At 45.7% G+C, this 271,869-nt stretch overlaps 1 protein-coding gene across 1 annotated transcript; it reads left to right on the top strand.

The window, feature by feature from the left end:
• Nucleotides 1-57,036: 57,036 nt before the first annotated feature.
• On the top strand, nt 57,037-219,880 carry ATXN10 (ataxin 10). The gene is made up of 12 exons (XM_041754541.1): nt 57,037-57,371; nt 78,559-78,750; nt 84,635-84,717; nt 97,867-97,963; nt 99,562-99,720; nt 114,255-114,335; nt 121,654-121,819; nt 130,474-130,582; nt 132,676-132,845; nt 193,908-193,971; nt 218,920-219,107; nt 219,556-219,880. The coding sequence occupies exons 1-12, from the start codon at nt 57,256-57,258 to the stop codon at nt 219,556-219,558; spliced, it is 1,428 nt and encodes a 475-aa protein (XP_041610475.1). The 5' UTR covers nt 57,037-57,255; the 3' UTR covers nt 219,559-219,880.
• Nucleotides 219,881-271,869: the final 51,989 nt, after the last annotated feature.

The raw sequence follows: 271,869 nt of genomic DNA, 5'->3' as shown, positions 1-271,869 counted from the left end.
GACAGGCTGGGTTTGTAGGGTGTCCCGACACCCTCAGCATTGGTGGTGGAGCCAGGAGCTCCCTGTGCTCGGAAGCACACTGGCACCCACGAGGATTCGGCCCCAGGGCTCCTCACTTCCTTCCACACATGCCTCTCCTCCGGATCCTCTCAGGGTTTATCCCATCTTCTTAGGCATGAGCCCCACTTGTGGCTCAGAGCCCATCTCCTCCCATGCTCCAGCTCATCTCCACTGCCTGGACCCTGGCAACAGCTGAGATCTCAGCCCCACACGGGATTTCACCCTTGTTGGGATGTCAATGTGGCTGGTGTTCGGGTCATTCAAATGAGCACTACTCCAACTCTGCAGGATGTGGACTCTGGCCACCTATGGGAGCTCCCTGCGTGTCTGAGGTCACTCATTTGGGACACTGGTCTGTCAAAGCCACCCCTGGGCCAGCCAGGCACAAGACCTACTGGGGCCTGGGCACCTTGAAGTGGTGGGAAGGGGGAGAACAGGTATGGATGGGACTGGACAACCCAGGGAGCCATCTGAGCAGCTCTGGATGCCAGTGAATGAGGTTCTCGGTGGGGAAGGGGAGACCTGGGGTCTCATCACAGGGATGGAAGCCTCAGGATGATGGGCAGGAAGTGAGAAGGCTACTTGGGGTTCTGGTTTCCTGCCTGCATTTTGGGGACAAGTGTGTGGGAGCCAGGCCGTTGCGGGGGCCTGGCAGAGGGAGGTGTCTGGGCTCCCCAAGGCCTGCCTGGGGTAGGGCGGGAGGACAAAGCAAGGACCCCTGGAAGAGGCCTTCTCACTCTCTTTATGGGTGGAGGGCAAGTGCAGAGGGCAGGGAGCTGCTGGGTGGGAATGGAGGGGGAGAGAGCGAGCTGGGCCCTGCCCTGCCTGACTTGGGAAGCCAGAGAGGCCGGGGGGGGGGGCGGGGGGACATCACCTAGGCCGCAGCGCGGGTCCCTGCTGTCACCCAGCCTCGTTTTCTGCACCTGCCGGAGGCCACGATCTCAGCCCACCTGCCGGGCCCTTGAGGGCAGTGCTGGAGGCCGGAGCACGTGAGGGCGCTGTACCTGTCAGGTGCCAGGTACCTGCGCATGACTATAATTCACTCACTGTTCAAAGTCATGATGATGATGATGATGATGATGATGGCGATGATGGTGGTGGTGGTGGTGGTGGTGGCGATGCCGCTGTCAACCAGGCCATACAGGTGCTCTCGACCATGCGTGAGAGATTCGGGAGACAGTTGTGTAGATTACACACCAGCCCAGCTTTCCAAATTCGATGTCACGCTCCGGCTTGGGCACCTGATGGACCCATAAGTATCCAACCCATTATTCTTGCAAAGTAATTACTGCCAGGGCCCAGCTTCCCCCACATTAGGGGACCAGCTAATGGGGACCGGCAGTGCCTCTGGGCCCCAGGCCACAACAATCCCTTTTTAATTGCGGCCTCAGAACAAAATAATTGAGGGGAATCACTAAAAGAAAAGCAAATTTATAAGCAGGGTGAGAAGGCAAACGCTCACAGACACCAGACCAAATCATTTTTGCTGATTTGGTAGTAGAAGAAAGTTGGAGGGAAGGTTCCAGAAGGTCTGTGCTGTAACTCTTCTACCGAGAAGCTGTGTCTGTTTTGAATGAAGGGAACCTACACCCATGTTCAGAAGAGCACTGCAGCCTTGTGGCAGGACTGCCTGGGTCACTGGGCGTCCTGGAGGGACCAGGGTTAGGAATGGCCGGGCCCAAGGAAGTAAGCCAGCTTTCCTAGGTCCTAGCAAGGTTCTCCAGTTTGTTCAGGTCTGAAAAACGCCTGCATGCACACACATTTCATCCTCAGCCCCTCTGCCAGGCCAGCTCAGGGCCATCTTCTCCCAAGAAGACACCGGTCTCATCCCCTGGGATGAGCCTCCGCTTACATCACTCCAGAATTCACAGTGTGACGACTGCCTGTCCTGAGCTCGATATACCAGCCTGTAGCCACAATGCCAGTAGCCCCAACATACTGGATCTGTGACTTGACTTTCTAAAAACTTGCTATTGTAGAATTTTTAAAAATGCATTAAAGTACAGCGAAGAGGGAATCCCTGGGTGGCTCAGCGGTTTAGCACCTGCCTTCGGCCCAGGGTGTGATCCTAGAGTCCCGGGATTGAGTCCTGCATTGGGCCCCCTGCATGGAGCCTGCTTCTCCCTCTGCCTGTGTCTCTGCCTCTCTCTCTCTCTCTCTCTCTCTCTCTCTCTCTCTCTCTCCCTCATTAATAAATAAATAAAATCTTTAAAAGAAAAGAAGTATAGTGAAGAGTCTACGAAACCTCTCGTACCCATCACCCCGCTTCAGCAATTACCAACTTTGCACTTCTTTCATTTCTCCCCTCTTTCGCCTCCTTTTGTTTAACAGGAGTAATTTTTTTTCAACAAAATTTATTGTTTAAAAGTTTTAGATTCATAGAAAAGTTGTGAAGATAGTACAGAGTTCACATACAGCTCAGCCCCCAGTTTCTCCAATGTGTAGTCTACATTAGTCTGGTGCACTTGTTATAATTAATGAATCTATACTGACACATCATTGTTGACTAAAACACATACTTTGTCCTGGTTCCCTTGGTTTGTGCCCAACGTCCTCTTGTTGTTCCAGGACCCCATCTGGGATCCCACATTATATTCAGTAATCATGTCTCCTTAGCTCCTCTGGGCTGTGGCAATTGCTCAGACTTTCCCTGTTTTTTGATGACCTTGGCGGTTTTGAGGAGTACTGGGCAGATATTTTGTAGGTTGTTCCTGACCTGGGATTTGTCTGATGGTTTTCTCACGGTTAGACTGGGTTATGGGTTTGGGATGACCACAGAGGGGAGGTGCCCTTCCCAGCCCATCCTATCCAGGCCTGTGCCATCAACATGCCCAATCATTGTCAATGTTGACCTTCATCATCAGGGGAGGTGTGTTTGTCAGACTTCTCCACTGTAAAGTCACTTTGTCCCCCTGTCCATGCTGTCCTCTCTGGGACAAAGTTGCTATGCACAGCCCACCCTTGAGGGATGAGGGATTATTCTCCACCACCTTGAGGGCAGAGTGCAGCAGTATTTTAAAGCAAGTCCCAGACATCACGTCACTTCACATTTAAATACTTTCTTACTATACACTTCAAATGATAAGGGCTTTTAAAAATATGACTACCATACCTGTTACACCAAACCATCGTAACGATGATTCCTTAATTATTTTTAATAAGTGGCTTATGGTATTTTTAATTCAACTCAACAAGCACTTAGCAAGATGTACAGAACAACCCTGCTGGGGCTGGGGAGCGAGGCAGAGGTGGAGAGGATACAAAGATAAAAAAGACCTGATCCCTGTGATGGGAAGATGGGGAGCAAAATAACAGGCAACTGTTTTCCTTAACAAAAGGAACTTTTCATTTACCAAAGATTCACCTTGGGCCTGTTCTACAAAACCAGCCTCCCCTTGCATTTCACAAAAAAATGGGCTTGCCCCAATTTATTCTCCAAACCTCAGCCCAGACATGTCTCCAGGACCTGAGGCTCCTCCTGGGTCCCCACCACCCGGAGCACAGACTTCCCTTCACACAACACGTGTTTCAAGTGGGTATCCCCAACAGACCCAGGACTGCCTCACCTGGAGTCCTAGACGTCGTCGTCACCAGCTTCCAGGCAGGGCTCTGGCCACTGAGAGTTCAGTGACAGAAACAAGCATCCAGAGTGACAGCAAGTGGCGCAGAAGATGAAGCGGGGCTGCATTCAATTTGGGACACTCAGCTGTGGTTCACGGTGCCCACTACAAGTTCCATTTAATTATTAAACATCATGGGGCACTTGCAGGTTTTGGCAAATGACGACAAGTGGTCCATTTTAAACACAGCCGAGGGAACCCTGGGTGGCACAGCGGTTTAGCGCCTGCCTTTGGCCCAGGGCGCAATCCTGGAGTCCCGGGATCGAGTCCCGCGTCGGGCTCCCGGTGCATGGAGCCTGCTTTTCCCTCTGCCTGTGTCTCTGCCTCTCTCTCTCTCTCTCTGTGTGACTATAATAAATAAATAAAAATTTTTAAAAAAATTTTTTAAAAATAAACACAGCCGATTTATGAACATTTGTGGCAGCTCCTGCATGAATTGGTGTCATTGAAGTAATGGTACTTTCATTACGTATGAAATTATGTGTGGGAGGGATGCCTGGGTGGCTCAGCAGTTGAGTCTGCCTTTGGCTCAGGTCATGACCCCAGGGTCCTGGAATTGAGTCTTACTTTGAGCTCCCCACAGGGAGCCTGTTTCTCCCTCTGCCTGTGTCTCTGCCTCTCTCTGTGTGTCTCTCACAAATAAATAAATACAATCTTTAAAGAAAGTAAAATAAAATGAAGTGTGGGAAAGTTTCAACAGTAGAAGTCAAAGTGAAGTCATTATTTTGGATCATTAAAACCTCCTGCTATTGGTCTCCCTGCAGATAAATGTCACCCTGGCTTGTTCCCATTGATTTTCTGCAGGGACTTGGGGTCCAGTGCTACTGCTCTCTGAGCAGTCTTCCGGATGGTGTATTTGTCACCCCATGCAATAAGTGCAGGTCTCTTGCTCGCTGGAACCAGTCGGTAAGCCATCCCCGACACTCGTACTCCGAATGCCTGACCTCCAGGTCCTTCTGCTCCCTGCTAACTTGCTCCTTTAGAGCAGAGCACACTGGATCCCAGGGCCTCTGCTTTGTTTGCAAGAGCCTGAGCTGCCTGGCCCCTTTCCTTCATCTATTCTGTTTAGTTCATTCATTCATTCATTCATTCATTCATTCAGTGAATCACCTCACTCCCCCCCCCCCCCCACTGGTGAGTCATTTCACTTGAGTCTCCCAGGGCCTCCCCACAGCTGTCGGGCTATTCTTCCAAAACCCAGATCCGATGGAGCTCCTTCAGGGGCTCCCACACCAACCCCATGGTGGGGCTATGGGTCCCTCCACTCTGGCCTCCTCTTACTCCCCACGGTTCCCCTCACCTACTCTATGCCGGGCCCAGACACAGAGCTTGTTCACACACAGATCCCTCCACTGAAATAATATCCTTTCCACCTTCCCTGCCTGGTGAACTTCTCCTGACCCTTACAAGACTCAGCATAAAGTGCCAACCATTTTAGGTCTATATCCAGAGGACTGAATGCAGAGACTGGAGCAGATATTTGTACATACATGTTCGAAGCAGCATTGTTCACAACAACCAAAGATGGAGACAGCCCAAGAGTCTATCAACAGATGAGCGCATAAACAAAACGTGGTCTATCCATACAATGGAATATGATTCATCCATAAAAAAGAAGGAAATAAGCCAGACACAGAAGGACAACTACTGCATGGTTCTGTGTCTAAGAGGTAGGTATCTAGAGAAGGCAAATTACATAAACACAAAAAGTCAAACAGAGGTTTCCAGGGGCTGAGGGGATGTTTTAAGGAGTCAGTCTTCAATGAGGAGGTGAAAAAACTTTGAGGTGTAGAAGGTATAGGGATGCCATTGTGAATGTGTTGGGTATGTATTGAATGACGAAGATGATAACTGCTGCGCTATGTGTATGTTACCATACATTTTTTAAAGATTTTATATTTATTTGAGAAAGAGAGAGAGAAAGCAAGAGAGAGAGCACAGAGGGAGAAGGAGAAGCAGACTCCCCATTGATCATTGAGCCAAATGCGGGGCTTGATCCCAGGACCCTGAGATCATGACCTGAGTGAAGGCATATGCTTAACCAACTGAGCCACTCAGGCGCCCCTTACCATAATTTTCAAAAGATTTTTTTAAAGCAATCTCTATATTCAAAGTGGGGCTCGAATTCAACCCCAAGAGCAAGAGTTGGACGCTCTTCCAACTGAGCCAGCCTGGTGCCCCTAATTTTTTTAAAACTCTAAAAAAGAAATGCCAGTTACTCTGAGACCCCTCCCTTCATTTCCCAGATGTGATCGGTTCTTTCCTTCTCTGTGCTTTTGGAATCTTCCCGTGGGATTTGCTCCCTGACCTGTTCTTTAAATGTCCATTCCTAAGCCAGGCCCTGGCTGGAGAACGAGCACTCGGAGTGAGGAGCTCATCTTTGTGCTGGGTTTCCCCTGGCACAGTGTCGGGCACAGAATGGGCTCTCAGTACAGGTTTGTTGGATGGGAAATTTAAAACCATGCGCTGTGGACTGAACTGGTCCTACCCACCCCCCCAAATTCATATGTTAAACCTTAACCTCCATGGTGACTCTTTGAAGATGGGGCCTTGATGGGAGTGATTCGGGGTAATCAGGGTGAGGCCCTGCCCTGATAGGGTCACTGTCCTCATAGGAAGAAGAAGAGACACCAGAGATCTCATATGGACATCACGTGGTTGTTTGCAAGCCAGAAGCGAGCCTCCCCAGGAACCAAGTTTCTCAGCACCTTGCGAGGTCTTGAACTTCCAGCCTCCAGAACTGCGAGGAATGAACGAACATTAAAGCCTCTGCCTGCAGTATTTGTTATGGCAGCCACACCATGACACACCCCAAACACGCAAGAACGGCGGTGATGCTCACACACACAGGCCCCTCAAGGTGGCTGATGACCCGTGACAGTGCCATGGCGTGGGAATTATAGAAGGGGCCATCTCTGGGGGGCTTCCTGGTGTCTCAAGAATCGAGATGTTCTAGAGTCTCACGGCTAGAGTTCTTTCTGATATCCAACCTAAATCAGCCCCTTCTCACTCTCCTCTTTGCCCCCATACCGTAACCTCAGCCTTGCCAGAAAAGAGTCCATTTGTTGGAACGGCCAACACCCACGAGTGCAAGAACCAACCTCCTCCCATCTGCCCCACACCAGGCCTGAGGCACTGGTCTTACCACCAGCATCCTTTGAGCACTCTATCGATGGTCCTCCTTGTAGTGAAGCCTGTGTCGGCAGGTGGGGGTCAGCAAAGGCCAGGGCTCAAGGCAGCTTCCTCCACCTGCCCCACCCCCCCCCAGCCTCTGACCTCCAGCCTCAACGAGGACCGCCTTGTCCCCGTCCAATTCCACATTTGCCAGATAGTGTCAACACTGCCAACTTTGGGGGGAGAAGTAGCGATAATGATTTTTTTTAAAGCACTAGGTACCTCTGTAACTACAGTTTAGGTTTTTAAAATGATAAATACATGGCTAGGCGGGGCTGACCCCAAAGTAGTCGATGTTACTTTAACTGCGGCCGGCCATATGGGATTTAGAAATTAGAAAGGAATGTTTCCCACTCTGCAGAGTGGAAACACTCTCATCCCACGGCCTATCTTGACAACTTGATGGTAGCTCTTCTCGACCCAGCCTAGATAATTGCATAATTAATTGTGTGCAGGTAACTCACCCAGAGAAGGTGGTTATTAGGAGCAAGGAGCCCGACACCCACTCCCCTGGAAAGTCGCCAGGCTCGCCTCTGCGCCAGATCCTCGGTGTGAAGGAGCCACCCGTCGGCGTGCAGGGTCTTCTGCCGCACGTTGATCACAGGACAGCTGGACCTGGAGCCCAGTGGCCCTCGCCGCTGCCTGTTGGTTCTGTTGGGTCAAGTCTGAGGCCGTGCTCTGGAATCAAGGCTCTGCTAGGGTAGTTGCAGTGAAGCTAAAAGGAGTCAAAAGCTTCCCTTGGGGCTTTGGCCATTCTCCCGTTAGGTTTCTGAGATACTTCTGGAAAGCCAGCCTCTACTCCCCCACCACCACCCCCATCGCCCACATAGATCAGGGTCTGATGCACCTGCACCTGGGCTGGTTCCCTGAGTCCTGGCCATAGTCGTGATGCTGGGGAAGGGCTGCAGCCCTATCCCCAGGGGCCCCTGGCCTTCAGGGAGCCAGGCCACGGTTCAGGGGGCTGTCACAGGAGCAGGTGTGCCCCGACGGGGGCCCTGGCACCGCTGGATCAAATGTTTTGGCTCCTGGAGGCAAAGAACTGGCCCCTAAACCAGCCTCGGTTCTTTAAGTGAACCCCATCGCCACCACCGCCGCCACTGTTCCTGGCCTCTGGTGCTTCATCTGCCAGGCACACACTTCCAAGGGCCTCTCCCCACTTTCCTGTTCCACCGACGGGGCAGATGCAGCCGCTGGTGCTGGAACCCCGGGAGTGGTGGGGGAAGGGGGCCGCCCAGGGCTGGCGTCCAGGCGGTGGTGGAATAATTCTGTTGTGCCGTCACCCTGCAGACCTCCACCTGCCTCCCTTCTCAGGGAACTCGGGACAAAGTACGTGGTGTCCGTATACGGTCAGCTGGACCACTTGCCTGTGAGCCTGGGATAAGCTTAGCATAGATGACAGGAGCCCACGCTGTGGGGAAGCCCGAAGCCCCCCTCCATGCCTCTCTCTCCCCCACACCCCTTCAGGAACCTAGAACCTGCCCAGGAGCCCTGGGTTTGGACAAGGCTGTTAGGAAGGACAGGGGTGGGAGGGGAGGGGAGACAGGAGACAAGCACGCAGAGCTCTGGGCGTTGAATTAGGGCCAAGGAAGAAGGGGTCACCTGGAGGGTGGGACCCAGAAACTATGGAAATGTCACAGGGCAAACGTGGCCGTCTAACGGCCTGCGAACAGACCTCTCGGGAGGTCCAAGGGCCAAGGTCCTAAATGGGACATTGAAGCAGTTACCAGAGCTTAACTCTAATGGTGACATCGGCCAACAACTTTGACCCTGACATTGTTTTATTGCATGAAATCCTCTGTCTCGGCGCTGAGTCCCACCCCCGGCCACCCTGCCCCAGGTCGCCAGTATCAGGGATCATTCCCAAGAGGTGGAAGCCTACTGTGCCTTACCTGTGGGCAAAGGCAGATCGATTCCAGAAGACACTCTCCTGAACATGCTTTCCTCTCTGACTAGTACACTGCTGTGCACACAGCAGGTGCTTCATTCTTGCCCTAGAGAGCAGAGCCTGCTTGCCCCCCGCGAGAAGAGTTTGCATTTATACAAAAAAAAAAAAAATGATTTCCAGGTACCTGGTGGCTCAGTGGCTGAGCGTCTGCCTTCAGCTCAGGGCGTGATCCCAGGGTCAGGGATCGAGTCCTGCATCGGGCTCCCCACAGGGAGCCTGCTTCTCCCTCTGCCTGTATCTCTGCCTCTCTCTGTGTCTCTCAGGAATAAATAAATAAAATCTGTTTTTTTAATTTTTATTTATTTATGATAGTCACAGAGAGAGAGAGAGAGAGAGAGAGAGAGAGAGAGAGGCAGAGACATAGGCAGAGGGAGAAGCAGGCTCCATGCACCGGGAGCCCGACATGGGACTCGATCCCGGGTCTCCAGGATCATGCCCTGGGCCAAAGGCAGGCACCAAACCGCTGCACCACCCAGGGATCCCCTAAATAAATAAAATCTTTAAAAAAAAGGGAAGACAGATGCAGCTGGAGGTGAGGCCTGGCGAGGTAGTTCACGTGCCCTGGGGCCCGGCTCCCTGGGGTGGTCAGGGGGAGGCAGGGTGCTGGTGGCAGGAGACCCCCATGCAGAGCTCTGGGATGGAAGCCACCTGGTGTTCACAGAGTCTGTTTCCAACAGATCCTGGAAAATAAAAGGCACTTCCGAGTGGACCAGGATGGCTTTCTTTAGAGAAATACCACCAGCTTGGCACCTGCCACCTCCAGGCAGCACCAGTATTACCACCTGGTGGTGGAGGGCCTAGCTGAGCCTGAGAAGTTCAGTCCCCCCCACCCCCCAGAGCATAGCACTTCCTTCCCAGGGGCCCTCCTCTGCTCCTGCCACTGCAGACAGACACCCAGGGACACCACCTTCCATCTCAGCTCTGATGAACTTTGTGGCGACGATCTTCCCTCCTTACCAACTACATTCAGTTCCGTTGGATAAAAATCCATTGAGTGTTTACTGTGTTCCAATTCCCTAAGATAAAAACAACAGCACAATAACGACCGAGCCAAAGGCATGGACACAGGCCCCAGGACAGGCTCCTTCCCACAGGGGCGGGTCCTGTGCTAAATGGGCTGGAAGAGGGTCCTTTCCTCTCCTGTCCCTGGAGGGCCGCGCCCAGCGTCTAGCACTCTTCTCCAGCTCAGGTCAAGAGCCTCCTCCTTTCTTCATGTGCGCCAACGTTTTCATCTGAATGGCGGGTCCCATCATTGCTGCTTTGCAAGGCTTTGGGGAGAAGGAAGCAACACGGTCAGTGCAAACCATGGCGCCCGGCGCCCAGCCAGGCAGAGGAGCTCAGAGAAGACCTGTTGGTTCTTCTCCGTCCCTGAACACTCACTTTTATGGGCTTTCGGTAAATGTCACTTCTGCACCATAAATTTTTTTTTTTTTAATGTTAAGCAGATCTTGACTGCATGTCTTCACTAATACAAATGTGGAGCCAAGCCCAGCGGCAGGGGGAATTAGTGACAGTGGCCCACAGGAGATGGTGTGGGGGTCTTTTGGACTCAGAAGAAGCCAGTTTCTGTAATTGTCCATTGCAACTTACTGGACTAAGTTTCGTTTTCATCACTTTTATTGTGTCAGTTTCCTTCTATGTGCCAGGGTGTTTCAGAAGAAACTCATTTCAATTTCACAAATATTTAGAGAAATAAATTCTCAAAGAAACCGCCAATGAATTGGACATAATTTAACTCCACTGACTTTACTAATAAAAGCACTGTTTGCTTTCAGAATTCTGAGAATCAATACATTCCTTTCTGCTTTGGCCAAAGCAGCTCAAAGGGAAGCTCAAGTCTAAATTCAATATCCAATTGAATAATACCTTCCCTGCATTTATTTTATTTTTATTTTTTTAAAGATTTTATTTATTTATTCTTGAGAGACAGAGAGAGAGAGGAGCAAAGACACAGGCAGAGAGAGAAGCAGGCTCCATGCAGGGAGCCCGATGCAGGACTCGATCCCAGGACTCCAGGACCACGCCCTGGGCCGAAGGCAGGCACTAAACCGCCAAGCCATCCAGGGACCCCCTCTGACATTTAAAATTTAATTTAGGGGATTCCTGGGTAGCTCTGCAGTTTGGTGCCTGCCTTCGGCCCAGGGAGCAATCCTGGGGTCCTGGGATCAAGTCCCGCATCGGGCTCCCGGCATGGAGCCTGCTTCTCCTTCTGCCTGTGTCTCTGCCTTTCTCTTTCTCTCTCTATATCTATCATGAATAAATAAATAAATAAATAAATAAATAAATAAATAAATAAATCTTGAAAAAAATAAAATTTAATTTAACCTCTTGCCTTGTTTCTGATTTCCATTATCTTACTCTATACTGTTCTAAAGCATGTTTTTTTAAAGGAAATAATCTCATATCCTTTTTCATTTATTTTAGAGGTGGGGGGTGAGCAGGGGGCAGGGCAGAGGCAGAGGGAGACGGAGAACCTCAAGCAGACTCCCCACTGAGCATGGAGCCCGACTCAGGGCTCAACTCCAGGACCCTGAGACCATACCCGGAGCCATAACCAAGAGCCAAACACTTAACCAACTGAGCCACCCAGGCACTCCTCGTATCCTTTTTAAAGAAGAGGCACAAATTATTATTTTGTAAAAGGTGAAGAGAGTATTAGGATAGAAATAACCTGATACCAGAGCCAAACGATAGAAGCAACCTGCATGTCCATCAGTGGCTGAACAGATAAAAACCATAGGGTCCATCCACACAATGGAATATCATTTGGCCTAAAAAAGAAGGCGATCCCGACTCCTGCTGCAGCATGGCTGCACCTTGAAGACATTTTGCTCCGTGCAGCCAGCCAGCCACAAGAGGACACAGACTGTGTGATTCCCCTTACCCGGAGGACCTGGAGAAGCCACGTTCGTAGAAACAGGCAGTACAGTGGGGGGTGCCAGGGGACGAGGAAGGGCTTAATGGGAGCAGTTTCCGTTTGGAAGGAGGAAGAAGTTCTGGAGGTGGATGGCGGTGGTGGTTGTGCACAGTGTGAATGTCCTTAGCGCCCCCGAACCACGTGCACATAACAATGGCTCAAGTGGTAAATTTTATTTTATTTTTAATTTATTTTTTACTTTTTTTAAAGTTTTTATTTATTTATTCACGAGAGACAGAGAGAGAGAGAGAGAGAGGCAGAGACACAGGCAGAGGGAGAAGCAGGCTCCATGCAGGGAGCCCGACACGGGACTCCATCTCGGGGCTCCAGGATCATGCCCTGGGCTGAAGGCAGGTGCTCAACCACTCAATCGCTGAGCCACCCAGGCTGCCCTCAAGAGGTAAATTTTAAATTATGTAGATGTTCCCATGATTAAAAAAAAGTTAGCAACAACACAAAAGAAATCACCTGAAAATGAACACTGTAAAATTTTTGTCTTCTAGAAAACATCCTCGGCCAATCTCTGTCGTTTTATTCTCAGCAGAGGGATGATGTAGTAGCCTCTTCCCTTTGATGCACGTGCCCTCACACCAGAGTTAATTGTATTCTAGGACTTTCCCACGGGTGTCAAGGTAGAACAGACACTGACCTGTGGCTACCATGGCACGGAAGACACCATCCCGCTGGAGTGAGCTGAGCGAGATGAGATATACCGGGAGACCCCGTCCACCCCAACCTGGGTGACCAGGTACCTGCCCTGAGCAGACCCGCCTTGGCTGAGCAGTGGCACAGATGTGGTGGCCGGGCCCCGACGGCGGCACTGCAGAGGTGGTGTCTCAGCCCCAGCACCCACTGCCAGGACGGTGTATCTTCCCTCCGGCCTCCAGGCATGCACCCTGCTTCCCCATCATCCGTCCTATTGTATCATCAGCCAGGGTCGTGCTTGTCATCCCTCCGATTGGGGGAGGGAGGTGTCATCAGAATACGGGGCACCCAGGAGGAAGGGAGGAAGATGGGGTGGGGGGGACCTCGTGCAGCTTTGCTGCTTTACCTGTGGCTGGGGACACACGGGGCCCAGAGAAACCCCTGGCCCGCCTGGGACCCCCGGCACTGGCTGTTGACGTCGGGGCCCTCAAGCCAGTTACTTAAGATTGGCTGGTGCCCTCGGGCCTGGTGGTGCCTCTGCCCGACTCGGTGGGTCTGATGGGCTGTCCCCTGAGCTGGAGGTGATGGTGGCCAATCTGAGACAGGGACGCAGTTTCCCTGGCAGGTGGCTCTAACCACAGCGATGAGAGCTCAGACCCCAACGGCAGATGGCCTGGGTCCGAGTCCTGGCTCCACGGTCACCGCTGCTGAGCTGTGTGATGTGGGCAGGCACATTGCTAAACCTCTCTGAGGTTCACACAGGGCCCACGACACAGGGCCCACGACATGGGGCCTACAACACCACCGGTGAAAGCTCCTAGCCTGGCACCTGACATGTAGCCTCTGCCCCAGCCCCTTCCCCACCCACAACCACAGTCCTCTGTGGGTCCCAGGTCACACGCCTCCAGACCCCTCCTGCACCCTCCTTGTCTCCGAACTTCCCTCTGTCCATGAAGGGCAGCCTCTAAGGGACATAGATCACCGTCTGCTTCTCTCAACTGCTCTGGGGGCGGCTCGCGGACCAGCAGGGCTGATTCCTCGGGGCTTGACTCAGGGCTTCTGGCCACCGCGTCTCTGCTGGACGGCAGGCCGCAGCCCAGGAAACAGGCAGAAATAATCACGATGCCAACAAAGTATTAGGTAAACAGAGAGCGCGATTGGGTCCGAGACGGCTCAAGGCAAATCTGTAACTGAGCTACACGCGCAGCACCCGGCGCGGCGTTGGGCACACAGCTTGCAGTAAATGCCAGCTCTCCTTCTAGCCCCTTCTTTCTTCCCAGAACACAAACGATCCGCTTTCCTTATGTAAGAATTGGCAACCCCGAGGCAAGGCGAGGCCAAGGCCCGACAGAAGCAGCAGGGAAGAATCACGAGCCTTATTGGATTTGCACAGTTTGTGACTTACGTCGACAGCGAGAGAAGACCAAGGGCCAGGTGACAACCCCGATGATAGGATGCCCTGGTGCGGGAGCTGACTCTGCTCCAAGTGGTTTCCTAACCTGCAGCTGCATCCTGGGGCGGGGGAGTCTCCTTCCTCATCAGAGCTCAGGAGGGGCTGAGAAACTGGGTATCCCATTGCTTTACCAATGGTCTCATGACAGCCTCCTTGGTGGACAGGGAAGAGTGACAAAGGGCCCGGTGGCAGCTCCACCCCATAAGCCTTCCATACTCCTATGGTCCAGGAAGACCACAAGACCAAGACTCAGACCACCCCATTCATGTGCGTGCACTCTCTCTCAAAAAAAAAGAATAGGGGCACCTGGGTGCCTCAGTTAAGTGTCTGCCTTCAGCTCAGGTCATGATCCCAGGGTCCTGGGATTGAGCCCCACATCGGGCTCCCTGCTCAATGGGGAGTCTGCTTCTCCTTTTGCCCCTGCCCCTCCCCACCATGCTCTCTCTTGCTCAAGCTCTCAAATAAATAAATAAAATATATTTTTTAAAAAGAATGTTTATATTTGCATTCATACATCCATGTAATCACATCCCCTCCAAATATAGAACATTTCCAGTATCCAGAAAGCTCCCATGGCCCAGCACCGAGGTGACCACCGCCCTGACTCCTGCCACAATTCGGCTGAGTCTTGGACTTCCATCTATATGGAATGATGTAAGATGTATTCTTCTGCATCCCAATTTTTTTTAATTCAATATATGCCTCAGACATTCATGTCGATCACAGTGTCGTATTCCACTATGTGAATAAACTATGATTTATTTATCACAGGGTTGCCATGTGCTTCCTCGTCCACATCTATTAGTGGACACAGGCACCCATTTCTGATGGGTCTATGTTTAGGAGTGGAATTGCTGGTTCATAGTGTAGGCCAAGTTGGTGTACAAGTCACAGTACCATATGAGAGGTTTGCTCATTCCACAGCCTCACCAACGCTAGAATCATCGGGCACCTTCATTTTAGCCATTCTCAATGGCTGCATGCCTTCGAGTACTTTCTTAACCAATTCATATCTCATTGTGGATTTAACTTGAATTTGTTTTTGTGATGGCTAATGAGGCTGAGCTTCTTTCATCGTGTTTCTGGTCACTTGAATATCCTCCTTAGTGAGAGAACTCCTTAAGTCTTCTCCCCAGTTTTGATCAAGTTGCTGATCTGTTTTTTTTTACGGATACCTAAAGGCTCCTTGTATATTCTAGATATAAGTCTTTTTCTGAACACATCTTCTAGCCTACAGCTTGCATTCTCACTCACTTACTCTCAATGAACAGACGTTCTTCATTTTGATGAGGCCCAATCTATCATCAGCTGTTTTATGATTAAGAGTTTTTATCTCCCATTGAAGAAATCTGTGCTTATCTGAAAGCCAAGACAATATTCCCCTATGTTTTCATCTGGAAGCTTTACTGTTTTATCTTTCTCATTAGGACTATAGTCCATCTTGAATTTATGTTTGTGCATGCGAGGAGGTAGGGGTCGAGATCTGCTTCTCAGCATCATTTATCGATAAGAATAACCTTTCCTCCATTGTGTTGCTTAAGTACCTTATTGGGACATATTTGTGTGAGTCTGTTTCTAAACTCTAAATCTGATCCCATGGGTCTATGTCTATTCTAATCACAATATCTTACTGTTTAATTACCATCACTTAATTCTGATTGCTTTATAATAGATCTTGTTGTCTACGAGGGCACGTCTTCCACCTTTGTTCTTCCTCTTTAACATTGTCCCGCTTATTCAAGGTTTTTTTGCAATTCCATATAAATCAGTTTGTCAATATCCATTACAAAAACACTGATGGTATTTTGATTGAGATTACATTGAATCTATAGGTCAATTTGGGAGACTGGACATCATAACGATACTGAACTTCCTGATCCATGAATGTGGTATATCTCACCATTTACTTAGGTCCTTCCTTAATCTCTCTTTTGAAAAGTTTTGTAGTTTTCAGTGTGAACCTTGCGCATCCTTCAAAAGACTCATTCCTAAGTATTCTATATTTTCATGCTACTGTAAATTGTTTTTAGTTTCATTGTCTAGTCATTTGGTAGTATGCAGAAATAAACTTAATTTCCTATATTGACATTTTATTCAATGATCCTGCTAAATTCATTTATTGATTCTAATACTTTATAGATTCTTTTGGATTTTCTAGAACATAATTATGCCTTCTGGAAATAAAACCAGTTTTACTTTCTTCCTTTCTAATCCTGTATCTTTTTCCTTTTTTTTTTTTATTTTTTTTTTATTTTTTGCCTTATTGGACTTCCATTACCATGTTGACCAGAAATGGTGATAGTGGGCAAGAGAAAAGTGCTTAGTAGTTTCATTTACATTAACCATAGAGATTTTTTTAAATGTTCTTTATCAGGTCAAGGAAATTTCTTTTTATTATTAATTGATGGATGGTTTATATCATGAATACATGTTGAATTTTATCAGACATTTTCCTGCATCAATGGGCATGATCATACTTTTTTGGTCCTTTATTCTATTACTATTACAAATTACACTGGTTGATTTTTCAAGTGTTAAACCAACCTTGCATTTCTAGAATAAACTCTACTTGGTCAAGAAGTATTTTCCTTTTAATGTATCTCTGGATTTGATTTTCTGAAGTATTATGCATGATTTTTCATCTACATTCATGAGATATAAACCTATAAATTTCTTTTATTGTGATGTCCTTGTCAATTTTTTAAAAATTCAAAATTTTAAATTTAAATTCAATTAATTAACATAGAGTGTATTATTGTTTCAGAGGTAGAGTTCAGTGATTCATCAGTTGCATATAATACCCAGTGCTCATTACATCATGTGCCCTCCTTAATGCCCATCACCCAGTTACCCCGCCCCCCACCCCCTGCCCCCCTGCAACCCTCAGTTTGTTTCCTATAGTTAAGAGTCTCTTACAGTTTGTTCCCTCTCTGATTTTGTCTTATTTTTCCCTCTCTTCTCTTATGATCCTCTGTTTTTTTTCTTAAATTTCACATATGAGTGATATCATAGGATAATTGTCTTTCTCTGACTGACTTATTTCACTCAGCCTAATACCCTCTGGTTCCAACCACGTCATTGCAAATGGTAAGATTTCATTTTTTGATGGTCAAATAATATTCCATTGTACTTATATACCACATCTTCTTTATCTCTTGTCAACTTTTAATACTGGGGTTTTGCCGGTCTTAGAAAATGAGTTAGGAAATGTTCTTTTTCCTTGTTCTCTGCAAGAATTTGTGTAAGACTGGTATTATTTTTCCCTTATGTGTTTGGAAAATGACTAGGGGGCCATCTGACAAAGGAGTTTCCTTTACGAGAAGGTTTTTCATTTTATTTGGTTATTTTAAACAATATAGGACTTTTCCATTTATTCTTGTATTACTTTTGCTAGGTTGTGGTTTTTAGAGACTATGTCCGTTTCTTCTAGGTTGTTCTTTGTATTGGCATAAAGTTGTTCATGATCTTCTGTTATCCCTTTTAAAATGTCATTAGGTTCTGTAGTGATGGCCTTCTTTTATTTCCAATATTGAAGTGAAAAAATCTGGGGCTGTGCTTTCTGTTTTTTTTATGATGAGTCTTGACAGGATTATCAATTTCATTCATCTCTTTGAACATCTAGTTTGGTTTTGCTGTTTGTCCGTTGTACTTCTCTTCTTTAGTTTCCTGATGTCAACTCTTCTCATGATTACTTTTGTCCTTCTATTTTCTTTCTTTTTTTCTAAATATTTTATTTATTTATTCATGAGAGACACAGAGAGAGGCAGAGACACAGGCAGAGGGAGAGGCAAGCTCCCTGCAGGGAGCCCGATGTGGGACTCGATCCCCGGACCCCGGGATCACTCCCTGAGCCAAAGGCAGACACTCAACCACTGAGCCACCCAGGTGCCCCTGTCGTTTCACTTTCTTTAGATTTAATTTACTGGATTTTCTTACTGTCATGAGGCAGAAGCTCAGATCATTGATTTTCAGCCTCCTTATTTTTTAGCTCACGCACTTAAAACTAAAAATTCTCACCTAGGCACTTCTTCAGCGGCTTTTCACAAGTTTCAATATGTTTATTTTCATTGTCATTCAATGTAATTCAATGTCGTTCAAAGTATTTGCTAACTTCCATTGTGATGTTTCTTCTGGACTGTGAGTTATTCAGAAATGTGTTGCTTAATTTCCAAACACTTGGGGATTCTCCAATTATCTTTCTGTTATTAATTTCTTGTTTAATTGCTCTGTGGTCAGAGAATGCACAGAGAATGAAATGTGTGCTTTCAGCCCTTTGAAATCTGTTGAGACTTGCTCTAGGGCCCAGCATAGGGTCTATTTTGGTACATATTCTGAGACTCCATTTATCCCTTTCCTGGTGCCACAGATATCATGCATTTTAGCTCTTTATTGCTAAAGCTTATCATTGCTTTACGTAGTTAATACTACACTATATTTACCCTTTTCTTCATTGTTTCTTGCAGTCTGGTGCTTCCATCTGGGATCAGCATGAAGGACTTCCTACGGGATGTCTTGTGTGTTGATTTCTTGGTAACTAATTCTCTCAGTTTTTGAAGACATTTTCGCATTAGCCTTCATTTCTGAAAAAATAACTTCTACAAAGGTTGGCAGCGTTTTTTATTCTTTCAACAATTTAAAGATGTTATTCTATTGTCTCCTGGATTACGAAAATGTGAAATGCTTCACAGATGTGTATGTCACCCTTGGGGGCTGTGCCACCTTCCATGTGTCATCCAATGTTAGCATAGGCACTGCCAAAACAAGCACATAATATGGTTTTTAATACATTTATACTTGTCCTTAAAAAACAACAACAAAAAAAACCAACAACAAAAAAAACCTTTCTTACCAGCTTCTCTGTTATTTCCCTCCAAAATGAGGAGCAGATAGTGTCCCCTACATCCTCTGGGTGTCTTTGATTTTGTTTTGGTTTTGGTGTGCATTCCTAAAAGGGCCCTCATAATGAACGCCCTCTTCCCTTACCTGGGTTCCGAGAAAGCTAAGAAGCAGTGTAGCAGTTGCAGCACGAAAGCCCTTTTACTTTGGACACAGAGGTCCCCTGTTGAGGATGAAGGCAGATTTTTGAAACAGGAACACTAGCTCCCAGTTGATGAGGGTCCCCCCTCCCGTGTGCCGGACACCACACTAGGCACATCCCACACCTTTTTCCAACCAACTCAGAGCCCCATTCTCTGAAGCAAGTGGCATTAGCTCCACCTGACAGGTAGGGGAGCCAAGTTCTAAGAATTAAGCAAAAATTCCTACCCAGCTGAGAAGTAGGCAAGGCAGGATTCAAATCCAGGCCCGTCACAACTGCACAGGGTTTTAAAAGTGATACAATTCTAGGGGTACCTGGGGGGCTCAGTGGTTGAGCATCTGCCTCCGGCTCAGGTCATGATCCCGGGATCCTGGGATCAAGTCCCAGCTCCCTGTAGGGAGCCTGCTTCTCCCTCTACCTATGTCTCTGCCCCTCTCTCTGTGTCTCTCCTGAATAAATAAAAACTTTTTTTTTTAAGTGATACAGTTCCCAACTGCGCTCACCACACGGCAGGTTCACTAACCAGAGGAGAATATATTATATGTTCACGTCTAAGGACTCACAGCAGCAAGCCCTCATCTACACTGTTCACAGCACCCCAGTTCCATCAGTCTCTATTCTGTTCCTCAGAAGGTCCAAACCCCTTCCCACCTCGGAGTCCTTCATGCTGTTCCATCGGTTAGCATGCTTGTCCCGGCCTTCTCCATCCGGCGCCCCCTGCTCTCAGGTCTCCCTTCCAACGTTCCTCTTCAAACTGTCCATTTTGACCCCTTTCCCAATTCAAAAAAAATCACTTCCCCTTTATAACCTTTCCTCATCTCCTCTCATTTTCTTCTTTCTTTTCTTTCTAGAACGTGCCATACTTTGCAATCACATAATGAGCCTTCTTGTTATTTATGTCACCCTGTGATGTATATATGTTGCCTCTTTTAGACCACAAGCTCCTCACAGGCATGGGCACATCTATTTTGCTCCTGGCCACCTCCCGGTCCCCAGCCCCAGGACTTGGCACCGTGAGTGGCGGGCTCTCCTCCTCTCCCTCTGTCCTCCCTTCACACGCTCCTCGATCTCCTCCCGGGTGGGGGGGGTGGTGGTGGTGTGTGAGCCAGCTGCTGATCCTCTTCTCTTCCACCTCCCGAGTCTAGTGCAGACAAGCCAGGGAATTTTCTGGGAGCTGCGCAGAGGTGGCTGCCCGGCGTGACTGTACTGGCTGGATCGTCGCGGGGCTGCTGGCAGCTCGGCCTGACAACATGTTTACCTGAGTCATCTTTGGCAAAGCTCGCCGTTCTCCAGGATGGAACATGCGAGTGAGCAACAGCTCTTGTGTGGCACGCCCACCCCTCTTCAAAGTCAGTAGAGGGAGGCGGGTGTGGGTGCCGGGTGGGGAGAAGCCTGGAGAGCACCAGGTTGAGGAGCTCATGTGCCAAGCAGGAAAGGCGCTTCTCTTCTAAACCCTGTTTTGGGGGGGTAGAATGCTTTTGCCACTATTTTGTCCTATTTTCCTTGTATGAAGCCACATCTTCACAACTGGTTCCGACTCCTTCAGAGCACAAGGATTATACCTCTTTCTTCCACATCCCACCAAACAGCCCCCCCCCCAGTGCCAGGCCCAGATCCCGGCCTGAGCACCCCTTGGTAAGGATGGTCGCCTGCAGGGCAGCAGGTGCTCGGGCCTCTGGGACACCCATGGACACCAGCTGCTCCTGGCTCCTCCCGTCCTGGCTGCTCCCGTCCTGGCCTGAGCACAGCCCGGGGCCCCTGCATCTAGCGTGGAGGGGTCAATGGGGGCAGGAGAAAACGAATCCGCTGATGGCCCTGATGGCCGAGAAAGCAATCGCTGCCGCTGTAGAAATGTACCAATTCAAGGCCGTGCCCCCCCCCCGCCCCCCTGGAGAGCCGCGGCCTTGCTGGCAGGACGGGGCGGGCCGGGCTTTGTGTTGCCACCCGAGCCCCCTGGCACAGCCAGCACCTCTGCACAGGCCCGCGCCACACGCATCTCGTGAGGAGGGAGCGAGGGGCCTCATTGCCTCCGTGTATATGGGGAGGTCTCACCCCAGACTCCTTTCCAGGGCCTGTTCTAAGCGGAACAAACCCTCAGACCTCTAACGAAACAGGATACCACGGATCGATGAAAACGCTGCAGTAAGGCACGTTCCCCTCCGTAAGAGGTTTCCAGAAACCCAGGCAGCGCCCGATCCGAGTGACCGCTGCACAGCCCTGCTGGGGATTACGGTCCACTTCCGTCTCCTGGCCACGGCCAACCCGAAAATCACCCCTTGAGAAAGATTGAAAGGTAAACTCACTTCAGCAAGACAGATTTGTGGCAATCACATCACGGCTGCTGCGAGCTCGAGGCTCAGACTTTCTGGCAGGAGTCATATACTTAGCGAGGGGAAAAATACAAATAAAAATAGCATGACTTGCGGCGGCCCTAACTGCCGTAGCAACAGTTTCTGGGCCCCCCTCCAGCAAACCCTGCACCCTTAAAAGATTCCTTTCTTTTCTCTCTCTCTCTCTCTCTTTTTATTTTGGGGATGCAGCATAGCTGCCAGAGCCGCATCCAGCAGAAGGCTCCGCGTCTCCTTAGGGAGATACAGCGTGTGGCATATGAAGTGGCTGCAAGCAAGCAACCTGCCACAGAAGTATAGAGACCCACAGCCACTTACCTGACAGCTGTTGGGCCTGGACGCGTCCCCTCAACTCTCTGAGTGTATTTCCTGGGGGATAACATGGAAGTACTCACGCACACCTTGCGCCATGGCTGCTCTATGAGCAGTACCCAGCCTGGAGCTCAGTCCTACCTGAGAGCTGGCCATCTTCACGAGCAATCAAGCTGCTGTTATTTTTCATGCGCGCTCCCCCTTCCAACGACATATGTGGGTCTCAGCCACCAATTTCTTTTTTTTTTTTTTTTAAGATTTTGTTTATTTATTCATGAGCTACAGAGAAAGAGAGAGGCAGAGACACAGGCAGAGGGAGAAGCAGGCTCCATGCCGGGAGCCCGATGTGGGACTTGATCCCAGGTCTCCAGGATCACGCCCCGGGCTGCAGGCGGTGCTAAACTGCTGCACCACCAGGGCTGCCCTAGCCACCAATTTCTACTAAGAATGTGCTAGATGCTGGGCCAGAGGTGAAAATCATGACCTCAGAGGGTCTGTAAATGGCTCAGGCAAGGTCACAAAGCTGTGGTCAGATGCTGAGCTGGAATTAAAAGGCAGGATTTCTCTTGTTTTCTTTCTTTGTTGCTACACACACACACACACACACACACACACACACACACACCAGCCCCCATAAAAGTATTAATGAGTTCAGCTTTTAGAAATGCGACCCTGGGATGCCTGGGTGGCTCAGGGGTTGAGCGTCTGCCTGCCTTTGGCTCAGGGCGTGATCCCGGGGTCCTGGGATCGAGTCTTGCACTGGTCTCCCTGCATGGAGCCTGCTTCTCCCGCTCCCTGTGTCTCTGCCTCTGTCTCTGGGTCTTTCATGAATAAATAAATAAATAAACCTTTAAAAAAAAAAAAAAAAAGAAATGCGACCCTTTATACTCAGTCTGTCCTGCAGAGAGTTACTGTCGGGCTTTCCTCCCCGGCCCAACCCTCCCCGAGCTCCATCAGAAGTGAGGACAGTCCCGGCCGCCACACGCTGTGGTCAATCAGGCACCGCTAACCAGTCCAGCCGGCCAGGAGCCAGCTAGGGTTTATGCACTTGACCTCAAATTACGCCCTCACAGATGACCCCCACCCCCCACCCCCGCACCGGGTCCTCCTCCCTCCTTGAATCTCCCAGAGCAGCCACACCTCCTCCGGAGGGTCTGTAGGCACCTTAAGCCCCGAGGGCCACTCAATAGCTATTGGGAGAAACGGGGAGCTTGGGGAGCTCCTGGCTCAAAGTGGCTGGAGGTTTATTCATGGGCTGGGTAACCGCCCCTGGTTCTTGCCCCTCATCCGGGATCAACCCGACTAAGCGTTGGAGTAGCCGAAGCATCCACATCCCTTTGTAGAGGTCTATTGTAGGGGCGCCGACGGGGTGGGGGGCCTCACTCCTTCGTGGGCCCGGCCCAGCCGGAGCCCAGCCGCGGAGCCCAGGGCGGTAACTAAGCCGCAGTTCAGTTAGATTCACCAAAGTTCCCACTGAAACGCTGTTTTAAGGGGAGGAAGCGGGTCCCCCCGCACCCCCCCCACCCCCGCACAGATGCCGGTAGCTGGGAGCCCTGGGAGCCGGGGAGAGAGCAGATGGAGGGGCTGGGGGTGGAGGGGGCTCTGTAGGAGAGGGGGGCCGCAGGGCTCTGTGAGATCCCCGAGGGGCAGGGGGCCCCGGGTGGGGGGGGGCCAGAGGACAGGTAGCTGTTGTAAGGGGTCCTGGGGGTTCCATCTGCTCTGTGCTTCATCGGTGTCGTCTCATTGGGCGTCACGAGCCCCCCAGCCTCCCTGCAGGGGAACAGGGCTCCCCACGCGGGCGGAGGGGTGCACGCCCCGAGCTGGGGAGCCAGCCACGGAGTCTAGGCAGACGTACAGGTCACGGGGACCCCGGGGAGAGACGGAACAGGCAGGAGGTTACAGGGACTGCAGCTTCTCAGGGGGCCGGGGGCACAGCTGGAGCAGGACCACGGGGCCAGGGGCCTCCCAGACAGCAGCCAGCAGGCAGGGAAGCAGCAGCTCTCCGTTGCCCTGGCAACATGGCTGCTTTGGTTCAAGGAATTAGCATGAAAAAGCCTCATGCAAATGAGGTAAATTGCAATTAGGAGGAACCACACATGGTCTGTCCTTGAGGAAGTGCTGGGGGATTTGTGCAGCAGACAAAGGATGGAGGAAGGAAGACACAGCATTGTGTACAAGAGGCACCCGGGCCTAGATGCCCCTGTCCCTCGGTCCCTCGATCCTGCAGGCCTGGCGGATGGCCCCCTTCACTCGGAGGCGGTCAGTTGAGCAGTGCACATCGTTGGCTGCGGAGCCTGTGTGAGGCAGTTGCTACACAGACCAGAGGCAGCAGGGTCAGCGGCTCAGTAACTGGAATCATCTTGCAAATCGGAAAATAGAGGTGTCAAAAGCTTTAGTGACTTGCCCAAGCTGGTGGAAGCAGATTTGAGCACGGATCTCCCCAAGATAAATTCAAGGCTGGTTTTTGGAATAGTCAGCCCCCCACTCGCTGAGAATCTCAGGTCCTCCCCTCCGCCGCCAAATTCTTCCCTAAAGACCAGCGTTCCATATTCTGACACCTGGGAGCCCCTGTCCACTGGTGGCTCCCACCTGAAACCCACCATGCAGCACTCTCCACCCCTGTATAGAGCCCCGCAGGTGCATCAGGACCAAAGCAAACAAACACAGGAGAATCCCTGAGTGACAGAGAATTAAGGGGATAAGCAGGAGCTAAAATAGCAGGAGCCCCCCGAAACTGCCAGTGAACACCCTTAGCAAGGTGGGTGGAGATACTGCATTTATAAAACAAGAACAGAATGTGCTGAAAAGAATGTTCCAGGAACAAGAGAGAGATCCTGCTTGTGGAGATCAGCAGAGTGAGAAATAAAGGAATCCGTATGCTGCTAGAGAGTGGGAGGCAGAAGAGAAAGAGAAGGACACAGGTAGAGAGAAGGGAGTTCCAAGCAGGAGCCAGGCCTTGTGGGTGCTGTCTGTAGGGGCCTGTGCACCCCTGGCCTGGCATCCTCCAGCCAGCAGCCCAGACAGGGTCCTGCCGCAGCCGCTCACCATACCACCCCCAACCCTCCACCAGGGAAGTGCCCAACCTGCCCTTTGCCCTATGGGTCAAGGGGCAAGTGGTCTAATTTTCCTCTGGGCTGACCCCATCTTGAAAGTGATTCTTTATCCCCCAGAACAGGCAATGGACACAGAAAGGCATTGTGTTCAGGTTTGCGGCCTGCAATGCCTTCCACGGAGGCAGGGGCAGGCGGGTGGGCAGGGACACCAGTGTCTGTCCTCCCAACCCACAGATAGTCGGGATGGTGACTCGACTCCCAGCATCCAAGTCAGAGTGTGCTACTATTGTTTTGTCTTGAGAAGCAGCTGTCGTGTGTAGTTCAGGGTCAACCTAGAAAATATGAGTCATGGAAATGAAGGCTCAGGGAGGCCCAGGGCCGATAGATGCCTCAGACCCAGCTAATCCCTGCTTCCTGGGAGCGGTGACTCTGACTTGCAGAAATGCTGACGGTGAGACCAGCCCGGCCCAACACGGGGACACCAGATCACCCGCACAAGGATGGGGAGAGCCGGGGAGAACACCGGAACCCTACGACACAGATGGCTGGGGGGATACCGAGGCACGGGGCAGTCAGTTGCGCCGGGGCCAGCGTTTGCCAGCGGGTGGACCGGCAGGGCCAGGCTCTCTGCCCCCCACCCTTGTGCTCTCCAGCCTCTCCCTACTCTCAAAACCGTATGTTCTCAGGTGGGGGTTAATCAAGACACTGTATTCTAAAACCACCTGCTTTGATTACAGTGGAGCTTTCTTTTTTTAAGTGTCCAGTTGAAGTTCACATAACTGGGTCTTCAAAAAAAAAGAGAGAAAGGGGTCCCAGGGAAAACCAGAGGTAAATGATTGGCTCTCCCGCTGGGTGGCGAGGTCTGGGCAGAGATCTAAAAGCCAGATGCCCACTGTGCTCGCCAGGAAACCCTATGGCAGGGCCCCTAGAAGGCACTTGCCTGAGGACAGGGTGAACAAGCTGCAGATGGCCTCCACCTGCCGAGGAGGACCAGGGACCCCCTCATGTGTGCTTCACGATAGGTACAGAAATGTTTAAGATCCTCTCTTTGCATGAATTTAAGCCCACCACACAAACAGCAGTAAGACAAGGTATAGTCCATTCATGGAGTGATTTTAAGCAGCTGTTTTAGACCATGTTTCATAAGCCCTTCAGAACACAATCAAGTGAACCCAGCCAGGCAGCCCCGGTGGCCCAGCGGTTTAGCACCGCCTTCTGCCCAGGGCCTGATCCTGCAGACCCAGGATCGAGTCCCACATTGGGCTCCCTGCATGGAGCCTGCTTCTCTCTCTGCCTGTGTCTCTGCCTCTCTCTGTCTGTCATGAATAAATAAATAAAATCTTAAAAAAAAACGTGAACCCATCCATTTCTTTTTTATTGTTTAATATTTTATTTATTGGGAGACCTGGGGAACTCAGTGGTTGAGCGTCTGCCTTTGGCTCAGGGCATGATCCTGGGGTCCTGGGATCGAGTCCGGCATCGGGCTCCCCACAGGGAGCCTGCTTCTCCCTCTGCCTCTCTCTCTGTATCTCTCATGAATAAATAAATAAAATCTTCAAAACAAAAAAGATTTTATTTATTTATTTATTTATTTGAGGGAGAGTGAGCGAGAGAGAAAGAGAGCCCGACTCAGAGCTCAATCCCCATACTCCAGCATCATGACCTGAGTCACCGAGCCACCCCAACCCAGCCATTTCTTTTCATTTCCAAGATGGTACAGAGATGTGGCTCGGAAGCTTCTATAGCCTTCCAAGGCCTCATTTCTTTACTTAGTGGCCAAAAGTCAGATGGGGAGAGGGAGGTTATTCTTGGTGAGGGTAGGTGGTGCTCTCCCAGCTGCCCCGCCCCCCATCACTAGCCAGCTCTGATTTCCCGCTCATTTGCCAGGCACCTTGCTGCACGTAGGCTGCCCTGTGGCAGAAACAGTTTATAAAAAGTGCAGGTCATGGGATCCCTGGGTGGCTCAGAGGTTTGGTGCCTGCCTTTGGCCCAGGGCACAATCCTGGAATCCCGGGATCGAGTTCCACGTCGGGCTCCCGGCATGGAGCCTGCTTCTCCCTCCTCCTGTGTCCCTGCCTCTCTATCTTTCTAAGTCTATCATAAATAAATAAATAAATCTTAAAAAAATAAATAATAAAAAGTGCAGGTCACATTTTTACTGGAAAACGTGAGCAGGTGGGAGGCAGGACAGGTTGGTCCCAGGTTCCCTTACAAACCTTCATGCAAGCTGGGCTCTCTCCCTCGAACCCTGGGTCAGACCGTAGACAAGGGAGGGACAACTTTGGTAAAATAATAATAATAATAATAAATAAAAACTCAGGGGAAAATTTTAGCGGTTTCTCATGGTTTGGGGCTCTGGGCCAACTCGATTCCACTGAAGGAGTCTTAACATTTCCACCTTCCACTTCAGATCCTCCAACACCTTTCAGACAAACAGGACACCTGGGAGCAGCAAAATGGGCCATTTCAGTTAACCCTCTGCTCTCGCTGCGTCGTCCAAACACACTGGCCCGAGAGCAGAGAGAGCTGGGGCCACTCAACCTGGGTTAACACCCCACACACCCTCAGGACTAGCTGACGGATGTGTGTTTGAGACGCAAAATCCTCACGGGCTTTTATAATTACCAGAAGAAGAGCCGGGAGCGGGGGAGCAGGGGTGACGGAGCTGAGCAGTTAAGCCCACGGAGTTGTTTGCTGCGGGGGGGGGGGGGGGGGGGGGGGGGGTTGCCGACGTGGGAAGGGAGGGTTTTGATCCCTGATGTTTGCCATACAACAGTGTCTTCTCCCCTGCCTCGTACACCTGTCCAGGCCTTCCTCAACCTCTGTGTCCAGGCCACACTTTTCCAAACCCCTGCAGGCCAAGTGAGCCCTCACATTTTTGTGCTCCCTGCCTGTCACAGCACCCGACGTGATTGCTGGCTGAGTATCTAACCATCAGACCGGGGGCCCACCTAGGCCAGGGCTGCGTCTTGTCCCCGAGGATGTCTTCCTTTGGGTGCAGGCAGATGGCTCCTGCCTTGAGCCCTTCACCCTGGAAGGCTGGAAGGCGTTCCCTGATGTGCAGCAACAGCTCTGAGCGCCTGGGTTTCTGCTTGCTAGAAAACACTAACTACCCCCCACACCCCGCTTCTTTTAGTTTTTCATTGGCTAGCAGGTCCCCCTTCCCCTGTCTTCCCTGCCTTTTGTAACCTGTCCCCCAAAAGGAAAATGATCAAATCCTCCTCACCACGAGAAAATCCTCAGTGGCAGTGGCAGATTAGAGAAAATGTTCCCCAGCTGGGCGTGAGCCTCAAGCTCTATTCATTCTATTCTTAGCCACCTCCACTCCTCTGTCCAACCAGATTCTTCGGTAAGCTTCCCTCCTTCGCGTCCAGGAAATTTGACTTGCTGCTGCTTGAGCTATTGTGGACGAATGGGCTTTCACTTGGCACTTCCAGAAACTTCCATCGTCATCGACCCACCTTCTGTGAGCGCTTACTCAGTCTATGGCCTGCCCCGGATGAGGTGTCGGGAATGCTGACTTTTTTTAAGAAATCAACATTTGTGTTTGTCGGCTGGACGTCGATGGCGTATAAATGCGTGTGTGCACGTGTGCGTGCACCTACACATCTATAAATGAGGGACACACATTGGTGAAAGCGATGTTATTTGGTGAAGAGTGAAGGCATTGTTGGAGAGGCAGGTGGTGGAATTAGATGTTGATACAGTAGGTGTTTCAAATGTCAGATCTCGGTGATAATGGGAAGGAAAGGAAAGACGAGAAATGCCTCCTTCAGAAAATACCCATTCATCATTTTCTCTTTAGCAAACACTGAAAAAAGCCAGAGAAGCTGTGTGCCTTTCCTTGAGAGATGCCCTCCAGTTCCCAGAGAGATGGAGTTTGGTCTGATGTCAAGGTTGCTAAGGAGACGCTGTATGCTTCGGAATGGCAAAGCAAATAGACATATAAAACTTGAGTAAATCATTAATTCATTATATTATTATTGATGGGATCTGGAGAGGCTTACATATTCCTTCTTCATTCCAAGTTCTCAAAAGTTTTCTTTCATCACAAAGCAAACACTCGGATGGCCACTTTATGGATAATTATTCCCTCTCTGCCTCACTCTAGAGACGAAAGAGGACTGGCTCTCAGATTTTAATGGATCAAAGAAAACAGTCAACCAGGCAAGAGACGTGTGTTTCGTGGGTTTTGTGTCGTGGGTTTTTGGGTTTTTTTTTTCCCCTAATTGGGGGCTGTGGTTGCTGTAGAGAATGGAAAATGCATTAAGGATAGTTTGACTTACACACAAAGCACCTTTGGGTTTGACAAACAGATTGGAGGAGAGGTAAAGCCACACTATTTGACCCAAGGTTATGCCCAGATTTCGTGGCACATGGACGGGGCTAGGAGGAGGCGTGAGTCACCAATTGCAGGGTGCTGGCGGGTGCGGAGATGGGCAAGGTCTCCGTGTCCATGCAGACCTGGGAGGGACGTGGGCCTGGCCTGGCCGGAGGCTGTGGTCGCGCCGCCTGGGAGTGTCTCAGCTTCCTATTATTCCAGGCGCCTGAGTGAGTCAGCTGTTTTCTCCTCCGGCGCCCACCAGGCCTGGGGGTCACCGCCAGGGTTAGCAAGAGGTGAACTGAGCAGCTGGGTTCTGCCTCTGGCCCTCCTTGTCGGTCCAGACCACCTTCATAGAAAGCCTCTCCGCCCCTGACTCCTGCTTCCCTCAGGACTGCAAGTGCTGGTCAGAGAGGTGTCCACAATCACTGCCACCCAGGGATCGAGAGATGGGAGACAGGCCCTCTGCTGCACCACAAGCCCGGGTACGGAGAGTACCCCACCCCGGGCGTCCCTCCCACGCTGTGTGACCCGAGCACGTTGCCTAACCTCTCTGTGCCTCGGTTTCCTCCCCCACCAGCCAGGAGCAGTCACAGAACCTGCCTGGCAGGGGTGTGGAGAGCATCCCCCTCGGGGGATCTGCACACATCACAGGTGTTCAGGCTGCAGCTTGATGGGCAACACGGCCCCTGGGTGCCCTCTGGTCTAGGTGCTGGGCGCTCTCAGATCCCCCGCAGAACTATCTCTGCGGAGGTGCTACAGGCCTCGTCCAGGCCCCCTCATCTCTAGGCCCCAGAGGAGAAATCACCCGTGTCCCAGCAGATTTGGCGAGAAGTCCCCCAGGGCAGGTCCTCTGCTCCAGAGGCAGCGCTCGCACAAGGTGAGAACCAGGCCATGGTAGACGGGCCAGGAGTAGGATGTCAAGACATCTCTAAGTTAGGGGCGCCTGGGTGGCTCCATGGATGAGTGTCTGCCTTCGGCTCAGGTCGTGACCCCAGAGTCCTGGGATGGAGTCCCCCATTGGGCTCCCCACAGGGAGCCTGCTTCTCCCTCTGCCTGTGTCTCTGCCTCTCTCTCCTCTCTGTGTCTCTCATGAATAAATAAATAAAATCTTTTTTAAAAATGTCTCTAAGTTAAATAAACACAGTCCTCACAGGGACGTGCCATGTGGAAGGAGACAGGGAAGGCACAGCCGGGTTCACGTGTGAGCAGAGAGGTGCTGGAACACCTGCTGGGAGCAGAGAGGCTAGGGTAGTTTGCGCTTGAAGGGTGGGACCAGGACAAGCTTCCTGGAGGAGATGGCTCTTGAGGTGGGTCTTGAAGAATGAGGAGAAGCAGAGGGAAAGCGGGAATGCAGGGTGGTGGCTGTCCCTGGATGGAGGAGGTGGGGCAGCAGGAGGGAGAGAGGAAGAGTCTCTCTCTTCCCCTCCCCTTCCTCCCCAGCAATACTCCCGGTCTTTGGCGACTCTGTAGGGAAGAAAGGAGGAAGCTTCATTGTCGGGTCCTCAGGTGTCTGGGGGTAAAGCCGTCCTAAGCCTCCTAAGCCTGGGGGCTGGGGCAGGGCCCAGCAAGTCCTGTGATGGGACAGGGACAGCAGTGCCCTGCCTTCCAGGACGGTCAATAATGTAGACTCTCAGGGCTCCTGGTCCGCGGTCAGGCTGGGGAGCGGCCTGCCCCAAGCTGCCGGCCAGCATCACTGGGGCGTGGAACTGCCCCTTTGAGGGGACAGGGCTTGCAGCCTGGGGAGTTCCGGGATGGGGGACTGCAGGTGGCCCATGGGGTCAGCTGGGTGCTTTATACTCGTGGCAACTGGTGGCAGCCACACTCAGCTTTGGGGGCCCCCAGGCGGTCAGGTCTGCCAAGACCTTGGGACCAAACCTAGAACATGGAATATTATCTAGGGGTTCCCAGTGCTCAAACTGGGAGGGGAGAAGCCCAGGACCACCCCAACCCTGCCTGCGGCCCCGGGCACAGGGAGAGCACGTTCACCCCCGAGAAGAGGCAGAGACACCTCCCTTCCTTGCACTGCAGGTGCACAGCACTCGAGGTTCAGAGAGGTCAACCAAAACTCCCGGAGCAGCACAGCCAAGAAGAAGCTGGGTGGGCCCCGAACCAAGCCCCACAAAGGCCCTGTGCTCCCCCCACACCTGCCAGCTTGGCCCGAATGGTCCTGCTGCCTTCCCCGGCCAGCAGCGGCCTGGTCCAGGCCCAAGGGGATTCTCACATCCCGGGGACGCGCCGGCTGAGACGGCAGGGTGAGATCCCAGGGCTAGTGGCCCCGAATCCAGACACCTACACCCGGGCTCGAGCCTCCGGCCCCCCACCCCCTGCAGCGGTGCGGCCGGGGCTGAAACAGGACAATGCGGAAGGGCGCTCAGCACTCGGGGGACAGAGGGCGCTACGGGGAGGCCCCACGGGAACACGCCAGCAGAGGGGCCCTTTCAGGTTCCATGTTTCCGTGTCCTGTTCATAGCAGCTGCAGATCCCCCGTGTCCTGGTCGGTGGCGGAGCCCTGTGGCGTGACAATGGCCGCGCCTGATGTCCTGCCGCACAAAGCCCGGAGCCGGCTCTGCAGGTCCCGACCTAAGGGAGCGGCCACATTACCGACACCCGGGGATCCTGACCCAGAAGGCCTGCAGTGTGGCCCGAGAAAGCGCAATTTTCGCCGCCCTGCGGGTGCCAGGTCCCACAACAGGCAGTCATAAGGGGGTAACTGCACTGCCCTGCGGGGCTGGTGCTGTCCCTGGTGGTGGCCGGCCTGGAGGCGCTGCCAGCCCCAGGGAGACGGGGCTGGGCACCCCCTGGGTTTGAGCTCACATGTCTGGGGCACTGAGTGAACAAAGTCTTTGGAGCTGTGGGCCTGGAGACCACATCCTCTTTGCTCCCCAGAGTGGTGCTGTTATTAAGAATAAAGCCCCTCGCGCCGCTGCCTCCGGGCCCTGGTGGACCCGTCCACAGCACACTCTCCGAACCACCAAACGACAGGCTTCCGAACCCACCCCATCCCAGATGGGGTGTCTAGTCTGGACCCAAGTGTGGACAGAAGTGCGTCCACCTTCACCCTCTCCTTTCAATGAAACGCCTTTTTACTTTGGTCATTGTTTTTAGATGTGATACTGCCATCGCCCTGTTCATGAAAGTCACAGATTCCAAGCTGTGTCCTCACTTTGCAACACAGAAATTCCCCTGGATGTGAGTCCTGTGTTTCTAGAGGCCTGTCCGCCTGCCACTGTGAGACCCGGGGCGGGGCTGGGATGAGTGAGATGAGTGATTGAGGGCCCGGGTGGTAAACTGAGGAAATGCTGCAAAGCTTTCTGCAGAGGTCCAAACACTCCACCCTAAGTTACTAGCACTCTGCATTGTTGGCAGCTCCCAAACAGATTCTTTCCGCGGGGAATCAGCCCTCACACAACATGAATGGGCTCGTTTTATATCAGAAGGCTAAATTTTAACTGACAAATTGGACAGGTTCCCTAAGGCGAGGGTTACTAAGCTTTGTCATTCTCACTAAAAATGTGATTTATAATATATTCCTATTTGCTAGACACTCCTATTCCCAGGAATGAAGGCCTAGCACAGAAACAGGAGGTCTACTTCATATCTTGACCCCGTGTAAAAACACACCCCTCCGGAGTCTCCATGAGCATATAAACAGATGTGCATAAATCAAGATTCAACAGAGCCAAGCGAGTTTAATTTCATTAAGTTTTAATGATAGTTTAAGCAGTCAAACCCTTAAAATTCTGGGCAGGGTAAGAGTAACCCACAATTTACTTTAGAATTTTATATTCTTAAAGGAAAGACCTGAGGGTCCGGCAAAAGCGATTTTCTTTCCTCTGCTTCTAGGGTGTGAAGATGAAAATCCTATTTGTTGTTGCGTAAATACCCCGATATTCATGAACACAGACTAGGTCAGGTATCAGAGTCGATCCACACCTTCAGCCAACCTTCCTCAGAGATTCTTTGTAAAAACCGCACACAAAAGAGCAGAGTAAACCCCCTGCCTTCTTAAAAGTTCAAGTTAAAAGTTGCCAACTCATTTTGCCTAAGATAACCAGCCGGGCTCTCGGCTAAGTGGGCAGGAATGGATTTGATCTCTGAGTCTGATTGCTTAGCAGAAGTCAAGCAGCCAATTTTTCAACAATGTCTCCATATCATGAAACTTCCTAAAAATCTTCAAGGGGGTAACCCAAGCTTATGAAACATGATCCTGAATGTCAATGGGACAAAGCTTCCCTTCCAAGATGTAATTAAGGGAGCTTGGAGCACGCCTTTCACATTTTACTTGACAAGCATCTTTTTTTTTTTCTTTGTTCCGTCTGCTCTGGAGAGCTCCAGCAGAGCTTTGTCATTTCTTTGTCAAGGGGAATGGTTAAAAAAATAAATAAAATAAAATAAAACAAAACACAAAAACACATAGTTATATAATAGTAATTATTTAAAATGGAATCCATCTGATAGGAATGTTCATTTCACCCTGTTTTTCCAGGGAGTATGTGTCTTGAATTTAATTGTGTGCACGGTTGAGTTTATAAGGGCTTTGTTCAAAAATGTGAGGGACCTACCGACCGTCCACGCAAAGGATTGCCAAGGAGGCTGAGGTAGTCTTTCGGCTGCACTGAGATGTCCAGCGTGTAGATCCCAGGAGGCCCAGGCTGGCCAGAGCCGGCCCGGGGTTCTGTACTATGGGCTACATCGCGGTGGAAATATCCAGACACAAATGGAACACGTCCATCTGAGGGAGTGAGGTGTTGAGAAGTCCCAGAGCTCCCAGTTAGGGTTCTGGAAGCTCAGAGCCAATGCATCTGGGGCTGGATCATTCTTTGTGTGCGTGGTGGGGGTGGGGCGGGCCGGGCACCGCGGGAGGTTTAGCAGCGTCTAGGCCTCTGCCCACTAGATGTCAGTAGCAGCCTCCGTCTTCCAGCTGTGGCCACCGAAGGGTCTCCAGACGAATGTCCCCCCGCCTGGGGGGGGGGGGGTGCAACATCGTCCTTGGTGGAGAATCACTGGCCTAAAGAGTGAAGGAAGTTGGGCACACTTAGCCCCAAAGGACAACATTTACAGGGAAGCTGAAAGCTCTTTGCAGGTAGAGAATAAAATAAAGAAGTTATTCTGAATTGCTTCGGACGGCCGAACAAAGACAAATGGGGTAGAATTTAGAGAGGCCAATTTTATCTAAAGAACACAGAGAATGTTCTAGAAAAACTGCTCAGCTCCCATCCCCAAGGCGCGAGAAGTCCTGGGCTAGAGTCCTGACTCAGGGTCCAGGGCTCTTTGCTCCAGTCGATCTTTCTTGGAGCCTTTGATGCCAGCAAAGTTCTGTGCCCACAGCCTGGCACCTGCGATGGGATTTGCTCTTCTGTTGGGGGTAACATAGAAAGCTTAGAGGTGGACCTCATGCCCTGGGGAGCCTGCCTTTCCTCCACACTCCCCCCAGTTCCCCTGCGCTGCGGGGGGGATGTGCAGGGCAGCCAGGGTGGGGGCTGGCAGCAGGTGCGGATCCCAGGGCCCTTCCCTGCTTCCCGAAGGACCCGAGTTTCTGCTCTGGAGTCTCCCAGCTGGTGTCTGAGCCGAGCCTGGGGCCCAGAGTCCTCAAGGTGCTCTTCCAGGTGCCCTGCATGCGCGCAGTGAGGTGAGTGAGGTGACCCAGGTCTCCGTCCGGGTCCCCAGCGCTGAGAAGGCACCTGCCTGAGCCGGCCAGTGCGGCAGGGCACGCTTCCCCGGAGGTCCACTAGGTGTCACCCCGCGGTCAGCAAGCGGTTTTGCTGCGGCCCCAGACAGAGGCGGCCTTTTCAGGCTCCCGCCGCTGTCCTCCCCTCTCCGCCTCTAGCGCAAACATTCCCGAGATCCCCACGACAGATTTTTTTGCTTTTCTGCTAAATAGCCTCCCCTCTCTTCTCCCTGCCCCTGCTTCCAGGATGAATGCCCCCTGCCTTCGGTGGGGCGCTCCCCTGGTCAAAGTGCTTGGGAGCCAGAGTGCAGCCTGGTTGCCCAGCCTCCCCAGGATGCCCGCTGGGGAGTGGCGGTGGCCTGCCCTGCGTCCCCAGGGATGTTGTGTCCCCCCCCCAACATCTCTCTCGCGGTTGCCTAGGGATGCCTGCCTCTGCCTCCTATCTCATCTACTCTCCTGCGAGCCTCGAAATCTCCTAGCGATCCATACCCCGCTGTATCACAAAGCGGAGGGTAGGACAGTAGGATGTGCCGTGTTCGGGGTGATGTCACCGAGGGAAGGAAACAGCATAGGTACAGACACGGAGACAGGAAATGCGTTCAAAGCCAGTATCAATGCTGATCATACAGGTGAGGCCCCCAAGGAGGTGTATCCACTAGGAGGATAATTAGGTCTGGCAAGGAGGTGGCTCAAGGGGCCTCGTGGGGGTGGCAGTGTCCACCTGTGTTATAAAGGGGGCCCTAGTGGGGCGCCCAGCGGCTGGTGAGCACCCCAGGTGCAAGGAGAGCTCTGTGCTACGGCTTGGAGGCAGAAAGGAGAGACTCTGCACCTGCACCCACCAAGCAAAAGAGCCTTTTGGCGACAGAGGGGCAGCTGGGACCTCCCGAGCAGCCTGAGAGCCACTCCAACCCCTCTCCTGCCTGGGCCTCGCTTCCCGTCCCACGTCTCACACAAAGGTCTCCTCTTCCAGAGGCCCAGGTGAAACATGGCCAAACTCGCAATTACTCAGCTTTTTTTTTTTCTGGGCAGTTCGGCCTGTGGCAGTGGGGCTTCTATGTGGTATAAAAATAACAGCAAAGTTGGGACGCCGGGAGGAAGGGGTAGGGTCGGTGTGGACGGGGTCCACCCCCAGGGCATCCAGCCCGGGACATCTAGTTGTGCAGACATCCTAAGAGCAGCTGGAGATCTCCATGCCCTTGGGGGGGGGGGGGCGGTGGACCATCTTTAGGTAGTGGGCTGAACTCGTGGAAGGTCTTTTTATAATGATACTAGCTAACATTTTTTATAAGATTGTATTTATTTATTCATGAGAGACACACAGAGAGAGGCAGACACAGGCACAGGGAGAAGGAGACTCCCCACAGGGAGCCCAACGCAGGATTCAATCCCAGGACCCCTGGGTCATGCCCTGAGCCGAAGGCAGGTGCCCAACCACTGAGCCCCCCACCCAGGGATCCCGACAATAGCTAACAGTCACTGAGCACTTGCTGCGTGTGCCGTGCTCTGTTCTAAGAGCCCCTGCGTCCTCTCACTAAAGGCTCACGGTTACCCCATGAGATGGTCCCATCCCCGCTGTCCATCTCCACCCTTCCCCTGCGGAAACCGAGTCACGTCAAGGTTGCATGTCCTGGGCACTCAGCTGCTGGAGCGAAAGACAGGGGTTTGGGCACAAGCAGCTCCGTCCCAGAACACCTGCCGCCACCACCGTCTACACTGACACTCCTCCACTAAGAAGGGTCTGGATGATACCGGACAACACGGAACAAAATAGCTTTTAAGGCAGAGCGCTCTCCTGGGACGCAGACTGAAGGAGGGCACGTTGGCTGCAGGTACCCGTTAGGAAGACTGGACGATCGTCCGGGCAGTTGCTTGAGTCTCAAGCGTCACCATCTGCAAAGCACCTTCACGTACATAACCATGCAGGCTGCTCCCGACAGCCTCGTGCTGGGGACAAAGCAGATACTAGTGACCCGGTTTTACAGAGGAGAACACAGAGACCCAGAAGCCAGGTGGATGGCTGGTCAGGCCTGCAGCAGGACTTAACCCTGGCCCAGAGCTTATCACACCGAGCACTGTACCTCGGGCAAGGCTAGAGTGTGGCACACGTGTCAGGCATGTTAAGAGCCAACTTCAACTAATATTTACAACATCTACTGAGGCTGAGTGAAGGGATTTGTCTGCAGTGCCCCCCCTGAACCCTGAGGCTGGCCCAGCCAGGCCGAGGACCCACATCTGCCTGACGACACAGCTGTGCTATTTGTACCCCATCCCAGGGCTTCTCTCCCCCCACCCCGCCCCCCATGGCTTCAGCCCATTTCTCAGCCCGCACTTCTTACATCTGTGCTGTCCATTTGTGGGTAGGATTTTAGCTCTGAAAGTCCAAAGAAGGGGCTTCGCTTAGAACAGTTATGGACAAAATAATTCACGAGGCTCCATCACAGGGGACGGCGGGAGCGAAACCAGCAAAGGAGGAGAGGCAATGAGTGACATAAAAATTGGGGGGTTAGGAAGACAATGATAGGGTGGTTTAGGAAGGGAAGGATTGGGGAGAGAGAAAACAAACTGTGTTTGAGAAATGTTCAGTCATCAGGGGCGGCGAAAGCTCGCTCACATGCTAGGTGGAGGGCCAAGCAGAGCAGCCAGGCTGGGGGTGAGAGGTGAGGGCCGGAGACACACATCTGTGAATCATCTGGTGGTTGGACGGAACCCCAGAAACCAGGCAGCGGGGCCCCCGGAGAGGAAGGGAAGTAAGGGAGCAGGAGAGACGGGCGGGGGCTGCCGCCGGTGCATCCCTTCCCACACCTCCTCCTCGCCCTCCCGGTAGCCCGGTGACCTTCACCTACGCTCCCCTCCGGCCACCCACACCCCGGGGCCTTGTCATCACCCCGACGGCTCCAACTGCGCTCCGGGATCCCACTCCCTGACCGCAGCTTCCGAAGCTGCCAGTCCTCACCCGCCTCCGTCCCACCACACCCCCCTCCACTGACCTCACCCCGAGCTCCACTCCCTGGACTTTCCCACATGGACCAGCGCCTCCTGGCTCCCCAGCTCCAGACTGCCGGGCCACACAGGACATCGTCTCCGTCCTCTGGCCGGTACCCTCAGCTGCTTTGTCCCTTTGTCCTTCCGTCCTGTTCATCCGGCCAAACTCAAGCAAGGGATTTGCAAGGCACCTGCCTTCTCCGCCCCAGCCCAGCTTCTGCACTCCAGTGGAGGAAATCCCACGCCGGGGATGTTTGGTGCTCAGAGTCAGCTGCCCCCACCATGGCCCCTCCTCCTCCTCCTCTGGGCATCTGTTGCCGACCTCCAGCATGTTCCCCAGCAGATGGCTCTGCCTCTGGTTCTGCGCTGCCTTGCCTGCCCAGCCAGCTTTCTACATGTGCCCCATGCTCAGTGCTTTTTCCCGTGTCACCCCATTATCCTCATAATGCCCCCACTTTGTTCTCATTTTGCAGACGAGGAGCCAGAGGCTCATCGTCCAATGGCTCTATGATCCCCTAGCCTGCAGGCGTTCAAAGGAGGCCCCGTGACTTCAAATGTGCGCTCTTGATCCACAGGGCCAGGTGCCGTGTGAGACGCTAAGGATGTGACAATAAACAAGAGAGAGGGGATCCCTGGGTGGCTCAGCGGTTTAGCGCCTGCCTTCGGCCCAGGGCGTGATCCTGGAGTCCTGCATCGGGCTCCCTGCATGGAGCCTGCTTCTCCCTCTGCCTGTGTCTCTGCTTCTCTCTCTCTCTGTAGCTCTTATGAATAAATAAATAAAATCTTAAAAAAAAATAGACAAGAGAGATAAGGTCCTACCCTCATGAAGCTTATGTTTTAGAAGGACAGACAGCATGTGAGTAAAGAAACAACTACATTAAAGAATTGTAGACGGCGCTGAGTGCCAGCAAAGGAAGACGCGGACGGTGTGGCTGGAGGTGCTTGGATAGGGTGGTCAGCGGAGACCCCTGGAAGGAAGGTATGTGAATGACCTCGTGTCCTTCCTCACTACCCGCTCGTCTTGCTCAGTGGTGTTGCCTGACCCGTGCTCTGGATACGGTTATTGGCAGCACGGTGTCACCCGTGCTGGGAACAGGTGTCTCCTGCATAGATGATGAGCTTAGCTGGGCCGAGTTACTGAGGCCCCAAGGTGGGAAGGTAGTGGGCGTATTTCTGGGGTCTGTCAGTCACCTGGGAAAGAAATGCATCCTTGGAGACTTGGATCCTTGGCCTTGGGCAGGTGCCAGAGTTGCATTCATCCTGGGAGGATAGAAAGATGACATGGATCACAATGCAGGCAGGTGAGTTCACTTTCACCCAACAAAGAGTTGCTGAGCATCTTGTCCCAGGTGGGGTCTCCTAGGGAGCCGGTGCAGAGGTCTGGGCACGGTTTATTGGGAGGTGATGTCAGGATCAACATCTGTGGGGAGTCAAGGAAGCAGGCCTGGGAACGGGGAAGATTGGATGCTGGCGCTGGCGGAGGCAGTAGGTAGATCAGCCTCAGGGCAGGGTCCCCACCACGCGGCTGTGCCCGCACCTAGCCACCATCCCTGCCACTAGGGCTCATCAGCTCGTGACAATATTATGTCAGTTCCAGGGAGGCTGATGACAAAGGATGGTGGCCAAAGTCATTCTGTCTGCTTGGCTGTTTAGTGCCACTTTTTTTCTTTCTTTTTATTTTTTTAAAGGTTTTATTTATTTATTCATGAGAGACACAGAAAGAGGCAGAGACATAGGCAGAGGAAGAAGCAGGCTCCCTGCGGGGACCCCGATGCGGAACTCGATCCCAGGACCCCCAGGATCACGACCACTGAGCCACCCAGGTGCCCCCAGTGCTGCTTTTCTGTTGGATACCTTCTGGCGGGCATTCAGATGCGACACAAACATCTTTTTTCTCTTAGGTTCCATTGCATCTTCCTTAGATCTTGTTCCCAGTTTTCTTCTTTCAGACCCCTGACCAAGCTGCCATGCCATTTGCTCCGGCTCATCAGTCTATATATAGTCTAACTTTGGGCCATTTCTCTTTCCACATGGAATGGATACCAGGCCCGCCACCCTGAGCTCTGTCCCTCCAGATTGACACTCACTGCCATCTTTCAAGGCACCTCCCCGGATCCGCTGCACTACAGCCGCATCCCACTGTTGGCTTACACCCACATACCAAAGGCAGTAAGCAGAATAATGGCCCTACAAAGATGGCCCTATCCTAACCCCTGGAATCTGCAAATGTGTTAAATTGCATATTTTAATTGGCAAAGAGGCAGCTAAGGTTGCAGATGGCGTTGAGGGTTGCTGGCCAGTAGATCTTGAGATGGGAGGATTGTCCTCAATTACCTGAGTGGGTCTTGCAAGGATTCTTACGAGTCAGAGTCTGTGTGAGCATCGGGAAAGGAGATGGGACGAAGGTAGCAGAGAACCAGAGGGATGGCAGCGCGGGGAGGCCTCAGCCCTCTAGCCCTGTGCTGCTGCTCCGAAGGAGGAAGCAGCCACACTCTTTGGCACACGGGTGGCCTCTCAAACTGGAAAAGGCAAGGAGACAAATTCTCACCCTTAGAGTCTCTAGAAGGAACACAGGCCTGTCCCCGTCGACACCTCCATGTTACCCCAGGGAGACCCATTTCTGTCTTCCCAGCTTCAGACCCGTAAGATACTAACTTTGTGTTGTTTCAAGGCACTAAGCTTGTGATGATTTGTGACAGCGCCCACCAGAAATGAATATGACACCAAGCAATCCCACCTGTGAACCAAGCTGGCTGTGGCCTTTCTCCATCTGATCATCAGGGCCTCCCATCCATGTGGCCAGAGGGGGCGAGGGCTTAGAGACAGGTGCCAGAGCACCAGTGGTAGGGGACATGAGTGTGGGCAACTTGCTGGTGCTCCCTTTGCCCTCTGGCCTGGCTAGTACTCGAGCCCAGAAACACCACTTCCATCCTATGGGGAATTGCGGTCGCTGCCTTGGAGGGTCTGATAGGCTTCAGCTAGCCACGGGCAGCGCTGGCCATATAGACACTTGCCGTCATGGGCAGGTGCTCTGTGTCTGCCAAGCACCCAGTAGTGGGCCAGGAGCTTTTCTCCTTGAACAGTTTGATGAGTTAGACTTGTTGGCTTGTGTAATCATCACAATATTTTTCCAGTTTCAGAATGTGTCCATTATTCCCCCAAATTTCCCTCGTGTCCATTTTGCAGCCTCTCCCTGTCCCTCCCCTCCTCGCTCCCCCCACCCTCCCGCCCAACCCTGGACAAATACAGATCTACTCTCTGTCTCTATGGTTTTTGTCTTTTCTAGAAATCTCATACAAATGTAATCACATGCTTTGAAGTCTTTGCTCGGTCTGACTTCTTTCGCTAATGATAACATTGTTTCCTCGGTGGCACATATCTCTCCCATCTGGCCAGAGCTCAAACATCTCCACCCCGCTGCGTGGGCTCTGGGGAGGATGGTTAAGGGCACAGCTCTTTGATGGCTGTTCTTTGTCTTGCTTCGTGGACTCCTGCCTTGTGCACGCACGACTTCCTATTTAGTCAGAGACTCAGGCGGATTCCTATCTGGTTTCTGGAGTGTGTTCTCTGCAGAGTTCCCACCTCCGCAAATTCCAGCCACTTGGGTTTGCAATCTGCCGTCTCCCTCCTTGGCCGCTGAGGTTGTCTTGCTGCCTGGGCCGCTGCTTCCTGCGCTATGATGGGAAAGTTAGTCCAGGCAGAGAGACCAGGAGATCACGCATTTTTGTTCTCTCCGGGATCTCAGCGCTATTTGTTGTTCAAGGTCTTAAAATGTGGGGTTTTGAGGGGCGCCTAGGTGGCTCAGTCACAGAAGCGTCTGACTCTTGATTTCAGCTCAGGTCATGATCTCAGGGCTGTAAGATCAAGCCCTGAGTTGGGCTCCGTACTCTGCAGGAAATCTCCTTGAGATTCTCTCTCTCCCTCTGCCTCCTCCTCCCCTAGCCCCCCACCAACCGGCTAGCACACTCTCTCTATAACAAGAGTTATAGGGGTTATATATAACATATATATGTTATATATATATATATAGAACATATATATATATAACATATATATATGTTAACAAGAGTTAACATATATTTTGTCCAGTTTCTAGTTATTTATAGCAAGATAGTAAGTCTCCCACTATGGACATCCATGCATTTCTTGTGAAAGTTTTTCACTAGCTATTATTTTTTTTATTTTATTATTTATGATAGTCACACAGAGAGAGAGAGGCAGAGACACAACACAGGCAGGGGTGCAGGCTCCATGCACCGGGAGCCCGATGTGGGATTCGATCCCGGGTCTCCAGGATCGCGCCCTGGGCCAAAGGCAGGCGCCAAACCGCTGCACCACCTAGGGATCCCCTTCACTAGCTATTATTATCCTCAATCAAATTCCCCTTTTCAGTGTGTGGTTTAAACAATTTTGGTAGTTGTATACAGTGGGTGACTATCGCCACAGTCGTGATGAGAAACAACTGCCTTCCCTAAAACTTCTCTTCGTGCCCCCTCACACTCCATTTTTTTGCATTTCAGGTGTTTCATTCAGCATGATGCATTGGAGATTGCCCACATTATTATGTGTGTTAACATTTTGTTCCTTTTTATTGCTGACTAGTACACCACTGGGTGGAGAGACCACAATTTCTCTATCCACTCACCAGTTTTTGGGCATTTGGGTTGCTTCCAGTTTGGGGCTATTTTTTTAAAAAAATATTTTATTTGTTTATTCATGGAAACACAGAGAGAGGCAGAGACACAGGCAGAGGGAGAAGCAGGATCCATTCAGGGAGCCCGATGCGGGACTTGATCCCAGGACCCCAGGATCACACCGTGAGCCAAAGGAAGACACTCAATGGCTGAGCCACCAAGGCATCCCATTTTTTGGGTCTATTATGAATAATGTTACTATGCTATGTCTTTGTATGGAAAGACATACACATAATATTTGTGTACATGTTGTAAGTGTATGTTTAACTTTTAAAGATATCACCCTACTGTTTTCCACAGAGCCATCCCATTTTGTCCTCTCACCAGCAATGGATAAGAGTTCTAGTTGCTCTACATCATCAAAGACAACAAGACACTTACCTGTCTTGTTTTCTTTTCTGAAGATTTTATTTTTAAGTAATCTCTACATCCAATGTGGAGCTTGAACTCAGAACCCTGAGATCAAGGGTTCCATGTTCTTTCGACTCTGTCCACCAGGCACTCCTGTTACCTGTATTTGTAAACTTTAGTCTTTTGAACAGTTGCACAATGGTATCTCATTGATTTCCCCCTTTGAATTACTTTGGTGCTTTTGCCAAAAATTAATAGACCATATGAATGTGGGTTTAATTTCTGGACTTTATTCCATTGATTATGTGCCAATTGCACATTGTCTTGATTGCTATAGCTTTATAGTAAAACTTAAAGTCAGATAGTTTAAGTCCATCAACTTTGTTCTTGTTTTTCAAAATTGTTTTGGATATTCTATGTCCTTTGTCTTTTTATACACGTTTTCAGCTTGTTAATGTCTTTTTGCAAAGTTTGTTAAAATTTTAATGGGAATTGCATTGAATCTATAGATCAATTTGAGGAGGACAGATATGTTAGCAATATTAAAGCTTCCAATCTATGAACATGGTATATCTTTTCCTGTATTTAGGTCTTTTTTCAATCTCCTAATGTAACATTTTGTACTTTTCATTGTATAGGTTTTGTACATCTTTTATTAAATTTATTCCTAAGGATTCTTTTTCCTAAGTATTCTAAGTTATCCTAAGTGAGGTTGTTTATTAAATGAATGTGTAATTATTCATTGCTAGTATATACAAATACAACTGACTTTCATATATTAACTTTCTATCTTGCAACTTTGCTACATTCACTTATTAATTCTAGTAGTAAAGTTTTTATAGCTTAATTAGGGCTTCCTATACACATGATTAAGTACTCTGCAAAAAAAAGACACTTTCATTTCTTTCCTAATTTGTATGTCTTTCATTTCTTTTTCAAGCCTTGGGCTTGAAAGTTAGGACTTTCAGTAAAATGTTTAATAGACACAGTAAGAGCAGACATGCTTGGTATATCCCTTTTTAATATAGAAAGCATTAAGTCTTTGTCTACTGAGTATGATATTAGGTATATGTTTGTTGTTGTTGTTTGTAGATATCCCTAATCAGGTTTTAAAAGTTCCCTTCTATTTTTCTTTTCCTAGAAGTTTTTTGCCAAGAAAGCATATTGAATTTTATCAAATTTTTTTACTTGCATCTTTTGAAACGATCTTTTCTCTTTTATTCTATTATTATAGTGAATCATATTGATTGAGTTTTGGATGTTAAACCTATTTTACATTCTCAGGATATGCTCCACTTGATACTGATGTATTATTATTTTTATATATGGTTTGATTTGCTAATGTTCTGTTAACAATTTTTTGTCTGACTCTGAGATTGCTTTATGGGAAATTTTTTTATTTACAAATTCAATTTATTTAATTGCTATCAGGCTGATCAAGTTTTCTATTTTTTGCTTGGATGAGCTCTGATAATTCCTGTCTTTCAAGGAAATTGTCCATTTCAATTGAGTTGTCATGTTTATTGTGATAAAGTTGTTCAAAACATATCCTTAGTCTTTTCAGTGTCTATTGAATCTGTAGTAATTTCTTCTTTATTGTTGCTGATATTAGAAATTTGTGTCTTCTCTTTTGTTAGTCCAACTGGGAGTTTATCAATTTTTTTATTCTGAAACTTTTATTTATTTTATTTTTTAAAGATTTTATTTATTCATGAGAGACACACAGAGAGAGGCAGAGACATAGGCTCTCTGTGGGGAGCCTGATGTGGGAGTCGATCCCAGGATCGACTGGGATGATCCCGGGATCCCATGATCCCGGGATCATGACCTGAGCTGAAGGCAGATGCTCAACCGCTGAGCCATCCAGGCATTCCAAGCTTATCAATTTTATTACTCTTTTCAAAGAAGTAGCTTTTTCTTTCTTTGGTACTCCATATATTTTTCTATTAGTTTATTGATCTTTTTCTTTTATCTTTATTATTTTCTTCATTATACCTGTCTTGTGTTTAATTTACTTTTCTTTTTCTAGGATCTTAAGGTGAAAGCTTAGATAATGTATTTGAGATATTTCTTCTTTTCCAATCCAGGCATTTAAAACTACATTTCCCTCTAAACACTGCTGTAATTTTTTCCCACAAACCTATCTTAAAAAATTTTTTCTAACTGAAGTATAGTTGACGCACAATGTCACGTTAGTTTCAGGTGTACAACACAGTGATTCAACAAAACTATAGATTATGCTATACTCACCACAAGTGTAGCAACCAAATCCTACAATTTCTTTTTTCTTGCAAGAGAAGCCAGAAGTTTGGATGTTTATTAAAGTTTTTTTCAAAAAAAAATTTTTTCAATGTTGAAGTATCAGCAATTTTTTATTTTTAAAATTATTTTCTTTCAAATTTTTGTTTAAATTCTAGTCAGTTAACATACAGTGTAATATTAGTTTCACCAGTAGCATTTAGTGATTCATTACTTACATATAACCCCAGGTGCTCATCACAAGTGCTCTCTTTAATACCCATCACCCATCTATCCCATCCCCCACCCACCTCCCTCAATTAACCTTCAGTTCGTTCTCTCTTGTTGAGTCTCTTATGGCTTCTTTCCCTCTCTCCTTTTTTTCTCTTCCCCCTTCCCATATGTTCATCTGTTTTCTTTCTTAAATTCCACATGAGTGAAATCATAGGGTATTTATATTTCTCTGATCAACTTATTTTGCTTAGCATAATACACTCTAGCTCTATCTACATTGCAGCAAATGGCAAGATTTCATTCTTTTTGATGGCTGAGTAATATTCCAGTGTGTATATGTGTGTGTGTGTGTGTGTGTGTGTGCGCCATCTCTTTTTTAACCATTCATCAGTCAATGGACACTTGGGCTTTTTCTATAGTTTGGCTATTGTTGACATAAATATCGAGGTACTTGTACCCCTTTGAATCTATATTTTTGTATACTTTGGGTAAATACCTAGTAGTGTAATTACTGGATTATAGGATAGTTCTATTTTTAAGTTTTTGAGGAAACTACATACTGTTTCCCAGAGTGGCTGCACCGGTTTGCATTCCCACCAACAAGGTAAGAGGATTCCCTTTTCTCTGCATTCTTGCCAACACCTGTTGTTTCCTGTGTTGTTAATTTTAGACATTCTGACAGGTGTGAGGTGGTATTTCATTGGGTTTGATTTCCATTTTCCTGATAATGAAGGATATTAAACATCTTTTCCTGTGTCTGTGAGCCATCTGGATGTCTTCTTTGGAAAAATGTCTATTCATGTTTTCTGCCCATTTCTTAACTGAATTATTTTTTGGGTGTTGAGTTTGATAAGTTCTTTACAGATTGTGGATACTAACCTTTTACCAGATATGTCATTTGCAAACATCTTCTCCCATGTCATAGGCTGCCTTTTGGTTTTATTGATTGTTTCCTTCCCTGTGCAGAAGCTTTTTATCTTGGTGAAACCCCAATAATTCATTTTTGCTTTTGTATCTCTTGCCTAGACACAGTGATGTGTCTAGTAGGAAGTTGTTATGGTCAAGGTCAAAGAGGTTGCTGCCTGTGTTCTCCTCTAGGACTTTGATGGTTTCCTCGCTCACATTTAGGTCTTTCATCCATTTTGAATTTATTTTTGTGTATGATGTAAGAAAGTGGTCCAGTTTCATTCCTTTGCATGTGGCTGTCCAATTTTCCTAATACCATTTATTGAAGAGACTGTCTTTTTTCCATTGGGTCTTTTTTCCAGCTTTGTTGAAAATTAGTTGACCGTATAGTTGTGGGTCCCTTTATGGGTTTTCTATTTTGTTCCATTGATCTTTGTGTCTGTTTTTTGTGCCAGTAACATATGGCACAGCTTTGTAATATAGCTTGAAGTCTGGAATCATGATGCCTCCTGCTTTTCTTTTCTTTTTCAAGATTGCTTTGGCTATTTGGGGGTCTTTTTTGGTTCCAGACAAATTTTGGAATTGTTTTTTCTAGCTCTGTGAAAAATACTAGTGGTATTTTGATGGAGATTGCATTGAATGTGTAGATTGCTTTGGGTAGTATCAACATTTTTTAAATGTTTGTTCTTCACATCCATGGGCATGGATTTTTTCTCATTTCTTTGTGATCTTACAAATTTTGATGACATTTTCATTATCACTCAGTCTAAATCATTTTCTAAACTCTTCTGTGATTCTTTTTTTAATCCAATATTTATTTATTTTTAAGATTTTACTTATTTATTCATGAGAGACACACAGAGAGAGAGACAGAGGCAGAGACACAGGCAGAGGGAGAAGCAGGCTCCATGCAGGGAGCCCGATGTGGGACTCGATCCCAGGTCTCCAGGATCACGCCCTGGGCCAAAGCCGGCGCTAAACTGCTGAGCCACCTGGGCTGCCCTTGATCCAATATTTATTTAGAAGTTTATTTTTAAGTTTTGTGAATATTTGGAAGTGTTCTTTTATTACTGATTTTTGAAAAATATTTTACTTATTTGAGACAGAGAGATACTGAGAGAGAACATGAGCAGGGGGAGTGGCAGAGGCAGAGGGAGAGCAGACTCCCTGCTAAGCAAGGAGCCCAATGCAGGGCTCCATCCTAGGACCCCAGGATCATGACCCAAGCTGAAGGCATACACTTAACCAATGTCTGGGTGTCTGCTGAGCCACCCAGGTGCCCCTTTATTACTGATTTCTAATATAAATTTGCTGTAGTCAGAGAACATATCCTGTAGGATTTTAGTCTTTATAAATGTATTAAGACATGGCTCAGAATATGGTCTATCCACGTGCACTTGAAAAGAATATGTGTTCTATCATTTTGAGCATTGTACAAATATTAAAAGAGGTTGAAAATATTGTTCAAAAATTTTATATGATTGCTAATTTTTTTTCTAGTTGTTCTAGCCATGGTAAAGATGAGTGTTAAAATTTCCAGCTATGATTGTGGAATTGTGTGCTTCCCTTTAAATTTGTCAATTTTTGCTTCATGTATTTGAAAACTTTTTGTTAAAAAATTTTATTTATTTATTTATTTATTTATTTATTTATTTATTTATTTATTTGAGACACAGGCAGTGGGAGAAGCAGGCTTCATGCAGGGACCCCGATGTGGGACTCAATTCCGGAACCCCAGGATCATACCCTGAGCTGAAGGCAGACACTCAACTGCTGAGCCACCCAGGTGTCCTAATGTGTCTGCAAACTTATTGGGCAAATATACACTTATGATGATTGTGTCTTCATGATGAATTTGTTCCTTCACCATTATGAAGTGCTCCTCTTCTTTTTTTCTTTTTCTTTCTTTCTTTTCTTTTCTTTTCTTTTCCTTTCTTTTCTTTTCTTTTCTTTTATTTTCTTTTATTTTATTTTTGAGAGAAAGAGCATGTGAGCCTGTGAGCAAGTGGGGAGGGATAGAGGCAGAGAGAGAATCTTAAGCAGGTTCCATGCTCAGCGCAGAGCCTGATGCAGGGCTCGATCTCACCACCTTGAGATCATGAACCTGAGCCAAAGTCAAGGGTCGGACGCTTAAGTGACTGAGCCATCCAAGCACCCCATGAAGTGTTGTTCCTCTTTATTGCTGGTGAAACATTCTGTTTTGAAATCTATTTTATCCAATATTAATATCCCCCTCTGACATTTTTGTGCTTATCATGCACATGGTTTATCTATTTCTCATTCATTTACTTTCCACCTATGTCTTTATATAGTTGGCTTCAAAAAATTCATTCTGATGATCTCTAACCTTTAATTAGAGTGTTTCTTTCACTACTGTTTACCGTAATTATTGATGTGGTTGGGTTGGGTCTATCATTTTATTCTTGTTTTGTTGGTCTTCCATTTTTTCTCTTTTTTTGTTCCTATTATTTTTTTAGAATGATTTTTAGGATTCTGTTTTAATTTTCTTGTTGGTATCTTAGCTATATTTCTTTGCTATATTTTTGGGGGGCCGGGTGCCCCAGCAGATACAATACACAATGAACCTTTGGGTCAATATCTCGTCCGTCTTTTCTGTTGTTGTTGTTCTTATATTTAATACATCTACTTGTTATATAGCTCACAAGAATATGTTGTAATTTTTGCTATAAACCATTATGGAGTTTATAATACAATTAGAAGGGAAAAGGGTAATAGAAAAAAAAAAGGTCATTTGATTTTACCCAGATATTTACCATTTCTAATACTCCTCCATTTTTTCTGAGGATTTGAGTTTCTGACACCATTTTCTTCAGCCCAAGGAAATTGCTTTAGTATTCCTCGTGCTGCAGTTCTGTTGGTGAGGAATCCTCTTAGTTATACTATGTATTAAAATGCCTGTATTGTGTTTTCATTCTTGAATGATGTTTTTTCTGGATATAGAATTCCCAATTGACAGATTTTTCCTTCAGCAATTTAAAAATGTTGTTCTGCTCTCTCCTGGCCTCTATGGTTTCTAATAAGTCAGTCACTATTTAGATAGTTGTTTTTCTGTATGTCATATGTCTTTTCTCTCCTGATGCTGTCAATGTTTGCTCTTTTTCTTTGGCTTTCAATGGTGTGATGTGTCTTGGCATAGGCGTCATTGTGTTTATTTTGTTTGGTGTTAGTTTGACATTTACATCTGCAAATTTCTATCTTTCATCAGATTTGGAAAATTTTGGCCATTATTTTTCAAATGCTTTTCTTTTTTTAAAAAGATTTTATTTATTTATTTGAAAACAAGAGAGAGAAAGCATGGGGGAGGGGTTGCAGAGAGAGAGAGAAAGAGAGAGAGAGACTCCCCATTGAGCAGGGAGCCTGCCATGGGACTTAATCCCAGGACCCTGAGATCATGACCTGAGCAGAAAGCAGACGCTCAACTGATGGAACCAACCACCCAGGTGCCCCTCAAATGCTTTTCTGTGTGTGTTGTGTTCTCTTTCTCTTATCCTTCTGGTATTACAATTAGACTAGTATTTGAACACCTGACATCTCTAACAGGTTCCTGAGATTCTATTCATTGTTTATTTTTTTCTTCAATGTTTTCTCTTTCTGTTCCTATTCTTGGACGTGTTATCTATCTATCTATCTATCATCTCTCTCTCTCTCTCTCTCTCTCTCTCTCTCTTCTATCTATCATCCATTTGTCTCTTTTAAAAAAGATTTTATTTATTCATGAGAGACACAAAGAGGCAGAGACACAGGCAGAGGGAGAAGTAGGCTCCCTGCAGGAAACCTGATGTGAGACTCCATCCCAGGACTCCGGGATCATGACCTAAGCCAAAGGCAGATGCTCAACCACTTAGTCACCTAGGCATCCCTCATCTTTTTGTCTCTTGATTCAATTTTACTTATTCTTTCTCTTTCATGTCTCTTTCATGTCTACAATTTCCATTTGGTCTTTTTTTATTGCTTTTTTTCTGCTGATATTTATTATTTCTCTCTTGAGGCTTTTATTCATTGAAGTCATGTCTTGTTTTAATTCAGTGAGCTTAGTTATGATATTTGCTTTAAAATCTGTTTCTGTCCATTCTAACATCTACTCATCATATGGATGGATTTACTTAATTGGCTTTCCTCCTGAGAATGTGCTCCATATTCTTGTTTCTAAAGTTAGGTTACTAACTTTTCAAACTGTATGAAAATCATTCCTCCCTACTATGCAACTATTATTAGTAACATCAGAATTATTGGCTTGAATACCAGTAACCTATTGTGAATAACTTACTGTCAATCACTTACTGTAGTCTACCTACAATTTCCTGCTTACTTTCTGTGTTTCTAACAAGCCCAACTACCAAACAGCTTTCTACCTCATTGCCCCCTTTATACCTCTTGTTTACTCAATTTTATTCTATATTTAGTTCAGTTATTGAGCTAAACATTTAGCTCATTTGAGTTATTTAGCTCAACATTTATTGAGCTAACCTAGGATTGACCTAGACTATCTCATCAAATCCTCTCAACCACACAATTCAGTAGGTATTATTACTATACCATTATTACTATACCATTTCATTTTGATGAAAAAAATAGACTTAAAGAGATGGTTATTGGGGGATCCCTGGGTGGCTCAGTGGTTCAGCGCCTGCCTTTGGCCCGGGGCATGAGCCTGGGTTCCCGGTATCGAGTCCCACGTTGGGTTCCCGGCATGGAGCCTGCTTCTCCCTCTGCTTGTGTCTCTGCCTCTCTCTCTCTCTCTCTCTCTACGTCTATCATGAATAAATAATAAATAAAATCTTAAAAAAAAAGAGATGGTTATTTGTTCAAAGTCAGGTGCTAACCCATGAAAGCAGGATTGACATCATTCAGGTTTGTCTGATTCTAGATCTCATGATCTTTATCAGAGATCGGCAAACGTTTTTCATAAAGTACCAAATGGTTACCATTTCAGGCTTTGTAGGACGTATAGTCTCTGTCACAACTACTCAACTCTGCCATTGTAGCATCAAAGAAGCCATAGACAATATATAAATGAATGTCACAGTTTCCAATAAAATTTACAAAAACAGTGGGAAAGATTTGGCTCACTGACTGTAGTTTGCTGATCCCTGCTCTCAACAATTACATTATTCTGTTATTTTTTCTTTTAATCCCCAAAGTTCCCAGTTCAACAAATATTTATAGCATTGTTTATAAGCACAAGGCACTGAGCTTGGTCCTGGAAGGGATGAAGAAGACAAAGGCCCTGCCTTGAGGGACCTTAGATGTGAAAAAGGGTACACAAACACAGCTATAGCACAAAGCTAACTACTGAATGCCAAAAGAGGGGTAGAGACTGACTGGAGCTTTTCCTGATGGACACATGGTGTTTTGGTATAGTAGGTGGCAATGGCATAGCTTTCTAGTGAGAGAATCACAGGCGGAGATGGCAAGGAGAGAGTTGCAGACAAGGAGCCAGCACAAGCAAGAATTTTTCTTTCTGTTTGTCACTCATCTTTTCTTCCCTATACCACTGTTCACTCACTTCCTCTCTCTTTTCCTTGCCATAAACATATGCATTTTGGTCCAAATCTTTTTGTCTTGCACCTCGCCTATTTTCTGTCTTGCTTTCCTTTTCTCCCTGTTCCTTCTTTTTAAAAATTATTTTTACTTCTTTTATTTTTAAAGATTTTATTTATTTATTCATGAAGACACACACAGAGAGAGGCGGAGACACAGGCAGAGGGAGAAGCAGGCTCCATGCAGGGAGCCCAATGTGGGACTCGATTCTGGGACTGTGGGATCACACCCCAAGCTGAAGGCAGATGCTCAATCGCTGAGCCACGAGGCGCCCCTTACTTCTTTTTTTTAAAAAAGATTTTATTTATTTATTCATGAGATACATAGAGAGAGGCAGAGACACAGGTAGAGGGAGAAGCAGGCTCCCTGCGGGGAGCCCAATATGGGACTCGATCCCAGGACTACAGGATCATGTCCTGAATCGAAGGCAGATGCTCAACCACTGAGCCACTCAGGCACCCCTTATTTTTACTTCTTGATTACTGATCTTGTTGTGCACTTGGATTAAGAGCACACATTTATACTGCAAACTTTAATTGAAGTTTGATTCATGTACATCAACATACTTGACACATTATCTGAGGCAAACAACATTTATGTAAAATTTAAAAAATGCCATTTAGATTTAATGCAATCCCTATCAAAGTACCAACAGCATTTTCCACAGAACTACAACAAGCACTTCTAAAATTTGTATGGAAACACAAAAGACCCCAAATAGCCAAAGCCACTTTGAAAAAGCAAAACAAAGCTGGAGGCACAATTCCAGATTTTTAAGCTATATTACAAAGCAGTAGTAATCAAAACAGTATGGTACTGGCACAAAAAAATAGACACAAAGATAAATGGAATAGGATAGAAAACTCAGAGACAAATCCATAATTACAGTTCAATTAATGTATGACAAAGAGGTCAAGAACATGCAATGGGAAAAAGACTGTCTCTTCAAGAGACAGTGTCAGATGGCTACATTCAAAAGAATGGAACTGGACCATTTTCTTACACCATACACAAAAATAAACTCAAAATGGATTAAAGACCTAAATGTGAGACCTGAAACCATAAAAAAAAATCCTGGAAGAGGGATGCCTGGGTGGCTCAGTGGTTGAGCATCTGCCTTCCACCCAGGGTGTGATCCTGGAGTCCCGGGATCAAGTCCCACATCAGGCTCCCCGCAGGGAGCCTGCTTCTCCCTCTGCCTATGTCTGCCTCTCTCTCTCCCTCTGTCTCTCATGAATAAATAAATAAAATTAAAAAAAAATCCTGGAAGAGATGACAGGCAGTAATGCCTCTGACAACAGCCATAGCAACATTTTTCTAGATATGTCTCCTGAAGCAAGGGAAATATTTTATTTTATTATTTTTTAAAAATTTTTATTTTATTTTATTTATTTTATTTTTTTATTTATGATAGTCACAGAGAGAGAGAGAGAGAGAGAGGCAGAGACACAGGCGGAGGAAGAAGCAGGCTCCATGCACCGGGAGCCCGATGTGGGATTCGATCCAGGGTCTCCAGGATCGCGCCCTGGGCCAAAGGCAGGCGCCAAACCACTGCGCCACCCAGGGATCCCGAAGCAAGGGAAATAAAAGCGAAAATAAGCTATTGGGACTACTGCAAAATCAAAAGCTTCTGCACTTGGGTAGCCCGGGTGGCTCAGTGGTTTGGCACCGCCTTCGGCCCAGGGCGTGATCCTGGAGACCCTAGATTGAGTCCCTTGTCGGGCTCCCTGTATGGAGCCTGCTTCTCCCTCTACCTGTGTCTCTGCCCCTCTCTCTCTGTGTCTCTCATGAGTAAATAAAATCTTAAAAAAAAAAGCTTCTGCACAGCAAAGGAAACAATCAGCAAAACTAAAAGACAACCTGTTGAGTGGAAGAATGTATTTTCAGAAGACATATCCAATAAAGGATTAGTATCCAAAATATATAAAGAATGTGTATAACTCAACATCCCCAAAATAAATAACCCAATTAAAAAATGTGTAGAAGATATGAATAAACATTTCTCTGAAGAAGACATCCAGATGGCCAAAGAGACATGAAAAGATGCCCCACATCCCTTATCAACAGGGAAATGCAAATCAAAACTATAATGAGATATCACCCCACACCTGCTACAATGGCTAAAATAAAAAACTAAGAAGCAACAGGTGTTGGCAAGGATGTGGAGAAAATGAACACTTGTGCACTGTTGGTGGGAATGCAAGCTGGTGTAGCCACTCTGGAAAGAGTATGGAGGTTCCTCAAAAAATTAAAAATAGAACTACCCTACAATCCAGGAATTGCACTACTGGGTATTTCTCCCCCTTCCCCCCAACACAAAAACACTAATTCAAGGGGGATACATGCACTCTGATGTTTATTGCATGTATTATAATAGCTAAATCATGGAAAGAGCCTAAGTACTCATTGATAGATGAATGGATACAGAAGATGTGATATATAGAATGGAATATTATTTGGTCATAAAAAGAGTGAAATCTTGCCATTTGCAACAATATGGATGGAGCTAGAGAAATAGGTGATAGGGATTAAAGAGTACATTTATCATGATGAGTCCTCAGCAATGTATGGAATTGTCAAATCACTATATTGTATGCCTGAAACTAATGTTACACTGTATGTTATCTATACTGGAATTAAAATAAAAGCACTTAATAAAAGGAAAAAAAAGAGAAAAGGAAAAAAGCATACTTGGATTGAAGCTGAAAAAAAAAAAGACAAAAATGCCATTTCACCCAAATGAAATATTAACTTATACTGTCAATCCAGGCAAGGTTGTCAACCCATAGTTGATCCTAGGCAATCAATAACACCCACTGTTTGGCCAATCTCCTTCTGTTCTCATCCTTGCCCATACTACTAGACTGGCCTGTTGAAGTATCTCTCTCTTTTAATCTTATAATTTTTTTCTTCCTCTCCTCCATCTTTCCTCTTTCCTGTACTTTTTGGATTGGTATACCTTTTTTTTTTTTTTGCTGGAGTCATGCTATATTTTCTCCTTTCTGAAAACAACTCTAAAAATTCATTGTTCATTAATTCAACTGATTTTTATTGAGAAATTACCATGTGGCAGGTCCTTTCCTAGGTGCTGGAATACATTATGGCAGTAAACAAAATAGATTAGTAAACTATGATATAGAAAGTGTTAAGTGCTATGGAGAACAATTCCTTTTTTTTTTTTTTTAAAGATTGTATTTATTTATTTATAAGAGACACAGAAAGAGAGGTAGAGGGAGAAGGTAGATGGGGGACTCAATCCCGGATCCTGGGATCAGGCCCCAAGCCTAAGGCAGGCGCTCAACTGCTGAGCCACCCAGGCGGCCGTAAGATTTTATTTTTAAGTAATCCCTACACCCAACACAGCTGGAACTTAGAACCCTGAGATCCAGAGTCCCAGGACTCCAGGATCATGCCCTGAGCTAACGGTAGACACTCAACTGCTGAGCCACCCAGGCGTCCCAAGAACAATTCATTAGAATCAGGAATTTTGGTGGTGTGTTACAATTTCAAAAATCAACAAGGGGAAGCTCATTAAGAGGTCACTTCAGTAGATAGTTGGAGGAAGCAAACCATGCCGGTAACTGCTGGGAGGGTGTGGAAAGTATTCCACCCAAAAGAAATAGCATGTGTGGAGTCCTGAGGCAGGAGCATCCTTCCCTGGGTGGAGGACGACAAGGAGGCCAGTGTGGGTGGAGCACTGTGCAGGAGGAAGAGACTAGATGTGATCAGGGGCAGGCAGGAGGAGGGACACAGACCCCTCAGGGACTTCTGCATTGGAAGAAATTTGGCTTTTACTTTGAGTGAAATAGAAATCCTTTAGAGGGTTTTGAGCAGAGTGAAATGTTGACTTATATTTTTAAAAGATTTAGAAAATAGGAAGGCAAGAGAAGTAGCCAAGGAACCAACCAGGATATCTCAACATTCCAGGCAATACATTTGAGTGTTATGGGGAACTTTTTCTGTAAGAATTAGTTACTTTTGTTTTACAACTGAGGATAGAAAACTAAGGGGCGAGATGTTGATGCAGGACAACACATCTTACTATCCCCTGCTCCTCAAGGAAATATTGGGTGATTTTGCTCTGCTAGTTATTTACCATTTTGAATTGTCTTTTGCATTGCTAGGTGATCTAAAGCCTGGCACATAATCGGCACACAAAAATATTTCTGAAATGAATGTGCAGTCAGCTGAATGGGTAAGGATGAATTACGTTATCACATAAATTGCCTGCACACGATTCATTTCCCTTGCACACTCCGGTGGTGTTTATTGTGTCTTTAAATTTTACTTGGCAAAGAAAACCAAAAGTGCCACATTATAAACAGACTCCTACTCTTCAAATCAAAATATCCTATGGAAATTTGTACCGTCTTCTGTCGTAGCAGTTACTTTGCCTCTTTTGTCTTGAGTTCCTTTCAGGGTTGGGGTCCCTTCACCTAGCACAGGGCTTGGTGACAATGTTTAAAGTACACGTGGTAGGATAAAGGGTAGTGGAAAGACAATACATGAATCACCAACAACCAGCCACAGAACCTTGTCTGAGTCTTGGAAAATACATTCATTTCCCTTAGAAAAAAACCAATTCTTACCCTCCTGCTATAGAACTCAGCTATTTCTATTTAAGCCCTGGATGAGCTGGAGCAGAGTATTCTCATCCTACCTAAGGTGCCTCGTAAACCATCTGGTGTCACCAGTAAATGACCGGGGAGTACTGGGAACTGAGCTCAGTGCGGCCTGAGACCTGCACTCTGCGGACAGGCTGCTCCACTTTCCAGGGGTGGGGGCACCTATCAACTCATTTCAACAGCACCTTCTCCCTAAAAAGAGCCCCTCTCTCACAGGCCCCTCTGCCCTCACCTGTCCCTGTATCCCTTCCCGGACAGGAGCCCCCCCATCTCCTTCAGGGTGCACCTGTCCCTGTACCCCTTCCTGGACAGGAGCCTCCCCCCCACCAGCATCTCCCTCAGGGTGCACCTGTCTCTGTATCCCATCAGCCCCATACACCCACATCTCAGGGTGCACCTGTCCGCCTCCCACTAGCCACCCCCATACCCGTGTCTCCTCGGGGTGCACCTGTCCCTGTACCCCTTCCCGGAAGGAGCCCCCCCTGCATCTCCCTCGGGGTGCACCTGTCCCTGTACCCCTTCCCGGGCAAGAGGCCCCCCCCACCTCCATCTCCCTCAGGGTGCACCTGTCCTTGTACCCTTTCCTGGACAGGAGCTCCCCCCCACCTGCATCTCCCTCGGGGTGCACCCGTCCCCGTCCCATCAGCCCCCGCACCCCCGCATCTCAGGGTGCACCTGTCCCCGTACCCCTTCCCATCAGCCCCCGCACCTCAGGGCGCACCCGTCCCTGGACCCCCTCCCGACCAGGTCCCCCCTCCCCGACCCGCCTCTCTCCGTCTGGGGGAGCCCGGGCCCCCCGCTCGCCCTCTCGGACCCGCCGCCTCCTGGCGCCCCTCCCCTCTCCGCAGAACTTCCGCCCGCGCCCCCTCCCCTCAGGCGGGACTTCCGCCCGCGCCCCCTCCCTGCGCCGCGTCGTCCGGGTCGGCGCCCGGCGGGAGGCTGGGCGCGAGTCCGCGCGCTCTCCCCCGGGCCTGGGCTGCAGCGGCGCGGCGGCGGCGTAGACCGGCGGCTGCGGGGCGCGCTCCTCCCCCGCCCGCGCTCCCGCCGGCCCTCCGCCTCCTCCTGCTCCTCGGCGTCGCCCGGCCCTGCGAGCTGCGAGCGGCAAGATGGCGGCGCCCAGGCCGCCGCCCGCCCGGCTGTCCGGAGTCATGGTGCCCGCGCCCATCCAGGACCTGGAGGCCCTCCGCGCGCTCACGGCGCTCTTCAAGGAGCAGCGGAACCGGTAACGGCGGGCGGCGCGGGCAGGCGGGGAGCGGGCGCCCCTGCTCGGCGGTGGGCCCCGCGGCTGCCCCCGCCCGGCGCAGGTGTGGGCCGGGCGCAGGACGGGACGTTCCACCTGCCGCCCGCTTTGCTGGCCCCGCGCGCGCGGTGGCCCGGCCGGGAGCGCTGACCAGGCCCGCGGTCGCGTAGCAGCGCCCTGGTGGGGTCGGGCCGGGGGCGGGGCGGGGGCATAGCCCAGTGCAGCGGCGCCCCGACTCTGCGCGACCTGCGTGGTTCCTGGCCTTACAGGCTGTGCGCTCCGGGACGACTGCTCCAAGCCTTACCCTTTTTTGGGGGTCTAAAATGTGAATATAATGCATATTTTCGTTGCTGGGTTGTACAGAGGGATAAATGACGGAAATAAAGCATGTGGAAATACAAAGTATACGATGCTCTGAGCCAGTGCTTGTTTGATTGTGTTCTGGTCTCTGGGCCTCCGTGACGTCCTCTGTTCAGGTGGGAATAATGTCGCACGGCACTTCCCTGCGAGGATTGCTGTAAGGATTAAATGAGATAATGCATATTACATCCTTAGTATGTAGTACTTCATGTTAGTACTGAATGTTAGCTGGCATTCTTATTCTGGCATCACAGTTAGTGATGGTTCCCCATGTGCCAGGTTTTGTGCTACGTGAAGTTGGAAAATGAAGTTCTTTACTGGGAAGTCCTGCTCTGGGGAGCCGGGGAATAGTTTTCTCGTGGGGGGGGGGGGTGTACACAGAGTAGTGAGAGCCCTGCAAGAACGCACAGCTAGATGCAGATTGGTCCAGATGGTCAATCTCTAGAGGCCCTTTGTAAAGATTTATTTATTTATTCAGAGAGACACAGAGAGAGGTAGAGGCAGGCAGAGGGAGAAGCAGGCTCCATGCCGGGAGCCCGACGCAGGACTCGATCCCGGGTCTCCAGGGTCACACCCGGTGCGAAGGCAGGCCCTAAACCGCTGAGCCACCCGGGCTGCCCCCCTTTGATCTTTAAATGGGCCGCCTTGGTCTGAGCACTTCTGCTCCCTTAGATCACAGTAGAAGCAGTGAGCTGTTGAAGGAGCGGTCAAAGCCCAGGGTAGCTTCTGTGGATTTTTTTGGAGATACGTTAATTGATAATGATACTCCTGGTTGGATTGTGAGTTAATACGTCAGCACATCTGTACCACGGTGGACCTTCCTTTTATTTTTATTTTTTTATTTTTTAAATTTTTTTATTTTTATTTTTTTATGATAGTCACACAGAGAGAGAGAGAGGCAGAGACACAGGCGGAGGGAGAAGCAGGCTCCATGCACCGGGAGCCTGATGTGGGATTCGATCCCGGGTCTCCAGGATCGCGCCCTGGGCCAAAGGCAGGCGCCAAACCGCTGCGCCACCCAGAGATCCCTGGACCTTCCTTTTAGTTGATTATCATCTTTCAGCCATTTACTGAGCACCTACTCTGAAATAGGTTCTTTGCTGGGGCTGAGGTGAATGGGACATAATCCTTTTTTTTTTTTTCAAGCACAACAGGGAAATTGCTGTGTAAAATTGTAAAGGGCTCTAGACAAGAAGGTGGTGGCACAGAGGGAATTTGGATCTGTTGATAGTGGGCGAGGAAAGACTTTAGATTCATGGCTTACAGATGAGAGGGCTTATTAGAGCAGTATATATGCAAAGGGATTATATGCAGATTTTATAGGGTTCCAAGAAGATTAAATGAAATAATATAGGTGAGGTGTCTGGTATAGAGGAGGCATTCAAACACCAGGTCAGATGGAGATCAGAGGAGACATTCAAACCATTTTTATAACCAGTGGGATAAAATCCAAGACCTTGAGCCAGTTTACAAGGCCCTTCTTGACTGTTGTGAGGAGAGTCGATGGGGAGCCATTGAAGGTTCTTTCAAGGGAGTGGCAAGTTAAGTTGTGGGTATTAGAAAGAACTCTCTGCCATATGGGGGGATAAATTAGAGTGAGGCTAGAGGCAGGAGACTTTGAAGAAACTGATGCATAAGCCCAAGGGAAAGAGAAAATTGCCTGCATTAGGACATTGTTCATGGGGATGGATAGAATAAATACTGAAAAATATTTACAGGGTTGAAGGGACAGGCATCAGGGTCCAGTTGGATTGTTGGAGGAGAACGAGCAAATGAAGCTTACCTCATTTGGCTTAAGGTTTTCTGGGTCCATGTCTTTGTTCCAGACAGAGTTTGGGGACCAGGGACAGGTGAAGTGCTGTGCAGGTCTTGGGATGGGGAGGCAGAATTATGGTGCAGACAGCCCTCCATGAGGGTTTGTAAGGTTAGGCTGTTGTTTTTGGTTCCAGCAAGTTACTAGTTTCTCTGCCACTGCAGGTGGACCCAGAGGGAGGATGGGACACAAAGTGAAGCAAAATGAGGCCTCAGAGCAGCATGTAGAAAACACCAGACAAAACAAAAAACAGGCTGAGGAAAGAAAGTAATTGATGGAACAAAAGAAGAAAATCTTAGCTGAAGTAATGTATTTTGTGATACTTGCTGTATGTTTGATGTTACAGACACTAGCCTCTGTGGTAGCTGGAGCCAAGAGAAGCATCCTATAGCAGAAGAACAAAAACTTGAAACCCAGGTAGACCTGAACAAGGTTGAGGCTTACATCTCTGGATTTACTTCTCATCTTGAAAATGGTTGGATAAAACTGCCCACTTTGCAGAGTTTATCTTGAGGATCCATAACATTATATGTATAGCGTGGTGTTCCGTGCCATTTATTTAATAGCACCTGTTAAAAAGTGGTTGGATTGTAAGTGACCAAGAACCCAATAGTGTTTCATCTCTTGCTTTTTAGAAAACAGTCAAAGCTATATTAGAAGGGATATAATTTATTGTTGGGTTTCCAGGGAAAGGGACCTGAGGATCTCATTACAATTTCTAGCAACCTGCAAGTGAATGGAAATACTCATGTTTTATTGTAGTCATTTTAGATGTATCCATAAATTATTTGATACTCCATCCTTCAAGAGGAGGAGGTTAATTCCTCTCTCCTTGAGTGTGGGCTGAATTTAGTGACTTGCTTTTGTTATACTAGATTATGGCAGAAGTGACAGTGCGTGAGACTAGGTCCTAAACGACAGTGCAGTTCCCTCTTTGCTCTCCTGAATCACTGACACAGTCAGCTGCCATGTCATGAGGACACTCAAGCATCTGTGCAGAGAACTGACACAGTCAGCTGCCATGTCATGAGGACCCTCAAGCATCTGTGCAGAGAGATCAGTGTGGAGAGGAATGTGATGAGCCATCTTGGAAGTGGATAAGCTTAGTCTAGGGGAAACCCTCAGCCTTCTGTGACCCTTATGAGACCCTAAGCCAGAACCACCCGACTTAGCGACTCCCAGATTCCTGACCCTCAGACCTGCGTGAGATCATAAGTGTTATTGTTTTTAACTGCTAAGTTTTGGGATAACTTATTATGTAGCAATAGATCATTAATATACCAATCTAAATTCTGCATGCTCTGGATTCTATAACCCACTTCTTGGATAGTATTCTAAACACAGAAGTCCATAGAAAATTGCTTAGAGTCGTAAAATACCAGTATTAAGATAGTACTCAGTGGGGCGCCTGGGTGGTGTAGGCGGTTCATCATTGGACTCTTGGTTTTTGCTCTAGTCGTGATCTCATTGTCATGAGATCCAGCCCTGCATTGGGCTCTGTGATCAATGTGGGGTCTGCTTGGGATTCTTTCTCTCTCTTCCTCTGCCCCTTCTGCTGGTTCATGCATGCTCTTTTCTGTCTCTGCAATAAATAAATCTTTTTTTTTTTTTAAAAGGTACTACTCAGCTCTTTCTCCTCTGTGGAAGGTAATTTTGTTTCCTACCCATTAAATTTGTTTTATAATGTTTAATGTACATATCTGCATTTTAAACTATATTTGTCAAGTGATTTTTTCTTGCTGTAATTTCTGAAAAAAGTAAGATATAAATACATTAAAACTTCTATTTTTGGGTTTTTGCTGGAGGTTTTCCAACCCTTTAGTTACTTTCATGGTGTATCTCTACATCATCTCTCTTAATGATGTAGCCAGATCCCCATGTTAACATGTAGAGCCAAATGAAATTTGTTGTCATATTCTATAGTTCTACTGTCCATTAAGTAGCCACTAGCTGCGTGTGGTGATTTAAAATAATTAGAAATAAGTGAAATGAATAATTGTGTTCCTTACTTGCACTAGCCACATTTTAAGTACTCAGTAACCACATGTGGTTAGTGGCTGCCCTATTGGTCACTGCAGATGTGGAATGTTTTCATCATTGTAGAAAGGTCTGTTGGATAGTGCTGCTCTATATTTTTTTCTATAGGGAAGATTATGTTCTGGTTCCTCAGTATTTTTGAAGTAATGAAACATTTGGATACTACTTTCTATAAATTATTCTGTTATGTAAACTAATACTTCCTTGTTCTTCCATATGATAAGCTTCTTGCATGAAGTGAGCATATCACATTCACTGTATCCCTAGCATCTAGCATGGAGTTTGATAATCACAGGTGCTTAACAAATTTTTGTGGAACTGCTGGTATGTGTATAGCTTATTATTCATTGTGCATACTTGGTCCTTTCTTCCAGTCTCATGTAGAGAATATATGTATGTATGTATGCTTATATATGTATGTATACGTATATATTTTTTTAGTTTCTCTCAGGATGGCTTATTTTTCCTTTTTAATCTGTGTTTAGTGAAAATTGTTTTTCTGTTTACTTTCTTCCAGGTTTTGTACATCCTGTTTAAAAGTGCAGCTGTTTCCCTCCATCCTTCTGAACTCCATTGCTATATAAACTCTATTTTTTTTAAGAGAGCACTTATTATATTTTAACATACTGTGTATTATTTGTAGTGTTTTTTTTTTTTTTTAATTTTTTTTTTTATTTGGTTCTCTGCCTCTTTCTAGAATAGAAGGCCCAGGAGGGTAGAGATGTTTGGCTTTTGTTTAGATTATTCTGTTTGGATAATGCTTCTTGAATTTGATGTTTTTTTTATCAATACATCAGCTGGTATGTCTTCAAAAGTTTCTTCCCCATTCTTGCCGTTCCTTCTAGGACTCCACACACATGTTAAACCTTTCACTATATATTATATATATTTTAAAGATTTATTCATTTTAGAGAGTGCGTGCGTGTGCATATGCATACACGGGGAGAGAATCTTCAAGTGGATTCCCCGCTGAGCGCAGAGGTGGTTTTGGGGCTCAGTCTCACGACCTTGAGATTATGACGTGAGCTAAAACCAAGAGTCAGATGCTTAAATGACTGAGCCCCCCCTTGGGCCCCTCACTGTATTTTATATGTATCATAGGCTTCTTTCTCTATTGTCCCTTCTCAGAGCTTCCGTTTGAAAATTTGCTACTAATCTGCTTTCTAGTTTTCTGATCCTCTCTTCTGTTGTGTCTAGTCTCCTGTTGTCTACTGTATTCTTAGTTTCAGATACTGCATTTTTGAATTATCATATTACAGAATGTCTCTGATTCTTTTTTAAAAAAGATTCATTACTACTTGAACATATTAATTATAGTTATTTGAAAGAATGTGCCTGTTGGGGCACCTGGGTGGCACAGCTGGTTAGGCATCTGACTCTTGGTTTCAGCTCAGGTCTTGATCTCAGGGTTTCAAGTTCAAGACCCACGTTGGGCTCTCCACACTCGGTGTGGAGCCTACTTAAAAGCAGCAACAAAAATGTGCTTGATGACATTCTATTGTCCGTTTTTCTTGTGTTCAGTAATATGGTCCTGTCTTTTTTATTGAATGCTGAATGTTGTGTAAGGAGAATTAAGGTCATTTCCAGATGTCTTCCCTTTGAAGAATATTTGCAAACTCAAAACCATAACCTAAAAACTCTTTTAAGAATGATGATAGAACAACTTGATATCTAATTGGAATAAAATGAACTTTGGCCCGCACATTGCACCATCCACAAAAAATACCTCAACATAAAAGCTGAAACTATAACGTTTTGGGAAGAAAACATGGGAGAATATCTTTATGACTTGGAGTGTAGGTAAATATTTCTTACCCAGCACACAGATAACACCAACCATCAAGAAAAAATTGACTTTATCAAATTAGACTTTAACAGAATTAAGAACTTTTACTCATCACAAGACACTATTAAGAAAATGAAAAGGCAAGCCATAAACTGAGAAAATACTTGGAATTCATGTATCTGACAAAAGACTTGTTTTAGAATATACAAAGCACTCTTAAAACACGATCATAAAAAGACAAACTTAATTAAAAAAATCGAGTGATAAAATTCTGTGCTTCACAAAAGAAGATAACAGTCTATAGGTGGCCAACAACACTAATGACAAGTACTCATTGTCATTAGTCATTAAGGAAATGCAAATTAAAATGAGATGCCACTTTACATTCTTTAGGATAGCTGTAACAAGAAAAAAAAAAAGGAAAATAAGTGTTGGTGAGGATGTGGAGAAATTGGAACACTTGGGCATGTTTAGTGGGAATGTCAAATGGTATAACTAGAATGGAAAAGATTTTGGTGGCTCCTCAGAAGGTGAATACGACTTAGCAGTCCCACTCGTAGGTGTGTATCAGAACTGAAAGCAGAGGCTCCAACAGATACTTATGTGCCAACGAGCAGTGTAGCATTACTCACAATGGCCAAAAGATGGAAACAACCCAAGTGCCCATCAGCAGATGAATGGATACACAAAATGTGGACTATCCATATTAGCAGTGAGAAGGAATGAGGTGCTGATCCATGCTATGATATGGATGAACCTTGAAAACATGCTCAGTGGAGGAAGCCAGATATGAAAGGACAAATGTTATATAATTCCACTTAAAAGAAGTACCTAGAATTAGACAAATTGGAGACAGCATATTAGGGGTTACCAGCAATTGGGAGTGGGGAGGAGTTAATTCTTACTGGTTATAGAGCTGTTTGGGGTATTCAAAAAGTTTTGGAATGATCATGGTGATGGTTGCACAACAATATGAACATAATTCAAGCCACTGGGTTTTATACTTAAAAATGGTCAAAATGGCAAAATTTATGTTAAATAGACAGTAGTTCCCCACCTTGGGGACACATTCCAAGACCCTCAGTGGATACCTGAAACTGTAGATAGTATACTATGTTTTATTGCTATCCATACTATCTTTGATGACGTTTAACTTAAAAGTTAGGCATTGTAAGAGATTAACAGCACTAACTAATAGTAAAATGATGCTTGGGTGGCTCAGTGGTTGAGTATCTGTCTTGGGCTCAGGGCATGATGCCAGAGTCTGGGAATCGAGTCTTGCATTGGGCTCCTTAGGGGGAGCCTGCTTCTCCTTCTTCCTGTGTTTCTGTCTTTGTCTCTCTCTGTCTCTCATGAATAAATAAATAAGATCTTTAAAAAAAAAAGTAAATAGAACAGTAATAGCATACTGTAATAAAAGTTATATGAATGTTGTCTTTCAGAATATCTTACTGTGCTGTATTCACCCTTGTGATGATGTGAGATGGTTCAATGTCTACATGATGGGATGAAGTGTGATGAATGACGTAGGCATCTGCTTCTGGACTATGGTTGACTGCGGGTAACTTAAACTGTAGAAAGCGAAATTGTGGATGTAGGGGACTACTGTGTTATATTTTACCATGATAAAAAAATTAATAATATACAGAAATCAATCAAATTATATACTTGAAATGAGTGCATTGTATGCTATGTAAATTATATTTCAATAAAGCTTTTATTTTGAAAATTTTTAAATTAATCTTTGAGAGAGTAGGGAGGAGAGACAGAGAGAATCCTAAGAAGGCTCCATGTCCAGTATGGAACCCAATGCAGGGCTTGATCCAGAACCTTAAGATCATGATGTGAGCTGAAATTAAGAGTGGGATGCTTAACTGACTGGCAGTCAGGTGCCCCTCAGTAGAGCTTTTATAAACAAAACCATAATGAGATAGCTCTGCATACCCATCAGAATAGCTAAAATTAAAATGACTGACAAGCATCAGGTTTTGGCGAGGATGTGGAGCAATTGGAACTCTCCTACTTTGCTGGTGGGAGTGTAAATGGTACACCTGCCTTGGGAAACATTTTGGCAGTTCTTTGTAAAGTTTAACATATACCTGCCTATGACTAGGTATTTACCTAAGAGAAACAACATGTCCACAGAAGACTTACTATTTTTTTAATATATTTTATTTATTTATATGAGAGCACATGGAGGGAGGGGGAGAAGCAGACTCCCGGCTGAGCAGGGAGCCCTACACGGGGCTTGATCATAGGACCCTGGGATTATGACCTGAGTTAAAGGCAGATGCTTCACTGACTGAGCCACCTAGGTGCCCCCACAAAAGACATATAAAAAGATCCTTGTAGTAGCTTTATTGATAATAGCCTTAGAAGCACCTCCAATGACCACCAGTGGGAAATGGGTAAAAGTGCTTGGTAATTTAAATGAATGAACCATCGATACACACAATAGTGTGGGTGGATCTCAGTGGCATACTGAGTGAAAGAAGCCAGACACCCAAGTATGTAGTGTGTGATTTTGTGTTTATGACATTCTGCAATGGTAAAGCTAATCAGTAGTGATACAGATCTGAACAGTGGTTGTTGAAAGAGGTTGGGGATTGATTGGAAAGGAACATGAGGGCATTTTCTGGAGCAAAAGAAACATGCTGTATCTAGGTGGGGGTATTGGTTGCTTGCGGTATGATTTTGTCCCAACTCCCCCCCCCCTTTTTTTTAAGATCTTATTTATTTATTTATTTATTTATTCATTCATTCATTCATTCATGAGAGACAGAGACACAGGCAGAGGGAGAAGCAGGCTCCATCCAGGGAGCCTGATAGGGGACTCGATCCCGGGTCTTCAGGATCACGCCCTGGGCTGAAGGCAGGCCCTAAACCGCTGAGCCACCCAGGGATCCCCCTTGTCCTAACTCTTAAACTGATATTTATGATTTGTGTATTTCGCCATATGTAAAATTGTATCTAATTTTCTGCCCTTAGGGTTCTACCCTTCTCACCACTCCACAAAAGAAAATGGGTATTAGAATGCATGCCTGGTAGGGTTGATGTAGGTATTAGAGTGTGCTTTATGTAGAGTCCAGAACAGTTTCTGGTATGTGGCCAGTGGGACATTGCAGGCTCTAGCCAGAGTCCAGAGTGAAAAGAAGTGTGTGGTAACTCTTGAGAATTTTGTCTATTTTTGTTTTTATTTTTTATTTTTTATTTTTATTTTTTTCATTTTTAAAGATTTTATTTATTTATTTATTTATTTATTTATTTATTTATTTATTTTTTAAAGTTTTTCTTTATTTATGATAGTCACACAGAGAGAGAGGGAGAGAGGCAGAGACACAGGCAGAGGGAGAAGTAGGCTCCATGCACCGGGAACCCGACGTGGGATTCGATCCCGGGTCTCCAGGATCGCGCCCTGGGCCAAAGGCAGGCGCCAAACCGCTGTGCCACCCAGCGATCCCCTTAAAGATTTTATTTATTTATTTATTCATGAGAGACACACAGAGAGAGGAAGAGACACAGGCAGAGGGAGAAGCAGGCTCCATGCAGGGAGCCCGTTGTGGCACCCGATCCTGGGACTCCAGGATCACGCCCTGGGCCGAAGGCAGGTGCCAAATGCCGAGCCATCCAGGGATCCCCAGAATTTTGTGTATTTTAAAGTCGTGCTTGCAAAGTCTTTAATTTCATCTCATTTCCACAGTCAAGTTCTTGTTTTAAAAGGCTTATGGAACTGGGATCCCTGGGTGGCGCAGTGGTTTAGCGCCTGCCTTTGACCCAGGGCGAGATCCTGGAGACCCGGGATCGAATCCCACATCGGGCTCCCAGTGCATGGAGCCTGCTTCTCCCTCTGCCTGTGTCTCTGCCTCTCTCTCTCTCTCTGTGACTATCATAAATAAATAAAAATTAAAAAAAAATAAAAGGCTTATGGAACTGCCTCTGAAACTTTGGAATGAGAAGTAGGTATAAAAACAAACTCAGGGGAAGGAAAAAAAATGGTTTTTCAGATTTAAGATTTGGGCAGTGATTTCATGCCACAATTTTAATTCCTCGGTACAAAGGTGATTAGCAATATTACATAATTTTAAGAAGCTGTAAGAATTTCTGGTAAAAAAAGAAGCAAATGCTTGAAAGCAACAGTGTTGTGACTTAGGCAGAGGATGGTAGATGTGTTTGCATAGAATGACTGCTTTAGGAGCTGACATTGATAACAACCTTAGTGTGCACTCTTTGGAAAAGGAAATTGAAGCTTTTCATTAGTTTTCATCCTAGTGTTTTTGTTGGTTTGTTTGCTTATTTTTAAACTCATGACAAATCAAAACCACAAATACGTAATAACCTCAGGGCCTTTATGGAAGATGATAGAACACATGATCCAACCCAGTACCCATGCATTTCACTTGCAAAATCAACAAACATGAAAGTTTCCTCTTGTACTCTCAAAGTTCAAAACACTACTGATACAGTTAATGCCCTCTGGATGGGAGCACATTAACCCACAAGGTAGCAGCTTGAAACCACAAACATTTATTATTTCACACAGTTTGTGAAGGTCAGGAGTTGCTTGGCTGGGTGGATCTGGCTTAGTGTCTTTTCTGTGGTCACAGTCAGGCTGTCCACTTGGTCAGCCCGCCTCCGAAGGCCTGACTGGCTGGAGGCCCGATCCCAAGGCTTTGGGCGGGAAGCTTCAGTTCCTTGCCGCATGGACCCTCCCCTAGGGCTGCTCACACCCTGGCAGCTGGCTCATTCCATGGCAGTGATGCAAGAGAGTGTCCTCAAGGTGGATGCTGGAGCTTCTCTACAATCTTGGAAGGGACCTGCCCTTTCTCCTGTGTGTTGTCATGGTCATGGTCATGGACATGGGAGGGATCACACACCAGGGCTGAACATGGGAGGTGGGGATGGTGGTGGGAAGGCTCTTTGTTTCACCATTCCAGTCCCATTCTTCCCTCTTGACTTCATAAATGATACACCGAATACTCTACAGTGTGCATGTGGTATTTACGTTATGTTTGTGAGCTGCCAGTTATATCATTACCTCCAGCTGTTGTAAAGCATACCAGCAGGGGAAGTCGTCATAATTTACCTACCCTTTCTCTTGCTGATGGGTATTTGGATTGCCTTGGATTTTTGGTAATTCCTACCATATTCTTTCTTCTCTTAATTCAGGGGAGGCCCGTCCTGGTGCTTACTGGCTCGTGTTGGCCGTAATGGCCATGTGGTGGCGGGCACTTCTGCCCGTCCTGAGTGTGCTTCGCCCTTTGGTCGTAGACCTGATTGTAGCTGAGCATTTATATTCAGTTTTTGAGTATGGACATATGTGTTGTTTAAAAGCAGGGCTGCATATTTATGTATTTTAAAAATAACCACAAGGGACGCCTGGGTGGCTCAGGGGTTAAGCACCTGCCTTCAGTTCAGGTTGTGATCCCGGGATCGAGTCCCGCATTGGGCTCCATGCGGGGAGCCTGCTTCTCCCTCTGCCTGTGTCTGCCTCTCTCTTTCTGTGTCTCTCATAAATGAATAAATCTTAAAATAAAAAAAAAATAACCACTATTACATCATTTGGAATGGAGGGGGGAGATGGGTCAGGTGTGACAGGCGTCTCTGATGCAGCTCCTGGTCTGTTTTGAGTGCTCATTACGTGTTGAACTGCGTAGTGTGATGCGCAGGCAGTGGCTGTACTGAGAACATCCCTTCTAAGCTCTGTCCCGGAGCCAGTCAGTAATGATTGTCCTGGTTACTCCAGAGCTTTTAGTTTGGCTTACTTTGATGCCTTCACACATGCCCATGTTTAGCAACAGTAGTTGATATAGTGTAAAGAGCTATAGTCAGCACTTAACAGGGCAACAGCTCAAATGCCAGAATACTGAATGTCTTATGCCTTCATTCCTTTGTGCATACACACACCTGATTTTCCCTCAAGATTTAATGACTTTCACTTTCTACTGAAAGCCCATTTTGATCTCAAAGGTGCTTCCTGCCCTGTGTTCCCTATGGCCCTCTGTGCTTCCCTCTCTGAAAGAACTTCCTTTGGTGCTGTAATCACAGAGTCACCTGCTGGTCCCACTAGAATCAGGTCAGCCTGAGGGCAGGCTTCTCCTTAGTTCCCTCCGTATTCTCAGTACCTGCTTAAAGACCTAGCACAGAATGAGCACTTGATGGTGTTCTTACTATTTCTTGAATATTTAATTTTCTTGAGTCCTTAGATATAAAGAGGGAGTGTAGCAGAAAGATTCTAGCAAGGAAGGTATAGAAAAAAATACCAAATATGACAGGGGACTGTAATTTCAAGAGGTAAAAAAGTGCCTTGGTATTTCTAATTGCTTGTATAACTATGTTGATGAACTTTCACAAAGGGAATAGGATGAGCACTTTAGAGGTCAACGTACTACCGAACTCAAAAATAAACCTGTCTGTGTACACACATACTCACATACTCCTAGGTTTTCCTCAAACGTTACTGAGCCTCCAGCCAGCAAGAATCTTTGCACCAAAAACAAAAAATGAAACAAAACGAAAAACACAAAAAATCCCGCACGCGTCGTCAGCTTAGCTAAGGTCACCATATGGCATCTTGACTCAACCATGATTCAGATCAGCTTTGTTGAGAGAGAACATCAATTAAGTCACACTATAAAAAGCACTTTTCAGGGTAGGATGACAGTTCCTTTTATTTTTACCTAGGCCATGAGCTGGAAGAGCACATGGAACTAATTGGTAAGGTGTTCTGACTCAGCTTCAAAATACAGATGTGGTCAGGGTGAGCCACCCCTCACATTCAATTATCTCAAATGGACAAAACAGACAGGAAAAAGTCGGAGCCAGCAAGTCAAAATAAATAAGGTCGGGGCTGTGACCACCAGTGCCCTCAGAGCATAATTTCTCAGCTCTCCATGCTTCTAGTCTTTTGTAGTGGTACCCGGACTGTGGGCAAGGGAACTCACTCAGAGGCGCAGGAGCCCTGGGCTTGGCTACGCTGAGTCAAGCTCTCTGCTGGCTGTGGGCCTGGCCCTGTCGTGTCAGAGCTCAGGAGACCATGTGCAAGCCAGGGAGGCTCTCGCTGCAGCCTCGGAGCAGAGTGTGTGTGTGTGTGTTTGTGTGTGTGTGTCTCTCGGGCTCAGTGAAGTGCCTGGCACGGAATACGCAGGATTTAATGGTTAGTAGCTGTTCCCGTCATTGAGAATTTCGCACAGCTTTATCAAAGGACATTAAAGAAGACAGATGGTAAGACAGACCATTATGCCATGATGGAAAACCTCAGTAGCGTAAAGACATGGATTCTCCCCGAAGTGACTTGTGGTTTCAGCGCCTCTGAAAATAAAATCTCGGCAGGGGTTTTGGTAGCAGTTCACAAGCTGATTTTCTCATTTATATGGTGAACTAGGTTCTCTGTTCTCCCCAATTCCCTTTTCTGACTGGGCTCTTAAGACCCTTCTTCGCGTGTGCCCTCCGCAGAATTCTCCACTTCCTCATTTTCTTTTCTGAACATTGATCTTCGTGATCTAAGTGAAACATGGCTTGCCTCTGAGGGCTGCGTTTCTGGGAGGTCTTCCAAGGCTGTTCTCTCTCTCCAGTGTGCCCTGGGCTTGAAGGCATGCTGGACGTTCTCCTCGGCCTTTTCCTCTGGAACCCTCTAGCCTCCATTTCATGCTGTCAGTGTGAAAGTGTGTGGGGGTGTTTAGCTGTTTGAGGGCTGCGTGGGTCACTTCACTGTGTTCCTTGAATGAACTTCAGGTCACTGTTAACCGTACACTGCCCGTCTTCTCTTAAATCTTGGTTGTTTCAGTATTCACATAGATCGTTTCGTCTCTCTGGCCTTCTCTCCGTCCTTGATATTGACCTCCACCCCACGTAACCACACTGCCAGCACCATCTTGGCCTTGTCATTAACTGTAGCTGCCTTCCCACCACAGTCTCAGCTTCAGGAGTCCCACTTTGCCTTCCTGTTTGATCCTTCCTAGGTCACTTCCCCCAGGGGTCTCCAGCCCCACCAGGACCTACAGTCTGTTGATCCTACTATTTCTTTTTTTTGTTTCTATTTAAATTTTAAATAGGCTCCATGGTCAGTGTGGGGCTCAACTCACAACCCTGAGGTTAGGAGTCACATGCTTTACTGACTGAGCCAGCCAGTCGCCTATCTTACAACCTCCGTTTCCTGTCCCTTTTGTTACTCAGGTTTACGGTTTCCTCATCTGCTTTTGATTGATGGGTCCGTAATAAAAGCATTTGCTTTTGTATCCACCTTCAGTTCCCTTTCTCCTTTCTTAGCTTTGCCTCAGGCTTCCCTGGGACAACTCCAGCTCTGATTAAAGCCACCTTGCTGTGTCCTCTGTGCCCAGGTAGCTGAGCAAGGCCGGAGAAAAGTTATGCCATGCTCGCTGGTCTCACAGTAAGTTGACAAACCCTCCATGACAGTGCTAATGGGTCTGTCTTTACCTTGATCACTAGCCTGCCTTAGTTGCCCGGCAGTCATGTCTCTCCCTGGTCTATTTGGCCTCCTGCTTTCCTGGTCAACTATGTCAACTTGATTTCCTTAACTTTCCGTTGTCTCTCCCTCGTTCTCATTCCAGGCTTCCTATTTTACTGAGAAAAGAGGAGCAACCAGAAGGTAATTTCCAGGACTCCCCATCACCCTGTCTCCCAGCTCCCTGTGTCTGTGCCCATCACCTGCCTTCCCTTCTGTGACTGGATGAAGGGTCCTGCTCTGATGCCCCTCCCCGCCAAGACCTGTACTCAGTTTACTCCCTTTTGCATTCAGTGCTCCAATAATCCCCCCCCCCAAAAAAAAATCATCATGAGGTTTTTACCCTTTCTGTTGGATTATTTTCATAAATTTAAACATCTGCTATAATGTTTCCCCTTGTGGGAAAACTCTCTTCTATTTCCCTGAGCTGTGATCTCATTTTTCTGCTCCCTTTTGTAATGGAAGTTTTCTGAAGAGTGATTTATATTCACCTACTTTCTCTAGAACCCATTCCATGGTGCTCACCAGCGGTCCTCCTTTTCATCTCTTCGCTCCCCTGACCTGCCAGCTGCATCTGATGGAGTGGCTCACATCTTTCTCCTTGAAACACTTTATTCGCCCCCCCGCCCCTTTGCACGCCACCACCCTTTTCTGAATAAGCCTCCCTCTTTGGCTGTTCCTTCCTGGCTCCCAGGACTCAGTCCTCAGACCTCTCTCCTCCCTCTGCCTACTTCGCTCCCCAGTGACCTTGTTCAGTCTCATGCTTGACCATGTTTACTCTTCATGTGCTGGTGGCTGTAACATTTTGCCCTGGCTGCACTTCCCTTCTGAACTCCTGGCCTGTGGATACCTCTGCCTTCTGCATAATTCATCATTTCTAGTAAGCACCTCCAGCATCACCGGTCCCAGCCTGCAGAGCCCCTCAGCCCCCGGATACCTCCAGGCAGCCTTCTCCCCTTCAGTGCACAGCATAGACCTTTTTCTCAGTGTTGCTCAGGCTACAGTTCTGGAGTCCTCCTTGAATCCATTTTCTCAGAGATAGCCCTCATGACAGTTTTTGTCATCAGATCCCGTCAGCTCTTCAAGAATATATCCAGAGTCTGACCTCTGCTTACTCGCTCAGCTGCTGCCAGTCTTTTCCTAGAACAGTGTCCTCACTGGTGTCCTGGTGCCTTCTTTTCCCCCCGCTATGGCCGAACCATCACAGAGCAGTCAGAGGGGTCCCTCAGGATGCAGGGCACTAGAGCCCTCCGTGGCTTCCCGGCATGATATAAGCCAAAGTCCTCTGGGCTGTGTGGTCCGGTTCCGTCTTGCCTCTGACTCAGGTTACCTTTCCATTCCCTCATCTGGCTGCCTCCCCATGAGCCCTTCGCCTTCCATCCATGCTCGTCTCCCAGGGAAGTACCAGTGCCTCCTTAACTGTCTCCCGTTCTGTGCTCAAATAACCACTTTTTTGGATAAAGGTTTTATTTTATTTTTTTTTAAGATTTAAGATTTTGTTTATTCATGAAGACACAGAGAGGCAGAGAGAGAAGCAGGCTCCCCATAGGGAGCCCAATGTGGACTGATCCTAGTACTCTGGGATCATCACGCCCTGAGCCAAAGGCAGATGCTCAACCACTGAGCCACTCAGGCGTCCCTTGAGTAGGGTTTTAATAAGGTTCTTAAAGAGGCCTTATATACAAAACGTTTCTCTGCTTGAGAACATAAAGACATTCTCTGCATATTTTCTTCCAAAGCTTTATGGTTTTGGCTAACATATATTCCTAGATGCATCCGGAGTTACTTTCTTTGTCTGGGTATACAGGAGAGGATCCAGTTCCATTTTTCCATATGGGAAGTGGTTGCAGCAGCACCACAGAGTGGCCCAGCCCTGCAGATTCAGTGGCTGTGCTGTCACCTGTCAGGTTTCTTTGAATGCAGTGCTGTTCCTGGACACTCTGTCCAGTGGTTTATTTTTCCACCTGTGTGCCAGTTTCACCCTTTCTTGGCTTCTTTGAGTTGGCATCGTGCATTTATGATTCAGTTCTGATGAGAGGTGAATTTTGACTGTATTGGGCACAGTGGGAACGGGGGAAGCATGTCATTTTGAGGGAGGGTGGGGAGAGGATGGATATGTGTGGATTCTTTAAAGCAGGGTTGCCACTTCTGGCCCTCCACCTTTTATGAATGTCCATATCTTTTTTTTTTATTCCCCCTTAAATGGCCTGTGAGTGGTTTTTACATTTTTAAATAGTTAGGAAAAATAAACTTTGTGGCACCTGAAAATTGCATGAACTTTAAATGTCAGTGTCCATAAGTAGAGCTTTATCAGCGCACCAGCTGTGTTCCTTCACAGAAGTGTTGTATGTGGCTGCTTTTTTTCCCCAATGGCAGAGTTGTGGAGCAACTGTCAGGCCCTCTGGTTCCAGAGTGTTTACTAGCTGACTTTTTCTAGATAAATGGATTGGTCTGGGCTGTCAGGGACAGTGTGAGTTCCACATGGAACAGAAGAGAGAAAGAGTATAAAAAAAGAGTTTGAGGTCTGCAAAGATGAATCTCAAAATTCTGCCCCAGGCTGTTTCTGGCAGGAGAAGTGAATCTTTTTATTTTCTGTTTTATTTTGTTCAGTCTAGCCTGGTCAGAGATCAGTAAGCAGAGTTCCTTGGTTTTAAATAATAACCAGGGATTCTTATTTTAATCTGGGAGCTTGGGCGCATCCTAATAGATTTTCTCAGTGTCAGTGGTTGTGCTGCTCTAACCCACCCATGCTGGTTTTTCACTGAACGGGAGGTATTAGAATCTTTTCTGAAGCACAGAAGTCTCAGCAGGGCAGTTCAGTGATGAGCCTTTGGTTTCCTCTTCAGGAGAAGGTCCCGCCTGATGAATTAACTGTAAAATGTGTGTGCACACAGTACGGCAGACCTGTCTAATCTCTGACATACGGTCATAGGGAGTTTTCTTTAATTTTACTCAGACAGGACTTGCCAAGATTAAACCTACAGATCTGTTCAAACTTGAAGGAAATGAAATTCTATCTTTTGTAGAATTCAAACCCCTCCCTCCCTTTTTTTTGTTCTGTAATGTAACATTTCATTTGTGTATTGTCTTCAGGGTATGCATTCCTATGTAATAGGAATGTCTAACAGTTGAATTTTAATTGTCCTCTAAGTACTTTCTGCCTTCTGTGAATAAAGTAGCTAAGCTTTTTAAAGTCTGTGAATATTTTGTGTTAGTTTGGTTAAAGCAGAAATGACAGCAATTACTGTTATTAATAGTAACATTTGTAACATGGGAACGATTGACTGATCTTTACTGTTTTACTGTCGTTAATCATTTCATGTATTTAGCTGCGTTGTCTTGACAGTGAACTTAGAACTTGAAGACAGGGTACATTAGGGTTGCTTTGGATCTGTTATACCAAATAGCTTTCTTTCGAGGCTGCCAAGGAGCCAAGAAGTATATACAAGACTGTTAGATGCTTTCATAGAGTTCTTACTGGCGGTGAGTGAAAGCTCTTTCTGTCCACATCTGATGAAAGTTGTTCGTGTATTGTATGCAAAGATGGCGAATGAAGTCTATAACCATTTATTATGTGGCTCTAGAGGAAATGGTATTTTCCTTCTGCCCTTTATAGGGGAGCCAGACATCTAACAAATAGTCTCTGTTCTCAGGAAATTTAAAATACAGTCCATTGGGCCACATTCCCCCCTTTAAGCTCATCCATTGTATCCTGTGTGGAGGAGAAATTAGATGTTTGTTAAGTATCGGTCAAGAGGTTTCTACATCTCACTGAAAACATGACCTTTTTTCGAGGATAAAGGAGATATGGAGTCAAGACTATATGAATTTCTTAACAGGAATGGAAGAGTCAGGACTCCTGGGTGGCACAGTGGTTGAGCAGGGCATGATCCTGGAGTCCTGGGATCAAGTCCCACGTCAGGCTCCCTGCATGGAGCCTGCTTCTCCCTCTGTCTGTGTTTCTGCCTCTCTCTCTGTGTCTCTCATGAATAAATAAATAAAATCTTAAAAAAAAAGAATTAAAAAAAAAAGGAATGGAAGAGTCAAACAGATGTCTTGATAGTTCCCTTTCTCTAGTCGCTGCTGCCCCATGTGCTAATTTTACCCTGCTCACCTTGGCCTGGCGACTGGCTCAGGGTGCATGCTCAGTTATGCACCTGTGAGGCAGGCAGATGCTACCGAGTGTGCAAATGGACATCAGTGTTGTAAACTTGAATAAATACAATTAGTGAATGTCCTTCCTGGGCCCTAGAGATACAGAGAAAAATAGGACAGGCTCTGTTTTCCCAAGATTTATGGGCTGGCAGCATAGTTGGGTTGGAGAGGCAAGTATAATCTAATGTGGATAAGTATTAGTCCAGTCTTATGGAGGGAGTTCCAGTGGGATGTAGAGGTGGGAAGTGTTCTGCCTGGAGTAGCAGAGGAGTTTCACCAGGGCTTAGAGTTTTCAAAAGGCCTCCATAAGGAGACACAGGATTTTCCAGGCAGAGAATTGGGTGGGGGTTGTGTGGAACATGTATTCTGGGGAGGGCACATGTTTGAGCAGACAAAGAGGGTTGCAAGTGCTTGGTGTTCTCAGGAATTCATGGGTGTGCAGCCTGGGGAGAGCAGATGACAGTGATCACAGTCCCAAATTATTTTCTCTTCCCATCTCAAACATGAAGTGCCCTATGCTGCCTTGATACTTTTCTAGCAACTATTAATAGTTATTTTGACTTCAGGAATATTATGATTGGCCTTAGCTCAGTTAAACATTTTTGTTTTGATTAAAAGTGTAACAAAGGAGAAAGGCCTGGTACCTATGTGTCAAATTATCGTGTAGCATTGGGAATTATTCATAGGATGGTTCATGAACTTACTGATTGTTCAGTGCTTAGAATATCAGTTCTCCAATTTTCCCAAGAACAGTCCTTTTTTTTCCATCTTGCCTTTGCATCTACCATAGTTTGAGTCCAGAGCTTTTGATGCGCTCGATATCAGTGTTGAGTAAAAGAGATGTTAGGGTTTCAAAGAGCGGCTTCAGGGAAGACCATTCACGGTAGGAACGTGGTACTGCGGGAGGGTAGCTCACAAAAGACCAGGGGGGATAGGTCATGTTGGCTCTTATCACAGGTGAGATGACACCATCTTTGTGCAGTGGGGGCAGATAACGAGATTTATTCTTTGTTGTAGAAATCCTGATCATGCTTGGCATCCTTTGAAATGTTTAAAACTCTTGGGTATTAGCATGTTAACATCTGCACTGTATTTAGTACTCCTTAAAGATGTCTCGAGAATGTTCGTGAATTTTCTTTATGGCAAATTGTCATTGAAAATGGCTTATGTGTGTAATTGTTTCTTACAGTTACTGAGACAGGGTAAGTACTGTACCATTGGGCTCTCACAGTTTTATTTGGTCACTTGGTCACTAATAAATAATGTAATGTACATCCTCTGACCGTGAGGTAAAAATGTGCCAGTTGCAGTACAAGGACTTGGGCCTGAAGTGCAAGGAGGGGCGTGTCTCTGGGCCTTGGGCAGGGAGAGATGTGTGGACGGGCTCTGCTGGCACCCAAGCTGGCAGTGACTCGGGGGGTTTGGCGTCAGCGGTTCCATATGAACTCTCGGTTCCCTGATAACCTGGCGCAGTGTGAGGAAGAGGTGGAGAGTGCTGGGGTTCCATGACCATATGACCAACAGTCATATGGTCAGTGGGAATCTTCAAGAATCTCTTCAGTTGTCCAGCACAGCAATTTTTCTTCTGACCGTAAAACAGATGGCTGTTTCTTTAGGAGATTCATGGAATGAGGAAGTTGGCTTGCATTTTGGTGCCATGTTGCACAAAAAATTCTTTTTTTTTTTTAAAATTCTTATCTTCATAGCTCTGTAATGATAGCCGGTGCAATCCGTGCTTCTGGCATGAGAGGCATGTGGGAACTGAGATGCCCAGAGGGACCGGCCACAGATTCATTTTTCTCCCCTGGGCATGTACTCTAGGCAGAAGGGTGCCCTCACTTGCTTGATCCCTGCCTGCTCCCCCTCTCCCCCTTTGCCTCTGTTTCCTTCTCCCCCCAGCTCTGTCTCCCCCTCACCCCCATTTCTATCCCTGTGTCTCTGTTCCTTTTTATCTCCCTCCTTCCTCCCCTCTCTCCCTCCTCCTCTCTTTCCCTCATCTGTGCAGTTGAATATATACAAGCTTAGTACAAGTGTTGCTAGCTTCTCTGTATCTAGAGATTGGATAGCAGGCTGGCCTCCCAGACAGTTTAATGAATAGTGTTTCTCATAATGGTACTTGAGTACCTGTTGGGTGGCACTGGGAAATGGTTATTTTCTCTTTCTAGAGCGTAGAATATAGATCTTCTGTTTTGATTAAGGGTAGATCCATAAACGCAGACCCTCACCTGAAACTGGTATTTGGGTTGTCACAGGGAGTGACAAGTCAGACTGCTTCTATAGGAAACCTGGCTCTCCTCGGTATATGGGCAAATTACTTAAATTCCCCTCTATTTCCATGGTCTTTAATTAAATAATACATGAAAGGGTTGGTAAGAATGGTGCCTGTCTAAGCACTCTGTGTGTGTAGCTCTTTATTTTGTGTTGTAAGTTTAAGGAGCTAGAGCAGACAGGTCTGGCCCGCTTCCCTGTAGAAATAAGTATAAGCAGTCTTCTGAATAGGACATTTGGAAATTAGATTTTTTTCCCTCTGGTTTGTAACATTTTTATCCCTTTTCAGAGAAACTGCACCCAGGACTATCTTCCAAAGAGTCCTGGACATCTTGAAGAAATCTTCCCATGCTGTCGAGCTGGCCTGCAGAGACCCATCCCAGGTGGAACATCTGGCTTCTAGCCTGCAGCTCATAACGGAGTGCTTCAGGTGTCTGCGAAATGCTTGTATCGAGTGTTCTGTGAACCAGAATTCCATCAGGTAGTGTTCTTTGTAATAACAAATGTACCTTTGATTGTATTTTCTTGTGTATGTATATATATGTACTGGTCTGTTGTATTGGTGAGAAATTGTTTTGGTATCAGTTATTATTACCCAGCGTTAACCATAGGCTAGGATTAGTCTCTAGGGGACAGGCTGTCTGCAGTCTTGCCACAGTTGTAGACGAGCATATACATGGAATGACATATAATAGAGTGTTTCTAACCTTAGGGGTTATTTTGATATTGCTGATGCTTTTTGAGGTATTTGGTTGTAGACATATAGCACAGTGATTTTAATAACTCCCATCTTGATTCTCTGATCCCATATCCTGCCTTTCTAAAGGCATACGTAGTTCTAGACCTCACTTTATTTAGTTATAAATATTTTAATTAGTTTTAGTGTTTTAATTAATTACCCTTGTGTTTACTTTGAACAAGGAGCATGGTTTGTAGATTTCTCAGATGACCTAATTTAAAATTTCCTGAAGACCGTGTGGAGTTGCAAGGTCTCCTTCCACCTGTTTTATAACATGCATATTTTTGAAAGAAGTTAAGATGAACGAGAGAATCTCCAGGTGCCGTTCTTGTTTTGCTTGTTGCTCTCCCCTCCTGGAATGGAGCACCTTTCCTCTTTGATTTAATGGAATCTGCTTTTTATTACACATTTTAGCTTGAGATGAAGTCAGAAGCCACAGAGAGCACACTTGCCTTTCTTTCTTGGACTTGAACGTAGACAGAGCCTCCGGGCCTCTCTGTCACTGCTGTGGTGGGTGAAGCTGGGCTGGTCCAGAAGTCACTCGGACCCGCTTTGCTCCCTAGACAGTCTTATACCTGAGGCTTTGATGTGATGAATGAGATTTTTAAGATCAAAGGAGAGGGGGGAAGAATGCCAGGGTTGTTTAATACTCAATGGACCCTGCTGTCCATTGGCAGGTAAATGCATAGGAACAGTAATAATGTTGCTAATAATAGTTAATGTTTTAAAACATAACTAGTCATGTGCTAGAAGGTGGGCAGAGGCTGCTTTGTTTTGTCCCTTTCCTGTGATGGGGGAGGGAAAGGCAAGCCTCAGAAACGCTGGCTGTGGGCTGGAAGAGTTCTCCTTGGGCCTTGCCAGCCTCGTGGGGAAGAAGGCAGGCATTTGGTGGGCTTGCCCTACACCCTGGGCTTTGTCTCCAAGGCTTAACTGCAGTGTCTTGTTTTATTTGTAGAACAAATCCCAGAAATAGCATACTGCTATTTTTCCACTTTTACAAAAGAAGAGACTGTGACTCGGGTTAAGGAACTTGTCTGATAGTCCCTCATTCGGGGAACATTCTCTCTGACTCAAGAACTCAGGTTAGGAGTGGTGCTGTGACTGCCCCAAGACACCCGCCAACCCTGTTGCGTGTGACTGTCCCTTGAGCAGCCACAGGACCCTGAATGAGGGCCTCAATCCTTCTGAGAACCAGTCTTCTCTGTACGTCAGCACAAGCAGTGTCTCCCACCCAGGGCTGTCGGGCGTTTGAAATGAGATTACTTACATGATTGCTACTGTGCTGTGCACCTGGTCTGCCCCGGAACTGTGTTTCTGCTCCTCAGGAACTATAGTGCAATAAAAGTATGGTGATGATATAACTGTCTTAGAAATTAATTTCTTTTTCTGAGTGTAAAAATAATATGTACACTATACAAATTCAAACTTTGCAAGAATAAATACTGTGGTGAATGAAAAAGCAGCTGTCTTGTAGCAGGGCCATCAAAGCCATGGTATATGTGTCATGTGCAGCCATGGTTGGGGAGAAACAAAAACGAACATATGAAGACGTTAGTTTTTCTGCCTCTTTCCTTCTAGGACTAGATTGTTATTCGCAGTTGATTTTTAGCAGGAAATTCCAACCAGGTAGGACATCACATCCTGGAAAAATAATTTTTCCAGTTAGAAACACAAAACATTCTAGGCTGACTTTAACAGCAGTCACTTATTTCTGAGCCTGTCAGGATTCAGATTGCAGCCATTATGGAGTTTTCTGGTGCTTTATTTTAAGTTAATAAGGAGTTAATTAAAAGGTGTGATGCTAAGGGATCACAGGCCTAGATCCCTTTACATCTTCTGAGTGCTGCCCATGTGTGGACTTGGAGTTATATTTTGTAGATGGACTGGGGTATAACAGCAAAGCAAATATTCTGAGTCCTGTGAAGTTTCAGGAAGTACTCAAAACTGTCCAAAGCTGTTAGCTCCTCACATCAGTATGACCCCTATTGTAGGGGTCACTGTGGTTTTACTGTCAGGAACCAGGTGAATGGTTTAGGCTTTGAGAACTCTGTCCCTAAGAACTTAGAACACTAAGTTCTGTCCTAGTGTGAAGGCAGCCACAGAGAATATGTGAATGCATGCCCATGTCTGTGATCCAGGGCAGCTTTGTTTGTGAACATTGAAGTTTGAATTTCATAAAATCTTCATGTCGTGAAATTATATTTTTCTTTTTTCTTTTCTTTGGTCGGTCTCTCTCTCTCTTTTAAAGTATGTGGCCATATAGAAATAGCCAGTGGGTGCATTGGCCTGGTAGCCATCTGTATGCAGGTGTAGAGGCAAGAGCAGGAGAGGTGGTACAGCTTCTTTTCTGGGAGGCAGGCACTGAGCTACTTTTCCTACCAGCCTGATAAGTAAAGAACAAGGGAGCAGTGGCTCTCTGACCCCCTGGCCTTAGGGAAGGGAGAGAGGATCCTGCTGTGGACACACCAACCCTGACCGTCTTGTTCTTTAAGGAGTGAACATCTTGGCTTAATTCTGATTCGTGTTGAGAAGTGAAGGTAGGGACCTATATTAGTTTCCTTTGCTGCTATAACAAATAGCTTCAAACTTAGTGGCTTCAAGCAACAGAAATTTATTATTTTGTAGTTTTGGAGTCAGAAGTTGAAAATTAGTCTCAACTAATTTTCAATTAGTGACCTCAAGTGAGCCTACCAGTAGGGCCAGTTCCTTCTAGATGCTGCCTATGTTCTTGGTTCACAGCTCCATCCTCCCATGCTCAAAGCAACAACATAACATCTTCCAGTAACTGTGACTGACCATCCTGCATCCCTCTGATAAGGACTCAGAATTACATGATGCCTACTCAGATAAGCTAGGATCATGTCTCCATCTCAAAACCATTAATTTAATCATATCTAAAAGGTCTCTTATGATATTTTCTGACCAATTTTGATATTCAGCAGCAGCTGGATGTCCAGCAATTCAGTTCTATTCTGACAACCACCCACCTGGAGTCAGAGACATCAGATTCCATAACTTAAAAAGCTCAGTCCCATAAGACAGCACCACTTCAAATGCAAACGAGGTGCCCAAGCTACATTCCTGCCTAGCTGGCTATAAATTTGGGGATTCCCATGACACCCCTCAGGTTTGATCACCCAATATAATGGCTCACATAACTCAGGGAAGCAGTTTACATACTGTTACCAGTTTACTATAAAGGGTACAACTTAGGGATAGCCAAGGAGAAGAGGCACACAGGACAAGTGGGTAGCCACAGAGCATCCATGCCCCCCTGGGCATGCCACCATCCTCCTAGCACTGATGTGTTCACCAACTCACACAGAAATTTTCCATACTTGTCATTTACTAGGGGCTTTTATGGAGGTTCCATCACACAGGTTTCATTGGTAAAATCATTGTCTGTGGGTGATTGAACTCAATCTCCAGATCCTTCTCCTCCCCAGAGGTCTGGAGGTTTGGGTTGAATGTCACAGCTCCGTAATCATTTGGTTGGTTCCTCTGGCAGCCACACTCCAATGTGAAGCTGCCTTAGAGGCCCAGTGAGAACCATATATCAGCATAAACATAAATGTTGAAAGGGGCTTGTTGTGAAAAACAAAAGATGCCTTGTCACACCAGAAATTCCAAGGGTTTTAGGAGTTCTGTGACAGGAATGGAGAACAAAGATCAAAATATATTTCTTAGCATACCACATCTCTTTGGCCACGTTAGATAGCGTATTTACAGGTTCCAGGGTGTAGTGTGTGGGTGTGGACATTTTTGGAAGGCTGTTGTTCCTCACCATAGTCCACCTGTGGCCTGTTCAAAGGTCATTCAAAGATGAATTCATTGCTTCTCGAGGCCCCACATTTCCGACCCCGACAGCATCAGCTCAAGTCCAGAATCTTATCTAAGTCTCATCAGCCAAGAAGTCCCAAATCTCATTATCCAATTGTTTAAATTACTTAGGGGTCAGACTCTGGATGTGCTCCCATCTGGGACAGAATTCCTCTTTGTCTGTGTGCCTGTGGAACTGGACAAGTTCTCTGCTCCCCAAATGCAGTTTGGGGGCAGGCCTAGGATAGCCATTTTAGACATTATCCTTTGAAAGAGGAGAAAATTGAAGGGAAGAGGAATCACTGATCCCAAGCAATTTCCGAATCACGTTGGGCAAATCTCCGGTTTTAAGGCCTGGGAAGAATTGTCTGTGGCTTGCAGCTATGCCCTTGGCCCTGGCCTCAGAGCCACCCTTCCTTTTTCCTGAAGGGAGCACATGTGTTCACCTGAGTACTTCGAACCATCAGCCTACTTCCTGCCTGGAAGTCTGGCTTTGGGAGTCTGATACCTTTTTTTTTTTTTTTAATTTTAAAATTTTCATCCTTTCTCTGTGCATTTGTCTAAGCTGGCAGAGTTTCTACCAGTAAAACATTTTCGGCAACCTTGTGGATCTCACATGTATGTCATGGGAATTCCCACCGTTAGACTAGAGGGTCCTCCACAGAGCTTTGCTCCATAACCCCTTCTTACTCCTGGGTTCTGCCGAGGTGACAGAGGGCAGTGAGTCACACCTTAATCTTTTCAAAGAGCCGCTCCTGCCATGGGACTAAACACTATCACCATTTGATTCTTCCAGGGCACCAGGAAAAGGTTATCCAGCCAGCCCCTTGGCTTTCTCTGCGGAGCACACTTTCTTGCCAGTGACTGTCTCAGTTTTTAGCACCTTTTGCCATCTGGCTAGACTGAGAATTCCCCGAAGCAAGACCTGGTTCTCTGTTCATCTCTGTTACCTCTGCCCCTGGCATTTTATTAGATCACACACCGTCAGCATGTGGTTTGGAAATGTGCTCAGCTGAATATCCCAAGTTCATGATTTTGCTAAGCTTCTGCCCCTGTGGGGAAAGGATCCTCTTTCCCCATTTCCTAGTACTAGGTTCCTCGCTTCATCCTGAGCCCTCATGGACTGTGCCTCTGGCAGCCAGAAAAGGCATCAGAGTGTTTCAGGTGCTGCTCACTATTCTTCCAGCCCCTGCCCACCACCAGGCTCCTGCCAGCTTCCCCAGCCACTCCCACACGGTCAGATGTTTATTTACAGCAGCACCGCTGCTTCCTCTGCCCAAATCTGGATTACCTTCTTCCTGATGCTGTGATGAATTACCAAACACTTAGTGGCGTGAAACAACACAGATTTGTTATCTTTCAGTTCGGGAATTCAGAAGGCTAGAATGGGTCAACATGGCTGAGTTCCCTGTGGAGGCTCTAGGGGAAAATCCATTTCCTGGCCTTTTCTAGAAGCTTCCTACATTCCTGGGCTCACAGCCCCTTCCCTGATTCTGACATCCTCCCCTCTCATTTTCTTCTTTTAAGAACGCTTGGCACTGTTGTGGGCCCACCTGGCTAGTCCAGGGTCATTTTCCCATCTCAAGATCCTGAATCTACCGATGACCTAAGGTCCCCTTTGCTGTGGGATGTGACACATTCACAGGCTTTCGGATTATGATGTGGACAGCTCAAGGGGCCACAATTCTGTTTACCACACACACCGTGACCCAGAAGTCACAGCTCCATTCCCTGGATCATCATTTGAAATGCAGGTTTAAGAAAATTAATGGGTTTGACTTTGTCTTTTTTTAAAAATGTTTTACAGGAATTTGGATACAATTGGCGTTGCTGTTGATTTGATTCTTCTTTTTCGTGAACTGCGGGTGGAACAGGAATCCCTGTTGACAGGTAATTTGCAGTATGATTCATGGGTTATTTGTACTTTTGAAAAGGATTTAAAAACCACAACTTTGAGTTAAAGCAAATGATTTGTATTTCATGATACAGAGACACTTATTCAGTGATGTTAGCGAATTATCATAAAAGAAAGTTGCAACAACTTCCTTTCCTTGCTCTCCTGTGGGCTGAATTGCACCCCCTGACTCTCCTCAAGTCCATATGGTAGAGTCCCAACCCCTAGCACTTCAGAATGTGACTGTATTTGGCGACCAAGCCATTAAAGAGATAAATAAGGTGAAGTGAAGTCACATGGGTTTGCCCTACAATTATGCCTGCTGTCCTTGTAAGAAGAGGAGGTCAGGACACAGACACGTACAGAGGGATGATGACGTGAGGACATGGGGACAGGACCACCGTCTGCAAGCCCAGGAGAGGGGCCTTAAGAGGAGTGAGCCTTGCCCACACTGTGATCTTGGACTTCTAGCCTTTACATTTGAGAAAGTAAATTCCCACTGTGTAAGCCACCCAGTCTGTGGTGCCATGTTAGGGCAGCCCGAGCAGAGTCGTTCAGTGTCTCTCGGTACGTGTGGATGTGGTGTGCCTGTTCTCAGTGCTGGGTGTGATCCGAATGGTCACCAGAGCAGACGGAAAAATCTTTGCCTCTGTGTGTTTACGGTGCAGTGACAGTACGTTACGTAAGTTAAATATATGGTGTGACCAAGGGGGAAGGAAGTTCTCATTGTTAATAGCTGTTGATAAGGGATTAACAGAAAAATGAAGCCTCTCAATTAGAAGACCAGGAAGCTTTTCTAGACTTTTTGGGACGTTTTTGGTTCTTAAACTATTAACATCCATACTTGTCCTTCAGACAGGTTATTATTGTAATATGACAGAAAACAGAATTTTAACTTGCAGTTTCTTTTTCCAGTGATTTGAGATACTTATGCGCAAACCTCAGTCATTTAATAATAAACTCTTATTGTAAATGTCCAGTTTATAAGAAGATGTACTAGATTGTGGGTTAGAGGAATTCTTTTTAATAATAATCCAACAAATGCTTCCTCTAAAGGAGAAGCCTACAGCTGTTTGTAAAATATGATCTGATTTACAGATTGATTTCCATATCTGTCAGTGCCGAAACAGGCTGAACAGTGAGGCCTACTGGCCTTCATGTTGCTATATCTGCTGCTGTTGGAAGCAGGTAGAGAACTCGAGGTGGCAGTCTTTTCACAGGTGGAGAAGCAGAGGCTCCGAGTACTGTGGGCTGCCTCAGGTGTCAGAGGTGCTGCCCAGTTTGGTTTAATTTTCCTTCTATTCTGTGGGTCCTTACCATTCTCATGTAAAGCTCCTTTATTCAAATTCCTGTGTCTTTCTACTTGTTTTAGAGTTCTTCCTTTGGGAAATTTTAACTATCTTTTGAATTAATTAAATGGTCTAAGAATTTCCACACTAAGTGCTCTACTTTTCTTTTCTTTTTTTTTTGGACAGCACTAATTTCTCAGGTATTGTTAAGAAACCAACAGGGTGTAGGGCTTAGTTGGAAAGTATTTTTGATATCTGTTTAAGGGTCTTTTTGTAGCTCCATTTTATGATACAATGGAAGCCTCAGTGATCAAATGGGGGAAGAAAAACCAGCAAAAATCCAGATTTTACTCTGTCCCATGGAAAAGCAGCTATTTTTGAAGACTGTGTGTGGTATGGTAATTCAGAAAGAGAGTTCAGAACGTACTGCATTTTATAATTACTGAAAAATACTGATGTGGTGGATAGTGTGTCGCTGGCAGCGCCGATGCACTGTGGTGGGCAGGAGTGGGTTTCCCTGGTAATGATGTATTCCTAAATAAGGCACCCAAGAGGAAGCACTACACGAACGCTGTGATTAAAGAGCCATCAGAGCAAGCCAGCCCTCCCCTGGCGCATTGAGCCCCATCCCCATGCGCCCACTGAGCGCCGCTTCTCCTGAAATTACCCTTTCCCTCTGCTCCCCGTCCTTCCGTCAGCACATAATGTGCCCTCCTGTCTTCCCTGGACTCCATGGGCCGCTCTGCTCCATCCCAGATCAGCCACGAAAGATATGTTGGTCGTGTGGTGTTTATCTGATAAATACTGTTTCACGGGATTGATTTTTCTCTTTACTGAAGCAAGTCCATGACCTCACAGAATGCTGAAAGGAGCTGATTTCTGAAAGTTTTTATGACCCAGTTTGTCATTGACGGATAAATGGATTGTGTGGTTGGTGGTCTGGCCTCTCACTGATCCGCGCCGACCAGCAGGCATGTCTTCATGCACCTGTGTTGTGTTGGTGTGTTCAGAACAGTTTACAGTTTTGGCAGATGCGGTTGTGTTAAGTTTAATTAAGTAATCTATTTTTTACTGACATGAGATTCACACAGCATATAAGTAACCACTTTAAAGTGAACAGCGGATTGGTATTGAGAGCGTTGGCAGTGTTGTGCAGCCACCACGTCTAATTGCAGATATTGTCATGGCTCCAAAATGAAACCCTCTACCCACTGAGCAGCTGCTTTCTGTTCTCCCCTCCCTTGCATTCTCTGCCTGTGGATTTACCAATTCTGGATTTCTCATATAAGTGGAATCAGAATTACGGGACCTTCCTTGTCTGGCTTCTCACACAAAGCAGAGTGTTTCAGAGTATACACATGTTGTCACACGTATCAGTGCTTCATTTTTCTAGATGACTGAATACTACTCCATTGTGTGCACAGACCATATTTTGTTTATTCGTTCCATTTGCATTGCTTCCACCATTTGGCCCTGGCACCACTGTTCAGCTGTTTAGAACAGCACTGCTCTGCACATGCCTGTATACATATTTATTGGAGTATCGGCTTTCTGTTCTTTGGGGTATATACCTAGCAGTAGAATGGCTGTGGGTCAATTTCTATTTAAGTTGATAAGGAACTGCCCAGCTTTCCTCAGCAGCTGAACTCTAACATTTTTACCAACAACGTACAGCATTCTAGTATCTCCACATCCTTGCCAGTGTTTGTTTTCCTTTTTGGGGGGTTATAGTCACCTGATGGTTGTGAAGTGGTATCTTATTGTGGTTTTGATTTGTGTTTTCCTAATGATTAATGATGCTGAACATCTTAGGTACTTGTTTTGGCCATTTGTAAATTGTCTTTGGGGAAATGCCTTTTCAAGTTCTTTGCCCAGTTTTTAGTAGGGCTGTTTATTTTTTTCTGGTTGAGGTTTGTTTTTTAAGATTTATTTATTTATTTGAGAGAGAGAGAGAGAGAGAGTGTGTGTGTGAGCATGGGGAGAGGCAGAGAGAGAGAGAGAGAGGGAGAAGCAGACTCCCCACTGAATGTGGAGCCTGATCCAGGACTTGATTCCAGGACCATGATTTCTCAGGAGATCATGACCTGAGCTGACGGCGGATGCTTCACTGACTGAGCCACCCAGGCGCCCCTGCTATTAAGGTTTAAGATTTATTTCTATATTGTGCATACTAGCAATTTGGTGGAATCTGTAGATCCATTGGGGAGACTGCCATCTTACTGATAATGGAGTCTTCCAGTCCATGAGAATGGGCCACCTCTCCCCTGATTTAGGTCTGTACTTTCCAGTTGTGTCAGCTTTATATAGATGAGGTGTGTTTGTAGGCAGAGTTGGAAGGATATTACCAAGGTGAGGAGGGGAAGGGAAGTTAAATCTTACTTCTCATTTTTGTCTTGAAAAGGGCAGTTCACAGTGTTCCTGAGTTTGTTTGGAATTCCATAGTGAAATTTGTTTTTTTTTTTTTTAAATTTTTTTTTTTTTTAACTTTTATTTATTTATGATAGTCACAGAGAGAGAGAGAGAGAGAGAGAGAGAGAGGCAGAGACATAGGCAGAGGGAGAAGCAGGCCCCATGCAGGGAGCCCGACGTGGGATTCGATCCCGGGTCTCCAGGACCGGGCCCTGGGCCAAAGGCAGGTGCCAAACCGCTGCGCCACCCAGGGATCCCTCCATAGTGAAATTTGGATTCAACAATGAAACTTAGAAAAAATTTATAGTATGTTAGTTCAAGCCTAATACAAGCCTTTTAAAAAGTATTCTGGTTCTTAATAAAGCACCCATATTGTGTTGTGACTGTTTCTCTGTGAGAACCTTATTCTTGGTGGATTTTTAGCAGTGTATCTGTGCCAGCGTTTTGTTACCACTCTTGAGGTAAAAACTGTAATTACATTGTCAAAATAATATTTAGAGTATTATTTTCAGAGAATAATTGCAGTGGTGTGACGAATATATTATGCTCATCAAATTTTATGTAAACACAAGCATGAGTTATTTTAATTGAATTATTGGTGTTGTTTTTGGCCTTTATTCGTTTCTAATCTGTAAAAATAATGTTGGGATTTTTGAGGGGCTTTGTAACATTTGCAGTATTTACACAGATCACTTGATAAGCTGTTTGGTAAAAGTAAACTGTCATTAGTACTTGTCTGGAGTTTTCTTTTCGTGCTGCTGGGACATCTTTAAACCTTTTCCTTCCTGGAATTGTGTTCTGATTCAGAGTGCTAATTTTTAGTTGCCTGAATGATTGTTAGGTCAGTTAGCTTTCAAGCCAACTTATATTGTTGGCTTTTGTGTGTGCGTGTGTTAAATTAAAATCTACAAGGGTTTGAGTGTTAATATTCTAAAATAGTAAAAAAAATAGTCATTTTAAATTGTGACTTCAGATTAAAAATGAAGGTATAAAGATTCGTTATAAGCATTTTCTATAATTTCATTATACTTTTTAAAAACTCAGAAAAGTGGAGAGAAAAATAATTTCCATGTATATGCAGGCTGCTTTAGAAGAACACTTGATTTTTTTGTCTTTTTTCAGGATTTGTCTGTATGGGAATGAACATGTACTTGCAGTTCTGTATTTTGCTTCTTGTAGGTTGTAATGTTAACTTAAGTCTGTGCTGGAGTCCTTGTTCATCATTTTCTTGTCTTTGTATTTCTTTGTGTTCTTTGTAATTTCCGTAGTTGACCACAGTTCCACAGCTCCCTGAGCCAGTGATTGCTGGGTTACTGTGAACACCTGAAGATCACAGGCACATCACTCACCTTATCTTTCCTAATCTTCACAGTTCCTCTGCCTCGGAAGTATTGGGGGAGCAGCCCATTCTCTGGTTAGGCTGGTGTGAAGGGAAGGCCACATCCCAGGAGAGTCTTGAGGCTGGGGTGCCTAGAGCTCTGGGGCTGGACCAGCAGGCCCACCAGACCCGCCCCTCTTCCAGAAAAGCAGAGGTCTAGAAAATGGAAAGATGTCGGGAGTGCCCTGCTCTTAAAATTGCCTCGTGGTTGCTGCCTGGTGGGAATCCTTTCGTGGAGCAGAATTTTTCATTTCAGCTCCTCCTGTGACCTTTTACCTTCCCTGATCAGCTTGGATTCCTGGTGGGGAGAAGAGCCACCTCTTGTTTTTGCCAGTCCTGCTGCTTTGGCCCTGGGGCAAGCTTTGTGATCTTAGAGCTTTGGTTTGGTCTTGTGTCAAAGGGCTGGAATATTAAAGCCAACGCATAAGGTTGTTGTGGGGATTAGAGGAGATCGCACAGTTAGAACACAGTGTCTAGCCCCTGGTAAATACCCAACAAATGTTAGCCACCCCTTTTATTACTACTGCCTGTTGACCTCATCCCTCGGTTCTTAATGCTGTTCTCATGTGGGTATTTGGTTCCCCAGAAGTGTCTCAGTCCCTTTCCACTCACGATCTCATCACATGCCATTCCGCCTGCATGGGCTGCCCTGGCCCCGATGTGAACCACTTCAAAACCAGTGAGCAAACAGTAGGGTGCGGGTGTTGACACCTCAGCATGCATGCCAGGCATAGTTGGGGCATGGCCCTGGGAGGCTGAAGCTCGGTCAGGCAGTGGCCTTTTAGGTATGGGGTGTGTCCTGAGGAAGGGGCTGGGACAGGGGTGGGCCTACAGGGATTCATGGTCGTGTCTGGTTACTGCAAAGCACAGAAGTATTTTAAATATTTCACTGATGAGCATCACTCTGCCCATGTGAATTGTGTGAATGTGAGCTCACTTGAGGGCATACAGCCTGCTCCAAGCTTTGGCTGGGCCACCCTAGCTGTCGACCTTGGGTGATTTATTTAATTACTCTGTACCTCCATTTCTTCATCTGTGAAACGTAGATAATGCTGTCTGCCTTACTGTGAAGCTAGAATAAGAATCCACGTAAATCACATGTGCATATCATGTTAGTGGTTGCCTAATCCTAGATACTGTTTTGGTTCTTAGGCTGTCTCAATTCAGTTCAAGCTCACCCCTCTGTCTCTGTTTTTCTATTGTGTTGCCAGGGCCAGGAGTCCACAAACCCACCTGTCCTTTGCTTTCTGTTAGATTCAGCTAATAAAGGATCCTGGTGGGAGGCTGGCGGGCAGGAGAAGGGAATTAGGGACTTGCACCGCCATTCCTGTCTCTTTTGGAAAACAGCAGCTACTCCCCGCTTCCAGCCTCCCTGTGTGATCCCGGGAGTACTGTTACCAGTTGGCCAGGGCCCTTCCCGAATCCCACTTGGAAGTATCCTCCGTGCTTCCGAGGCCCCTGCAGGAGCTGGGCAGCCCCCTCCTGCCGAGGCATGGGTTTTTGCCCCACACAGCCCTTGCTGGGTCCCACTTCTCAGAACCTGACCTTCCCATTTGTGCCTTCACTTCCAAGGTTGGTGGCTGTTTCCTGCAGCCGTAATCTCCTTGTCACCTCAGTGTTGCCTGTGTAGTTTAATTCTTTTTTTTTTTTTTTTTTTTTAGTTTAATTCTTTATATTGTGTTTTCTTTGGTGAAATACGTAGTCTTGTCCACCTGACTTGATCCTGACTTGTTTAGCTAATCATTGTGTTCTAAGGTCTATGCCTTATGCCCTCTTCTCTTGCTTCTACTCTGCCCTCTCTTACTCCCTCCCCCCTTCCTTCTCTCCATCCTCTCTGCCAGCGAGGGCACGTCCAGGAGATGACAACCACAAAATAACTTGAACAGAGAAAATGTAAAGAATTGCTGACTATAACAAGGGTTTTGAGAAACCTAGGGATTGACTACTAAGTGCAGAGAATGCCAGAAAACACAGGATTGCTGATATGTCAAGCAGCCAGGACTCCTAGGGCTGAGATGAGTGTCCAAGGGAGAGACTCCCCTCCCCGCAGGTCTGAGATCCAGCCCTCCTTGGAGAGGGCATTGTCTCAGCTCACTGGCTGATAGAGAGGTCTCTGACAGGTGGTGTTGGAGGAACTTGCTGGAAATCTACCCTCTGGTGTGCAGGGGAAGTCCTTCACAGGGAGTTTCTTTGAAGTGTCCTGGGGAAGTTTTTAGCTGCTGGATACTTCTGGTTGTGTCACACTCTGCAAGGGCTGATCAGTCGCATGCTAATCGGCATGCTGCTGAAGCCTGGCCAGATGAGCCACCCAGAACCAGGTGCCTCCCTTCCTCCAGCACCCCTCCCTCAGAGGCCTCTGCGGACAGAGGAGGCTGAACTTAGGGGGCACAAAGGAGAACCAGTGGAAGGGCCCACCTTCACTTTGGCAGAGCAGGCAATGGAGGTTTTACAAGGAGCTCTGAGGCTCTGTCCAGTACCTGGTGTTCACTCAGAAACCTTGTAAACCCAGCTGGCCCTCAGAACTCCCGGAATCTCTGGGATGCACAGAACTGGAGAGACCCCCTTGTTGTTTGTTCTCTTCATTCTCACAAATGCTTGGTTACTTTCTGACTGATTTTTGCCAGTCCAGTGGTGTGTAGTAGAATCTTGTGGTTTTCCCATGGCGTTGAGCACTTTCTATACTTTGCCTTTTGGATATCTTTATTAAGTGTTGTTTCAAACTTTCCCCCCATTTTTCTGTTGGATTTGTCTGTCTTTTTGACTGATTTATAAAAAGGCTCTCTTAATCTGTATATAAATCCTGTGGCAGTTATGTATTTCTCTTACGTGTTTATCTCTTCTGTTCTGAGGCTAGTGTTTTTTAAACTCTCTTTATGATGTCTTTTGAGAAAAAAAAATGTTCTTAGTTTTAATGTTTTTCTCTGGTATAATTTTCTGTATCTTGTTTAAAATATCTTTCTTATTCTGCGGGGTTGTTTTCTATTTTTACATTTTTACATTTAAGTTAGTACTTGGAATTGAATTTTCTGTGCTGTGTGAGGAAGGAATCCCAATTTCCATTTTTCCATACTGGTACCCAGTGGTCCTAGTGTTATTTTTTGAAAAGACCATCTTTTGTACTCAATAATCTGTTGTTGTATCTCTGTTGTTAATCATGCCAATTTAGATTTTCATCTGTTTCTTGTTCTTTTCTCTTTTGTTGGTCTATTTATCTCTTCCTGCCCCAGTACCGCACTGTTACCTACAATTGCTTACTGTTCTGTGAAAACACATCCTCTTACTAGTGATTTTCAACAGCGTCTCTGCTATTTGCCCTTTGTACAGTGACAAATTTTAGAATCATCTTGTCAAATTACACAGACACCCACAGAAACATATAGACATCCTCTGATGTGTAAAATTATACACATGCACACACACATACACACCCTGTTGGGATTGAGACACAGATTGCATTTAATCTCTAGAGAAAAATGAATTCCTTTAATCTGTGAACATGGTGTAATTCTTCACTCAATCAAATTTTAGAATTTCTTTTTTCTTAGTGGCATTGTACATCACTTTTAGCTACATTTTCATGCTTTTATACATGGTCTCTCTTCTTGATTTTTTTGGGGGAGGGGCTTGTTCCCTATATCTATGGAAATATTATTGACGTTTTAATTTTTTTTTTTAAGATTTTATTTATTTGAGAGAGAGCAAGCATGTACACGTGGGGGAGGGGCAGGGGGAAGAGGGAAAAGCAGGCTGCCTGCTGAGCAGGGAGCCCAACATGGGGCTCTGAGATCCCAGGACCCTGAGATCATGATCTGAGCCAAAGTGAGATGCTTAACTGAATGAACCATCCAGGTGCCCCATTTTTTAATACTGACTTTGCATCCAGCAACTTTTGTGACTCTTATTAATTCAAACAAAAAACTTACCCACTTAAAAATATTTTCTACGTACATTAGAAATGACATCAACTATGGAAGAAAAATAGATAGTGCCTTCTTTCCCAGTGTTTGGCCTTCCTTTGTCTTGCTTGCCTGGATTTTCAGTAGAATGTTGACTAGAAATGGTGACAGCAGGTACCTCTGTCTTCTTCCCTTTCAGAAGGAACTCTCTCCAGTTGACTATTAATTATAATGTGTGCCTGTGGATTTTTTGTTGGATACCCATTTTTAGGTTAAAGAAGCCCCCTTGTAGTCTTTGGTGGCTGGGAGTTGTTTTGTTTGTTGTTTGAAATAATGAATAGGGTGTTGAATTTTATCACATATGTTCCCTGCTGTATTTGAGATGATCATATGGTTCTGTCCTTTGTAGGTTCATGTGGTAAGTTATAAATTTTGACTTTGTGACATTAAACAAACTTGCAGTCTAAGGTCTAAGTTCAGCTTTATCATGCTGTGTATGACTGGATTCATTTTGAAATATATTCTTAGTATTTTTTACATTCTGTTATCTTCTGTTTTCCTGCTGTGCTTATTCTGACTCGGATATCACTGTTACGCGAGCCTCCCCACCTTGGTTTGAGGGTCTTCTCTCCTGTTCTTTGCAAGAGTTGTGTAAAATTGGAATTATTTCTTCCTGGAATGTGAGTGGGCAGTAAAGCCACTTGGGTCTAGGATTATTTTTTTGGTGGGAAATTTTCTGACTGCCAGTTTGATGATCTTAATCGTATAAGACTCTGCAGGCATTCCCTGAATATTTTACAGAGGTGGTTTTTGTTAGCTGTATTCTAGAGTTTTGTTCATTTAATTTAAATTTTCAAACAGTGCAGCATAATGTTATTTGTAATATTTTCTGACTATCTTTTTTGGTGTCTGTAAGATCCATGGCAGTGTTTCTTTGTCATTTCTGAGAATTTAATATCTTTGTTCTTTGTGCTTTCCCTCCTTTTTGATCAGTTTTCCCAAAGATTAATCAGTTTTGAGCTTTTTGAAGAGTCACATAGTGGATTTCTTGATATTTTCTTTGATTGACTGCATTCACTTTTAATAATTTCTTGCTCTTAATTTTTATTTTCCTCCTTCACTATTTTGGGGTTATTATTCTTTTTGTAGTTTCTTGAAGTAAATGCTTAGCTCATTTATTTTCTTCATTCTTCTTTTCCAAAGTATGCAAGCTAAAAATATTCCTTTGTGTACCATAGTAGCTCCATCTAGAAGCTTTGGTTTCGGGAATTTGCATTAATATTTGGTGTGAAATACCATATTTCCATCAAGATTTCTTTTCTGTCCCCATAGGTTATTTAGGGTCTGTCTTCTAATTTTAAATGGGATTTTTTTTTCTAATCATTTTTGGGGCTTATTTTCCCCAAGTAATTGTATGTAAACATAATTGTGATGTAGTAAATGAGCATTGTATGTATATCAGTTTTTAAAAATGTCTTGAGAGTTGTCTTTTGCTCCATTATATGGTGAAATATTGTTTTACTCTATGCCTTATGTCCTCGAAAAGACTACATATTTTGCAGTTGAAAAAATTTTTTTCGTTTTTACCAGTCAACTTCATGTATAACTCAGGGGATGGGATATTCTGCTAAGCATGAGATTACCATGTTGGATTAATACAATCACAGGAATAAATCCAAAATTGTGATACTTTATAATTGTGTGACTTTGGTCAGGTTCCCTATAACCTCTGTGGGTCTTGGTCTCCTGTGCTCTCTAATGAGGATGAGAATACCTATCTCAATAGTAGGATTCTCAATGAGGATTTACACAGTAAGCACTCAGGTTGTCTATTTAGAATCTCTGACCACAGGAACAAATGTGTTTTCATGTAACATTTGGAAATTGGACTTTTTAAACCAGCATTTATCAGTCCCTGTTGTGTATGGTGGCCAGGTGTTGTGTTCCCTCTTGGATGCTCAACACTGTTGGTGGGTTCCCATGTCATCCTTACCATAGTACTAACAAAACAGGCACTGTCCACGTATTATGGTGAAGAGCTTGGATTTCACAAAGGTCAGATACTCGCACGGGCTCACACTAAGGTGGGGATTGCATGTAGGTCTGTTTTCTGGTCACTAAACAGTTCTGTTGTACTGTTACTCTTCTTTTCTTTAAATAGACTATTATTCAGAGCAGTTTTAGGTTCCCAGCAACAATGAGAAGGTATGGAGATTTCTCATGTATCTCCTGCCCCCACACCTGCACAGCTTTCCCCTGCTGTCAATGTCTGGCTCCAGAGGGAGAGCTGACCCTGTGCAGTAGGTTTGAACTGCTCAGCTCCGCGTATATACTGATGTGTTAGAGAGCAGCACTGTAAATGTATTTTCTCTTTCTTACGATTTTCTCTAGCTTTATTAGAATACAGTATACACTACATATAATGGACAAACTGTGTGTTAATCAACTGTTTAGGTTATCAGCAAATCTCCTGGTAGGTTATCCGTAGTTAAAATTTTGGGGAGTCAGAAATCATATGTGGATTTTTGACTGTGTGACCATGTCCATACCCCAATCCCCATGTGTTCAGGGACTGCCTTTTATTACATTTGTTACATTGTTATTACTCAGAGTCCATAGCTTACATTATATAGTTCATTCATGGGGTTTTTGCATTTTATGAGTTTGGACAAAACTACATGCAGTGACCTGTATTCATCATCATGATACCGCACAGAGTAGTTTTCCTGGCTTACACGTTCTGTGTTCTCTGCCTTTCGCCGTCCCTGCCCTTACCCCGGCAACTGTGGATCTTTGTAGTGTCACCATAGTTGTGCCTTCTCCAGAAAATCATAGTTGGAATAGTACAGTATGTGGCTTTTTCATTGACCTCTTTCATTTGGTAATGTGTGTGGTAATGCGTAAGTTTCCTCCATATCTGTTCATGGTTTGATGACTCGTTTCTTTTTTAGTGCTGAATAATATTTCATTGTCTGCAGGGACCATAGTTTATTCACCTACAGAAGGACATCTTGGTTGCTTTCATTTGGCAACTATGAATAAAGCTGCTGTAAACAATGTGCAGAGTTTTGTGTGGATATACATTTTCAGTTCCTTTGGGTGAATACCAAGGATTGTGATTGTTGGATTGTACATTAAGAGTATGTTTAGTTTGGTAAGAAACCATTGAACTAAACTGTCCTCCGGAGTGGGCTGCACCCTTCTGTGTTCCCACTGGCCATGAATGAGCATTCTTATTGCTCTACATCCATGCCAGCACTGGGTGTTGTCAGCTTTCTGGATTTTGTACAATATTCTGCAGTTTTATTTGGTGAAATATTCTAAATATGTCAACTAGGTTATTATTAAATGCTATTAAGATCCTTTAAATATACTGATTTTTTGTCTTAATGTTTTATAAGTTGCCCAGAAAGATGTATAACTACTGCCAAATTTAATTGTGGATTTTTCTCCTTCTCTACCTTTGTCAGTTTTTCTTTTATGTGTGTATATATATATTTGAGGTCATATTATTAGGTGATTGCAATTTAAAATTGTTACATCTTTCAGGTGAATTCATTCTGAAATGACTTTTTTTTTTTAAGTTTATTTTCTTTTGTAATCTCTACACTCAACTTGGGGCTCAAACTCACAACCTTGAGATCAAGAGTTGCATGTTCCACTGACTGAGCGGGGGAAGGGGAGGGTGCTGAAATGATTATGAATAACAATCTCCAGTAATGCTTTTTGCCTGAATGTCTATTATGTCTAATTTTAAGTGGTATATGACTTCCTTTATAGGCTGGTATTTGCTTAATGTATCTTTTTACTATTCTTTAACTTTGAGTATTTCTATATTCTTACATTTTAGATGTTTATTTAAAATAGCATTAAGTTAGATTTTAAAAAATCCAGTCTAAGAGTACCTGTCTTAATTGGAACATGTAATCCAGTGATATTTATTATAAATTAAAGGTATATTTGTGTTTATATTTACAATCTTTCTAAGAAGTTAATTAATTTTATCTAGAGTACATTGCATTGTGCCCAGAATTTCATTGAGGTGAGAGACTTGTTAGAAGTTAACAGAAACTTCTTGTTTAATAATGTGGATTTTTTTTTAATAAGATATGTTTATTCAGTGTGTCAAAAAATTTTTAAATTATATCTTTTTTACTTTTTATAAATCCTTAGCTTTCCGCTGTGGCCTGCAGTTTCTAGGCAACATTGCCTCGCGGAATGAAGATTCTCAGTCTATTGTTTGGGTGCATGCTTTCCCAGAACTCTTTTTGTGAGTATATTGATAAGAGGTTTTCTGACTTCTAAAAAGACCATGGTTCTATCATTTCATATACATGAAATTCAAAAACTAACCTTTGACAAGAGAACTCAGAGTGGTTTTGTTGGTGGGTCTAGTTGTAGAGGTGCCCTGGGCTCTGTGTAAGGGCTGATGTCAGGATCAGATAAACTTGATATAAGCAGATACAGCTCACTGAGTCTATAACCGGCTCGCAAATTCCTACAAATAATTAGAGTTGAGGGCACCAAATCTTTACGATTAATGATAATTAAGCTTGGGTGGAAGGAAAGCATTATGGAATTCAAGCTCCAGAAATAGAAATTACTCATTTTTTGAGAATTCATGCTTCTAAAACATTTTAGACACCTAATATCTGTGAGGTTCTGAGCTGGTAAGTGGAATATGGGTAATTTGGATATGTTTATTACTCCCCAGAAACCCATGCTTTGTTGGGGGAAATAAAGGTATAGGTGAGCACACCATAGGGTAAGAACAGACACAGTGAGGGTCAATCTAGACGTCACAGAAACATAGAGGAGGGGCTGTTCAACAGGGCAGTCAGAGAAGTTACGATAATTTACACGGCAGTTTTTTGTTTTTTTTTTTAAAGATTGTATTTATTCATGAGAGATACACAGAGAGAGGCATAGGGAGAAGCAGGCTCCCTGCAGGGAGCCGGATGCAGGACTCAATCCCAGGACCCCGGGATCACGACCTGAGCTGAAGGCAAATGCTCAGCCAGTAAGCCACCCAGGTGCCCGTGAGTGGTGGATTTACTGATGGCATCAAATCCAATCCTCACTGAAGCCCCTGAGATAGGCCACGGAGGTCGTTGTCTTCCATTTTTATATCAGAAAACACATGGAAGGAGGTTATTTGACTTCACATGTATCTGTGAGACAAATATAACCAAATTTGAATTCCTGCTTTGGGAGGCACTGGCTTTGTGCCCTTAGGCAAGTAAAGTCAACACAGTCTTTGTAATATAAGGATAATGTTTCCTCCAGAAGAGTATTATGAAGTTTAACTGAAAAAGCAAATCCTGCCATGACCCATAACATTATTGATAGTCGATAAATCATTGACCTTCCTGAGATCACACAGCTGATGGGGTATGGGGTGAAGCAGGACTCCCACTGGGTCTCTTGGCTCCACATTCTCTTTTGCCAGTATACCGTCTTTCCCCCTACACGTTCTGTCCCTTGTAACTATTGAAGAAATGCCTGTAGTTAAGGGCATAGTGTGTTTTGCCTTTGATCTTTTTTTTCTAACAAGAGTGAAAGTCTTAGTGCTTTATAAATGTAATCCTTTTATCTTTTTCTTTAATCAGATGGTATTTGCTTTTTACTTTTGAGTCTTAAGTTAGCTGCATTTTTAATATTGGATGCTTTGTGCTGTGACTCATTTTATATTGCTATTTTTACAGTAAATGGTGTACTTGTTTCAAAGTGTTGTAATTCTTCATCAGATCCTTAAAAACATAAGTAGGCACTCAAATTTGTTAATGGGAGGATTATTATGTATGTATCATAATCATATTTTATCATATTGCTGAGTAGGGCTCACACCGTCATTTCTTTATTTGGAAGGTCTTGCTTAAATCATCCCGACAAAAAAATTGTTGCCTACTCATCAATGATTTTGTTCACATCCCTGAATTCTGAAAGAATGAAAGAACTGGAAGAAAATTTGAACATTGCCATTGATGTCATTGAAGCTCACCAAAAGCAGCCTGAATCTGAATGGCCGTAAGTATCTTGTTAGAAATTTGATTGCTTAAGAACATCCCAACAGATCAGTTTCCTTGCAGGGTAAGAGTTTGAATTATAATAATTGAATAATAAGTTAAAACTTAACACATGCTGACAAAGTAAGAAAAGTTTCTCAGCAGCACCTGGAGGCTGGGCAGAGGTGAAGTGAGGTTGTGAGGAGTGGGACACAGCCTGAGAACACAGCCCTTCTGGGGCGTCCAGGTCATGCTGCTGTGGCTGTACCAGGTGGGTCATTAAGGATCGGATGTTGATATGAGTCTTGTGTGCTTCTGTTCAGATGAGATAATCACTGTCATCCAGATTATTGTGTCTGTCCATCCCCCATCTCTGTACATAATCCTTCATTTCTCTCTCCTTTGCTTTTAAGATTTTTCTTTGTCTTTTCTGAAGTTTAATTATGATGTCTTGGTATGGATTTCTTTGGGTATACCTTTTCTGGATTCTCTTGACTTTTTGAATCTTTAAGTTTCTATTGCCAAATTTGGGGGAGTTTGCAGCCATTATTTGTTCAAATACATTTGCAGCCTTGTGTTCTTTCCCCTGTTCTGGGGGCCTTGTGTCAGGCCACAGAAGGCCAAGGCTGAGGCTGACTGTGACTGGTAAAGATACCACAGGCTATTGTTAGATTTAGACGGTTTGTTACTTCTGTGGACAGTGAGAAGGAGAAGCCTTGATCCTCGTCCCACGTGCTGACAAGGGGCCAGAAGACCAGGGTGACCATTTGGAGATGCCCCGTTGCTTGGAGCACTTTCACATTCTGAGGGGGTGGGCAGATAGCTCTGTATCTCATCAGAAGGACACCTTATCTGACTGTCCCTGTCAGCCTCCCATGGGGCAGGAAGGACACCGCCTCAGACTTCCCATCCTTGAGTTCTGGGAGGATCTCAGGGTATTGGGCTTTTGTCCGTGTGGCCTGTGTGCACATGTGGGAGGCCACCATGGCCCTCGGAGCAGTCCCTGTACTCCAGTGACACAAACTTTAGTCTTTTCTTGTTGCCCTACAGCTCCTGAGGATCTGTTCAGGGTCTTTGATTTTTTTGTGTCTCTTGACTTAGGGTTTTTTTCTGCATTCTGTTTTCTCTTTTATATCAGTACCTCACTGTCATTACTGTAGCTTTGTGTAAGTCTTAAATCAGAAACTCTTTTTAAGTCTTCCAACTTTGTTCTGTGTTTTCAAGATTTTCTTTGGCTGTTCTGGGTCCCTTGTGTTCTATATTAATTTTAGATCAGCTTTTTAGTTCAGAGAAGCAGCTAGAGTTTTGATAGAGATTACGTGGATCTGTAGATCAGTTTGAGGAATATTACCATTTAACTAGATAGAGTTTTCCAATCCATGTGTTAGGGGTATCTTTCCATTTATTTGGGCCTTATTCATTTCAGTTCCGTCGTGTGTTAGTGTATAAGCCTTTACATATCTTTAGTTCAGTTAATTCAAAGTATTTTATTTTTCGTACTATTTAAGGGGAATTGTTTTCTTAATTTTCGTCCATGGATTGTTAATGGCAAGTGTATAGAAATACGATTGATTTTGTTTGTTGATTTTATATCCTGCAACCTGAGCTGAACTCATTTATCAGTTCTGATAATTTTTTGTGATTTTTATTTTTATTTTTTTAGGACTTTATGTAGGATCATGTCATCTGCAAAGAGATAGTTTTCCTTTTTTCTTTCCAGTCAGGTTCCCTTTCTTTGTTTTCCTTACCTAGTTGCTCTGACTAGTCCCATGCTGAATAGATGTCAAGAACAGACCTCTGTGTCACACTCCTGATGTCAGGGGGAAGGCTTTTACCACCAAGTGTAAAGAATGGCTCTCTGTAGTTACCCTTCCTCAGGATGAGGGATTTTCCTGTACTTACTCTTAGTTCTTTGAATGTTTTTATCCTGAAGGGCTGTTAGATTTTTCTCAAGTGCTCTGCATCTGTTGAGGTTGTTGTTCCTTTTTCTATTACTATAGTGTATTACAGTGATTAGTTCTGTTTTATTTTTATTTTTTTCTGAGAAAGATGGGGAGAGCGAGAGTGAGTGAGCAGGCAGAGGGAGAAGGAGAATGTATAAGGAGACTCCATGCTGAGAGCATGGAACCCGACATGGGGCCTGGTCTCATGACCATGAGATCATGACCTGAGCCGAAATCAAAAGCCAGACACAACAGACTGAGCCACCCAGGCAAATGACTACTTGTCATTTCTGGGATAAATCCTACCTGCTCATGGTATATAATCTTCATATGTTGCTGGCTTTGGCTTGCTCATGTTTTGTTAGGGACGTTTGTCTCTGTGTTAATAAGGCATATTGGGCTGTAGTTTTTTTGGGGGGTGCCTTTGGTTTGGTATCAGGCTAGCTAACACTTGCCTCACAGAATGAGGTAAGAGGTGTTCCTTTCTCTTATGCTTTTGTTTTTGTTATTGGGGAAAAGTTTGCAAAGGATTGGTGTTAATTTTTCTTTAACTGTTTGGTAGGATTAATCATTGAGGCCCTCTGGTCCTAGGCCTTTTTTTTTTTTTTTTTTTTAATTGTGGGAAGTTTTTTGATAACTCATCCAATCTCAGCTTCTTATAAGACTGTGTAGATATTTTACTTCTTCCTGGGTCAGTTTGACTAGTTTGTCTCTTTCCCAAAATTTGTCCACATGGCTGAGGCAGTCTGATATGTTGGCACACAGTTATTGATATTACTCCCTTAGAATCCCTTTTGTTTATGTGAGGTTGGTAGGCTTGTTCCCTGATTTTAGTAATTTCAGTCTATGTTCTGGTTATTGTAGCTTAATTTTTTTTTTTTTTTTTAATGATAGTCACACAGAGAGAGAGAGAGGCAGAGGGAGAAACAGGCTCTATGCACCGGGAGCCTGACATGGGATTCGATCCCGGGTCTCCAGGATCACACCCTGGGCCAAAGGGCAGGCGCTAAACCGCTGCACCACCCAGGGATCCCTTGTAGCTTAATTTTTGTTAACGTTTTGCTTTTCTCAGAGAACCAACTTTTGGTTTCATTGATTTTCTTTTTCTTTTTTTTCTTTTTCTTTTTTCTTTTTTTCTTTTCTTTTCTTTTCTTTTTTTCCTTTTTTTCCTTTCCTTTCCTTTCCTTTCCTTTCCTTTCCTTTCCTTTCCTTTCCTTTCCTTTCCTTTCCTTTCCTTTCCTTTCCTTTCCTTTCCCTTTTTTTTTTTGCTGTTGATTTCCTATTCTCTATTTCATTTATTTCTGCTGTGATCCTTATTTATCCTTCCTCCTTGCTTTGGGTTTAGTTTGCTCTTTTTTCAGTTTCTGAAGAAATTAGAAGGTTTGGTTATTGATGAGATTTTTTTTATGTAGGTATTTACATTTATAAATTCCTTCCAAAGAACTGCTTTAGCTGTATCTCACATATTTTCGTCTTAATCCATCTCAAATTATGTCTAATTTCCCTGTGACTTTTTTCTTTGACCTATTGGTTATATAGGACTTGTTCAATTTCCCATGTTTGTGTATTTCCTGAATTTCCATTTGCTATTGAGTTTTAGTTTCATTCCATTGTGGTTAGACAACACACTTTTTAAAATTCTGTTTTTAATTTTTAAATATAGTGTGTTTTATGGCCGAGCACCTGGTGTGTCTTGGAGACTGTCCCACACGTGTTTGAGAGTATTGCAGATTTGGGTTTTGGTGAGGTGCTGTGTAGACGCCTGTTGGGCCTTCTGTTTCTTGGTCTTCTGTACAGTACACCTGTTCTGCTCATTCCTGGAAGCAGACTGTCTTCTGTTGCTCCAGTCAGATCTGTTGGCTTTTGTATGTATACTCTTATTTCCAGGCTTCGTTGTTAGGTACACATATATATTTGTAACTGTTAGGTCTTAAGGAGTTGACCCCTTCATCGTTGTAAAAATCACCAAAAATGATTTTTTGTCATGTTCCTTTCTTTCCCTTAGGATCTATTTTTATGCATGTTTTCAAGTAGTGGTCACCATGTTCAGGGAATAAGTTGTGTATCCTGGTGGGGAGCCTTGAGCTGCCAGCAGTGTATTTGCATTCCAAAAGCGAGGTATCAGCTTTCTTAGTTTGGGTCTCTTTAAGTGCAAACTTTGTTATTCTGTTGAAATTATACCTAATTTTTAAATTATTTATATTTCTGAACGTTTATTTGTATTTGAATTACCATTTGCACGCAAACACAAGTTGGTGCATGAAAACATCCTGATACTGCGCTTGACTTAGATTACCTGCCTCTGGATGCTGATGTTTTGTAAGCAAGGTGGATGAATCATTAGCGTCTGCTTACTTAGAAAAAGTTTTTATAGCCGAATTCTGTTGCTTTTGTTAAGTATCTTAGATCTGTGTGTTAGCCACCAGTAATCTAGCAGCATGGAGTAAAGGGCAAAAGATGAAATCCACTTCAGAATAGCTCAAGTTAGAGTTCTCAGAGGTCAGGAGGTGAAGTAGCCAGGAAAAGGAATGGGAAGTCCTGGGAGTAGCTGATGTCTTCCACCACACATCACTGACACCAGTTTGTGTGAGAGGAACTCTGCATTTGCTAAGCAAAATCGCATCATGAAATACAGGTGTACAGAGATATTTATTGCAAGTTTGGTTCCAGATGCTGGAGCAAAGTGAGTCAAATGAAATTTTTGGTTTCCTAGTGCGTGTAAAAGCTACATTTACACTATAGTGTGATTTAGTAAGTGTGCAATAGCATTATCTCTTATAAAAACAGTGTACATACCTTAACTTATAAACACTTTATTGCTAAAAAAATGCTAACCATCATCTGAGCTTTCATTGAATGATAATCACTGATCACAGATCATAAAAAATTATAATAATAAAGTTTGAAATATTGTGAGAATTACCAGAGTGTGACCAGAGACATGAAGTGAGCAAATGTTAGACAACTGGTGCTGAGAGACTTGCAGATACAGGCTTGCCGCAATCCTTCATTTTGTAAAGGACACATTACCTGCTTAGCACAGTAAAGCATGATAAAATGAGTTGTGCCAGCATCCAGAGGCTTCTGACAAAATTGTTGCTTTTTACTGTTAAATATGAACCCATCTCTGAAAATTAGAGAGCACCCACTCTTTGCCCTCCCACCTGCTAACATTATGGGATAGATGAAAAAAAGTACAAAACTGCATGGTGTTAGAATTCATGGGTTTGGTGTCTTTTCTTGGAAAAGGACAAATGTAAGGTTTCAATAACCGGGTCTTTTTATTTAGGTACACCAGAAACACAGGAAAAGTGTGGGCGCATTTGAATTATTGGGATAATGTCCTTCTAAAAATGTTTGCTCCTTTTGTTTGTAGGTGTGAAAGATGTTTTCATGCTCTTAGATAACCTGAGATGAATCCAAGGGTTGGGTTTGGCGTTTGAATTCATCTAAATCCCACAGCCCAGAGAAGGTGCCTTGGAGATCCTGGCTGGCTGTAATGTCTTTTTCAGAGATTATAACTCATTTGTTTTCTAGTAGAATTTTCTGCCTTACGTTACCCACATTCAAGCTCCAGAAGCTGTTATTTACCTGTCAGATAGGAGATAGTTACTTTTTAGTTGCTCTGTGAGCTTTGTCTAGATTGCCGTAGGAAGCAGCTGCGGGTTATATTTCCCAGAAATCGGAACAAATAGGAGAGCATTCATTATCTGGAGCATGTCTAAATCAGATTCTTCATTTCATTAGTGAGGTATAAAAAACATTTTTTAGGTTTTCACAGTTACCGAAATCTATTTCATTCGTAAGTGTAGCATTGATATTGTATGCTTATATGGAAATGGAAATAATAAATAGCTCTCATGAAAAAGTTTTCCCTGAAACCTTGACTTTAGGAATACCTCTGTTTACCAACGGCATACTGATCTTTTATTTTTTTTTAACATATGTTCCTTGAAACTTAGAGATCGCTTTTGGCACTTTCTACATGGCATAGAAACCCTGCACTGCAGATGATAATTAATCTGTCTGTAACTGTTCACATGTTTTAATACCAGTGATAAATGAGGAAGTTCGAGAGAAAGGAGGAGATGGAAAGAAAGACCTTCATGCATTTTGGGTTTTAGCCAGTATGGAAAATGATGTAAAAATGTGGTCAGTGCTTTGGCATCAACAGCTTGATTTGTGAATGTTAGCTTTTCTGTAATCACATTTAAATGATGAATTTTAAGATTAGACTCAGGAGTTTTGCCTCTGACGGCCTGCATGAGTCAGTTTTGGCACCAGAAACAGAAAGTAGTAGCTGAAGCAAGCCTGTGACCCTTGTGCACACAGAGGGACAGAATTCAACATGTGTGTGTGCATGAGTGTGCGTGTGAGAGAAATTCAGGACTTAGCAAAAGTATCACATTTCTAGTTTTTTCTTTTTGTAAAATAAATCTGTTTCTCTGTTGCCCCTTCTACTCCACTTTCTGCCTTTGCTAGAATATATTTGTGACACTCCCCCAAGACCATTTGTTCTATTTTCCATAAAGTTTGGAGTGTTATTTGAATCTTAAGGTCTCTAGATGTCCTTATGGCATTTTAGGTTTCAGATTAGTGGGACCCCACCTCCCTCACACAGTACTGCCACAGAATTTCTGAATTTACAGACATAGTTATTCTGCAAAAGAATTTAATCACAAATTTAAAGTCTGTAACTTAGAAAACATTGAATGTGATTGGGTCTCTCATCTTCGTCTTTGGTTTCCCTTGAGCACATGTTTGGTGAGAAAGTAAATGCAGTAAATTCTGAGTGAAAGTTGAGAATTTTACTTGTAACTTTATGCAGTATGCTGGGATAGAGAATATATTATTTTTAAAAAGGCAATTTCAGCAACTAACACAAACTTACCCATAATTGACAGTCATGCACTTACCGCTTTCCAGTTGCAAAAAAAATCTCTCCCTCCGCTGGCATCTCATCCTCATTGCTTTGTGTGTGTATTTGCCATATTCTACACTAATTGTTACGCCATAAGGTGATGTAGCAAAAAATTCCAGTTGTTTGTATGGATGTTCATACAGAATGCTTTCTTCTGCCTTTTGCTTAAATTGAACGTGACAGTTACTCTTGTCTTCCAAACAGTTACAGTAAAAGTGCCCCTGTCTTCACTCACTAGTGGAATTTCCTCTTATTGAGTGAAGAAAAGAATGGAGAGGGCACCTGGCTGGCTCAGTTGGTGGAGTGTGCAACTTGATCTCGGGGTTGTAGGTTTGAGCCCCACGTTGGGTGTGGAGGTTACCTAAAGATAAAATCTTTAACAAGAAAAAAAAAAATGGAGGAATTTTATCCTTGACCATTTTGAACTGAAGTCACAAGAAGAACCAGACCCTGAGTTCTCCTGAAATTTTTTTTCCAGAAGGACTACTTGAGCAAAGGGCAGCATTTTCAGGAAACAGTCTATAAAGGGGAACATTTTTCAGGGAAACCATTGAAGTCAGAGATGGAGGATTCATCTTGACTTTTGGATAGCTGACCGGCCTTCCCAGGACACTCAACCTTTGTGGGCCTCTTGCCATCTGTTCTTTTTTCTCCAATGAAGGGAGTGGTTTTAGATTAGATGTTTTCAGGCTTTTGACCTTCACGTTCATGTGTTTAAAGGCGTATTGGAAACTCACTGGAGTTGTTGGTTTGGCATGAGGAGTGTTGGCTAACAACACTGTCTATCTTGCTGTCGCTCTGAGCCATGAATGGTGGTACTTCTTCCACCCTCTTGTATTTAGCATCATGGGAAGATGTCATTCTTGCCCTTGACTCTGATGGCTTTCTGTTTTAATAGTTTTTGGTTAAAGCCAGTGAGCCAGTATTCAGCTTTGGTGACTTTTAAAGCATATAGTTTTATATTTGACTGGTAGCCCAGTGAGTATGTGCTTGATGTCATTGCCACCCAGTACTTACCTGAGTAACACAAGAACTCAAAGAAAATCTGAGAAATGAACAGTCTATCTGTGCCTCTGTAGGAACCCATCAAAGTTTTTCTTAGGTTGACCTGCCAAACTGAGTTCCCATGTGTGTCTCGCTGGTTTGGGCGGGGCCTGGCTTATGGGAGCAGTACTGAAGCAGCTTTGCTCTGACTTATTTCAAGTCTGCCACAAGGATGCTGTGGCAAGGGGCCCTGTGGCACAAGATGAGGGACTTTGGGCTCCATGCAAGGAATAATTGCCCTTTTCCTGAGGATCTGATATGCTTTTATCTTGGAGAACTTGGGAGTTTAACACCCCTCCTACTCTTTGCAGGCTTGTCGGAGGCTCAAAAAACTTACCAATGCTCACTTTAAACATTATCTATTTAATTAAGTCACTGGTCATTGATTGAGTGGCACATTTGAAGTGTGCCAAATACTGTTCAAAGCACTGGAGATTCAAAATTAAGACATTATGTTTTAGGGAGAGACAGATAATGAACAGCCCTTGCAAATAAACATGTAACATGCCAGATGAATGCTTTGAAGAAAAATACACACTGTGTTTTGTATACTGAGTTATTCCTTAGAGCAATGCTTGGCTCACAGTAAATGGGATATAGTATTTGCTATTTTATTAGTAGTAATTTAAATATGATTGGAGTGGGGATAGACCCTGTGAAGAAAACCAAGAAGATCATTTGGTCTTGATGGAGTACTCCAGTGGGGTAAGGGGGCCTAGAGGGGCTAGGTGCTACTTTGGAATTGGAAGATCAAGGAGGCCTTTGCTGAGGTTGTGGCCTTTGAGCTGAGAAGATACTCGCCAGCCTGTAGGTAAAGGCAGAGACAGGTTGGGAAGAACATGGAGCAGCGAACACCCAGAGTGCAAAGAACCCCCAGCAGAGGCCTCTGTTGCAGGACAGGGGGACCAGGGTGGTTTCAGCATAATGGATGGGACATGCAGTCTGGTCGGGGGGTGGGGGTGGTACTAGAGGCCAGTTACATTGGGCTTTGTAAACCAGGAAGAGGTGGTTGGTCTTCTTCTCTGTGCCATGGGGTGCCATGGAGGTAATTGGAGAGTTCTGAGCAGTGTGTGTACAGACATGGTTTGCTTGCATTTATCTATTTAGATTTATTCTTTTTTTGAGAGAGAGAGAGAGAGAGAATGCATGCCTGTGTGTGCATGAGTGTGGGAGTGGCGGAGGGAGAGGGAGAGAGAAACTCAAGCAGACTCCCTGCCGAGTGCAGAGCCTGACATGGGACTCCATTCCATGACCCCGAGATCATGACCTGAGCCAAAACCAAGAGGCCTAACTGACTGAGCCCCCCAGGCGCCCTCTGGTTTTCATTTTAAAAGATCCCTCTGGCCACTAGGTGGAGACCGAGCCGTAAGGGAGGGAGAGGGCCAAATGGAGGCAGCTGTAGTCCAGATAAGAGGCATGGGCAGCTTGGATGCTGGGGCAGCAGTGGAGGTGGAGAGACACAGGCAGAATGATTGTTCTCTGCTGGGAGAGCCAGTGAGGCTTCATGCAGGATGGGGTGTGTGGGGTGAGATTGGGAGAGGAAAGGCAGGGGCACAGGCTGGGTTCTGGGCTTGTTGGCTGGTGGGTGGTTGAGTGGCAGTGGGGAGATCAGGAGTTCTATTCCAGCCGTGTTGAATTAAGATGCCCACTCTGCATCTAATCGGAGACATCGTGGAGTGCAGCCAGCATGGAAGTTCCAGAAGATGGGGCATAGGGTGCTGTGAAATCCTGTAGCTGGGAGTTTGCCTGGTGTGGGGCTGTGGGGTTGGGGTGGGGGGGACCCTTCAGAGAATGGAAGGCTGAAACTCTGGGTTAAGGGCGGCTTGTATCAGGAGCAGGCATGGCATTGACCCGGCGGTGGGGGAGTGGTGTCCTGGCAGCGTGTGTAGTCTGTGACCTGATCTGTGTGCGCAGTCTCTGCAGGAAGTGGTAAGGACTGCATTTTAGGGATCAGACTTTAGGTGACTTGAATTACTGTGTTACTGCATTGCAGTGACAGGGACATGAAGTGACTTCATTTTCTCTTTGTGTTTTTCTTTATCTGAGAAGAGACTCAGATTTATTATTAAGCTGCTGTAGAGAAACAGAAATAACTTCTGGTAAGATAGAGCATACCTGAGTTCTCCACTGTCTCTGCCTTTCTTCCTGGGAAGTAGAGCTGCCAAGGACACAAGATGATGTCCCACTAAGAGATGGCCATGCTTTCACTCCTTAGCATGGTGTCTGTGAGGCAGAAATAAATTTGAGATGAATTTTCTAGCACATACTTAAATACATGTTTAATTCCTTGATAGTACTTTCATATAGTTCAAGTATCAGAAAGTGTAGTTTCCCTTCCAGCCACCCCCCTAGTTCCTCCAGCCCTAGCCCCTAGACAGGTGACCTTCTTGCTCTTCTCAACACTCTGTTGAGCCTTCTGGCTTTTAAAAATTTATTTATTTATATATATAGTAAAAAGATATTAGGGATCCCTGGGTGGCGCAGCGGTTTGGCGCCTGCCTTTGGCCCAGGGCGCGATCCTGGAGACCCGGAATCGAATCCCACGTTGGGCTCCCGGTGCATGGAGCCTGATTCTCCCTCTGCCTCTGTCTCTGCCTCTCTCTCTCTCTCTCTCTCTCTGTGACTATCATAAATAAATTAAAAATTAAAAAAAAAAGATATTATTTATTGAGATTGTGTGAGCAGGGAGAGGGGTAGGAGAGAGAGAGAGAGAGAGAGAGAGAGAGAGAATGAATCTCAAGCAGACTCAATGCTGAGTGTAGAGTCCAATATGGGGCTCAATCCCAGGACCCCAAGATTATGACCTGAGCCTAAATACAAGAGTCAGGTGCTTAACTAACTGAGCCACCCAGGCATTCCTGAGCCTCTTGCTTTTTTAACCAAATATTTTCAGGATCTTTTCCATATAAATATATAAAGAACTTTATCTTTCTTTTATGTTCCACTATATGAATATATTGCGATTTATTTAAACAATCCCTTCTTGGTCAAATTTAGGTTCCCAGTGTTCCGTAACTATGGAATGGGGCAGGGAACAGCCTTGTTCATACATATGTCATACTGCACATGAGCAGGTATTACTGTCCAATAACTCGTAAGGGCAATCGCTAGGTCAAAGGGAACATGCTTTTTTATATTTTAACAAACACTGCCAAGTAGTCCTTCATAGCTGTTGGACTATTATATACTCCTCTTGGTGATTTACAAGGACCTGGTTTCCTCCATCATTGCTAACGGAGTACCATCCGAGTGTTGGATTTGCCAGTCCTGCCACCATTTAAAATGGTATCATTATAGACTTTTATTTTCTATTTTTCTTGTTAAGGGGTTGAGGATCATTTTATATGTTGAAGAGCCTGTTTTTCTTATATGTATCTTTCATTTTCTTTACCCATTTTTCCATTTGGATGTCAGTCTTATCCTTCTTTATAGGTAGGCTTAAAGTTTTCTAAATTGGGGCCAGTGGTTCTTTGTGTAAAATAAAATGCAAATATTTTCTCTTACTTCTTTGTTTTTTGCCTTTTCATGTAGCTTTTTTTATAGATATAAATTTTTGATGTTTTAGTAACTGAAGTTGTCAGTCTTCCTTATGTGCTGTAGATTTCTGGTAATAGCTATAAAGGTCTTTGGTCTACTAAGGCTTTCATCCAGTATTGTATCATTTCCGTTTTGAGATCTCAGAACATCTTCATGGAGTGATGTCGTAGAGTGTTATCTCAACACTTGTAAAGTCCACTTTCCAGCTGCATGTGTAATGTTCACCAAGAGCGACTGTAGTCTGTGCTATAAAAAAGTCTCAGTAAATATATGAAAAGGATCAAAAATATAGAGTATGTGGTCTCTGACCGCAGTGCACATTAGAAAACCATAATCAGATGATACCAAGAAAACATTCCAAGTTTTCAGAAATTAGCTCATTTAAATAATTAGTTTGTCAAAGAAGAAATCACAGGGCAAATTAGCCTTTTGAACTGAAGGATAATGAAGATATAGAATTTGTAGGGTAAAGCAATGCTTGGAGGGAAATTTATAGCTTTAAAAGTTTCTAGCAGAAAAGAAGAAAGGTCTGAAAGCATTAACTTTTCTGAAAGTTCTACTTAGTAAAGACTAACAAGAGCACAGAACCACCTGAGTCAGCAGGAAGAAGGAAATGATACGGAATCAGGGCTGCAAACAGTGACACAGGAAACAAATCGATAGAAAAAATTAACCAAGGCAAGATGGGCTCTTTAACATCAGCAAAATTGATCAGAAAGAGAGGACACTGGCTGGTGTCATGGAGGAGGGTGTGGTCATCATGGAGCCTTGGCTCAGGGACACGAGAGCCCACCGTTGGGGCCCAGTAGCATTGCAAGATGGAAGCTTTCCATCCTGAATCTCTCTAAACCTCATCATATTTTCCTGGTATAGCTCCCTGAGTTCATGGCTGTCCTGTTTTCCAAATCCTTATCACCTGTAATTTGAAGGTTTTTTTTTTTTTTAGTATTTTATTTTTGAGAGACACAGAGTTGAGTAGGGGGAGGGGCAGAGGGAGAGAGAGAAGCAGATGCCTCGTGAAACAAGGAGCCTGATGCAGGACTCAGTCCTAAGACCCTGGGATTGTACCCGGAGCCCAAGGCGGATGCTTCACCGACCTAGCCACCCAGGTGCCCCTGTCACCTGTAATTTGAATGCTGTCCTCTCCTCCTTCAGTGAGGGACTCACAAAACCCTTCTCCAGCTTCCTGAGCCTCCTGCCCTGGCCCTCTGGTTAGATCAGCTTTGTTATTTCTCTGATTCACAAAGTATGTGTATTGCCCCTAAGACATTTTTGTCTAATTCTTTATTTGTGTGCAGGCCTTTCTCCACTGTTAGCATTTTGGAATATAGATAGTGACCTAGGTCCCAGCACAGTTTTGGAATATTGTACTTTTTAAAATCCTTTTTATTTATTATTATTTATTTGTGTTATGGGAGAAAGTGAGTGAGCGCTGGGGGCAGGCAGGAGAGGGAGAGAGAGAGAGAATCTTAAGCAGGCTCCATGCCCATGTGGAGTCTGTTACAGGGCTCGATCCTACAACCCTGAGATCATGACCTGTGTTGAAATCAAGAGTTTGATGTTCAACCGACTGAGGCACCAAGGTGTCCTGGAACATTGCATTTTTGAATGGATGTATGTCTGGGAAAATGTTTTGAGCTCCAGAAAGCTGAATCATGAATGAGCTTTAGGATCACTTTTGTGTACTTGGCTTAAAATGCATGAATTTCTGTTGTTGCAGTTTGGTGACCTTCCTAAACTGGTATGAAAATGGAGAATTTTGATTATATCCATTATTACTAGAAATATTTTATTTTTATTTTAAAAATTTTATCTATTTGAGAGAGAGAGAGCTCTAGCGCCTCGGGGAGGGGTAGAGGCAGAGGGAGAAGCAGACTCCCTAGTGAGCAGGGAACCCTATGTGGGACTCGATCCCAGGACCCCAAGATCATGACCTGACCCAAAAGGCAGACAGACGCTTCACTGACTGAGCCACCCAAGGGCCCCACTAGAAATATTTTATTAAATTTTTAAAAAAGATTTTTATTTATTCATGTGAGACCCAGAGAGAGGCAGAGACACAGGCAGAGGGAGAAGCAGGCCTCATGCAGGGAGCCCGATGCGGGACCGGATCCCAGAACCCCAGGATTATACCCCAGGCCGAAGGCAGGTGCTAAATCACTGAGCCACCCAGGGATCCCCCCTAGAAATATTTTATATCAAAGTGCTAATCAGTTATTTTGAGGGCTGTGAAAGAAATAGGACACATTTAGATTTTGTTTTTATGTGAGTGACAATGTGTTGTGGTAGTTAATATGCTTCATTTGGTTATCATACTGAAATACATACTTTCATTATATTTTTTGTTAAGTGGTTAAATAAACTGTGTCCGTAAATAACATTTAATGCTTTACAGTCACTCTTACTGCTATAACCTTGGTTATAAACAGTATATTCTTTAGTTCTTAAGATTGCAGATGCCCTCTGGCCAATATGATTCAGAATTAATTAATAATACTATTCAATCTTTTTAGTTGTCACAGTGGTACTTTGAAGAAGTAGCCTTATAATCTTTGCCTCAGGGTTTCCATAAGTTGATCTCTGAGTTGAGATGAGTGCATTGCTTGACAATGAGGATGTTTTCTTGGTAACTCGAGAGCTCTTACAGACAAGGCAATCAAGCCAGTGTGCATTACCAGTTTGTTGGCATGTGTTTAAATAAAACGTGGGACATGTCCATTTTTCCAGGTAATTTTAGCACTTAACCTTCTGAGTAAACTGTGTAATATGGTTTCTGTTTATACCTGAACTTGTAGCTAAATTTCATGTTATAGTTAAAATGGAACTTAGATAGACCTATAGTAAGCCCTTCCCTCCAGTTGACAAGTTTGAATCATTTCAATAAATTTTTCCAAAGTAAAATTGGAGAAACCTATTTTGAGGGTTTCTGTTTTCTTTTAGCCGCTAATGGAAAAGTGGTATGTGAACCTCTTAAAACATTTTAAGATTACAACATATCAAAAGTTCGATAAAAAGAAGTACTTTTATGTGTAAAATGCCCATAAAGTAGATAAGGCCATGTCCATTTTACTATGTTTCTAGTAACCACACTTTCTCCTCCTTTTTTCTTAGGTTCTTGATTATTACAGACCATTTTCTGAAAAGCCCGGAATTGGTGAAAGCCATGTATGCCAAAATGAGCAATCAAGAAAGGTAACCCCAAAAACCAGTGTGGTTTTGAGTATTTAGCATTCCATACAGAGTATCCTGTACACATGACTGAAAAACTATGTGGTTTCTTAGTTGGCACAGAATCTCTAAATACATGTTTCTGTGTCAGTAATGGTTTTAAATTGGTTGGTTAACATTACAGCTTAGCCACAACAGGCGATGATTTACGTGGGGCTGCACGATCCAGGTTGGCGCCATTATTCAGTAAAGGCAAACTCAGAAACGTTAAGAACAAAATGTTATACTTGTTCTTTGATTACTGTGTGTTATATTTGCGTATTTGAAATGTGCTCCTGTGTTCACATCACTGGTGTAATGATTTGGGACATAATCCACTCACATTTCTAGATTTCCCATAGGTATTTCAGACAAAGAATGGACTGGTCCATGATCTCCCTGCTACTATAGTGGGAAAAGCAGTGCCCTTGGAGCACGGAGACCATGACTCCCTGCCTCCTCATGGTGGTAATTCTTTATGTGACCATAGCCAGGCTTTTTACCTTGTTCGGATTCAGTTTCTCGGCCTGTAAAATTAGAGGATGGAAGGAGATGATTCACCGTACTCTGGATGACTCCAATAGCACATGTGTTCTAGCCCTATTGGAAATGTTGCCTCAGGAAAAATAAAACTTACTTAGAAATCACAGATCTAATGATCAAAAACTTTAAAAAATGTTAATCTTTTGATTGTAGTCACAATTTTTATAATTGCTGTGGTTTTGAAATTCCTATGTATTTGGCTTCCAACAATTAAGCTTTTACACTCCTTTGTAGTCTCGTTAAGTGGTCTTTCTTCTTTAATATCTTTAACGAAAAGGAAGGTTCCTGCTTTTAAAGTCAGTTTAAAGGCCATGTTTATGAATCCAGTGCCCCTCCCACCCCATGCATACTTCAGTTGCAGAAAAAGAAGTATTTGTAGTTTTTTTTTTTTACCTAAAATGAGTGACACGAAGGAGAGTGTTGTCAATTAGGAAATTACTTTGCAGTAAGGAATACCTGAATGCAAGGAGAATGATACATGGTTGAATTGTATTTTTAATATTCAGTTTTATAATTTCCATATTCCTGTTGAAGGATCAGTTTTTAAACTCCATTATGTAACCAAATGAGGCTGCCAGACTAAATGGTTTCCATTTTTATTTATTAAAAAGTTGTAGCCACTGCCCCCCTTCATGGAGCAGCTGCTCATGTGCCACTGCTGGTCTTCTTTTCCTTCCACAGGAGAAGTGCTTTCGTTTCCTTGCATCATTTGCTGTACCCTGTATTGTGTCACACATCAGCACGCAGATGTGTGTGCCATGGAGCTGGCGACCTCATGAGGGCACGGACTTCTCTTTTTCTTCTGGGGTGGCCACGTTTCCCAGACAGTGTTTGGCACGTCACAGGGGCCAGAAAAAGTTGTTTAGATGAAAACACACAGGAAATGAATAAATTTTCTTACCAGTTAGTATGCTGACTCCTGTAATGGCATCTGCTGAGGGGGGAAGCTCAGAGTCCTCAAGTCCCTTTCTGCTTGTCACTCCCCAGGTCCACGACCTTGCTGTGGGCACCAGCTTGAGTCCCCTGAGCTCACCTTCTTCACAGCTCTGCTTTTACCCTCACATCATCCTTGACTAGACTTTGGCTGTGCCCATCTTTCAGCGTCGTGGATAATGTATCCGTAACACACAAAATGCACCATTTTCATCATGTTGAAGTGTGCAGTTTAGTGATGTACACTGACACTGTTGTGTGGCCAGCCTACAGAACTTCATCAAAACTGAAACTGTCCTCGCTTAAGCAGCTCCCTGATCCCCCACCCCCTGCCTCGGCAGCCACTGCCCCCTCTATGATTTCAGTGGCTCTGAGCACCTCATGGAAGTGGGATTGTGCAGTCTTTGTCCTTTTGTGACTGGCTTACTTCCCTGAACATAGTGTCCTCAAGGCTCATCCACGTCGTAGCACGTGTTGGAACATCCTTACTTTTTAAGGCTGAATCCTATTCGATTGTGTGCATGGGCCACATTTAGTTTATCCGCTCACCTGTTGAGAGACACTTGAGTTGCTTCCCCCTTTCAGCTTTTGTGTGTCAGGCAGTAGCCAAAGTCTCATTCAGATGTCTGTGTTTCCCTTTTCTGTTAGCTGCTCTATTGCCAGCACGGATCGCACCCTGCCGTTTTAGTGGCGTAGATTGCCTATTATAGGACGTGGTGAAATCCTGGGGTGTGGTGGGTAAGGCCCTTTATAATGTAGCTTCATCTCCAACCCCTTCCCTCTTCTCCCTGTCACCACATTATGGCGACATGGAACTTCTTATATTTCTTCCTTTCCCTGTAATCTCATGGTTTTGCATGTGTCCTTTTCTCTGCCTGGAGCGCCCCGGCCACCACCTTGCCCTCTGGTGAATGTGCACCTGACCCTTGAGCAACGCAGGTGTGAACTGTGCAGGTACACTTATATGCTGATTTTTAAAATAAGTATAGTCCTGTAAATGTATTTCCTCTTCCTTATAATTTTCTTCTTTTTTTTTTTCCTTCAAAGATTTTATTTATTTTAGAGAGAGGCTATGCATGCATGCATATACTAACGCATGCACGTGGGAGCAGGGGTGGGGGCAGAGGGAAAGAGGGAACCTCAAGCAGACTTTGTGCTGAGCACAGAGCCTGATATGGGACTAGATCTCATATTCCCAGGATCATGACCTGAGCTGAAACCAAGAGTTAGAAGTTTAACTGATTAAGCCATCTGGGACCCCTGTTCTTATGATATTCTTAACATTCTCTTCTCTTTAGCTTACTTTATTGTAAGAGCACACTATATAATACATACGACATACAAAATACATGTTAGACTTCTGGTCAACAGGTAGGCTATTAGTAGTTAAGTTTTCGGGGACTCAGAAATGTTAACATGGAGTTTTGACTGCGTGGTGGGGATGAGTGCCCCAGCCTCTGTGGTGTTCAAGGGCCAGCGAACACTCATGCTTTTAGGCCCTGATCAGAGCTTGTTTGAACTTTGTGTGGTGGCTGGAGGGCCTGCAGGCTCACTGCTGATGGTGTCTGTGCTGGTGTGTGTGTGGGGGGGGGAGTGGGGGGGCTCAACAAGAGCACTCAGTCTCCAGTCCAGCAGCACTCTTGGGTTCCCTGTTGACTCCTTTTCAGGAAATGATGGGTAATTCTGTGTTCAAAGTTGTATGTTCTTCACAGATTAATGGGATTAGAAAGATTAGAGTTTTTCTCAGCAGGGACATGTAATGAATTAACTTCTTTCCTATGCATCTGGAATGGTGCTGTGTGCCTTGTTTGTGAGAACTGAAAACATATTCTGTGTTTTGTGGTTCAGATGAGGAACTTCAGTAGAGAACCCTGTGGAGACACTGCAGTGCTTCCATTTGGAATGCCCGGGCTGTGGCCCCAACTGCTGACTTAGAATGTCCACTTGGATTAGAGGCTGCCAGATTTAAAAACGCTTGAGAAAAAAAAAAATAAAATAAAAACGCTTGAGGGTCAGTCAGTGAAGCAGGGCGTGTGTTCATTAAGGTCTGTTGGCAGCTCCTGGAGCATCATGGTATCAGTATAGGTGGCTCTGGAGGGAAAGTGCTGGGAAGTATCACTGTTCATTGACTCCATACTACGTGGTGAGAAGTTTTGGAAATGAATCAAAATCAGTCCACATGGTTGGTGCAGCAGAAATGAGAGTCTGCATCTCTACAATTTTCTGGTCTTCCTTTCCAGTGAATTGCGGTATTAGTAGATGAAACTAGCTGCTCTTGGGAAACACCTGGATAGTTTTCAGGCGTATAATCTGTATAGCAGAGTAATGAACAGCAGAGGTAGTTGTGTCGCTCACTGCTTTTGGTATGTTACCTGTACCTATGGAACTCTGCTTCATGTGTAGAGTAAGGATAACTACAGTAGCCACCCCAGGAAACTGCCGTAACTGATTGAAAGATGATGAAGTGCACCGTGCCCAGCGTGTGATTCTCACTTGGTAAATGAGTTGCTGGTTCTGCTTCTGCTACTGGTTACTGCCACCCACCACCCCACTCCTGCCCCCATTACCACCACTGCTCTTACTCCTGCTGCTCTGCTTGGCTCACCTTGGCTTTTCCCCCAGGTATCATCTTCCAGCCACTTCCATTTCATCTTCCCATGGTGCTCCTGCTGTCTGCCACGCTGGGGTCAGAGGTTAGGAAAGGTTACAGCTCCTGCTGTAGGTTAGGTGTCTGCCTGGGTTACACAGGTAGCTGGGGTTGTATTTGAACTCTGTCTGTCTGATGCCAAAGTCAGTGATCCTCCCCACAACACAAGAATTCATCTCTAATTTATTAAAGGACTAGTGAGATGAATTCAGCCATGGCTTTGAGCCTGTGTCTTGGTTAAGCTTGTCCAGGTTAATGATAATTTTGGCCTTTGTGGGCACACCATTCAACAAATTGTGTATGTGGAGGAGTTCAAATGTAAACTCTTGGTTTGTTGGAGCCGTCAGTCCTTAATTTGAATTACATTTTATCTCTAGAGTTAGAGAATAATAATTCATGCCTTGCTTACAAAACTTGCCCACTCATGTGCGTCCCCTGTCTTCTTTGCCGCTCCAGTCCTCCTGTAACAAACAACCCATTTCAGGATGGTGCAGGCGTGGCTAAATTATAATTGAAATTGTAGCCTACATTTATTTAAGCATAACTTTCAAATATAAATTTTGCTATAGAATTTTTTCTTTCATGTGTGTGTGTGTATATATACATAAATATATATTGCTATTTTTATGAAATATATATATATACACACAGCAATATATATATATGTAGCTTTTTTTTTAATGAAACAAGAATCCTCATTTTGAGGACAGACTGTGTAACTGACTAATCAGAAATGAATCAGAAAGATTGCTAATGACAACTGGTGGTTGAGAGAGAGTCACAGAAGCTTGAGTCTGAGTTCAGGGGTGTGTCTGGTGAGCCTGAGGCCACCCCGAGTAAGGATTCTGGGATTTAAGGATGCAAGACTTTTCACACTGATGTGACTGTAGACAGCTAGCCCTTGACCTCTATAACTAGGTTTTTGCTTTTCCATCATTCACTTCTGAGTAAATAAATCAGTGAGTGAGTAGCACTTGTATTCTGTTAACATTTTCAAGGAAGGATTTAGTGTGTTTCCCCCACAATTGGAAGACGTAAAATATTCCACATCATGTCCCATTTTCCTGGATTATGCAGTACATTTCAACAGACATATGGTTTCTGGCTTAGAATTGGAGGTGGCAAATGTAATGTACCATTAAAATTATTTTGAAAAAAATTTCCTATTTCAATTGTGTGTCCCACATGTGATTCCTGTATTTGATGAGAAGGATGGTTTTTGAAGGTAGTTAGAAGGAGATGGAGTCGGAGAGTTTGATGGGGATTCTGGTTGGGACAGCCCCAGATTTTTGGACCCACTCCCTAACGGGAGCCACTAAAAGTTTTTATTGATAGATAACACAATAGAAGTAGGATCATTTAAGGAAGTGTAATTTATTGTCAGATAATACTTAAACTTGATTTTGTATTTTTATGTTTTGAACATTCATTCTTTATTTTTCCTTAAAATCACTACTCATCTGCTTAGCTGTCCTGTGGTTAGAATTACATAGTAGAGCGGAGAGGTGCGTCTCCTGAGCGGAGAGAAGTCTGAGGGGTGGATGGCCTCTGATGAGCTTGTAAAGAAGGCCGGGTCTGTGCATACCATTTCTATCAGCTCCAGCTTCCAGGTGTCCCTCAGAGTGTTCTCTGGGACTCCAGGGCCTTCTGGACAAGCTTGGGTATCACGCTGGGCCTACCCTTTCTGTCTCAGACTTCATGCAAGTCCATCACAATCTCTTCCTCCTTTCTCTTTGCTCTGTTTTGAGTAATAGTCCACAAGGTACTAAATGCCCTAGAACCAGAGCTCATGACTTCTCCTACCTAGCAATCATTGCCACACTATCCCAATTTAAAAGGAGTATTTTTAGAGCAGACATTCGGGTTCCTTTTGAATCACACTGAATAGGTGGCCTCCTCCCTGGCGTTCCCGGAACGTTGTCTTGCCTGGGGAAAGCGGAAAGGCTGCTTTATGGCCCGAGAAGACCCCGTTCATTTTTAAAATTTCTATGTGCATAAGGAAAAATAAAAATATCCCCCAAATTTTTCCTTTATGAGGGGGTGGAGGCATTGATACATCCTCTGCACCTGAGAACAACTGTTTGTTCTTTTGTGCTCAATTGAGGGGATTGTTTGTTTTATTTTGGATTAATAATTGCTGTAAGAAATCTGAGAATTTTAGGAGTCTTGAAAACCATTAAGGTCTGTGTATGATATTGCCAGACTGACAATCATTCCCATCTTTTGGCAAAAATACAGGAGGAGTTTGGTATAGTTTTCTTTCTTTCTTGATGCTTACAGCACTGAACAAATTCTTTGTTTCGTAAGAAATGCTCTGTGCCTACTCCAAGTGTATTTTCCCCATTTGCTGAGCATCTGTGTCCTTTCTGGTTTAGAAGTGAGAGTTGAGACATAAAATCCCAAGTCACAATGTTATTTTGGGAGACATCTTGCTTGGTTCATGCTGGATAGATTGTCCTGTATATGATTCATTTTTTTTCTCAGAGAAGGAAAGAGTTTGTTGAATAGAAATACTTAGGGGATCATTTAAGTGTTGATGCAAAATGGCATGGGTTTGGTCGTCAGATTTATGTTTTTATAAACTAAAATAATGGAAACAGTGAGCCTTTACAAGGACAGTGAAGTGAGTGGCCGAGGCCCATGGCCCAGGAGTGAGAGATGGCAGCCTGTGCTTGGATCCCAACATGGCAGCTGGGCGAGCTGGGCGTGTGATCCTGGGCGAGCAAATCAGCCTTACGGAGTCATTTTCACCATGCTTTAGCACAGGCCAGTGACAGTAGCTGCTTTTCAGAGATAATGTGTGCAAAACACTTGTTAGCCCAGTAGTGAACTATGAATAAATGTTAGCTCACCGAACTTCACTATTGTTATTTTAAGTGGATGTGTTATAAAACCTAATGTGACAGCATTTGTGAATTTTTGAATCAAGGGCTCCCAGTAATGGATATGTGAAAGGTACTTGTTTCTGTAGTCAAGTCACATCAAAGAAATCAAGATTTTAAAGATAATTGATGAAGATTAATTTTATTCACAAAAAATGTCTTCCCTAGCTAGACATTATAAACAAAACAAGAAATTTAAAAATAAAAATATTCTCTTAAAATGTTCTCTATAAATACTTTTAGCATTGTACAGTTTCAGTATTACATATTCATGTAAAACTCTTTTACATTTTACCAGAGTTACACTGTTGGACCTCATAATAGCGAGGTTAGTCGGGGATGAGCCCCTGACCAAGGATGACATCCCTGTGTTTTTGAGCCATGCTGAGTTGATCGCAGGCACTTTTGTGGATCAGTGCAAGATGGTGCTAAAATTGACCTCTGAGCAGCATACTGATGATGAGGTAAGAGGACAGCTCTTGGGTGGGAGAGAGCAGGGAGGTTTTCTAACGCAGCTAGGTCCTCTATGAGAATTCTTTTGTAAAAGCTTTAAAAAATATTGCATAAGTCACCTATGGACTGCTGTGTACTGAATGTTTGTGCCCCTCACCTCCAAATCCATATGTTGAAAATCTGATGGCGCTAGGAGGCTGGGTCTGTGGGAGGTAAGTAGGTCCTGGAGGTGGAGCCCCCTGAATGGGATTACTGCCCTTACAAAGGAAACCCTGCAAGGATCCCTGGGTCTGTCCACTGCATGAGGACACAAGGAGCAGTCAGCCATCTGCAGCCTGGAGGAGGGCCTTCATCAAACCCAACCATGCCAGCATTCTGATGGGACTTCCAGCCTCCACAACTGTGAGAAATCCATGTCTGTTGTTTCTAAGCCACCCAGTCTGTGGTATTCTGTTACAGCGGCAAGGACGGTATCCTTGTTGTAGAACAGATAAGAAAATACCGATAAGGGAAAACGGTTCCCTTGTTTCTACCCCCCAGAGTTAAGGACTTGAAAACAAACTCTAGTTAACATATTTTTCTAGGCAGATAACATTGAGGGGCACCTGGATGGCTCAGTGGTTGAGCATCTGCCTTCAACTCAGGTCGTGATGCCAGGTCCCAGGATCAAGTTCCGCATTGGGCTCCCTGCAGGGAGCCTGCGTCTCCCTCTGCCTGTGTTTTTGCCTCTCTCTCTGTCTCTCTAATAAAAAAATAAATAAAATCTTAAAAAAAAAATCGGATATATGCGTGCATACATGGATACACATGCAAACATATATGTATTAAAAATGAAATCAGGCCATGCTTTTGGCAAGTTTCTCTTTGCTTCTGAATGTAAGTTTTATGAGGGTAGAAGTTTTGACTGTTATGTTCATAGTACTGTGCACACAGTAGGTACTTGGTATTTGCCAAATGAATAAGTAATATGTTGTCAACATCTTTTGAAAAGTCTGTGTAGGGCAGCCCAGGTTGCTCAGAGGTTTAGTGCCGCCATCGGCCCAGGGTGTGATCCTGGAGACCTGGGATCGAGTCCCATGTCGGGCTCCCTGCATGGAGCCTGCTTCTCCCTCTGCCTATGTCTCTGCCTCTCTCTCTCTCTCTCTCTCTCTCTCTCTCTCTCTCTCTCTGTCTCTGTCTCTCATGAATAAATAAATAAAAACAATCTTTAAAAAAGAAAAAGTCTGTGTAGCATTGGAAGTGCAGAATTTGCCATAATTTATTTGTACAGCTGTTTAGTTGGATACTCAGGTTATTTCTCTTTTCTGTAGCTAGAACTATAGATTATGTCTTTGCAGCTAACGTCTTTATACCTTTCCCTAGTGTTAACCCAGGAGTGGAATTGCTGGGTGTTAAGGGTCTATCTAGGTTTGTTTTTGTTTTTGTTTTTGTTTTTAATTTATTTTAGATAGAGAGCATGCACATGCCTGAGAGGGGAAGGGGCAAACAGGGAGAGAGAAACTCAAGCAGAGTCCTCCCTGAACATGGAGCCCAACATGGGGCTAGATCTCAGGACCATGAGGTCATGACCTGAGCCGAAATCTAGAGTCAGACCTTAACTGACTGAGCCAGTCAGCCAGTCAGGGCACCCAGGTGCCCTGGGGTATAGCCAGTTGTTTTGGTATGCATTTCTAAATTGCCTTCTCGGAACATTTGTTTCTTACGTTATAGGAGATTCCCGGTTATACGCCATCCTGGCTAGCTTTTTTAAGTATTGTTTTGTTTTATTTTCCTCGAGGCCACCCTGGGTCGTTCAGGTCGTTACTAAGAGGGTAGAAGCATTGATACACCCTTAGCACCTGAGAAATTCTGTTTATTTTTACCCATCGCATCTTCCTTACCCGTGTCTTAGTGTTAAGAAGGGTTCTTCCTCTGGAGTACTACTCAGCGGTAGAAAGGGATGGGTTTGTGATACAATAGCAGAGATGCATCCCGAACATACCGCAGGAAAGCAGCGAGAGTAGAAAACGTATCTCACGATTCCATCTCTGAAATTCTGCAGAAGGTAAAATTTGCTGATGGTAACAAAGCAGATCAGATGTCCCCTGGGGCTGGAGGTGAAGGGGTAGAATTGATTGTGGAGGATATGAGGGTGCGTTCTGGGTCAGAGAACCATGTACAGAATCTCTACTGCATTTCTTTGCTGATGGGAGTGATGGATGGAGAGCGACCCCCTGGGCAGAGGCATGGGAGGGGCTGGGCAGGGCTGGTCTTCCATAATCCATGAACGTGTCCTGGGTCCTATGTGTGATGCCACAAAGCTGTTAACTCCCTTTGTAAATGCAGGCTGTAATTATGACTCTCCTGCCATGAAAATCGATTTCCCTTTTTGTAAATATACCTTTTTTCAAGGTTACTTTGCTATGGATTTTCCATGCCATGTCCTGCATACCATGTTAGGTCTCATTGACAAAGTTAGTTTTTTAGTTCTCATTTCTGTGGTAGGAGAGGGCAAGTCTTGACTTCCTGGTGCCTTTCCTTGCTGGAGATGGATTTACCTCTGTTTCCAGCAGGAGGAGCAGTGAGCTGTGCTTCAAAAAAAGTTTTAAAAATTAATTCTCTAGGAGACAGAAAAGGAAGTAAAACTTAGTACTTGTTAAACCACAGTTTTAAACTTTTTCAGGGCACTTGCATTTACAGTATAGACGATTTTGATGTACATGTGTTCTTCTTTAAGTTAGATGTTTTTTAAAAAGCCACGGTAGTTTTGAAGAAGACCTCTAACCTCAGTATTTAAGTACATACCACAGACCCAGTGGTGTACTGGAGCTGGCTGTACTGACTTGGGAGAGTCAGCTGTTAAACATTCAGAAATCTGTGAGCTGACTGTTCAACTCTTGGTAGCTTGAAAGCCGCCGTGGTGGGAGTTTTTCTACTATGGAAATCAGCAAAGGCTGTGGATCAGGGCTCTGGGCTCCTGACTCCTCCTCCTCCCCATGGCCAGCAGACCAGCGAACCTCTGCATATACCCAGTTGTGATGTTCTTAGGACAAGATATTCAGTAAGGTCTTCATAGGGCTGTGACCAAGAAATCGGGGTGAAAATAGTCATTTTTGGGTCATCTGTTTATGTAACTGTTTGGCTTTTAAATCCTGAGGTTTATTTCATGTCTTCCTTGATGGAAAGTCTTAGATTCTCATGCTCACATACACGTTTCCGACTTTGGTATTTTTTGTGTACTTGTTTCCTGTTTCTGAGACCATTTTTGTTGGTGCTAGCATGCTGTCATCCTGTAGGACTTTGGGTGCCATTCAGCTCTGTTTTGAGCCTTGGCCTTGTTGCTTTTAGTGAGCCTGGCTTTCTTCTGGAAGTTAGATATTAGATACATTTTTCTTAGTTTTCTATTTTCTTGTATTCATTTATTAAGAGAGTTATTTTCAGGTGGTGAATTTTTCATTCTGTTTTTATTCCTTGCATTCTCCACATTACATTGCAATATCTGTTCATATAGTAGGTATTTAATAAACATCTGTGGAATAAGAAAGGGTAATCTTTCATTCCACAGATTGATAAGGGATTAAATATTTGTGTTGTACAAATAATACTTGCTTATTAAATTAAAAAAAAATTACACTGAAGTCCATGAAACAAAACGCTCTAAAAAAAAGTCCTCATTCCCACCTACCCGTCTTGTTTTCTACAGACATATCAGCATATACTCTTTTTTTCTTCTCTGAGTTTTTGTATGTATACACCCACCTGTTTTTTGTTCCCTCCCTCTCTCCCTCTCTCCCTCCCTCTCTTCCTTCCTTTCTCTTTCTCTTTCTCTCTCTCTTTCTTTTTCTTTCCTTTTCTTTTCTTTTCTTTTCTTTTCTTTTCTTTTCTTTTCTTTTCTTTCTTTTCTTTCTTTCTTTTCCTTCCTTCCTTCCTTCCTTCCTTCCTTCCTTCCTCTTTCCAATATTATCTTTTTTAATTCTTCAACTCCTTTTCTCACCTAGACTGAAGTGTTTCATTCATCTTTCCATTTTAACACATATGTGCATTGCTCACAGTTGAGTAGAATTCCACTAGACAGAGGAGACAAGAGTTTTCTCGTTTGTTCTCCGTCGATGTACACTTGAGTTGTTTCCAGGATTTTCCTAAAACTTTTATAGATAATGCTGTAGCGTGGATATCTTTGCTGTTTTGGACAGGTAAATCTGGAATCATACATACCTGGAAGTTGAATTGCTGTGTCAGTCTGTTTAAAAAGTTTAGAAATACTTCTAAATGCCACACTGAAAGAGCATGAGAGTATGTGGGTTTACAGCTTCTCACTAATCTGATTTAATTACCATTTCTCTTTAGCTGTTTTCAGTGTCCAGCATGTTAATTTGCTCTTCATTATTAGGTGACCTTTTAAAACACATTTATTAATGAGCATTTTCAGATAATTAACGTTTTTGTCTTATATGCAAAAACTGTTTTCCCCGCATAAGTAATTTTTTGTTTGAATTTATTTATCGTATGCTTAGCCTATTTTTGTTCTTAAGCTAGTCAGGCTTATCAGTTTTATCCTTAGCTTTCTGAAGGTTTGGTTCTTGTTTTTGTTTTTTTTTACATATTTAGTACATCCATCTCCACTTAGATTGTGGAAATATGCTCTTGTATATTGTGGCTCTTTTGGTACTTGGTCTACATTTTAACTGAATTTATTTTTTAGCAAGGAGTGAAGTATAAATTCAGATGAATTATTTATGTCTTTCAATGATCCAGGATTCTATAATTTTTGGTAAAGGACAACTTGGGCATGAACCCTAATTTTCATGTATTGCTGGCATGTAAGCTTGGAAAAAGTTACTTACCCTCTCTGCTCCTGTTTCTCTGCTTGTCAGATGAATGGTATTTTGATGTAAGCATTTACTATGCTGATTGTTACATAGTTAGCACTTACTACATTTTAGCTATTAATTGTTGTGTCCATACCATTTAGTGAATGATCTCATCCTTTCCACTAATTGCAGGGCTGCTTTTGTCATATACTGCATTCCTATATATTTCCTTTTCTGTGTTTCTGAGACTTTACTGAGTGAACCAGTGAGATACTAACAGCTATCAAAGAATTCAGAGGGCAGCTCTGAATTGGCTCAGCGGTTTAGCACCGCCTTCAGGCCAGGGTGTGACCCTGGAGACCCAGGATGGAGTCCCACATCGGGCTCCCTGCATGGAGCCTGCTTCTTCCTCTGTCTGTGTCTCTGCCTCTCTCTCTCTCTGTCTCTCATGAATAAATAAATAAAATATTAAAAAAAAACAGAATTCAGACAGCTGTGTGTTTATACGCAATGAAGGAATGCTGGAGTGATCATACCCACAGATGCAAACACTGGTCTGTGCACAAGGCAGTAATTAATTGCATTCCAACCAGGCACAAGTAATCTACATTTCTGTGAACAAGAGTCACTTGCACTATTATCAGTTTTCTACAACTTACAATATTGTGACATAGTTCAAAGACACAAAAGGATAAAGTTAACCCAGACAGATGATCTAGACATGAGATTAATCTTTTTTTATTTCCCCTCTTCTGCCCACTGCAGAGGCTCATTCCTTTGATGTGCCTGTGTCTGTTTTCCCCAGTGCCTGATTTAATGACTATAGTTGTGTAAGACTTACAAATATTAGAAGAACGTCTCAAGTATTCCTCTTATTTTTTAAGAGAATCATTTTTCTGGCTATTTTTTTATTATTAATTGTCAGATGCTCATTAGAAACATTAAGAAAATGATCCTAATGTTTAAAATTGGGAATGTGTTATTAGATAGATTATATTTCTTTGGGTTTATTTCAGTTAATATAGAATTTAGGACCTGAAAGAAAAGGTATAGATGATCTCTTCCAAGCTTCCAATTTTATTCTTACTTTCTTATCATGGAATATTTCAAACAGACTAAGAAAAAAAAGTGTACTGAAACCCCATCACCCATATCACTAGCTCTCAGTTGTCCATGATCCCAACCCCATCTTGCGGCAGCTGCCCTGGATGGAAGCAAAATTCCAACGTCTCTCATCAGGGTATTATTTTATACATATCTTTAAAAGCTGAGGAGTCATACACAAGTCAACTACAGTCAGCATGCCTAAAAAATTACCAATAAAATTATAACATCAAGTGCATAATACTCAGATTTTTCCTATTATCTAATAATTTTGTTCAAGTTTCTTTGAATCAGGATACAAATAAAGGCTATATACGTTGCCATTGGTTGTTGTATCTCACATACCCTGTAATGTATTTGTTCCCTTTTCTTGCCCGTCTTCTTTTCTTTTTCTTTTGCAAGTTCTTTATTGAAGAAACTGGGTTGTTTTACCTGTTGAGTTTTCTAGAATTTGGATTTTGATTTTATTTCCATGGTGGTGTTTAACACATTCCTCTTTTCCTTTTGCATTCCTGTGACATAATTAATTCAAGAGACCTATTCAGATTTGGGTTAGGTTTTTGACTTTTTTTCCAGTAATGTTTTTTTGTTGGTGATCCATGCTTTCATCAAGAGGCATATAATCTCTGGTTGTCTCTTTTGTGATGTTAGCAGTTGTAAATGATTGTTACTTAGATCCCTTCATTCTTTGGGGGTTGCAAAGTGGTGATATTTTCACTTTTATCATTTAGAAACTTCTCCTGATCAATTGTTAGGTTATACAAGGTACATTTTGATTACAAATTTTCAAAATAATGAGTTGGTTTTGTGGCATCATCCAGAGAGGATGAGTGAATGTTTTGATTTCATCACCATTGTGATGTCATGGTTTTAAAATCACCTGGTTTCTGTTCTGTTCTTTTTTTAAAGATTTATTTATTTATTTTAGAGAAAGAGCAAGAGAGGATGTAGACTCCCTGCTGAGTGTAGAGCTTGATGCAGGGCTGGATCCCAGGACCCTGAGGTCATGACCTGAACTGAAACCAAGGGTAGGATGCTTAACCAACTGAGCCACCCATGCACCCCTAAAACCACTTGATTTATTTTAAGTCCATTTTAGCTATAATTCTTCCTAATGTTCTAATGTGCCATTGCTGGCCAGTGGAATCCTCTTCAGGTTGCTTCTGATTCCTTCTGACATGATCTTGATAATCTCTGGTAGCGTCTTTGCTATCTGGTATGACAAGGTGTCCAGGATCATCTGACACATATTCTGCTCCAGATCTACAACCAATCAGCCACTTCTTGAAGGGGGAATGGCATTCTGGGCAACTGCCTATTAACGAGAGAGTGCTGATGCTGCACAATGTCCATGGGTTTGCTCTAGTTTTTTGAATGTGGCTCAGATATTTCCCCTAATTTGTTAAGGAGCAAGTGAAAGCTAGAGTAAATTTAAAGGTACAAGGCATTAAAAATGTGTGTTGTGAGGCGCCTGGGTGGCACAGTTGGTTGAGCATCTGACTCTTGATTTTTGGTTCAGGTCATGACCTCGGGGTCGTGAGATCGAGCCCTATGCCGGGTTCCATGCTCAGTGCAGAGTCGGCTTGGGATTCTCTCCCTCTCCCTCTGCCCCCACCCCAATAAATAAATAATCAGTTCTTTTAAAAAAAACATTTATGTTGTTTCTTGTTTCTTTTTTCTTTTATTATTTATTTATTTATGGTGCAAAATGGTGGTTTTATTAAAGCTCAGGGACAGGACCCGTGGGCAGGAAGAGCTGCTGCCCTGGGCTTATGAGGGGTGGCTGGTGATATACCTGCAGACTTGGGGGAGGTAAGGAAAAGGAAGATCACAAAAGGATTTTCATACACTAAAGAGGACCTACAAGATACTGGAGGCCTATTTCTTGTGGTTTCTTTCGAGATTTCAGAATGATGGATTAGAATATTACCTTTAAATCTTCTAATGAGAGAACTATATATACACATTTAGAATTAACAAAAGGAAGTAGTTTATTTTTCTCTTGAAGAATGTTATCTTTTATGACCTGAATTTATAGCATCTACCACATTTTGCCAAATAATGTGCACTTTAAAAATTAGGGTCAAAATCCATACAAAATTGGATTTTACCATTTTATTCAGATTACCTAATACCATATAGTTGGTAGTTGGTAGTTTCTTGCTCATGTGGTCCATTTGATAACCAATTATTGAATAGTTATGTGAACTAACACGTTCAAATAATGTTATCTTTTCCAACCTTGGTACATACTGCATATAGGTTTATATTTACTCAGAAATAATAATGCACATTCTTGAAGCCAGAGTCTTTCAACCACAGCATTTTACAGGATTCCTGTGGACAAGAAATTAATGTATTTCATGGGATAGTTGTATCTTTAAAGTAGAACTTGCTTGCTGGGAATGCTTTAAAAAGAAAGTATTTGCATAAATGTTATGTACGTAGCTAGTAATTTTGAACATTTATTCCACTGTTGGAAGGTATTTTTGCTTGAATAAGAACTTTTCTGACTCTTTGCTCCAAGAAGACATATAATGACACGTAATCTGGCGTTCTTGATGGCAGATGCTGCTGTTGGTGAAAATAATTGTTCACGTACATATTTAATACTTCTGTTTCATTCTTGGTCATTTGTTTTCTCTCTTCAGATGCTGTCTTTACCAGCATCAACTCTTTAATATTTATCATAATATGTCATTCTCTTACCATTATTTATAACAGTTGCAAATCATTTAGCTTGAGTTAAAAGTCATGTTTTCTTTTTTTAGGAGGCATTGGCCACAATTCGGCTTCTCGATGTCTTATGTGAAATGACTGCCAATACTGATCTGCTCAGCTATCTGCAGGTTTTTCCTGGCTTGCTGGAAAGAGTGATTGGTGAGTGAAGTATCACACATGCTGTTATTCGTAATTAAGGAATCTTTGGCTTGTCACACTGAAATGTAAGTCCAAACACCTAGCCTTAGTTTTCATTGTATTGGTATATTTTTGAGATTTATTTCGAATATTTTTTTTTTCATTAGAAGAATCACTATGTTTTGGTAACAGCTCTGGCTTCTGACCTGCTGTTTCCTCAGGATGTTTGACCAGTAGATGAAAGTACGAATACCTCCTATGTAGGGCACACACTGGATGTTTGATCACTAGTGTTGTGATGGAGTGGTTGCGGGGTTTGTGATGATGGGGGGGCTCGGTTATGGGGGTAGTTTCAGTGATGATGATGGTGATTTTATATTCGTTTTCCAGATCTGTAAGTATGTTTTTCCCAGTTATTTTTATGGGGCACAAAGAATAATGCCTTACACATAATAATTATGTATCCGATTCTTATCCATTGTTTGGAATACTGTCTTTGCTAAAAAGCTGTTTGCAAAATAATTCAAGTAGAACCTGTTCCTTGTGGTTAGCCAAGCTTGTGGTGTTGTTATTCACTGTTTGCTATTTTTTCCTTTAAAAGAGGATTATACTTATTGTGGAGATGCATATGCTAAGAAAGATGAATTTGTATGAGGTGAGTAGATGAGTCAGCAGTGAGCTGTAGAAGAGGTTTAGAGTCTCATGTGAGTGTTTTATTTTGAATGCGGTGTTTTTAGTGGTAATTAAAATAAAACACCACAAATGTGGGAAACAGAATCATTGTAGAAAAACATGTGTTTGAAGGCAGGGCAGACATGGGTTGTCATCCCAACTCCACCAAAATACTGACTTCTCAGAGCTTGATTTCTTCATTATAAAATAGAGAAAGTGATATTTGCCCTTAATAGTTTTTTTTTTTAATTTTTATTTATCTATGATAGTCACAGAGAGAGAGAGAGAGAGAAAGAGAGGGAGGCAGAGACACAGGCAGTGGGAGAAGCAGGCTCCATGCACTGGGAGCCCGACATGGGATTCAATCCCGGGTCTCCAGGATCGCGCCCTGGGCCAAAGGTAGGCGCCAAACCGCTGCGCCACCCAGGGATCCCAGCCTTTAATAGGTTTGTTGAGAGTGTTCAATGAGATACTGTGGAAACACTTAAATTCAGCTTCTGGAAGATGATCTGTTTTCATATACAGTCTAGAGGCATTTCATAGAGCATAACAATGTTCCTTCTTTGAACTTGGCCAGAATAGATTGATGGAGAGTGCATGCTGCCTTCTGATTATCTGGACAATGTGAAAAAAAATCAACCTACTTCTTGTTTCTGTCCTACTGCTCATTACAGAATAGGTATTGTATTTTAGACTTAGATGAATGTAGTTGTCACGTGAGTTCCTTCATAATTTAGGATTGGAAATCTCTTTATAAGAAAGGTTACAGAAGGTGCCTGGGTGGCTCATTTGGTTAGGTGTCCAGCACTTGGTTTCCACTCGGTTCTTTTTTTTTTTTTTTTTAAGATTTTATGTATTTATTCATGAGAGACGAGAGAGAGAGAGAGAGAGAGAGAGGCGGAGACACAGGCAGAGGGAGAAGCAGGCTCCATGAAGGGAGCCCGATGTGGGACTTGATCCCAGGACTCCAGGATCACACCCTGGGCCAAAGGGTGTGATGCTAAACTGCTGAGCCACCCAGGGATCCCCTCCACTCAGTTCTTAATCTCCCTGTTGGGGGGATCTGGTTCCCTGGCTCATCAGGGAGTCTGCTTCCCCTCTGTCCCTTCCCTTGCTCACGTATGTGCACGCACACATACACATACGCTCTCTCTCTCTCTCTCAAATAAATCTTTAAAAAAAAGAAAGATTGCAGAAAATTTTTAGCTAACTTTTCTTTGTGGATAAAATAGAAAGTCCAAGTTGTGATATTCATTATGGCTTATCTCCCCCAAACCAGTCATGAAAAAATTTCGAGCAGAAGAAGAGTTTTCTAATCATTAAAGGCACTCTACGTTTATTTTATTTTAGTCCATTAACGTAAGATAGATTTGTATATGGAAAATTAATACAAGACACTAAAAATTTTCTTAAGGAAAATAAAATTTATTGTTTTGTTACAGATCTTTTGCGACTGATTCATGTAGCTGGCAATGACACCGCAAACATCTTCAGTAGCAGTGGCTGCATAAAAGCAGAGGGTGACATCTCAAATATGGCTGAGGGGTTTAAGTCTCATCTCATTCGTCTCATTGGAAATCTGTGTTACAAGAATAAAGACAACCAAGACAAGGTAAGGTTATTTCTTGGTATATTTCCGATATATATGTCTTCATTTAGAATATGATATTTAGAATTTAGAATATATACACTTTTTTGGGATGAAAGTTTGAGTGCTCAGAAGGTAGCTTGAAATAATATGTAAGTGCGCATATTCCCACAGATACACATGCTAGGTCATGTTTGTTTATGTCAGGGTTTGTATTTTTGTAATTTTGTATTATATTTGTCCTTGGTTGTGTTTGAGCCAGTCTCCCTTCTTAAAAATTGTCAGTGCTTGTCTGAAGGCAGTGCATTTAAACGTAGTATTATATCTTGTAGAGAACAGTCAATAAAAACAGGTAAAGTGCTTTGAAATTGTCAAACCCCTGGTAGACATTTAGTAAATAGTAGTTATTATGGACCATTACCCTAATAAAAAACAAGCAAAACTTAAATCTGATGCACATTGATGGAGGATAGCATCATAAACATTTCTTCTATTTTGAAGTTGATATAATATTTAAGTATTAAATCTTTGGGAACTCAGTAGACTGCCATTGGAAACTTCTCTTGTGCTGAATAGCTTAGAGGTAACTATATTGATAACATGAGAAGGTGATTAAAAAAAAGAGGGCAGGAGAATTGAACCACATGCCTAACATTGAACTAGCCTGCCTGTATTTTCCTAGATTTTTTCTTTGGATGGCATTTGTTTTGCTTCATCAAATATCGAATATATGTGTGGCAGATTATATTTCTCCAAGATGGCTGGAAAAACATTCCTGCAATATGATTTTGCCATTCTCACATCAGAGATTTAGCATTTGTTTTTCCATTTTCTTCAGTCTGGATGACTAAAGCTTTGACTGCTTTGAATAATTAAGTGTGGGAGAGTGATCTTGTATCATTTTTTATACACCCCTTGACTGGTCTGCCAGATTCCATCTCTAGCCTCTTCAAACCATGTCAGATGTGCAGATTCCCTGAGATCACTATGGCATGATCTGCCACGTGTGCATGGAGAAGCCCTGGAGGGTGAGATGTAATGAGAGAGAAAGAGACGAGTCCCGGCACACCAGGGCAGCAGACCTGTGAGCGAGAGGTCATATTTTGGAAGATTTTCAGGTAGTTGCTTAGTTCCCCAGTTCCAAGCTCAGTTCCCTACTTGCACAGCTGATGCCACATGAATCAGGGACAGCCTGCCTGACAGAGCCCTTTCTGAATTTGTGACCCACAAGATTGTGAGGAATAATACAAAAATGGGAAAAAAAATAAGTTATGTGGGTCTGCTTCTGTTAATAGTCCTGTGAGCTGCTGTTGGACTGATCCTCTTGCAAATAATAATTATAAGCTCTGGACTAAGACAGCCATGTGAAGATAATAAAATTTGACACAAACAGGCAGATTTTGGAATTGAATTGCCACTTGGAAGAAGGGAGTGGCACAGTGTGTGCTGTGCAGGACACTTAAACTCTAAAAGAAAATCTGCACCCCTTTCATCTTAAAGAAGGAATGGACAACTTGGAGTAAGCACAGCCATTGGAATGTGAAGGAGGGACTCCTGGGCAGGAGAAAGCAAGCCTCAAATTTTGTTTACCAGCTGTCTAAATCCATGTGGATGCTTGAATCACACATGTAGAGTAGGCTCCAAGCAGCTAACCTAAGGATAAAATAATTGTATTGAGTTTTGAGCTGCTGCGCCAGAGTTGACAGTTTAACTCCAACTGAGATAATTGCCTGCTAAAGTAAAAATATCAACATTCTTTAGAGGAATATAATAGAATCCAGTGTTTCCACAGCATAGTATTTTCAGTGTCCAGAATACAACTCAAACTTACTTTAAGCACAAGGAAATATGACCTATTCTCCAAGAGAAAAAAGATAATCAACAGAGACTACAGTGACACAGATGTCAGGTTTAGCAGACAAAGATTTTATTTTATTTTTTTTTAATTTTTTTTATTTTTATTTATTTATGATAGTCACAGAGAGAGAGAGAGAGAGGCAGAGACACAGGCAGAGGAAGAAGCAGGCTCCATGCACTGGGAGCCCAACGTGGGATTCGATCCCGGGTCTCCAGGATCGCGCCCTGGGCCAAAGGCAGGCGCTAAACCGCTGCACCACCCAGGGATCCCGCAGACAAAGATTTTAAAGCAGTTGTAACTGTGCTCAAGGATGTAAAGGAAAATATGCTTCTAATGAATGAAAAGATTGTATCAGTCAGCAGAGAAATAGACACTAAAAAAAGAACTAAATAGAAAATCTAGAACTGAAAAATATAGTACCCAAAATAAAACTTAAAAATTTTACTGAATGAGCTTGACAACTTTAATACAGATGACGGAGTAAAGAGTCGATGTGCTTGGAGTTAGGATAGTAGAAACCATTTGGAAGAATAGAGAAAAGGTTGAAAATAAAACAGTCATCTTTACGATGCTGAGTTTTGGAGGAGTAGTATGTTGTGCAACATTTGATAGTTGGAATACTTTTTACAGGACATGGCCCAGAACCAAAAGCCAGATAACCTGCTCTTATATTATATATGTGTTCCATTTCGACTCCTCCTCATTTTCAAACAGATATGAGTGAAAGGCTACTAATCCCCTTCCCACCCTGGAAAATTACTGCACCAATTTTTGTAAGAGAAAGTTGATAGAGAATAAAACACTTTACCTTTTTAATGACCAAGACTGCCTTTCTCGTGGAGCACAAAAGAGGTGGTTTTTCTTGTGTTTAACTATTCTTTTGTTGCTAATTTGGATTGGCCTCTTATAGGAACAAAATGTAGTAACCCTTAAAAGGCTTATGAAATAACTCTCCGAAGTCAGGATCAGATTGCACCATAAGTAAATACGGAGTGTGCCCAAGTGCTGCTGTGGAGAGGTCATTGGGGCTCACAGGAAGTCAGTGGTGTGTTCCTTCACGTGTGCCATTGCTAATAGCACTGCTGATTTCTGAGCAAACATTCTCAAAGGTATGGAGAAGTTCATTCTTTGAGTATAAGAATGCCTCTGTTTCTCCTACTTTCTTACTTATATCAACAAAATGCCTTACCTAAAAGCATTACTTCTAGGATTTGTTTCTCCTTCCAAAGAATCTGCCACATCACCACCATCTTATTCAGTGTGTCCTTAAAGTTTCTTTATTCTTGTCACCAAATCCTGGGTCACCACACCAGCTGGATGTGACAGACATTGACTTTGCTCATTGTTGCCTCAAAGGATAGAGGTCACGTGCCCTGAAGATGACTTTAGTTACGATTTTAGAGAAATAGATGATAATGTAGAAAGTCTTTCTCACCAGGCTATTAATTCTCATTGTGTTGTCCAGATGACTGTTCCACTTCTGCCGAGATTTGGGCCCAAATGGAAATTTGGCTGTCTCTGCTCTAAGACTAAAGATTTGAGTTAAGGGGATTTTATATCATCTAACCTGATTTAGTTCATTCTTCACCCAAAAGGAGGATCTGATGACCTGTTTGTGTTTACTACGTCCCAGCATTGTGCATAGTGAATTACATGTATTATCAACTTTGATCTTTGTATCAGCCCTGTGAATCAGGTTCTGCTAACCACTTTTTAGGAGAGGCCATCAAGTTCAAGAGTTGCATTGTCCAGAACAGAATTTAGATTCATCTGACTCTGAATTCCTGAGCCTGCGCTCTCTCCCCTGTACCATGGTGCCTCTTGTTGAGGAACTTTCCAGGGCTTTGAAAGAAGAGGTTTACAGTAGACTTCCTAATGGACTTCAGACCGAAGATGCTAGAGGCTGGTGTGTCTACAAGGCTAGCCAGGCCCCTTTTGCCTGCCCTTGGTTCAAGTCTGACACTCTTGGGTATACATATCTGTCTCTGAGTCATCCTTTCATCATATGTGAATGTTCCAGCTGTGGGGATCTTTGGATGGATAAGACAGACAAGTATCTCTTCTGTGAAGCTTCTATTCTAGGAGTATCTAGAGACTGTCCTGCCTCTTTGAACTAGAATCCCAAAATGATTTTCCTAGATCTTTGTGCACTACCAGTTGCTTTGAGACTTGGTCATAATCCAGCCCAGCTGGGTTTGAGTGCTTGTCTGTGTACTTTCATTCATTGCATTGAATGTGATGCCTTGGATGGCACCCCTTACAGTAGGGTGGCCCTTTCCCTGTCACAAAGGTCTTTTCACCTGCATTAGTTTGTTGGAGCCTTAGGGACACCTCTGTGGAAAAGGCTGTAAAGATATCATTTTCTTAAATGAGGAAACCAAGGTTTGGAGAGACTGTGATTTAGTTCCCTTAGCATTTATTGAATGGGAACCACTCTGCTCTGGAGGACATAGAGCACCGTAGTAGGGGAGAGCCACAGGCAGTAGTAGGTCTAAGCAAAGCCCACGTGAGGGGCCCTTCAGAGAGGAGCAGGTGAGTGGGGTGGTCTTCCCGGCAGGCTGTGCCGGCAGCAGCCTCCCCTCTAAGCAAGGACAGGAGCAGGACTGCACCATCATGATAAGAGGGGTGATAACCCCCTTTTGCATTTGTGTCTTTGGGCTGTATTTAAGGGAGTCAGATGTGTCTGCCTCAGATGAAGAATCTGCTCAGGATTTTATTTCCCCAGGCCTCCCATGGGTCTTGAACTCTTTAAGTCTGTGCACGTGATGAATCGTAGTGTTTCCTGAATTGTAAAGGAGTTGCTAGACTTCGCTTTACCAGATCATGGTAGGGAGCTGTTCCCAAACACTTGGTGACTTCTATTCTTACCTTGTTTTTTGTGCTTGACAAAACATAGTATTTCCTTGCTACATCTGTGTGATTAGTTTACTTTTAAAGCTTTGTGGATCTGAAATGGAGATTCTGTTTTGGTTTCTATTGTAAGAAGCACATGGGTATTAATGCTGTAAACACGAAGAAAGCATTCTTTGGCTTCCTCTTTGTTAGCGTAAGGAATGCATGGTTTACTTTTTTTCTTCTCTGTTCTTCTTTTCTTCGCTATTGTCAGAAATGCTCTAAGTGAATTCTTCGTGAGAAGAAAAACCAAACATGGTTGCTGTTTTTTTCCCATGAAAGCTGATTGCATTTTTTCATAATGGATAGGCAAATGAACTAGTTTGTCTACCTTCATTCCCCTGAAGGAAGCCATATTGACTGAGCTGGGCCATCCACAGTTTGGATTACTTGATCCATTCTGCCGAAAGCTTTGTAGAAATGCTGCTCAGCTTCTTCTTTTCCTTCTCCTCCTCTCTGAGAGAAAAGATTCTCAGCAATCACACATACGTTTGATCCCATGTGTTCAAACATATGCACACAGAAAGCTTTCATTACAGCCATGACTTCATTTTAAAAATAAGTCTGCAGTGTACAGAAAGGTTGAGATGGTAACTTGGCCAGTTCGGAGTTCCAGGTCAGAATTACTATCTATTACAAAGGTAGGTTTCATTTATAAACATGAAAAACTCTGTAATATATTTTTCATTAAAATATTTTACCCATTGTGTTATCCCAGGATCTAAATTGTGCCTAACGCATAGTAGGCCTTTGGTAAATTTTTATTGCGTGAGAATTTATATTTAAAATATTTGTCAAGTGTCCACTATGTTCTGAGCACAGTCTTAGGTTCTGAAAATATAAAGCAAGTAAGACATGACCGTTCTCTTCAAGGAGCATACATTTTACTATAAAAATTTCCTTACTGGGCAGCCTGGGTGGCTCAGCGGTTTAGCGCCACCTTCAGCCCAGGGCATGATCCTGGAGACCCAGGATCGAGTCCCACATCAGGCTCCCTGCATGGAACCTGCTTCTCCCTCTGCCTGTGTCTCTGCCTCTCTCTCTCTCTCTCTCTCTCTCTCTCTCTCTTTCTCATGAATAAATAAATAAAATCTTAAAAATTAAAACAAATACTATTTGCAGAGACATGTAGTAAAAATAAAATAACTTTTTCAAGTGAAAATCAGTGTTCCTCTAAATTTTGAGTTCTGTAACTCTTTTTGAAAGTCTTTTATGGTTACAATATATTTGAATATAGTCTAATTTACTGTAATTTACCTTTTTTAAAAAAAAAGATTTTATTTATTTATTTGAGAGAGAACACAGCAGAGGAAGGGCAGAGAGGGAGAAGCGGGCTCCCCACTGAGCAGGGAGCCTGACAAGGGGCTTGATCCTAGCACCCCAAGATCATGACCTGAGCCAAAGGCAGACACTTAACTGACTGAGTCAACCAGGCTCCCCATAATTTATCTTATTTTTGTGTTACATATCTATATCTGTATTTTAGACTATAAGAACATCTACATAGAATAATATTTGCAAGGAGTTTAACAGTAATTTTTTAATCCAAAATGGAGGCTTTGTAGATCTGAGGACTTTTTTCATTAATCTTTTTTTCTTTTTTTAAGATTTTATTTATTTATTCATGAGAGATACAGAGAGAGAGAGGCAGAGACACAGGCAGAGGGAGAAGCAGGCTCCATGCAGGGAGCCCGACACGGGACTCGATCCGAAGTCTCCAGGATCACGCCCTGGGCTGAAGGCAGCATTAAACCACTGAGCCACCCGGGCTGCCCATTCATTAATCTTAAGTAAAGTTTTAGGCTAAATTTACAATTATTAAGTATTCATAACATGATCGTTTTTTAGCTCTTTTGTCTTAGGACGGGCATCAGTACCCTGAGATTTTCACATCTGGATGTGAGTGGCCAAGAGCAGGCCAACTCGTAAACCCTTCTTTTCATTTCTATTTGATGTGTTCTCAAGCAGCATATCTGCCTATTAACTCATGAAGCTTAAACAGTCGATCGCTCTTTCCTGCTCAGTTTATTTAGGTTTCTGATCTTAGGGTTAGTACTTGCATACTGTACCCATACTGGCTGCCTCGCCAGTTCCCCCAGGTGATTGATGGTTGTGCAGACAAATGGCTCTGGGATTTCCTTTGCGCTACTGTAAGATGGGCCCTAGGCACTCTGTCCTTATAAAAGACCAGCAGCTGCACTCTTGGCTCATGCTAGCTAGCGCTCTGTGGACTTCCCAGCCTGTGGTCTTTACCCAAGGGACCTTAGCTTGGCCTTTAATATGCAAGGTCAAAAGCTGCCCTTCTATAAAACCTTTCAGATCACTGCAGAAAGGCTTCCACTCACACTCACCTCTGTAGCCTGTAGCCACTACTTTGTACTGCCCTGCTTTATCCTTGACCTGGACCTCTAGTTTCTGTAGGTAAATGCATTACTGGTTGTGCATTCTGGCAGTTTCCATATGTGTGTGTTGTTACTTACGGCTCCAATGTAATAGGTATATATAAAGTGACCCCTCACAAACCATGCTCAGCTCAGTTCTGAGTCCTTCCCCTTCCCCCTCCCCCTCTTTTCCCCTTCCCTTCCTCCCTTCCCACCAGGGATTCCTTGCTTCTCCCTTGATGATTAGTCTTTCATGAACCTGCTCTTCTAGGTCTTCCTGGTGGTCGATAATGGTGTAATCTGTACTCTTTGCAGGTACATATTTTTCCCCTTTTATAGGAGTCTTCCATAGCATTCCTCAGTGCCTGACTATTTGGGGAATTCCAGGTCGGTCCCCGACTACTTGGGGATGTTGAAAACATCCCAGCAATGGGCTCTCTGGTCAGTGGCCCCTCTATCCTTGTTGTTTGTCACATTTGGATCCATAAATACGTATGATGTACATACAGAAAACTTCAAGTAGTATGAAGAACCCAGCCAGGACCCAAATCTGCCTTGTGGTTTTACTATTCTGGCTGTATAAGCTTGGACAGATGATATAACCCCTCTGAGTCTCAGCTCCTTCATATATAAAATGGGGACTCTGACACCTGCCCGTGGGGCTGGAAGGAGGAAGTGTGATCATGTGTGTGAGCATCTGACAGCGTATGTGTGGTCTCTCCCCCTCTGTTCTGAGCAGCCCTGGTTCATACCAGTGTCCCCCTTTATGTGTTTGTATGTACGTATTTATTTTAAAAGATTTTATTTATTCATGAGAGACATTCTACAGAGAGAGGCACAGACACCGTTAGAGGGAGAAGCAGGCTTCATGCAGGGAGCCTGATGTGGGACTTGATCCCAGGACCCCAGGATCACACCCTGAGCCGAAGGCAGATGCTCAACCACCGAGTCACCCAGGTGCCCCTCCCATTATATGTATTTAAATAAAAGTTTATAGATAGCATTTCACGGTGTTTACAAAGTTTCAGGTAATCCTCACATTCTGTATTCTGTGTTCATCACTTTTCTTAATAGACGGGACTTTTTGGAGGAAGTCAAGTGAAGCAAATATGAGAACTTTCTTCAGGACAAGAAATCCTTTTTTTCCTTGTCAGTTTGACCACTCATGTGTTCTGTGTTGAATTTCTCTTTTGTTACTGTCTTCTAAAGAGCTGATCCCCGAATCTGTTCTAGCTCACTTCTGGGAGCTTGTTAAGGAACTTCCAAATGACAGGTCTATGGCCTGTCTCGGTCAGCCCGTGTGTTTTTCCTCTGTCAGAAACAAGTTGCACAGAATCCCAGTTTATTGATTTGAAGATTGAATGTATAGGCAAGATCTGGCTTGCTTAAAATTCCTCTTCTTTGTAATGTAATCCTAGTTCAAGAAATATGTCAAAATTCATAAATCAAGCTGTCACCATTAGTTTCCTGAACTTACAGTTCCTGTTACAGTAGGTGAAATTAACATTCCTATCTAGAGGACACATATCATAGCTTAGCTTGGTGCAGCTGTAAATTTTTTCTTTTTAAAGACCCAAAACCCCTTTTTGTGTCTTATAGAGTTATCAGCTTGTTCTTTTGCAGAAAAGGGGTGAATTATTAAAAGGAAGAACTATACTAAATATATAAATAAAATATAACAGTCCGCTGTTGTCTGTTCTTTTACTCTTGCACACGAACTAGGCCCCAGGCCCGTGCTTCCTCGCACAATGCCACTACCACCCTCTTCCTCACTAGGCTGTAAGCTCTTTGAAGGCAGCTTGCATCCAGTCTTCTGTAACCTCTGCCACTCCTGCTATGTGTGCAGTATCAGGAATTCATGACGCATGGGTGAGTGCCCCATTTTACTGGTTAATCAAAGCTTAGAGGAGTTAAGTTACTTGCTTGGAGTGATAGCAGCCTGAATCCTGACCAAACTCTTAAGACTGGGACTCCACTGTTTGTGCACTCACTGAAAGAGGACCCCTCTTGAGGCTTGTCATTTGAGATCTTTGACGGACTTTGTATGAATCCTGAGAGTCGGCACCTCTTGTAGAGCAGTGCACGGGGGTGCTGATGGTAGAGTACTTCTGGACAGTGGTCGCATTCCTTGGTTCCTGCCAAACCTTGGTGCTTGTATTTTTTGTCGTCTCAAGTGTTCCAGGAGTACATGACTTCCTGGAGGCTAGTGTACAGAGCTACATTTCTGGGACATGCATATTCTGAGAAGCCCAATTTACCCATATCCTAAATACCGAAAGGAAGATATTGGGCAAGTATTTGTGCATGGTGACTCAGCAGTTTGTAAAAGCCTGGAATCGAGTTTTCTTAACTGCCACTCAGTTTTCTTTACTGTGCCCTATGATCAGTTTCTAGACAACAGGGATTTTAAACGGATTTGTGTTTAACAGTAAAAACAATGATTTCACAGTATCCATAACAAGAAGTATCTGAGACTTTAGGTGAAGGAAAACCAACCACATAAACTGAGAGAGGTATCTTGTTCCTTGATGAAAATGTGGGATATTATAAAGCTGTTGTTTTTAAACTCATTTATCTGTTTATTGCTAATTCCTCACCAAAGGGAAAAAACCCAGGATCTAAACAAAAAACATGAAGATAATTGTCTTAGCAATTTTAAAATATACTTTACGGCTAAAACAATCAACAGTATACAGAGTGTATACATTAGTGGAAGAGGGTATGTACTTTGGAAGCAGACCCCTGAGAAATGAGAAGTTGGCATATGACAAGGGTAGCCCACCAACTAGAGAGGAGAAGAGAGCTCTTGTTTTACAAGAGAGCCAGGAGTAATTGGTTAACTGTGAAAGAAGCTAAGCTCACACCAAAATAAAGCTGTGTTGATGAAGTTGTGTTACAGCTTAAATCATGGGAATCGGGAATACTAATTAATTGATTTTTCAGAATAACCAAGGATCTTTTATGGAGAAGGAATAATGAAGAATATCAGAGACTTGACTATACATAAGTGGTTCAAGGTTCCTTGAACCAGCTTGTAGCTAGGTTCTGCTAGATAGTGGGAGGCTGACTTCGAGCTAATTATTTGTCCTTGGTTTAGTCAACCAAAAATGGAGGCATCGTAGTATTCATGGCAAAAGGTGATTGTGAGGGGTAAAGTAGATAATCCACTGGAAACACATAAGCTTTTAGTCACGGTCGGCTTATTTCAGCATTATTATGTTATATTAGGAATAACCTACTTTTCCATCAATGGAAATGTTTAAGTTATGGTAATAAGACACACATTCAATAAAAATCATGTTTTCCGAGAGCATTTACTCTTTCCATATAGTCTGTGCTCAGGACAATATAGTCAGTGGGAATTCAGAACAGGGCACAGTACTCTATGTAATGAGCCACTACTTTCACCTTTGTCTACAATGTGTGTGTATTTAAGGAGCACAAATACATAAACACATAACAAAATGACCCCAAACAGATACACTACAATAGTAGTAGCAGCTGTCTCTGGTTGGTAAGATTAAGGATGTGTTTCTTCTTCCTGTAAATTTTTTTCAGTCTTTACAGTGAATGTGAACTACTTTAATAGCAAGAAAGTGCTATTAAAAAAGGATTAAGGGCGGTGGGCACCTGGGTGGCTCAGTGGTTGAGCATCTGCCTTGGACTCAGGGTGTGATCCCGGGGTCCTGGGATCGAGTCCCACATCAGGTTCCCCGCAGGGAGCCTGCTTCTCCCTCTGCCTGTGTCTCTGCCTCTCTCTCTATGTGTCTCATGCATAAATAAAATCTTTTTTTAAAAAAGTGGGGGGTAAGGGGTCTGCATCTAGAGTTCTGATAAGGTGAGAATACATGTAGTTCATTAGTGACTGAAGTTATTCTTTCTCCTATGTGTGTGTGCATGGCCGGACAATATCTCAAGCCCTCCTCGGCCAAGGTCCAGGGGCTTTAACAGTTAGAGTTTCAATTATATTTTTAATGGAAATATTTCAAGAAGTAAAATGTTGGCATAGTATCTAGATAATTTTGCTAACAAATAATTAATAGCTGGTATGGAGGTGGTAGATGGTGTGTGAATGTGTGAGAGAGAACGTGTGAGAGAGAGGGAGGGAGAGAAGAAAACATAAAGGTTATTCTTCCAATGTGCTGAACATCCCCCCCCCCCCCCATCAAAGGAACGGGAGTTTTAATTTACCCTATGTTGTCAGGTATTCAGGTTCAGCTCTGTGAGCTTCTGCTGAATGTGTGTCTGTGCTTTCTGTTATATATCCCAACCTGAGGAATCTCTGAGTGGTCTTGACATTATGAAATTTCTTTATATCTCCCCAGGCTTCCTTGCTTTGGTTAAATGAGGAAAGTGCTCTTATTTCAAATAGTGGAGAGTTCTCTCATTCTTTAAAAGAATGAAGTGGAGCTGTCTGTCACACATCTGAAACAGTTTTGATCTTAAGCATATTTAGTTCTTTTTTTTTTTTTTTTTTTCCTCTGGCAGCAACAAAATTAAGAGGATCAAAGCCATGTCCCTATAATGGACTTGTTTTCATCAGGACTTGAAGGCCTCCCTCAGTCTCTTAAAAGCCTATTTGCTTATCTTGTTCTAATAGAATTTAATTTCATACCTATCACATTCTAATGGACCAAGAATGATATTTAGTCTCAAGCTGTGGATTTTAGTTTGAATTTAAATCTGCTGCTGTGTTGCACTTAAGAGTAAAGTCAGGAATAATTTTGAGTCCAAGTATGAACGAACATGCTATTTGGCATAGTGGCAAGAGCTTTTAGTTCAGCTCAACAAATATGTATCTGCCATATGCTGTGTATCAGCCAGGACTCTAGACACGGGGAATGCAGAAATGGATTTGGCCTCGTGCTTACTCCCCAGGAATGCACAGTATAAAGGGGAAGACAGGTGTAAAAATGGATCCTTCCAATAGAGTGGTGTGTGTAAAGTATTCAGAGTGGCGGTAGAAGTGTTGTAAATGCTTGGTATAAGTGGCTCACCTTGGAGCTTCCAGAGGAGCCTCAGGATTTAGCCTTCAGAGAAGAATGAGCAGGGCAGCAGGTGGAGGAAAGGGGTGGCCTTGTGTGCAGGCCCACCTGCTGCGTGCTGGCTTTCCCTGGGACCTGAGGGTGGGACGTAGGGGTACAGAGGTGGGCCGTAGGGCTTTATGTCCTTGGCCGATGGGCTCTGAACCCCACTGGAGCAGTTGTGTGTCCTAGTAAATTCATTAAAGTATCTTTCGTCTCTGAAGATGATCTTGGCACTCTTTCACAGAAACATATTCCTTCATTGTGCTCTCTACGTATGTTTAGTCTTTTGTCATACTTCTATGCTGTTGTGGATTGTTTTATTATTTCTGGCCCTTAGGGTATGATTTTCTCATTGGTCACCATCCCACCGCAATGCTTCTTTCCCCTTTCTCCCTCCATCCATCCCTCTCTTCCTCCCTACGTCCCTCCCTTTCTGTATTTTGCCCCCAGGGGTTTTCCTGGTCCTTGGGTTGTGGACTTTTTTTAAAGAGCAGTTTATCTTTGCTTCCATCTCTTCTAATTCTAGAGGACCCACAGATCTCACCCATTTACCAGTTTCTGTATTAATGTTATGTCTTGACTAGGGGTTCTAGTAGCACACTGGCAGTGTGAGTGCGGACCCAGCACCCACATGTTTTAATGGCCTGCTGTCCCCCTCCCCCAGAACTCTGGGCAAATCACAAGCCTCATTAAACTAGTGAACAGAGTTTTAATGAAGTGGCAGCCTCCAGTGGGGCCTCATTCTACCCTGGGGTTTTTCCCTCCTTGTCACTGCCCTTTTTAGGCTGAAGGCCTCTTGCCTGCACCCCCACTGTGGTCCTGAAAACCCAGCCTCTAGGGACTTTGTCCAGTTGGCTCCTGGACGCCTTCACCTCTTTCTGCCTCTCTGGCTTTTTGTTTCCGGCATCTTGGATGATATAGAGTCTGCCCAGTGACAGGGTGACATGACACCCAGGACCCCTGGGCCATGGAGGATTAGGCACAAATGTGAGTGCTGTCAGCCAAGAAGAGCTTGTGGGTCCCCACTACTGTGTGAGCCTTCCCCTGACTGCCTGCTTCTAGCATCTGCACACTCTTACCTCAAGTGTGGGTACATTTTGATTTTGGGGAAAAGAAAGTTTAAGTTTGTATTTTTTTTTTGACTTACTATCAAGGCAGCCTTGTACAGGCCACTTATTTCTCAGAGTCTCAGTTTCTTTGTCATAAAATAAGATATTAACCTGCCTCATACTCTCGTTGTGAGGATTGAATAATTATTGATGGTGATAACATTGACTGCCTTTTATGCGTGCTTCCTTTGTGTCCTCGAGGGGGCGTTCTAAAGATCTGTTTGATTTTTATCCCGTCCAGCTCCACAGCCTGCATTCCACTGTGTCATTCATTCTGCCTCCTAAGTGTGGAGGGAAGGCCCAGCTCAGAGCACAGCAGTTATCTCCCTGTAGACGCTCTTCCCAGAGCGCTTGGAGCAGGCCTCAGCCTCTCTGAGACAGGCTCTTTAGCAAACAGCACCCACAAATGGGAGCCAAGCAAGGGAGAAGGCTAGGCTCTTTTTCCGCCAGTTCGTATACCCTCCATGAGCTGCTTGCAGATGGTCACTGCCCTCCTTCTGCACAAGGACTGGCTGGTTCTCTCTTGCCAAGCAGCAGCCTCGAGCTCAAGAATGCTGAGTGCAGGGCCCTAGGGAGGAGAATCCTACATGGTCCTGTGCTAGGCAGGTTCGTCCTCAGAGAGAGAGAAAACAGCCTCCTAGGTCAGCTTCAGGAAGTCTCGGGACTGCATTGTGCTGGAAATGTCTTGTAGAGCTGCCCTTCCCCTGGGCAAAGACAGGTCTTTCTTGTGTGAGTCCATCATGCTACTTTTGTTTCTTTTAGTTTAGATCTATGAAAAATGTAAATGCACCTTGAAGGGGAAATACCTTTTTTTTTCTTTTTTTAAGTAGGCTTCATGCCTATCATGGGGCTTGAACTCACGATCCTGAGATTAAGACCTGAGCTGAGATTAAGAGTCGGACCCTTAACAGATTGAGCCACCCAGGTGCCGGAGGGGAAACACTTGAAAGCCTTATCAGTCTTGTGCATATTTGTGTGATGTGTTAACATCTTTTCCTGAGTGCAAACTCACTAAGATGGTTGGGAGAGGCCAACCACGCTTAACTTTTGTGGTCTATCAGTGTGGCCTGTTCTTTGCTCACACTCTTCACAACACGAAGAGTAATAACTTGGACACTTTCTTTTGGAGAAAAGGCATCAGTTACCTTGGCCACTTATTTCGATTGGAAAAATAAAATTTTTTTTTTAATTTTTTTTTGGAAAAATAAAATTTTAAGTCTTATTCAAGCCCCTGGAAAAGTTAATTACTTCTAAAATGAATAATAGCAATAGTCATAATATTGGAAGCAGCATAGGGTAGTCACACTGTGTGGCAGACATCCTCTCAGCCCCTTACGGTCTATCAGTGCATTTATGCTCATGACATTTCCTAGAGTAGGTCATATTATTATCACTGTCTTATAAATTTATATAGAGAGGTAGGCCCATCAGATTTCATACAGTGCACAAGGTGATGCACAGACAGTCAGCGGTGCACCTGTTCTAGACCCAATCCACCTGTTCCAGACCCAGGCTCCAGACCAGGCCACACCACCTCCCAGCCGCCTGCTTTCCTCTCCACGTTTGGCCGAGAGTCCGTGTTGGTCACATCTCCGATAGTTGTCTACTGGGAACATGGTTAGCCAATGATATTCTTCCGGTTTTCTCTGTCTGTCACAGATTGGATTTCTATTAATGCCTATAGAACAGTCAGTCTCAATCTTTCAGGTGTAAGAGTAAGGTTTTTGTAAATTAAATTTAAAATAGGATTGTCTTTGCTTATCTAGACAATTCTTAAGCTTTTTAAAAACTGACATTTCAAAACTTCCTTTTAATACTAATATTTGATTTTTCTTTAAACGATTAAGCAACATTTATTCTCTTTGCTTACATATGAGTGTCTGTGTGTATTATATGTTAACAGATAACATTTTATTTCTTTTTTTTTTTTAAAGATTTTATTTATTCATGAGAGACACAGAGAGAAAGAGGCAGAGACACAGGCAGGGCAGAGAGATAGGCTCCCTGTGGGGAGCTCAATGCCAGACTCCATCCTGGGACTCCAGGATCACGTCCTGAGCCAAAGGCAGACGCTCAACTGCTGAGCCACCCAGGTGTCCCGATAACATTTTCTTTAATAAAGACAACAGTTAAATAGCCATGACGAACTTTTTAAAGAGTCCTTCCAGGTTTTGTGTGACGTTTTCTGAGGAGGCCCTCAGGCAGACAGTGGTTCTCCTGAGAAGTGAGGGAGACCTTCCTCCCTTCACAAGCCCAGGGGCCAATCCGAAGCTTCCTTGTGTGTCTGGTGGGGAGATGATTGTCCTTTTCAGGTTGAACTGTTTGTATTATTTGTATTATTGTACATCTTATGTTACAAATCCTTCCCAAGCTGCAGTTAGCTCATGTTCCTCTTGGACATTTGAATAATTGCTTTAGTGTGAGACTAATTTCTGGGTATGATTTCGTGACATTGTTGAATTTACCCACTGGAAAAATCCACCAGGGACCTTTAAGAGCAATCTCTGTCCATGGTCAGCATTGGGGGCATGAGGGCTGTCAGAGTTGACATTTTCAATCTGTTGAATCCCGTGGGATCGATGCATGACCATGGAGGATGCAGGGACCAGCGTGAGGAGCATAACTAGGAGGAGAGATACAGTTTCAGATGTTTTCTGAAGCAGATCACGCCCTCTTTTCTATGGCAAGGAGTGACTTTGGGTCTGCACCTGCAGCCCCAGAACGGACAGCCTGGGGGCTGGGGGTGTGGAGGAGGAGGGCCTGGGAAGTCTGAGCAGGGAGGTGGGTGGCGGGGGTGTTGACAGGAAAAATCCGACTGGCAGGCCTCTGGAGCGGGAGGGGAGGGCGTGTCTCCTGCCTGCTGGAATTTCAGCCCTGGCAACTTTCTCAGCTACATCTTCCTCCCTCCCCCAACCCCAAACACAACACAACAAAACAAAAAAATATCTCGGTGCTTCAGTGCAGAGAGGGGTAGTACCAGCTGCTCTGTAAAACGTGCACCCTCCACCCACCTGGCTGAGGAACTGCCCTTAGTCTGGGCACCAGGCCCCAGCAGGAGCCTCGGAAGGGCCAAGAAGGCTCTGGGTTCTGACAGGCGCCCCCCCCAAGTGTCATCAGCCCCCCGGGGTCCCTGTCAGGTGTGGTCCAAAGGAGGAGTGGATGTTTCATTCAGCACTTTGAAGGGAGAAAGAAATTGGTCCTTTCTGTGTTCTCTGTAAGACAGGGTTGTTTCTCATCTTGAGAAGTCATTTCCAGCAGTTTCAGAAGAAGCCTTAGTGCCGTGTCAGTAAATACAAAGAGGGTCCAGATGATTTTTTCCCCACGTTGTGCATAGGATTCAAGGAGTTTGGAGTATACTAACCTCGAAAGTCCAATTGTTTTGGAACTTTAGGTGTTAATTAAAAGTATGAGGAAAATTCTCAAGTTAATGTATTTTTCTCTCTTAAGTGTTACTGTCCTTTTATAAACAGTTCAGCTTGGCATTATTAGAAAATTAAGCCCAGATGTACTTTTCCCCAAGCAGCCTTACTCTTTGAGGCTACATTTATTAAATTGGCATCTCTCAGACTGCCATGTACACTGTTCATTGAGCTTATTTAAATCTATGAAAGAGAAAACACAAAGTTTAGCTTTTGTGGGGAGATGTACACATTCAGATTAGAGATGACACTTGGGGAGTTTGTACGGCAGTGAGTCACGTTGCCCTTTGTCTTGGAACAGAGGCGTCAGGAAGCCCCCATGGTCTATGTCAGCCCGTCACCCTGCACTTCCGGGGCTCCTGCCTGACGATTGGCTCTGAACTGTCCACCCTGCTCACTGCCTTCCCCGGCGAAGGCGGTGGGTGACCTCGCTGCTGGTGTGCTTGGAGAGTCCCCTGAAGCCCATGTGTGGGAGCATCACTGTCTCCCTCTGTGTGGCATGGCAGACTTTCTGGCCACTTTGGATCCATGTAAAAGACTCAGAAAATGAAACTGCATATTTGTAGCTCGAGATAGACCTACTTTAGTCTCAGACGTTATTTCTGGTTCAAAACTTTAGACTCAAACGACTGGCTTTGAAAGCCTGAGGTTGTCTGTGGACTCTCACACCTGATTTCAGGATGGCTTCTGATGTGTGCCAGTCTACGGCTTGGGGAATTCTTCCTTGGCGCACCGTTTCATGTGCTGACAATTATCTGAAGATGTTGTTTTAGGTTGCCAGGTGTTAATTTAAACACACGCTGGCCTGTGTGCTTGCGCATGCACGCATGCCTACACACTCACACACTCACAGCAGAATGCCAGGAGCTGTAATTTAAAGTGGAATTGATAGAGCAGTATGTAATGTTTTATACTTAGGCAAGCTCCTGATGAACAGCTTCATGTGACATCTCGTTTTTTAAAAGCCTCAGGCATCAGTAATCTTTATAGCAAGAATTCTAGTGCTGTGTTATGCATTCCAGGCTTACTGTCTATTCTGCCCAGTAAATATATGGCTTTTATGGACTTATAAATCATGACAGTAGGCTTCAAGGCTTCATACATATCCAAAATCGAGGGGATTAAACCTTTACAGAATTACCAAGATTTAATGTAATTTAGACATTATTCTTTCTTAGAAGTAACATTCTTATCTAAAGTCAGTATATCTCATATCTTTGAAGGGAACTTTAAAAACATATCACCAGAGAAACACATATTTGTGAAGGGCATACTATGTGCCAAGCATGATGCTGAGTGCTGGGGAGAAGGATGTGAGAGAAGTGGTCTGAGCCCGTAAGTAACTCAGCACCTCGAGGAAAATGCTAGAAGGGAAAAGGATTACCGTGCTATCTGGAGAGTTGTGTTTTTACGATAGAGTTTAGAAGGGAGTGCTGTGCAGTGAGGCCCAGAGTGGGGTAGGGCAGAGAATCCCCCATCCTTCACGTGGCTCCGAAGCTTGAAGGAAGGAAGGAAGGAAGGCTGCCCAAGGGTGTTGATGGCGGCGCAAACTTTCAGGATAAGTAGTATTTAATAATGTCGTCGGCAGGGGCCAGATTTGCCTAACTGCTCATAAATTTTTCCCTCCCTCCCTCTTCTTTCCTTCACGGGGACTAAGGAAACCAGAATGGTGGGTAGAGCAGTCCGTGGTGACTGGCTTCTCTCTAATTTACAGACAACAAAATGCACAGATATTTAGTGAATCGTTTGATAAGTGTCGACAAATGCATACACCTGTGTAACCATCACCCCAATCAAGAGATACAGAGCATTTTCATCACCTAAGAACATCCTACCATGTCGAGGCTGGCTTTTATCTGCCAGTGCAGCATTGTGCCGAGGAATAATGGCCTACATAAGGAATGAGGAACAGGGCGGAATCTTGGATTGCATTCTTTTCCTATGGTGGAGACAGACTTGTGCTAATCCATCCACATTCCTTTGCTGAGACTTCCCTGGGAGCAGTGGCCCACGTCCTGGGGGTCCTGGTACACGCCGTGGCCTGGTTCAGGGCCCCTGAAGCAATCTTTCCCACCCACAGATGATAGTCCTGACCCTCAGCAAGTGCTTCCACGCTGATTTCTTGCAGGCCAGGTGCCTCTGAGAGTGTGTCTTTGTTGATCGTCCTCTGCGTATATACCCATCTTGGGTGGGGTTTGTCCAGGCATCAGGGATTATTATTCCACATTAGTCCCCTTTGCTCAGCAAGCATTTGCAGAGTGTCTACCTTGTGCCAAGACTGCTAAGCTCTGGGATCCAAAAACTGAGTCAGATGCAGTCTTTAATCTTGAGTAACTTATGGTCCAGTTTGGGACACAGACGGTTAAATGGAGAGGTAACCTATTGAAGGGGGAGTAAGCACTAAGGCTTCTCATCACCACTTGGGGTATCAGCAGAAGCTTCCTCAGAATAACAGCAGTTAGCACTTACTTACCGAGTGCTTAGTAAGTGCTAGAGTGCTAGGCACAGTTCTAAGTATTTAGCTCTAAACTCCTTTACTTCTCTTGATATTATTTTTCCCATTTCACAGATGAAGACACTGAGGACTGGGGAAGTTAAGTAATGTACTCAAGACCACACAGCTGAGTGACGTGAACATGAAATAAACTTTGTTATTTTAGGCTGCTTGGATTTCCGGAGCTGTTTGTCACTGCAGCATAAGCTAGCCTGTCCCAACTGGTAAGAGTGTCAGTATGGAAGGATTGGAGAGGATCCCAGATAGGGGAAGCAGTTGGAAGTTGGCCACAGGCCTCTGCGGTGAAGGGTGTGGAGATAAGATGGGAAATGAAGGGGAGACTCAAGAGGAAGAAGCTAGGAAAGGCAGGGCTGCAGGAGATTTGGCTGTCCGTGGGCCAGCTACAGGGAGAAGTAAGCTTCTCACGGTGCCTTCTACAAGGACCAGCTCGGGAGCTTGAGCCGAAGTTAAGATACCGTCTAGAATACGGTGGTGAGGCTGTAAAACCCACGCTTTCCTACTCGTGACTCTCCTGAGCACCTGCACGGAGCCTTGCCCAGCAGAAGTGCTCCAGGGGGAGTGCTCCATACTTTTTCAATTACAATTACTCTTCTGCCAGGCAGAAGGGGTGGCCATTTCTTCTCTCTGCGATGACACATGACAGGCGAAATAGATCATTTCCACCAGATGCAGGATCCTTTGGACCATTCTATCTTTTTTGCTTAATATTGCTGATTAAACACACACATACACAGTGACATCTTTGCATGTGTCTCTGTACTGTGTTGTACTTTAACACCATTCAGCTTCTCCAGGCTCTGGTTTAATGTGACATTTGGACCTTTTCCAGTTCCCTCTAACCTTTATAGGAAGAGTAGGAGCAAAAATAATAATTGATAAAATCGTAGAATATTAGGTACTCCTTTTAAAAGAGAAAATTAAGGGCACCGGGGTGGCTCAGTGGTTGAGCGTTGGGAACTCTCTGCCCCTTCGGCTCAGGACATGCATGACCCCGGGGTCCTGGGATCGCGTCCCACATCGGGCCTCCCCTCAGGGAGCCTGCTTCTCCCTCTGCCTGTGTCTCTGCCTCTCTCTCTCATGAATACTCTCATGAATCTCATGTTATTCTCATGAATAAATAGATAAAATCTTTAAAGATTTTTTCTTTAAAATAAAAGAAAATTAAATGTCATGTAGCATTAAAATACAGTTTGTGGCTACTAAGTGTCTATTTTCCTTTTTTTTTTTTTTTTTTTTGAAATTTCCAAATCCAGTGAATAGGACATTTTATACAAGCCTTTGCTCTTTATTCTTTTATCATGTACTTCTTCCCTGCTTTTGCCTAGTCATTATTAGTAATTACACAAAAATCTGTTTTAAGCTATACCTCCGGGAATGGCAGAAGTTGGTTGCTTGTCTAAATGGTCTCTAATTAAAGTTGAAAAAAAATTAGGTCGTCGTGGAGATGTTTTTCAAATGTTGGCTTAAACAGAAGAGGCTGGTTTGAGAGCAATGGGGTTGCAACTGTTTGTACTTAACTGGATTGAAGTATAATTTGTTTTTTTAAAAACCATATCTGTCTGGGGTGTTGTAGGTGTGGTCCTGATTTTCAGCAGATGGATGGACCAGGTAAGCCTTTACCTTTTGACTCCCAGGTTTTTCAGATTTTCAGAGATTTTCCATTTAAACCTGTGTTTTTACTTCACTTTATGGTACATATAACCTGAACATCAAAAATTAAAGTGATTAGTGCAAAATAATATTAGACTTCTAGCAATTAGAGAAATAGTGAGAGGCTAGAAGTTATGGGGGGAAAGTTAATTCCCTCTGTCTATGCTGGCCTTAGCCATGGCATTTCTAAAACCCCTAGTAACTCTTTCCCCTCGTATGAGTCTCCGTTGACTGGCTGTTTTTCTTTCTAGAGGGCAGTTACCTTAGCTGGTGTGTGTGTGTGTGTGTGTGTGTGTGTGTGTGTGTGTGTGTGTGTGTGTGTGTGTGTGTGTGTGTGTCCGTCCGTCCGTGTGTGTCCCGCCTAGAGTAGGTATTTATGCATTGCTTTCCTGCTGCCAGGCAGAAGGGGTGGCCATTTCTTCTGTGATGACACATGACAGGTGAAATAGATTATTTCCACCAGATGCAGGATCCCTTCGACCATTCTCTTTTTTGCTTAATATTGCTGACTAAAAACACATACACAGTGACATCTTTGCATGTGTCTCTGTACTGTGTTGTACTTTAATAAAATAGTTTTCTCACCCTAATTGGCTCAACTGTAATTAGATGTGTGCCCTTAAACTTGTTGGGCCTTCCTGGATAACCTCCCCTCCTCTCTGACTTGGTCTGGTCAGGGCTCTTCCTTCTAGCTGCTCTCAGGCTGGCTCAGGAAAAGCTGAGCCCAAGAGTCTATATTAAGGATACAGTGAGGATGTGGAGTCTAGAGCAGGGGCTGAAGGGCCTTCAGGACCTGAGGGAATCTGAACCGCTTAGAAGCCAGAGGCCACCGAGCTCCGTGTTCTGGCCGACTGTTCACGCATCCTTACCTCACTGCTCGCGGCCTACGGCTGCCACATAGAGTCCCTCTGTGTCTTGGTTCCAGGTCCTAAGTGAGAATAATTGCATGGCTTCTCTTGGGTCAGTTTCCATCCAGGTTGTGGGTACCTGACTACTCAGAGTGTGGACCCTGGACCAAACACAGACGCATCCCCTGGGGCTTTGTCTGAAATGCAGAATGTCCACCTCACACCTACTGAATCAGGGCCTGCACTTGAACAGGATGCCCAGGTGGTTGGAAGGTTCAATTTCAGAAGCACTAGTGTAGACCATGGCCACTCCTGCGTGGAGAACACCAAGGGACTCTTTCCTGGAGTAGAGCTTGTGACTGTAGGCATCTAGTATAGAAGGAGGTATAGAAAATGACCTTGCCTGTGACCATCCCTCCCTGTCCTCCCTGCTGTAGTGACAAATGCTCAGCGCTCAGCGGGGGAAGCGTGACCATGGGCAGAGTATCCTGGGGAGGGCAGGAGAGCCTCTGCAAGCTGGAGAGAGTTTTGGAGCACAGGAGTAGGGTGGGAGGATGGCCAATGTGTTCCCAGGAGAACAAGAGGTAACTGTCTAGAAAGGAGATTTTCTTTTGGAAGGCTCCTAAGGAGATAAGGTGGCGAATAAAAGTTTGGTCAAGATTCTGGAAGGCCTTTGAGTATCAAGCTGAGGAATTTGGAATTTACCCCTCTTGCCCGCTTTGCTCTGACGCAGCGGCAGTCCTCCTGCCCTGTGCCCCTACCTGGAGCCTTGTGTACTGTTCTCTCTGCCAGATTCTCACTCCCTCATTTTTTTCAGGTTTTTGCTCATCTTAATCAGAGGCCTTCCTACGCCCCTCCTCCCTTAAAATCATTACCCGCCTCTCCCTCCACCCCCCGTCCCCCCCCCCCCCCACTCCCACGTCTCCTATTCCTTTGGCACTCACTTCCCTTTCCTCTGGCACATTTCCTGCCATCTGTCATTCTGTGCATTTACAGGATATGTTTTGTATTTGCTTCATACCCCCACTCCTATTCCTAGATTGTAAGTGCAGGGAGGGCAGGCAGAGCAAGCAGAGACCCTGGGTCCTAGGATGAAGGTGTGAGAAAGGTGGGCAAGGACCCTGAGTCCCAAGATGGAGGTGTGGGCAGGGCAAGCAGGGACCCTGGGTCCTGGGATGGAGGTGTAGGGCAGGTGGGCAGGGACCCTGAGTCCCAGAATAGAGGTGTGGGGAGGGTGGGCAGAGATGCTGGGTCCTGGGACGGAGGTGTGGGCAGGTGGGCAGGTGGCCTGGGTCTTGGGGTGGAGGTGCAGGGAGGGCAGATAGGGACCAGGTGTCTCATCTTCACTGTCCCAGTGCCCTGGCAGCACCAGTTGTAAGTAGGCTCTCCGTGCAGACTGATTAAATGGGGAAACTATTTGTAAGGAGCCTCCCAGAGTGTGCGAAGTCTGCTATGTTAGGTCTTTCACCACTTTCCTCCAGCAGTGTTTTCAGGCTCCCCTTGCTTCTTTTCTCAGGCTGCTCAGTGTCACTGAGACAATTGTAATACCTTTGTAATTACTTGGCTCCAGAATGTGACTGACCAGGCTTCGCTGGGCCTTTCCAACAGCCTCTCCACTTACCTTTCATCCTGGGCACTTGGAACCGTGTCTTGCAGACCTCAGGTGACCCAGAGCACTCTCATGTTGTGCATGAACCTAACTTCCGAAGCTGGCTGTGTTTCTAGGTCTAACTTGTGTGCGGTGAGTTGTCTTTCCGTTTCCCTTCTGTGTCAGGAGGGCTGAGTCGGCACGCCCTCCCCATCCCCGCCAGCACCCTCATGACGGCTAGGTTTCCGATCGACCCTTCTGCGCCAGTCTGCACAATGTCAGGGTGTGTGCTGGGAGTTGACGGAGGACTTCTCCTGTGGGCAGTGCTCACGGCCACCCTCCCCTCCTTTGTGTGCCCTTCACCTTCCAGTCTGGACTCCCAGAAGGCCTCAGCTTGGCGTCTGGCTAAGCTGGGTTTGTCATGCCTGTCTGTCCAGACTTCAGTGTCTGACTCACTGTTTGTTACCCTTTGTCTTCCACCGATGACAGTTTTGTTGACTTTTCCCCCATCGTCCTTTGTGGCTAGATTCAAGCTAAGATAGGGTTTTCTCTTTTTTGGTATCCAATCCTTGTATGCTTTGGTGAAGAGGTGCTAAATAGGCTCTTAAGCAACCGAGGAATTTATCCAAAACTGTGTGAAAATGAGACTCCTAGGATGGAACAAACGAAAATTGCAACACCACACATACGTGTGGTAGGCTTTGTAGTTAGTGAAACAGGTATTTCTGCGGCTCACATGTTCTGTCTCAAAGTCAAACAACTAGAATGTCCACCCCTTCTTGCGGGGTACCAGCAACTATGGCAGTGCTTGTCCATATTACATGTTATTGGGCTTTGATGGCGAAGAGCCTCACATCCTTAGTTTCTGCTGTTCATTTATTAGTCAGATAATTTCAACAACCATTCCCAGTAATCCTGTTTTATACAATGTAAATGATCACATGATAAATTTTCTATTTTGTAAATTATAAAAAACTCTCAGGAATTTTAAAGAGTCATGCTGATAGGGAAGCAGTTTGAAGTCAGGCTGATAGGTGGGGTGTTGCGGGGGGTGGAGGGGGCAGTCAGAGGAGATTACCTCCCAACCCTGAGTCGGTCCTGGAACACTGCTCCTTAGAGCAGCAGTAAAAGAAATATTTGGTTTAGTGCAAGAATGATACAAAGCAGCAGGTTGCAGCCGAGTGTCAGAGGAATATGTGGAGAGGAGTGAGATAGGTCCAGGAGCCAAGGGGAGGGACATACGACAGGCTTTTGGGAAAGCCACACTTTGTTAGTAGTTACGGAGAGAGGATAATTCAACCGTGCAGGAGCTGATCTTCAAGGATTTGGGGATTATTTTAACTCCTCTAAACCCAGTTTCTCATTGCAAAGTTGCTTTAGAGGCAACTACTGGGATTAATGATTTGAAAGTTGCTGGCCTGTCCCCTGCTTGCATATGTTGCCCAGCACTGCCAAATTCGCCCCTCTTGAGTTACTCATATCTTCAGTGCAGATGTTTTAAAACCTTCGTGTCATAAGTCACTCCTCTGACATAAATTATTTCCTCACAAATTCCTTAATCTATTTTTTTTAAGATTTTATTTATTTGAGAGAGAGCACAAGTGAGGAGGGAGGAGTAGAGGGAGAAGCAGACTCTCCACTGAGCAGGGAGCCTGATGTGGGACTCGATCCCAGGACCCTGGGATCATGACCTGAGCTGAAGGCAGATGCCCAACCAACTGAGCCACCCAGGTGCCCTGTAAATTCCTTAATCTTGCTGTTCAAAATATTGGTTATTCTCATAAAGGCAGGACTAGAAGGGAAGCATCTTGCCTGAAAATGGCCCCTGTTGACACCATGTGCTTGGGGCAGGAAGACCCAATTTCATGCAGGTTGCATTTCTCCTTATGTTAACTTATAAATTTAATCTGATCTAATAATACCCTCAGGTTTTTTCACAGAGCTAGATAAATTGGTTATAACATTTATGTAGATGAATAAATGAACAATAATAGCCAGGAAAGTCTCTGAAAAATGATAGATAACTACCAGATATTAAAACGTAAAACTTCCACAACTAAAAATGGTACAGCCTTAGCTCATGAAGAAACAGGCTAATAGAACAGGATAGAAAAATCCAGAAATAGATACAAGTGCTTTTGGGAATTACATATATGATAAAGATGATGCCTCAAGGCATTGGAGGAAAAGAAGGACAGTTTTATAAATGGTGGTAGGGAGAACTGGGTATCCAGTATCTTTTGATAAAATTGGATCCATCCCATAGACTGTGCACTGGTTTGGCTGGGTTCCAAAATGACAGAAATCTACATGTTAAAACACCTGAACCTGCAAGTGTTGGAAGAAAACATGACTGAATTCCTTCATGAAGTAAGAGCTGAGAAGACTTTTATATAGCTCAGTCTGGAAGCAGTACGAGAAAAATCTTGGTAAACTTAAGTGTACTTAAAAAGAAAACAAAACTCTTTACATGGCACAAAAGGATAGGCAGGGTAAAACGATAAATGACAAAATGGGAAATACTTTAAATCACGAACAGAAAGCTGACATCCACAATACAGAGTTTCTGAAAATGAGGAAAAAGACCAGTGGCCTTATAGAAAAATGGATGTAAGACATGAATGGACAATCCACATGAAAATAAATGCAGAGGGCCCTCAAATCCACAAAACAGTGCTCTGCCCTGCCCATGGAGAGATAAGTACATGTGAAACCACATGCTGAGACACCGGCTCTCACCTGTGGGCCTGCAGCAGCCCCCGGGCTAGGGACTTGATCATGACCAACAAAGCTAATACATGTTCTTCTTGGACTCTTCAGTCTGTCCCAGAGACGAGCTCAGGACCATTAACCGTACATTATTTATAATTCTAGGAAGTCAGAAACAACCCAGATGTCCCTCAGGAAGGAGTCTTGTATCCATACAGTGAAATACAGCACACTACAAAAATAGCTGAAGTCCTCCTCAATCAGTATATTCTGCGGAGCAGTCTGCTGTTGTATGTAAACAACAGCCACAGAGGACGGTTGCACTCCACTATCTTGTGTAACATAGGGAGAAATGTGAATGACTGCCTACACACATATGTGTGCACACTCACACTTCCCATGTATGTTCAAAGAGAAACTGCAAGAAAATAAAGACTAATTTTTAAAATTTAAGAGGATAGGATATCCTCTTAAATATAGATAGAATAGGGATAGAGAGAGATAGAAATGAGAATTCTTTGCATGTCTCTGTTTTACTTCAAAATCCTGTGTGTTTTACTTAATTTCACAAATTTTTAAAAATACAGATGCAGGGATCCCTGGGTGGCGCAGCGGTTTGGCGCCTGCCTTTGGCCCAGGGCGCGATCCTGGAGACCCGGGATCGAATCCCACATCGGGCTCCCGGTGCATGGAGCCTGCTTCTCCCTCTGCCTGTGTCTCTGCCTCTCTCTCTCTCTGTATGACTATCATAAATAAATAATAATAATAAAAAAAAAAATTAAAAAAAAAATACAGATGCATACCCTCAAATGAAAATGAGAAGGTGGGCAAGAAAAGAAGAAATCTAGCTCTTACACAGAAAGAGTTATTAAAAGGGACCCTAAAACATTTTAACCGTATTGCCTTAGTGGGCTACATCCTGAGGACAGAAGCGTCACAGAGAAATCATAGAGCACATGGTGTTGTGAGGACCGGTATTGGGACCGTTCTGAAATACATACTTATACATGCTTACATACTTATGTATTTGTGCATGTCACATACTCTGCGTTTAGGATAATGTAAACAGTCGTGTTTATGCTGCTAGGAAGCAAGATTTGCAGCTTAAAACACAGATATAGAAGCGAAGAAGTTTAAAAACTCTAGTTTTGAATTTTTTTAAGTCAGGACAAGCAGTATGCATTCATGGTTGATAATTTTCCTTCTAGAAAGTATTTATTTCCCAGCTTTTTTCACTGAAAAATATTATGGACCTTGAGCCCCGGTAGCATCCACTTTGTGTTTTCTTGATATCCTTGTTCTCTAAAATGAACCCAGGCTCCTTGAAGGAATGACTGGCTCTAGGTGGGGCCGGAGACAGGGAAGATGTCCCTTGGATACCCGGATGTGCAGGGAAGTTGTTAAAGACTATACAGTATCACGGCGATACAGGGGTTGTTCACTGGCTAGGGGATGAAAAGGAAAATCAAGTAGTGGATTAAAACATCAAATACATAAAAATCCATATGCACATAATGCATGATATAAGGCATAATGCTAAAGATGCAGGAATTCTCTTTCATCACTCTTGAAGATGACTTAAGGCACCAATTCATCAGTTAGTTGTGTGGCAGCAAAGAGAATATTCAGCAAGAATGAATTATACCAGCAAAGGTGCAGAGGAAGAAAAGTGTGTTCCAGGTTGGCTGAAGCCAGGGAGAATCTTTAGTGGACTTGGTCAAGGAAAGTGGACCAAGGTACAATTCCACCGTGGAGCCCATGGAGCCGTTTTGGAGTACTGCTGGCCAGGAGCCAGGCCTCCTGTATTTTGTCTCCCTGAGTAGCCTGGTACAGCGCCTGCTAGATGCTCAGAAAATATTTGCTGAATGAGGAATCCGATAATGGAGCCAGATCTGAAAAAAACTTGTAAGAATGTCAGGAAGTTTAAAAAATATAATTTTCTAATGGAAAGCAAGTTATAGATACATCGGTTAAATAAAAAGTAAACTTTACCACAAGTGTTTTGTCACTCTATAAATAGACTTCTAAATAAGGATACCGGATGCAGTTCCTTGGAGCAGGCTGTGTCCCAGATGGTAAGGCTGAGAAGCCCCTGAGGCAGATTTTAGTGTTTGTGGTCTAACAATGCTGCAACTTCCTGAGAGCTTGCCGAGTGCCAGGCCCTGTGCTTTATGCTAGCCTGTACCTACAAGAGGTGTTACCCGTGCCATTCAGACGAGGAACCAAAGTCCTAGGAGGAATTTGCCCAAATCAGTTATGGCAAAGCAAGATTGGAACCTAGATCTATGTGATTCCATTTTAAGTAGAATTTTTTTAAAATTGTAGATGTAGATTGCATGGGGCACCTGGGTGGCTCAGTGGTTGAGCGTCTGCCTTCAGCTCAGGTCATGATCCTGGGGTCCTGGGATCAAGTGCCATATCAGACTCCCCACAGGGAGCCTGCTTCTCCCTCTCTCTATGTCTCTGTTTCTGTGTCTCTCATGAATAAATTTTTTTAAATCTTTAAAAAAAATGTAGGGATCCCTGGGTGGCGCAGCGGTTTAGCGCCTGCCTTTGGCCCAGGGCGCGATCCTGGAGACCCAGGATCGAATCCCACGTCGGGCTCCCGGTGCATGGAGCCTGCTTCTCCCTCTGCCTATGTCTCTGCCTCTCTCTCTCTCTCTGTGACTATCATAAATAAATAAAAATTAAAAAAAAAAATTAAAAAAATGTAGATTGCAACCCATTAATGGGCTATTAAACCAATTTCATTTGTCACAGCCAGAAGTTTTGTAAAATGAGATAAGATAAGTTAGAGTAGAAAATGTTTCACTTTTCACATGAATGATTTAGCAAGAATGACACATGTTGTAATGCTGGGGCCAGGTGGGACAAATGATGTGAGAAAGATAGTAGATGGTATGTGGTGAATACACGAGTGACTGGATGTCCCCACCCCTATGTTTCTGTAGGAGTTTGATCTTGTGCACATATATTCAAGTTGAATATAAGATGTATCTCTTATATTTTATATGGGGCAAGCTCAAAAAATCTGTAAATACCGTTGCCAAGGGCTGTGTGAATGAGCTGGAGGGTACCCAGACTGGGCTCTGAAGTGCCCTTAAACGGGCCAAGTAGAGGGCTGTCCACAGAGCAGGTGTCCAAGCATGGGAGAGAGGGACCTGATGAAGCAAGGTCCGTCATGGGGTGGCAGATGCGGGCATACCAGCACTCACTGCTGCCAGTCCAGTCCAGGACCAGCGAGGGCTCATGACAAGAGCAGAGCTAAGGGCCAGCATCCATCAACCTCACACTTTCCAGCCCTTGCCTTGACTCGTTAGCCAGTGAGCTGTCTGCTTTGATCACATGGCCTAGGAATGACCCCGGCTTCCCTCATTGCTCCCTGTGTGGCCTTTTAGAAACTGTTCACTTGGAAAAAGAAGACAGCAGCCTTCCCATACAGAAGGAACTCCAGCCAGCCTGGGAGAATGCTAGGTCAGCTGTTTGGCTGCCCCTGGGCTGCCTATTTCCCATTCAGTTGTTGGCGCAGAGTCTGACCACCTTTGGGGGACCATAGTCTCTTCGGCCCTGTTCTCTTCAGGGCACTCATGGCTGCATCCCATCAGGAATGTCACCAGTTCCTGCTAGGATTGTGAATCCCCACAGGGCTCTGTGAGCCATTCCAGCCACTCTGGCAGCTCTCCCAAGAAGGGCATCTGAGGCGAGTGGACCACAGACATCTCTGTCTTTTCCAAAGTCTTCCCTTGGATGTCTTTTTCCTTCTCTTCACACCAGAATTAAAGAAGGTTCTAGGTATGTTGCATGGTCAGCCTTTTCTGCATGATTGACACGAGGGCCCTTCTTAGCAGGAGAGCACAGAGGCTCTGCTGGAAGAAGAGCACTCTCTTGGGGAAGTTTCCAGAAGACCTGGTGGCAGTGTCCCTGCAGATGGAGTTCTCCAGTCTGATGGCCCTAAAGTGTGGCACACCTCCTGGAACTGGCGCACTGAGGAAAGTGTAAAAGCCACCTTCCTTCATCCGCTGAGAATTCTATCTTTTGAGCCTCTTTTTTCTGGTTTTAATCATCATACAGTAAAATTGACTTTTTGGGGGGAATATACAGCTCTTTGAATTTGTTGTATATGTATATAGATTGATGCAACCACCACAATCAAGATACAGAACAGTTCCACCATCCCAGAAACCCCCCTCGTGTCATGTCCTTTCCCTGACTATAACCCCTGCAACCAGGGATCTCTTCTCTGCCACTGGTGTTATATTTTTGAAAGTTTCATATAAATGGAATCATATAATATATGTAACATTTGGGACCAGCTTCTCACACATATCATACTGTCTTGGCGTATCATCCAAGTGATCAAAAGTTAATTCCTCATTACTGCTGAGTAGTATGGCATCGTGCAGGTGTACTGACATTCCCTCATCTGTTCACCTGTTGAGGAACAGTTGGGTGGCTTCCACCTGATGGCCATCACAAATCAAGCTGCTATGAGCATTTGGATTTAGGCTTGAGTTTTCATTTCTCTAGGTAAATAGCCAGGAATAGGACTGCTGGATCGTATATGTTTAGTTTTATAAGAGCCACCAAACCCTTTTCCAGAGTAGCTGTACTATTTTGCATTTCCACCAGCAGTATAGTAGAATTCCAGTTGCTCCGCATCCTTGTTAGCACTTGGCATCATCACTAGTTTTTATTTTAACTGTTTGTTGTTGTTGTTGTTGTTTTTAAGATTTTATTTGTTATTCAAGAAAGCACAAGCAGGGGGAGGGGCAGAGGGCAAAGGGAGAACCATCCTGGAATCTTGGAATCGGGACCTGAGCCAAAGACAGATGCTTCACCGACTAAGCCACCCAGGCACTCCTATTTTAATCATTCCAATAGGTGTGTAGTGGGATCTCATTTTTTTTTGTTTGTGTTTCCCTAATGGCCAACAATGGTGAACATTTTCTCATGGGCTTTATTTGCCATCTGTGTATTTTCTTTGGTGGTGAAGTTTCTTTGCCCATTTTTTAATTGAGATTTTTATTGTTGGGTTTTGAGAGTTCTTTATATATTCTGGGTACAGCTTCTTTGTTGGATATGCGATCCATGGTATTTTCTCTCGGTCTGTAGTTTGTCTTCTCAGTTCTGTGGCTGTTTTTGACAGAGCAAGAGCTTTATAATCTTGTTGAAGTTTTGTGTGTCAGTTTTTTCTTCTTAAGGGTCTTGCCTTTAGTGCCATTCTAAGAACTCTGCCTCATCCAAGATTACAAAGGCTTTCTCATATGTTTTCTCCTAAAAGCTTTATGGCTTTATGTTTTGTGTTTAGATCTATGTTCCATTTGAGTTAGTCTTTGTAGAAAATGTGAAGTTTAGGTCAAGTTGCCATTTTTTGCATGTGGATGACCAATTATTTCAGCACCATTTGTCAGAAAGACTATCCTTTGTCTGTTGAATTGCTTTTGCACCTTTGTCAGAAATCAGATGGCTCTATTTGTGTGGGCCTGTCTCCAGACACTTAATTCTGTACCACTGGTCTTCATATCTCTTTACCAGTACCACCCTGGCGTGAGTAGTATAGGTTTGTATCAGGCCTTAAAATTGGGTAGTAGATTCTTTCAGCTTCATGTTAGCTCTTCTACTTTTTTTGCCCGTCCACGTAAGTTCTAGAGTAGCTTGTCTGTAACTGTATAGAACCCTGCTCTGACTGATTGGAACTGAGTTAAATCTACAGCTTGCTTTGGGGGAGAATTGATACTTTTATTGTGCTGAGTCTTCCAACCCATGAGCAAGGAATGTTTTTCTGGTTATGTAGTTGCTCCTTTGATTTCTTTCATCATTGGTTTGTAGTTTCCAGCATTCAGATCCTGCATATGCTTTATTAGATTTATATCTAAGTATTTCCCTTTTTGAAGAACTATTATAAATGGTATTTTAAAAAAAGATTCAATTTCTGTTTGTTCATCGCTTATACATCAAATATGATTGATTTTTGTGTGTTGGCCTTACTAAACTCACTCTAGAGGTTTTAAAAAATAGATTCTCTGGCATTTTGTACATACACAGTCATATCCTCTGTGAATGAGGGGGAAGTTGTTTCCTCCTTTTCAATCTGTGTGCCTTTGATTGCTGTTTCTTGTCATCTTGCACTGCTAAGCCTTTTCTGATTATGCTACAGTGTCTGTCTCTTCTTCCCTCTTCTCTGACGATGCTGAACGGGAACAGAAATCACATTTTACTGAATGGAGAATTATTAAAGCTGAAGCAAAAACTAGAAAATAATCATAAGGAAAAGAAAGTGGGAAGAAGGAGAAAATGGCATGATGTCTAAAAAAACAGGCCCAACTGTTGGAAGAACAAGAGAAAAGTAGTTATGTTTATATGCAGGCCTAGTTGTATGTAACGATTTCCTATTCTGGAATTAACTGCAGAGAGTTCTTACTTACTCCAGTCTTTTCTGGGCACAGAGAATGGCCCGTAGAACTGAATTATAAAGAAGTGCAAAACCATGGCAACCGAGCATCTTCTGGGCTTTGGACAGAAAGGGGCATTCTGTAACATGTGCTCCAGCTCCCCCAGCCCCCCCATCCAGTGTGTGTGTCTGTGCATGTATCTGGGCGTGCTCACACACCCTCTGGGAAGCCTGTGTGACCGCCTCCTGCTGTGCGGTGTGGACCTACAGCTTGGTGCGCCACCACCCAGGGGAGTCTGGCCACACACCGTTTGCCTGAGTGGAGAGAGAGCAGGTGCAGTGCCCCCATCCCTCTTCCAGGTGTCAGCAGTTTTAGAGTTCAGACAGTTTAGCGAGAGTGTGAGGGCAGGCAGCTCAGTGGGAGAACTCTTGAGAGTCTCCAGGCCCTTCCCTGTGACAACCAGAGCTGCCTTGGGGGGAGAGAACAGCTGCTTTGTTGAAAAAAGACCCGGACTAAGATTCCAAGTGCTGTCCTGACACACACTGCCTCCCAGGTCCTGACCAGTGTTGTGCAGCAGAGAGTCTCAATCAGGAAATCATCAAGATCAGGTTCTTATAGAGGAAAAATGAGCTTTAAGTGGTTTTTACACAGTGGAAATGGGGGCTTGGAGGTGGGAAACATTACACTAACGTAGTTTCTTGCCTTTTTGCTCCCTCCCCTAAACCCCGTGCCCCTTAATTCTAAAACACCAGTGTGCAGTCACCAGAAGCACTTGCTGACCAAGCAGATCCCCCCCCCCCCATTTCCAGAGGTTGTGTTCTGGCCTGGGGCCATCTCTCAGAAACACTGCCCCTCAGTCCTTAGCCATCCTTAGAAAAGGAGGGGCAGAGTGGGTAGGGGAAAGAATATGGATGTGTGCCCACAAAAGAGTGTCGGCATCTGTGACACATCAAGATGCCTCTTTGTGTGTATTTGGCAGCAAGACCGGTAGCTCAGTGGTTCAGAGATGGGGCTCTGTGTCCTATTCCTGCACTCACATCCAGGACCTCAGCATAAGGACCATTAACTTAAGCACTCCTTGGAGGCTTCGTTAAGATTTTATAAGAAATTAAGACTGAAGTTGGAAAATACAAGCCCTGTGAGGGTTTGTAGAAGGGGTGCAGCACTTGCTGGATGTTCATGTTGAGTCCATACATAGTTGTGTTTATTGTGTTCAGACATTTACTAACTTGCCTGTTGAATGAGGTTCAGAAATGATTACTCTGTAGTGTTTCAAGTTTACTAAAATGAAATGAGTATTGGAAAATGTAGTGAGAGCAAGGCTTTGGGCTGTTTGAGCGTTTGCCCTGACACCTTACCTCCCTAGTGCAACTGCATGTGAGGCAGGTGCAGCCTGATGTCCTGCGGTGGAGGGAGGCTGTGTGAACCAGCGTCTGCAGTCTCCATGCTGTGCTTAGGTTGTGAAGCAGGTCTTCACACTCTCACATAGTGACACCGACTATAGAAGCTTTCGTCACATCATTCAGGCCCTCATATCAGACTGAGGTGAGACAAGCCCCACTTTGTTGTTGAATAGAAACCTGGGGCTCAGGAGAGGAAGGGGAGCTGCTGTGTGGCCCCTCCTCAGCGCACTGGCTCCATCCCAGCCTGTGCACCCCCATCCATCTGTCTGTCCATCCATCTGTCCCTCAGCTTGAGCTCGAGATCGGCTGTCCACAGAGCCTATGGCTATACATCCTCGCCCTCGAGCATGTCACATGACCTCTGAATTCTGGTTTTCACATCATTTCGTGTCTCTAAGATCAGGATGGCAATACACTGTGTAACCCTGGGGTTGAGCAGGAAAACCCACCGGCTTAGGGGTTACACTGATGGTGGGCCACACTTCCCCGCAGCCTCAAGTCCCCCACTGATTCGTAAATAATGACTAATCTTTTTACCACACTTTGGGCTTTACCAGGCAGTTTGACATGCACATCCCCAAAGAAGGTTTGCCAAAGCATTATCTTTGCTTCAAACACTCTCTCAAGAGTCACAGGGTTTGTGGTAAGAAATCAGCAGCTGGTGGTAGTATCAGAGCAGTTCTCAGGAGCCTAGCCGCTCCAGATAAACTCCTAGAGCATTGTAGAATGAATCTTCCTATTTCTAGAAAAGCAAAAATGGTGCCCAGTGAGCCAAACATTTTGCAGTGGTGTTGTCTTGAGCCTTGTAACTTGTGCGTGGGTTGCGTGTGTTTCTTAAGGGGAAGGAATGACAGATCCTGCCATTCTGGTGGAAGAGTTGAGTGCGCACCTGGGTTTTATCAGGGCACTTCCATTCTTACGGTCAGAGAGGAACGGTAAATCACTCTCTGTTCAGAAGTATATCAACAGCTGGGAGCAATAGGTCTTGAAAGGGCTCTATAGGACAGTGACTGGACTTGTTAGGTATGATACATGAGATGTGTCTTGCATCTCACCATCCTTCATTTTTTTTCTGTTTTAAAAGTTAGCCCTTTCAGGAAAGCTTACACACCCTAGCCCTACACCTTTTGTATGCTTTGCAGGGGCCATGGACTCCCTGAGACCTGTTTTTGGACCTCTGAGCTAGAACTCTGGGGATTTGAGGGAATTAAAGTGTGGTGCAAAAGGAGCTTTAGGACTTGAAGGTGGCAGGTGCTCGCTAGCTGTGTGATTTGGGGCAAGAATACCTGGGGACACGTGGGTGGCTCAGGGGTTGAGCGTCTGCCTTCAGCTTAGGTCATGATCCTGGAGTCCAGGATCGAGTCCCACAGCAGGCTCCCTATAGGGAGCCTGCTTCTCCCTCTGCCTGTCTCTCATGGATAAATAAAATATTTTAAAACAAAACACCTGAAGCCCAGTTTTCTCCACAGAGAAAAATAATGCCTGTGTTATATCTTGCAGGATTGCATTTAGGTAAAGTCTATCAAGTGATTCTTTTAGTATATGATGTCACCCCAAAATACTAACTGCTGCTATGACTGTTTTTTTTTTTTTTAAGCATTTATATTCTAATTCATTTTTGTGCTGGTGAGTCTGAGATAAACATGTGTTTGTAAAATTCTCGATGGGAGAACTATGCCTTTCTTAGCTTTTTGTTTTCACATATCAGGGGATCCCTGGGTGGCGCAGCGGTTTGGCGCCTGCCTTTGGCCCAGGGCGCAATCCTCGGGACCCGGGATTGAATCCCACGTCGGGCTCCCAGTGCATGGAGCCTGCTTCTCCCTCTGCCTGTGTCTCTGCCTCTCTCTCTCTCTGTGTGTGTGTGACTATCATTAAAAAAAAAAAAAAAGAATATTTTCACATATCAGTTTGCATGTAATTTCTCAGTAAATCAGTGTATTGAGTTGAACTGCCAGCGCCCAGTAATATTTATGTCAGTCAGATAGTGGATAGCACTGGACTTGAATGATTTGATAAATCTATAAGCAGTAATCTTAATCCAAAAGCTATTTTTAACTTCTTTTTAACTTTGAAAATAATTGATTAGTTTTCTATTTAAATTTTACTGTTCCTCCTAAGTGATACCTTAGTTCCTGAGATTGACCAGCATGAAGAAGTATGTCATACTTTGCTACGTACTGAATAGTCTATAATTATCAAGATTATCCAGTTAGCATAAAGTGTGCAGTGATATTAGCGTAAAGTTTTGTTATGTAGTGTTACCATAGCTGGAGTTGGGTGAGTGTTTAAACCTTTGTGAACTCAAAATTCTTTTATGATGATGGAACATTTTATGTTTTAGTACTCTTCATACAGAGTATGTGTTCAAATATTTTACCAGGTATGTGTTTTTTACAGGTTCATATAATATATAAAATGTATTTCTGTTCCAAGAAAAATACAAGTGGTAAACAGTTGGGAGAGAGCTTGCATATTTTCCTTTATTATCCTGTCTGATGATTAATGCATTCAGCTATGTTCAGCCTCACGTTTAACCAGGTTAGTGTTTAGTTTTGGTTAGGCTGTTTTCCTTATGAGAACAGAAATGGCCAATCCTCTGCCCTGCCTGTCTTCCAGATGGAGTCTTTGCATTGTTTCCAGATCACGGTACTTAATGTAAGGTCAGATTTTCTTGTGAAAACAGATTTTGGATTAACTATACCTGTGCACTTGCCCACGCCCCTCCACACCTGCCTGTGCACTTAAGCTCCAGCAACCTGCTGAGGTCATGGTTCTCATTTCAAGATGGAAAAGAGAGTTGAGGTTCTGGTTTATAGCATAAAAGTGCAAAAAGCAAATTGTGAGTGCCTGGTAGATCTGCAGGTCTCCCTTTCGTAGAAACCGTGAGGAAAGGGTACGAACTCTGAGATCCATGGTGTGACCTGGGACAGAGCCCTTTAATAGCTGACTCTCTGGTTCCCATTCATCTGCTTTGATTGTTGTGAGAATTTGGTGCAGAGGTTGGTAAACTACAGCCTACTGACCTCTTGTAAATAAAGTTTTATTGAGACACAGCCATGTCTGTGCCTTTACTATTTTCTGTGGCTGCTAACACATTACACCAACATGGTTAGGTAGGTGTGACAGACTACCAAATGGTTTGCAAGTCCTAAACTATTTATTTTCTGGCTCTTCACAGAAAAAGTATGCTGACCCCTGATAGAACGTGATCAGAAAACAGTGATTTGAGTCTCAGCTGTGCCACTCAGTAACTTTGTGACCTCGATCATGTTCTGTGACCTCTTCGTACCTTAATTCTTCTTCTGTAAATTTGTCCCTTCATTCAGTGAATGTTATGTGCTTGCTATGTGCCGAGCGCTGTTCTAGACTGAGGAAGTACAGCACTGAAGAGAAGACACCATGCCTGCTCTCATGGGGCTTACATTCCAGTGAAATGTTCAGTGAGGATAATAATAGTGCATACTACACAGGGAGGGTTTAATGAATTAGTACTTGTAAAAGTACATTTAGAACATTCCTTGGCATAGCGATCATAAGGAGAATACATACCCTATGATGTTAGCTCTTATTATTATGCTAACTATAGGGTTGTTAATGTGTAAAACAAAGTACAAACTCAGTTCATGGTTGGAACCCATATAATTCCATGTTTACTGTCCCTAAAGTTTTTACCGAAAGAATGAATAACTAGAAGTAATAAGGTGCAATTAGCTTCATAAAGAAAGGAAATGGCTCATAGGAAACTGTGTGTAAGTAAAATAGTGTCACTGTGTATAGTCCCAGCTCAGAGAAGTGTGAATTCACAGATTGCTTTCGGTACAGTGGGCTGCTCAGTCACAGAAGATGAGAGCAGAAAAAGTACAAAATCTGATACCGCTGACCCCTTCCGTATTTGCCTATGGACCTTGCAGCTAACCCTAACATTTTATGCTCATTCCATATTTTAAAATTCTCATTACACATCAGATTCCTTGCCCTTCTGAGGTTCTTCGAATCCAAGTAGGAAAAGGGAGAAAGAGTACTGAGGAATGTAAGGATGAGCCAAAAGGCTAATATTTGTTGAGGTGGTGATTATGTTTTAAGACTGAAGATTAATATTTGAAAATATAAAATCAATACTAATTTATATACTTTAAATAGTAATAATCTGTTTAAGTTGGTGTTTGTGCACAAGGTCCTATAAGACCTGAGATTTTATATGTTGGTACTTGGACAGGTATAGTGAATAGGGTAGAGTTAATTGGTGAGTGGAATGAATACACAGTTTCATAGGACCTAGAAATCCCTTATCGTATGACTTAGGGAAAATAATTTCATTTTGCTAATTTTTTCATTTCTAAATTAAGGAGGTTGGACCATGTTTTTCCAGGTCCTTTTTGGCTTTAATTATGTAATTTGTGAATTTTCTCTTTGATCAGATTCCCCAAAATAGAAAGCTCTGTATTGTCTCTCCTGCTAGATCTATCACTTTTCCTTCATGTAATGATATGATACCTTTAGTTCTTCATGGCTCTAAGTAAAGAATGCATGGTATTAGAGTGACAGGGCCCTACCTTCCTGAGATGTTACCAGTATCCTCATCTTCTTAATCAAGATAATTCCTCTCGTGGCCCTCATCTGTAGGTGGGGGTGTCGTTGTGATGGACCACAAAATTACCGGAGACACTTTCCAGTTCTGACATTCTGAGATTCAAGAATACAATTCACAAGATGGGAAGGATGAGGGCTGTGTTGTGTTGTTTTGTCTGGTAAAGGTGAAAAGGAGGAAAATTTGCATGGTTGGGAGCTTTCAAAGACTAGACCTGTCGTTGCAGCAAGTGGCTGTGACCTCTGGCAGTGATTTCAGGTTCAGTGGCTAACTCTGTCATTTTTCTGTGTATACAGTATTCTTTTTCCTATAATGTTCTCCGCTTGGCAGATAACTCTGTAGGAAATGTTTACATGTTAAAGCATATATGATGTGAAATAACGAATTTGGGATTACTTTGTATAATTACAGATGTGAAAATTAAATCTACAGTTCATGGGTTGTGATCTGGCAGAGATTAAATAAAATTCATATATGCTTTTTGAAAATACAAAGAAAAAACTATTTGTACTTTATTTGAAAATGTTACTCTTCTGGAACTTTCATTTTTAGGATATTTAGTAATTAGTAATATGTTATAAAAAAAACTACTGGTCAATAAAGAAATGAATTGGAAAAATATACTCAAATGATGTTACTGGGAGTCATTGCCCTTAAAAATATAAGGTTAATATTATCTATGATTTAATTTCTACCATATTCCAAAATCATGAAGTTCCAAAGAAATATAAAATCAGTGTGATAGATCACATCAGTAAGAGAAAGGATAAAAACCATATGATCATTTCAGTAGACACAGAAGTACAACATACATTCATGATAAAAACCCTCAACAAAGTAGGTGTAGAGGGAACATATCTTGATATAATAAAGGCCATATAGAAAAAACCCAGGGCTAAACTCATATCCCTAAAATCAGGGAAGGGAAGGGAAAAAGAGAAAGCCAGTACTGAAGACTCCACCAAAAAAAAACACTAGAACTATTAAATGAATTTGATAAGGTCACAGAACACAAAACCAATATACAGAAATCCATTGGATTTCTGTACGCTAATAAGGAAGCAGCAGAAAGAAATTAAGAAACCAGTCCCATTTACATTTGCACCAAAAATGATAAAATGCCTAGGATTAAACCTAACCAAAGAAGTGAAAGGTCTGAAAACTATAAAACACTGATGAAAGAAATTGAAGATAACACAAAGAAATGGAAAGACATTCCATGCTAATGGATTAGAAGAATAGTTAAAATGTCTATACTATACAAAGCAGCATACAGACTTAATGCAATCCCTATCAAAATACCAGTGGCATTTTTCACAGAATTAGGACAAACAATCCTAAAATTTGTATGGAACCACAAAAGAACCCTAATAGCCAAAGCAATCTTAAAAAAGAAAGTACAGCTGAAGACTTGGTAATTCCAGACTTCGAGTTATATCACAAAGCTGTAATAATCAAAACAGTATGGTAGTGGTACAAAAATGGACACATAGATCAATGGAACAGAATAGAAAACCCAGAAATAAACCTACAATTATATGGTCAATTAGTCTTTGACAAAAGAGGCAAGAATATACAACGGGAAAAAGACAGTCTTTTCAACAAATAGTATTGGGAAAACTGGACAGCAACATGCAAAAGAATGAAACTGGACTACTTCCTTACGCCATACACAAAAATAAACTAAAAATGGATTAGAGACGTAAATGTGAGACCTGAAACCATAAAAATCCTCGAATAGAGAATAGGCAGTAATGTCTCTGACGTCAGCCATAGCAACAATTTTCTAGATACATCCCCTGAAGTAAGGAAAACAAAAGCAAAAACAAACTACTGGAACTACTTCAAATAAAAAGCTCCTGCACAGCAAAGGAGACAACCAACAAAAGTAAAAGGCAGCTTATAAAATGGGAGCAGATATTTGCAAATGACCTACCTAATAAAGGGTTAGTATCTAAAATATGTAAAGAACTTATAGAACTCAATATTCAAAAAACAATCTAATTTCAAAATGTGCAGAAGACATGAACAGACATTTCTCCAAAGACATACAGATGGCCAAAAGGCACATGAAAAGATGGTTCACATCACTAATCAGCAGGGAAATACAAATTACAGTGAGATATGACCTCACACCTGTCAAAATTACTAAAATCAAAACCACAAGAAACAACAAGTGCTGGCGAGGATGTGGAGAAAAAGGAACCCTCATGCACCATGAGTGGGAATGCAAACTGGTGCAGCCACTCTGGAGAACAGTGCGGAGGTTCCTCAAAAGGTTAAAAATAGAATTACCCTATGATCCAGTAATCGTACAACTAGGTATTTACCTAAAGAATACAGAAACAGGGAATCCCTGGGTGGCTCAGCGGTTTAGCTCCTTCTTTCAGCCCAGGGTGTGATCCTGGAGTCCTGGGATCGAGTCCCACATCAGGCTCCCTGCGTGGAGCCTGCTTCTGTCTCTGCCTGTGTCTCTGCCTCTCTGTCTCTCATGAATGAATAAATAAAATCTTAAAAAAAAAAAAAAGAATACAAAAACACTAAATCAAAGGGATACATGTACCCTGAAATTTATTGCATTACTTACAATAGCAAATTATGGAAGCAGCCCAAGTGTCTGCTGATAGGTGAATGGATAAAAATGATGTGGTATGTATATACAATGGAATATTATTCAGCCATAAAAAGAATGAAATCTTGCCATTCACAACAATATAGATCAAGCTAGAGAGTATAATGCTAAGCAAAATAAGTCATTGAGAAAAAGATAGATACCATATGATTTCACTTATATGGGGAATTTAAGAAACAAAGCAAATGAGCAAAATAAAAAAAAGAGAGACACAAACCAAGAAACAGACTCTTAAGTATAGAGAACAAACTGATGGCGACCAGAGGGGAGGTGGCCAGAGGGATGGGAGAAATAGGTGATGGGGATTAAAGATGACTTACCACGATGAGTCCTGAGTAATGTAGAGAATTGTTGGATGACTATATTGTTCACCTGAAACTAATACTACACTGTTAACTTTACTGAGATAAACTTAATGAAGCAAAAAAAAAAAAAAAAAAACCCACTTCATGGGATTGTTAGGAGGGTTAATGAGATCACAGCTGTGAGCTCTAAATTGTACAGCATTATCAAAGTTTGGGCTGTTAACATTTTTTTTTTAAAGAGGAATTACAAAGATGAAAAGGGAAACATGTATAATTTTAAGCTGCTGGTTATTGGCTGTGTTTGCAGTGCATGGTTTGAAGACAGCACAGTGTGAAGTGCCTCCTTGCTGCCCATTCTGGAATGTGGTTCATGGTGAAAGGCTTTACACAGTATGGTGGTCAAAAGCTCTGGTTCTAGAGTTGCATAGTTCGAGGTCCAATCCCTAGCCCTGCTGTGGACTGGGAGTGACCCTGTGTGAGCCTCCTTCCTCCTCAGGAAATGGGACAGCAGTAAGTCCTGCCTCCGAGGCTTCTTGGGAGGAACAGGACGTACCATGTAACCCGAGGAGTGCCGGGCAGAGGCTTAGTAAATTCCAGCCGTGCTTATTTCTCCATGCACACATGCATCCCAATCTTCTCAAATCCAGACCTGGATTGGACTTCCCTTTTTATCCCTTAGTGGAAGTCCTTTGCACCTTGAAAACACAGTGTATTGGTAATTGGACCTCCGGTTCTGGACCAAGGTGGCATAGACACCCTTGTCTGTGCTCCCCCCACTAAGCACAGCTGGAATCCCTGGACATCATATGTGAACAAAAAAAGGACCCTTTTGAAAGGTGGAGAGAAGAAGGCAGCCTGCCTGGGGACCTCAGGACTCCAGGAAGAGCCCAATGTTATATTCCCTGGGTTTTCGTTTTGCCTCTGTTGTCTCAGACTGGGTGTTAGAGAAGCTGTCTGTCCAGAAACACCAATGGGTGCAGACAACCCCTCTACCCCCCCGCCCTCCAAGAGAAGCTTGCTCTTTCTTGCCAAAGGTCCAAGAAAGGGGCACTTTAGCAAGGCAGACTTTTAGACTATTTAACTGCCCTACTTCAGACAAACACCAAGATGACCATGGAAAAACATAGCCCCACCCTCATCAGCAAAGGCCAGGTGAGGAGCCGAGACTTTCTCCTTCACCTGGACGTGATGAGGTGCCCCTCACCCCATTGATGGAGTCCGAGAAACTGGAGGGGGAGAGCCAGGGCTTTCATCCCTGCTCAGCAGTAACAGACATCCTTCCTCCCCTGGCCAGCTCTGCTGTTGGTAGAGGCCGTGTGGGGCACTAGAACGGCCTCCTGTTCAGGAACCGTAGGCATAAAGGAGGCAAGCCGCCAACGCCCTGCCACAGCCCCACTGTCTGGAAAGACCGTGAGTGGAAGCCTGGACTTTGACCCCTACATGGTAATAGCAGACGCTGCCCCTCACCCCACCCCCTCGTTGTCATGGCATTCAGGGAGGTCGCTGAAACAGGACATCTGCTCCAGATTCACAGTCTCATAACATTCACACCCAGAATGTTTGCAGTACAAGTAAAAATCACTCGTAATGCCAAGAACCAGGCAAATCTCAACCTGAATGAGAAGAGGCAATCAAGAGATGCCACACCTAGATGACACAGATGTTGGAATTCTCTGACAAGGATTTTAAAGCAGCATTTATAAAAGTGCTTCTGTGAGCAGTTAGACACTTGATGCAAAGGAAGAAACCGAACTTTTCCACAGAGAAACAGGAGATGTAAAGAAAAGCTAAGTGGAAATTTTAGGAATGAAAAACACAGTAACCCAAAATAAAATGTAAAAACTCAATGAGTGGGCTTGGTAATAACACAATGGAGAGGACAGAGGAGAAAAACCGTGAACTTGAGGATAAAATAAAAAATTATCCAGTTTGAACAATAGAAAGAAAATAGACGGGGATGGGAGGAGAGAAAATAGAGGAGAAACAAAACTGTTGGAGCCTCAGGGCCATGTAGGGTTCTAGTAAATGTTCTAAGATTCTGTCATCAGGGTCCCAGAAGGAGAGAAGAAAGAGGGTGAGGCTGAAAATGGGCTCAAAGGAACCATTACTCAAATTTGACAAAAAGCCTACAGATACAGAAGGGTCAAGACTGGGTCGTGTTTCCTTTGATGAGCTTGTGGATGGTAAGTGACCCACCTTTCTGGAGATGTTTATGATCTCATCAACCCATCTATCCTGTTAAAACAAGAAAGGATCTTGTTTTCAGTCTTTTATTATTATTTTTTAAAGATTTTATGTATTTATTTGACAACACAAGTGGGGGGAAATGCAGGTGAAGGAAGAAAGAGATGCAGACTCCCCACAGAGCAGGGAGCCCAATGCAGGGCTCCATCCCAGGCCCTTGAGATCGTGACCTGAGCAGAAGGCACACGCTTCACCAACTGAGCCACTCCAGGTGCCCCCAGTCTTTTATTCTTAATGACCAAGACTGGCTTGTTTTATCTAGGTTGTATCAAGGAGCATTTTCAACAAAAGCATAACAAAAGAGTCTTGTTAAATAATTTGTTTTCCTAAACCAGCAATTACCTGGGAATATGCCCAGTAGAAATGAGTGCTTATGTCTATGAGGAATCATGTGCGTGAATGTTCATAGCCTTGCTTGGGAGAGCCCCACACTGGAGAAAACCCAAATGTCCATCACTGATAGAATGAATAAAAGTGCAGCATGGTATGTTCTTACAGTGAAATCATACACAGCAAAGAGAAAGATCCTGTGATTTGTAGCAATATGTTTAGCAAGAAAACCCACACTAGGGAGTGCATACTATATGGCTCCATTTGCTCAAAATTCCAGAAGTAATCTAAGATGATAGAGTCCTAGTTCCTATGTGGGGTTATCAACTGGTCAGGTACACAGGGAACCTCTGGGTGCCGGAATGTTCTTTGTCTTGATCTGAGTAGCAGTTGCACATGCATGTGGATATGTAAAACTTCTACAGGCTATACACTTAAGATTTGTACACTTTACTGTAGGAAATTAAATCTTACAATAGAATAAATATGTGTTCTGAAACACAGGTCTCTACATAAAGTCTTTTCTGTTGCCTTCAGGGTAAAAGTGAAACTTATGAGCTTGGCCATCAAGGCCTCGCCCGATTGGCCCCACCCGGACTCCTCTTCTGTGTCCCCATGGCGCATTGTGTTCTTTCCAGTTCTGGGTATGAATGACATGTTCTCTCATACCTGGGCCTTTCTCAGTCTCCCCACCCCACCCTGACTGTGGTAAGAGCAGTAAATGTGCCTGACTCACCCATTGGCCCCCACTGTAGGGTCTGTCACAAAGCAGCTTTATTTTCAGTTTTTGTCAGTTGAGTAAATAGTTGCAGGGTGTCCACAAACAGAGAATCCATCCTAGGGGAAGGACCTGAGGATGGTGTTCTAATGTTCCTATCACTCTGGTGAGGTTCCCAAGGGCGCTGCACACCGGCCACTTCTTTCCTGCTTGGGGGGCTGCTGCATTTGTCACCAGAGGCCCTTCCTGGTCTGGGGGGCCAGCCATGCTCTGTCACCATGGTTGTGGCCACCCCCAGGGCCATGACTCTGCCTCGCTGGGCCTTCCCCTCTCCCCTTCTCCACCCCCAGCACCCTCGGCTGTGCACTCTTACATTTCCCAGGATATTTACTGTTATTTCAGGCATTTTCTCTTCTCTGAAGACTAGAAGCCCCCTCCTGCAGTTTGTATGGTGCAGTCAAATAAAAGCTTGAAGTTTTAGCAGAGCCAGGCTATGCCATTCACTCCACTCCATGACCGGGAACAAGTTGGTTACCCCTACAGAGCTCATTTTCTTTGTCAGAAAAGAACACAGATTCCTACCTTGCAGAGCTGTTAGGAGCACCAACTTTTTTCACATAGAAGATATCTGGTTCATCTTTCCTCCCTCTTTTCCATATCCCATTCTCTGGTGGGGGCTAACAGCCTGTCTCCCAAGGGATGTGCTTCTGAAATGTCTCATCTCTATTCAGACATATTCCCCTCATTGTCACCTGCAGGTGACCCAACACCCTTCAGAGGCCACCACAGGCTGCCGGTGTGTCAGTCAGGATTCGTAGAAGGCCAGCAGGGGAGAGAAGGATAGTGTGTCGCTTTCCTCAGGCTCCCCTCCTGGCTTCATTCCTCCATGTGCCTGCAGGACATAGGGCTCACCATAGGGTCCAGATCGAGGAATTCCTCCCAAGGGCCAACCTGTGCCATGATTCCCGGTGCTGGCTAGGGACATGAGCTCCCAGCAGGTCTGTCTTTCTTAATTTATTTTTTTTTAAACACCAAGAGCAAGTTGATAAATCGTTTCCAAGTCTGTATTTATTAGTGGCAAGGAGCTCATCATATTACAGCGAGCAGTTGAGATTCTGTCCACGGGTTAAAAATTAAAGACTGAATGTGTTTGGGACAGATTTCTGTTTATTCTGGCACTGAAGTGTGACACTGTCGATGATGTGGTCTGGGTGGGAATCACACCCCAAGAAGCAGAGGTGGAATGCATCTTTTTAAAAACTTGCTATATGGGTTATTTTTGTTCTAAACATAGCCGTGCGTGATAGCGCAGATGTGCCAGAGCTACTTTCCTGGGCTGCTTTGTTTTCTCTGCCACTGACACGGTTTACCGATCCCTTTCTGGTCTTGCTGCTTTCTCAAGTCATATCTTGTGGTACTTTAAGAAGGCTGCTCAGTGGAGTGGAGCTTTAAGTCCTGTGCACTCAAGTACATTAGAGATCAGTTCACGTCCTGATTCATACTTTCCCCTCTTCCTGCATGAAAACAGAGGCCTTTCATCGGGCTCTCCAGATACTTCACTGGTCAGCTTTTGACGTTTTGTTGATTAAACTGTCTTCAAGAAATGGCTATAGTGGCAAAGTAACCCTGTGCCTATACTTCTTTCCTTTTACTTATGCTAGTTTAAAGTTCTTTGCAAGGAATGCAACAAAAAAATGCCATAAGTAGAAGGACAAATAAAGAGGATTATATTACTATTGCCCATCTTAGGGAGCACTCTGGAAGCCAGGTTATTGTGCAAGACATTCCCTTCCCACCCCCCTCTCCTCCAGGTAAGTGACACCCTCTGCTCTGCAGTATAGCTTTTGGCCTGGGTTTCAGATGAGACCAAGGTGACTCAGCTGAGTTCCTGTGGCTCACCCCTTGTTATGTAGAGGTCTGAAGAAGTAGAGGACCTGGCATCAGTATCAGGGCTGTGGAAAGGGCCTGCACCTTCCTTTGAAGGGGTATGCTTGGCAGCCTCTGGACCCCGTTCTCCTGGACCAAACACTTGAAGATGTTTTGCATTCTAAAACAGTCAAAAACACCTTTCTGACATCACGCCCTGAGGTTTCTGGTAGTTCTGTAATTGGCCAGCCCAGAAGCACATACATCTTGTGGCCACGCAGTTACTTCACCTTCATTACCAGATGCTCGTTGAGTTTCTACCATGTGTAATCTCGTTCCCTTCTCACTTAAAAACAACTACTATTTTTTCAGGCTTGTAAGCAAAATACAACAAGCTGTTTTAAAACCAGCTCATTTCATTCATCATTTATAAACAAAGATTTTGTCTGCTGGGTGAAGAATTCCTGAGAAAATCGCAATAAATTCAGATGCAGATGTTTGCTAAAGAAAAGTTAGTTGTTAATCTTCCTGAAATTTGGTGGTTGAACATAAAAAATATTTTTATTAATCACATTGTCCTTTGTACTTGGGAAAGAGTCTCAGTGTTGCTCTTCTAGAAACACTCCTTTGTTTCTCTGTGAGCTCTGTCAGAACCTTGCTGTGTCACCCTGTTGAGTTTTGCTGTGGAATTGGAGTACCCATCTTCTCTCTGGCTGCTTTTCTTTCTGAGTGGGCCTGGCCACATAGCCGGTCCCTGGCTTACTTTCCACATGTCCTACTTTCCCATCGTACCCAGCCTTGCAGTATCTTGGCCAGGCTCACCTATGGGGTGTGGTCTCTGAATGAGTCTCTGTCACCTTGGCACCCCTGCCATGGCTCTGCAGTGGCCCAGTCCTCTGTGGGACGCTGGGCCAAGACTTGTCTCATGGTGACTGACCTTGCATGCATATGTGGTCACCATTACAAGACCTGGGGGTTCTTCCCAACTCAGGTTGCAGAACCTACCCTGAGTGTAACTCTCTGGTGTCTTTTAGTTGGCCTGCAGAATTTTACTATTATAGGCCTTGGCCTCCTGAAACCTTCACTTTGCAAAACCTTCACAAAGCTTAGATGGAAAAATGCTCAGCCTTTCTAATCATCATAAGAGTGAAGCTAGAAAGTAAAATTTTTTGTCTATTTAAGAAAAGCAACTTTGGAAAAAATTGCCCACTCTCAGTAAGGATAAAGTTCAAAGGGTGATAAGAAGTAGAAAGACCCTTTGGGGCTCAGTTTGGCAAGGTGTATCAAAGAGATTTAAAGGTGATTATATTTTTCATCCAGTAGTTTTTCCTTTGGGAATTTCTCCAAAGGCAATTTATCAGTGATGTAGTAAAAATACTGATATATGGATGTTCATTATGTGTTGTAAAAACTTAGAAATTGTTCAAGTGTCTAGACAGGGGAAGTTAAATAAATTATGGTAGATTGTAATAATGGAATATACACCATTTTAAAAATTACATTTTTAGAGGATTTTTATTATGTGGAAAATATAGAATAGTGTGTATATAAAGATGGTCTTTGTTTTTGAACGCACATGTGTATAATATATGTGAGTTGAACAAATAAAACTGCTGGTACATAAACATGTTCGTGGATGGGATCTGTCCCCACCTCAGGGCTGGGGCCTGACCCATAAGGGAAGGGATCAGATCCTCAAATGTCAACCTGGGTTGGGGTGAGATTTCGGGGTGGTGATTGCGAGCTGAAACTGACCTTTTTCCTTCTCCCCTCCTGCTTGAGACCTTTGTGCTCAAGCAGAGAGGGGCAGAGGGTCTCAGGAATGGGGAGCCCCCTGGTTCTTTCGTGCCCACCTTCCAGCCTCCACCTCCAAGAACTAACTGGCTGGCTGGCTGGCTGGCTTGTTTGTTTGTTTATTTATTTATTTATTTATTATTTATTTATTTATTTATTTAAAACCTTGGGCATGTGGTAGGCTTACTGAATGGGAATCAGCCATCTTAAAGTTGAATATCCTGTCAAGTTTGTTTCTGTTCTTCTCGAGGCCTGGGCGGAAACAGCATGAATTGGTTGAAATGAAAGTACTTTTTTATTCAATTTAGTGAGGTATGTATGTGCATATGTGTTATTCCTATAATCCTAACAAGGGAAGAAATTGGCAGCTCCACATAATTTGGTTTAGAAATCAGCTTCTAAAAAGTCATCCTGAAAAATGATCATTGGACAAATAATCTCATGGTCACTGTGACTTTTAAAGAAAATCTTGTCACTGTCTATTTTCAGTTACTGATTCCTTCCAGAAAAAAAAATCATATTTCCTACAAATTACTCCATGAGAAAGTGTTTACATTTGCCTATAGTATCTAGTGTTGGATTATTCAAATCCTCTGATGACACAGAATTTGGTGATGATGCCAAGGCTATAGAAGAAGCACAAAGATTTCTCTTCCGAGACCCCTAACATGTTTGAATGCTTTAGGACTTGGTCCTGAGCCCTTCGCTGTCTGCAGCCATCTCCTCAGGGAGGGCACCAGTCCCGGGCTTTAAAGATCATCTATCTGTGTGCGATGACTGTGTGTACCTCTCAAACCCAGACCTGTCCCCTGGGCTCCACAATGAGACACATGGCAGCTCACACTCCCTATAAAGGAAATATAGAAGCTGTGATTGCTGATGGTCACTTGGATGTCTCCAAGCTCAGTAAAGGATACCGGCTGACCAGGAACTTAGAATCTTTGAGTCTTCCTTTCTCTTCTCCACCCACCACTCTAGAAAACAATGCCTGTCAGATCTCCCATCAGCTGCTGTTTTAATCTCTAGTGCACCACAGCAGCCCTGCCTCAGTCAATTTTCCACTCACCTGCTGCAGTGAGCACTTTCTGACAGGCTGTCCCAGAGTGCTCTTGCTCTTCCTTCCCCACATTGTTATATGGCAGCCAGGGGTCATCTTTTCAAAAATCTGCATCAGAGTATTTCATTCACCTATATAAAATCTTCAGTAGGTCCTTTTACACTGAGGAAAAAAAGATCTGAATTATTTTCCTAATCTTCAAGATTATATTCTAGGAAGCTGAATCATCTAGGGGGGTTTTAAGCACATATGTGCATATAGGTATATGTGCCTGGACCGTCACCCCCAAGATTCAGTTTAAGTTGATGTGTGATAGGATCAAGGTGTCACTTTTAAAAGCTTCCCTACGTGATTCAGATTCACAAGAACGATTGAGAACCACTGCCCTGTACCAGTGATTTTTGAAATTCGGCATGCATCATAATTATCTGAAAGCTTCCTTCAGCAGCTCTCTGCTGAACCCTAGAGTTTCAGATTCAGTAGGTTTGGGGTTGGCTCGGGATTTGCATTTTTAAAGAACAAGTGATGCTTATGCTCCTGCTCTAGGGGCTCAGTTTTGAGAACCACTATTCATTCAGTAGGCTCTGGCTCTTTTCTTTACAGCCTCATCTCCTACCATTTTATCCATGCTCCCTGCACAGAGCCACACAGATTTTCTTTGCATAATTCAGATATGTTCAGTTCTTTCCACCAGTAAGTCTGATTTGGGTTCCCTCTGGATCTTTGAGTGCTTGCCTCATTTTTATGACTCGGGTCTTAGTTCAGATGTCACCATTTTATAGGAAAGTATTACCTGGCTGCCCTGTCTAAAATAGAGCCTCCCCTGTCACTCTCCAGTTGATCATCCTATTTATTTCCTTTGTAGGAGTGATCCTCATCTGTAATGTTTTTATTTGTTTACTTATTTCTTGCTCATGCATCTCCTGTATGCGTCCTGCACTCCCCCTATGCTGTAAGTTTCACAAGTATCAGGACTTGTTTACCTGTATACTTGTGGGTGTATGCATGGGTCAGTCATTGGAGCTGTTTTACCTCCTTCACATACATGTATTTTTTCAACAACTAGTCCCTGGCATCTAACTTGAGGGCAAGGCATGGGTGTAAGGAGTGAATGTGTAGCTGGAAACCCCAGAGTCTAATGAAAGAGTCAAACAAATAAATATGTATACCATGGGTTTCATAGAACCAGACTCACTAGTCTGATCGTTACTGCCCTGGGAAGGAGCTAGTGAAGGACCCAGAGAGGCCATCAGATGTTAGATTAGTACAGCTCTCTCTACAGCATAAAGAGAGCAGATGTCTGCCTCTCACAGGATTCTTTCTGGATTTTGTTATTCTGCTAATGTATTGGGCCAAGGATGTGTCCCTTCTTCGGAGAGAAGCTCACTTGTTAGGACCATTCTGCTCCCACCTTTATTATGAGGCCACTCTTGCTTATACCAACCATGTTCCTTTCTTTTTCCTGGTCCACTGGTGGAGAGTGGAGATTTTGCCCCCAGCAGACTCTTAAGTGGGTCATATCAATCCATGAGTTAAATTAACTCCAAAGTCACTTTGACCTCAAGGCAGAGAATTCATTGCATATTAAGAGACTAAATTCAATGGTAATAATAAAATGCCCACAAGAGATACTCTAAATTTGAATATTAATTCTATCTCATTATCAAATTCCCAGGGAGACATTCAAATCCAAAGATTACATTCCATTTTAAATTAAAGTCCGAGATATTAAAGTCAGATTCTCTGCCCGTATGAGTTAAAATTCAAAGAGATTGAAGTCTAAAATGTATCCTCTCTGATTTCTTACTCTGTGTAGTCCCACCTGGAGGGGCTCCTTATGCCTGCCTGTGTTCAGGACTGCTTTACCTGCTGTAACCTGGGTTAGGGTCTCGCAGGTTCACAAACCCCAGTACTGAATCTCTGACATGCCTCACTTCTGAAATTTGAGAAGAGTTAACAGGGCACAGGCTTATCAGAGCACTGCCCCCCACACACACCAAAGTTAGACAAGCCAGTTCCCAGTCTGCTAAAGGTTCTCCCCAAGCAAAAGTGTGTCTGCAGTAACCAGCACTTAATAGTATTTGCTGTCAAACGGCAGAAAGTCTGTGTTGTCTGAGGGAGTTTGAGGGAGTGTGATGCAGAAAGGCTTCATTTCTGCTTCTCTAGGCCTTCATCTAGTCTGTGACAGTTGGTGGCCTGTGACATTCAGGGGTTCTCTCCTCACTCTTTTTTTGGATCCTGCTTCTTTGAGCAATTCCAGTGAGCCAAGCCCATGTTTCTTCCCATCCTAGGCTTTGTGGGGCCCAGTCATAGTTCCTGTTCCAGAAACAACTCAAACATCTACCCCATCTCTGAGAGCAGTTAGGACTGGGTGCATTTTCATTTCCCTTTAGATCTTCTTATCCTGACCTTCTAGATAATTATTTTCCATTTTATATCTGGGTAATCTATCCTCTAAGATTTCAGCTTCTACTCCTTAAAAAAGAATTAAATAAATAAATCACTCTTCCTTCACCTGAAGCAGCCTGATTGCTTTCTTCTGTTTTTGTTCTTCCACTGTTTCTGCTTTGATGGTGAGACTGTGCACTGTTCATGCCACTCTGGCTCCCTCTTTGATTTCCAGAGTCAGAATGCTCCAAAGACCTTTTGAAATCGCAGTATTTAGCGGAGTTTATTTCTTGTACTTCAGAATAAGAAGACTGTCTCTTTGTGTTTTTTTCTGGTCTTGGGATCTACCTAAATATTCTCTTAGCATGTATGACACTACAGTTTTCTGGCACCTAGCCTTTTCAAGTTAAAAAGGTTCTCCAGTTTTCTGAGAATTAAAATATAAATAGTTGCTAACCATTATCAGATGTTTTTTCTGTAATATTGAGGTAATTCTTAGTACATTAATGAGGACGATTACACTGTAGATTTTCTGGTCGATGTTAGGATCGTGGTGCGTTTTTATAGCATGTTTAATTCGGTTCATCTAATACTATTGGTAGGATTTTTTTGTGAGGGTTGGGTGGAAGGGGGTATATATTCATAGTTAAATTGGCCCGTAATTTCCTATCGTGGTCTAGCTAATGCTGGTTTTGAGCCTAGTCGGAGTAGCCTTTTAAAATGAGTTGGGAAGCTTTCTCTCTTGTTCTGTTGTTTTGGAACAACTTACACACATAGAGATTATGTGGTCCTGAAAAACTTCGTGGCACTCACTTGGAGAGCTGTTGGGTCTTTCTTTGTTTTTGTCACTGAGTCTTGGGTCATTTTCATATCTTTAAATAATTTAAGTATTTAAATTATTCTAGATTTTTATTTATTGTGTCAACACTGGTGTTTTCCATTTTCCTCAGAGATAGCCATTACACCTAGATTTCTTGCTTTTTTTCATAAAATTCATAATATTTTATGTTTTCTGTAGCTGTTTATCTCTTTTCATTCTGTTTGTTTAAATAGATGCTTCTCTTTTCTTCCTTCATTAGCCTTCCTGGGATTTTTAGCATTTTATTAATGTTCGTGAAGAACCCCCTTTGGCTCTGGTTCACCTTTCTGCAATGCTGGAACTTTCTGCTGCGCTGACCCAAGACTTTATTTATTTATCCATGAGAGACACAGAGAGAGAGACAGGCAGAGGGGGAAGCAGGCTCCCTGCAGGGAGCCTGATGTGGGATTCGATCCCAGGACCCCAGGATCACTACCTGACCTAAAGGCAGATGCTCACCCACTGACCCACCCAGGTGCCCCTAGCAGTCTTCTCTTGCACAGTGATACACACATGAGTCCGTGGAGTAACATCTCTAAAATGCGAAAGTGCTCAGTCTGGAATTCCATATCCAGCTAACATATCCTTCACAAATGAAAGTAGAATAAAGACATTTCCAGACAAATGAGAATTTGATGTTAACAGAGCTGCGCCCTGAAGGGTATTGAGGGAAGTTGTATCAAATGGAGGACAATGCTGCCAGATGGAGACTGACTGTACGAAGAAACGAAGGTACTGGAATATGGAATAGTTAAATATGTGACTAAAAACAAAATACCTTTATCCTCACTTTCAGATTTATTTAAAAGGCACCAGCCCTTGAATCAATCATAACAGCAGTGTATTTGGGGGTGTATAGCAGATACAGAAGTAAATGTATGCAAGCAGTTGCCCCAGCGTCAAGTGGAGCATCCAGTTGTGAGACTCTTACACTGTATGGAAAACAGTGTAATATTGTTTGTTGATAGCCCACAGCGAGTTAAAGATGCATCCTCTAAACCCTAGAGCAACTGATTTTAAAAAAGGAGAGACGGTTAGTAAGTGGCACAAGGAAGCTCCGGCTGGCGGAGGCTGGGAGTGAGCAGCAAAGGTGGCAGACGTTCTGACCCTGGTTTGTCTGTGGTTGTGCAATGGCAGCTGCAGTCTGCTGCAGGTTAGTCATAGCTGCACAAAGTTTGCTTTAGTAATTGGAAAAAGAAAGTACCAGCGGGGTAAACGTGAAGGGCAGTGTGCTCCACTGTAGGGGCTCCTTTCAGGGTTTCCACTGGGTCCCAGGCGTTGGCTCACTGGGTGCTCTTGGACTCGGCACCAGTGAGGAATTCTCAGCTCAGATGCGTGTTGGAATCGCTGGAGGACTTTGTCCAATTCTCCACGATTGGGACTTCTTTGTTTGGGGCTGGGACCACAGGACTAGTACAGTGTGAAACCTCCCAAGTGATGCCAATGTGGAGCCAAAGTTGTGAACCCCTGGCCTAGCCTTGGGCTTTGCATTCTAGATTAAAGATTGTCTGCAGAATGCAGAATTTATAAACATCCTGGAGCTTCCTGAGTAATAGCACCATGACTTTTTCCTCTGGTAGCAGCAGCAGCTTGGTCGTGAAGTGCCCAGTGTGAAGCTGCACAAAACACCATGGAAATGAGCACAACGTGGAGATGAATGATACTGTGTGTTTGTGGGACTCAGCTCATGAGACAGCCAGGAAAAACACGGGCCTAACCTAGAGTCACCATATCTACAAATTTCCTGGTTTTAGAAATGTAAATCTTAAGGGCACCTGGGTGGTTCAGTTGGTGAAGCATCTGCCTTCAGCTTAGGTCATGATCCTAGGGTCCTGGGTTTGAGCCCCATGTTGGGGCTCCCTCCTCTGCCTCCCCCGCCCCCACTCATATTTTTTCTCTCTCAAATAAAAATCTTTATCAGTGTAAATCTTTATATATTGGAGCTTTGCCAAGGCACAGCTTGTGTTTGGTAAAGGAGTGCCATGTCCAGCCCTTTGCAAGTATGGTGGTGAAGGAAACCTTCAGAATCTCTGAACCAGGTGACAGCAATATTACAAATGCTGCTGATTACAATTATGTCCAGATTATGTATGGGGTGCTGTGCTGGATGCTTTCTCACGGATCTTCCCCATAACCCTCTGAGGTGGGTGTGACCCCCTTGTCACATGAAGTCTAGACTTGAAGTTTAGAAACCTCCACAAGGTTCCATGGCTGAAAGGATGAGCTGGAATTCTCTGGTAGGTCTGTGCATCCAAAGTATCCTCTGTCCCTCCAGCTGGTCGGGGTGATAATGGAGTCTTGACCCATGGGCAGGTGCACCCACACCTCTGACTGGATGGTCTTTTTCATCCAGCACCACCTTTGGGCTCCAGGCCCTGTGCATGGCTGTTAGCATGCCTGAGGACGGCTTCATCCCCACGGAGATCTTGTTGGAGCATTGTGGTACCCCTGCTGGTCATTGATCCACTTCTGAATGAGGATTCTAATCATCTTCCTACTTGTGTCTGTATCTGTTTTGAGGAGTTGTGTTGTGAACACAGTTTTGCCAAATGTCAGTTAAGCTTGATTCACTATATACTTAATGGAGATTATGTCCTGTGTTGGTATCGCGCTCTTGCCTTTCTTTGGGTTCTTGGATTTTTGCATTTACCGTTTGATGTGAGAGCAGCTAAAATAGTTGAGGCTCTGTTTTCTGTCCATATAATACATTTTCCCAGAGGAGCTGAGATAGTATAGGTGGGCCTACTTGGCAGAGTACATTCTCTGGGATGATTGGCCAAGGTGGGAGGGAAGAGTTAGCAAATCAGTTAGTTGTCCTTCTGTTTACTCTTTATTTCCAGGGGCTAAATGTTCGTTTGTTTAAGCCAGATTTTCTGTCTTGTTGAGATGTGTTACCTTGTGAAAGCGTTGACTGAGCTTGGCTCCTTGATATGAACTACAGCTTGTGACTCATTTATTATAGGTCTAGAATCAGTTCCCAACATGTTAGGTAAGAAAACAAACAGCTTCCTTGTTTTATGAAGTGTGAACAGAAGAATACTTGTTAATTTCCTAATTGTTCTCCCCTGCCCCAGACAGGAGCTCCATACGCATAGCTGAAGCAGTATACTTGAGCTTGGTCCTAACACAGTCGTATTATCAGCCACTCCTCCTGAAGGGCTGGCATCTGTGTGTTCTTATCCCAGGGATGTAACCTGAGTTCATTCCTAAATACGTGATTGTGTATTTGTCATAATGCCACTGTCATCCTTGTCTAGAGATCATTTATGTTAAAAACGTTTAATGAATCTCTGTAAAAATTTATCTTGTCTCATTTCATAATGGAGCAGCATGAACAAGAAATTCTTATCTGGGAAAGCATGCCCTCAGTTCAGCCACGACTCTAGTGTACCCATGATCTTCAAGAGCTCTTTAATTCACCCTTACTGCATGTCTAAATCTCAAACTTTTGCACGTGATTTCATTTCCTTCAAAGGAAATCTTAGCCATTTAGCATACCTGAGAATTCTACCGTATCCCCCTCCCCAAGAAAATGAGATTTTTTTTTGCATCAAATAATAGATCCTGGATGGTTTTATTTCTCATACACAAAAAAGGTTTTTGAAAATAAATTTACTGTTTTTCCTAATACAAAGTAGGATTGTGAACTCTCAGCTACATGGAAGTTCTCCTCCTGCTTACTCCTCCTTTCAAGAGCTCCCCTCTTGCTCCCAGCTCCTGAACTTCCTGTTAACGGTATCATGAGCTCCTGCCATCACGGAGCACCGGCCATGCGCTAGTCTGTGTAGCAATCTATTCCCTTCTCACAACCACCCTTGGAAGTGAGCCCCATCCTCCCATTTTATGGGCAAGAAAACACAATCTCCAAGGTTAAATAACATACCCAAAGTCACGCAGCTCAGCAATGCTGCAGAACCAGGCTTTGACCCCAGCACAGTGGCTCCATGGTCCTTGCTCTTCATCTCAGTGCTGTGCTTCCTGGCCAGTCCCTGGAATGTTCTGTGTTCCTTCTGAGCTCCCAGCTTTTGCACATGCTCTTCTCCCTGCAAAACATTCTCCACAGCCCCCTTGATTTGTCCATTTAGCCACTTTGAGCTAAATGTCACTTCTTCAGGGAGGCCTTCCCTGTGTCAGACACCAAGCTCTTCTTGGTACGTTCCAGAAGGATTTAGATCACAGGTTTGCTAAGGCCTGGAGGGCCAGTTGGTATTCCTTCATCACTATGCCAGTGACCAGGCGGTTGCTCCTTTTCTGGATCCCTCCTCTTCACCCCAGGGCAGAGGCATTGGAGATGTCATTGTTAGCACCCCAGTCCTGCTAGTTGATGCATGGCAGGTATTGGAGATGTGCGGTGTAAGAATTGCTTTGGGAAGCTTTGAATATAATCTCAGGTGGGGCCACTACCAGTTTGGCCATAAAATTTCTATGTGCCGTTAAAGTTTCCCCACCAGTGCTCCTCAGACTGTCTGTGCTGAAGAACCACTCATCTTTTCCCCAAACCATCCTGGACCAATATGCTTATATAATACAAATTACTAGAAAAATAAAAATCTTAAAAAAGACATGGAAGATTCAAACCTAAATGTTATTATAAGATTCAGGGGACATAGCATAATGCTATTAAATCGTTAGCATGGTTTTGGACCATGGTCGTTTTCGCAGACTGCCGATGGTCTCCAGACCACTTTGAATAGCACCCATTAGTTAAGTGATCCTGGGGAGGGTACTTGACTCATGAGCCCCCCCCCCCCCCCCCCGCCATTTCCTTTCTCAGTAAAAATAGAGCCAGTGATGCTTACCTTGGCATCATCAGAATGAAAGGAAACGTGAAAGTGTTTGTTGTTGCCTTGTGTGCTAAACGTTTATTAAATTCATCTCTCACCCTATCTCTAGTGCCTAGAAAAAAGTATAGAAATTAGATGTATTGCCTCTCTGCCTTTGTGAAACTGAGGACGGTCAGTAACAGTGATCCTTTAGTGGGTGTGTGCATCACATGCAGTTGGAGGTCTGCTTGCTGTCTTCCACCAGGACATGTATTTACAGACAGTCCCCAACTTATGATGGCTCAACTTAGGAATTTTTAACCTGACGATGGTGTAAAAGCAATAACTCATTCAATAGAAACTGCACTTAGAATTTTGAGTGTGGATCTTCTCTGGGGCTGGTGATAGGCTAACATGCTCTGCTCTTGTGACACAGGGCAGCGGCCACAGGTTCCGGTCAGCCACACAATCACAAGGGTCAACAGCAACTGATTCACCAACAGCCATGCTGTACTCTTTAGCGTTTCTGTCCCACTTTCTGTACAGCAAATTGCATGAGATATTTAACACTTTGTTATCAAATAGGCTTTGTGGCAGATGATTTTGTTGTACTGTAGTTATTGTGAGCATTCTGAGCATGCTTAAGGTCAGCCAGGCTAAGCCATGATGTTCAGTAGGTTGAGTTTAATAATGATGGGTTCATTGGGACATAATCCCATTTTAGGTTGAGAAAGATCTGTAGTTCATCTGATCCTGGTAATGCTCACTGCTACTTGCTGTTGCTTCTGGGCAGTTTGGAAATCAGTGTTTTTTAGAAATTGAAAAATACACCATGAAATCTTGGTAGTATTTCTAATTTATATGTGTAAAATTGTCATCTGGATTTGATACCTCTTTTTATGCTGAAAATCTTAGTTCCTAGTAACATTAATTACCCCTTTGCTTTAAACTAAATATATAAATAATAGTTCAGAATAAATTAAGCTGAATGCTGTTTGAAGATTTCTGTGCAGTTCTCTGAGCTTAGGATACATCTCACCAGGGATGTAAAGTCAAATACTCTTTTAGTTCTGTGAAATAGTGTTCTTTGTTTTACATATCATCAGATTAATCTACTTCTCTTTTCTCTTTTTATAAGTTTGTGAGTTTAACTTTTTTATTGAGGCATCATCAACATATATTACGTTCAGGTATACAACATAATGACTTAATATTTGCATATATTGTGAAATAACACTGTAGGACTAGTTAACATCCATTTTAAATTTAATTGTCGGAAATTATATAAAATATATTCAGGATCCCAAAGTCAGAATTGTATAAGCAGGTACATTCACAGAAGCCTCGCCTCCATTTCTGTTTTCTCATGCCTCATTCCCTCCTCATCCCTTGTGGATAGTAACCATTATTAGCTTTTTATTTAACCCTTCATTGTGTCTTTTGGGAAATAAAAGAAAATTTGTGTATTTCTCCTCCTTTGTGACCTAAAATGTTCACATTTTGCACTTTGCTTTTTTTCACTTACTGCTAAATCTGGCAATCCCTCCATAGTGGTGCACTGGGTCTTCCCCACTCACTTTCACAGTTGCATCTCCTGCATCGGGCCATAATTCATTCGACCAGCCTGTGTGAGTGAACATTTGAGCTGGTTCCAGGATCTTTGTTGTTATACATTGTGCTGTACGCAACATCATTAGTTATCAGAGAAATGCAGATCAAAACAACGATAACACAGCACTTCACACCCACCAGGATGGTTAAACAAGTGTCAAGAAGGATGTGGAGCAATTGGAATGCTTATGGGTTGCTGGTGAAATAGAAAATAGTATAGCACTTTGAAAAACACTCGGGCAGTTCCTCAAATTGTTAAGTGAAGAATTACCAAGACTAAGCAGTTTCTCCTCTAGGTATATAGCCGGGAGAATTGAATGTAAACATCGACTCAGAAACATGTACACAGATGATCCCAGCAGCGTTGTCATAATGGCCAGAATATTGAAACACCTCCAATGTCTCTCCGTGGATGCATGGATGAGTAAGATCTGTCCAAACACTGGACTATTATTTAGCCATAAAAAGGAATGAGGTGCTAATACATCCTTCAGCATGGGTAGACCTGAAAGCATTGTGCTAGCTGAAAGAAGAGGCCACATGTCAAATGATCCCATCTATCCAAAACGTCCACGATAGGCAAATCCATAGACAGAAAGATCAGTGGTTGCCAAAGGGTGGATGGAGGAAGAAATGAGGGGATTTCTGGAGATAATAAAAATGTTCTAAAATTAGGAAGCAGTGATGGTCGTACAGCTATGTGAATAAACTAAAATCCCCTGAAATATATACTTTTAAAAGGTTGAGTGTTATCATGTGTGAATTGAATCTCAGTAAAACATAAAAATATAAAGTGTGCTGCAGTAAATAACCTGTGAAGCATAACTTCGTATGATAATGTTGTTTGAGGTGATGTCCTAGGACTGGGACAACTGGGTCAGAGAATGATAACACGTGCGCATCTGCTTCATTCACCATGTGTAGCCCCTCCGCGGGTGCTGTGCCACCCAGCACACACTTCAGTGCGTGAGGATGCCTAGTTCCCCATCACCCACCACTTTGCCATCCTGGTGCATGAGAAGTGGTATCTCAGCGTGCTGACCATTTGAAAGGTTGAACTATGCACTTAGTAATACTACTAAACTATAATAACTCAAATCCATTTGGAGTTTATCTTGGTGGATGGTATTGGGAAGAGATCCACTTTATCCTATTTTGACTTTCCAGTTGCCCCAACATTTTTGAGGAAGAATGGGGGAAAAAAAATATCTGCTTTGTTTATATGTCTATTTTAAAATATTTCTGGGGCAACCTGGGTGGCTCAGTGGTTTAGCACCTGCCTTCGGCCCAGGGTGTGATCCTAGAGACCCAGGATCTAGTCCCACATCGGGCTCCCTGCATGGATCCTGCTCCTCCCTCTGCCTGTGTCTCTGCTTCTTTCTCTCTGTGTCTCTCAAGAATAAATAAATAAAATATTTAAAAAAAAATAAAAAAGAACTGTAACATTCTTTAAAAAAACAAAATATTTCTGGGTTGGTGTAGGCATTTCAGAAAGAAATTTCGCCTGATATCCAAAAGTAGAGCGTTCCTCTGAAGACTCATAAGCCAAAAGGGCAGGAAGGAAAAAAAAAATTACCCTTAATTAACATGGAGAAATGTTTTGAGTGTTTTCATTCCCAAAAAATAACCTACCAAGTCACAGGTAAAACCAATATAACACTAACAGATCATAAAAGCAGGAATGATACGATAAACACACGCAGCCTGTGTAAAGTAGAAATAATGTATGCACGTAGTGTAACTTAGCAGAATCAGGAAGACCGCGAGCACACTGGAAGGCTGAGAAGTGGTGAACACGGGTATCAGGCTGAGTTGTCGGGGGTTGAGGGGGTGAGAGGTGCAGGAGATTGGACTGGAGCAGGGGGAGGAGAGAGGTCATGCGTTAATTGACCTCTTATCATCTGACTCCATTAGGGCAGGTCAGTCACTGATGCCTACACTCTGTGTCTGCCTGCCTCAAGGTCGAAGGTCATGTTTGGAACTCTGCTGCAGCTGATGGGGTGGCTTGAAATACAACAGTGTGCTGCTGTATCATAGTGATGATACGGAATAAAAAGGAAAAACAAATCCTCTATAATCTCTGACTATGATCCAAGCTTTTTTTTTCAGTGTATAAATTTGCCTTTTCCTTTCTCTGCAGGTAAACGAGCTGGACGGCATTCCCTTGATCCTAGACAGCTGCAGCATCGATGACAGCAACCCCTGTATCCTTTGGGAGTTTTGACCATCCATTCACAGTCAGGGGGCTCGCTGGGGCTCATGGAGGGTACGGCCAGCTGGCTTTCTTGTGTGCTTGTCCCTCAGAACTAAGCCACTCTCTCAAAGTTAGGGTGCTCTTGTGGTCTGCAGTATAGTGAGCTAGAGTGTTCACAATGAGTGGGACATTCTAAACTAACCTTCTCCTCAAAAGTGCTTTTAAACTCTGGGGATAGAGCACCCATCCACGGTTCCAGTGTGTGCGGCTGGGTGCCAACGTCGCCTTAGCAAACTGTGTGTGTCCCTTGGAGGAAATGTGAAGAATTTCAGGGTTTGTTTTGTTTTTTGTTTTTGTTTTTGTTTTGCTCTAGAGAGTCTTTTAAGTATCCAGTCCTTTGGGAAGAACCATTTTAGCAATGTTTTAGTGACAAGAGAAGCATGAGCGACACTCTAAGTCCCCAGGGATGGGGAGAAACATTTCCATGGCACCAAGTACCCATATTGGACGGATTCTGTCCTCTGACCCTCCGTTACTGAAGCTGGGGGCTCCGGTTCTTGCCCTTGCCTGGGTGACCACCCTTGCTGGAAGGTGTACAGGGAACCTGCTTCTTCTCTGCCACTGACCTCAGTGGCACTGTAGGAGACTTATCGGGAACAATGATGAATCAGAAACCAGGGTCAGCCTGTTTTGGTTTGAGAGATATTCTGTATATGTTTAAGACTTCCCCAGAGAGTCAGACTCAGCCCCCTCCCTCACTGTGGCCACCATATGCCTTGGGCCAGTTGTCCATATTTGGGGTGGGGGAGGTGAATAAGAACCCTTTGAGGAACAGAGAGTATAACCCCCTGCAAGACAGTTGAGCAGCCCAGCTTAGCACTGAGAAGACGGGAGGTAGGGGGGCATTTATAGAACACCCCCACTATGGCTTCTGTCGAGAAGAGAAAAGAGGCTGATGAAAATCATGTATTTAAAGTACGTAGATGGAGACGTGCTCATTATTCTACTAAAGATACTGTCATTTGTCTGATTAGCAATAGAAGAAAACCTCTGATTTTAAAGAGCAAACCGTTTATAAGCTCAGTCTGAAAAGACAGACAGCCTCAGAAGACTCGTCTTTGAGGAAAAACCAAGTTGGTTCACTGCACTGCATTATAATCAGGCACAACAGGCTCTGCTCCTTACAGAGTTCTGAAATTTGTTTTAGCCCCCCAAAAAGAAAGCAGTACAAGAATGCTCAAGTGCAGTTGCAGTTGGTGTGCTTCTTGAAGAAAAAGATGATTTATTATGAAAAAAAGAAATTCACACAGTTTCATGTTCCCTGAATCGACCTCCTAGTGAACAAAGGTTTTTATCACTAGTCTGAATGATCAGAAGTGAAGAAGCACTAGAGCCCAGACAGTTTTTAGATGTGAGCCATCAGTTAGAACCCGGCCTTGCTAGTAGCCAGAGCGAAAAGGACAAAATAAAACTGCACCAGGGTGCCTTCCACGGCGTTCCTCTGTTCTTGCTCACAGGCAAGTTTGCCATAGAATTCTCTCATTACCCTGACTTTGCCTCCTCACCTCCCATTCACTCTCCCCCACCCATTCTTAAGTTTTTTTTCCTTTCTTATATTTTCTGTTAAGCAAAATAATACTTTTTTTTTTAATAATGCCAAGAGGTATTGAATGAGAGAATAATAAGGTCTCTGGCTCCACTCTCCACCCTTTCAGTTCACTCCTAGTTCATTCTTCTAGCAGTTGCTTTTGTACATCTCAAGAATGTGCTTTGCTGCTTTGCTGTTTCTTGATATGTATATCAGATTCTGATAAATCTATTATGACATGAGGATTTACTCTTGTATACCACCTGCATTATCCCCTCATGCCACTATAGGTAAGACTACAGATTATGTTTATTGTTGCCTTCATGACTAAAAAGGCTGGGCATCTTCTAACATGTTTCTTTGCTATTTGGATTGTGTGTGTGTGTGTGTGTGTGTGTGTGTGTGTGTATACATAAAATGTGCTTGATCAAACCTTTTGCCCACTTTTTCATTGTTTTTTTTCTCCATAATTTATTTGTAATAGATCTTTGTATATTCTAAGTAGAAGTTCTTAATTCAACTGCATATTTGCTAATGTTTTCTTTCTCCTATTCCGTGGCTTATCTTGTCATTCTCTTTATAGTGTATTTTAAATAACAGAAGTTCTTAACTTTTAGTCAAATTTATCACTCTTCCTTTATGGTTAGTTCTTTAGGTGTGTATCTTGTTAAAGAAGTATTTTCCAACCATGAGATCATGAAGATAATCTATATTATATTCTGAACACTTGATAGTTCTACCTTCTGTATTGAGGTCTGTAATTCACTTAGAGTTGGTTTTTGTGTATGATGTGAATTAGGGGTCTATTTTAGTATTTTTCTATATGGACATACAATTGTCCCAGCCTAGTTATTGAAAAGAACATGGATTGTTAGCTGTAGTGTGCTGTCTTTATCATAGATATCCAAATATATGTGGGTCTGTATTTGGACTCTGTTTTCTTTTCCATTGACCTCTTTGTCTATCCTTACACCAATATCATATTCTTTAAGTACTACCTCTTTCTGACATGCCTTGATATTAGTTGAGTCAATCCTTCCAACTTGTCTCTTCTTTCTTAAAGAGCATTATAGCTATTTTTGGTCATTTGTATTTTCACATAAAAGTTTTAGAATCAGGTTGTCAAATTCTACACATTCATGCTTATGTATTTATGGGCACATCCATGTATATACACACATGAAATCAACAAAAACCAATTTTACCAATAAAAATTATTTAAATCCACACATATTAAGTTATTCATTGAAACTGCATTGACTGAAATCAATTTGGTAAGAATTGACATCTAAACAGTACTGTCTTCCAAACCATGAATGTGGTATATCTGTTCATTTATTTAAGGCATTTAATTTTAAACTTTTATCCTTTTCTATGTATTTTTATAGCTTCATTGCATAGATTTGGGTATGTGTTACTTTTGTTACCATATGTTTAAAGTGTTTTCTAATTTCTGTCACAGTTTCTTTTTAGACCCCTGGATTATGTAGAAATGCATTTCTTAATTTCTAAACAAATAGAAATTTTTTAGTTCTCTTTTGGAGATTGATTCTTAGCATAAATGTTAGTTATGATCAAAGAGTGCATACTTTTTTGTCCCATGAAATTTATTGAGACTTGCTTTATGACCCAGTGTGTGGTCCTTTTTTGCAACTATTCTATGTTGCAAAAGTAGTGCAATGTTCCCCAGTAGTGGGGAGCAGCATTTTATCCACATACGTCAAATTAGTGAAATTTTTGTATTGTTACTGATTTTTTTTCTACTTTGGTTTATCAGTTACAGAGAGTTTTAAAATATCAGCCTGTGATTATAGATTTGTCGTTTCCCTATTAGTTACATACATTTTTCCTTTGTATCTTTTGAGGCAATCTTGTTAGGCAAAAGTATATCTTTGTAGGTTTTTTTTTTTTTTTTTTAACATAATTGCTTCTTTCTTGGCTGTCAGGCCCTGAGAAATGTTCCTGTTGTTATAAATTGAATCTCATTATCTCTAAAAATACTTGTTACCTGATAGTAATATAGCTCCTCTAACTTGCTTTTGGTTGATATATACCAAATGGTATAACATTTTCAACCCTTTTATTTTCAGATTCTCTGTATCAGAGTTGTTTCCTGTAAACAGCATGTACTTGGGTTTTTTCTTTAATCTGGTTTGACAATCTCTGCCTTTTAGCTGTTGTATTTAGCCCATTTATATTTAATATAATTGTTGATATATTTATATTGAAGCCTCTCCTTATTTTTTTTCTTGCTTGCTTTCTTTTAGATTATTTTGCGTAATTCAATTTTTATTTTTTTTCTAGTTCAAATGTTTTTTATTCTTTTTTCTATTCTGTTAATAGTTACCTGGGAAAATTACAATATGCATCATTAACTAAGGAAAGTCTGATATTTCTCAAACCTTTACCACCGCCCCAGGACTATTTAGTGGCTCACAACTTACATGCTGTTGTTGTTACCCACTTTAATTCTATTTTCATTTAAATCTGCTTTCCCTGCCCTTTACTTCTTATATCTCTGTCTCTGTTTATCCAGCTGGGATCATCTGCCTTCTGCCTTAAGTCTTTTCAGAATGTCTTTTAAAGTGGGGCGATTGGTAAGGAGCTGGTTGAATTTGAAAATATATGCCTGATTCCACCCTTTTATTGGAAAGCTTCAGGATCTCTACATTTTAATGTGTATACTTTCACTTCATTCCACTGTTTCTAGCATGGTATCTGGTATCCTCCATGCCAGAGTATCTCTGTTTTATCCTTATCATTGAATTAATCTTCTAATCTTCTCTTGAGGTAGAGAAAGGGGATCCATGGGTACACCTACGTTTTAAACTTGCAATCAGGCCTTCTGTTTTCATTTTCACTTTTACTTTCCATTAAAGAGGTACTTGTGGGCATCAACATCTGAGCTTTGGGAGATTATGCAGGGCAGATTGTTGGTTTCTGTCATTGTCAGCCTAGGGTCAACTTTCTTGGGTTTGCTGTTAGTTGCTAGACCACCTTACACAACCACAAACCATGGCCCTGTCTGTTACCTCTTTTCTGCTTGCCTTTTAGCGTCTGAAATTTTTTTTGTGCTTGAGGGTTTATGTCTGTTTTAAAAACCAAGTGGATCCTCGAAAAGGCATGTAGATAAGTGAATGGGCTCATAAGCTTCATCATTTGCTCACTATCACCAGTCATCACCATGTTGGCAGAGTCAGTGTACTTTGTTCTCATCGTGTTGAAACTCTGTTCAAAAGAATTAATCACTTCCTCCTTAAAATACTGCTGTTTTCTTGACTTTCATGATAGTACCTTCTGTAGGTTTTCTTCATGTCTCTCTAGATCCTTCTTAGACTCCTTTGTTGCTTCCTGTCCTACATTCCTGTCCTACACAGCGTTTAAATGTTGGAGCACTTATGGACATTGGCAGACAGAGCTCAGGAGTGCTCATCTCACTCTGCATCTTGTCCTAAGGAATCCCACCCATGGGAGTCCTATAAGGAGGCAATTGAAATCATACAGGCCAGATATGGCAGTAACTTGGGCCAGTCTTGTTACTGTGGTTGGTGACATGGAGTTGTACTCTGGGTATTGGCATGGCTTTAAAGACTTCTTCACCTGTGTCCCCCCAAACTCAGTCTCTAAACAAAGCTCTCTGCTGAGTCTCAGACATATTTCTAATACCCTGCATAACATTTGCTTGTATGTTTACCGATATTCCAAACCTAGCATGTCCAAAGCTGAACTGCTAATGTCCCCATAAAACCATCCCCTCTCTTTTTCAGTGACTGGGGAATATCTCCATCCATCCAGTTTCTCAGGTCAGAAATCTGGAAGCCACTTGTGATGCTGTTTCTTTTTATTCTTCTGCCTTGAAAGTTAGTCACCTTCTTAACTGATTCTCTCTCTGGACCACCTCCCAGGTCCATCCACTTCCCTCCATCTCCTTCCCACCACTCCAAGCACGGTCTAGTCACCCTGGCCTGGGCCAGTGGAAAGTGGCTTCCCAACTCCATTTCCCTCCTTTTCATGGGGTGTTCGGGAGAAAAGGATTTCCCCATCCATTCAGTCCATTCAGTGCGATTTCTTTTTTCCTTTTTTTCTTTTAAGATGTATTCATTCATTCATTCATTCATTCATTCATTCATGATATAGAGAGAGAGGCAGAGACACAGGAGGAGGGAGAAGCAGGCTCCATGCCAGGAGCCTGACGTGGGACTCCATCCCGGGACTCCAGGATAGCTCCCTGGGCCAAAGGCAGGCGCCAAACCACTGAGCAACCCAGGGATCCCCCATTCAGTGCAATTTCTTAAAACCAAAACAGGACCCTTCCTCTCTGCCTCTTGACTCTCCCTGCCCCCACATCATTTCTCACAAACGTGCCCCATTTACAGAACCTCCAGGACTGCACATTTTGCTTCAAGTAACCCAGACTCTCTAGCACATCCTGAAGGGCCCTGTATGATCCTGCCCCTGCCTGCCTCTCATTTTTATCCAGAGCTGTTCTTCCCTTCTGTAGCATCCCCTAGACACGCTTTCCTTTTTTGCTTTTCAGATGTACCTAATTGTCAGTTCAGGTAGTCACCTGCACTGACCTCTCACCTGAACTGCCCTCCCCTCATCAGTCCTCCTCATGCCACGTGCCCAGCTCCCTTTGTGCCTTCTTCAGCCAAGAGTTTTGGGGCCCAGCGTGGTCAGGGCACCCCTCCTAGAATCTTCTCTGTCAGCTTATCACAGTCTGTCATTACATATTTGTCCATTTACTTCTCAGTTACCCTCTGGGCCAAGTTCTGTGAAGTCAGGGACCATTTTTTTTTCTGTTTTTCACCTCAGTATAATATGCCACTGTCTGGCTCATAGTGAACGTCCAGTAAATACTCCTTGGATGGGTAGATGAATGAGTAAAACAGTGAACAGATAGCAGCATGGTTTATTGGTGAGAATAGGGATGGTTTGAAGCACAAGAGAAATACTAGAATTCTTTTGTGAATTAAGTAAGCTGGATTCAGCAGTGATATTATTTCAGACTTGTTTGATTTCACCCCTTCTTCTAATTAACACCAGCCAAGTTTTTATTGAACTTTGATTTCAGTATTTTATATCAAAAAGTACTGCATCTTTTGGGTGTGCTTAGACAAGGAATTAACGCTGATGTGAACTGAAATATCAGTTAAGAAAAATCCTTCCGTGCTCTGATCAGTCTGGGTCAGCTGGTCATGCCCACGTACTTAACCACCCTCCATGGGATGGGGATGAGGGCGTGGTGACACCCATGGGACACAGGCCTCATTCCCCATGGGAGATCCGTGCTTAGGACCTGTGAGAGAGACTTCCACTTTCTTGGCCACCTTGCAGATTAGGAACTTCAGGCTGGCTGTCCTCCTATCAGAGCAAACTAGGGGTGAACCCCACTCTGCAGGCTGGGTACCTAGGAATAAGGCTCCAGTTCTTGGAGATAGATTCTGGAGGCCAGGGGGATATCCAGGTTCAGGGAAAAGATATGTCAAAGGGGTGCTTAACCAGGAAGGACTGCCCTGCACTCACCGCTGCTGCTCCTGGGGCACAAATCCAGCCAGGGCCCAGCTGTTCACTCACTTGTGGGTCACCCACAGTAATGACACGGTAGCAGATGCCGTCGGAAAATCCCAGCTCTGCTGCCACAGAGTCAATATCTTATTTGTCAGTTCATTGTGGCAAGTGGGATTTTGTGGTGTTGTTTCCAGATAGAAACCGCTGAGCTTTATTTGAAATGTTTTCCTTTCTTTCTTTTTTGATCTGTATTTTCATCAGTTGTTCTTGATGTGGGTTTTTGTTTTGTTTTGTTTTGTTTTTATTGGAGGGGGAGGGGACAAGCACAGAATGAGAGTCCAAACAGGATTTTTTTTTCTGATCTTTTATTTCACTTTCTTCCCCTCCTTTCTCACTTTTCCTTTTTTTAATTTTTTTTTATTTTTTAGCATTGAAACACCTCAATTCTAAGTTTTATTTGTGTATAGAAATGTAGCAGTTTACAGGAATAATAAGCAGACAGTGTTTTCCCCATTGACCCCGTGTTAAAGAAGTGTGGCATGGTGGCAGGAGCAGCTGCCCTGGGGCTGGACACAGGTTCTGCTTCTTGTTCCCTTGTAAGCACTTCATTTATCCTGTGCAAGTTTTAGCTTCTTTGCTTATAAAATGGGCCCCACCTTCACAGGGTTGTGATGTTCATAAAGTGCCCAGCATCTAGTTTTTCAACAAATAAATGTTCTCGTACAAATGCCCTATTCTAGCTGTTAATTCCTCTGAGAGATGTGAATTTTCATCCATGATTGCACTGTGAATCAGTGGTTGGAATTAAATAATTGTGATAATAAAAATCATATCACAGAACAGAGTAGGGAATCCAAAAACTGATTCCCACCTGCAGCTCATCAAGAACAGGATGGTCTTTTCCATAAACAGAACTAGACTGATTCAGTATCCGTGTTAGGGAAAAAGTAACCAACTACTCACTTTACGCTGTTCACAAACATTAACTCAAGATGAATCACAGACCTCAGTGTGAAAGGTAAAACAGGAGTTCCCAGAGGGCAGAAGGCATTGTAGGTGAGTGTGGTTATTAGATTGAGGTAGGCAAAGATTTCTTAAACAAGACATAACAGGGACGCCTGGGTGGCTCAGTCAGTTAAGCATCTGCCTTCGGCTAGATCATGAACCCAGGCTCTTAGAAACGTCAAGCCCCACATTTCTTGCTCAGCGGGGAGCCTGCTTCTCCATCTGCCCCTGCTGACACTCATGCTCTCTCTCATGCACTCTCTCAAGTAAACAAAAATTTTTTAGAAAGGTATCTGTGCATTTCCACACTGAAGAAGTGCTTATGCTATAGTCACAGAATGATGCGTTTCTGCTGTAATACCTCACGCTGCCCACCCTAATGTCCAAAGCAGTGAACTGCTAGGGAATCTTATCCTCCCTCTGGAGGCTATGTTCTATTTATTTCTGAGTCCCCAGTATTAAATAACTGATAAACATTCAGTGATTATTTGTTCGGTTGTTGAACTGACAAACACTAGAAAAACTCTTAATGCTGCTTTAGTGTAAAAAGGTAAACTTTTGGTTTCACTTCCTAGTCATTTCATTTTTTAAAGCCTCCCATTGATTCTCTTACCCTTCACATAATGCATTTGAAGATGTGCAAACCAAATATTTCTCCCAACCAAAGCAAACAAGCGCACACACAGGCCTGCAGGTTAAAGGAGGCCTCCCTGGGGCCCTAGGAGCGAGCTGAGCACGGGTAAGGATTGGACAATGCGCTGGTGCCGCTCCCAGGCTGCTAAGAGTGGACCTCACTGCCACCCAGTGCCCCCCCCCCCCCATCACACACACTTACACAGATGCATCTAAATGGAGCCATTCAAAGTGAAAGAGGGAAGAAGTCCTGTTTATGTGGCTTTTATAGTATCCTAGCAACCGGTTCCCGGGGCCTGGAGCTGATGGCTGGAGGAGTCCCTGTACTATTATGAATGAGGCTTTCACAAAAGTGGGCCGTTTCGTCATTCAGGTGTTTTGGCAAATAGACTTTTAAAATGAGACTCAAACACTTCAAGTTGTACTCCTTCAGATCACATCTACTTAGCCTTCAGAGGTTTTCGTTATGTGCTTTCTGAAATCAGAGGCTAGCAATGGCAAGTATCGTCGCACACAGATTCTGCATTGTGCAGGCAGAGGCACAAAACAGTGGTTCCCCCTAAGTGCACTCAGAGGTGAAGACACGCCAATGGGCACACCTCCCAACCACACACATACCTGTCCTCGGGTTCTGTCTCGCTGAGCCTGGTTTGCTCAGCTATTTGCCTGTTTCGGAGGCCAGAATACGTCAGGGGCCGCTTTGTCTTGTTGACTTGTACTGAGGGCAACATTGCTTGGGGTTTATTGTCACTTAAATTAGGAACTGGGAGTCCATCCTTCCTGGTGATGAGGTGCCCAGTGTGGACCATGCTCCCTGCAGTGGTCACCTCCCCCTTGCACACACTTTACCCTGAGCAGGGACCAGGCCAGGGTTGCCACCACCATACCAAAAGTGGTATGAAAGTGGCCCTGGCAGCGGCTTCCTTAGACTATCACCTCAGCCACCTGGCTTTGAGAGTTTTAAGTGTCAACACATAAAATTCATTTGAAATCAGAAACCAAACTTTATCCAAATATATTGCCTTTTTTTTTTTTTTTTTTTTTTTAAGATTTTATTCATGAGAGGCAGAGGGAAAAGCAGGTTCCATGAAGGGAGCCCAATGCAGGACTCGATCCAGGGACTCCAGGATCATGCTCTGAGCCAAAAGAAGATGCTCAACTGCTGAGCCACCCAGGCATCCCTGGCCATTAATTCTTAATCTGAAGGATCCTGTACCTTGTAGCTGATTAATTTAACAGTGCCATCCAACAAGTGTAACTTTAGGGAAAGAATGTCTCTGGGAATCCATATTTAGTCATTCTCACTTAATTTCTCCTTACTAGTCTTCCATCGTGGTTGTAAGTTTGCTAGCCTAAGAAAGCATTTTTAATTTTGAAACTACATGAAATAATTTATTTTTATGTCATTCTTTTGTTCCTGATTTTTTTTAAAGATAACATTTTCTTAGAGCACTTTTAAGGTTTCAACAAAATTAAGAGGATGGAAAAGAGATTTCCTCTATGTTCTTGGCCCCCACACCTGCACAGCCGCCTCTGTCATCAGCATTTCCCAGCAGAGTGGGACATTTACTGCAGTTGGTGACTGTCTACTGACACATCACTGTCACCCAGAGCCCAGAGTTTACTGCAGTAAACTCCAGGGCTGGCTCCTGGAGTCATGCATTCTGTGAGTTTGAACAAATGCGTCATGATGTATATCTACCATTGTGATACACAGTGTTCTTGCTGCCTGGGAAACCCTCTGGGTTCCACCTGTACGTCCCTCCCCACAAACACTGATGTTTTTATTGTTGTCAGCTCTTTCAGAATGTCCTGTAGAAGTCAGAATTATATGCGATGTGGCCTTTCAGATGGGCTGCTTTCCCTCAGTGCTCCACATTTCACATTCTTCCGGGACTGATCGTGGCTTGACAGTTTGTTTCTTTTTCAGTGCTGAATAATATTCCATTATCTGGATAGACAAGAGATTTGTTTTTCAAAATCACTTTCTCTAACACTGTGTTTGCACTGTGGTCGTTCTGCACACGTCCCCAGTGTCTCTACAGGATGTAATAGAGCTTTTATAATTCCTGACTCTATTTCAGAATGTTTGTATCTACTGTCTAGATTAGATTAGACCACAGGGAAATGTCTGAAACTCAGCCCCTTGTGAGGCTCCATTCTGATTCCAGAGAGCCTGTCTGCTCAGAACAGTTGGCACATTTTCAAAAGGGTACTCAGCAAAGTTTACCAGTCACCACAAGGTCCATTGATGGATTGATTATAATCTCTGTGCCCAGTGTAGGACTAAGATTTTTGACCCAGGATTAAGAGTCTCATGCTCTATCCACTGAGCCAGCAAGGTGCTCCCACGTGGAGATCCTTTTGTGCTTGGTAATCTCCCTCCTCTCTGTCCCCAAATGGCATTACCAAGAGGTGTCACTGGCAGATGGCACGTGACATAGAGCCCTGGGGTAATTGGTAAGTGCAGCGGTCCCTGAGGATGAGGTTCCGCCTTCGGAAGAGCTGCTGAATTTAGAACCCACTGACCACTGGCACATAAGGGGGCTTGAAGGGTTCTTGGCACATGGTCTGCACTTAAGAAACAGTAGTAACAGTAGTAGTAGTAGTGTTTAGCTATATATGTTTTCTTACAAAGTTAATTATTTGCCAGTTTTTCTTTCTTCATTCCCTTCCTTTATTAAAAAGAGCAGTGACTTTTGGGTGTGTTTAGGATGTTAATAAATGATTTTTTTTTTTAAGTTACTGTACTTAAATACCATTGCTACACAGACTGTGTATTTTGTAAACACTTGAGAGATTGGGTTGCCGAAGTTTAGCACAGAGAAACCAGGTGACCCGACTAATGTCAGTATTATTGTGTAAAATGACCTTGGTCCGGTCAGATTTAGCAGTGACAGAGAAGTGTCTGGTCAAAACAGCGGTGCTCCACTGCCAATTTAGCACCTTTAAACACTAACCCCCTGTCTTTTTTGTTTTGAGAGCATCATTCTTTGCAGCAAGTGTCGTTTTCAGTGCCACTTATTTTTCTAGAACCATCAGATTAGAAAACAAAAGCCAAACAAACCCTGGTGGGTGAGTCTCTGAGTCTCTGAAGGAACGATCTCAGTGAGTGGCCAGTCTGTAAGTCCTCTCGACCCCATGAGGGAAACCATGTGCTGAGCCCCTGCTCAGAGGCTGGACGGGAAAAGTCTGCGCAGATGCCCTTTGCAAGGCAGCTCCAGTAGGTAGGATGGAGGACAGCCGCACCCAGGATCGTGCGTCCTGAGCTTGCTTGCGTCTTCCTGCAAACCACCTGCCTTCTGAGGCATCTGGGGGAGCCCCAGGGCCTGCTTCCTGCCCGGAGTCACCTGCCTTACAGGAGTGAGACATGCTAGTGACGGGAAGGGAAGCCTCCAGCTCTCTGGCTCTTTTACTCCGTGGTTTTGTGGACTACATCACCCCTTCACTTGGGTACTGGCAGAGCCGGAAAATATAAAAATAAAGCTGACTCTCAGATATCGCCTTCCCCTTCTTACTGTCCACCTGCGTGCACATCCTCTCTGGGGCAGAGGCACACTGCTTTGGGCCCCAGCACAGCAGGCGTTGGCGCAGTGAGTTGTGAGCCTTGGCCACCCCAAGAGATCCACCTGCTTCCAGCCCAGCAGGGGCAAGTGGTGTCTGCGAGCTGCCAGGAGAGGCTGTTTGAGGAGTGGACAAGCCTTTTCTTCAGGATTAGCTCAGTACCACTGCAAACAGACCCCGTGCTGGGAAAGAGCCTCATGGGGGACAGAAGCCAGGCAAAAGTGAAAATAGGAGGTGGGTTGCAGTGTGACAGCAAGGACCCAGCCCTGCTCTGGAGATTTTTCACATGACCGTGATGCGCCTTGCTCAGACAAGAGGTTCTTGTCTTCATGTTTGGCTCGTGGCCTTTTTACGTTCTTAAAGAAGCTCAGAGAATGATGACTTTGTCAAACACAGATAAAGATTGACACTTCCTGGTTAAGGATGGGAACAGCCTATAAAAAGTCAACACATTTTCCCTGTTTTTGAAAGAAACCAGATTATGTTGAAATCAAAACTACTTCTCTTTCTTTCCTAAAGCACTTTTAGAAACTAGCACCGATCATATTCAGGCATTTCTTCTGTGTGTAATTAGGAAGCACCAGGAAATCCTAACAGATTTCAAGAAGAAAATGATGCCCAACCTCGTCGTCCTTCTGCCTGGCTGCTGACACACAGCGGCTGGGAGCCTACTGCACATGCCACACAACAGCTGTCAATCGCTAAGACGGCGGGTCCCCCAGAATTCGGAAGTTTAGGGTGTCAGGCAGTGTTTTTTAGCACAGGCTAACTGGCGGAGCACATGAACTGCTTTTGGGGGACACATTAGTCGCAGTTTAGCTGTCATCCTAAGTTCTTGAGACTGTTCCTATCTAGAAATAGAATGTGCACCCTGGAAAGTAGGAGGGGATGTATGTACTGCTTATAAAACATTGTAGAGCAGTCGTACAAGTAACCAACACCCAGGGGCACCCGGCTCCACTGAGCCCACAGCATGTCCCGCCCTTCTCCGGAGGCTCCCGCACCTGCCTTCCTGCAATGTGCTTTGCTTGGCCATGTCTGAATCTGTGTAAATGGAATCATGGCTTGCATGGTTTTATCATCTGTCATTCAAAAATTGTCCTCCAAATCATTGCATGTAGTTGGTAGTGTCCCATCGCAGGAACACCCAGCATTTACTTCTTCGTTGGACTGTTGGTGAACGTTTAGGTATTTCCATTTTGAGGCTGTTACAGTTAATAGTTAACAGCGCTGTGAATGTTTCTGTACAGGGCAGGTATCCTGGTGCATGAGCATTGAGCTTTCCTAGGTGTGGAATTTCTGTCTTGTGGCTTGTGTGTCTTCAACGATGTTCTCCATGACACCGAACTTCCCAGAAGGCCGTACCAGTTTATACCCCCGTCCTACATTCTCCCTGGCACTTGATACCGACCTTAAAACATTTGCTGTTCTGATGAATATAACATGTTGCCGTGATGCCATTTGAATCTAATTAGTCAGAAGCACATTGTTATGCTTACTGACCATTGGGACTTCCTGTGTCACAAAAATGCTGTCAAATATTTTTTTTTGGTCTACATTTACATTTTCTTTCTTTTTCTAAAATTGACTCATGGAAATGTTTCCTGTATTCAGGGTGTGAATTGTTTGTTCATTTATGTGCATTGAAATAGTCCTCCAATCCATCCATGGCTTATTTTCTTTTTTTTTTATTTTTCTTATGGTATATTTATTATTGAGATGTTAGTGTACATGTAGTAAAACGTACAACGTGTGAGGGCATATCAGCATATGTTCCCACTCTTGCAGCCGAGTCCCTGGGGGGTCCTGTGGGCTCCCTCTCACCTAGCACCAGTTTCTAGAGCTGACTTCTGGGGGGCTTGGGGAGGGAGTTTCTCCCCTCTGTGGTTAGTGGTTTTTGTGTCTTACTGAGATCCCAAAGCTGGAAGAGCATTCTTCTGTGTGTTCACTGGCAGCTCTCAGGTTTTGCCTTTCTGACAGATCTGAAGTCCACTGGAAGCTAATTCTTCTAGGGTGTACAGTAGGGGTTCGGGTTTTTCACAGTTGCCCCACTACTGAGAAGCCCTTGCTTCTACCCCTGGCTTTGCAGGGACACCTTGGCACAAGCCCCTGTCCCGTGGGCATGCTTCTCTTTCTGGCTCTCTGTTCTGCGTTCCTAGGTTTGGTCTCCACTGTCCCTGCCTGATACTGTCTTAATTACTAGGATGTTACCATCTTGAGTGAGTAGAGCCAATTTCAAATGTTACATAGCCTTTCATACTTCATCCTTTTCCCATGTTCTTGGATCTAGGTCCCTGGTGTCTTTGTCCTCACCTCCATCCGTGCATTCTGCATGTGTTTCCTGCTCTCTGCTGGGTTTCACGGTGCAGGTGGTTCCTGCCCCTGGGGATACGGTGCTGGCCAGGGAGCAGACCCCCTCCGTGCCCTCGGGAGCCTGCGGTCTGCTGGGGGGTGCCTTGAGGACAGGCACTCGGCTTCCCAGGAAAGAGCCCTGGCCTAGCTTGTCCTCTCTAACCCCAGGGACTTGCAGCATGCCCTTGCTGGCTTTGCCTCCTGTGCTTGATTTTGAGCTCCCTACAGGCAAGTAGCATCTGAGTTACCTCTTTTACAGTCGTCCCTGGCCACTCCTCATGCCCTCTGCTTCCCGCATTTCCCTCTCCAAATCACGCTCCACTCAGCTGCCCAAGAGAGTTGTCTTGATTTTTCTTCTTCACTCCTGCTACAGCTTCTAATTGCACTGACGTAAAATACCAACTCCTTACCGTCTCCTGAATCCCTAGAAGGTAAGCATACACCTACCCCTGCCTCATTTCACTCTGCTCTCCCACACACCCCACTCCAGCCACAGAGGCGCCCGCTTGACTTGCATATTCTGAGTTTCTGCTGAAGGATGTCTTTACTTTGGAATGGATACAGCAGTTCCTCCCCCCTCCCCCCCCATAACAAGGATAAGCGAGCGTTCAGGTCTGCTCACCAGTTACTGTGATAGAAATGGAAACCGACAGCTCAGAATGGGAACCTCCACACCCACCTGTACTTGCTTTGCAGCAGGACGACCCAGCATCTGCGGGCCCACCCACTCTTGATGGCTGACTTTCTGGGACTTGGCAAGGAGCAGAGGGAGAGATTGAGAGGCAAGCCAGCACGGCTCTGGGTGACCCATGGGGCAGACCGTCCGTCCCCAGGTGACTAGTGACATCTGGTCCAAGGACAGTGACAGTGACAGCTGATGCTCAGCACCCAGTGTACGTAGGAGAAACCTCGTTGACCCTTTGGTACCTGCCGTGTCTCATCTGAAGTCTGCCAGAATGCCCACAGTTTGTTCTTCATTTGAGCCTTGGTAGCTTAGAAGTATCTCTGACCCTGAGCTGTGCCTCAGAGGACATCATTAGTGCTAGGCCAGCGCTAGTCTTCTGCCAATTAGATGAGACTGCTTACTTTTTCTACTCCAGATATGAATTTCACTTTGACCTCTCAGCTACTTCCAGAAGTATTTTTGCAGAGGTAGTCATTCTAGTATCTACAGGCTTATCATATCCTTCGGGATTTCTTTGAAGAGACAGAGACCTTATTTCAAGTGTCCTAGAACCTAGTGTTCCTTTAACTGATGGTGTGGGCAAAGCTTAGAGGCCAGCAATCAGACTGGGCAGGAGGAAGATCCACCCGCTCCTCCCGCCGAGGTCTCTCCTCACCCTCCGCGCCCACAGCTGGGCGCCTGGCAGCATGTGGCACCGTCGTTCCCAGGGTGGATGCTGGAGCCTGCATCCCACCCTGCCTTGCCCGCTTCCGATTCACGACCTTGGCCCAGCCTGAGCCTCCCAGGTCTTGTGTTCTTATCAGTAAAATAGGGATAATAGTCCGTACCTACTGGATAGCCCATTTGTGTGGATCAAATACTTTCTGAGTGCCTAGAACAGTCCCTGACGTGTCCTGGGAGTGGGTGGCTACTGCCATTAGCTTATTATTACCACTATTACTATTTTATGCAGATAAACTGACACTCTTGCTTTATGTGAGAGATGTGGAGAGATTCATTCCTCTGGCAAAGCCTTATTTAGGTTGAAGGCAGCCTCTGCGGTCACATAGTCCCTGAAGAGAAGTTCATGTGAGGTGGCGTGTTACCCGACGAGTCCTTTATCAGAACAGAGTGCTTTACAAACATCCTCTTGACCTGGCAGATGGGACCTTGAGTGTCCAGGGTGCCTGCCATGCTCTCACTGACTTGGTCCTCAGGGCCCAGCGATCTCAGGGCACCACACCCTCTCCTGCCGTGGTCTCCTCCGTGAGGCCCAGCCAGCTCAGTGCCAGCCATTGGCCCCGGGTGTGAATTTCGGCCCCAGGGTGGTATTGTTTATTTAGAAGTAACCAGAATGCCTCCACCTGGCGAACTCACCCCTGTAGCACGAAGCCTGACTTTTTGCATAGTGCTGGGCACCTGCTTGCCTGTACTCAGTCCCCTCTCATGTGCAGTCCAAGTGCCGTCCAAGGAGAGCATGCAGGCACCAAGGCGCATTCATCCAGCAAATACCCAAAACCCATCTACTTCCGTGTGTGCCGGGAGCTACGGTGACTAAGGCAGCAGTCTCAGGACGCAGGTGCACACGGCCTGTAGAAGGAGCCAGATTGACCCCGTGACGGCAGCCTGAGAAGGGGCACCGAAAGGGAGGACCCCAGAGGAGAGGGTCACCCAGCATGACGGGCTCTGGAGGAGTTATTCCTGCACTGTTGGTTGAGTGTCTGGTACATGCCAGCCATGTGCCGGCGCTGCCGAGCCCAGGACACACAGGGGCTCGTCTGGCGTCTCAGAAGTGACATTGGAGTGCTGCCCCATGTACAAATGGAACTACTTCATGGCTCCAGAACCCTTTCGTGTGGTTTGAGTTAGAAGTGGTATTGGTTGTTTCTGATCCCGAAACCTGTTGTGTGACACGGATGCCAGACTCTGACTCTTCGTACCACACTGTGCTTTCAAGTGGCTAGTAAAATGATTCCAGAATATGTAATGTACAAAATGAGTTTCAGTGCCATAGGATCCTTTACCACCAAAACCCTGTGGATGTGAGGTACCTGCCACGCAGCCCTTGCTTGGCCACAGAAGCTTTTGGAGTGGGGAGTGCATGTGGTGACCTAGGGCAGGGTATCATCTTCCCACCACTCCCTTGCCAGATGGACGGGCTGGCTGGCTGTGGTGACAGTGACATGCTCTACTTTGCTCATCTTGGATGCTTGGGCTTTATACATCTGGGATTTGTAAAAGGCCAAGAGCCCCTAACCCAGCCAGGGCCCAGGCCGTGGATACATGTGTGCCAGTGCTGTGGACACAGGGCCGTGGGAGGTAGAGACACATTCCGGGTGTGGGCGAGGGGAGGAGGCCCGTGAGGTGGTCAGCATCAGATCTCCCCCATGAGAGCTCCACTTAAGAAAGTAAATCATGCGTACCAAGGACAGATAATGTGCCCTTTATTTCAGAATCGCTAAGAGAATGCCAGTTTGGGTTATGCTTAAGATGAAATGTCTTTGGTTGACATTTGCATGGATGCAGTTCTGTCAGAATTGGGTAGGTTGTTTTACTGGGCCTTGTGGTACTTCCTTTGATACATTAATTCCCTAGGGATTATTTATGGAGGCCAGTGGACAGCCTCTGCTGTCAGAGGTGGTGTTTCTGGGATGACTTTTCCCTCAGTGAAGACAAACTGCTGCTTCTTGGGGCACATACTAAACCCAAGTATTATTTCATGTTCTTTAGATTGTGGCCTATAATCTACAAATCTGGCAATTATTTCTTCCCCCACCCTCTTCTGTTAGCATTGGTGTTTTGACCACTTTCAGGATTCACAATTAGCCAGTGATTGGCAAATAAGAGAGGACGCATACATCTATGAGTAAGTGCTTTTAAGACCTAACACATTGCACAACCTAGAGCAGCACATACCGGCACAACGATGAGACCCTCGAACCACAGGTGTTCCTTCATAGTAAAATATAAAAGTGTGGAGGGAAATGAGAAACCAGATAGACCAATAATTTGGAGAAGAAAGAGGAAGCCAGTTGGGTGGTTTCTGGTGGTTATTGGGCACTCTGGTCTCCAGCATCAGGCAGGGAGACCCCAGATAGGATCCGCACGAGGACTTCTGCTTCGATTTTCTGATGGAGAAGCATATGGGGTTAGCTGAGTGACATAATGAGAGGTAAGAGCAAAAGATAATGATGGTAGCTGAAGGTGGAAGTGAGGTGAAATATCTTGGCATTTGGAGGTGGCGTTGGCCTGTGTCGGAGAAGCACGTGCTGCCCGGGCAGGAACGGTGGATGTGTTCTCCAAGACTGTCCCTCCACAAGGACCTCTTGCCCGACCACCTCCCTGCCCGTTGTCACAGCCAAGCTGCCATCCCTCTTCCATCCACAGTTCGGCACCTCCTTACCCTCCCAGTGCTTCTCCTTCATCACCTCCACTCAGAAGTCCTCTGTGGTTGGCACAGGTTCCTCGTCCAGCAGCGGAAGGTGTAGGGGCCCCCTGGGCGCCCCTGAGCAACAGTTTGGAAAGTGCCATGTTTTCCTTCAGAAAGTGAATACTTGGGAGAGTAGGGCTGAGGTTGGTTAGGACTCACAGAATACCCCCACCCCCCCACCCCGGGGAACACGCCACCCCAACACGGGGGCAGCTCTTTGACTTGAGTGGCTAGAAGAAAGGCGGAAGTAGGTCATTGTAGCAGGAAGAGAAGTCACCCTTTCAGTGCCACGTCCCGCGTTTGTTCTTTAGCCGACAGACTTGGCATATTTAGAAGTATTTGGGGTTTTAGCAATGTAAAGTATTTCCCAAACTGTTTTAAACTGAACTCCTTTCCTGCGCTCTGAAAAATCCTGCAATTTTACCAATTCTATGAAGATAGTAGTTTAGATATGGAAGTTATTTAAAACCATCCCCATCATTAGCAAAACCTTATAACATGGTTTTTGTGAAAGTCTGCTGAAGTAGGCTTGCCTCACTGAACATCTTAGACCAACCTCGTCAAAGGTGCCCTATTAAATGGTATATTTTATTGGGCAGTACATAAATCCCTTGCCATAAATGGGTTTGTTGGCTGCAAATAATTTTAAATCATTTTTAATAATTTTAAATTATTTAATTAAAATAATAAAATAAAATTTAAATTATTTAATTTAAATAATTTTAAAATCTATATCCTGGAAGCAAAAATTAAATGTAGATACTAAAATGTATCTATTTGTTATATACATACTATAGATTATATTAAATATAGATGTATACATTATACATGTATAGATATATAAAGCATTATATATATATATTGCATATATAGTGTGTATACACATATGAAATCTTTTAATATACTTAAATTGTTTTAATTTAAATAATGTAAGCTTTTCAATGCCAGTACTTTTAAAAGCTTGTTTATAAAATTCAGCAAATATTTATTGATACCTTCCGTGTTCTAGGCCAGAGGTTGGCCAGCCTTTTCTGTAAAGGTTTAAATTTCATAAATATTTTTGGCTTTGCTAGCTGTGCTGTCTCTGCTGAAGTTTCACAGCTCAGTCGTTGGAGCAAGAAAGCAGCCATAGTCGGTACTTAAATGAATGGGCATGGATACCTGCCAACAATAAAACTTTATTTATTACAGATGATGAAGTTTGAGTTTCAGTTAATTTTCATGTGTCACAAATTAGTAGTGGTCTTTTAATTTTTTCCCCCAAGTATTTAAAGATACAAAAACTATTCTTAACTTGCTTCCACACAAAAAAAACAGGTCCTAATTTGCCAACCTCTGTTTTCAGCAGTCTTTCAGCTAGAGCGCTAGAGCAGTGACCGGAACAGAGTCCCTGCCCTCCTGGCCCTGCGTTCCCGTACAGCGCAGGACATTTAAGTACCATGGGTCCCGGGAACGGAAAGATGTTGCCTTTCTTAGATGGAGTCTTCCTCGTTGGACAGTTCCAACTTTAGAGTTTTCACTCACCTGACTTTAAAGGGAATTTGAGGGGCGCCTGGGTGCCTCAGTCAGTGAAGCATCTGCCTTCGGCCCAGGTGATGATCTCAGGATCCTGGGATCGAGCCCCTCATCGGGCTCCTTGCTCAGCAGGGACTCTGCTTCTCCCTCTCCTTCTCTCTCTGTCTACTCTTTCAAATAAGTAAATAAGTGATCTTTTTTTTTTTTTTTTTTTTTTTTAAATAAGTGATCTTTAAAGTGAATCTGGCACATAAATCTGCTGGCTACTGATATCTTTGCCAAGAGTTATTTTTCTCTAAATCTTTATCTGCCGGCCCACATTTCTGTGCCCCACTAACACCTCATCGCCTCACTTGTGCGAGGCCACAGGTTCAGTGCTGGGCCTGCGTCTTCCTGTGGCTCTGGACCCAGGAGTGGCCTCCACCCTCTCAAGCGCAGCAGTATTGAGGTACTTGTTACCACTGTCATCTTTGTGCCTGTTTCCAGACACCAGAGTGCTCTGTTGAGGACCTGGCCAGCCCTGTGGCGTCCTCACTTGAGAGCTGATTGCAGGGCTCTTTCAAGGTAGTTTTGTAGCGCACAGGCTCACGCCTTGTATTTGTAGTAGCTATGGAAACTTTAGAAGCTGTCTCTCTAAAGCTAAGCGCACAATAAAGCACTTCACGTGTTGGTAGGATTAGACTTTAGAAGATGTTTAATTTTCTCCCCCACTCTTTCTTTCCGTCTGTCTCTTTGGAGAGGGAACAAGAGGGCAATGTGAATATTAACTGGGCCTCGCTTTAATCTCCCTAGTGACACTTGGGGCTGTCTAGGGCTGCGCGGGCTGCCCGGGGCCCTGGGCTTTCACAGCCGCTAACAAGGACAGCCATGCATATTCATGAGCCGGGCTCGCGCGTGAGACCCCATTTGTAAGGGCTGTGTTTCAGTGTTTCTCTTTCAACTCAAATTTTATGAAAGAAACAACCACTGAATTTGGTTTTTTAATGATTATTAAGTCAGAAACCCCAGACAGTAGTGCTAAAATGTTCTCACTGGAAACAGGGACAAAGTAGAGCACGTCTGTGTGGCACTTAATTTATAGACAGACAACACAGCCCCTAAGTGCGGGTGCTCACTGGGGGTGGAAATGCAGAGCAAGCCTTTCAGATTTGCCCAGGAAAAGTGTGGAGCAGAACGCAGCATTCTGACTTCACGAAATCCTCCTCTAAAAGAGGAAATGCAATTCCACTTATGTAAGAATGTGAAACATTTAAGTGAAAAATATGGGGTTTTGCTGCTCGGCTATTTCTTATTCTCAAGGTGTGCCAAGAAGCTGGCTCCACGCACATCTTCCTGCCCTTTAAACACCAGTTTTGAACACAAAAAAATATGCCTTCCTGCTTTGGGTTTTACTGCCTCTTCTGTTAGGTTGTCCATTTGGTGGCTGTGCCAGGGATCTGTCCCTGGAGAAGTTCACAACTACCGCGTTTTGTTCCTGGACTTGGGCCGGCCCTACTAGGAGCAGCACCCTTGCCCGTTCTGACTGTCGGGAATCTTCACCACTCTTATTCTCTCCTCTGCGCTCCTCTCTCCCTAGGTATAAATGGGGGCGTGTAGGGTAGGCGCGTTTTAGTTTCCCAACACTGTAAACGGTGAAGTGCTACAAAGCTACCATGGCAGGGCTTTTACAAAGTGTGTCGGTTGCCTCCCCACAATGGGCGTGATTGAGATCTCCCCTCTCGTCTGCACTACGAGAATCCTCCTGGGGTCTGTTGTCATGGACCCTTTATTGACACTGTGCATGTGCATGTTTCTTGCCTGGGTTGCATTTATATTGGTTTACTTTCATCTAATCCTTCTACCCTGCAAAGCCCTGAGTCAGGAAAACACCCCGAGAACAAGAAGGACCCAGTGCAGGTCAGTGCAGTGTCACCACGGCCCCACCCACGTGGTGAGTGGGAAATAGCATTCACTGGATCAGACGTCCAGCAAACCTTGCCCAGCACCATGCTTGGAACCAGTCGGTGACCCAAGACCTCACACTTGCTCAGGAGGAGTTCAAGGGGTGTTTGGGTGGACAGATAGAAACAGTCACAGCTCACGTGGTGTCCACAGCCCACGCTGTGTCAGGAGCCAGACTGGGTGCTAGGGCTACAGAGATGAATTCGGTGTGGCTCCCGCCCTCACGGTGCTCACAGACAGGTGAGTGCATTCCAGCAGGCAGTCCAGTTCTCGGCTGGCGGAGGATGCTCTGCAAACACGCAGTGGGCACCCCTGACTTAAACCACTCGGAGGCAGTGCCTGGCGTGGCAATGTTGCCAGAGCCCAGATGGAAAGGCCCCCTGCAGAGAGGTGCACTGTGACCATTGGACGGGGGTCTCGTTTGCCCTGCAGTAGAGTTTGATCACTGAAGCCCTGGATGCTGGTTCATTCTCCAGAGACCCTCTGCCTTTCATCCGGTGGCCTCAAGGCTGGCCGTTACAGAGCCAGCACCCCCTCCATTTCCAGGCGCGCTCAGGGTGGATATGGAATTTTGGATTTCCTGTTGTCAGTACATTTCAGTGAATCACCAAGAAGCTTTAGAAGGAAGTGCTTTGCCCTCTCAGTAGCATTTGGGAAATTGTACACATGAGCTAAAATTCCTCAGTTGTATGGATTTTCTTGCCTCAGTTTCCCCTTCAGTTGTTTGCTCCTTCAGCAGGTCTCCTGACACTGCCTCCCCCTTTTCGTACAAAAAGTGAGGAAATGAATTTGTAAAATGAGGTCATTCTGGATGAGAAATTACTTGCAGCAAACGATTCATGGTTCAGAAATTCATTTAACACGTTAGAAGTCTTTCTCATCCAGGATCCTCATTTTTATTCTCTATGCCGGTGTATTATTGTAGGGGTCCCACGATTGTGGAAAAGGGGGGGACAGTCACATGTAGGCTTTGTGCATTTGAGTATTTATATGGTTTTAGCTCCAGAAAGAAAAACAGCTCTTATAAAGGGTACTGGAGGCTTTATCATCGAACGATGATGGATAAATGGCAGAAGGACATTCTCCCACCAAAGCGGGACAGCTAATTATAGAATCAGCATCAGCTGGGCATCAGCAGTTCCTATTCTGTGCCATCTGGAACAGGTTAGTCACTTTATACTCACAAGTGGTTTGGATGACAAACCTCCAGAGACCAGCGGGTCACTCACTCAGCAAACATCTGCTCATCCTTTTCTCAGTGCCGCCCGCAGCCCCGCCAGGAGGAGCCCAGAGAGGCAGGGCCGGCTTGGACCGTCTGTGATCAGGGGAGCACAGAGGTCCTGTCAGAGTTGTGAACCGGTGCAGGTGATGGAAGGACCAGGAGGGAGCAAACTTTTAAAACCCCAGAAGATACGTCCTGACCAGAAAACTGCCGTGTTTTCTGTATCTCACTTGTCTGACTTTAGTGGACAGGCTCATTTTTTTATTGTTTTGCTTTGAGGTTACTGAACTAGGGAAACAGTTTGATTTCACATCCTTTCTCAGACACTCCGAGAAAGAGCCATAGGCGTAATGCACACTGAAGCCTTTCTCTATGGCTTCCTGCGTCCAGCTGAGGGACTGAGAAATGTCTCAGCCCCCGGCCTCACGGCTGTGCTGGAAGCTAGAACAGGGCCAGAAGCAAGGACCCTTCAGGCTCATGAGCCTGATACATTCTGGAAGCACAGATGCCCCCCATCCTGACATCAGAAATGCCTGCATGGGAAACATCTGGCAATCAGGGGAAAAGGTTTGTTTTTCTTGCCAACTTCCATCCGACTGTGGGCAGAGAGGCCTTTCTTCATTGGAGAACGTGTTCACTGTCCCCTGAGTGTTTTGTTGTTCTCTCCGGATCAACAGAGGGAGGCAGGCCCACTGTTCTTGGCATCTCTGACGCCTCCCTGGTTCCAATGCTGGAGACTGGTTGGTACCTCTGGCAGTTTCTATACAATCTTACAGAACGACATAACGCAGCAGCTTAATGCCTCCCTGAGATTTACACAGTTCTTGGTAACCAAATAAAAGACTTATCAGTAAATAATACTGCGATTCTGCCTTCGTGGACCGTCTTCTGTCTGCTGTGAGGGATGCTGTGCAGAATATGCAAAATTAGGGCGGGGGCACAGCAAGGCCAGAATGACAAGACGCTTGAGAGCACAAGTATTCAAACTAAGTACAGCAAATCCTTCAGAGGTTTTCTAGCTTCATCTTTAAAATGCAGTGGAATGAGGGAAATTCCATGATGACTCCTAGGAAACAGTTCTTATTTATAACTGAGCTTGCTTTAAACAAGATGAGTCTCTTGTCTGCTTCTAACTTGGCATCTTTGTGACTAATGCTGTCGTGCTCTTATTCTTATCCTGGTAGCTCAATAACATGGTTAACATATGTACGCGCACACCCACGTGTGATCATACACTTCAGATGTGGCTGCTCCAAGCCTTTGCTTCCTTGCTCATTCATTGAACAAATCCTGCTTAAGTACATCTGTGTGCTGGACATCACACACACATGCACACACACACACGCATGGGACATACATGTACAATGTGTGTGCTACATCCTTTTAATTACTTCTTTGGTTACATATTCTGAGCACATCCCCAGAAAGAATTTGCTCACTGTTATCCTGTTCCTCCCCTCCCTTCCCAATAACGCTCATGTAAACTTCTGAAACAGGAAAGTATGTTGGCAGATTCCTTTACTCCGCCTCCAGTTCTGACCCAGTGGGTGGTGTACGCCATCCGAAACCTTACTGAAGATAACAGTCAAAACCAAGATCTGATCGCAAAGATGGAGGAGCAGGGGCTGGCGGATGCATCCCTACTTAAAAAGATGGGTTTTGAAGTTGAGAAGAGGGGTGACAAGCTGATTCTGAAACCTACCAGTGACCCACCTCCACTGGTGAGTGCCACAACGAGCCACCGCACCCTCCCGGTCCCATCTCCCTGTTAACCTCAGCCCGTGACTGGGTTTCTTCCTGTGAGAACACAGATGGGAGCACTTTTGCCTTCTAAAATGGCCAAGAAAGCCCTAAAGTTAATTGCAGATGATTTTGTTCAAGCTTTATGCTGCCATTGTCTTAAAAGTTCAAACTCATTTTAGGGGAGAAATATAAAAATCATATCAAAATTTTTACAGAGTCAGAAGTTTCTGATGGGAATTAGATTTTCCTGGAGAGATAGCTAATGTTGGCTACTATGAAAAGAAGAAGCTCTCTATATAATACTAAATGAGTTGTTTCAAGGTTTCTCTCTCAGCTTTTGACCAAAATTTGCTGTTTTTTTTTTTCCTCCCCTGACTCTTATAAATAGATGTTATATTTGCAATTTTGTTTCTTTTTCCTATTTAGTGAATGAACTCTCCATCAAAATACCTGAATTTTTGAGATCTGTTTCATGGATTTTTCGTCTTCTGCAGTATGTGAAATTGCAAGTGTTTGAAGATTTATTACGTGCAAATTCAGGAACACATGAGTCCTTTAGATAATAGAGTTTAACGTGGATAAGCTTGAAAGTGAAAGTACATGAATATTCCATTGTTTCTTTGCTTTAGAAACTGTCTGGTTTGCCTTTGTCCCCATGGATACAGTGTGTATTTAAGTAATATATTGTACTTACTGTGGCAGCAGATAATAAATTCTTCTCTTGGAGGGTGCATCCCTTATTTGGCAAAGACTGGGGCATTTGCTTGGATTCCATTTGTTCCTTCAGATGGCGAATCAGCCTGATTCCTTTTCTTCTCTGCTCGTTGGATTTTCTGAACTCTGGCAGGCAGTTGAAGTAGTTTCTCACTGTGATTAATTCTAGCAATCTCTTTTCACCCTTTCTGCCTTTCCAAAACATTGACAAGACTCATTTCCAGCTAATTAATTCGAGAGATGCTGAAGAATAGAGAAGCTTGCTCTTCATTTTAGGGACTGGGCTATGCTGTCACTGAGCCCGTTCCCTTTAGAAGGTTGCAGGGAGTGAGTGGGGAGAGCGTGTGGGCCATTAACTCTTCTCTTTCCAAATCACCCGGGCAGAGATCTCCCGGACCCATTGTGTCCCCAGAGAGATGCCCGCATTTTACCCACTTTCGTGTGTCTGAAAGGGGTCTCTGTGCGCAGGCCCACAGGATTAAAGAACATCCATGTCTTGTTCTGTTTCAAAGGCACAGTCTCCTAGAGTATACCACTCCAGCTTCGGCCACGGCTCCCACTTTCTGGAGTTGAAAAAGTAGCTTTGGGGATCAGGAGCAAATTTGACCTATATCTTTCTATTTCTGTCTGTCTCTTTCTATATATATATGTGTGTATGTATATGTATATGAGTGTGTGTGTGTGTGTGTGTGTGTGTGTGTATACACACACACATTAGAGCTGGAGCTGGATTAAATGAGTATTGAAATCTTAGCTCATTGATAAAGCCGACAAAAGCTCTAGAAGGGGGGTCACATATGAACACTCTTGAACAACCAGTTACTATAAACTCTCTAGAGATTTTGCACAGTTCCTGTTGAACCTTCCAAAATAAAAACAACAAAGACACAGCCAGGAGTTCTACAGAAATACTGATTGTTCCAGAGTAAAGTGCATCTAAGTTTTTTTGTAGCCATACTTAACTTGCTTTGTAAAAACGGCTGAAGCATGTTCACAGTGAAATAAAAGTTGTCCCACGTGCTAATGTATTCTCTATTTCTGAAGAAACATCAACTTCTAGAATTATGGTGACCTATAAATAAAAGTTTCTTCTCTCATTTATGGCATTCCATCGGTAGAGAAACCTTTGCAAAATTTAAAATGCACAAAAAAGTCATTCTTTTCTGGGACACAAAGAGTTAACATCCTGTTCTCTAAGTAGAGGCCCGCCAAAGGGAAAAAAAACAGTGGGAGTCCCTTTTTCCTTTTAACAAGTTTGCAATAGACACTTCTTTTTCTTCTTCTCTCAATGGATGTATGCACACCAGTGGAATCAAACAAACATGTCGGTATAAGCCATATAATAACAAACACTAATAAACAAAAGGAAACCTTGTGTGGGAACACAGAAAGGGGTAATGGCTGTGTGTTTTCTAACTAGGAAATGTGGGGATTGCATAGTGAAAACATGCTGACGGCGGCATTGTGGCTGCTTGGATGCCCTGGATGGTTAATCCTCCGGCACAGCCAACAGCTTCCCTGTCCTCTACCCAGGACTTGGCGATTCTGAGAGCCTCCTTTTCCATCCTTGCTGCGGAGGATTAAATCACCATCTCAATCAGTCATTTAGAAGAAGAAGAAAGGAAGGCAGGCCAGCTTTACAGCATTTGTAAAGGGACAGAATGGTCACAGCAAGTTTTGTGACCATATTATTGCTTCCAAGAGCAAACTAACAAAGCTGTTCAATTTTTTAGCCTGTTTCATTACAAAAGAAAGCAGGGGAAAGCTTTTCTGCCTGATACTGAATCCCAAGTATTTGCAGAATGATTTTGATTAATGCATTCATTAGCAATGGAGATTAACATTTCAAAAATACTTTCACAGTTTTAGTAATATGCTATTATTATAATTTGTCCATATTTTATATATGTGTATATGTCCATATTAATACACCTCGTAGGGTTGTTTGTGAGTTTTTTTTTAGAAGCTGATACTGCTTACATTTCTGTTCAGTAACTTTTGAATCTGGCCACAGAGCTTGGAAACTACTAAAAGATGTCCATTTTGCAAAATGGGAGATAGAGAAATGACCAAATGTGATCATTGGGACTAAATTAGTAATTTTTAAATCAAAAATTAACATTATATATATAATCTCTTTGCCCTTTATCTACTACTACATGAATACCCTGTTCTTTTACCAACACTTGGGATTTAAATGTTATTTAACTGTCACCACTATCCTTTCATTTCCATCCTTGAATGAATAAACAAAGACATTGTAATAGAAATGTCAGTCTCTGCAGGAGGAAGACTTTAAAATACATGTTCCATCATCAGTAAGTTCTCCACATAAAGGAACCGATTTCTACATGAGAGTCAGTAAAATTAAGATAGAATTGCAAAATGCAGAGAAGTTGAGGAAGAACCCTAACACTGAAAATCTGATACAAATCCAGCCCTTTGGAAGGTGGGTGGAGGAAAGGGCACTTTGGGCGCTGTCCACGGTCCTGATAATTTCAGCCACAGTGGCCTGTATATGAAAGATCGATTAAAAACCTTGTTTTCAAAATTCACATTTTTTCCCTTGTGTTTGTATGATATAATATCTGTTTTCCTCTTCCCTATAAATTTTATATACTTTTAAGTCAAATTGTGTTTCGGTGATACTGTATGAGTTTGATTTACCATCTATAATATATATGAATTTTAAAGGTAAGTTTTTTCTGTAAATAGTAGTTAAGTATTACCTCGTTCATCAGACATTGCTCACCACAACCAGTTATGTCAGTGGAAATGACTTTTTGAAAGTTTTGATAATCCTTTAATGTTTCTTTAATTAAAGCCTTCGATTAGAAGCATTAGGTTAAATGTTTCTTTTTGTTCAAACAACATCATATATGTTCTTCATTTATGCACAGTTGTGTCATGCTCATTGTACATCAGTGAGAACTTAGGTGAAGTTTTATAGCACCAGTGTAATTGTGGCCCCTGCTGTGTAAAGCACAGTGGTCGAAAGGCATAAACGGAAGTGAGTAAGTGGGTCACCGGTCCCCATTTTTCCCCCACGTAACTCAGGGCAGACTCCATAAGCTCTGTGCCTCCATTTCCTCACCACTAAAATGGGGTTTATGGTACCACCAACCCATAGGAATGTCTGAGTTACCCTTTTAATGAAAGCACTGACAGTACCTGTTGTGTGGTGAGCATTCATTGCTGCCAAGTACTCTTCTTGCTGGGAGTGGCCTTTCACACATTCACCATGAGTATATCTGTTGGAAGCACATGGAAACCGCACCTTCCATCCTGCTGTCCCCATCTCCATCAGTGCTGGAGCACAGGAGGTGCTCACCAAATGTATTTTATTTCTTTAGAAGATACTTATGTAATGCCTTCTGTGTACCAGGCAGTATTCTCAACACTTTGAAAATATTAATCATGTAATATTCAGAGCAATGATACAGTATGTTCTAGTATAATCCCATTTCATGGATGAGGAAGTTGAGTTGCAAGGGTTAATACCGAGGGCCACACAGCAATAAATGCTTAATGATTAATTGTTGTAGTTAATTAGAAGGGAATGAGTGAGGAGGAAAATATGGCTTCTTTCCCAGAAGCATGGGAAGTACATATAGCAGAAATGCCTGGACTGTGGCTCAGGACGTAAGGCAAGGAGAGCTACATGGGAAGAATGTGGGCTTTAAAAACAACAACAACAACAACAACAACGAAAACACCTGGGTTTAAATCTCAACTCCACATATTGTCAGCTGTGTGGTCTTGAGCAAGATGCTTCACTTCTCAGAGCCTGTCTCCTCAAGCAGAGTACCAGGCAGGCCCTGCGAGTACAGCAGTAAAGAAGGCAGACACGGTCTGGGCTCTTGTGAAGTTTATGTTCTGATGAGAATGACAAAATTAACAAGTAAACGGTTCTCAACCCGCAATTAGAAGCAACTTCCAAAACTTACCCTTCCTGGACCACACCACTGCTAATCCCATCCTTATTTGGGACAGAACCCCAAGCATTGAGCATCATGTTCTAAAAGCTCCACAGGTGAGCCAGGTGTACCCAAGAGATACAAAGATAGTAAGAAACAGCCTTGTTTCTTACAAGAACGAGGGCATCTGTGAAGAAAACAAAGTGATAATACAGGTGGTAAGCATCCTTTCTGAGATGGCCACGTCTGACCTGTGCAGAGAGCTGGCGCAGAGCATTCACAATGAGACCGTGCCAAGCACAAAAGCTAAGGTGGCAAGCTTCACGTGGTCAGCGGCCAGGAGGGTGGCCAGTGGGGCCAATGCCTGGTGAACCAGGGAAAGGTTACACGAGGGAGACTTGGTCAGAGAGGTAAGCAGGAGTTCGATCATGCAGCATCTTCAGAGCCAAGGGGAAACTTGAATCTTACTTGAAGTGTGTTGGGAAGGTACCAAGTGTCATTCAACATAGGAATGAGAAGACCCACTTCATGTTCTTCAGTGACCACTCTTGCTGCTGTGTGGAAAATGAATTGCAGTGGAAAAAGAGGCAGAATTTATGGGGCTACTGATGACGGTGATTTAGACACGCATGGGTCAGTGGCTGTGGAGAGACAGGTTTATATTTGATGTTTGTGTTGGAATTCATAGGGCTTGCTGATGGATTGTAGAGGATGGGCTAACTGAAGTAAAGAAGAATAACGTTAAAATTTTGTTCAGCAACTAGGTAGATGATGTTCACCGAAGGGAGAAAGTTTGATTTGAAGGGGCGAAGAGAATCGAGATTCTCTTTGGAGCAAATTAAGTTTGAGATGCCTTTGAGACCTCCCAATGGAAATGACTTTAAAAAGTAATTGGGTTTACAAGACTATAGCTCAGAAGACAGATCAGTGCTGGAAATAGATGGTTGGAGACCTGTAGATGGTATTTGAAGCCATATGGAGATAAATGAGATTGTCTAATGCAGGAGTGTGTATAGAGAAGGGGGCCTACTACAACATGTAACCCACATTTTAAGCCTACATATAATCCTACACCTAACATAGCTTAAGATAAATGCTAAAAAAAAAAAAAAAAAAAAAATCTCAAAGAGTTTCTGTGGCTGCATCATCACAATGTTCCATAATGGACTTAACCATTCTCTTATTATTAGACATTTTTTATTCTGTTTCAGAGCATTATAAATGCTATTGTGAAGATCTTGGTGCATGGAGCTTTATTTGCGTTTTTGGGTACATGCTATGGGAGGTCGGGGAAGGACAATAAGGTTAGGGGGCTAAAGAAGATTTTCTTGGAGAATTATGTATATTAGAAAAGGGAGGGCACTTCCAAATCCATGATGGTTCTGACCAACCTCCTTGTAAAAAGCAGGCTAAAATATTTTTAAACTACTCTTTGAAGGTACCAGATTGCTAACGAGACACAGTGGAAAATTACAAGGCCAGGACCCTGGAATAGACAGAGGCTAGGAGATAAGCCTGGGGTCTGGGCTGCTTTTTCCTCTAGAGGTATTTGACATTTCAGAGAGAGAAGCAAAGAGGCTAAGTGGCTGAGTGGTATTAATCACAGGCTCCAGGAGCAAAGGTGATGGGAAATATTGTGTGGTAAACCTGTTTCTTTATATTGGTACCCCAAAGGGCTATATCAGAAGAGTTCTAGAGAATCAGAAATAACTCAGGGACTACACTCAAATATTTTCAGCCCCAGAAATTGAATTTCAGTAACCTGGTGTGATGTGCCATCAGGCATCCTGGATTACTGCTGTCCCAGGTACCTGGCAACAAAAATCTTCTTTGGGAAAAGATAATCACCTTAGGTCTCAAGTTATTGGTATAACTTTCCATATGTATTTTCTGGCACTCAATCAAAAATAATATGAGGTGACAAGACAACATGATATGAAAATTAAGAGAAAGCATAACTAATAGAAATAAACACAGAAGGGCTCCAGATAACAGAGTTACCAAATTTAAAACAACCTTGTTCAATATGTTTAAAGAGACAGAAGATTGAAGATTGACATTGAACATGTCAGCAAAGAAGGACACAATATGAAAGGGAATCATGAAAATTCATGAACCAGAGAAAATATAACCAAAATTAAGAAATGGGTAGTTGATTTTAGCCACAAAGGAGAGAAATGATAAATGGAAGACTGACCTGTTGAAAATATTCAAAATGAACCACTAAAAGACAAAATGATGGAAAATTCAGAAGATGGGATAAGAGACATGAGATACAGTGACAAGGTCTAATGTCCATATTTACAGTCTAAGAAGGAGGATAGGTGTTTTACTTTTTAGTAATAACACTTGAATGTCAAAACTAAAACTTAGGCTTGAAATATCACCAAGGGGACAGTAGGAAGAGAAAGTGTTCATGTGAACACCACTTAGATGGCTGATTCTTCGTAAGTGGTGATTGCATCTGTCTCCCTCCCTCCCAGCGCCTCCCTCCTCCCCCCTTCCCTTTACAGCAGCCATCAGCTGCTCCCAACCACTGTTTAGTGATGGCCACTTGTGGATGTTCTTGCCCAGTCTGCACAAAGGGTTGGAGTCGTCATATGGTTAGCATACTGTGGTCTGCCCTCACTTTTTTTTTTAATATTTTATTTATTTATGCATGAGAGACAGAGACAGGCAGAGACACAGGCAGAGGGAGAAGCAGGCTCCACGCAGGGAGCCTGATGTGGGACTCGATCCCGGATCTCCAGGATCACGCCCCGGGCCAGAAGTGGTGCTAAACCACTGCGCCACCGGGGCTTCCCTGGTCTGCCCTCTCTTAATGATAAAATAAGCAGGCCAAAAGAATCCATAAGTATTAAGTTTAAAAAAAAAAAGAATATTAAGTTTAGATCAATGCAATTAGTAGGTTGACCCTATCTGCTATCTGTAGAACGTTGTACCCAACAACTGCAGAGAACACATACTTTCAAAGTATATGTGGAACCACTTAGCAAATCTGTCGTTTTGCTGTGCCATAAGACAAATACCAACAAATGTCAAAGGGTTAAAATCATACATAGCATGTTCTGACCCTAGGACAGTTAAGCTACCTATTAAAAAAACTAGAAAATTCCCACAATTTTACAAACTAAACAGTATATTTCGCAAATACCTAAGGGTCAAAACCAAAAAATGAAAATTAGAAAATAGTTTTAAGTGAACATTAATGAAAATGCTAACATACAGGGGTGCCTGGGTGGCTTAGTTAAGCATCCGAGTCTTGATCTCAGGTCATGATCTTGGAGTTGTGGGATCGAGCCCCGCCCTGGGCTCTGCCCTCAATGTGAAGTCTGTTGGAGATTTTCCCTCTCTCTCTAAAGTAAGTCTTTAAAAAAAATACTATATACAAAGTTTGTGGACCGTAGCTAAAGCTACTCTTGGTTGGAGATTTATTACCTTAATGCACATGTGAGAAAAGAAGACAAAATCAATCACCTAAATGCCCTTAAGTAGTATGAACATAAATGCACAATTAAAGGGGAAAAAATAAGTAATAGATAGAAGAGCTGAACATAAATAGGAAACTACTACAATTTTAAAAATTAAGAAAAAATCATACAGGAAAGATAAAGCCAAGAATTGGTTCTTTAAAAAAAAAAAAAAAAGCATTAGGGATCCCTGGGTGGCGCAGTGGTTTAGCGCCTGCCTTTGGTCCAGGGCGCGATCCTGGAGACCCGGGATCGAATCCCACATCGGGCTCCCGGTGCATGGAGCCTGCTTCTCCCTCTGCCTGTGTCTCTGCCTCTCTCTCTCTCTCTCTCTCTCTCTCTCTCTCTCTCTCTCTCTGTGACTATCATAAATAAATAAAAATTAAAAAAAAAAGTTTTAAAAAAAAACATTAAATTGATAAACGAATAATGGGCACCCGGGAGGTCATTATCAGTTTATGATACATTATCAGTTTCAATGTCCACTGAAAGTTTGTAGAAGAATATTATGAATACTTTATGCTAATAAATTTGAACTTACATATGACATGAACAAATTCCTTTTTTAAAACAATGAAAAATGTCTTACAATATTTTAAATATTTAATCTTTAAAACTTGTACAGAGAGAACTCCAGGCTCACATGGCTTCAGTAACAAATTCAACCAAAATTTTAGGAAGAAACACTGCCAGTCACACACAGACTTTTCTAGAAAAAGAGGGAACACTTCACAATTCACTTTGTGAGGGCAGCATAACCTTGATATCAACACCTGAAAAGTTTATTAGAAGAAAGGAAAAGTCCAATCTTATGCATGAACACGGATGGATCCAGGGAGCCTCAACACATATTAACAAACTGTGTATATTAGGGGTGCAAGATTGGTGTACATTTTTTTAGATGTCAATAAACATCACTATTGTATAAACAGATTGAAATCATGATATTAATAAAAAACAGTATACGAGGATACTGTGATAAAGAGTATCTACAAAAACTCCTATAGCAAATACACTTTATGAAGAAATGTTGAAATTTTTCCTTGGGATATTTAGAATAAGGCAACATTAGTCACAATTCACTTATTTTCATCCTTATATTAGATGAAATAGCCAATGAGATTCACCCAAAAAAAGGAGATGGAAGGGTAATAATTGGGAAAGACCTTAAGCAGACGATAGAATGGTTTGTACAGCTGGTGCAGGAAGGGTCTGTGCCTAAAATGTTAGAATGATTCATGAGTATAGCAAGGTTACAGAATACAAGGTTAATATATAAAGGTTCGTCGAGGAACGCCTGGGGGGCTCAGTGGTTGAGCATCTGCCTTCAGCTCAGTGCAGGATCCCAGGGTCCCGGGATCAAGTTCCATATCGCTCCTTGCATGGAGCCTGCTTCCCCTGTCTCTGCCTCTCTCTGTGTCGCTCCTGAAAAAATAAATTTAAAAAAAAAGAAGGTTCATTGAATTTCTACACACCAGGAACAAAGATTTAGAAAATAAAAATTTTAAATGAATTATAAACTGTAAGAGGAAATGCAAAAACCCAAGAATAGCCAAGGCACTCTGTAAAGAACGATTATCAAAAGTATGAAAGGCAAGATTTGGTACCACAGGATTGTACTGGCACACGATAGATAAATAGAGGAGCAGAATAGAGTCCGAAAACACATTCACATCTATGGACAGTTGATATATATAATCTTCTTTTTTCTTAAATGGCACTGCAGAGTATGGGGAGAGGGTGATCTCAACAAATCGTGCACATCCCAGTGAATATCTGTGGAGAGTTACGAAAGCTTGACCCCTTCCTTACCTTGTGCCATATAAAAATAACAATCCTAGATGGATTGCAAGTCTGAATGTGAAAAGCAAAATGCCAAAACTTCTAGAAAATAGAGTCTCACAACAAATAAGGTAAGATTTCCTAACTATGTTGCACAAGCTGCTAAAATGGACTTTGTTAAAAATTAAGTGACGGTTGGTAAAAAGGCAAGGGAGAGGATACTTGAAGCATATAATTGGCAAAAGGTTCATATCCCAAATAGATTAAGAGCTACGTACCAATTAAAATGTCGTCAAAATGGGCCCACAATGGGACGTCTGGGTAGCTCAGTAGTTGAGTGTCTGCCTTCAGCTCAGAGCATGATCCCCGGGGTACTGGGATCGAGTCCCGCATTGGGCTCCCTGCATGGAGCCTGCTTCTCCCTCTGCCTGTGTCTCTGCCTCTCTCTGTGTCTCTCATGAATAAATAAATAAATCTTTAAAAAAGAAATGGGTCCAAGTCTTGAACAGGCGCCGCACACAGAAGGTACCCATTTCACCAAACAGGCGAAGGTGCTTAACCTCATTAGTAATCAAGGAAATGCAAATTAGAAACCACAGTGAAATACCACCACTACCCCCCAGAAGAGCTAAAAATAGAAAGACTAACAATACCGTGTGTGTGTGTGTGTGTGTGTGTGTGTGTGTGTGTGTGTGTGTCGGTGAGGATGTGAAGCAGACAGGACTCACACTGCTGGTGGAAGGGCGAGTTGGCACGACCCTGCAACCACTTGGGGAAACAATTTGGCATCCTCTGCTAAACTTCGGAGGACTTGCATGATTGCGTGAGCCAGTGTTTCCACTGCAAGGTTCAAACATAACCAAAAGAGTGTGCATAGGTGAGCGCAGAGACCGAGGAGACGTAACCGTGCAGAGCAGCATTGGATTGTGAGAGCCAGGACCCGGGAAGCTCCCGAGCCGCCAGCGGCGCGAAGGCTCAGCCCTGGTACGTTCAGGGCGTGGGGTCACAGCCCCCAGGAGGAGGTCCCCGGCCTCGCGGGCAAGAAGCTGCACACAAGTGACGACCGTCTATTTCTGTGAGGTGCATAAGCGGATTAAACCATAGACGTAAGAATAATGGTTCTCAGGCAGCTCCGGTGGCGCAGCGATTTGGCTCCGCCTGCAGCCTGGGGTGTTGTGATCCTGGGGGCCCTGGATAGAGTCCCACGTCGGGCTTCCTGTAAGGAGCCTGCTTCTCCCTCTGCCTGTGTCTCTGTCTCTCTGTCTCTCTGTCTCTCTGTCTCTCTCTCTCTGTCTCTCTCTCTCTCTCTCTCTGTGCGTGTCTCTATGAATAAATAAACAAAATCTTAAAAAAAAAAAAAAAGAATAATGGTTCTCTGGGGAGGATGCGGTGGTTACGCGGGTAGGTTGGGTTTGTGAGAATGCCTGACATTTTGTGTCTTTTTCTGTGTGTGTTTTCTATTTCCCACTGAACAGGTTCTCACCTGCGTGCAGGTTGGGCTGCTGTCCATAAAGGCCCTAAATTACAGAGGCCCAACAAGAGTGAAGCTTGCTTCTCTTCACATTATAGCCTCTGGTTCCCCCTGTCCCATTGCCCCGCCATTTCCGATGGTGTCACCCTCGGGCACCATTGAGGTTGGTGGCCTCTTGTGCCTATTTTCCTGCCTTTGGGAAGAAAGAGAGCGAAGGACCAGCAGTTTTCCTTTGAAGGAAGTGGTCTGGACTCGGCGTGCATCGCTTTTACTCACTTTCTATTGGCAAGAATTTGGCCCCATGGCCACATCTGCTCCTAAGTGAAACTGGGCCACACAGTCTCCAGTGGGGTGGCTGTGTGGCCCACTCCGTGCAAGTGGTCCCTGACCGCAGGAAGGAGGGACAGCGGGTCGCGGGACGGTTCACAGGATCGGCGCAACGGAGCTGTGGTTGCCAAGCCTTGCATGGCTGCTGGGAGGGCAGGGGCTTGGTGTCACCCCCTGGTGTTACCAGCCCAGTGCTGTTTGCTCAGGTGTTTTGTGACTTGAGTGTGCAAAGGGTGAGGAAGCCTGACGATACACGCGGTATTTTGCCCAGAGAAGGGGGCAGGGGTCAGACCTGCAGCCAGCTGATTCCGGGGCTGAGTGTCCGGAAGGGAGGTGAAGGCCACAGGAAGGAACCAGGTCAATTAGAGAATGAAAAGGAAGCCAAGGAGCAGAGCCCGAGAGGGGAGGGTGGGGGTGACGGCCAGAGCACCTCCGCAAGGCCCCATGAGGGCCTCCATAGGGGAGGCCTAGACTTGCTTTCTGCATTTCGGTCAGTCAGACCAGGATCCCAGGCCGTTGGGATCCCGAAGGTTCCGCGTAGTAGTCGCGTGGGCCGGAAGGGAGCTTCGGAAGGCCTGGGGCCAAGGGAGCATGTGAGCTTGTGGACCCGTGGAGAGGCTCACCTTCCTGCGGGCCAGGAGGAAGCAGCGGGTCCAGGCCCTTGGAGCTCAAGAAAGGACGATGGAGCCTCCATCTCCTAGGGGAAGGCCTGCTTGTAGGTCCCTGTGAGCCTCAGTTTCCCTATCTGTAAAGGGGTAAGGACCACACAGGCCCTTTGTATTAGGGTTCTCCTGAGGAACAGAAGCTACAGCATGTGCGTGTGTGTGTTCGTGTGTGTGCACAGAAAGAGGTGGATTCTCAGAAATTGCCACATGTCCCAAGGTCCACATGCAGCAAGGGGGAGACCCACTGGAGACCCAGTCCGAGTCCAAAAGCAGGAGAATACAGATGTCCCAGCTCAAGACAGACAGACAAGAAGAAATCCCCCCTTCTCAGGGGACATCAGCCTTTTGCTCTCTGCAGGCCTCAACTGAATGGATGGGGCCAATCCGTCAGGAGAGCCCTCGGCCTCATGCCGACACTCACCCAAGTGGGCATCTTATCCAGAATCGCCCTCCAGCCACACCCACAGTCACGTTTGAGCAAATGTCTGTCCCCGCCCCGGCCCAGTCATGTTGGCATAAAATGAACCATCAGACCCTCTGGGGTCCCCTGAGTCTGTGAGGTGCTGGATGTGCCATGTGGGGACGGAGCACTGACTCGGGAGGGGGTGAGGTGAGGAGGAGCTGCAGCCAGGTCACCAGGGAAGGGGACTGTCAGCTGGCGGGACTGACCGCCCCAACCTCTCGGACCACCTGCGTTCCCCGCTGCACCGGCAGCCAGGAGGACAGGGACTGTTTCTATCCAATGTCCCTGGTGTCTCCAGCACAGTTAGGTGCTGAGTCATGCTCCCTGACCCTAGTCGTGTGTTGAAGCCCTAACCCCGGGACCTTAGGATTTGACTATATTTGCAGATGGAGTCCTTAAAGAGGTGATTAAGGGGCGCCTGGGCGGCTCAGCGGTGGAGTGTCTGCCTTGGGCCTAGGGCATTATCCCGGGGTCCTGGGATCGAGTCTCACGTCGGGCTACCTGCATGGAGCCTGGCTCTCCCTCTTCCTATATCTCTGCCTCTCTCTGTGTGTCTCATGAATAAATAAATCTTAAAAAAAAAATAAAGAGATTAAACTAAGGCCGTTAGTGTGACCCCAAATCCAATCTAACTGGCGTCTCTGTAAGAAGAGGGAATTTGGACACAGCCCCCAGGGGTGTGCGTGCACAGAGGGAAAGTCAGCAAGAGCGGGGTCATCCGCAAGCCAAGGAGAGGCGCCTCAGAGGAGGCCACCTGCCACACCTTTGCCTCTGTCTCCTAACCAGTGTGCGAGCGCAGGACACAGTGCTCGGTACTTGCTGACAGCTGACTTAGCAGTGCTCTGACCCGTGCCCTCCGTTAGCTCCCCGGGGCACATGGGTGGAGGATGTTGGACTCCCAGCAGCAGCCCCCATGGGCCGGCCGCTGTGTGCATCAATCGGCCTGGGGCCAGGTACAGCCGCCCTGGGAACCCACGTGGTGGGAGGGTCACCTGCTGGGGAGACCTCCCCCCCTGCCTGAGGAGCTCGGGCTGTGGCCTGGGCCGGGGGTGGGGGGTGGGGGGGGGTGTGCAGCAGTAGAGTCTCACCCTGGAGGCTGCAGACATGCTGGTGGAGCCTGGCGGAACGGAGAGCTGCAAACTCTGGTCCCGTCCCACTCCCGTGGGTGGCACGCGGCAGGGCCTGAGCGCCAGCCTCTACCTCTTCTCCCTCAGGCAAGAATTGGGGTGAGGAGTAACCTTCTGGTTTATGGGAGCAGCCCAGCTCGTCCATGATGCTCAGCAACGGCGGCTGTTGTGCTGGGGCCCCCACGGAGAGGGGGGCGTAGAACCCAAAGAGAAGGTGCCCCTGCAGCAGAAGGCAGAGCCAGGGCTGGGCTTGGGATCGGCTCCAACCCCACCCCGCTTCCTTCCACAGGGTGGGTGCCAGTCCTTCCTCTCCCTGTTCTAAATCCTTCTCTTTCCTTCTCATTCCCCCCATAATGCTCCCCTCCTCCAGGAAGTCTTCCAAGGACTTGGGTCCACCTTAATTGGCCCCTTCGAGTACTCCCCTGGGTTATGCCGCCACAGCCTAGACTGATTCGTGAGTAGGACTCACTCAGAATAGGTGCTGGGGGAGGGAGGTGAGCCTGACGCCTCGGGAAAACATCAGGGCACCGCGGTATCGAAATGGCCACCGCCTGCCTTTGCCCCAGGGCGCGATTCTGGAGACCCGGGATCGAATCCCACATCGGGCTCCCGGTGCGTGGAGCCTGCTTCTCCCTCTGCCTGTGTCTCTGCCTCTCTCTCTCTCTCTCTGTGTGTGTGTGTGTGACTATCATAAATAAATAAAAATTAAAAAAAAAAAAAGAAATGGCCACCGCAATGCACATGCCTTTCACACACCTGTGCTCCGCGGGCACCCACCTGCCTTTCCAGGCTGGCCCTACCCCCTTGCAGAGGTGCTTCCAGGGGGTTGAAGTGGCACCCATTTTAAAGAAAAAACCCTCCAATTACAGGTTCTCTTTTATTTACTATTTAGCCCAATTGTCTTCACACTTTTCGTTCACATCTCCCTAAAAGATCTTTGAAAAAAAATTATACCAGCTTTTCAAGTTGATACCTAAGTTTTTCATCTTAGGTCGTTATAGTTGGATATAATATAATTTGCCATAAATAACAAAGCTATTTAAAATATTATATTAGGGATGTCTGGGTGGCTCAGCGCTTAGATGTCTGCCTTTGGCCCTGCATGGAGCCTGCTTCTGTCTCTTTTTATGTCTCTGCCTCTCTTTTCTCTGTGTGTCTCTCATGAATAAATAAATAAAATCTTTAAAAATAAATAAATAAATACCAAAAATAAATAAATAAATAAAATATTATATTATTCCTTTCAATGATTTCAGTAGAACTAATATATAGAAAAATGTGCCCCCCCCACCATAATCCATTTTAAAAATGAATGTACTTGTTTTTAAAAATGCTTGGAAAAATTATTCTTACTTTTACTCCTGCATTTCCTTTCATTTTCATGCAGCATCTTTATGCTTGAAATCACACAAATTTTGTATGCTCTCATAGACTGAATTAAGCACTGGCCATCATGGAATTAAAATCTGTAACAAAAAGATATCTGGAAAATATCTGAATATTTGGAAGTTAAGAAGCACACTTCTAAACAACCTGTGGTTCAAAAAGGAAATCACAAAAGTTAAAAGATTTATCTGAGTGATAAGGAAAACAATGTATGAAAACTCTTGAAATGCAGGTAAAGTGATGTTTAAGGGAAACGAAGAGCTTTAAAATACTTTCTTAGAAGAGCAACTTAAAAATCAATGATCTAAGGTTCCACCACAAGCTAGGAGAGGAAGAGCACATGACACAGTAACTAACATAAGCAGTACCGATAAAAGCAGGAGCCAATGAAATAGAAAATCAGGAAATAGTAGAGAAAATCGATAAGATCAAAAGCACCTGGTTCTTTGAAAAGATCAACAATGTTGATGAATCCCCAGCGAGACTGCTCAAGAGAAAAAAATAACCCCACAAATTATCAGGAATGAAGGATGGGACATCACTACAAATCCTACAGACACCAAAAGGAAAATGAGGGGAATATGAACAACTTGACGCCAAAAAATTTTTTTTAAAACCTGAGCCATTTCTATGAAAGACACGAATTTCCAGAATGGTTGCAAAAAGAAATAGAAAATCCAAATAGCCCTGTTATCTATTAAAGAAATTGAATCTATGATTCGTCTTCGCACCAAGAAAATCCTAGGCCTCTACATCTTCAATCTTAATGCCCTCAGAAGCATGCCTAACCTGGCAGCCAGTGACCCTTCTAGAGCACAGACTCGTCATGTCCTTCCCCTACCTTCTTTAGGGGCTGATTGCCGCCATGTGACATTCGAGTCACCCGCCCCTGACAGCATCATCTCCAACGCCCATCCCTCTCCACTCTGTACCCCCAGACACTGGAGTGCCTGCACACCTCATTTCTACCTGTCCTCATCTGGCGGCAGTACCCCCTGCCCCCACCAGGGGGCATTTAGGAATGTGTAGAAGTGTGACTTGTCACAGTCCCCTCCCCCCCCAAATATGTCCCCATCACTGACATTTAGTGGGCAGGGGCCCCAGGTGTCAAATGTCCAGCAGTGCCTGGACTAGGCCCCACAGTGAGGACTTACCCTGTCAAGAATGCCAGAAGGACCCCTCAGAGTCTCACCTGGGAATGAGCCTTGCTCCTTGCTCTCCCTGTAACCACCTCTCACCCCTTCCTCACGGGCTACTTCTCTCTCAGCCTTTGGGGGCTCGGCTTTAAACGTTGCTTCTTGGAGACCTTCCCAAACACACACCCAACACTTACGGCACTGAATTTGCCCCTGACTCCCACTCCCCTCTTATTAAATCAAGGTCTGTTGGATGCAAGGAGCAGAGGCCTGGTCTGACTGTGCTCTGGAAAACTCTAAGAAAGAGAAGGGGAAGTTCTACTATTTACTCTGTAGCTATGGAGAAGCCTCCCCACTCCCAACACAGAGGCTTTTTCCTGCTCTTCATTGTCCTGGATTTAAGTGGTTTTCCTGGGAGCTCTGGCTCATACCTGGGCCTTCCCCGGAGGCCCCTCACTCCCCTTCCCTCAGAGCTCTGCCCCCGCCCGCTCCAGGCCACTGGGGTGTCTACAGGGGACCATCCCACCCCCTAGGGCAGATCCCCAGGAAGAAAGGTAAGAACCTGTATGATAAACAAGGCGAGGGCAAGAGCCGTCCTGCAACACTCTCCCTCCCGGTGTTTGCCAGGACGACCCAGCCATAGGTCTCATATCACTTTTTAAACATTTTTGCATCGGTAATTACGGGTTGTGGACTTACTGAAATCTGAAAAACTCGAGGAAGAGAAGCCTCCCCCGTGCTGTTGTCATTGGTTCTCTGCTTCTTTCCATGTACAGCTGAGTCTAAAGACCTGTCAGTCAAGGCGAGAGGATTAGCCTCACCCATGTGAAGGGAAAATTGGGAAGAAAAAAAAAAAAAAAAAAACCTTGTCTGAACTTGAAAATAAAAATGCTGATGTGGTTTTTATTCCAGAAACATATCTTACTGATTAAGAGCATGGTGAGGTACGGGCTCGTGGGTGGGCCAGCGGTAGCTGCCTCCCCGCTCTGCCCAGGCCGGGGGCGGTGCGAACGCCCCGCGGTGCCACACGGTGCACACCTCTGCTGGCGGGCACAGCCGCGAGTGCGTGCTCATGTGCACACGCACGGTGCTCCACTTAGTCCGCTCGCCTTTAGCTGCGGAAAGACAACGAGTCGCCATGGAAACAGGGTGGCCTTGGAGTCGACAGGGCCCGTGTAACCCAGGGCAGCGCACATCCCCCGAGTGACCCCTGAGCAAGAGATGAGCTCTCGGAGGCTTATTCTGGAAAACGGGGCCGAGGGCACCTACTTGGTCGAGGCCAAGAGAGAGCACGTGCCGGCGCAGGACAGATGCTTGGGGAGAGGAAACCAGGCCAGTGGCCTGGGCGGCAGCCCACGCTCCCCAATGCCTCCCCTTCCTCTTGGCCCCCAGGCCCCGCCACCTCCTCCGAGCAGCCTCTCCCCATCTGGGTTCTCTGCCCCGGGCTTGAGCTACAGCACCGGCCCTGCCTGGTGGGCCTTGGTCCCCACGTCTGCGAAATGGGGCCGGTCCCTCCGCACACGTCGACCACACAGGGCTGTGGCTTGGCCCGGCCACACAGGCTGCTGCCAGGAAGGCAGGCTTCGCCAAGGGCTGGCTTCCTCCCTCCCGGCCCGGCCCAGCTGGCATTTTCTCCAGTTTCATTGGGTTGGGTTACGGAGCGATGGCAGCGATCGATAATGCTGTAATTGGGGTGACCTGGGTATTCTCCTGGGTGCCGCTGCCGATGACTCATGCTCCTAAGGCAGCCTCCCGCTGTCATCAGCCCCGGAGCCGGCTAACCAGCCTGCTCAGGCATTCGGGTTTCACAACTCTGGTGTCTGGATGTGAGGTCCTTGAGTCACCCGGAGATTCCACACCTCGGGAGATGTTTACGTGGAGCCTTTGTTCCCAGAGTCCTAACAGATAGGGTTTTCTCTGAGGCCTTCCAGCTGCAGTCTGTTCCCAGGAATTACCATCCGCTGGCCGAGCTCCTGCAGCCTCTGCTGCCCTCCCTCCTGCTCCTCCCTTGTCCCCCTCTCTTCACTTCTGCGTCTTGTCTTAGACAAGTCCCTACCTCTGCCTGCCCTCCCCACCAGGCTGGTGCACTGGGCCTCCCTGCGGGGTGCAGGGTGCAGGGTGTGGGCCCAGGGGGAGTTGCGTGGTGGAGGGGGTGACCCACAGCTGCCGGGCCACCCGCCCACTTGTGGGGGCTGCAGCCTCAGGGCAAGGGGGCAGGTCCAAGGGCCGGGATGCAGGGAGATGAGACAGCCGGTGTGCTGTGCAGGTGCCCCGGGTCGGGGGGCTCTCCCCTCTTCCTGCCTTTCCTCCTGGAAACACCGACAGCCCTGGGTCTGAATCCCGACCATGGTGAGCAGCGCTGAGTGTGCGGTGGGTGCCAGGCCTGTGCAGCCAGACCGGTCCCTGCTCTGTGGACCCAGAGAAGTTACCAGGTGGCCACACATGGGGTCAGGGACCCTTCCCGCGATGTCCCACCACCCGCGCCCTGCAGCCCCAACACAGGGCGGGTGGGCGGGCCCTGACCTCTCTGGCTTTGGCTTCCTTCTGCATGAAGTGGGGGGGCCACAGTCACTGCGCCGGGCGCCCTGGGGAAGGCGCCGTGATATCGCACACAGAGCCGGGAGGACACGCCCGGGCCCATGGCCGAGGAGGGAGGAACATCCGACCCTGGCAGGTTGGCCCGTTTGCAAGGATTCCAGAGAGAGCTGCTTCCCGGCTGCGGGGAGACTGCGTGTGGCCGAGAGGTGATCCTGCACTGCCCTCTGGGGGATGGCCCGGCGGGAGGAGGGCGGCCCACAGTCCCGGCGCAGCCCGGGCCTCAAGAGCCCTCCCGCGCCCTCCCCCCACCCCCAGCCTCTGGCTCCACAGGCCTTGCTCCCGGCAGCGCTCCCCCCCTTCCTGGCACTGGGGAGGCGGTGACCCGAGCTTGTGACCCCAGGCCCTGCTCTGAGCCGCTGCTCCGGTCTCCACGCCCCAGACAAGGACACGGAGGCAGAGGCCGCTCCACTGGCGCTTGCTCGGCCTTCCACCCGCCCTTCCACCCACCCTGTCCAATGCCCCGAAGCCCCCAGCACCCCCAGCCCTCCAGCCCACCCGGGACCTTCCGCGGCCTCCTGCCCGCTGCTCTGGCCATATGGGACTCAGCGTTGCCTGTTCATCGAGCTCCCCCGGCCCCCAGGCCTTGGGATCCTGTGGGTTGAATCCCCCTCCTTGGCTGCAGCTCACCTGGATGAGGCGCTCCCCACGCTGCTGGCTGCTGCAGGCGGGACTGGGACTGGCCGTGGCCGCCTGATGCCCTCAGGTCCTGGGCCGCCCCCTGTGCGCTCTCACCCACCCGAAGCCCAGCCGGGCCTTCCTCCAGCCCTGGAAGCAGCAAGAGCCAGGAAACAGCCATCAGCCCCCTCCCGAGTGGTACCCCCTTCCCCTCAGCGGTGCCCCCTCCCCCAGCTGTGCCCTTTCCCCCGAGCAGCCCGCACTGGGGTTCCTCCCATCCTAAGAATCCCTCTGTGGACTCCATCCAACATCAAGCAGAAAATCATTTCTCTGCTCTTCCCGAAAGCAAAGCCCCTCGAAAAAGTCTCCAATTGTCTCTCTGGTCCCGTGAGCCTTGCCAGCGCTCCCCACCAATGGCTCCAAAGGCCACCAAGGACCCCGGGTCCCTCATTGTGGGGTCGGCACTTGGACCTCCCTGGGAGGGCATGGCTCCCGGCGACTCGCTTTCTCTTCCCCCACCTCTGCTCCGGGCCTAGCGCCCCCTAGGTTTGGTGTCCGCGTCCACACATCCCCTTGGGGAGCTACCCAGAGTGGAAGCTCGAACACTGCAATGTTCCTCCGCCGCCCCCACATCGCCCAGCAACACCCCGGGGCCCCAGGCCCTGGGTGCAGCTCCCCGTCGCAGGCAACATGGGCCACAGCTCCTGACCCCCGCCTCGGGTCTGCTCCCGCCGGTCTTCCCAAACCACAAGAGGACAGCCTTCCAGTTGCTCAGACCAAAATCTTTATGACCTTTCTGGGCCCCCCTCTTCCTCAAACCCCACCCCCGTCAGCACATCCTCTGGTTTTACATTGTATGTCCCAGAGTCAGCCATCTCCCATCACTGCCTAGCCTAAGCCACCGTGAACCATTGTGTTTTTTGAGGTTGTTTGAGGTTGTTACAATTGCTTCCTCGTGTTCCTTTTCTGCCAACAGCCCTCCAAAGGCTCACAACGCCGCCCAGGGTTCCTGGGGCTGATGGGTTCGCCTGCTCGGGCTTCCCTTCCTGCACCTGTTGCCCCACAGACTCCTAGATGCTCCTTAAGCAAGTGAGACTGTGTCCTGCCCCAGGGCCTTTGCACATGACATTCTCTTTGCCTAAACACTTTCCTGTCAGATCTCTGCCGGCTCGTTCCCTAACCTCCTTGTGGTCTTCACTGAAATGTCACTTCCTCAGTGACATTGCACCTGCAGCCTCCTGCCTCCTCTCTCTGCAGCTCTGCCCTTTCCTCCTTTCCCTGCCTCCTACTTGTCTCCTGCCGGGCCGAGCTCATGCATTGTCTGGTTCTCAAGGGCAGGGATTTTGACCTCTCTGCTCAACACTGCATCCCCTGTGCCCCAAACAGCACTGGCACGTGGTGGGTGCCCAGTAAACATCCACCAAACGAATAGCACAATGACTTAACCTGACTCAGAACCAAGAGTCCCAATAGGAAGCTGCAGGGGCAAGTTCTCCCCAGCTCCAGGGCAGCCCCGGCCCCTTCCCTTCGGCCTCCAAGGGGCTCTGAGTCAGGTTAGTGATCTAGATTCATACATGGTGTTTCATCCAGGGCCAGAGTGGGTGGTCCTGACCCTAGTGCCCTGGATGCTCAGTGGGTCAGCATCAAAGCCAGATTAACCCCCAGCTTAACCCCAGCTGTCACATTCTTGTGAGAGTTGTGGGCTAGAACGATTCAGTAGCCCCAGTCTCACACTTGGACTCAGACCTCTGGGAGTCCTCACTGCCACATGCACACATGCAGGCGCACATGCACATACATAAATGAACACATGCACACACTTGTTGGCACTGCCACTGGTTAGGGAGCCAGGGGTTCTCAATGTCGCTAATGATTGATTACAGTCCTGGCATCACACAGGACCCCAGAGACTCAGTGCTCAGGCCTTCCTGGCAAGACCATCTTGTTTAGCATCTTATTTCACAGGCAGGGACCCTGTTCAGAGACAGGATATGGTTTATGTCACCTTTAGCTCCCTATTCCAGGGGCAGAGTTACCCCATCAGGCCATGCGTGGACATGGTAAGGGACAGTGCCACCTCCCTGGACACACACTAGGCTCAATGATCACCAACCCCAAATGGGGATGAATAAAGTTGGCCCCACCAGTCACTGAGTGAGCCAAAGGAGATAACCAACAAGCAATGCCCCAAATATTGTGGCTCTTGAGAACCAGGGTGGTGATGACTGTGGTCATTGATACCATGATTCTAGGCTCACCTTGATGTAGCCTGAATTGCAAGAAGCATTTCAGCTGGCTCTTATTTTATTTTGTCCCCACTTGGGTAGATTGCTTCTCACCCTTCATTCTGGCCTGTCATACCTCAGAGCTGTCTTGCTGGGTCATCATTCTGCTTATCCAACTTAGGGGGAAATGCCCTCTGAACACCAACCTGAACTGTATCCAAAGGGTCTAGGTCCTCTCAGTGCTAAGACAATGAACACTTGGCTCTTCTGTCTGCAGGAACAAAGCCTCTGAGCACACTTACCAGGAGGCTGTTCTGGCTGGCTTGCCTCTGTCCAGGTAATACATGCTGCCCTGACCAGCCCAGGTACCCAACAACATGGGTCAAATCACATTTCAATCTCTGTTTCTGCTGAAACCACACCACGCCCACCTTGGGAGTCTGTGGGGAGGACTTGTTTTCAGAAGAAGACTGGCATTTCCTTTTGTCCATGGGCTCACGCACCCAGTGAGAAGGAGGTTGCCAATACTTGGATTAAAAAGAGAGTCCTTCTGCTTCTGACCAAGATGAATAACAGGTTTGTGTTACTTCCACCAGAAACAATCCAAAGAATTCGCAGAGCAAGACATCCTGTCTGTATTCCACAAATTCAAATGATAAAGTAGAGATATGGGGGATAAAAAAGACCCAAATCAAACTTTGTTGAAAACTACAATGCACAAGATAGAAAACATAGCAGACAGAATAACAGAAAATTAGCATTATGAAAAAAAAAAAGATTGGTGAACTTGAAGACATACTGTTGGAAACTATCCATAATGAAACACACAGAGGAAAAAGAATCCCCCCCCAAAGAAAAGAGTTCCAGTGAGCTGCGGGTCAACTTCAATCAGCCTAATATATGTGTAATTGGAGTCCCTAAAGGAGAGGAGGCAGGGAACAGAAAAAAAGATATTTGAAGAAGTAATGATCAGATTTTTCCAAAATGATGAAAGCTACAAACCCACAGATCCAAGAGTTCAACAAACTGCAAGCACGAGAAGCATGAGGAAAATTACATGAAGGCACATCATAATTGAACTGCTCAAAAACAGTGATAAAGAGGAAATCTTAAAAGTAGCCATGGAGAAAGACATTCCACAAAGGAAGAAAATGAGAATGACAGCAGATTTCTTGTCAGAAGCAATGCAAGTAAAGCAACGATATTTTTTAAAGTACCAGAAGAAAAGCTGTCATCTGTACCTATCTTTAAAAGAAGGGTATCATTTAAAATATAATTCCAGCAAATATATACACAGTAAAATATCTTTGAAAAGGAAAAGTGAGTAATGACATTTTTTCAAACACACAGAAGCAGGAAAAAATTCATCAGCAGCGCACTTGCATTACAAGAAATGTTAGAGCCCTGGGGCGCCTGGGTGGCTCAGTGGTTGAATGTCTGCCTTCGGCTCAGGGTGTTATCCTGGGGTCCTGGGATTGAGTCCCACATTGGGCTCCCCACAGGGACACCCTCTGCCTGTGTCTCTGCCTCTCTCTCTGTGTCTTTCATGAATAAATAAAATCTTAAAAAAAAAAAAAGAAATGTTACAGTCCTTCTTGCAGAGGAAAAATGATGTCAGCTGGAAATACAGATCTACACAAAGATATTAAGAACATTGTAAGTGGTACCTATATGGGTAAATATATGACATTTTCTAAAATTTAAATCACTTCAAAAAACAATTGAAAAGATCTAAATAAATGGAACAATATTCCATGTTCATGGGTTGGAAGTCTTACTGTTGTTAAAATGGAAATACTATTCAAAGTAATCTACAGACTAAGTATAACCCCTATCCAAATTCCAATAGCCTTTTTCACAGAAATAGAAAAGGCAACCCTCTGTTTCATATGAAATTGCAAGGGATCCCAAATAGCCAAGGCAATTTGAAAAGGAAGAACAAAGTTAGAAGACTCACATTTCTCAACTCCATAATATACTATAAAGCTAAAGTAATCAAAAGAATATAGTGCTGGCGTGAGGATAGACATCTTGACCAGTGGAACAAATTTAAGAATCCAGAAATAAACCTATATGTCTATGGCCAATTGATTTTCAACAAGGTTGCCAATATCATTCAATGAGGGAAAGAAGTCTCTCTTTAATAAGTGCTGAGACAACTGCATATCCACAAGCAAAAGAATGAAGTTGCACCCCTACCTCACACCATATACAAAAATTAACTTGAAGTAGACCAACAACAACCTAAGTATCATAGCTACTATAAACTCTTTTTTTAAAGATTTTATTTATTTATTTGAGAGAGAGAGACTGAGAGAGCACAAGTGTGGGAGAGAGGGAGAAGCAGGCTCCCTACTGAGCAGGTAGCCCGATGTGGGGCTCATTGCCAGGACCCCGGGATCATGACCTGAGCCGAAGGCAGATGCTTAACCGACTGAGCCTCCCAGGCTCCCCTACTATAAACTCTTAAAAGATAACATATGAATTAATCTTCATGGCCTTGGATTTGACAATGGATTCTTAGGTATGACACCAAAAGCATGATGAACAAATAAATAGAACTTCATCAAAATTAAAAACTTCTGTGTATTAAAAGACATTACCGAGACAGTGAAGAGGCAACCTACAGAGTGGGAGAAAATATTTATAAATCAAATATCTCATAAGGGTGTAGCTTCCAGAAGATATAAAAGACTCTGACAACACCAAAAAGAATCCAATTTTAAAGTGGGCAAAGGACTTCTCCAAAGAATATACAAATGGCCAACAAGCACATAAAGAGATGCTCAATATCATTAGTTATGAGAGAAAAATACAAACATCACAGTGAAATACCACTTTACATGTTTTGACAGGACTATGTAAAACATAGTGTCAAACATTGTTTCAAACAAAGGAAATAAGCATAGGCAAGGTGGTAGAGAAACTGGAATCCTCAGACGTCCTCAGTAAAAATATAAAATGGTTCAGCTGCTGTGGAAAACAGTTTGGCTGTTCCTCATAAAGTTAAACATAGAATGACCATAGAAACCAGCATTTCTTCCAAAAAATTGAAAACAAGTCTTTAAATCCTTACACACTAGTGCTCATAGCAACAATATTCACAGCAGCTAAAGGGTAAAAATGACCCAAATGTCCATCAATGGATGAGTGGATAAACAAATTGGGGTCCATACATACAATAGAATGCTACTCAATCATAAAAAGGAACAAAGCATTGATATATGCTACAGTATGGATGAACCTTGACAACATTATGCTAAGTGAAAGAAATCAGACACAAAGGTCACCTATTAAATGATTCCATTTACACAAAATATACAGAATAGGTAAGTCCGTAGAAACTGAATGAAGATGAGTGGTTGTCGAGAGTCCAGGGGGAATGGAGTGTAACTTCTTAATGAGTGTGGGGCTTTATTTTGGAAGGATGGAAATGTTTTTGAACATCAGTACAGGTGGTGGTTACACAACTTTGTGAATGTGCTAAATGCCACTGGATTAATCACTTTAAAATAATTAATTTTGCTATGTGAATTTCACCTCAATTTTTAAAGAAATGATTGATTGTTCACATATATTTATAAAATAAGTAAAATGTATGGCAATAAGATAAAGGTCAGAAGGGGGAAATGGAAATGCTATTATAAGGTTTTTACACTATACGAGGTGAAGTGACATAATATCACTTGAAAGTAGACTCTGATAAGTTCAAGACTGTAGGATAAACCCTAAAGTAATCACTAAAATAATTTAACAAAGAAATATAAGTAAGGAGGTAAAATGGAATAATAAAAAGTACTCAATCCAAAATAAGGCAGTAAAAGAAAAAAAAAAAAACAAGGAACAGATGAGACCAAAAACAACAACAACAATAAAACTATCACAAAACAAAGAGACCTAATATATCAATAATCACATTAAATGTAAATTGTCTAAGCACCCCAATGGGAGATCAGAGATTACAAGATTGCATAAAATAATCAAGGTCTGGGGCACCTGGTTGGCTCAGTCAGAAGAACATGCGACTCTTGATACTGGGGTCATGAGTTCAAGCCCCACATTGAGTGTAGAGATTACTTAAATAAATGCATAAACTCTAAAAAAAAACAAGGTCCAACTATAATATTACATACAAGAAATGAACCTTAAATATATAGACACAGGGATGCCTAGATGGCTCAGCAGTAGAGTGTCTGCCTTTGGCTCAGGGCGTGATCATGGGATCAAGTCCCATGTTGGGTTCCCTATGGGGAGCCTGCTTCTCCCTCTGCCTATGTCTCTGCCTCTGTGTGTGTGTGTGTGTGTCTCATGAATAAATAAATAACATCTTTAAAAAAAGAAAAGACTTACCACTACAATGGTAATCCAAACAATGCTGGACTAGCTATACATCAAAGTAAATTTCAGAGGACAGAATATTACCAGAGATAAAGCAATTTCATAATTATAAAGGTGTCAGTTAACCAAGAGAACATAACAATTTTTTAAAAGATTTTATTTATTTTATTGGAGAGAGAGAAACAGAGCATAAAGATGGAGGGGCAGAGAGAGAGAGACAAGCAGTCTCCCCACTGAATGGGGATCCTGCCTCAGGGCTTGATCCCAGGACCCTGAGATCATGACCTGAGCCGAAGTTAGACACTTAACCAACTGAGTCACCTAGGTGCCCCAAGAGGATATAACAATCTTAAATATTTAGAGCTTCAGAATACGTGAAGCAAAAGCTGATAAGCTGAAGAGAGAACTAAATCACAATTATGGAGAGAGATTTCAACACTCCTCTCTCAATTACTGATAGAACAAGAGGCAGAAAATCAGCAAGGATATAGAAGATCTGAGCCATATTATTAGCCAACTTGTCCTAATTACAATTCATAGAATGTTACACTCAACAACAGCAGAATAAACATTCTTCTGAAGTGCACAAGGATAGAGCATTTTACCAAGATATGGTATATTCTGGCTCATGAAATTTAAAAGGATTCAGGTTACACAAATTATGTTCTCTTACCATAATTGAAATCAGTAATATAAAGATATTTGGGCAATCCTCAAATATTTGGAAACTAAGCAAATTATATTATACTCCCATGAGTCAAAGAAGGAATCAAAAGTGAAATTAGAAAGTATTTTAAACTGAATGATGAAAACACAACATATCAGAATTTGTGAGATGATGCTAAAGCAGAGATTAGCTTCACCTTAGATATATTAAATGCCTATATTAGAAAAGAAGAAGGATCTTAAATCCGTGACCTCAGTTCTACCTTAATAGAAAAAGAGCAAATTTAACCCAAAGTAAGCAAAAGAAACAATGAAGAGCAAAGCGAAAATCGGTGAAATAGAAAAGAGAAAAATAATAAAGGGGAAAATGAAACCAAGGCTGTCTGTTCAGGAAGCTTAATAAAACTGATAAAACTCCAATTAAACTAATAAGGAAAAATAAAAAAGAGAAGATACTAATTACTAAAATTAGAAATGAGAAAAGTGGCATCACTAAAGACTCTATAGATAGTAAGAAGATAATCAGAGAATATTATGAACAATGTTATGCCTATAAATCGGACAGCTTAAACAGCCAAATTATTGGGAAGAGATGAATTTCCAAAGCTCACTCAAAAGTAAATAGGAAAAAAAAAAGGAAATAGATAGCCTGAATACCCCTATATCTTTTTTTTAAATTTTATTTATTTATTCATGAGAGACACAGAGACAGAAAGAGAGGCAGAGACACAGGCAGAGGGAGAAGCAGGCTCCATGCAGGGAGTCTGACGTGGGACTCGATCCTGGGTCTCCATGATCATGCCCTGGGCTGAAGGCAGCGCTGAACCACTGAGCCACCTGTGCTGCCCCTCCCTATGTCTATTAAAGAAACTGACATTGCATAAACAGAACTCCAGGTCCAGATGCCTTTACTCATGAATTCTATGAAACATTTTGGGAATTCTCCACAAACTCTCAGAATATTAAAGAAGGGATGTGTTTCCCAACTAACAACATATGAAAAGGACCACACAGCATGACCAAGTGAGTTTTTATCTAAGCATTGCAAAATTGGTTTAATATTAGAAAACTAATTGGTGTAATTCACCATATTAACATGCTTGAAAAAATAAACATATGATCACCTTAATTGATGCAGGAAAAGCATTGGGAAAAAAATCTGTATCCATTCTTGATAAAAAATTAAGTAAACTGGAAATAGAAGGGAACTTTCTCCATTTGAGAAAAGACATCTAAAAAAAAAGCTACAACTAACATCATATTAATGATGGAAGACTGAATTTTCTTCCCCTAAGATCAGCAATGAGACATGACGTCTGCTGTCGTCACTTTTATTCAGCCTGAACTGGAGGTTCTTCCTGGCAAATCAGGCAGGAAAAATAAATAAAAGATATCTAGATTGGAAAAAAAAGAAGTAAAACTGTGTGTATTCAGAGACGACATGATCTTCTATGTGGAAAATCCAACGAATTTACAATAAAGAGTTTAATGAGCTTGCAGAAACAAGATCAGTATCCGTAAATCATTTGTATTTCTATATACTAGTGACACAAAATCAGAAATTAAGACTTTAAAATTCATTTATAATAGTATCAAAAAGTATGACATATTTAAGAGTACACCTGACAAAAGATATAAAAGACCCTGAAAATCACATAATATTGCCAAAAGAAATTACAGATCTTCATAAATGGAGACGTAGACTGTGTTTGCGAGCTAGACTCAATATTGTGAAAATGTTGCTTTCCCCCAAAATCGATGTGTAGATTTAATGCCACGCCACTCATGCATGCTTCTTGTAGAGACTGACAGACTCTCACACTCACATAGAAGTGTATAGAACCTTTATAAACAAGAACAGAAGTGGAAAATACATACAATATCATTTTAAGACTTAATATACAGCTACTGTAATCAAGAGCATGTAATACTCATGTGAAGAGAAGTGGGTCGATGGAACGAGATAGAGACACATGCATAGAGAAGCAACTTATTTTTGACAAAGTGTAAAGTTGATTTAGTGGAGAAATGGTCATATGATAGTCCTTTTAACAGGTGGCATTAGAACATTTGAATATTTGTCTGCAAAAACAAAACAAAACAAAAAAAATCCTGAAGAGCAAATTTAAATGTCTATCTGGCCCCGTAAACAAAAGTTAACTTAAAATTGGGCCATAGGCCTAAATGGAAAGCCTAAAACTATAAAAACTTTAAAGAATGTTGCAGTTTTGACACCAATTTCTTGGCTATGACACCCAAATCATGACCCATAAAGGGACACATTGGTCATTGGGCTTTATAAAAATTAAATCCTTTTTTTGCTCTTTGAAAGATGCTGTCAGGAGAATAAAGAGACAAGCCAGGCTGGGAGAAAATAATTTCAAAGCATATACCTGATAAGGGACTTGCATCCAGAATATACAAAGAATTCCCAACACCCAATGTAAGAGAACAAACAACCCACCGTTTTTTAATGCACAAAAGATTTGAACAACATGTGCCAAAGAAGATACATGAAGAGCAAATAAGCACACGGAAAGACGGGTATCTTTATTCATTCGGGGGGGGGGGGGCGGGGAATGCCCAGTAAGATCCCAGCAAGAGACCCTCTCCATCTATTTGAATGACTAAAATGAGAAAAGCTGACAGCATGCTGTCAAGGATGTAGAAGGACCCATCCACTGCGGGTGGCAAGGCCTGTAAAATGCCACAAGCAAGCACTTTCGGAAAAACACTTGGGCAACTTCTTAAAAAGTTAAACGTATACTGAAAACATATGTCCATACAGAGCTTTGTGTATGAGTAGTCATAGCAACTTTCTGTTTTTTTTTAAAGATTTTATTTATTTATTCATGAGAGACACAGAGAGAGAGAGAGAAAGGCAGAGACACAGGCAGAGGGAGAAACAGGCTCCATGCAGGGAGCTTGATGTGGGACTCGATCCCGGGTCTCCAGGATCAGGCCCTGGGCTGAAGGCAGCGCTAAACCGGGCTGCCCAGCAACTTTATTTCTAACCCCAAATTGGACACAACCTAAATGTGTATCAGCAAGAGAATTAAAAAATAAACAACAAAAAACCAAGTTGCAGGATCTACACACTGAGCAATAAAAAGGAACGTGCTGTCAACACGCCCTACAACAGGGATGGATCTCAGTCATTCCGCTGAAGGCAAGCGCGCAGAGAACATACTGCAGGAGTCCCTTTATGTAAAATCCCAGGAAATACAAACTAATTTATAGTGGCAGAAAGCACATCAGTGGATGTCTGGGAAAAGGTAGGACAAGAAGGGGCAGGGGGGAGGAATTGATGGCAAAGAGGCATTTTGGGGATAATGGACTGGTTCATTATCTTGATTTTGCGGTGGCAGTTTCACAGATGGGTACATATGTCAGAACTTATCAAATGGCATGTTTTAAACATGTGCTGTTGAGAACTATACCTCGATAAGGCTGCTTTGAGGAAAAAAAAGGGGGGGGGCAAGAGGAGTGTTCCAGAAGTGAGGCCCCTGCCTGCCCACGGCCTCAGTGCGGAGATACTTGATAGCAGAGAGCCACCCAGAATCTGAACCCCGTCCTGGGGCTCGCCGGAAACCTAGGGGCTCTGACCTCTCACCACCCTCCTCCCGCAAATTGGCCTCTGTCGGGGATCTGTCAGGTGGCATCTCATCTGACCTCCGGAGGGTCTGCCCACGGCTGGCGAGGGCAACACAACAGGCCCCCCAACTCCACGCTACGTACCCGCATGGAGCACCAGGGGCCAGGGAGAGAGAATGTTCTAGAGAAGCATCTCTGGAGGAGCTGCTGCCCATCTGCCCATCCATGTGCCGACAGAGACCCTGTTAACAGATGTGCCCTGGGCCCCCCCGGGCTTCTGCTCAATGGGATGAATGCTCCCCGCCTTTGGCACTGGACCTGCAGTCTGGGGGCTCCACGCCCCTGGCCAAGGTGCTCACCCCCCTGTCGGTGGAGAACGTGGGACATGTGCACGTGGGTGTTTTCTACAGAAACCCCAGGATCTGAATGCTTGGGTTCAACCACAGCCGCAAGCCCGAGGGCAGGCCCTCCATTCCCCTCCGCAGGCCCCCACCTGTGCAATGGGGCAGGCGCTAGACTCCAAGACCCTGGAGAGAGCCCGCCTCAGTGATGGAGGCTGAGAGCCGTGGCCATTCCCGACCCGTCCTCAGACCTCGTGACTTTGGGGCTCCCCTCCGCTCACCCGCAGTGACTGGATGCGGCCCTGGGCTCCGGAGGGGTGTGTGAGCCCCTCTCACTGGCTTGTTACTAGCCCTGCCTCTTCCTAGCCCACCTGTGACTCTGAGCACATTTCCTTAAACTCTTGGACTCAGTTTCCCTATCTGTCAAATTGACACGAAGGTGCTGTTCTCTAGGACCCATCGTGACCGGTTGGATGGGGTCCTGCACGACCATCACCTGTTACGGTAGCCCTCGCCTAAGCCCTGGCTGCTCCCCACCCCGCACCTCGCTCTGCAGCTCCGCTTCCGTCTCCAGGCCTTGCCGGGGCCCAGGCAGGTGTCCGTGGCCACCCCGCTCTGGAGTGGGTCCCGTGCGGAAGGAGAGAGGGACCATCCGGGGTCCAGCTTTCCCCTGCCAAGGGGAGAACGCTCCATGACGACCCCACTGGGGCCTCACCGGTCCCTCCGCACAGCCCGCCGAGGATGACACTCGGCCCGCCTGGCCGCTGTCCCTGCTCAGCCATCGCTCAAAGGCGTGCGTTTGTCTCTTCTGCCCTTGGAATGTGTCAAACACGTTTGAACAGACTCGCCTCTAACAGGGGCGTCCTCACAGCCGGGCCAGCGAGGCATGAAGACACCCCGCCCCCCAAGCTACCCACGGGTTTTTGTTGTGTGTGTTTTTTTTTTTTCATAAAAGGCCCCACTCCCTTCGAGATCAGACGTGCTTCTGGGATCCCGCCTGCCCCAGCAGGACAGATTGCCTTGGCGAGTCGATCGGATTCTAATTAGCACTAATTAGCGCCACGGCAATCTGTGAGACAAGTCACCCTCTACGGAATTGAAATGGCTCCCGTTGGTGCAGAGCGCGGGAGGGCTCAGCCGCGGCTGGCGCCCCCCTAAATCCACGGGTGTTTGGCGCCCCTTCCCCGTGTGGCCTTGGCCCCGCTCACACCCACAGAACCAGGCTGTTGGGACTCAGTGGGAGGTGGCACTGCCCCGCGTCCTGGCTCCCAGGCCGCCGTCCCTCCCGCCTGCCGCTCTTCCTGAGGGGCTCCACGTGAGAGGCGCCCACGGGCGCGTGGCAAAGGCTCCCACAGGCGAGGCCGGGGGTCCCTCCCGACGACGCTCCCGCCTCGGCCCAGGAGGCACCTCCGGAGGGCAGGAGCCATTCCAATCCCTTCCGGGGGCTGCTTGTGCGCCGGGGCCGGGAGCCCATGAGCAGTCCCAGGGGCCTCTGGCCCAGGGTGGGGGGGTCCGGGCACCAGGGGGTTCGGGGCAACCCGGGGCCCCAGGACCTCTGGAGGAGAGACAGCAGAGCAAGCCGGGGTGGGCTGGGGAGCAGCACAGGTGGAGAAAGGTGCGGCCAGAGGCCGTCACTCTGTCATCGCAGGTCAGCAAGGGTCGTCTCCCCACCTCCCTCCCTTCCCCCCCCCCAAAGCTCCGGGTCCTGTGCCCAACCCACCCATTTCCCAGTTGGTAGCTAGGATCTTCCTGAATCACGGGGCGCGGGGGACCGGGGAGGGGTGTGAGCAGAGCCCAGACACCTGCCCGGCTCCGTAGCCTTCCTGCTGAGCAGGCCACTCACTGCCAGGGACCAGAGGGTGCCCAGCCCCAGCTTCTGCAAGGCCCTGCATTTCCCTTCTGGTTTCAGACGGATAACCTGCAAAGAGGTGGCTCTGCAGGCAGTCTGTGTCGCAGCCAGCGAAGCATCCAGAGATCAGACGGGACAGCTCAATGAGCTTTCGATCCTCTTCCAAAGAAGGCCGCATGCAGGCCAGGGCGGGGCCGGGCCATCAGGGCAGCTGGGGGAAGGCCCCGGGTCGGTTCCTTGGGGTCGGGCTGCTCCCCAGGAAGCAGGGGGACAGATGCAGCCATGACTGGCCCCTGTTGTCACTGCGTAGGGGCTTCTGGAGGTTGGGGACAGGCTGGAGGGGACCCCATGGTGGAGGTCACACGGCCTCCAGCTGCCCTGGGCTAGAGGCCGGGTCCCTGAGGGGGAGGACGGTGGAGAGAAGCTTCCTCCCCTCAGAGCCCAGGGACGAGCCTTGACCCCACCCCGGCTCCAACACAAGAGACAGCGAAGCTGGCCTGGTTCGCTGGCCGCCCCTGCTCTCAGGGACAGTCCAGTTTGTGGGGCAGGACCGGGGCTAAGGGCCCAGCGTGAGCTCCGTGTGTGTTCACCAGGTTCCTTCCCGCCCTGCTGGCCTGGGGTGTGCGGGAGAAGGTTCTGGCTGCATCCTATGCGTTAGAGGAGGACACTGGACAGGAGCCGTTGGGCTCAGGGGTTTGTTGAGGATGTGGCAAGATGTTTCTCTCCTGCAAGATTTTTTTTTTTTAAGGCAGAATTTGGCTGGGCTTGGGTTTCTTCTTTCCTAATTGAATTCCATCTGTGCAGGAGAGAACAGAAAAAATACTGTTTGACTCTGCCCGGCCCCTCCCCCCGCGCAGCTCTGCGGGCTGAGGAGGAGGAGGAGGCCAGTCGCCTGGAAGGCGGCCTTTCAGGCTCCTGTGAATGAGCGGAGCCTGTCCTGACCCCGTGGGCCTGCCTGGGACAGGACAGGTGGCCCCGGGACAAAACCCACCGGCCCCTGCGCACCCTTTCGGGGGGCAGCGGCAGGTGCTGGAGATGGGGAGGGCCGGGGACCACCCTGGGGACAGAGCGCTGGCGGCAGCCCAGGGTCCCCCGGCTGGGGCAGGTGGGGGGTGGGGGGCTCCCGGAGGAAGCCGTGCTGTCACTCACGGACTCTGCTGAATGCAGATGCCCCCGAACCTGGTTGGATTGTTTCCTCTGCGTCCCCTGCTGGGGCAGATGTCGCAGGGGTGGACGTTTCTGCAGACACAGGCCTGGTGGGGGCCGGCACTGCATTTTGTCTGGGGTTGAGCTTCTCGTGCAGAAGCTGGCGAAGCGAAGGAGGCCTCTGCTTAAACTTGACCTCCTGGCCACTCGGAGTGACCCCTCAGTGGCCGGGCCCCAGAGGGCTGGAGGGAAGCCCAGTGAACCTCTTGTGCCTCTGCCAGCTACAGCGGTGGGCGTGATGTTGACCCCATTGTGACAGCAACAGCCTCCTCCCAGTGGCTCTGGGAGGCCTTTGCTCATTCCCGCTACACACGAGGAAACTGAGGCTCGGCGGTGGGGCTGAGCCACTGGCTTCCAGGTTCACCTAGCCCCATGGGGTCTGGGCCGGGATTTGAACGCAGCCCCCCCCCCCCCCGCAGCCCCATGTACCGCCCCTCCCCTCACTCCATCTCCTTCGTGTCCCTGTTCCCAACCCTGCACTGGCACCTACCCTGGGAGGGGGCGCTCAGCGGGCCCATCCCCCTCCCGGAACCCCCCACCGGACCTCCCTGGAGTTTGTGACACTTTATGGGGATGGACACACTGAAGACTTTCTGTGGCCAAAATTGCTCGATGGGAGAGTGAACGGTACCTGCATGGTGATTTGTGGCCTTGACAAGTGGACGGTCAGGCCTGCAGACACTGGGTGCCTGGGATCTGCTGTCCCCCACGCTGCCTGTCCCCCTGGCTTCCTGGTCCTGCCACAGCCTGAGGTCTCATGAACGTGAGGAGCCGTCGCAACCTGCGAGCAGGCAGGTATAGGCCATGTTCCTGATCCCGGGAGGACCCCACCCTGCTCTGGCTGTTAATAGGGAAGCACCCAAGCACCATGTGGGTCCCTGTGCTGGGGTGGCTCACAGCCCAGGGACCCACAGGCCCTCAGTATGTAGCTCATGTATGTACCTGTGTTAAGCCAGGAGACGAATGCAGCCCTGGGAGCCTGTACGATGGCAGGTCAGGTGCCCCAACTTGGGCCTGGGGTCAGGCACTGTCCCCAGTGTCCATCTGACTGGTGTTTGTTGGCTCTAGGCTGAGCACCTATGATGTCCAGTGAGCCCCTGCCCCTGGGTCCAGGGTGGGGACAGCATTGATGGAGAGGGACCTAGGAACAGAGAGGTTCGGTCACTTGCCCAGAGTCACGAGGCTGTAAGGGAAAGAGCAGACTGCACCCGCTTGCCAGGCTCCCTGCAGCAGGTGGATGAAGGGGCCGTGGATACCCGGGGACGAGGGTGGAAGGACCAGGAGCTCAGAGGATGGCGGCGGCTTCGTGTGGGTGTAGGAGCCAATATGGGGACCCTGGGCCCTCAAGCTGCACATTGGACTTCCCAGCTCCAGAACTCAGGCCCCGTTCAGGACACTTAGGCTCCACGTGGGCTGCCAGTGAGGCTGGGCCGTGGCTCCTTCTCCAGGTGGCATCACCCTGCTCCAAACCCACAAGTGCAGAGCAGACCAGCAGGTCCCAGCGAGAAGGCTGCTGTCCCCAGGGCCAGCCCTGCCCCCGAGGCCTCAGGGTGAGTGAGAGGGGCAGGGGCAGGTGCAGAGAGAGGTCAGGTGTGCCTCGCACTGGTGGAGCCAGGAAGCCTGGGGAAGGGGCCTGCCTGGGTGGGGGATGGTCAGGGAGAGCCGGTGGGGGCACCGGGAGAATCAGGGGGGCACCGGGAGAGCTAGGGGGGCACTGGGAGAGTGAGGGTGGCACCGGGAGAGTGAGGGGGCACCAGGAGAGCTAGGGGGGCAATAGGAGAGTTAGGGGGTCACCGGGAGAACCCGGGGCCACCAGGAGAGTGAGGGGGCACCGGGAGAGTGAGGGGGCACTGGGAGAGCCAGGGGGCACCAGGAGAGCCATCCTGAGCCCTGTTCCCGGTGCTTGCCCTCAGGAGGCCTGACTCAGGGCACCCACATGTTCTCCAGGGCCTGCTTGTGTGCGCCCCCCCCCCCACTCCTCACTCCCGCAGGGGGCGGGGGATCTGCTCTCAGCACCTGCAGAGAGCTCCCCTGACCTCTGCACGCTGCCCTGCCTCCCCCTGCCTCCCTGCTTCCACCAATGAGCTTTCCGTGGCTGAGAATACTGACGTCACCATCGCCACCATCCCTGGGCAGGCAGGACACACTGGCCCCTGTGCTGGCATGTGTACACCTGGGCCCGCTGCATCCCCAGAGCTCCCGGGTGTTGTTCGCTCCCCGTGGGCCCTGGGGTCAGTCTGTGCACACATCTTCTCTACTTGCAACAGCTCTATCCCTATTTTGCAAGTGATTAACCAGGGCACCCCAGGGAAGGTAAGACACTTGCCCAGGGCCCAGGGCCAGCCAGGGTCAGAGGTCACACTCTCAGAGAGACACCTGCTGCTCCAGGCAGCGGGGTGGGGCACTGGGCACCGTGCCTGCCCCCAGGCACAAACAGGCAGGGGCCTCCTCTGGCCAACGCACTGCCCTCCCTGGACAGACACCCTGGAGCACCCACCCCCAAGAGGCCCCAGGTATGAGGGTCCGCTCGGGGTCACCCGTCCCCAGGCACGGCTGACAGCCACAGAGCACTTCCTCAGCGAGCTATGGGCCCGTGCCAGGGCCCGGGCCGGGCTGCTCTGTAATTTCAGATGTCGCTGGGCATGTGTGTGTTATCGGGTGATACTTAAATCCTAACCTTTTCAAAAGCAAACCCAAGTAAGTACATATTTGGGAACCATAATTCAAAGCTTGGAGGCATCACTCAGGGCGGAGTGGGAGCGTGGCCTGACGACCGCTAACCGGGCCCTCCGTGTCCCTGGGTTTGACGGCATCGACATCTGTCGGGAGGGAGTTCCTGATGCGAGCGAGCGCCTGTCTGGCCCCCGGTCCAGCCCACGCCTCTTTATAGCAGGGTCCGGCGGGACTCCCAAGGCGTAGCTTTCAGAGCAGGGCCTGGTCACGGGTCACAGCTGGGTCACCAGAGCCAGAAGCTCGATGCAGGTGAAGGGCACCTCTGTCCTCAGTGAGCCTGGAGGAGCGTGATGCCTGGTAGCCCGCACCATTCAAGGCTCTGAGGAGCGCAGCAGGGGAGATGCCATAGCAGTGGGGACACCTTCACTCTGAAAGAGGCCTTAGAGAGAACTTGGGGTCCTGGTGGGGGGACACGGTGGAAAGACCCCACGCCACAAAAACAATGTGGGGACACAGGCACTCATGCCAGCTGCATTCTGTGGGCAATGGGGAGATATGGGAGGAGTCTGAGGGAGCAAGATGTATTTTAGGAAAAGTGCAAACATCTATAAATCCTAGCAGCTTGAAAGCATGTTCCTACCCTTATCATGTGCGTTTGGGGTCACAGCCATGGCTCCTGAGCCAGATTGCCCCTCACCTGGAAGACCCTGGGCAAGCCACAGGGCCTCGATGTCATCACTTGGCTCACTCCACAGCAGGGTGGTGTCAGCTCCAAGCCGTTGCGATGGGCAATGGGGTGGTGCTCATTCACGGGAACAGCAGCAAAGGCAAGGTGGGTGCTGCCTGAGCCAGGAGAGAGGCACAGGGCCGTCCCTGAGAAGCCACTGGGGGTGGCTGTCACCACCCCTCCCTGTCATGGACACTCTGGACACAATGGCTTGGCTGTGAGCAGGGCAGTGGGTGGTTGGCCACCTCTGGAAAGGCATTTAATGCCCAGAAGCCCTGCTTGGGGGTCAGGACCTGACCTTCGGTCCTGGCCCAGCTCCAGCCGTGGTGACGTGTAAGCCTCCCCTCCCAATATCACCCCCTCTCCTGGGGCACCTGGCCTTGGTTCTCCCTCTGTCCCAACCTTAGATCTCATTGGAGTTGAGTTCAAGCACCCCCTCCCCCGTGGCTCTGCCTGCCTCAGGGTACTGTGTGGGCCCCATCTACTCAGTAGGTCCTGTGGGCACCGATGGTCAGGACAAGGGAGCCCCTGGGGACCAGCAGAGGTCAGGAGGCTCCTGCGACCTGCTGCCTCCAATCCACCCCCACATGCTCCCCTGGAGCAGGGCAGGGTATCTGCTTGGGGTCCACTTCTCTGAGCGAGCCCTCTGGAGCCCCCTTCCATGAGGGGAGGAGTAGGACCCCTGGTCCCCAGAGAGAGAGGCTTCTGGGGACACAGCCGAGGGCAGCATCAGGCAGAGGGCCAGGTGCCACCAGCCACAGCCCTACTCCCCAAACAGCCTCCTGCTCCTCATGCTCATCTTTTAGGATGTCCCCACTGTCCCCAGTGCCATCACCTGCCTCGTGGCCACCGCAGGGGTGTCTCTGCCCACCTGCCTGCACCCAACTTGAGCTCAGGGGTCGGGGGGAGGGCTGGAGCAGGTGCTCCCTCCCCTGCCCTGTGCTCAGGGAGGCCTACCGGGGCGTGGAGGGGAGCCCTGCGGTGACCCCCCCCTGGGGCTGAGCAGGACCTGCCTTTTGTGCTGACTGAGGCTCCCAGACCCCAGTGCCCAGAGGCCAGCGAACAAAGGCCAGCCCAGCAGTGACCAGCGGTGACTGAGCATTCCCAGACGCTTGCTTGCGCTCTCCAAACACATCAGAGGGCTTTCTGGAGATTTACACCCTCCTCCCCCCTTACTCACGATGCAAATGCCATTCCCAGGTGGCTTCCCAGGCTGAGCTGAGTGCCCGGTGCAGTGGGTCCCCCCCTCCCTGGCAGCAGGCAAGAGCCGCCCCCCATGTCGGAGGCCACAGAGAGCCCTGGACTCACGGAGAGGCCCGCAGGCCAGCTGCCCCCGACCTGCGTGGACCAACACGCCCTCCCGCGCCTCCCAGGGACAGGGCCGGGGCAGCCCCGTGCCAGGCTGGGGGTCCGTGCCAGACCCTCTGCACAGAGTGCCCAGGGCTGGAAGGGAGGAAGCGGGTGCAGAGGACCCCAGAGCCCACCTCCCCAACGGGCCTCAGGTGGTCCATGCCCCTGCTCCACCCACACCTCCACCATCCTTCCTGCCACCTGCCCCATGGCACACCATCCCACACTGGACACGATGTGCCACATCCCTTCCCTGGCCTATGCTCGTGCGGGTCCTGCTCCCTGCTCCTGGCATGCTCTCCCATCCGTCTGCCAGCCAGACGTGTCCATTCTACACATTGAGCTCAAACGCTCCCTCTTCCATAAAGCCCTCCCTGACTGTACCCCAGGCCAGCAAGGCAGGGGCTGCGGGCCTGCCAGGCTCTGAGGCCGGGGTCCCACAGCCATGCCTCAGGGGCAGTGTCTAGCTCCCCCACTGGTCTGGGCTCCCCCCGGGGCAGGGAGCCCGCTCTGGTCACCTCAGGATTCTTACCCCTGGACCCAGGGCCTGGTGGGTCTCAGGAGCTTGGTGCATGTTTGCGGAGTCCCACGGGGTATCCGCAGCCTGGACGGAGGCCATGGTGCCTGCTGAGGTTGTGCCCCTGTCCCCGCATCGGTCTCTCTTCCACCCTCGGCCAGGTCCCTGAGGGCTCTGGGCTGTTCAGCCAAGTTCATGCACTGAGCACCTGCTACATGCCAAGGGCTGTGTTAAGGTGTGTGTGTAAGTGACCTCACTCCCTGCTGTTCACGACAGGTGGGGAAACAGAGGCTCAGCCGGGGGCTTCGCTGGGAGGACTGCAGGGCCGACTGAGGTCGAGGGGCCGGGGGCCGGAGGGGCTGAGGCCCAGAGAGCCCTTGCGGGGCCCGTCCTACGGTGGACGCAGCTGGTTGGGCCCCATTCCCCCACCCCAGGGCCTGAGCACAGAGCCACTGACACACGTGTGCACACACGCATGTGCACACGCACCCACTCCTGACCCTCTGAGTGCCCGCCGGGCCCCTGCGGCTGTCCTCCAGGCGGCCCACAGCCTCGGCCAGGCCTTTAGTCACATCCTGGCGGAAGATCGTGGCCGGAGCCTGGTGGCCAGGGCCGGGCGGGGGCCTGGGCAGCCTCTCCGGGCACCACCTGATGGGGATGGATCCGCCAAGTTGCTTCCTCATCAGAAATGCGCCCTCCCCACTGGGGCAAAGCCAGGCCTGTCGGCAGCAGGCCGGGCCCCTGCGGCTGTTTTTCATACTCCCACGGACGCCACACGCTCTTGGCCGAGGGCGAAGCTGATGGGACCCAGATGGGAGCTGGGGCAGGCCTCAGAGGGCGGTGCAGGCCGCGGTGAGGCTGGGGGTTCCACCTCCTGGCTTAGGGGCCTTGCTCTGCCCAAGGAAGGATGACGCCGACCCTGGCCATGGCCCAGGTGCCTTCCCAGCAGGCATCGCACGGGGGTCCGGGTGTGCCCGCAGGTCCCAGGCACCCTCCTGGGCCGAGCCAGCCTTACCTGTGGGGACGGAGGCCTGCTCCCCGGGGTGGCCGAGGGGCCTGGGACTCAGCCGGGGCCCGGAGCACCAAGGCGGCCGCTGGGCCGGGGGTGGAGGCCGCCCCGTCCTGGGCCTGGCTCTGCTTCTCCGGGGCCCGGGGCCTCGGCTTCCCTGGGGCAACACCCACCCAGCAGTTTTCAGGATTAAACGATGAAATTATTGTGTGTGAAGAGGCTGTGCCAGGCCTGGTGGTTCAGGCGCTCACTTCTAGGGCTTGCTCCTCCCACATCTCAGGCCCGACTGTCCGGCTCCCCCAGGGACACTGGCTGCCCGCTGTGGCTGCTGCCATCCCTCACCTGGGCTAAACGCAGTCTCGAACCATCCCCAGCCGCCCCCACTGCCCCCCCTGACTAGGGCTTGGTCTCTGCCTCTTCAGCTCACCTTCGAGGCAGCCTCCAGACAGTGCTCTAAGATGCAGGAAGGAGCCCCTCGCCCCTGTGTTCTCCTTTCTGGGAAAAACGTCACCCTCCCCTGTCCATGACCCCAATGCTTGTGGGGCACCCCCACCCCATGCGGGGCCCACGCAGCTCTACCGCCAGGAACCCCCTCTTCCCCTCCATCCACGTCTGCTCACCTCCACCCCCCAAGACCCACGGCCTGAAGAGGAACCACCTTCTGGGCCCTCAGACCCCCATCCAGGGGCCACATGAGGGCAGCCTGTGGGGCCCAGCTCCAGTGGCCGAGGGACCAGCTGTGCCCTGGCACTCCCTGCACCTCGGTCCTTGAGCTGCGCCCTGCAGGCTTGCCCAACAGCCTGCGGCTGCTTCGTGGGCCCTGAGAACACAGGGGTGAGGGCAAGGCAGCCCCCGGCCCAGCCCCGCCATGTGTGTCACTTGGCCCCCATCTCACACACACTTTCTAGCCAGTCTTGGGGCGCCTCTGAGGAGCCCCTGGCCGCTGGGCTGGGGAGCCCTCGCACACCCAGGATGCAGGACCAGGCCAGGGGGGATGGGGGGCACACAGCGTGGGTGCCGATAGCGACAGGAACCCGGGTGGTGTCCCGGCGTCCCTGGGGGCCTCCTCTGGGGGGTTCCATGGGGAGGTGGAGGCACCTCATGGCCCCCAGAGCTGCCCCAGGAGCAGGGAGGGCCATTGGCAAGTCAGCCTCTGCCTCCCGTTCCCACCCTGACCGCTCCGGCTGCCCGGCGGGCAGCTGGGTGGGGGCCCCTCGCCCCTCGCCCCTCCTGCCAGCCCCACCGTGACTAACGCCTGAGCCCCTGCCCCGCCCCATTGACTCTGCCGGGCTTTGTCCATCAGGCCTTTCTTTCTGTGCCGGACCATGGAAAAGTCCGTGTCAGCGCCCGCCTTTGTCTGGCCCTGCCCGCCACCGCTGTTCTCAGGACTGGACAAAGCCGGCCCGTCCACAGCCACCCGGGCGGACGGAGCAATTCACTGTTTGGATAATTCAACCACAAAAAGCATGTGGCCCTTTCGCCTCCATCAGCTGGACTCAGCGCCCCCGCCCCGGAGAGAAAGTTCCCACAGGCCCCAAGGCCGGCGTGAGCCCTGGAATAACAGCGGCTTTGGCCTCTGACACCCCCTGTCCAAATCCCAGCGCTGGCTCTGAGGCCTGGGGCACATTACCACCACTCCGAACCTCTATTCCCCATCCTCCCCCACCCACAGGGCTCCCTGCACCCAGTAGACAGCATGAGAGTGCCGGGCATGTGTGCGTGGGAGCAGAGCAGACGTGTTGGGACGTGTGCAGTAATCAGGCTGCTGTAGAGAGAAAGGGAGACACCCACTAGGCCCCAGAGGGTTGGATCCTCCACTCCCTCAACCGTGATCCCATCAGGCTAAGACCAACTGCCAGCCCAAGACCACTCCGGTGTCTCCTTCGAGGACCTTGTCCCGGAGCACACCATCCTCCCCCGCTCTGACCCCGGTCCTCCCTGTCTCGGGAAGGAAGCCCTACTTCCTTCCAAAAGCTCAGGCCAAAACCCTGGACCTCCTTCCCTCCTTTTCTTCTTGATCCCACACCTCATCCATCAGCAAAATCCCGTTGGCTCTACCCTCAAGAGATGTCTAGCATGGGACACTCCTGGCCTTACTCTCTGTCCCCTGGTCTCAGCCACCACTCTCCCTCTCCTGGCTCCTCTCCGGTGGCTCCTGGCTTCTTCTTGGCACCTGCAGCCCTGCAGCCCCGCAGCCTCCGCCCGTAGGCAAGGCTCACAGTCCTCGCCCCTACCTCATCTGTGCTCCCCTTAACTCCGTTCCCATTGCGCTGGAGCAGCCGTTCTACAAGGCACCTGCTCACTGGCCTGTCTTGCTCACGCTACGCCCACAGGGCCTGGAATGCCAGCACGCAGCCTGCAGCTGAGGGATGTTGAGGAGTAAGCGCCTCCTCCAGCAGGGGTACCCCGTGACACGTGAGAGCCTCCAGGCCCCTCCCTTGCTCTGTAGTGTGGGCACTGGCCCCTCTGAGTCCCCTGTCACTGCACCCCTGCCGTGTGGTCGTCCCATCCTTGGGGCTCTCCAGATAGCCCTTGGAGGCTCCCATCCCTGGACAAACAGACTGAAGCCCAGAGAAAGGAAGGGCTTGCCTGGGGTCCCATGGTCTGAGCCCCCAGAGATCCCCTCAGCCACACTAAGAAGTCCCAAGATAGCCCTGGTCGGCCCTCTGGGTGGCCCTCTGCCCCTTCGCAGCAGCTGCCTGGAGCTCCTTGGTGCTTGGGCAGCCTCGCTAGGTAGCACGGGCCTGGTTCCCCTGCCCCCCTGTGGGCCTCCCCGTCGGGGCCTGGCCTGGCAGCTGTGGTTTGAGGGCTGCAGGGAGCTGGCCTTGGGCTCTGCCAGGGAAAGCCTGGCAGGGAGCTGGAGGTGGTGTGAGCAGCACCCAGCCAGCAGACCCGGGCGGGCCTGTGTCAGGGACCTCATCAGTCCTTTTCTGTCTGAGGCTCCAGGGAATCAGCTGCCACAGCAGGAGAGAGAGCAGCCTGCCGACTGTACAAGTGGAGAAACTGAGGCACGGGGAGGCACCAGCCGAAGGTTGAACAGGGGACTGATAGCACTTCGTGGCTGAGAAACCTGGTAGCTGCCCCATGGGCAGGGCTGTGTCCCTAGTCTCCGCCCCACCAGTTCCACAAGGAGCTCTCACTGCAAAGTGCTTAATGCGAGTATTCCCTAATGATTCCCAAACTGTGTTCCCTGGAACCTCATGATGCATGAAACCTGGACCACAGTGGGCTCAGGGGTCATGGGGTCCAGGAAGTGCCGCAGGGGGCCCAGCCGTGGGTGTGGAGCCATGCTGCTGGCATGTCAGGCTGTGGGAGAGGTGGCGTTGGTTCTGGGACACCCCTAGGAGCCACCACCTCCTGCCGGGGCCCTGCTGACCACTTCCCCACACATGTCCTTGGTCTTGCCCCACCAGGGTAGTGTGGCCAGCCTGGGCTCAGTCCCTGCTCTGCGGAGTCCCAGGACGGTGGGCACTATGAGCCACTGAAGGAAGCCCAGGGATCTGCACATCCCCCACCCCAGTCTCTGGTCCCCCCGGAGTTGGTGGGGCATCCAGGACCCTCAGCAGCAGCCCACAAGTCCAGAAGTCAGGACAATTCTGGGAGAAATCCTGGGGTAGGGGCTGCAGTCCCATTGACTCTGGACACGTGGGGGGCTTACCATCCCCACTCCCAGGACACGGCCAACGAATCACCCAGACAAGTCCAACAGCAGATGCCTCTACCCCTTACGTGCAATTCAGGTAAAGCTTTCAGGAGTCCATCCTGCCAAGAGGCCCCGGGGGCCGTGAGCGCAAGTGTGCTTGTAAGCACAGCTAGGAGGTCAGCATGAAGACAAAATCATTTGTTCCTGTAGGATGACAGTGGTACGGACTCTGCCGGTAAAAGCCGTGTTCCTGTCACACCCGGGAGCCGATGGAGCAAGGGTGTGCTTGGTTGTAACGCACGCAGAATCCATAATCGCAAAGCTGCACGTCAGGAGCTGTGCTAATCCGCTGACACCGCCGGTTTTCAGCCCGGGGCAGGGCCCAACGGCCACATTCCTGCAGTGACAGGGTGTTGCACACGAAGAAGTGTCCCTGCCAGCAGAGCACGTGCCTCCCACTGTCCCCCTGGCCCTTCGGTTTAGTTGGGAGCACTGCTTCCTGAGTCAACCCAGGAGGCCTACGGTGTTCGATTGTTCAGGGAAAGGGGCTCTCTAACTTTTGCTTGCAGTTCATTCAGAAATCAGCTAGAAATCTTTCAGCAGATATTTCAGCAAAAGGAGCATCAAGAAAGTTCAGCATTCGAGATCTTTCTGGGACCACAAAGATGGGAAATGTGGCTTGCAAACCAGAAGGCATCAAAATTCATCCCTATGGAAACGAGCGAGGAGGAGTGAGGAGGAGTGGGAGCAGTCCCAGCAGCTGGTGAGAGGCCGTGGCCACGAGATCTTGGAGCCAATGGTTGTTGCTGGAACCGCTGGGTGGCGGGAAGCACTGCAGGTGGAGTTTGCATCCGACCCGGTGAATTCCTGTTCTGGATATAAATGGGATGGAATGGAGGAGGCCCACAGATCTACAGCATGAAAATGTGAAGACTCATTGAGGAGCATCATAAACAGAGATCACTTTTTCAGATGAGGCTCGTCTTGTACTGTTTGTCTTTTATTGTGGAATATTGGCCCCCTGGACAGAGGCCCAAAGACAGTGGCTGTGAGAACACTCGGGGACATGTTTCCACATTTCATTTTATTTTTTTTATTTTTTTTTATTTTTATTTTATTTTTTATATAAATTTATTTTTTATTGGTGTTCAATTTGCCAACATACAGAATATCACCCAGTGCTCATCCCGTCAAGTGCCCCCCTCAGTGCCCGTCACCCAGTCACCCCCACCCCCCGCCCACCTCCCCTTCCACCACCCCTAGTTCGTTTCCCAGAGTTAGGAGTCTCTCGTGTTCTGTCTCCCTTTCTGCTATTTCCCACTCATTTTTTCTCCTTTCCCCTTTATTCCCTTTCACTATTTTTTATATTCCCCAAATGAATGAGACGAAATAATGTTTGTCCTTCTCTGATTGACTTATTTCACTCAGCATAATATCCTCCAGTCGTTTCCACATTTCAATGCAAAATATTAGAACCGAGATCTCCTTCCGTTCACAGGGTTGGCTCTGGGCTCACCAGACGCCCCCGGCCTGCAAGGAGAGGACCCCGTCGATTAAAATACCATCACCTGTGAGAAGCATTGGGTTGAAGGTGCCAACACATTCACCTTGAAGGATCATTATAAGCAACTCTGAAGGTTACAGGGAATCTGATGGAAATCAGACCTAAAAATAATTAGGCCTTGTTAAACACACACACACACACACACACACACATACACACACTGTGCAGAGAAAAACCAGGACAAGTGGACAGATGGGGCTCAAAGACGTGGCGCGATGGAGAATCCACATTCTGCACACGTTGTGTTTGCATGTCTGGGTAATCAACGCATGGGACCGACCGGCTTGCTTTTCCAATGTATCTTACCATGCACTCGTGTAATTTGGATAAACGATTTCAGAAATAGTTGTACTGTCTTTAAAAAGGTTTTGAATATAGGGGACCTGGGGGGTTCAGTTGGTTGAGCGTCTGACTCCTAGTTTCCCCTCGGGTCATAATCTCAGTGTCACGGGATCGAGCCCCACATTGGGCTCCGCGCTCAGAGGGGAGTCTGCTGGAGATCCTCTCTCCCTCTCTCTCCCTCTGCTCCTTCCCTCCCCCCCCCAAAATAAATAAATAAATCTTTAAAAAAATAAATAAAAATTAAAAGGTTTTGAGCATCACTATTTTGCGGGTCCACCCATATGATAAAACTGATCAGTTGGTCAATAAATAAATATTCGAGCAACAGATAATTTAAATGGTCTTTACTTTCTCCGCCCCTTTACTCTGCAAAAGCGACCTTGTTTGGACAGTAAGTTTCCCTTTCTCTGACCTCCGTGCCCAGGGGCCAGCCAGTCGCTCTGTCCCCTCCTGCTGGCCCTGGGGTCCGTCTCTGTCGCTCCCCTTGGGGTCCCCCCTCCTCCGGGGCTTCTGTCCCTGCCCTGGGGCAGCACCCAGGTGTGAGGGGAGTAGAGCCTGGGTCCAGGCTGGCCACTGCACTGCGCCATCTGGGCCTGCCTCTGGCACCACGCCAGAACTGGCCCCCCGGGGTCACATAATCCCCTGAACGTCACTGTTCACCCAGCCCCACAGCTTGTGTGAGTCCCCAGCGATGCCACCCAGCCCCACAGCTTGTGTGAGTCCCCAGCAATGCCATCCAACAGCTTGTCTTCCCAGCTCCATGCCACCAGCACTCGCCATGATCCTACGGCTCTGCGCTGTTGACTCGTTAGCCCCTGCAGCCTGGGCCGGGGTTCCCCATCCTCCTGCAGAGCACAGGATGCTCGAGGGAGCCCAGGCACAGGGGGAGGAAGGCGTGCAGCCAGGATCTGGGCCGGGGGTGCTCTAGAACCCTCTTCTCAACCACTATGCTACCCCGCGGTTACCATAGAGATGCGATCGGCCAGGTCAGGCCCACCTGCGCGGTGTAACCCAGTAAACCCAGAGTAAACGCAGAGCAGCAAGAGTCCTGACATCCCCACCTGGCCTTCCTCCTTCAGCTCCTTCCCCCAACTCTTCACCTAAACTCTGTTCCATCATCACCTCCTATCCGAAGCCTCCCTGACCCCTGGGCCAGGCTCCCTTGGCCCCTGGGTCTCCCTCATCCGAGGCTTTGGCAGAGAGGAAGGAGGGAGAGCTTCCTGGAAGAGGAGCTCTGGAGCTTTTTCTTGGAGGGTGAGTAGGAGTCAGCCTGACAGACCAAAGAGGTGAGGGCCCAGGTGGGATCTGAGGCCAGGCAGGTCAGTGGAGGGCCAGGGGCTTGGTGGGGCCACAGAGCTGTGGCCTGTGTAGCACCCCTCCCTACTCAGGCCTGGGAGGGGGATCCCTCTGAAGGATGCAGGGGAGAAGCCGCTGAGCACCAGAGGACCCCTGCCATCCTACTGGCCTCCACCCTGCCTGCAGTTTCTCCCCTGGGATGCTGAGTTTAGCTCCCAAGGCCCAGAGAAGGTTTCCAGAGCCAGGTTCTGGAGAAGGCCAGCCGGGGTGCAGGACCCAGGGCCCCACAGCTGTCAGGCCAGGCCAGGCCGAGTAAGGGCTGGTCCGCACACTCTCCTCTTACAGACGGGCCTCCGAAGCCAGGCAGCAGGTCCCAAGTAGCCCCTGGAGGCCACAGGTTAGAGGAGAGAGCACCCTGTCCTCTGGGGCTCTGTCCTTCACCCTGGGGCTGCCTCCTTAGCCCACCAGTGCCGGGAGCACAAGGGGACACTGGTGGTTACTGGCCAGGGCGAGGGGAATCGCAGGATCCTGTCCAGCTAGATTCTAGGAGGAGCTGCTTCCTCCCACAGAGGGAAAAACTGAGGCCCAGAGAGAAGCAACTGGCTTGTCAGAGACCCAGGAGGGCAGCAGCTTAACCAGGCCACACCCAGGTCTCTGCAGACCACCTGCCTGGGAGGAGGCCTGGGGGGCCCCGTGCCAAGGGGTGGGTGGCGGGGGACCAGGAGATGGAGTGAGCAGGGACGTGAGACCAGGTCTCCCTCCCACCGAGGAAGGCCCACGCCTGACTAGGCCGCTGCAGGCTGCCGTCCACGGGCTCCGCCGGGCCTGGCCACCGACCTTGGAGGATCAGGAGGCAGGGACGGTGCAGCTCCTGGTAAAGTCCAATGGAACAGCTGCCTGGCCGGTGACCTCGTACCTGCAACTAGCTTGGCCAGTTTGGGAAACGTCCTCCTTGGGAACCTGGGTTGGCTTCTTCAACCCAAGTGATTCCGTCCGGCCTGCTGTGTGCGGTGCCACCCACTGCGGGTGGGAGGCCCGGGCCTCTGTCATGTGCGGAGCGGTCCCGTCACCAAGAGCGTCCCGGTCCCAACGTCTAGGACACAGCGGGTGCCACGTCCTCAGAAGGGGCCACGGACACTGTTCGCCTACAGTGTCCAGCACCCTGGAGGGGGCGTGTCTCTCCTGCCTCTAGTCAAGGGAACAGGTGTCCCAAGAGGGGCTTGTAAATTATAATCTTATTTTTTTAAGATTGTATATATTTATTTATTTTAAATATTTTATTTATTTATTCATGAGAGACACACAGAGAGAGGCAGAGACACAGGCAGAGGCAGAAGCAGGGTCCCTGCAGGGAGCCTGATGCGGGACTCGATTCTGGGACCCCAGGGTTATGACCTGAGCTGAAGGCAGATGCTCAACCAACCAAGCCACCCAGGTATCCCAATCTTACAGAGAATCTGATGGACCCACCGGGTGATATCCCTCCAACCCCCTCCTCTAAGCTCTAGAACCTTCCATGGTTCCTAAATAACCCAGAGAACAGAGGCCCAACTCCCAGGCCTGGAGTTCCAGAGCTGTCAGGACCTTCCTCCTTTTCCAACCTTATCCCCTCAAATGTCCCTGATGGAGCACCCACTAGGCTCTAGGCAGCCTGGGCTCCCACTAGGGGGGTGGGAGCGTGTGCCTCGGGAGTCACTTGGGCTGGACTGAGGGCGAGAGGTCCAGGTGCATCTGCTGGGGGTGGATAACTATCTAGAGACTGAGCAGGGGCAAGGGGCTCGCAGGCTGATGAGGGGTCCAGGCCTGAAAGGGGAGCACAGGCCCCAGTTGGGGAAGGCTCCAGCAGCCCCCGACAGGGTCAGGGCCAGGGTCATCAGGCGGAGCGAGCCAGGTCCTGGAGTCGAGGGCTCTAAGCTCAGCCTTCACTGCCTTTCTCTGGCCAAGTGGCTCCAGCAAGGCCCCTCCAGAGCTCTGGGCCTCAGGTTCCTCTCCAGACGTTGGGGAGATCACCCCAGGCCCCCGCAGGCCTGCTGGATGTTCTGAAATGAAACAAATTAGTGTAACTAAGGAAAGCATCCCTGGGAGGCGGACAAGAAGCGGTGGTCCTGTCAACCCGGGAATCCAACTGCCCAGGTACCATCGGAGCCACGTGCTCTTGGCACGGTGTGGGTCATGGGATCAGGAGGTCAGCCCTGCACTCATTCCCAGCCTCCCCGTGACTCAGGCTCCATCTGCCCGACAGGGGTTACGGGGGGGGCCCGCCCTGTGGACAGGGTCCAGGGAGCAATGACCCGGAGCGCTTGGCACAGGGCCTACCCGCGACAGGGAGGCCGGCCTTCGTCTCTGGCTGCCTGGCGCTCGCTGGAGGTGGGGGGGGAGGGGGCCGAGCAGGGATGGAGCAGGTGGCCAGTGGGCACCCCGCTTCAGCACCTTGCTTCTCACCTATACCTACACCAAGGGCGACCCACAGGCTTGCCTGCGGGCCTGCAGAGCCAGCGTCCGTGTGGAGCTCTCTGCAGCTGCTGGGTGGTCAGCAAGGGCTGCTCCCCAGGAGGATGGCTGGGGAGCAAGCTGGTTCCCCGGGGGGAGGAGGGGCAGGAGGAACTGGGTCTGAGGTCCCCACTACCTCCCATGTCCTGTGCACCTCCCAGCCCTTGGGAACCCGGCTGCCGTGGCCTGTAAACAAGGGGCCGGGCTGTCTGGTAAACTCCCCTCCCGGCCCAGCTCCACTGCCTTCTGGGACCACCCCGTGGAGCCCCAGGCAACCGGCGGTGCTTGTGCTCCAGCTGATCCTAACATTCACAGGTCTGCCTGGCACTTTACAGTTTGCAAGGGGCCTCCTCCCTCTCTGGGAGCCATGGAGCCATGGTGATTGCTCACCCACCAGGGGGCTTGTGTCCCTCAGGGGCCCAATTTGCAAACAAGAGCTCAGAGAAGGAAATGACCTGCCCAAGGTCTTGGGGAGACAGGGCTCCCTCCTCTACCCCAGCCACAGAAGCTTTGATGGGGACTTCCTTCTAGAATGGCTATGGGAAGCCAACAGTGGGAGAGGTCCACCTCTGGGGAGTGGGGCTGTCCCCGCCTCAGCTGCCACCAGGCCTGGTCTGGCTGATGAAATGCTTAACAGTCAGATAGCAAGACTTTCCCACCTGCCCTCCCTGCTCAGACACACACTCACTCACTTGAAGCCTGGAAACCAATGCCCCCCACCCCGCACCCTGCCACTCAGAGGTCTGCTGGGGCCCAGAAGTCACTTCCAGGGACCCTAGGGCCAGCAGAGAAGACACCCACACAGCAGGCCAGCTGCAGGCGGAGCTCTTCCTGCCACAGCAACTCTTAGAAATACCACAGGTCATTTTTCTTGATTAAAAAGAGTATTACGCAGGGGCATTTGGGGGGCTCAGTGGTTGAGCATCTGCCTTCCGCTCAGGTCGTGATCCTGGGGTCCTGGGATCGAGACCCACATTGGGCTCCACGTGCTTCTCCCTCTCTCTGTGTCTCTCATGAATAAATAAATAAAATCTTTAAAAAGAAAAAAAGAATAGCACACAAAGACTCTGACAGAGCTACAGAATATACTGTAAAGTTACAGTGATATTTTTTTTTAATTTTTATTTATTTATGATAGTCACAGAGAGAGAGAGAGAGAGAGGCAGAGACACAGGCAGGGGGAGAAGCAGGCTCCATGCACCGGGAGCCCGACGTGGGATTCGATCCCGGGTCTCCAGGATCGCGCCCTGGGCCAAAGGCAGGCGCCAAACCGCTGCACCACCCAGGGATCCCCAAGTTACAGTGATCAAGACAGGGTGGTGTTGGTCAAAGAACAAACAGAGCAATGGAGCCTAATGCGCAGCTCAGAAACAGACCCACGTGAATGTCGTCGCTGATCTTGACAAGGGAGCAGAGACGACACGTCAGAGCAAGGACCGGCTCTTCCACAAATGGTGCTGGAACACCAGGCATCGCAGCAGAGCAGCGAATCTAAACACAGACCTTATGGTCTTCACGAGAATTGGCTCAAAATGGGTCAGAGACCTCCATGTAAAATGCAAAACTTTATATAAAACTCCTGAAGTAGATCAAAACCTAGATGACCTTGGGTTTGGTGGTGACATTTTAGGCTCAACACCAAAGGCATATGGTCCGTGAGGCAAATGATGGATAAGCCGGATGCATTATAATTAGAAACTTCTGCTCTGGGGCCCCTGGGTGGCTCAGTTGGTGAAACATCTGCCTTCGGTTCAAGTCATCATCCCAGGGTCCTGGGATCGAGTCCCGCACCGGGCCCCCCTGCTCAGCGAGGAATCTGCCAGAGATTCTCTTTCCTTTTCTCTCTCTCCCTCTCCTCCTGCTTGTGCGTGCAATCTTCCTCTCAAATAAATAAGGTTTGAAAAAAAGATTTTAAAAACAAGGAAACTTCTGCTCTGTGGAAGGCACTGTCAAGAGAGTGAGAAGACAAGCCACAGATGGGGAAAAACCATCGCAAAACAGCTGATAAGGGGCTGCTGTCCTACCTATACGAGAACTCCTAAAACTCCAGGAGAAGAAAGCAAACTAAAAAAAGTGGGCAAAAGATCTGAAAAGAGAACTTAGCAAAGATGAGAAATAAGCATATGAAAAGATGCTCCAGTCCATACCACAGGGGGGGTTGTAAATTAGAATAAGACGCCTCTGTACACCTATAAGGAAGGAGCGAAATCCAGAACGCAGGAGCAGCAGGACGGCACATTCGTGGCCAGTGGGCATGCAGAAGGGTGCAGGTGCTGTGAGGACGAAACTAATCTTACTTAAAAAAAATTTTTTTAGGGGATCCCTGGGTGGCTCAGCAGTTTGCGCCTGCCTTCGGCCCGGGGCCTGATCCTGGAGCCCTGGGATTGAGTCCCACATTGGGCTCCCTCCATGGAGCCTGCTTCTCCCTCTGCCTGTGTCTCTGCCTCTCTCCCTCTCTCTGTGTATCTCATAAATAAATAAAATCTTAAAAAATAAATAAATAAAATAAAATATATTTAAAAAAATTTTTTTAATTTATTTAGAGAGACAGAAGATGGAGAGGGGCAGAGGGAGACAGAGAATCTCAAGCAGACTCCACGCTTGAGCTTGGAGCCCAACACGGGGCTCGATCCCCCGACCCTGAGATCCTGACCTGAGCCAAAATCAAGAATTGGGCATTTAACCGACTGCACCACCAGGCACCCCAAAACAAATCTTACTTTTAATCTTACAAAACTAATCATCTTCTTTTCCTACGATCCATCCGTTGCTCCCCTTCGTATTTACTCAAGAGTGAAAAGTTCATGTCCATGTGAAAACCTGCGCACAGATGTTTTTAGCAGCTTTACTCGTAATTGCCCAAACTTGGAAGCAACCAAGATGTCCCCCCGCAGGTGGATTGATAGACTATGGTCCCCCCGACAATGGAACATTATCCAGTGCTAAAAATAAATGAGCTATCGAGCCCTGAAGAGACGGAGAGGAATCTTAAATGCACATCCCTAAGTGAAAGAAGCCGCGTGACAAGGCTCCATCGTGCGTGATTCCGACTCTGGTGCGTTCCGGGGAGGCCCCAAAGTACGAAGACAGGAAAATGACCAGTGGTAGCCAGGGCTGGGTACAGAGGTGGATCACCAGGGATTTTAGGGCAGTGAAAATACTCTGTACGAAGCTGTGATGGTGGCGAGGTGTCATTGCACATGTGCCCAAACCCATAGAATGCACCCCAAGAGCCAACC

Source organism: Vulpes lagopus, chromosome 5 (assembly GCF_018345385.1).
Source record: "Vulpes lagopus strain Blue_001 chromosome 5, ASM1834538v1, whole genome shotgun sequence".
Taxonomy (NCBI): Eukaryota; Metazoa; Chordata; class Mammalia; order Carnivora; family Canidae; genus Vulpes; species Vulpes lagopus.
The sequence above is the reverse complement of the archived record's forward strand: the minus strand, read 5'-3'. Positions and strand labels throughout refer to the sequence as shown.

Bases quoted from the DNA above. Each gene is read 5' to 3' on its own strand.
- ATXN10 (XM_041754541.1), top strand. From the start codon at position 57,256: ATGGCGGCGCCCAGGCCGCCGCCCGCCCGGCTGTCCGGAGTCATGGTG. The intron at 132,846-193,907 runs GTAAGGTTATTT...CTTTCTCTGCAG, and splicing joins ATAAAGACAACCAAGACAAG to GTAAACGAGCTGGACGGCAT. The intron at 193,972-218,919 runs GTATCCTTTGGG...CTCCGCCTCCAG, and splicing joins CATCGATGACAGCAACCCCT to TTCTGACCCAGTGGGTGGTG.